This window comes from Hippopotamus amphibius, chromosome 6, assembly GCF_030028045.1.
Source record: "Hippopotamus amphibius kiboko isolate mHipAmp2 chromosome 6, mHipAmp2.hap2, whole genome shotgun sequence".
NCBI classification, from domain to species: domain Eukaryota; kingdom Metazoa; phylum Chordata; class Mammalia; order Artiodactyla; family Hippopotamidae; genus Hippopotamus; species Hippopotamus amphibius.
Genome location: NC_080191.1, coordinates 41,406,939 through 41,695,296, shown reverse-complemented (window position 1 = coordinate 41,695,296; position 288,358 = coordinate 41,406,939). Strand labels below are relative to the sequence as shown.

Here is a 288,358-nt window from a genome sequence, read left to right as displayed (position 1 = left end):
CTTTATGCCTACAGTGTGAAATTATAGGTCTTTAATATAATTTCTAAAGTTACAAATATACCATTTACTTACTATAGAAGAAAAGCATATAAAACAGTCTGCACAGACACACTCTCCACATCAATCTTGTAAAATTACTGAGTAAAACTTTCATACAATTCTGAGTATTTACTGGTTAGAGTTTGTCATTATTGGACATATTCATACACAGGACTGCTATTTTAAGATCAATCATTTCTAATAATAGTAGTTTCAATGGAAGTCTTTTAAAATACTACAAATTATATGCTATGACTTCCCTGGTTTGGAGCATGTAAAAACATAGAGAACCATGATGGAGAAGAGGCAGCCTGTTCAGGTAGAAAGTGCTTTGGAGAAGGAATGGGAGGAGGAGAAGCAGGGCTGGGTGGGAGTGGAGATGTGGAGATAGGGATACCATCGCTTGGGTAGGTTGTTGAATTCTCAGTGTCAATTTCCTCATCTGGCAAATGGTGGTAATGATATCTACCCAGACTAGGTGATAGGATTGCTGTGATGACCAGATATGTCATGAAAGCACATGGAATTACACCTATCAGGTATTAATAATCACTGAGCTAGAGTGGGACCCTATTCTAAACCTTGGTTTCTTCATCAATACACTGTGGGGATGAAACAAATTAAAGGTTTTTCAAAATTGTTTTTGCAACAGACTCATTTTTCAAGCCAAATCTCATATGGAACTTTGAAATACAGAACTTATGAAACACTAGTCCCAAACTTGCAAAATCTGTCACTGAAATTATGGTTCTTTCAGTAAAAATCATCACCTGCATGCCTGCCCCATTAGTCTCTTATTACCTCAAAAACAAAACAAAACTACTTGTTGCTGCTTTTCTTTAAAAAAAAAAAAAAATATATATATATATATATATGGTGGTTTCTTAAGCTCTAAATTAATTTTCTTTGTTCTCAAAAGCAGAAAGAATTTAGTGGATCTTCATAGTGTATAATAAAACAAAGTGATTTTTAGAGAGTTTTATTTTTACCTAGTATTCATTTATTTATTAAATGTCTACATTTGAAAGAAAATGTTCTACATACCTTTGGTTGATTAATGACTCATGCTAAGAGGAGGATCCTTCATCAAATCATGTGACAAAATGAGAAACATAATGAGAAACAGAAATATTTTCTGACTTCTAACAATGTTCCATTCATCAGATCAGACTCACTTTTTTATTAAGCATGAAAGAAAGCATGACAAATGTGGAATCCTTTCTAAAGCAGCCTTCTGTACCTCCAAAATGACTTTACCATAAATGTTGAAATATTTCCTCCTTTTACAGAACCAAGCAAGCACTATTTTTATGGCAACCGTGACTGGGTGTGTATGTGTATATAACAGTATAAGGTATCCATGCCTTCCTTATTAATACTCTACTTTTTACACATTTGACTTTCTCCTATTAATTTTATTGAGTCATGTCCCTCTGCTCCAAAGAGAACAGGCTATCATTTGTGATGTGACTGGACAAGTCTTTTCTTTAAGAACTGCAGCTAAGTATTTTCCATCGAATGTTTTGACTTCATAACATAGAGTATCATACCCATATATTTTCCCCCAAGCTAATTATAGTGAAAATCCTCAATATCACTTTTAAAAGTAGAAACAGGTTTTCAGTCTTTTTGTGGTTATAAAAAAAATGCCTGTTAAGTGCATGAAACTACAAAAAAAATGCAAATAAAAACAGTAAGAAAATAAAATTACCCATAATCCTCTACTTAGAAATACTTTGATAAATATCTTGTCATATATTTAATGCACATATAACTGTGTGTATAATTGAAACAGGGCCGTATTTTTCACTTAATCAATATAGATGAATTTATTTTACAACAATAAATATAAGCATCTTATCTTAATGGTTCTCTAGTAACCCACTGTGTGGACCTACCAACATATATTTTTACCAATTTTATATTAATAGAAGCTACAACATTTCCAAGAATTTACTATTACAAAAAGTTCAGGGATTAATATCCTTGCACTCTTGAATATATATATTCAAAATATATAAACAGGCCCAAGCATCAATCAAACAATCAAAACTGATGCCAACTTCAGAAAAGAAAAAGGATAGCCTTACATGTGCAACTAACTGGGATTACATTAGCTTGGTTCACACTTTGCACATTTGCTTTGTACAGAGAATTTCCATAATTGAATAGTATAGTCCATTGATTTCAGGGCATACTTAAAAAAACTTATAAAAAAATTTTAACACCTTTGAAATTAGAATGTATCTTATAATAAATGGTATGTCATTATTTAACTGTCAGCATTGCTTATTTTTTAGTTATACATTAAAAAATAATACCTTATAATTAGTGGTATTCAAGATTGACATGCTATCATATATTAAACATAATAGAGGAGTTCAGTAGTTTAAAAGTGATTATGCAACATTTTATAAAGGATTCTTTTGTAAAAAATACTACTTCTCTAATCTAGACTTTTAAAATCAGTGGATTGTAATATTTTGGGAACTATCAGCTCTTTTCTTTTCTTTCTTTTTTTTTTTTTTGGCCGCAAGTCTTGTGGGATCTCAGTTCCCTACACCCGGGACACAGCAGTGAAAGCGCCGAATCCTAACCACTAGACCACCAGGGAACTCCCAGGAATTATCAGCTCTATTACAAAGCAATTGATAGCTATGAACCATCACCCCAAGATTGTGCTCACACACAGAATTCCCACACAATTTCACTAAATTCATACAATGAAAGAGTTCTTTCCTGAACCCCTGAAATAGTGGGTTTTTCACATCAGCATCAGCTCTAAAGATTTTAAGACTTTAGATGCACAGAAATTGCACCCTTAATGATTTGCAAGAGATTATAACACATAATCAGGACTAACACTGCCTTCTGGCAAGATCAAACTCTGGTTTGAGGTTGCTTCTGTAACATGCAGTTTCCTGGACCCCACATTAGATACAATGAATTCAAATCTGTGGTGGGTTGTGGCCTCTGTACTAATAATTTTTTAAAGTTCTCTCTCATTGCTACTCAGATTGTGTCCACAGACAAGCAGCATCAATACCATGTGGGAGCTTATTATAAATGCAGAACTTCAGGCCAATCTCAAAACTTCTGAATCAAAATCTCCATTTCGATAAGATCCCCAGATGATTTACCTGCACATTAAAGTTTGAGAAGCAAGAGTCTAGGGGTTTCTAAAGTGCAGCCAGGGTTGAGAATGACTACAAGTTAGCAACACATCTTCCCACTCTACAATTTAATAAATTACTGTTTCTAAGTTTTTTCTCTTTAAAAACAAATAATTTGCAGTTAAAGAGGATAAGAAAAATTCACCTTGATCTCTAAGATAGAATTTGCCATAAAGAGATAAAAGGAGAAAGAGGAAGTCCTATAAGGGGGGACATCTCTCACTAGCATCTTAATTTCTCTTAGAATATTAAAAGGAGATTTTGATGTTGGAAACAATTAATTTATTAAATTTGCTAGGATACTCATTTAACTAACTTTATCAGGAGATATGTCTAAATATTCTTGAAGAGCAAATAGATTTACAGTCTGAATCACTTATCCTTCCTGAGTTATAAGGTCTCAATTATCTTTCTCTTTTTCTGCCAGTTATTATGAATTAAAGATATGTAGTGTATCATATTATACTTTCTCACATCAAAAATACCACAAAATGTTCTCAGGCTTTAGAAAGAGTGCAGCTGAACAATACTTTAAAAAGAGAGAGAGAAGAGCAGTAGGCATAATTAAGGGAGTGTGTGTGTGTGTATGTGTGTGTGTGTGGTGGTGTTTTCTTCACACTCCCACAAGAGCATTATCCTGCACTAATGATTTCTCATTTTATTTTTAAGTTTCTGTTCTTTTGTTCTTAATCATGGAAAAGCCAACTAAATTTACAAGATTACTAAGCTCCAGCATTCCATAAAAGTTTTACTTTGTTCTATATCTGGAAAGATAAACTGAATAACTATCTTTCGCACAATCTGTAACTCTCCAGACCTGCAAGAAAACCGCAGAAACAATCACATTTATGCACATCAACACCATAGCAAAACCACGTGAGCTACAAGGTGGAAATAACAGGCTAGGGCCAGTGCCGTTGGAATGCACTTGTGACAGAAACATCCAGAACTGACCCCCCAAATGACATCCCATGAACAGCAAACAGCATTTAACCTGTGCATTATGTAGCATGTTTTCTCAGTAACAAGTGCTAAAAAGAAACGGCTTCTTGTCATCTTTATTGTACTCCTTCTCCTTCAGGGTTTTAATAGAGGATTAACTATTAACTCTTAACGGATAATTAACAGAATTAACCTATTAACTATCAAACTGGCCACAGCTATTTTACTAAGCTTTCCCAGGTAAGCCACAGATTAGTCTCCTGTTTACTATGCAAGAATGCCAATTCTGTTGTTTCTGCCATCATTGTGAGTAGTTATTTTGAGTAGTTAATAAAAACCAGTGTTACCAAGTAGTATGTGGTCAACCCATTTGTGACAATGGAATTGGGACCTAACCAACAGATGGGGGATGCTAGGTAATCTCTTGATTATTTTGCTTCAATAAAGCAATCTGTGATTTGTACAATCTCTTTCTTGAACAGCCTTGTTCTTGATTCTTGGCTGGCAGTTCTATCAGTTCCCCTGCCTGGAATGCTTTTTCATTGATTCTGCACAAGTGGTTTGGGTGGCCATTCAGGTCTTCCCTGACTGCCTCCTCCAAAGGAGTTCCAACTCCCTTCCCATCATAGGACTCTGCTTTATTTCCTTCAAAGCACTCATCACTATCTGATATATGTATATTTTTTAAATCCTGAATACTGTCTAGCTTTCCCCATCGGTGTTTGCTCTAAAAGGGCAGGGACGTGTCTGTTTGTGACCAACTATATTCCCAGAACCAGAAGAGAGCTTGGCCCATCAAAGTCTTTCAATGAATATTCATTGAATAAAAGAATGGACCATGATAGACAAAGGAATCAACTGTTAGGAATATTTAATAATCTGATGTGTCAAGATCAATATTAATCTTCAATGAGAAAGCTGTGGTCAGATAGAACAATTTGCTTAAAATTAAAACCTGGGCATTCATAAAATCTGCCATGTTGTATCTCTTTAGATTAGAACAGGTTTATTTATCTTGTATTGCTCCTTTTCATTTGTTCCTTACAGAAGGAAAGAATTGCCTTGGCCCTAACCATTAAAACTTGACCCTGTGGTTCTTATGCCTTAGGCCAAGCCAGGGAGGAATATACTTATTTAAACATGCTGGAGATGTTCCTATTCTTGCAAAACACTTACTCGCTGATTTCCAAAGAAATGCGCTTTCAACTGAAATTTAAAAAGCATTGTCATATTTTGGGTGCTTACTTTGTTGCCTTGTAAACCTCTACTAATGTATCTATTTCCAAATTTAAGTGATATTTATTTGATTCCAAAAAAAATTTATTTACTGCACAGCCTTTCAGTCTAGGAGGTTTACATCTGTCAACTCTCAAGAATTTCCATGGTGGCATTTTATGCTGTGTAAGTTTAAAATGTAGCCTCCCCAGAGAGAAATGAACCTTGCCAAAACAGAATTCTGAATCAATTACCCTTCTCGATCAGCCTAGGCACCAGAACCTCTCATTTAATACTTGGTGTGGTTCGTATGATCCAGGTATCCACAAATATCAGTACCTGAAATTGTACTGTACCTGGATTACTTGCAAATGACACACACATAAAATCAGTTGCAAAATGCTGAATACACACTTTAAATTTTCTCAACCTATACTCTGCAAACTCTAAGTAGTATACAATAGGTTCTGATGAGTTTCCAATTGTTCCTCACATAAGAGTTGATGATGACATGCAGTCAGTTTGGAAAGGCAGTCTATGTAGTGATTAAGAATGCTGACTTGAGTCAGACATCTGGGTCTGATCCAGTCCTGCCAATGGTCTGCTGCGGGACCTTAAGAAAAGTGCTTGGTCTTTCCGAACATCAGCTTTCCAAATGAGGGAAATAATAGTATCTACTTCAAAGTGTCGTGAGAAATTAAATGTACCAAAGCATACAAACTGCTCAGTACAATAGTGGATGCAAACTCAGAAAGAAAAAAATGTTAGCAGTTTTGTGGCCACTATTTCCCCAAATTGTAGTGTATTTTTTAATTATATTGACTATATTAGTAACATATGGAAAGTTTCATTTTGTGAAAATTCATCCAATCTATACATGTACTTCACAATTTCCCAGTTGTAGGTGGCTTCCAGCTAACTATTAGTACCAGCTGAGGGCTTAGTACTGATGAGTACTTAATGAGTACTTAAAAGCACCCAGTCCTTTCACTGTGTGCTACACTTTCTTACTCCTGTCTCAGCTAATAATATCAATTTATACTATAATGCATTGTTTCAGCATCTTTGTGTTTTTTCTTTCCATTTTAGTCCTGGATCATTCACTTTCTGAATCATTAAATAGTATTGGCTGACTACTGTGGAAGGCTCTGAATCCTGCCTAAATGATCTCGGCCCAACAGTCACACCCAATAACTCCCTGTGATCAGTCTGCCTTCTCACAGTGCCCAGGCCCTTCTGCTCCAGCCACTGCACTCTCTCTGTGGCATGAATCAAGCTTTCCATACGTTTTCCATATGGAAAAGGGGTTTGGGATTAACATACGCACACTACTATATATAAGATAGATAACCAACAAGGACCTACTGTATAGCACACTACTCAATATTCTGTGATAACCTATGTGAGAAAAGAATCTGAAAAAGAATGAATATATGTATATGTACAACTAAATCACTTTGCTGTACATCTGAAACTAACATTGGAAATCAACTATACTCCAATAAAATTTTTTAAAAAGTCAGTGAATGGAAAAAATATACCATGCTAACTTTAATTGAAAGACAAAAAAAGAAAGAAAGGGGGTTTGGTAGAATGAGACATTTCCTTGTTGAAGTTAGAGCTGAAAACAGATTCTCCCCGCCCCCAACTGCCCACAAAAGTGAATGTCACATTTCCTGTATGACTCATTTAAGTATCTATCTACCTGCCCCCAGTAACTTAGGATACTACCACTGAACTGCTACTCATTAATTTCATGTGATCATAGGTTTGATCACAAATAAGCATGAGCTCCTTAGTAGCTTCTCCAACTACTGGTGATATATATATGTCAAGAAGCAGAAATTTTGTTTTTAATTTTCAAGAGTTTGTTTAAAAAAAGAATTGTCAGTTTTATAGTATAAATTGATATTATTAGCTGAGAAAATATTAACAAGACCAATTTAAGTGTTTTAATCAATTACCATTTCTACTAGGATACATTTAACAATAATAACTGTTTAGTACAAGTTAATGCCAGTCATTGGTACTCAATATTGACCTTTCAGTACTGTATTTGCCTTGATGACATTCCTCTAAAGTAATGCCTGTATTTTACTGATTACAAAAGTAATACATATTTGTTGTATATTTTTTTAACATACAAAGATACATAGATAAGAAAATTTCAATAACCTGGGCTTCCTCTTTGCTTCCTCTTAAACCATGCTCCCATCTGGCCATTGTCAATACTTCTAATGATAAGGCTGAATTTTCAAGCCATAAATTTGGAAGCAGACATTTTCTTTCTTTTCTTGATCACTTGAAACTATTTTCTGTCTCAGGTCTTTCTGGTGATAGAAACATAATATTAGCCAATATATGATACACAATTCATTCAAAGTTTTTCCACAGTAAAATCAGAATTTCTCTACCTACCTTCTTTTTTTTTCAGGATTGTAGTTTCACTTCAGAGGCTTATATAGGAACAAGGCCTCTGGAAGGAGGCAAATGTGGTGGGTATCTGGTTGTTAGTCGCCACACCCCAGGCCAAGTCTGATAGATGCGATTGCTGACATCACCACGGCACTATGTTCATGGCCACCGCAGAAAACTGCTGCCAGGAATCAACCCTAAACTGCCTCCACCCAAAAGAAGCATACTATTTAAAAGATTATTTTTTCCCTAATACAGTATCTTAGTTTGAATTACCATGCCTGAAGAAGGGTGAGGGTGCAGACTGGGATAACGTAAAGTGAGCCAAACTTCCATCCCAAGGAGTATAAGTGAAGTGTGAGACAAGGAAGGATAAAATGCCAACATAAAGTGTTGTTACTGGGATCAGTACTATGAACAGTGGCTTTAAAGAGAGAGGAAAAACAGCCTCTCACAGGATTGGCCTAGAACTCTCAGCTAGACTGATATATGGCTTGGCACTCACAGCTAGGTATTGGTGTTCTCCTCCTAGACACAAAAAATTTCACAGAACATCAACATCAGACAAGGCTACTCTGCAATTATAATAGATTAGGATAAAAAAATACTTTTTAATTACATCTGAAAGCAGACAAAAGCACGAACACTGTCCAAGCCATAAAAATCATGAAGCATCTCTCTAACCTCACTAGTGTAAGTGACTGCTACTTCTTTACCAGTTATTGATAAAGCCTTGCTTTATTCCTCCCACATTAAAGATTTAAGATAACTAATCATGGAATTATCCTCACTTTCTGACAGCATCAGCTCCAGAACCAAACTCCTGTCTTGAGCGCTCCTCAAAATACCTAACACAAGTAAAAATTCTCTAAGTCCTTCCAATCGCCTCTTACAAAGCTGTCCCACAGTTCCCTACATGGTATCATCTCTGTCTGCAACAAATATGAAACCCAACTTGTTGAACTACAGATGTGTTCCTGGTGGTCTTTGGCTGTAGGGTATTGACATGCTGTTCTGCTGAGACCTCCTGATGAGTTTACAGAATGCCTCCCAGACTTGCGCATGAACGAAGGAGGCAGAAGTAGTGTGCATGGACTTAGACCAAGCAAGTTCCTGCCGGCTTCCTTGGTAATGGAGGAGCCATGAGGCAGAAAGTGAAGTGAGAAAATTTCAATCCCAGCTACCTCTTGAGTCAAAGGCATGAGTCTCCTCAACAATTCTCTTATCAGCTCTTGCCATAGCATTCTGATCTTCTACAGACACTTTAAATAACATGGGATTCCCTTGGACACAAGAGACAAGTGGTTGGGCTGCTTATACAGCAGCCTGGACTGGTTGGAGAGTCTTCTCTTATTCTGGGCATTTCTCAAAGCTGGCAGCTTTTTAGGTCATCCATTTAATAAATTAGGCAGTACTCCAATATATGTGGAATAAACTGGTCCCAAAATATAAACAGTCCTACTAAACACTGAAGAGTTCAATGACTCGTTTGTGAAGATATCTATCTTTCATGCCCAGGATTCTTGGATTTCAAAACATTTACCGAGATGTCAGATCCCTGTATTTTTATGAGTACATGTACTCTAACACACTCAGCATAAAAGCAAATTTTCTTATCCTGTCAGCATGATATCATCAAGGTAACAAATGAGTATGATATCCTAAGAAATGGACAATGCCCAGGAACTAATTGACTCAGGTAATGAAAAACTAATTCTTTGGGTATCTTCTATATTCTGACATAAAAAAAAGAAAATATTTGTAAGATCCCAAAATGGAGACCATAAATGGGACAGTTGCTATAGAGTGACTACTTGATCAATCCAACACCATTTTCTAGAGATAGTCATCTTTGATTCTGGCCAAACCACAGAATTAAATGGACTTGTGAAAAAAGTCTCTATTCTTATATCTTTCATGATGGCTCTAGTCTCTGTGATTACTCTTTACTTCCTATTTTGAGAAGGAAGGATAAACAACAAATTTTGTGTAAGATGTACACTAAAAATGATAAACATCCTTGAGAAAAATTAAATGATATACATAAATGGATAAGATATACGTGTTTATGAATCCCAAAATTTAAACTGTCTAAATTTCAATGCTATCCAAATTGGTCTACAGATTCAATACAATTCCAATCGATATTCTAAGTGACTTTTTTGGTATAACTTTTCAAGCTGATTCTAAAATTTATGAAGAAATGCAAGAAATACGCAGATAGCCAAGAAAAAAATGGAGAACTTACACTAGCTGATCTCAAGACTTACTATAAAGCTACAGTAGTCCAGCAAGTGTGATATAAACATATCACAACAATGGATACATAGATCAATGGAACCAAACTGAGACTCCAGAAATAATGTCCACACATATATAGTCACTTGATTTTGAACAGAAGTGTCAAGATTATTCAATAGGGGCAAAAAAGTATGCTAGGACAATTGGATATTCATATGGGGGAAAATGGAGTTTACTCATTGCACCTTTTACAAAATTAACTCAAAATGGATCACAGACATTAACATAAATGCTAAAACTATAAGACTTCTTCAATGACTAAACTTTTTAAAAACTGGCACTAGCAAGTGCATCCTATGATTTGGTAGTCTCCTAAAAAGTTAATAACATAAAGAAATAGCAAATATAAGTATACTCTCTAGAAGAATAGTTAAAATGCACTAAATTGCTCACATTACATTAGAGGTAGCAAATTCATTTTATTTTTCATTCTTGAAATTGGGAGACAGAGAAATAGGAAAAAGAGTCAAACATATTTCTGAATATGAAAGAGACCACTACTAGAATTAGACATGAGATATAGGTGCCTTCCAATTCAGTAGACAATACAAAAGCAAACAAAATGTGGTCCACTTAGCGAGAGCAACACACATGCATGTACATAAACCAAGCAATATTCCTTAAAACTTAGAATACAAAAGTACTGGCATAGAATATGGAGCCTCAGAAGCTATAAAACAAAATGACAGGAGGAAGACTCAATATATTTATTGCAACAATAAATTCAAATTGCCTGAAATTCAACTCAATAAAAGGCAAACATTCCAGAATAATTTATAAAGCAGCATTCAAACTATCCTCCTTAGAAAATATATGCCTAAACAAATCTGTTAGAAACATTATCAATGAAAAGATGAGAAGCAGCTAATTTTGGCAAAAAATAAAATAAAATAATGGCAATATTGACTGCAGATAAAGTAAACTTCATGGTTAAATACATTAGATTAAAGGAAGAATGTCAACATTTATAAAGATTTATAATCAATAAGAAAAATATAACAGTTATGCATCTTCAGCCTGAAGAATTTCCTTAAAACATTTCTTGTTAGGTCTACCGGTGACAAATTTTCTCAGCAGGGTGTGTGTGTGTGTGTGTGTGTGTGTGTGTGTGTGTGTGTGTGGGAGAGAGAGAGAGAGAGAGAAGTCTTCATTTGCCCTATTTTTGAAACATATTCTCAATAATATAAAATTCAAGGTTTTTTTTTTCTCAGAGCTTTAAAGTTATCTTTGAGTTTGCATGATTTCTGACAAGAAATCTGTGATAATTCTTCTCTTTGTCACCCTACATAATGTGTCCTTTTTCCTCTGGTTACTTTTTAAAATTTGTTTATAATCAAATTTGGAAACATATTTGTCCCTTTCTTGTTGAATATTTCTCTGCTACCCCACCCACCTTCATCTAGGACTCTCATTACGTGTATGTTGGACTGTTTAATGTTACCTCAGTCTTTTTTTCTCTCTGTACTTCATTTTAGACAGTTTCTACATCCAAAAGTTAGCTGATCTTTTCTTCTACACTGCCTAATCAACTGTTGACCCCATTCAATATTTTCCATTTCAGATATTGTTTTTTCCAGCTTAGAAGTTCCATTAGGGTTATTTCTCTCATCATGTTCATGTTTTCCTCTACCTAGTTAAACACATAGAGCACATTTATAATTACTGTTTTAACATCCTTGTATGTTAGTTTCATCATTTTTTAAAATTCTGGGTCTATTTTCCCAAACTGTTTCTACTTTCATCTGATTATAATCACATTTTTTGCTTATTTGATGCATGGTTATTTTGTGTTTGATGCCATTCATTGTGAATTTTATGTTGTTCTTTGCTAGGTTTTGCTGTATTCCTTTAAAAAACATTGGGGATTGTGTTCTGGCATGCTGTTAAGTTCCTTGGAATCAAGTAAATGATTTTGAAGCTTTAATTTTAAGCTTCATTTTAAGTTTTAATGGGTGTGTCAAGAGTAGTGTTTAGCATAAAGCCAAATTATCCCCACAACCAAGGTGAAACCCTTCTGAGCATTCTGCCAAATGACCTTTGCATGACAAATTATCTCCACTTGGATAGTGGAAACATGAATTATTACCAGCCAGTTTGAGCTCTGGGAATTGTTCTGCCCACTCTCTTTGTGATGTGTTCCTACCTCCGCCATTCCCATCTCAGGTAGTATCTTCCCATGCATTAAGGAGATCAGTATTCAACCAAAGACTTAGGGGAGGTCTCTGCAGATCTCCAGAGCTCTGTCCCTGTTCTCCCTTCTCAATGGTACACTGTCCTGCAAATTCTAGCTGACTTGGCCTTTGTGGACTCAAATCTCTTTCTCCTCAACTTAGCAAGCCCCCTGATCTCTGATTGCACCCTCCCTAAGCTAAGCAGTAAACTGACATAATTGTAGATCTCACTTTGTTCCTTGTCTTTGAGGAATCACAATCTTCTGTTATCTTTGGTCCTATGTCTTTATAAATATATTGCCTGGTTTTCTATTTGTTCAGTTGGGAAGTCCCTTTTACTACAAGAAAACATGTTATACTTGGTAAATCATCTCTTCAAACATCCCAGCATCTATAAAAATCATTCATGGGTGTGTTGAATCTAATTTTAGTTGTTTAAGGGAGTGAGGATATTTCACAGTATTGCTTTTCTCCTTAGTCATATGACATTTTTTCAAACTCTGAATGCCTACCTATCAGGGAAAATTCTTTTTGAATCAGTAATAACAACTAATTCAAAGAGATTGAAAATAAAAATCTTGCCCTGACCATCTCTTCTACTCTTAGAAGGAGAAAGAGATTTCTAGGAAGTCATCTTTATTCCATCTTCCTGATGGAATAAATTAACTGTTTCATGATGACAAAATGAAATTTAGTAACATAATACTGTTATGCCCTGTCTGGTTTTTAGTGCTCCTTTCATATTAAAATTGCTTCCTAAAAGCATTGCATAATTTCTGCCTTTTTTAACTAGGCTGGCAATTTCACACTTGTGAATTACCCAAATGTAGACCCCCAGAGACTCTTAAGTGCCTGCATGTTCCTAAAGAGTCATTAAACTCACGAGCATTTGTTCACAGTAACTTCGTCTTGCCAAGCCCTTGAGTAATTCACTCTGCGGATCCATCTCTATATTTGCTCAAAGACAAAAATTACTTTGAGAGGTGCTCAGCCCTCTAAGTCTGTTCACCAAGCGGCTATTTGGTCTCCTAGAGAAATAATGCCATATTAAGGGCTCAGCATTGGTCTTAATTGCTGACAAATTTGACATTCAGAGGAAGCAGTAGATAGATCAGCCTTGGTAAAGAGGAGTCCCTGCTGCGAGGCCTATCTCCGCCACCATGGCCACTCTCTTCATGTCCCCATCCTGTTAGACCCAGGGTAACTAATCATGAAAACTGGATAATGTCAAATGGCCAAGTCATTTTGTTTTTTTGGTGGTTTAGGTCCTCTTCTGTGATGTGTGCTTTCAGCAGACATTAACCTCTGATAAATATCTTCCCACTTCCCTTAGCTTTTGTATTCTTTCCTCTACTGTCTGCCATTTCCCTTTCACTCAAGACAATTGCTTTCGCCACACTTCTAAGATCCACCCAAGCAGGAAGTTTGTTCCATTGCCTGGGGTCCTTGCCAGAGTGTTAAATCCTAGATCCCGAGAAAGTACCCCCAAGTCAATAAAATTTTGTTTATACAGTCTTACTTCTGGGCCCCTTGATCAAGCCCCATCCGAATCCCATCACAAAGTGCACTCCCCTGGCTCCTGCCACAACATGCTAACTATTCTGGCCAATCCTTTGGCATGGCATTTCTTTCATCTCCTATCAGGCCTGCCACATTCCAGTGCAGGTGTATTAAGATTTAGACTTAGTTACCAGCTTGACAACCAGGAGAGCGGGTGGGGGCATTCCTGACAGGGACACTTGTTGCCTTGTTGAGGAGAGGTTTTTGCAGCATCTTCGAACAAGGAGAAGCAATAGTCCTTGCTAGGGAGAAAGGGGGAAACATCTCTAATTTCTGAGGCTTTATGGTCTCTCTAGAGTCAAAAGTCCCCGGGGACATTCTACCAGCTGTCTCCATCCCATGTGTTAGTGTTTTAGGACCTGCTTTGGCCTAGCATTTTGTCAGACACATTTGTCTCTGAAGTTCTGTAACTGTAACTACAAAACTTTGTCTATACATTGGCTGGGTCTGTTCCTCCTCTGTAGAAGATAAGGACTTACTTGTAACCTGTGAAAAAGTCCCTCTGGTGCTCAAGGTATCTCTTAACTATGTGCTAATCACTCCACAGTTTCTCATTACCCCTTGAAGGACATCAATAAAATTTTGCAATAATCAGCCCTCTGGCTGTCTGGTTTCCCAAAGCACAAGTGAAATCTTACGTAACTGGGCCTCCAACTGTACCAGGCCTCACATTCCTCTCAGGATGAGGTCCTCCTCACCTGGCAAAGAGCAAGCCAGTCCCCAGATCCCATCTTAATGCTTGTTTTCTCAGACCCCTCCTAGCACCCCTGTGCCAAATTATGACCTCTAGGAAGCAGGTGTCAAGATGAGACGAGACAGGCAAGATATTTATTGGAAGAAATGTCTGCAACGCATAAAGGAGGATGGACCAGGATTAAGCAGGAAGACCTTCAGACTAGGATGCTGATTCGACACACAAAAGGAGAAAGGGAAGGAAGGATTTGGTAAGAAATCCCCAAACAACAGCACAGTCGTGAGAAAGCTTCGACTAAGCCAGTGGGGATGGGAGTCCCCAAGCAAAGACTGCTCATTGCTACTAGGGCAGAAAGGGGCCCTAATACCCCTGCCATGCTCAGTCACTGGCTGGGAGCAACTCAGGGAAAGAGTGGCCTAACCGTTCATGGAAGCAGTAACTAAAGATGATCCTCATGTGCCCTGTAGATGGACCTCTCAAAGGGGATCTGAGCAGGTGCTTATCTGTGGCCATCACACTTGGTGTTTGAACATACTGAGTAATGAAAGGAGATGTGCAGTCCTGTTGGGGAGCTTGGGAATAAATGAATGATGTGTGCATAGAAAACTAAACTTGACAAACATCAATTAGTAGCGGAAATGAAAACTTGTACAAGAAAGAAATTGATCATAATTCCCTATGGTTCAGTGGTGAATTATATTTGAATAATCATAATAACCATGGATTTTTAACCAGGAAATATGCACCAAATGATTTAAAAAAAAAAAACTATTATTGGAAGGAATGGAAAAGGAAAGTGTAAACAGAGAAGCTGGGGATAGAAGAGACCAATATTCATATCTTCTATAATAGGAAGTCACTAGATAATTTCTAACAATGAAGAATTAAGAAATAACAAAGTAAGCAGTTTATTTTTAAAATATTAAAGTAAATAATAAAATTTACAACAAAAAAGACGAAGTGGTATCTCGATAGAGCAGGAATCTGTGGTGGAAAAAGGTTTAGCAGAGGACTGCTGTTTTCCTTTTTAAGCCTCTGATATTATTTGACTTTTTAAACTCTTATCAATGTTTAACTTTGATTAAAATATTAAAATTAAATTTTAAAAGGCAAGTGAAGACTGTCCAATACTTTATTCTAAATTCTAATGAATGATTTATGCAATTCTCAGATATTCTGCTATTAAAAGTACATCAATACTTATGTTGTGTACCTAGATCATATTCATTAAAGGGACATGCTTTTACTCTCATTTCATATTTCACTAGAAGTGTTTTAGCATGCAAAATTTAAAACATCATCAGTCATCAAACGATTTTAAAAGGAATGTTTTCAAGTCAGGCAGTGGGGAGTTTTATGGGGTTTTTAGCTCGTTTTCTGATAATACACACTTGGCTTAAGATCCACATGTGTCAGCTGTTATCAGCTGCCTGTGTGCGTCACTGAGTTCACTTTGTGGTATTATCTGTAGCCAAAGGAAACACAGAGGAAATCATCACAGCAGCTCCACACATTTTAATCAGTTAAAAAAAAAATCTGCTCCCCCACTGGTATTTTCACACATCCTTTCAACAGCAAGTTTATAATATTATAGCAATTTTAAAAATGCAAAATAAAAAAGTGTATATGAATTCTGATAGCTGCTAATTCTGCCTTGAAGAAGAATTTGTATAAAGTCAACAATTCTAGGAAACCTTCTAGTCCCCAAATCTGCATTGACTTTTTCCACAATATTATCACTTACACCTGTGCTCAGAGCCATTTCCACAATCTTTCTGTCTTTTTCTCACACCTGATTCAGGGAAAGTTTTGTCTGCCAGTAGGTAAAATCAAAGCTCCATTGCCCTAAAAATAGGTCTTGTGAAAATCAATTTTGAAAATAAATGGTACGCAATATACATCATCGTCCACTATCACACGTACCATGCTCCATAACATGAGGTACTAGAATTGTTTAATTTGTCCTCTATATCAAGTTATTCTTAGATCTGAACCCCAACCACCTAGGTGGGAAAACAGCTGATCAAAACCAGCCATTGGTATTTACTCCCATTCTCTTCAAGGGACTGTACAAGGACCCCAGGGTTGACAAGGTCCAGAGGAAATGGGGAGGGCCCAGGTTCTTATTCCACTGTGACTGCCATCTTACTGGTCCTCTTTTGAGCACAGCTTTCTGCCATGGCACACTTATCCTTCCCCGTCATCAACAACTGCTGATGGAGTAGCCTGCAGAGATTACAAAGACATATCTTCTTGTCCTCCCAGTGGGCATCACCTTAACCAAAGAGACTCTGATGGCTGCCCAACTCTGTAGCTTCTAATATTTCACTTTCACAAATGCTTTCATTACAATCCTTCCTGAGAGCTGTCAGCTTTTTTTTTTGTTTTTTGTTTTTCTTCTTTTTTCTTGTAAGTATACTCCAATAGGGCATGGAAGAGATGGGGCATGGGGGAAATTGCTCCATTAAATTATTAATGTCTTGTCCTGCCACACATATTAAAATGTTTTCAGTTACCTGTCCAATTTTCCTTAAGGTAATGAAGAGTGAGTACACAAATGCTTATTTTCATTCCTGAAATAATTACAGTAATCCTTTGCCAACACTGCTCTTGAAAATTTCTGGGGCTGGTAAAACGGTTGGCAATATTTTTTCATAGAAAATAAGTGCTTAAACAGGCAAAAGAGTTTAAATAGATAAATATATATAATATTTTAAAGCAGAGTAGGTAAAATTCTGGAAGACATCTTGTCCAAAACAAATCATATTTGTTGTTGAAAACCTGTCCTGGGTAGGAAATCTTCCATGAGTTCCTCCTTCAATTGTTCTAGAACCATGGCTGCTTTCCTGTGATCTGTTGAGGTATATGTACTCATAAGCCTGACCATCCAGTTAAAATATAATCGAGAATCGTCACCTACTAGCTTGAATTTGCATTCTTGCATTTGTATTCTTCCTATATATAAATCCCCAAAGCCCTGCCCTACACAGGCCTCATGAAAAAAAGCACTGTTTATAGCTCTCCACAACATTTGAGGTGTTAGAACTGTAAAACTGTCAAATTTCTTTATTTTTCTATATCAACTAATATCTGACTGTGAACCTCCACTCACTACGGATGGCAATAATTTCTGTTAGTTATTATTGGTGTTCCCCTATTCCCTTTCACAAAATGCTTATGCCTTTTTTTTAAGTTATCAAGATGACTAAGTATTATTTCCCCAAACTAGTCTACTATATATTTGTTAAAAGGATAAAATATAAAAGATTTTTTTCTTTATGTGATCCCGCCCCCCATAGACCTATACCCAGATCTGAAAGAGAAAAAATAAATCTGAGGCTTTAGTATTCTTTTGCTGAATAAAGAGCATTGAAACAGCTGTTAAAATACTAGTTATTTGCAGCCATCCCTGGAGATTATGATTTTAAAGGTCTGGGGCAGGGCCCAGAAATTTGTATTTTGTGTGTTTACAAAGTTTAATGAGTGATCTTGATAGCCAGGTTTGGAAACATCTGTAAAGGACTGAACTAAACCTTATATATGTAAATGACCTCCGATTTTTAAAATTTCTTATAAAAACTTAAATTACTATAACTGGACCCCAGAGTTCCAAAAGCTGTATTTGGCAAGAGATTACTATAATTTTGTAAGATACAACTTCATATATATTCCCCTTTAAGTTTTGTTATTGTGGCAAAATATACATAACATAAAATTTACCATTTTAACAATTTTTAAGTATACGGTTCAGTGGCAATAAGTACATTCACATAGTTATGCAGACATCACCACCCTCCATCTCCAGAACATTTCATCTTCCACAACTAAAACTCAGTACTCATTAAACACTAACTCCCCATCCCTCTCCCCTGCAACCCCTGGCAACCACCATTCTACTTTCTGTCCCTATAAATTTAACTATTCACAGTACCTCATGTAAGTGGAATCGTAACAGTATTTATCCTTTTGTGACTGGCCTATTTCATCTAGCATAATGTCCTCAAGGTTTATCCATGCTGTATCATGTGTCGGGATTTCCTTCCTTTTTAAGGTTGGATAATATTACACTGTACGTATATATCACATTTTGTTTATCCATTCATCCACTGAAGGACCCTTAGGTTGCATCTACCTTTTGGCTATTGTGAATAATGCTGCTATGAATGTGAGTATACAAATACCTATCAGGGGCTTCCTAGGTGGTGCAGTGGTTGAGAATCGCCTGCCAATGCAGGGGACACGGGTTCAATCCCTGCTCCAGGAAGATCCCACATGCCGCAGAGCAACTAAGCCCCTGCGCCACAACTACTGAGCCCATGTGCTGCAACTACTGATGCCCGCGTGCCTAGAGCCTGTGCTCCGCAACAAGAGAAGCCACGGCAATGAGGAGCCTGCGCACCACAACAAAGAGTAGCCCCCACTCACCACAACCAAAAAGAAAGCCCGCGCACAGCAAAAAAGACCCAACACAGCCAAAAAACAAAAACAAAACAAAAACAAACAAAAAAAAACAAATACCTACTCAAATCCTTGCTTTCAATTTTTCTGACTATAAACCCAGAAGTGGAATTGCTTTAATTCTTATAATACTGTTAATAAGAAAGAGGAATCCTAGCATGCATTTTATCCTAAAATTCTTAGTACATAATTCAATTCTGATTTTCTAAACTGACAAATGCAGACTTTTGTAACATTCATAGACTAAAGCAACCATGGAGACAAAAGACTGAACTCACATTCGTAAGTTTTCTCTCCACTTGCTCCTTCTTCTCAGGTTTCCACATCTAAGTTTGTTTTTCCATCTTCAGCATGATCTTCCACGGATAAGTTCACCACTTCCATGACTTCAGTTATTTTCTCTCGCTCATAGTTTCCAGGCTCACCATCAAGCCCTGGACTATCTCCCCCAGTTTCTATCACCCAATCAGCCACACTTTTGTGAACGAGTAAGCTGTTTCCCAAGAGCATTGTTCTGTTAGCCATTCCCTCTCTCTCCTGCATCTTCAACCTCTCTGGTTCTACCAGCTCTTTTCCCATAGGCTATAACTCTAATTAAAAACAGAAATTCCTTTTCTTACTTCAAAAAAAAAAAAATCAAGTCATGTTCACTTTAGTGGGTCACCACACCTATTTCCAATGCCGGACATAGGCACGCGCATGCGTGTGCAGGTGCGCGTGCATACACACGCCTGCACTCACTAGTCCAGGTCGCAGCCTGTCACAGACTTTCCCTCATGCCTGAAATACACAAGTCGCTGCTAGGTCTCTTTGTCCTGCTACCTGCCAAATGCAAAAGCAATTGAATCACTTGCTCTAATTGACCAATGGCCAAATGGCCTAAGGCTGTTTGAGGTCTCAGGCCTTCCAAGTATCAGAAATTGTAAAACATACTTCAAAAAAAAAAATCTACTGGAGTCTCCGAAGTCAGACTTTCTATTCAAAAGTTGCCTCAGAAAGCATTTTCAGAACTTTCCATGACAATAGAGCTGTGACAGTGGGAGTGCACAAATTTCAAGTGAGACCCTATTCTCAGCTAACACACACAAAACAGTGCTTGAGTGGATGAAAGTAACATATCTCTGATTAAAGTGGCAGGTGGTAGAGACTGTTCCTTTACTTCCAACAAATTCATAAGAGAATAGGAGAACAGAGCAAATTTTAAAGCCCGAATCCCAAAAGTAGGAGAACTCTGCTTGTCCTGTGTGCTGCAACTAAGACCCAAAGTAACCAAATTAATTAGTAATTAATATTTAAAACAAAAACGAAAAAGAAAAAAACAAAAAGTAGCAGAAAAACCCTGGAATTTTGAATAAATGGAAACCCTTCTATACTCCATCTGCAACCAGCTGAAACACTTCATTTCTCACCCTCCCCTTGCCTTACTGATAAACTCCACCAAAAACACCTTGAGTCTCTTGCTCTGTTCTCTCTAACCACAACTATATTTCCACAGTAGCACTGGACCTATTCTGCCAAGAATTTAAAACAAAATTCACAAAAGTATATTGAGTCTATTAAATTAGTTTCTTTAATAAATTATATTTTGTTGGTGGTGCAGTGAACTGGCAAACGCATACATTGCTAATTGTACTCTAAAATTGTCTAATAGTTTTCTAAAGCAGTTTGGCTTATATGCGTCAAAAACCATAAAAAATATTACACCCTTTAACTTAGTAATTATGCTTCCTAATGATATAATCCAAAATGGGTAAAAAATGAATATGCATATATATGTATAAATTAATACATATTTATTGTAATGATATTTCAATAGAAAAATGGAAGACTATCCAACCAATGAGCAATGTTTAAGCAAGTTATAGAACAAATACTTGGGCTATTGCTATATCTACCATTATAAATAAGGTTGTAAAATACAGCAAATGAAAAAATGCATTTTCTAGGCTACTGGATACAGATAAATACAAATACAACTATGTAAAAATCTGCTTAAGACAAAAGCTTGTGAGGATGGATAGCAAAATTTACACACAGCGTGTCAAGGTAGTGGCACTGTGCTCTTCCCTGTATTGGAATAATTTGTAATAGTTGCGCATAGTTTTTTGTAATAAAAAGTGTCTGGCATTTTTAAATGGTTAGCATTATGCAGCCATATAAAATCATTATTAAAACAGCTTTACAATGATTATGAATACATATTCTCTAATACAGGGTAATCTTAGTTTCTTTTTAATGCATATGGATTATGTTTCTCATTTGGAATTTATCTAAGATGATTCCAAACAATCTAAAAACCTAATGCATTTATTCCATTTAGTCTGCTAAGCCAGCTATTTTATAGTCTGTTGCCTAAATGGATGTCTCAAATATGTGCAAATACAATGGGTTTTCAAGCTTATTCAATTCCTAACCGTATATCCTGACTGAGGCTTGAAATTTATATTATTTTATCTCAGATACTAATGAAATGGTTCTGACTGTGTAATTTTCAACAGGAGCAAACGAAATCTGCACAAATTATACAGCAGTGATGCTTTTACCACTATGCATATGTGAGCAAACGTATCAAATAACAGTAGAAAATATAAAAAATAAAAGGAGCAGAGGTGAGAGATTTTGTTCCACCGATTACATTCTGGACAAAGAAATGTGAAAGATGCAAACTGGCTGAGAAATGTTTTTGTTTTTTTAAAAGTAATAAAAAAGTATCATATAAGAACAAATCATGTAACATCTCATTCTTGTTTGCAGGTGATGCTAGTGAAAGATGCATCCAGATCATAGCACAACATAGAGGCCACATAGATAAAGATGAATAAGTTATCCGAGGTGGCAATTTGGGGAGAAGGAGAAAGAGTTGCAAAAGCGATGTAATATATAAACTACCTTTTACCATCCACTCCTTCCCCATCTCCTGCCTGAGGTAAAGAATGAGGAAAGTTCTTCACAGACTAGTGGTGCGTTTCAGAGCTCTCCCGTCTCTTCTATCTTTTGTAAATAAGTTGTCACTCTCAAGGAAAAAAAAAGAAGAAAATATTTGTGTTCAAATGTTTGTGCTCAAAGCACATTGCAGGTGGACTTTCAGCAGGTTCCCATCTATTTCCTTTTTGCCAGTGAAAAGCTCAGTTGAAATCAGTTTGACCTTTCCAGGCTGCTTGATGTCCTAGATGCCATTCACACAATCATTGGAAAACCAGACCACCACCAAAAAGGACATATCCTTTCCCTCCTCAGTGTCTTCTGAGCAGCAGTCAATTTGAATTTTTGTACTACTTGAATCTGTATTTTTCATGGTTTTGTGATACTTAGTCTCATGGTTTTCTCTTAAATTTTTGCTGATGATTTCTAGCATTTTTCCGAGTCAATTTAAATTTGTTGTCAAAAGGTTCCCATTACATCAAGTGAAAACTGATCAACATGCATGGTTGGCAGGGCTTAGCAGGTATCTATTAACAGCCTCATCATTTTATAGATAACAAATGTGAAATCCAAAGAAATCAAGCAACTGGCTGAGTTCTGTAACTATAACATTATTGTAGTTGTAATCCATGTGTTCTAGCCTGCAATGCAGTATTCTTTCATCTTGGCCACCAGTACCCTATTCTCACTCCACTTTAGTTCCTTTGTGAACTTAGTAGAATCACAGTATTTGAGAGTTAAAATTATCTTTCAATTAATAAATCTGATCATATATAATTTTAAAATTTCTATGTAGCAAAGAAAAAAAAACCCATAGATAAAATCAAAAGAAAAAAGCAACTTAGAGAAATAATTTGTAACATGACAAAGCCTTATCTCCTTAAAAAAATAGTTCTTCAAGTAAATAAGAAAAAGACCAATAGCCTAGTAGAAAACTTGGCAAAAGATTTAATTTAGCAACTTGTCATCATACTGGGAATTCCCTTTCCTACTCTTCTGTGATAAATCTCCTATTTCCTGGGTCCTGTTTCTTGATCTATTCCCTCATTTTCAAGGAGTTTACCCTCTAAGAGCTTCCTGAGAAAGGCTGCAAGAGAGGCAAATATTTTGAGACTATGAAGGTCTGAAAATATTCTTATTCTGTCATACAATTGATTAACACATAGATCTCTATGCTTGAAAAATAATACACATAAATTGAAACGCATATTTTCATTTCATTCTTAATTAGCCATAATTACTTATTAATGGGATATGTTTGGTATTGGGCACAGCACACTTCTCAAACCCTGGAATCAGAGTGGAGGACACCATCACCCTCATTTCCTGTCCTGTGTTGACTTTCACAGAATACTGCTCTTAATTGCATCAACCTAGCTTTGTAAAGTTGACATCATTAAAATCCAAAGTTGACTGTGAACCACCTCAATCTAGCAGTTCACAAGGTATCCAAGAAATACTATCACTGCATTTCATGCAAGATTTTAATAATTACACTGACACTTTGTGAGTCTGCTGTAGTGCCCTGAAGTGTGTCAGTATATGGCTTGGGAACCTCTAGGGTAGCCAATAGGGAAAAATTTAAGTTGGGTCGCTTTTAGTATGCATGTATAGTATGAGCACATTTTTTCTTTGTGTGTATAGGCACTAACATAAATTACATGTAGTGTGTGCATATATATATATATCTATACACACATATGCATCTATAAACGCACACAGACACAAATGTATGCCTTTTTTTCTGTGTATGTCTGTGTATATACTATATATACACCAACATATATGTGTCATATACATTTAAATGCTTTAAAAATTATGGACTAATATACATCAAAATGATGGTGTTTATCTCTAAGTGCTGAAATTATAGGTGATTCCTACCTTCTTTTTTATGCTTTCAATGTTGTTTTCTACTTCCCATGAAGTTCTATTTTATAACCAGTGAAGACAGTAAAGCTCCATTCTGAAAAAAGAAATTAAACTAAAAACATAGACCCATGTTTCTTCTCTTGATGAGAAGCAAGCTTAGAACTTAACTCAACAAAAGGATTTTCTTGCTGAGAATAGATTTAAATCATTATAAATAATCATATTAGAGACAGATTGGGGTCAAAGTAGAACCACTCTATAGTTCAACCAAGTGCTGAGGTGAAGAACCTCCCAAATTCACAGATTAGTCATCATTTTCAAAAAAGGAACAATAATGAGATTGAAGCAAGAAACACTTTAAGACAGCAAAGACCTAACAACAACAACAACAAAACAGACATAAACCCACAACATGCACCTCAAATACATTGCCATGAAGCTGGTGAAGGCTTTGAACATTCCTCCTGGAAATCAGAGAACTTGATGAAGTGATGGCATCTGTAAATGCTGGAAGAACCAGGGTGGGGTGGCGGGGAGAAGGGAGGTAAATAAGACCATCATAAAAACGAAAGTCACATTTGGAAAGCAACAGAAAGGAGAATAAATAAAACAAAATTAGAGTCAAGAGGGGCAAGCTTGAGCAAACCAAAAGAGTTTAAAAAGACTAGTGAGCAAATAAAAACTATAGAAGACAAACAAAGGAAATCAAATTTATACTTATTTGGTATTTCTGAAAAAGAAAACAATAAGGTACAAAAAAAGTATTCAAAAATATAATTCAAAAGTCATTTTTAAAATAAATATTTGAATTGATCAATTTGAAGGTTACAGTATGTTTCAGTAAAAATGCATGCAATTGATCAAAATGGTACAGTCTTTTTCCTGGTAAAGATACTAGACTTCAAAGATAAAGAAAGGATCTAGTCATCTATGAGGGTAAAAGGTAAGCTTCAGCTTTCCCACAGACATGATATAATGTTGAAAGATGATGGAGAAATGTCAAATCTTCAGGGAAAAGATCATGGACTCCAGAGATTTTTAGTCAAAGTATTGTCTAGGCACAAATAGACCAACATCAGACATTTCAAACATGGATGAACTTAGGAAATATAGTCCCATGGATACTTCTTTAAGAAAGAAACTTTAGCCAATCAATAAAAGGAAAAAGTTGTGGCAAAAGTGACAGCAGTGAGCAATGAATCCATTTGAATGTAGTACAGAGATTAAATTGCTATGGCAATGGTGGTCAAGGTCAGCCTATGGACTTTATTGATCATGCGATATACAAGGGACCATGATCCATCCAAGTAGGAAGGTTACTGTGAGAGAGGATGAGGAGTCAGGAGGACAAACCGATAAACGCTGTTTACAGTAAGCAATTTATGTATAGTCTAAATAATACTCTGTAAATACTATTTTATGATATAAAAAGACTCACTAGAAACCTAAGAACATACATCCTTTAGAAAAAATAAATAAAAGGTAATAAAAGATAATCAGATGGGCTATATAAGAAAACATGATGTACTGAAAAGCTAAGTTTAAAACAAAGTAACACAGTAAAATTGAAAACTAAAAAAATCAGCAAAGACCTATCAGAAGAACAAACCGAAAGAAAGCATGATCATGATAGTAGTATCAGATGATGTTGAACACAAGTCAGAAAGCACCAGATATGGCAAAGAGGGGCACTTTAGAACAATAACTACAACCCAGAATATAGATCTAATAGTCATGAGTATTTATGCACCAAATAACAACAAAATATCCTTAAAACAAAAACAAAAAATACAAAAAGAAACACATAGATACACAAATAGATATGGGAGACTAATTCACCTCTTTCAGTGATAATAAACCAACTGGAAGAAAAAATAATGAGGAACCAAATGACCTAACCAATAAGATAGGCACGTTAATTTAAATCAAACTCAGTGCACTTCTCAAGTACACATAAAATACTTTTTTTTTTGAAATTGACTATATATTAGGCAACAAAAAACTAAGTAAAAATAATATAGATGATGTTTTCTACTACAACAAACATGGAAATTAATCACAAAATTAGAAATATTAACTAACCTGCTGTATGTAAATTAAATTTTTTCCAATATAATTTTTTCACTAAAAAATTTTTTAATTGAAATCACCAACCATCTAAGAAACAGCAATAGTTCAAATATCACATATCAGAGACAACAGAATGAAGCATGAGCAGAAATAAATTTATGTACTTAAAAACATATCTAAATTATTAAGAACTGAAATTTTTAAAAAATTGAAATAAATTTGTAAGGTACTCAAATAAGAAAGTTGGGGGAAATAAAATAAGCAAAAGGAAGCAATAAGAATGAAAACACAAAGTAATGAAGTGGAAAACAGAATTAACAAATATAAAGGTCAGTCTTTGGAAGAAAAAATAAATTTCATAAATTATTAGCTAATAAAGAAATCTGAGAGAAGGTGCAAATACATAAACAACAAATAAAGTGGATGGCAGGGTTTAGCATAGGGTCTTGCACATAAGAGTGCTCAGTAAATATTTGCTGAATGATTAAAGGAATCAATTAATGAAACTACCTCAGAAAAAAATTTTAAATTATCATATTTCATTCATTTCTCAGATGCACATTTTAACATCTTTGAAGTTGAGATTTTACTTGCTATGATGGTATCTCACAATAGCTGTGGGTAAATTTGGTTATTTCTAGTGGCATGACAGGGTAACTACAACCCCTCTACATCTTCCTCAACAGCAACCATTTCAGAACCACTCCGGAAGAAATACAAGTTCTACTCTTTGGCTAAGCACCTTCCACTGCCACCTTCTAGTAAGATAAATACAGTAGCATCATCAAAACGTGCAGAATGCGCACCAGATACTGCTTGGAAGAAACTCGCAGAGGCAATAGTAGATTTTTATTTTAGTAAGTGCGGTATCTTCATCTCTCAGTTGGCACAGAAAACAGTGCTGTGTGGAAAAACATGACATCAATGACCTTGCCTCAAAAAGTAAATCAGAGAAAGTCAGACATTGGATGTGAAGTTTCAATAATTGTCTCCAGGACCTGAATCCATTCTGTCCCCAGTTTGTTTGGTCCCTGTTGTAAAGTTCCTGATTTGGTAACATAACATGCCTCCTAGGACAAGAACCCAACTGCCTCTTCATTCCTCTGACCCCAAACCTACAGCCATGCTCTAAGACTCAGCCCTGTGCCTGGCACTCTGTATCCTCTGACTGGACCCTAGAAACTGACTGCCAGATGTCAGGATATTTCCAAGCCTCACCAGTCCTTGTGTCTGCAAGGCTAAATTCCACTCTGCTGGTAGAATATCCTGATATGACTTTGATGTCAATATATCAAACTCTTTTCCAGAATTATGACTGGAGATGACAATATCCTTGGAGTACTAGTCCTAGCCAAACCTCCTCCATGATCTGTACTCCTCCTTATTACACAGACCCAATTCACTAGAAATCCTTTGGCAAGAAATGATTCTTGGCTCCAGCCAAAGAAAACAGTAGGAAGGAGTTCACACTTGGCATGAAACCCACACATCAGGGGGCTGAGAAGAAGGCCCAGAAAAAAGCATTAAAACTATTTGAGTTTTCTAGGGCTAATCACTGGTACTTAGAGTCCAAATTTTGAGTATTTTAAATAGTAATCAAATGTTATGGTTTTAATACACATTTGTATTCATTTTGAGAAGTTGAAACTAAAATAGGGGCTACAGGAGCTGTAATTTTGATGGCAAACATTCAAACAAACGGATGAATAAAACTGAACACTTTGGTAGCAATATGATCAGCATTTAATCACAAACAAACTCCGTCCTGGAAGAAGGCCCAAATCTAAGATTTGCTCACAAGAGCTCTATAAAGGACATACAAGTATATGTTAATAAAGCAATGGTACCTATTGTTTGATTAATATAGGAATCATTAAAAACAGTATCAATATGACCTATTTGCTTTTTTCTATGTAGGAATTGTGAATACGATATCTACATTTTTAATGAGAAAAAATTTGATACAATATTTTTGCATGATATTTAGAAATGCCTATTATGATTTTAAATGGCCACACCCTTTGGCTCAATAGTTCTATTCTATAAATCTATCTGGCAGAAAACACTTGAATAAGTGTACAAAGATGTATGTCCAATGACATTCACTGTAGCATTTCTTATAAAACTAAAAATTTGGAAAAAACCCAAACAGTCCTTAGGAAGGGATTGGTTAAATAAGTATGGTACACTCATTCAATGAATACTAGGCAGTCAATAAAAAATAATTAGTAGCTCTTTAGGTCCTAATATAAAAAGATGTCCAAAATGCACTTCAAAATTAAAAAAAAGGAGGGCTAATTGCCAAAGAGCATGTACAGTATGATTCCCATTTTTATTAGAAATATATATTCCTATATAGATATTTAAATAAAGATTTATCTATTACTGCTCAAATTGGTTCCTTCTGTGGAACACTATGCTAATATTTTTGCTTTCTGTGTTTTATAATGTTGTAGTTTTTATATTATCACAGCAATTTTTTTAAAAGATTCATAAATATTTTAAGAGACTGTTCCATTTGCCTTTACTGCAGCATTTTCTTGTAACTGAGGTCTCTGAAAAAGAAGACACCTGTGCAATGCTGCCAATACATGAACAATTCAGAAAACATCACTCCTCTATTCAAATCCCCTATTATGAGTTGAGTTGTGTTGTCCAAAATTCAAATGTTGAATTTTGAATTCCCTAGTACCTTGGAATGTGAACTGATTTGCAAACAGGGTCATTGCAGGTGTAATTAAGTTAATTAGTTAAGATAACATGAGGTCATTAGAGTGAGACTTAATCCAACATGATTGGTGTCTCTATGAAAAAGGGGGAATTTGGACACAGACACACACAGGGAGAATGCCATGTGAAGATGAAGAGATTAGGGTGATGCTTCTACAAGCCAAGGAATGCCAAAGACTGCCAACAAACCACCAGAAGCTAGGTGGGAAGCTTGGAACAGACTGTCTCTCACAGCCCTCAGAAGAAATTCTGCCTCCAGATGTAGAAATTCTGTGTGAGTTTCAAGACCTTGGACTGAAAACCAAAGCATTAATTCTTAACTGAATCTCCAGCTTGCCAATTTGCTCTACAGATTTGGGATTTTCCAGCCCCCAAAATCAATATGACCAAATTCTTTAAAATCTCTCTGTCTCTGCCTCTCCAGATAGATAGATAGATGATAGATAGATAGATGATAGATAGATAGGTAAAATACATATCTTAGTGTCTCTGTTTCTCTGGAGAACCCTAGTACACCCTCTTCCCTCCCCTCACCCCACTTTTGTTAAGTGGACTCAAATTCCTAATTGTCGTTGAAGACCTTTCTCACATAGCTCAGGACACCCTTTCCCCTGGCATTCATTGGTCTATACACTCTAGTCAGGTAGAAATATCCCCTGCTTTTCCACTTCCATATTTTTGTTTACACATTATTTATACTTAGTACAAAAATAAATTCTAGTATGTGAAATTAGCAAGACAAATTGTGAAACATAATCGTGGTCTTGTTTTTGTGCTTTTAACAACATAATATTGATTTCATGGAATTTTATTGGTTAAAAAAAAAGTTGGTAACAACACGCTCTAAGACAGTCTCCCTTTATGATTTGCCTCAAGTAGAAAAGTTATTCAACTCTTCAGGTACTCCCCTCTTCTTTCCTCCTTTTTCAAAATGTCCACATGCTTCCTCTCAATCTGTAAACATCCTGCCATCCCACTAACTTGCTCAAATCTTACCTCCTTTCCTGATTACTTCAACCTTGACATTATTGTTGATATTTGGGGCTAGAGAATTCTCTGTTGGAGGCAGGGCACTCCTCTGCATTGTAGGATGTTTAGCAGCATCTCTGGCATCTTCCCACTAGATTCTAGTAGCATCCCTTCCCCTTTTCTCCACTCCAAGGCCAAAAATGTCTCCAGAAAGTGTCAAACGCCCTTGTGTGCAAATAGCCCCTGGTTGAGAACTGCTGACCCATAACACACACACTTTCCTTTGGGCCAGAACAATGTCAAGGGCCTCCTTCTGCTTTCAGGGAAGAGTTTTTACCGTAGCTAACTTTCTCACCTTTTTTCTCAGGTGAAGGATGAGAAACACAATATTAGAAAACAGAGGAGATTTTAGAAATAGAATCAGCTTGTTGTTCTTTGGTTAAAGGCGAATTATTCAGCACAACTGTTATGTTAATATTTCCACAAAACCTGCTATGTATTACAGGAGGGAAACAATTATATAAGATAAATGTGTTCTTGTTCTATTATTTCATTGGTTCTGTGTTAAAGAAAATGAAAATCTCTCTCAAGAGCTTCCTAATGAAACCCAGTGATTCACCCTTTCTCAATTAAGAATAGACATCGTAATCAAATGAAGAAAAAGCAGTTCTTCAAAATGAACAACAGCACGTTGCAATGAAGCAAAATTTAGCGACATGGAATACAAATAACCTGTTGGAACATTTGCCTGCCTTCGGCTGCTGGCATGCAGCCAAAATGTAACTGTCCTCCTTGGGATGACTGAGAAGTGAAGTTAGCTCTGGATTTTCCACACTAATGGAGACAAACATATCTGACCTAGAAGGTCATCAATCTTCACCCATAAACTCAGGTGTGTAAGAAATGGTTTTATTTGATTCAACCTAATTTCTATGTCAAGCACTGATGCTGCAGCAGAGGCAGAAGGTTGTGAAAATCTGTTCAATAAATTTAGGACTCTCCTCTCTCACAACTCTGCCCTGGAATTTTGCCACTTCCCTGGGTTTCTGCCAAAGCAGAGCTCACAGACCTGCCCAAACCATGGAGGAAGAGAAGGAAGAGTACAGAGGCCTGAGGGTTACAGCCTGTCTCCCCTCCCAGCACCCTCACACCAGACACTCCTGCCAGCTTCCCTGGGATCCACCCAGGCCTGCGCATGGCTGTGCAGCCCACATATCACATGGTGGAGGCCAGGGCAGGTGCAGGATGCTTCTTGGGCCCAAACACAGAATCCAAGAGAGACGCCCTAACCAGACCTCCAGGGGTTCAGAAGCCCTCTGTCTGGAGCCCACCTGTGTGTATTGCTATCACATCCTTTCTGCTTGCATTTTCCCTTCTTTTACTGTATATACTCTGGAGAATCTTTTCCGCTCCAGAAAGAAAAAACAACACTTATCCACAATATTTCACTTAAATAATTTGTCTACACCCAGATACTCACCATCATCTTAAAGGTGTGATCTTTTTGCCAGAAGTTTCCTAGATTTGTATAGTTTTTTTGGTTTGTTTTGTTTTTTCGTTTTATTTTCTACCATGTTACAATCTTCCCTAAGATACAGAACAGAAAGCAGCTTTGGGATTTAAATGGCAGGGTGTGGAATTAATAAGAGGGAAAAGTCAATTTACATTTCTAAAAATATTATAAAATAAAAATATTACATGTATTTATACTTTTTATTTGATTATAAGTGTATTTGATAGTGTCTGATATTTTGAACATTCAACTCAAAAGAATAATGGAACATATTACAAAGGTTTTTCTCTCTTGAACACCTTCATGCATTTCATTTGAATTAAAAAATACAGTAGTGCTGCTACTGTACTACATAAAAATTGAAGTGTCTACACGAAATAAATCATATATTATACAGGTAATTCCAACAAGAGGATATTAAAATCCTAAGTCCTGAAGTCCCCTGGTATTCATACCTAGGGAAGACACAGACGTGCTGAAAAGTGAAAGGTTAAGACACTAATTGCCTCTTTCTTGCTTCTAAGGTTTCTCTTAGAAGTGGGCAAATTTAGGTCATTGAGGGTGTTAGTAAGACAGATATCCCTCTTCTGCCAGGCATTTTCTGTTTTCACCATAAGGCAAAGATCTTGGGAACTAATTAACCCTGTCCCCTACACACCTAAGGTAGGATTTCTTCCAAATGACGTTATCACTTAAGTTTCTTTGGCTACAAGCAATAAAAACCAATTCCAGCTAATTTAAGATTAAAAAGAAGGTATTGACTCACATAGCTGAAAACTCCAGAGCTGGAATGGTTTCAGACAAACTTGATTAGGATCCCATTCTTAGGGGCTGCCTGATGGCTCTCGATGCCCTCGGGTTCTCACCTGAGGCAGCAGAGGAGATAGCTGGCTTCCTCAATAGCTCACACAAAGGTCTAGATGTATAACCCTGGGTCTTGTGCTAAAACCACACACCGAATCATGGGACCACAATCTTACACTGATAGACTAGGGTAGGGAATAGCAAATGCTTTCTATAAAGAGCCAGATAGTAAATATTTTTGATTTTGCAGGTCATATGGTCTCTGACACAACTACTCAGCTCTGCCCTTGTCCATATATAAATGAATGATCATGGCTGTGTTACCATAAAACTTTATTTACAGACACCGAAATTGGAATTATATATAATTTTCACATATCAGGAGATATTCTTCTTATTTTGATTCTTTTTTTTTTTGCAACCATTTAGTGATGTAAAAAACCATTCTTAGCTCACAGGTTTTTATAAAACAGGAGGCATGTAGGACTTGGCCCATGGGCAATAGTTTGCCAACCTCTGCTCTGGGGAACCCACTTCACTTGAAGCAAGTAGACTGAGAGTGAAGAACTGGGTCCCTCTAAACAAATTAGGCTAATGAGTGCTGAGCAGCAAACACAATATATCTTCACCCACGCACCACGATGCTTCACAATTTTAAGCCAAGAGAGTTTGAGAAGTTGTGGCCCAGTGAACTCTTAGAATTCATCAAAAGCTAGAAGCGTAGTGAATGGTCCACTTCTAGTGCCTCATTGCTGCTCTGAAACCCCCACCACTCACCACGAGGGTTGTCCAGGAAGCAGAGCCCATCTAACTGTCTATTTTCTATGGCATCAGCAAACAACAAATCACCAATCAGGACAGCCCTGCACATTCTGGATGCAGACCACGTGGTCAGCGACCGATTCCCAGTGATACTGATGCCAAGAAATTATATGGTTTGGGGCTAATCCACCTACCATTTATTCAACAAAGAGCTAGTTATCGATCGCCACCCACTGCTCTAGGCTCTGGGGATACACCAGAGAACAAAAGAGAGAAAAATCCTGCTCTCCTGGAGCTTATTAATTAAAAGCAAATGGGGAAAGCAGAAAAATAAAACAAGAAAAAGAGTCAGGGAATGTTGGATGTCATTTTAAATAGGTAGCCAAGGGACTTCCCCGGTGGTGCAGTGGTTAAGAATCTGCCTGCCAATGCAGGGAACATGAGTTCGAGCCCTGGTGCAGGAAGATCCCACATGCCACAGAGCAACTAAGCCCATGCGCCACAACTACTGAGCCTGCGCTCTAGAGCCTGCGAGCCACAGCAATTGAGCCTGCGTGCCACAACTACTGAAGCCTGTATGCCTAGAGCCTGTGCTCCACAACAAGAGAAGCCACTGTACTGAGAAGCCCATGCACCGCAATGAAGAGTAGCCCCTGCTCAACACAAGAGAAAGCCCATACACAACAATAAAGACCCCATACAGCCAGTAAATAAATAAATTTATTTTTTTTAAAATACATAAATAAATAAGTAGATATCCAAAGAAAGCCTTACTGCAAAGACAACATTCAAGCAAAGAACTGAAGGAGAAGAGCTCTCCAAACATCTGGGGGAAGAGTATTTTAAGTAACGGGACAAACAAGTGCAGAGACCCTGGAGCAGGAATATGACTGGCATTTAAAGAAGCAAGGATGGTGGAAGCAGAGTGAATGAGGGAATGAGCAAGAGAAGATGAAGTCAGAGAAGTACAAGAAGAGGGGCCACAATTCACAAAGAGCCTTGGAGGCCATGGTACCAACTTTGATTTTTACTCTGAGTAGAGGTGGCATAGAAGGGTTTTGAGTAGAGAAGGCACTATTTGACTCACTCTCTTAAGCGATCATTTGACTGTTGTGTTGAGAATAGAGTTGTGGGGGGAAGGGCTGGAAGCAGAGAGACCATCTAGGAGACTACTGTAATAACCTAAGTGCCTCAGCCCCCCTCTCAAGCAGAGAATACTGAACTACAAATCTGTCTTCAAATAATAAGCCTCCATGTGCAATCTATAATAGGGTAAGGCATCACATAGCCTTGAAGAACAAATGTAAGCACAGTTAGCCCAGATATCCACTACCCCAAACTGGATCCCGTGTGATCGGACATTATCAGAGGAGCCCCACTTGACACCCCTGGCACTGCACACAAGGAGCTGAGAGAACAGTGCTGTCCATAACCTGTTGCCTACTATTAGCCTCAGCCTCTGCAAACCTACGACTCCTTTCATCCTAGTATACGTCCACCCCACACTTTGGTTCGAATGTCTATGGCCAGCACTGTGTACATTCACTCAAGTTCCTCACTGAGCTGTGTCTCTCACTGCTGGGACTGAGCGATGTTAACCAACAGGAATCACATTTGTGTCAAGAGGTAGCAGAGATGCCACCAGTCATCTCATTACAGACGAGCGTCCACTTTCTTGCCCAGCATGCATATGCCCTCTTTGAGCTTAAAGACTCTGCAGAAATACCCAGACGCCAACTTTAGGCTGTTTGCCTCACCTTGAAGAGCTCCTTATTCTGTGAAAAGGAGGAAATAGTCCACTGCCTCTACCATTTCCAAACCACGACATGACAACCAGTTCAGCAGCACCACAGTGGGGGCTGCCATGGGAAGTGCATATCTAAGGGCCTCAATGTGAAAGATTTTTACATTCAAAACACCCCAAAAAGAGATCTGTTGTCTTAGTGTGAGAGGGTTTCAAGATGATCAAAGATGTTTGGTGAACCCTAAGGCTCGCAAGTTAATGGCAGAAATTCATCCCCCATTTCCCCCCCAATATCTGCCCAAGTAACTGCCTTCATCTAAAAGGGCAAGGGTTTGAATGATGCGTTACTTCCTCTGTGGCCTCATGAGCACTGAAGTTCACATTTACGGCTGACCAGCTGCTCATCTACCCTAACTCACTCTGACTCTAAGCCTGTGTTTGTAGTATAAGCTGCACAGTAGTATCACGGGGAGAGAGGGTAGAGAATTCCAATGTCCATGCTTCTTCCCAGACAGTTAACTCAGAATTTCTGTGAGTGCGGCCCAGGTATCACTGACTACATGATTACAACATGAAGTCGGTGTAATTATCAAAACTAATGTTTCCATTCCTTAAGTGGGGCCAAGCTCACTCAGGAAAATCCAATGAGAGAGTAACCGTCCTTGAACCTAATTCAACAGAAAACGGGTCCCAGGCAAGGTCAGTTCTCTCTGTGGGCTTGGGAGCTGTTAGTTACCAAAGCCCACTTGGAGGTATGGCGGTTCTGCCTTCTGCTTTTGCTCTGTAACACTGCAGCTGAGGCAAAGCTATCAATCCAGCATCCTCTGCCTCCATCTCTACCCTCCCCACCCATCCCAGAAAAAAACTGGTTCCATTTCTCCATCTGCTTCTTGACCAGCAGCCACCTTGCCTTCACACTTGTAATTCCCTCTTCTCAGAATGCCCCCCTCTCTGCACCTAACTTCACTCCACTCCCTTCTTCACCTGCCTAACTTCTGCTCAAGACAATAAACCTTCCCCGATGACAACAGATGGTCTCCTATTTGCTCTAGAGCAGTCCCGGCTTCTTGCTATTATAGTACTTAGCACACTGTGTTGTGCTGCTTTTCATCAAGTCTAAGACACCATCAATTATGAGATACATTATGATTTTAAAGAACACTAAGGAACCAAAAAACCTGTCAATAAAATTACAACAATGCTTTCTTATAACTTGGAACTTTCATTTCATATGTATTGAAAGAATTCTGTTAGTGCAATTTTGAGACATATCAAAGAGCCCAGGGTTTGTTAGTCTTTCTTATTTAACCAATTCATAGTATCTTAGCTTTTCTTTAGTGGAATCACTTGTCACAGAAAGTTAAGCAGCTGCTGTTCAAACTCAGCAGAAAGTTTCTGATGTTGGTGTTTGACACTTAAATGATAGTTCTGCAATGAATGAATTGATCACATTAACTGCTTGTTTTGAAATTTCTTCAAAGAGATTAGGCAGTTCCTCCTGCCTTTAGTTGAAGGGCTTGGCATGTGACATCAGTATTTCTCAGAATTTAATGTGCATCTGAATCACCTGGGAATCTTCTCAAAATTCAGTTTCTGATTTTGTAAGTGTGGAAATTCTGCATTTTTCATAAGTTCCGCGGTACTGCTGATGTTCTTGGTCCAGGGACTACACATGGTGTAGCAAGGTGATAGGCAATTCTCCGCACATGTCTCACTAACACCTCACACAACTAATTTAGCTTGTATTTTCCATTGTTAGGACCCATTAAGCATTTCATTAATTTGCAAGAAAATAAGAAGTAGGGATCATCCCTCCAATGATAATTGCTTCACTGATATCAAATAGACATCCCAGTGCACAGTCTCTAGCCTTTCTACACACACAATAACTATTCGTTCTAATGCTGAAGTATAGTGTAATTTTTAAAAGCATTTTAAATGGCAGTTAGCTCAGTTCATGCAGTATCAATAACAGACCCATCAGTGAAGGAAAGACCATGTGAACAGCTGTGACCAAGTTTTCTCTTGCCTCTTTTCCCAACTATACTGTGAGCTACTTGAATGCAAGGACTAGGAAAACCTTTGTCCTAAAGCGTAGAACTCAGTGCCAGGCAGGAGGTAAGTGAATGAGGCGTTCATGCAGTCTTAATATTCTCCTGACAATGTCTGGCTGGGCTAGGAATCAGTGACTTGCGCTTATTTATAACACATGTATTTGAAATCTTGTCTGGCTATGCCTACCCAGGGCTTACTGTGAGTAAACAGGGACAATTAGTGTGCCTTCTGATCTAATGCTAGTCCAGGTGGAGTAGATGGGAGTGGTATTTAAAAAGGCTAATTGTGGGATTCTTTGAGACGCTAGAACTGTGATTTGTTTTTTCATATATTATGACTGGTTCACTCCCATTCTCCTGGCTAGCCTGTGTTTCATCTATCCTTTTTTTTCTGGGTGATGGTTCAAGTCAAACAGAAATCAGTATCCCTATAGTATTATTTACTTGGGGCCTTTTAGTTCATGAGTATCTTGATACAACTATATGAGCCTTGTATCCTCCAAAAGGAAATGAGGGAAGAATTTATGTTAAGCATATTACAAAAGGATTTCATGAAAGTGTCTTCATTAACACAGAAGTTAGAAATACACATTAATAAAAATTGCCAAGGAAATAATAAAAAAAATCTCAATAAGTATAGAAAATTAATTTTCGTGATCTGAATTTTAACTCCCAAGCCATGTGGTATAACAGCTATTCCAACAAGAAAAGCCCTTCATCCAAAGCAATCTCACCAAAATGGAAATGGACATTTTATAGTCCAAAATATGGAATTTAAATAGAGTCATTATATTTCCCAGCTGGAAAGGACCAGAGAAATCATCTTGTCTAAATCCCTTTATGTTCATAGGGTTGGGATCTTTACAGATCTTTTCATCCTCACTATTCTAATTTTCTTTATAATTTTAATACTCTTTATTCATATGAAAACATGAGAGTGTCCAAACACTTGATTCACAACAATAAAACTTCTTTTCATATACATTTAAATCACAATATTTTAAGTTAAATATTCCTCATTTAGAGAAGGGAAGTGAAAAGATCATTAGAGAAGGTTCTGCCTGTATCCCCAGCCCTGTATAATATAACCCATTATAAAAAAATGCAACCAGTGACCCTGGCTAGGAAGATATACAGCCAATAATGATACAATTCAAAAGTCCTAAAACAAACATTATTTCTTCTAAGACCTGGGGAATGAAGAAATCAAAGAAAGATCACATTTTTATATTAGGACTACATGTTTGGAAGGGTGGTAGGGGGGAATAGCCTCAAAAATTAAGCTTACTTTTCTCTAAAACATAATTTTAAGTGTCTTTTTTAATATTCATGTTTGCTATGAAGAAAATAGAGATTGTTCCTGAAAAAATGCTTTGTTTTAAAACAATTTGTTTACAGGAATCTGACTGCTTGAGTCTAAAAATCCTTCTGAGAAGTAGTTAGATCTAGCAGCAATTTTCCATCACTGAGAGTACAATTCAGTATTTCTTTATTCAATCTTCCCCAGATATTTCTTGAGTTCAGGCTTCCGTTAGATCTCTGTTCTATAATTCTGGTATGTGCAAGAATCTGGAACGTCAACCCAGGGCCTTTAAAAGACTCTAATTTATGGCTAAAGGAGCTTAGTTATTGAGGTAACAAGGTGCCTAGTTGTGTTTCCCTTCCCTTTCATGTTAGTCCCTCCAGCAGATCTCCACACAATGGACAGCCAGTGCAATAGCAATGGCTGGCTACAAACCTCCATTACCTGCCTTGCCCCTAACTAAACCCTGCTTCTCTGTTACCTTCATGTGTAGCTGGAGCAGACTGGCAGATCTGCCTACTGAGTAGGCAAAAAACCAGGAAACAAAATCTTTTTCAATTCCTTTGCAGGAAGAATAAAAAGTAGGAAATCATACTCCAAAAAACCTGGAGCTTTGGTGACCTCTTGTGGGATAATTTATTAGCAGTCTATAATAAAACAGTTCCAGAATGGAATCCAAGACAAGTTTTCTCTGTAGAGTACACTGATGGTCCTGCTGAGACCCAATGGGACTGTTGCAACCTAGAACTGCCTATACATACACAAAATTATCAATAAAGTGTTAGTAATTGCATTAGGTTATATGTTCAAGAGAGCTTATCTGTATATACACATTAGGGGTGATTTTTAAAAGGTATTAAATGTTTTAAGACATCTTTGAAACTTCTATCCATAAGACAGGAAGGAACCTTCCAACCACCCACCAACTATTTGACATTCTTCTGCAACAGATCCAATCACAAGCGAGTTTGGGAAGAGATCATGAAAAAATTAAAGCTAAACTACCAGGCATAGTATAAGTGCTCAAAAAATGAATTCGTAGAAAAAATAAATAATCAGATATAACCACATGGCAGGGGCAAGGAAGCATTATTGTTATTTTGTAGTCCTATTCTACATATTCTGAATCATTTGTATAGATTTGTATGTTGTAATATGGTGCCTGGAAAAAAAATACACAGAATACATGATAATGACCAGTATGAATTAATAATTTTATATTTAAAAATTTTAACTGGATTTGCATTAAGAAAAATTTGTCTCAATTGATCAGTTCGGTGGAAAATATAATTGCAGTGAAAAAATGCATCTTGATAGCTTGGTAAGAGTTTTCTAAATTAGAGAATTTGTACCCATAAAAGAGTGGACAGGAGAACAAGTAAGCTTGCTAAAAACTTCAGAAAATAGTAAGAAAAATAACTCCCTGTTTAGTCATATAATATTAAAATGAAACATGCATATTACATCTCTTTTAGTACCTTTTGGTCCTTTCACTCCTCTTCACTTACATGGTAAATTACCTCATTCATAAAGACAATTATCAGAAGCAAAAATAGATTTCTGTGGTTCACTGAAATTAGAGTTGGATAATACTGATTAGGTCATCTGATCCAATCCCTACTAAATCAGTATTCCTTCTACAGCAAGGTTATGACATACTATTTGATGATTCTCGACACCTCAAGAGTGACAACTGATGGAGAATATAAAGTCATTGTCCTACACTTAGAAAAATATTAGAATATAACCTGAGAAGTAAAATAATTAAAAGTGAATTCTATTAAAATGTCATGCAACCAGATCTAGGGTTGTGATGGTTTAAGCATGGCCACTTGGACTTTTATCGCCAGCATTTCATCAGGATATCTCAATTTTCCATATACTCTGGAATATCACTTTTCAGAAGTCCCTCTCAAGAGTGTTTCCTTAAGAATCAGATTTTGAGGGGACTTCCCTGGTGGTCCAGTGGTTAAGATTTCACCTTCCAATGCAGGGATTGTGGGTTCAATCCCTGGTTGGGGAACTAAGATCCCACTTGCCTCACGGCCAAAAAAAACCAAAACATAAAACAGAAGCAATATTGTAACAAATTCAATACAGACTTTAAAAATGGTCTACATCAAAAAAGATCTTAAAAAAAAAAGATTTTAAAAAATCAGATTTTTTGGTAAATTCTTCATTAAAAAAATCTAAAAAAATACCTGAAGTTCAAATAATTAACTCACTCCTTTGTTTTTTCCTCCTTAAAATCCAGTCATGAGATCAGTCTCATGACTCTGAGTGTATTAAGCTGAATACTTTAGAATATTTTAGAAGAGAGGTAAATAAAAGTAAAGGCTGTTGAATACATATTGCAAGGCTAAGAACCAGTTTATCTAATATAGTTATCCCGTATTAAAAAGTTTCCCTCTGTTTACTCTTAATTCTAAAGCTGACTGTTTAAGAGATTGTACCTTGGACACAAGCCATTAGAAACTACCCGTAAAATAATATTTTCTATTTAAAAAAACTTTATTCCAACCTTGGAAGTCAGAGTGTGTTAATTTCTAGCTAGGTTTAAGAATTAAGATGTAAGAAGAATAATTTGAGAATTTAGTAATTGCTTTTCCTATGCTTGGAGCATTTATCTTGGTTTATATAAGCATAATAATTTTAATATCCTAATACTGATATTCATAAACCATTTAAAATAAATAATTTAATTTTTAATTATCTAAACTTCCAAAATTAAAAAAAATAATCAGTAAATTCCACCACCCAAATATAATTATATTCATACTTGCATATTACTTTTTTTAGTTCTTATCCAAAGACTGTCTTACTTTTTTTTACATAGTTGCAGTCCTGGAGTGGTTATATCCCACTTCCAGTAATTTATTTCTATTTCCATATTTTCTACTGTCTTAAGTCTCACTGTAGAGACAAATAATATTTTATCATATAGATATAGCATAATTTATTAATCATTTGCTTTATGGTTATATAAGTTGCTTGTAATTTATTTGCTATTGAATATAATGCTACCATAACCATCTTTATAGTTTTGGGAGGGATTTACTATTACCAGTAGTTTGTGCTATCTCTCTTCTGAAGTTGTTTAGGAACTGTCAGAGTCACAGCAAAAAGATGATGGCATATTCAAAGGTTTTTACTCAAGAGAGTTTAATGAAAGGGCTATTTACCAGTGTGTGGGCAGGATTAAGTGTACCAACAAGAGAAGAAGTACACAGAAGCCAGCCAAAGTGAGACACCATTACCAACCCATTAAAACTGAAGTGCAAAGATAGGGATCCTGGTAAGAGGTGGAACAGTAGACAGAGACACGCAAAGATGAGCTGGGGTTGTCAAGGAACACAGCCGTTGCTAGAACTGTGGTGAAGCTGGGAAAGGAGGGATAAACACTGCTCCCTCTCTCTCTGCTTTCCCATCTCCTGCCTTGCCACCAATTGGATGAACTCAACCGGAAGCCAGAAAAGTGAGGGGAAGAGAGGGTGCCTGGTAATGCAGCCTATAGTGGTCAGCTTCCCGGGGCACAGAGAATGTATTTGCATGAGGATGTGGGATGGTAGACAGAAAATACTACTACAGAAGTCCTATATTTTACTAATTCAAAAACTGAAGCAGAACAATGTTTACATATTTAAAATTTCAAAAGTTTCTCAGCACTCTCTGCCCCCTTTCCTGCTTTATTTTACTCCATTGCACTTGTCATGCTGTAATGTATTTTATAATGTATTACTTCATTTTATTTATTTTCTAACTCTCTCACAAGAAAGTAAGCTCTTTGAAGGCAGAATTTTGTTTTTTCCCCACTGCTGTGACCTCAATATGTATTTGTTGAATGAATGAATTAAAGATGCTTAGTGAACCAAAGAAGAAATCTTCATATAGGATTCTTTAAAAATATAAATAACTGTAAAGGTAAGAGAAACTCTGAATGTTTAAAAATTATAATATGGTTTTTTTGCAAAGTAAAGTCCTTGTATTTAAGCCCTTTTCAAATATTCTATAATATTTACAATAAATAAAACAAATGGACTCAAATTTAACACAACATGTAAAAATATCTCTAACAGTGCATTTTTACTAACATGCATTAGTAAAATGAACAGGGCGCTTTCTTATTTAAAACTAATGTGGGCTTCTCTGGCGGCACAGTGGTTAAAAATCTGTCTGCCAGTGCAGGGGACACACGTTCGAGTCCTGGTCCGGGAAGATCCCACATGCCGCGGAGCAGCTAAGCCCGTGTGCCACACCTACTGAGCCTGTGCTCTAGAGCCCACGTGCCACAACCACTGAAGCCTGTGCACCTAGAGCCCGTGCTCCTCAACATAAGCCACCACAATAAGAAGCCTGCGCACTGCAATGAAGAGTAGCCCCCACTCTCCGCAGCTACATAAAGCCTGCATGCAGCAATGAAGACCCAATGCAGCCAATAAAATAAATAAATAACTTTAAAACTAATGCCATTAGTATAATGTAATGTCCAAAAATTAATAGTAAAATAAATTAATGATTTATGCCAGTTGATTGTCCTTTAGAACGGCATATCTCTGAACTGAAACTTAAGACACAGGAATCTCATTTTTAATGCTAGTGCTTTTCTGCGTAAGCTTAGATCTTCTATTTACCTGTTCTTCATTTAAGGTTAAAGTTTTGAGAGACTAATGGTCCCAGCATGAAACAGATGTGTAATATATATCCGGTCCCTACTATGTGCCAAGAACTGCAGCAGAAGCATCACATACAAATTGTGGCAGACTGATACTGGCTAATGTGTTTCCCATTTCATTCCCACTAGAATTTAAGCGCCATAAAAATGGAGACCTTATCTTTCTTGTTCACCATTGTATTGACAGCTGCTTCAATAGCATATGACACACAGTAGCTGCACAAGAACTATTTATTTGATGAAAGTGTGCACTTCTTGGCAACAAAACTGTATCAGGGAATTTATAGGCTTTTTTGTTTATATCAGAATAGCAATGACTCTGTGATTAAATCAGTAATAATATAATCAATCTAATCTATTAGACCTTTAAAATACTTTAAGTAATAATCAAGTGAACCAATCACATTGGTGACCCTATTTAACCCTTAAAAAGTAAAAAATAATGACTATGACTATATATCATAGTATTATTTTCACTGCATTTTTATCGATGTTCCTTCTACCAAACATTTGTATATCCCTACTGCACCCAAGGCAGGTGGTGACCATAAAGATATAACAAGAGATGGTCTTTCCCTTCAATGAGCTCATGAGTTAACAAACATGAGACATACTTGTGTAAGAGAGACACAAGCAAGATGCTGTTAAAACAGAGGAAGTCGAGTGAGATTACCCAGCTCAGGACCCCTAATTCCCCACCTGGGAGCTGTTTGTCCTTAGGCATGCTACTTTTCCTTGCAGCAACATCTTCAGCAATATTAAAATAAAAATAGTACATATTTCATAGGGCCCTTGTGACAATTAAATGAAGTAAGGTATATAATGCTTAGCAAAATACCAAACATATAGCAAGGACTCACAAAATGCTAATGTTAGTGTTTCAGTTCCTATCAAAGGATTCTTTGACTTAACTTCTATGAAGTTTGTTTTACATAAAGTTGATAAAACATTTGCTATTACTTCTGATATTTGATCATTACAACCCATTCTTATTTAACTAATTGGTTTGATTGGACAAGAGTAACCTGCATCTGAACTTCATGGTATATGCCTCAACGAACAAGAAAATTATTACTCATTAATTAACGTTATTGAATAAAAAGTGATTATATGGGAATGACTAGCTTTCTCAAGTAACTTCTCATCCACTGAATTATGGGTAAAGCAAGACTTTTATTGAAAATGGAGAATTATTAATGAAACTAGGAACCTTTGCTCATCTGTGGAAATTATCTTTAACCATGAGAGTTTAGCTCACTAATCTGCAAAAATGTCTATTATGTAACACTGTATTCTATATACTTGCTTCCGGCACTATTCACGACCAGATGCCTTCTTCTGCAAGGTAACTATGGTTTGATCTGTAATACATAGTCTTTAACCATAAATGTCTGGGTCAGAAAGTCTTACAGAGCAAAATGCTATAGGAAATATGTTGGAATAGTATGAGAATTATATAAAACTTGGATCATTTATTAGTACTTGAGCAAGCTTTTTTTTCCTGAAAAGAAATAGTCATGTAGGTTTCTGTGTTGACAGATGTAGCATCTGAAGTATAAAATCAAAAGACTGATATTTCTAATTCAAATACCATCACATAAATATATAAAATCCTGAGAGACTTATCTGGTACACCCCACATTTCAATCTGTTTTCCACTAATGAGTATTTGAGAAACAAAAACCAAAAAGTCCCAATTATTCAAGCATGCAATTAAAATTCAACATTAGAAGCCTTCTGAAAGAAGTTTGATAGTGACACAATTGGCCCGATTTTTATTCCATACACACACAAAAATTTTGTCTCTACATTTATCTTTATTATAGTAAGAGTATTAGAAAATGTAAATATGTGTTAAAACTGCTAAAACTCTGAAACAATATTTTTAATCTAAAAAGTCAAAGCTGATTTATTCTAGACATCATTTGACAGAAATGGTATATCAAAAAGAAGTAAAATGTTATGAGATTTTTGTTGCAAGTAAGGCTCACATATACTTTCAAAGGAAAAGAACAGGAAAAGTGAGCATTTTTAAATGTCTTCAAGATTAATGGTAAGACACTCTGAATTGAGCATGTCACAAAATAGCAGAGGAACGTGTAATGTAATTACAGTCTTCACACATATATGCTATGGTTTTTAGAGACAGTTTTCAGTTTGGTTATTTATTCAGATAGTAACATACTCCCCCAAATAATAATGTTTTATTTCATCACCATGTTTGAATCAGATTTAAGCACACAGCTGTAGCATGTTGAATTTTTAAGAAGCAAAGTCAGTTCAGTTTCATGAGTTTGGGCGTCTTATTCCATATTTGAACTTATTTTTCCTGGAAAGGAAAAATCGTTATAGCAGCACCTGGTGTGGTGCCATAAACACAGTGGAGGATTAATAAATATTTATCACTGTTGAAGTTAGAAGAAACACTGATCTACATTCTACACAGTATATTGGAATAGGACCGTATTGCTCACACAAAAGTATAAACAGTTGGTACAACATCCGAATCTTAGCCAATTTTATAAAATCATTATTTTGCAGGAGGCCTAATCTGCTACAGAAAGGATAAAATGTTACTGATAACTATGATTAAGATGCATTAAAATACAAAGAACTGTTTAGAAAAGCAGACTCTGCTGAATGCTGAGAATTCTTACTCTTTTGTGTTGTGATCTGATTGGCCTTGGCAGCAGATCCAGAAAAGAACCCCAGCTGTAAACCTGTAGGAGAGAGGGAAGTAAGCCAAGACTGTGGCAGTGGGGCCAGCCTGATGCATAATGCTCCCCCCAATTTCAGCTTCTAAGGGGACCCACCAAACTTCAGTCCAGTCTAGCTTAAGGTTGACAGTCATCACCTCCAATGCACCAGGTGGGAACATAGCACCAGAAATGGGTTATGTGGGAAATGTTAATATCCAATGCATGACAGTTTTATGTGTGGAGTGGAAGGGGATGTCTGGGTTGCAGGAGGGCCTCAGCCAGTGGCCTGCAGAGAGGAGAACACTGGGATATGATCCAGATTCCCCAGAGAGAAGGGGCTGGCAAGACTAGTGAGGTTCCTAGGCCCAGACAATTTGGCTGGGGTTCAGGGCTGTAATCCATTACCAGCAAAAAATGAAGTGCAAACGCAGAACAGAGGCAAGAGTCTAGGTACACAGTAGGGTTGGAGTCAGGACCAAGGAGCTTAATATTGGTGGCCACATAGATGTTTACACAGGCTCACTCAAAAGCAGGCTTAGGACAATAGATGAGTTCCAGACACTGTCTACTGGCAGGAATGGAACTCCTGACGTCCTGCCAAGCTTGAGTCTCATCTGAGTAAAAACTTGATGGTGTTGTGTCTATAGGTTGATGTCATGTAGTATCTGCTTGTTGGGCATAGCTATGCTGTCATTAATTTTTTATTTTGGGATAAACAAATAAATCCAAAGCTATATTAAAATTGGCAATTGACTTATATACTAGAATGTCAACTCCACAGAAGTTACCTTTGTTTTTTTGTTCACTAGCTGGCCCATGGTTAGCATTCAACAGGTATTTGTCAAATTAAAGAATAAATTAGACAAATATTAAGTGCCACAAGAATGACCTGAAAGCTTCTATGTGTGCCATGAAGGCGACCCTTACCTCCTGGAGTCACAGGCTGAAATTGCTGAAAATCAAACTCTGGAGATGAATTCTGGAGATATTTAGGAAGTACTATGAACAAGACTTGGGAAAAGTCTTTTGGGTGTGGGTCCTTGGTGAGAGACAGACACCATTTGCTTTGAAAAATCTTAGAAATTTTATTGGCCATTTTATGTCCACCATACAAGTGTGAGTTAGTCAGTTGTTCTAGTTGAGCCTATCTCTGAAATGGAAACTTTCACAAGGTTATTATAATCTCCAATCCTACCATGTCTTCTCTGGTTTCCTACCAGTGGTAAATCCTTCCATTTCCATAGTAACCCATAAAATAAAGGCAAAAGAAAGAAGTTTCTGGTGTCTATGCTTTTCAGGTCTCTTGTTTCATTGTTTGGTCTTCAGCACCAAATATAAATTATTCTGAAGAAATAACAAGTTAACCAAATATTACCAGCAGGGAAACAAAGCTGTCCCTGGACCCAAAAAGAGATACTTACAGACCTTAATAATGTCCTTAAGAATGACAGGCTGGGATATACAAAAGCAACAGGAAGGCCAGGTTGGCCACTCAACATTATGCCACCTTGAAGTGATCTCTGACAGCAAAGACAACTGGGGAAGGGAAAAATTAAAAGTTTTATTCTCTCCCAAATTCACTTCAGTTAGTCTGTTTCAATATTAGACCTTATGATCAATATCAGTCCTCTATAGTCAATCTCAGAAATCTGTAAACTTAATTTATTGAGATTTCTATATAGGACCATTCATCAATAAGTTTGGGGTGGGGCCAGGAGACAATTTCTTAAATGACATAATATGAGGTAGAAAAAAGTATCATCATTACTCTATTCATATAAATTACCCACTTTTCTCACAAATAGGTTTACATTAAACTGAATGGGGAAGGAAGAAGAATAAAAACTTTTCAACCTTAGTCCCAAGGCTAATCTTATATATGTTAATATATTCAATCCCATTTGTTAAAAATTCATATTCAGTGAGGTTGAAAGTGGAGGTATCAGGCATCAGATGGCATCATCAAGCAGATGTATGCCACTCCATTAAAAGCAGCCAGGTCTGTCCAGCAGCAGTAAATTGGGGCACATGGCATTTCTTCCATATGCCCTGTTTCCTGTTGCCTTATCTTTCTTGTTGATTCCTATTATTTGGATCCCATTTGGGGTTTCTAGTGCTTTTTCTATTTGACTCTTGGCATTGCTCCCTCAATAACATAATTGCCTCTGAATCTACCACACAGCCACTTTCCCCTTATATTAAATTTGAGGGCAACTAGCAGATTGCCAGGATTGACTGCTGTGTGCCCAGGTCTTGTGCTGCTGTGGTCTGTGCAGTACCTGCTGTTAGGATCCATGAACGAGCCATGGAAAATACTCACATCAAGACTGGGCATACAATCTAAAACTGGACTGTAGCGACGGTTACACAATACATAAATTTATTAAAAATCATTCAACCGTACACTTGGAATGGGTGAATCTTATGAGTCATAAGTTATCCTTCAGTAAAGCTTAGAAGAAAAAGTTTGGTCAGATAATGGAAGCAGCTGGGATGAGACTGGACTGATAACTGAATCCATCTGAAGAATAAGTCAGTTTAAAGAGGCTATCATCATGACAAGGGCTGACCACACAGAAATCTAGCTTGTTGGAGCAAAGCATGGGGTATGTTAGTGACATCAGTTCCCAGTCATGGGAAGATTGGGAAAATATTAAAAACCCAATTGTCTGGGGTGTTGGTCATTTAGCATAGTTGATGTTGGGATTCCAACACTAAGTCCCAGTTGCTGGGAAGAACGCTGCAACAAGACTTTGCATTTGTCAGTTTAAGCTTTGGGATGTAAACATCTCTGTCTAATTTAAGGACACAAAAAAATGATTTATTGCCAAGGTATGAAGTAATTCACAGAATGGAATAAAAAAGCTGACCAATTAAGCACCGGGTAGAACACTAGAGGAACCAGGACAATTCTAGCAATCCAGTAGTCAGAATTAATGAATTGTCTCTTTGGAGTGCAGCCATCAGACTAATTATCAGCAACTGTGTTACTCCATTCAAGATTTAACTTCCAGAGGGAGATGTGACTGTCCTTGCTTAGTTCAAGTGTCCATGCCTTGGCCTTAAAAGGGTAAATTTCTTTTGGTGACATCCTCTCCAAGAGCACATGCAATGGGAGAGGCATTATTTTCCATATGAAAATCAATGTATTTTCACCAAAGCAAGAAGGAAGAGGTGCTGGACATAAAACGTACACACACACAAACACACACAGGTCCTCTATGCTAAGATATTATCAATGCATGAAATTTGAAGTCTGTTTTCTAAATAGCCTGACCAGGAAAATCAGGGCCTCTGCAACTAGTATGAGATTAGAAGAACTGCTGTAGTTTCTCAGAAAAGAGGCTAGAAGGAACACAACAGGGCCTCAATTCTGTAAGAGTACTGGAGCTACTACAAGAAAAACTAGAGATTGGGGATAAAGCAGTTTAGTTTTATAAACAGGGTGAAGAAGGGTCACAGGAGGAAGATTCAGATGCAGGAACCCCAAGAGAAAAGAAAGGAGTAGCTATGACTCAGAGAGCAAAGACGGAATGTGGTGATCATTCAGGGGCAACAAGAACGTTCAGCACACATTAGACCAGTAGTCAGCCTGGAGCCCCCACATCTGTCCTCTCTCTTTACTTCCAGCCAACTTCTCAGTGGGTTTAAGTCAGTTTAATCAAGTCTTTATTCTGTTAGAACTAGCTCAGTAATTAGGGATCAGCATTTATTAGTAAATTCAGTTGTGTTTTTTCCAAGAAATTTTCAATGTGTTCAAGAAATTAAAGTTCTTGAATTTCTAAGCTGTATAGATTAAAATAAAAACTAGTGGGAAGGAGGTTTTGAACTTTTATGAATTTTTAAAAGGCTTTGACATTTTCTGAGTGACATACAGAGAACGAAATTCAGTCAAGATGCAACTAGCTAGTGCCTGCTGTCTATAGAGCACTGTGATAGACACTGGAAACACAAAGATGAACAGCCATCATCATTGCGCTTAAGGTACTTGCTAGAGACTGAATGTCTGTGTCCCCCGCAAAGTTCACATGTTAAATCCTAATGCCTAAGGTGACAGTATTTGGAGGTTGGGCGTTTGGGGGTGATTAGGTCATGAAGGTGGAAAAATCATGAAGGGTTAGTGCCCTTTTAAGGAGGCTCCAGAGAGCTCCCTTGCCCCCTCTGTCATGTGTGGACATAGCAAGAAGATGACAACCAGGAAGCAGAACCTCACCAGACATCAAATCTGTTAGCCCTTGATCCTGGACTTTCCAGCCTCTAGAACTGTGAAAAATAAGATGTTTATAAACTGCTCAATCTCTTTTGTTTTAGTAGCACAAAGAGACTAAGACAGCACTTATCACACAGTAAGGGTACAGAAACACCAGCATTCATTGTATATGTAAATGTAATGTGGTATAAGTGTTCAAAGGCATGAGAGCATAGAATAAATATCTGAGTCCACTCTGGGGAATTAGGGACCATGTCAAAGGAGAGGTGACAGGGAGATGTGAAAGAGAAAGAGGCATTCTTTACTGAGATATAACTAACATGTAACACAATCTTTTAGGTGTACAACATAATGACTGATATTTGTGTATACTGCAAAATTATCACCATAAGTCTATTTAACATCTGTCACCATACATAGTTACAAAAAAGTTTTTTTCTTGTGATGAGGACTTTTAAGACCTATTCTCTTAGCAACTTTCAAACATGCAATATATTATTAATGTACCATGCTGTCCATTATATACACAGGACCAACTTATTTTATAACTGGAAATTTTAAACTTTTGACCCCTTTTTGGCAGGTGGACAAGGTAGGTACCAGCATTCTAGCATTCTCTGGAAAATAGTATGCAAAATTATGAGAGCATGTGGTATGTTCCTCCTTTAAATATAAGAGAAATGACATTGTCCAGGAACTACATAAAGTATAGTGTTTCTGGGGAAGGGGTGGGAAAGGAATGATGGGGAAGGCTCATTGCTGGCCACATACATCAAGTGGTTGAGACATGCCATCGGAAAATTCTAAACAGGGAACTGACATGTTAAAGTGCCTTGGAAAATCATAACGAGGATGTTAATTAAGGAAGGATGAGACCTTCTGCTCCCAGAAGTTTCTTCACCAACTGGATAAGACATGATGAATGGATACAGAGAGAATGAGACATATTTAGTAGGTAAAATGGACAGCAATTAATATAATAACAGTTACAAAAATGTTAATATTTATAAGACTCTATTTGTTGGACACTGACCCTGTGCAATAACTAAGAATCCAGTTTCTGGAATCTGACTTCCTAAGTTCAAACATTGTGTCTCCATCCATTATTAGGCATCATAGCAGACTGCTCAGCTTCCCTATACCTTAGTTTTCTTATGTATAAAGCAGGACCTACTTCACGGGACCGTGAGGATTAACTGGTTACTATATGAAAGACATTTAGAAAGTGCTTTAAAAAGTTATCAATTACTGTTATCTCATTTTATAGATGAGTAAGCTTTAATATACTTAGGTTAAGTATATTCCCGAGGATAGATACCTACTCCAGGAAATGTATTTCAGACTCATGTTTGTCTAACTCTAGAGCATGAGCATGTAAGTTCTAGAATGACTCCAAGTCGTCTAACAGACTGTGTTCAGTAATAGAAGCTTGAGAGAAAGGAGAAAATATTTCAGATGATTGATGACCTGTATGTGATTTAAATGTTTTATTTTACACTTTGGATTTCCTATAGTTTCAGGTTTGTTCCTTACATAATCTTTAATTCTAAGGATTTATTAAAAATACTGATTTTACCCTCCTAACCTACTCCCTTCCAAGAGAAAGTTCCCTCTTCTTTAATGGTCCTTGCTGTCCCCAGTTACCACTAATTAAACCAGAGGTAGACAACAGATCTAGAGCCTGGGCTGAGCCAATCAAATTCTTTCTTCAATATGTGCACTGAGGAAGTTAGTAGATGATGAGATAGATAGTGGATGGAACAGACCATTTAGGGGAAGCAATATTCTGTTTCAGGTTAACAAGATTAAATCATAGGTAGAATACAGAAGGCTTTGAATTGCAGACTAAAAGTTCTGATTCTATCATATTGGCAAGGGAAAAATCACCAAAGATTCTGAGTAGGAAAGTTACACTGTGAACATAAATAAGGATATTGAATTTATAAGGTACATAAGGTGAATTGAAAGCCAAAGAGGTCAAGTTTATTGGGAACATAAATTCTTGGATCAAAATAGTGATCTGATATGCAAGATAAGGGGCATAGCTGCAAAGGTTTTTCCAAGGGAGAATTTACAGGACTTGGTAACAGATAAAATATTAAAGGTAATTTTAAAAAGAAACAAAGAGTAACTGAAAGATTTAAGTTTAGAGTTCAAAGTACAGAGTCTCAGAAACAAAGATGCTTTTAGGGCATTGGGTTAAATTTTTTCACAAGTTGAGTTTCCAGTAATGATTGAACATTTAAGAGCAAATACCTAGTGGGGTGTTTGACATTAAAAGATTCAGAGCTGGAAAGTATCTTAGAAATTATCATAGTTGAATTGTTTTATTGCTCAAGTGAGAAAACTGAGATCTAGAAGGATAATTTATCTGATATGACACAAGTAATTAACACAGAAACAGGACTAAAACTCAAGTCTTTTGAATCCCAATTCAGGCTCTTTTGACTATATTGCACTGTCTTCTCTGATTGTTTAGAACAAAAGATATATCAAAATTATAACACTGGGAGAGATCTACAGTGATAAATTATATTGAAGTCATGAGATCTGTAGAGAGTTCATAGCAGAGATGGCAAGCAATTTTCAACTTACATGCCAGCGCCAATAAATAAGTAATGACTGCAGGGATATTGCATTGAAAACAATTCTGAATCTATGTTCAGGCTTATTGAGAAGAAACGATACAACCATTAGTAATCCTGGCCAATAGCAAAGTTGGAGAAGCAGGCAGCATATATGCCACCTATTGCAATCACTAGTCAGAAAGAAAATTACAGTCATAATCATGAGAAAGAACTGAAAATATTCTTAAAAAATAACAGCCAGAAAAATATCATAATGATCAGCTTTGCATAAAGTAACAACATTTCCTTTCTATTATTTGGTTACTATCTTAAATGAGAGGTGTTACATAAACTGCTGAATAAGCTTATTGGAAATATGAAGGATTTGAATATTTGGGGAGTCATGATGGAAGAGGCTGAAAAAGATTAAGAGACAGTGAGAAACATAAATTATTCACTGAAATTTTTTTTACATAAACTGGCTTATTTGTTCAATATGTTACCAGAATTTAGCTTAATTTGATTTTATACAGAGACTACCTAATAAAAATTTATCTGAAAAATATGCCAAAGTCAAGATTATGAACTGACCACACACATTTATCTCCTTCTCTTCCTAAAAACCCAGGACACACCACATACATGTGTATATAATATATATGAATATGTACACAAAATCAGTAAAGAAGACAGAAAGTAGACCATCAGCAGACAAGAAATGTCATCAAATTTCTTAAAGAGAGTAGCATTTAAAAGAATGGTATAATGAGTTGAATGGTGGTCTCCCAAAAGATATGTCCATATCCTAACCCCCAGAATCTATAAATGCTACCTCATTTGGAAAGAGGGCTTTGCAGATGTAATAAAGTTAAGGATCTTGTGATGAGGAGATCATCTTGGATTTTCTTGGTGGGCCCTAAATCCAAAAACAAGCATCCTTAAAAGCATGCAGCAGAGGTGATCACCCAGAGAGAAAAAAGGCCATGTGAAAACAGGAGAGAGACTGCAGAGATGTGCCTACAAGCCAAGGAATGCCAAGAGCCACCAGAAACTGGATGAGGGAAGGAACATATTTTTCTTAGCGTCTCTGAGGGAGTGGCACCATGCTGACACCTTGATTTTGGACTTCCGGCCTCCAGAAGTAAATAAACATCTGTTGCTTTAAACTACCAAGTTTGTGTTAATTTATCATGGCAGCCACAAGAAATCAATGCAAGCAGTTTCTAAAGAAGCTGAGAAAATTGGCCTTGCAGAAATACACAGAAGCTCAGAAAACAGCAACTGGAAGCAGGGAGTGGAATGTGAAATTAAAATGGGGAAATTAATATAAGGCAAGTATAAATTATAATTGTCCCTCCCACCACTCCAACAGGGGGAATGCCCAGCAGCCAGGCACTCTTCTGTATAGAAATTGCACTGTCAAGAGAAGTAGGGCAGCTGATGTTGCCTTTCCCCAGCCAAATACCCGAAAGCAGGGTTGATCAGCTGGCAAGCCCAGCCTACAACCACAGAGCACTCATTGCCTTATTTTAACAGATAACAAAGAGCGAATGTACCCTAGCCATTTTTAAGGGATCTAGAATTAAAGAAAGGCCAGAGATAAACAGGGGAAAAGAGTCCACAAAGAAAGTTAAAATAATTCAAGGAACAGGAGAGAACTGAAAAAAGGAAGGCAGTCTACTTAGAGAATATATTCAGTGATAATTATGTCAGTTATTAATTATTGCCTCTCATCTCCAAACTCATCCTGCTTTTCCTTGCTGGCGATACTGAAAGTGGACTCTGTTGTCAACATTTGGGCTTGGCTCGCTTGCCAGATGTAGGCTCTGCCGATAGAGGGCGCTGTGAGGGCACTGCAAGGATGGAAGGGAGGGTGCTTTCTGTTCTGATGTTCTTTTTCTCTTACACTCCTGCAGGGGTCCTGCGGTGTGCCCCTGTGGCAACCACACCCCCTCCTCAGAAATCTGAATCTCTACCTCTGCACCTCCTCTGGAGGTTCCAGGTTCCTTCCTTTCTCACTATTCCCTCAACTTTGGGAGTAGTAGCTACTCTCTGCATCTCTGTATACCGTAGAGTTCTCTTTTACCCCTTTTAGTCGTGAATACATCTTTTTCTTAGTTGCACAATTATTTTCTCAATCCAAATTACTGGTGTGGTAATTTTTGTCCCCTGACCAAACCTTAACTAACACAACAGTAAGGTTTTGAATCTTTAATATCGTATAAAAATAAATACTAGAGATCAGGTAAAACTCTCACACTGCTAAAGTAAAATTTCCAATAGATGGTTAGAAGATAAAGTTGAGAAAATGTCCCCAAAAACAGAACATCCCAGTTAAAAGATGGAAAATATGGGAGGTGAAATTGACGTGTGGAGAGTGGGGGTGAAAGGGAAGTGTAAGGTTGCCAGTATCTTCATCTTAAAAGATGCAGTGACAAAAGATAACATACATAGTTGACCAAAAATAAGGGAATATGGGGAATTCCCTGGTGGTCCAGTGGTTAGGACCCCATGTTTTCACCAGGGTTCCATCCCTGGTCAAGGAACTAAGATCCCACAAGCAGCAGATCGACCAAATAGGAATATGCATATTATTTAAACTTACAAAGATAACCAAAAAGGAATTAAATATAATAATAGTAACACTTGCTTACTGCTTTAGATGTATTGATCCATTTATTCTCATAAAAAATGATCATTCTGAGGAATGGACTATTATTTTCCCCATTTTACTGATAAGGAAAAAGGTGAAGATAGATTGCATAACTTGCCTAAGGTCACACAGCTGGTAAATGGCAGAAGTGGGATTCCAGAGTGTGTGCTCTTATCTATTATACTCTACTGTCTCCTTATACGACTTATGGAAAGAGATTGTTAAGGAAGGTAGAAGGTGATGCAAACGAGTTAAATTGTCTCTCTTAGCAGTAGATTAAGGCTATATTTAAAACTGATGAATTAAAAAATGGTGATAAGAGATAGAAAGGTAATCACTGGAAGAAAAAAACACTGAAAATGTTTAAAGCAGTTTACTCTCAAGGGCAGCTCTCTGGGAAAGAAGTGGTGAACCAGGGATTTGACACTTTCCCTTACAAGTTTTTCTGTACTATTAACCTTTTAATAATAATCTGTTCTAAACATTTTAAAAGACATATGTTGGGGAGGAAGAAATTTTCCTCTATGCCTTTAGGTTCTGCGGGCTGGTCCAAGAATTAAATTGACATGAGATGGATTAACAGGACAAAATCAAATAAAAGTTTAATAACATGTATACATAGGAGAGACCCTGGAGAACTGAGTAACTTACCAAAAGGGCCAAAGCCCTCACTTTAATTACCATCTTCAGCTAAAGACAAAACAGGATGTGGAGGATACTGTCTTGGGACTTCAAAGGGGAGGAAGGCAACTGACTTGGAGATGGAAAAGCAAATGTCTGGTATACATGGGACACAGAGTAGGCTCTGATCTCTAAGTCCTACCTGAGTCTCCCCCACCACACCTAGTCCACACTCTTTGCAGATATGTCTGGTGACAGCTGGGACAGCCCTTCCATCTAAATTTTTTTAGGTAATTAGGAGGACAATCAAAGGTTCTTCCTGAGTCTTTTGGGCCTTGATTGTTTTCAGCTTGAAATAATCCCCAAGCCAAAAAGACACTTTGGGATGGCAAATTTTGCTCCCCTACAACATAAAATTATAAATTATCTTAGGTAAAGAGAGAAAAATAGGATCATGAAGCTACATTATGTATCCAAAAATTCAACATACTAAGTATACAAAGATAATCTTACATCTGAAAACAAGGAAAGTCCCTTCTCTCTTGAGGCAGAAATATCTGACCTGAGTTCCTCAGAGGAGACGTGGTAATTAGTCATAGCAGGGCTTGGGAAGCCCCTGTTTTCACACTTCATAAGAGAGATGAAGCTGGTTTTCAATCTAGTTAATAGACACCATTTGAACAATAAGATGAAAACTTAAGCATTAGCCAACCATAAAAGGTCTTACAATTCAGGAAGAGGAATGAGTACCCAAGATGTGCCTTTTGTCCAACCAGAGAGCCTCCAGTCATAAATGAAAGGTAAGCTTAGAGAGTGATCTTTAATGACAGGAAAGGGCTCTGGACTCTTGTGAATGTTGCTAAACAGACTCTGGTGATATCAGCACCATTCTCTGCTATATTTATTAATCTAGGGAGACTATATTTTCAGCTCTAATGTTAAATGCATCTCATCAACTCCTATAAATTCAAACTAGCAGTAGATTAAACATCAGTAAATTAAGTGGCACCAAATGGGTGCATAAGGCCTTCCATATCTTGAAACTGGGATCTTTTAGGCACAGGTAATGATCTATCTCCATTTGCTACCATCTAGGGCTCACTGCTATAGAGACCTGGATTGACTGTATGCTGAATTTTTTTTTTAAATTCTTTCCTTAGTCTCTGCAGCAGTTTGTTTTTGATGGGGCCCTCTGAGACCCAAATCAAAACATTTTCCTAATAAAATGGTGTTCATATGTAGACAGCAAGTCCATAAACAGCTTTATACACTGTGGGAAGCTCAGTGAATTCTGACCTAACCCATATCTACAGGTTTATCAAGTTTTCTTAGCATGTCACCACACAGAAAGTTTAAAAAGAAGGCTCAGTTACTTCAACAAGTCATTTGCTAAACTTGAATAACAATCACTATTACAAGGTAATTCCATAATCAGTAACATAAATCCCTGCAACATGTATTAAGAGTTGAGAGAGAAGAAATTCCTTTTTACCCAATATGTCAAAGAGATATTCAGTGGCGGGGGGGGGGGGGGGGGGAGGAAGAAACTTCTGAAAATCAGCTAAAAATGTTGACTAAATTGCATCGTCAAACTCATTAAAAACCAAATGAAATTCCCAAGGGCCCAAAGAGAAGAGAGAACTGAAACAAGTGTGGTAGGCAGGCACTGAAGATGTACCCACCCTCGAAGCATTTGCTGATACCCTGAATGTAGTCCGAGAATGTAATGGCCTCCCAAGATACAGGAGATGAGACCTGTTCAGTGTAGGAAGTAAGATCTCTGCATAAAACTGGAATCCTCAAAAGGACTACACTAGCAAAGGGAGACAAGGAGGCTTGAATGTCTACGCTAAATTTTGGGTAGAGAAAAAAAAAATCTCCCCTCTGAATTAAATAAATTTAATTATGGGATTAAATCCAAATCCCTTTCTTACATGGGATTTGGATTTAAATCTATACTAACCTGATAGGTTGCATATGGGGTATAAGAAAATGAGAAAGGTCAAAGATTACTCCAAGGTGTCTGGTGTTTGGCTTGAGTAACTGGAAAAAAAAAAATGGAGTTGCCATTACTTGAGACAGAGAAAGCTTCAAGTGGGGTTGGTCTGAGGAGGCAGAAGGTTAGGAGTTGAGTGTCGGAAAAGATAAGTTTTAGGTGCTATTAGACATCTAAGTGGCGATATCTAGCATGAATTTGGATATATGAGTCTGAAGTTCAGAAGAGAAGGATGGGCTGGGGAGATATCTTTCGGAGTAGTCTATGTGACCATGGGGCTTTAGAACCTAGAAGAAATCACGAAAGGAGTAAGTATAGAGAAGAGGTCCAAAAGGTTAGCTCTGGGATGTTCCAGTATCAAGAGGTAAAGAAGATAAGCAAAAACTAGCAGAGGTGACCTAGAAGGAGGAAAAGCAGGAAAATGTACAAGCACCAGTCAAAAAATATACTAAGAGAACTTACTGCATAAAAAAGAGCACTAAAATTATATAAAATACTGAAGAATAAACCTAATAACAATGTGAAAGACAAATGAAAGTTCTTTTAATTTTAAAAAACCCACCATATTTGGCATTTTTATTATAATTGAAAAAAGAAATTCTGGAGTAAAAATTACATAGTATGGGGAATTCCCTGGCAGCCCAGTGGTTAGGATGCCACGCTTCCAGTGCAGGGGGCACAGGTTTGATCCCTGGTTGGAAAACTAAGATCCTGTATGCCACGTGGAGTGGAGGAAGGAAGGAAGGAAGGAAGGAAGGAAAGAAGACTCACAGCCCCCGATTTATCTTAAAAATTTTTTTTTAATTACATAGTATGAATCTATTAAAATGAATGATATAGATGTATATCACTGACATAAAAAAGCCCTCTAGAATAATAATACATGATAAATACAAAGATAATGTGGCAGGACAAAATCTATTATATGAAGTCTTTATAGTTTAGTATATTTAGTATATACATGAACGAAAGTCTGAAAGATTGTATAAAAGCCTATTACCAGTGATTTATATATGGCAGACTTTCAGTTTCTACATTATAAACATCTGGATGATTGAATTTTTACTGTAACCACATATCAACATTATTAAAGTTAGAATTTTAATGGCATTTATATGGCATATATAATTGCATGGAAATGTATAACACAATGTTAATTCAAGAAAGCAGAAACAAACATCTTACATATGATATGACCAAAATTAGAATACCCATGGAAAACAGACTGAAAAAAAAAAAGCCAAGAAAAGCTAATTGAGATTCTCTTTGGGAGTGATACTGATTATTTTTTCCTTTTTCCTTGATTCTATGTCTTTTAAACTCTCTGTAACATTAGTTTTCTTACTTTTGCTTTTCCTGTTTACTAAGAAAATTTCCAAACACACAAAGAAAAAGTATAATAAAATACTAGGTACTTATCAGCCAGCTTCAACAACCATCAAAATTTAGATAGATAGGTGTTGTCTTTTCCACATTTGTTTTTTTTTTTTTCTTCTGGAATATTTTAAAGCAAATCTCAGACATCTTGTCATTTTACTCTATAAACTTATAAAGGTCATATTACTACATAATCACAATACCATTTATTCATATATTAAGAAATAAACAAAAATTCCTTAATATTGTATAATACTTAGCTCATACTGAAAAATCTGGGATTGCCTAAGACATGTCTTTATAAAGTTGGTTTGTTTTGAATGAGAATCCAAATAAGGTCCAATCATTGCATTCTGTTAAACTTCCAGAACCCTACTCCGGCAGTGTTACGGGCTAAGTTAAACCTCCAAAATTCACATGTTAAAGTCCCAAGCCCTAGCACCTCAGAATGTGACTATTTTGGGAGATAAGGTCTTTAAAGAGGTAAGTAAGTTAAAATTAGGTCATTAGGGTGGACACTAATCCAGTACGACTGATGTCCTTCTAAGAAGAGGAGATTAGGACACACACAGGTACAGAGGGAAGACTATGTGAAGACTCAGGGAGAAGGCAGCCATCTACATGCCAAGGAGAGAGGCCTCAGAAGAAACCAACACCTTGCCGACACCTTAATCTTGGATTTCTAACCTCTAGAACCGTGAGAAAATAAATTCCTGTTGTTTAAGCCACCCCATCTATGGTACTTTGTATGGCAGCCCTAGCAAACTAATAGAAGCAGTAAGGCCAACATCTGTTCTGACAGGTTTAATGCAATCCTGTACTGAGGATAAATATTTTGTACACCAACCATATTTATGTTTTATTCAATAAATTCACTATTTTTATTTATTTAATGTTTTGTATACCCTAAATCTGTTTTCATGAATGATTGGTCAATTTCATGATAATTACTACCACTACTATTCTTAATTGCTTGCCTCTCCTAATTCCAGCAGAGTGACCTCAGTTTTGCGATCCTGGTTAATGAGAGGGAAAGCAGCATATTTGGCTTCTCCAGTGTGAATGGGGCTCATGAATATGTTAACTATAATATATACTCAATTGCCTACTGGATATATCCCACTGAAATCAAACATCTTTTCCTCCATATCTGCTCTTCCTGCCTTTCCATTGTTAATTAATTAGCCATTCTCCACCCAGGTACCTAAGCCAGAAACCTCAGTACACGAAAATCATTTTCTATAATTCTAAAATACTGATAAACATTCAGAAAAAGAATTGTAAGAATAGTATAAACACCTTTGCCCAAATTCTCCAATTGTTGATATATTACATTTGGTTCATTATTTTCTGTGTATATATACTATTTATATTTTTATTTACTTATTTATGTATAGTTTTTTCTGAACCATTTGAGTAAGTTGTAAACATGAAACTTCATGACCTTTAAACATTTCAGTGTATATTTTCTAGAAACGACGGTATCTCCTACATTACCAGAGTATAGTCATCAAAATCAGGAAATTAACATTGTTAAAATATTACCATCTAGTCCACAGACCCCATTCAAATTTTGTCAACAGTCCCAGTAGTAAGCTTTATAGCAAAAAGATCCAATTCAGAGTCATATGGCCCATTTAGTTGTCATGTCTCTTTAGTCTGCTACAAATTGAAAATGTTCTTTAGTTGTTCCTTTGTCTTTCATGACTTTGACACTTTTGAAGAGTACAGGTGTATGATTTTGTAGAATGTCCCTCAATTTGGGGTTGTCATCTTCCCTCATGATTAGATACAGGCTATGCATTTTGGGGGCAGGAATATCAAAAAAGTGTGTTCTAAGGGTCTCTTACTCTGTGTGTGTGATCTCTTAAAATTCGCTGCTGCAAATAGGTTTTCCAGGGTCATGTTATACTTGCCATGCTCCTGCTCTGAATCAGCCATTTCTCCAGGGCCTCTAGTTTCTTTTAGTGGAGAACGGTGTTTAAAACCAAGGTCTAGGTACTATATGCTCATTGCTTCTAGCGTATCATTGCTCCTAGACCTTTTGAACAGAGAGCTGGGGGAAACATAGATAGAGAGAGAGAGAGAGAGAGAGAGATAGATAGATACATACATACATACATACATACATAGACAGATACATAGATAGATACATAGATTGATAGATAGGAGACACACACACATGTACACAAATACTTTTACCTATATTTATTTCTGTATGTGTTTACATATATATTGAAAACTGTGAGTTCACACTGAGCTAACCAATTCCAGTCCCATACTACCATAAAAGCCATTCTGGAATTCCTCTTTTCCTATTTGCAACCCCCTCTCTGTCAGAGAAACTTGCTTCCATTAGCCTCAGTATACTTATTTCCTCACTCCCCTTTCACGTAACCATTATGGACCTGACATGCTTGCCACCTCTTCACCTGACAAGGGAAAAAGCTAGTCATCATTTTTCATTCTTTTCTATCGTGCTCTCCTCCATCCAGTCACCAAGTCCTAACATTTCTACCTCCTAAAAATCTCTTGAATTGATACACTTCTCTCCATATCACCATCATCTCTTAACAAGGCCTACAACAATAGCATCTTAACTGATATTCCTGGATCTATATTTGCTTTCTTCCCATCCATTTTTCTATACTAAGTAACAGCCAGAGTTATCTTTCTGAAATTAAAAGTTGACCATTTTACTCCATGGTTAAAACCCTTCAATGGTACCTCACTGACCTCACAGTATGGGTCTCACAGTCTGGGTCTCTTCATAACTTGCTTATCTCTCTTGTCCTACTTCCTCCAAAAGCCCTCAATCTCATTCTCAACATTTCAGTAAGCCATGCTGAAATTAATTCTGGGATTATGCCAAGCTTTCTTTTAGTGAGGACTATACTCCATCTTTTTCTAACCAGAAACCCTTCCCAACCTGGACATCTCTACACATTGTTTAGGTCTTTACTTAAATGTCACTTCTGCTATGAAGCATTCCCTGACCACACACCTCCCCCCACACCCCCAACACACACACACCTCTGCAAGCTATTGTAAGGTCCGGGAAAGAGATGATAACAGGTATACATCTCAGCCAGTCTGATAGACTGGGGAATGTGTTATTAAAATACCTAATAATGAGCAGCCAGAGTTATAACCGCTCTTTGTAAAGTGGGTGCTTAGATCACAGTTGTGAGGACAGATGAAAAGTACATAAAACACATACAGTGCAAAGCCAGCATATGTCACCTATTATTCATTCAACAGATGTTTATGAAGTACCAACTGCTTCATATGCACTGTGATAGGTGCCAGGTCTTAGAAAATTAAGGTATAATGCAAACAATTAAAATATAACTTATAGAATCAGTGCCCAAAGCATAACAAAATACATAGCAGTAATGTTTGGCAAAATCGGTCAACCTGGTTACGATTCAAAGGATGGACAACATTTGGGTTGAGACATAGAGGAGCAGGAGTTTACACAGAAGGATTCTTCAGGAAGAGGAGACAATATGTACAAGAACCGAGGCATGAAAGGGTATGGATTGTTTTGCATGGTACATAATTCAATGTTGCTGAAACATAAAACTGAAACGCGGCAATGAGAGATGAAACTAGTCAGGGAGATGGAGTATTTTGTATCCTAGACAAAGTAACTAAACTTTCTCCTACAGACCATCTTTGAATAATTTTCAGATTTACATTTTTAGGTAAGTCATTCTGGTAGCAGTGTGTAGAATGGAATTCAGGGATCAAAACTGGAGTCAAGGGACTGGTAAAGAGGCCATCTCACAATAATCCCAGTGAGAAGTGATGAAGACTGGCACCAGGCAGTGGGAGTTAAGATGGATAGACTATACCCTGGAAGTGTTAAAAAGATAGAATAAATGAACAATATTTGATGTTCTACAGGTATTTAACTAGAACACCGTGGGGGGGGGGGAATAAAACCAAGACAGAAATTCAGAAAGAGGATTAGATTTTAAGTGGAAAAATGGGGATCCACTGGATTAGTCGTGTTTTTCAGTGACTTCTCACAGGATTTGGAGAAACAAACGAGATGTGCTTCGTTGGGTGTGGCGGTGCTAACAGGAATGGGAAAGCTAGCCTCCAAAGAAATATACATAATGCTCTTACCACACAAACGAAGCAACAGGTTTTAGAGTGTAACTACAACTGCAGAAAACTCAAGAGTCCGGGAAGGACTTGTCTAGTATTTTTCCATCCCCCGTGACTCAAAGCTAAAAATGGCGCTTGTGGCAAAGATGAGAACGTAGGAGGGGGCACTGGGTGTAGCAAAAGATGACTTTTGGGGGTTGCTGTTCTGCTTTACACATCTAGTGAGATTAACTCAGCACCAGACGCACTGTGGATAATTTTTTCCTTACGGTTTCGTCTGTAGTAGAGCCTCCGTCTCGCTTTGCCCCCTCCCGTCTTTCCCAGCGCTGCCTACAGTTCTGAGGAGCAGAGTGCTTCTTCAAGGTGACAGTGGGGACGGGAGCAGGCTCCGAGGAGCCCCTGTGTCTTCCCAAGCGTCCCTTCCCGCTCCAGGGGGAGCGGGTTCTCACTCCTTCGCTCGAAGGCTACGGGCTCGCGCTTTCCGCGCGGGCGCGAGGAGTCCTGCGCGCGGCCCCCGAGCGCGTGCCCGGCAACAGTCTGAGGGCCCGTGGGCGAGCGCGCGCGCCGCCTCCGCAGTCGCCGCACTGCAGCCCCTCCGGGCCCAGGCGTAGGCGGGGCGGGGGCGGGGGCCTGGTGGGGGTCCCGGCGGCCAGCCCGGGCCGCATCGGTTGTCATAGGGACGGCGGCGTAGGCAGGCGCTGACGTCAGCGGACGGCGCGCGGCCCGCACTGCGGCACCTGGCGGGTGCTCAGAGCCCGGGCAGCTGGCGGCTGGGGTGGCTGTGCGGCCGCCTCACTCCCGGCCCGCCCCGCGCGGTCCCGGCGTCGCCTCCCGCGGGACCCGCTGTCGGCAGCTCTGCGCCCTCTTCTCCGTGAGTACCCTGCAGGCCTGCTGGTGGCGGGAGCCCGGGCCGGGGCGCTCGGCCTGCGCTGGCCCTCTGCGGGGACAGCGACGTGGAGGGCTGCTCGGGTCCGAGGGCGCGGGGGCGGGCGAGGCCTGGCGGGGGCAGCTCCGCGCCGCTGCCGTCTGATCAGCCCAGCGCCGCGGAGTGGAGGGATGTGGTTTTTGAGAGTTACCTCTGCGTACGTAACTTTTCTTCTCTCTTTCGTGGGCTCCTCTTCTCCGAAGCGTTGAGCGTGGTGTCGTGAAAGAGTGAATGTAATCTTTGCCTTTCCTATTTCCGATTCTCGTTTAACAGCGTTTAAATCAGATGCGCACTAAGTACGTTTTTTTCCTTTTAGGGTGTCAACCTGGTGCTGAATCTTGAACCTGTGAAATGCCTTCTTAATTACATCTGAGAAAAGGTGATGGATGTGTTACGTTTCTAAGAATCTAGTTATATTAATAGGGTCGTTTCGATATGTATACAAATGGGAGAAAACGTATACTATTTAGGAATCCCTAGCAAATGGCTGGGCTGCATTTCAGCATTGCTGTGAAAACACCTGCTGACTGGAGTATGTGGTTTTTCCTTCTTTTGAGAAAAGGATGCTAACAGTTTTTTCACCTGTTGCGTTTACGATTGCTGTTACTGCTTCAACATTTAGGAAGAAGATTGCTTGTTCTGAGGACTCTGAAAAATTAAAAAATATGTATATTTGGAAGAAATTCAAATACCAAAAGGGTTTTTTAAATTGTATTTAGAATCTTATATTTATGGAGACTATCTTGATTTATTAAATGAATTATGTTTACGGGGGGTTGTTTATTTTCTTTTATCCGGTGCTGTAAAATTCGGTTGAGTGAATCATCCAAGACTCTGCTTTTTCTTCCCTTGACCTTTAGTCATGTATTGGTTGATAGTCAGGTGTTTAGAGAAAAAATAAAATGAGATGAAATGTAATGTAGTTGATTTTCCTATTTTGTATCTCTTAGCAGGTGCTGTAAAAGGGTTTGTGAGGGAGAAGCTTTTAAATATAATGACATATAAGAGGTTCACAGGTGTCATTTTGAGTTTGACCTTAACTTTTGATGATGATCTTATCAAATGTTAGTCATTCTGTAATGTGTTTGCTATAGTACACATTACCATTTAGAGATGATTATTTCTGTAATTTCTGCTATGTTTATCATTAAGTAATACTGTATTAGTATTTACTAATTGTACATTAGACTATTAAATAATAGTAAATAATGCAAATACATAATTTACTTAATATATTTTGTCTATCACATAATTGTTTATTTTTAATACTGTAATAATGGACATAAAGTAATGTGCCAGCCACTGTGCTGATCACTTTGCCTTTCAGTATTTCCTTTCCTCCTTACAATAAAGTAGGTGCCATTTTAATTTCCCAAGCAAAAAAAAAAAAAAAAGAACTACCCTTAGTGAGATTAAGAAGCTTGCCCAAGGCCACACATTCAGTAAATATCAAAACAAGAGCTTATGCCTGACTCATTTTGACCCTAGAATCATTGCTACTGCCCCCCTCCTTTTAAAATGGGAATACATAGATGATGAGAGCACAGGCCTAGTCCTCCACAGGCTAGCAGTTTGGTTGTGGGGATCACAGAACATTTTACCAGGGTGAAAATCCAGGGCTGAGGTGGAAAGGAGGGATGAAGATCAAGGCACTGTGGGAGCACAGAGGAGATGTATTTAACCATTGCTGTTACTCCTTGGGCTTTCAGGAAGAAGATTGCTTGTTGTGAGAACTCTGGGAAATTTTAAAAATATGTATTTGAAAGAAATTCAAATACCAAAAGTTTTTAAAACCGTATTCAGAATCTTGTTTATTTTTGGAGACTGTCTCTTACCCCTTGAAGTTATAGAGCTCCCTAGAGAAGATACGAATACTGACCTGGGTCCTTGGACTCTAATTGGTAGAAATTGATAAGAGGCCAGATGAGAAGTTTAGGCAAGGCTTTATTGGGACTTATGTTGTAGCACAAGGGAGTGAAAATAAGAAATGTGTCCTTGTTTGCTCCCTGAGGGGTAGAGGGCAAAGCTGATTCCTTAAATGGGGTGAGGGTGGGGCCAGATTTGTGGATGGGGCCAGAGGGGGTGGCTTAGGTGGTCTGCTCACCCCCTTGGTGGTGCTGTGTGCAGGGATCCTATGCAGTATGCTGCAGCTTTTGTTCCCAGCAGCTCAGAAGTGGCAGTTGGGTTTTGGCCTTTTTGTATCTTATTGTTCATAATTTGCCCCAACTATGCATGCATGCAGTTATTTTTAGTCTCTTATATAAGTTTATGTTTATCCAGATGCAGGCACTGCAGTAAAGGGACCCAGGTCCCAGGTCTTAGCCTGTCACAATACCATTTGCATTTAGTGTCAAAGGATAGTTAGGAATTAGAGAGACAAGAGAGGAGGGGCATTTTTCAGGAGAGAGAGGTATATGTGGAATGGTACAAAGGCAGGAAAGAGTTTGGCACATTTGAGGGCCTGCAAGTAGTTTCACAGGTCTGGAGCTCACACTGTGAAAGTGTGGCTGGAGAAGGGGAGGTAGAGAAAGTCAAGAGGTCATTTCATTAGTAGCTTTGGACCCCAGTGGGAAGGACCTCATTTTTTTCCAGTATCGGGAGCTACTGAAGAGTTCTAAACAAAGAAATGATACCATCACAGTTGTATTTTAGAAAATTCCTCTGGTTGCAGTGTAGAGGGTGATTTATTTTTCAGAGGAAAAGTGATAGAGGCATGGAAACAGCCTTAAAGCAAACAGCAAAATCCCTCCATAGTCTTTCTGTACCTCCAAGCTACTGCCTCATATCACTGCCTTTGGGGGTTGGTGGGGAGACGGAAGCAGAATTGTAGAAAGAATTACCTACACATTTCTTCTAATGGTCTTATCTTCCATTCATTCCTCCACCTGTGGCTGCCAGATTTCTGTCCCTCCACAGATAGCTTTGCACACGTAACTTCCCAACTGCAGATCCAGTGGACACTTCAAAACTTGCAGCAACTCTTGGTACCACACAGTGTAGACCACTTCTTTCTTGAAACTCTTTTTGGTTACTTCTCCCAGTTTTTCACTTACCTTCCTGATGTCTTTTAGTTTATTTTGTGGGTTCCCAGATTTCTGTCTTTGGCACTTTTTTTTCTTGCACCCATCACAAATATAAATGATGCTGAAATCTTCAGCCTCTGTCTTCTTGCTAGATTACTATATTCTATTGCCTACCAAACACAAATTGATTATATATATATATTTGTACGTGTCTCCATCCTCTCTCACACACACACATACGCTGTATATATGTATATAGTAGTAATAGCTATCATTTTTGAAAAGCTTGCCATGCCCTAGGCATTGTGCTGTGTTTTACTTGCATATTCTTATTTAATCTTTACAAAAAACCCTGTAAGTGATTTACTGTTTTTATACTCTTTTGAGAGATTAGGAAATGGAGGTCCACAGAGATTAATCTACTGACAGAACTGAGATTTGAATCCAGGAATCTGACAATAGAGCCAATGCTTACAGCTGCTTAGTATCCATTGGATATCCAGCTCAGCATGCACCACCCCCACTCAAGCTCACTGAGTGTCCCCATGAGAAATACCTATTATAATTGTAGCTAATGTTATCGATGCCTGTTCTAAGGCACTGTTTTAATCATTTAACTCTTACAACAGCCCTTTGAATAGTCACTGTTAGACTGATTTTACAGATGAGGAAATAAATTGTCCAGCCCATACAAATAACCATGGGAGATTAATTCCAGGACTTGTGTTTTAAACTACTCCTCTATACTTGTGCTGTACTGCACTCTATTCCAATTAATGATACTACTGGTCTAATTATTCCAGTTTCAAAAACATGAGACTCATCCTTGACTTTGTCCTATGTCTTCAGTATTTTTTATTTACTCTGTCTAAAATGTCATAACTTTTCTGCTCAAGATAAAACAGAAGAATATAAATAAGCCTTTTCTTGATGACTCATAGTCATAGTATAATTCAGCTGTTTTCCTGTATATTGAATCACCATAGAACACTGTAAATATTAAATCCTTATTTGCTTTTTTTTCCTATCAGTATTTATGTGCTCTCAGGTTTCAATTACTGATGCAGTTGGCTTTGCTGCTTCTCTCTTTTCTATTGCTAATTTGGGGTAGATTGGAAAGATGATCAGACTTATTAGATCTTCTATCTTCTAGAAACAGTTAGTGCTGGTTCCTATCAATAAAGAATAGGAGATTTTACTCTGTATTTAATGATGTCTATTTTCTCTGTGTACCGGATAGTTGTTACAGAAGTTAACTCACATAATTAGTGTATTTGTATAATTGTTCTTTTCTTTTTAGCATTTCTTATCAGACTTTTCTGTCCTAAGCACCCCTAATTTTTTTTTTATTTTTTTTATTGGAATATAATTGCATTACACTCTTGTACCAGTTTTTAAGGTACGCCAAGTTCAGTCATCTGTATTTATACATATATCCCCGTATTCCCTCCCTCCCTCGACTCCCCACCCCACCCTCCCCGTCCCAGTCCTCTAAGGCATCATCCATCCTCGAGTTGAACTCCCTTTGTTATACAGCAACTTCCCACTGCTAAGTACCCCTAATATTAAAGGAACATGAATGTGGATCCCTGGGGATCTTGAACCTTAATTGATAATTGATGAGCCAGATCAAAAAAAAATTTTAACAGTCTTCAGTTTTATCCTTAAAAATGTATGCATAGTGTGTTCTAACGTGAGAATTAATGTTTGTTTTGGATACTCACCCTCATCTTTTAAAACAGCTGGAAGTTTAGGAATGTATTTTCTGACTTTGTCCATGGTTTTGATGCACAATGATAAACCCTCAGGTATTTATTTGAGAAGATGGAATGAATGGGTGTGTAACCTTCTCTATTGTAGCAGCATTTTCAGTGGCAGGCACAGAAATATTTAAATTCATTATCTGTGAATGTGCTGCCCAGAAGCATACTTTACTAGTGTAGTAGTGTATGTGGTTGGGAGAGTCAGGCCTGATATGGAGTTTGGTTTCTCAGAAGTATATTGAAATGTTAATTTTTTCACTTAAAACACTTGAACAGGTATATTAATATACTAAGTTAGATGTTTGTTGCCTTTCAAAAATTTTATTAATTTTTCATTTCAAATATATAAATATTTTACTCAATTTTGATCCAGTTTCCTTCACTTTAAGACTCTAAACTGATTCAGATGTATATAAGCCATTTGCATAAGATTGGGAGAAGAGAACTTAGTTTTACTGGTATAAACCTGATGAGGTAGTAGACAAACAATCACATAATCTTGCATGAAGAATACTTTATAATTTTTATTTGGAAATTTCATATTACAAATAAATCTTCTTTGTTTTAATAGGATCCTGATTTAATCACTGCTTTACACCATAACTCAATGCTCTCCATTAAGCTGAGATATGCCCACTGGTAAGATTTTTATGAAATTTATATATGCAGTACATGTTATTTATTTTAAAGTTTGGATTATTTTAAGGGATTCTTTAACCAATTAAGGAATAAAGTAGATGTAATCAACCAAATATTACATTTGCAGATATTTCATAGTTTGATGTTTAGCTTTCTGTGTAATGTTGCTGATTAAGGTTAATATGTATTCAGTGGCTGGCAATTTGGGACTAGGCTGGGCAAGGTAAATAATAATAACAACATATGGTTAATTTTTATTTTTTATTGTCAAAATGGATGTTTCACTTTAGAGTAGACTTTAGCAAACTTTTTCTTAAAAGTCAGGTTAGTAAATATTTTAGGTTTGGTCTCTGCTACAACTCCTCAACTGTGTCATTGACACACAAAAGCAGCCATAACAATTCTTAACAGAATGAGCATGGCTGTGTTTCAGTAAAACTATTAAGACAGGTGACTGGCTTGAAGGTAGCAGCTGGCCAGTACCTGCTCTCAGGCATTCATTCATTCAGTATTTATTTATTTGAAACATTTCTGTTGAGTACTTTGTGCTAGACCCTGTGATAGTAGCTAGGAGTGTAGTTATGAACTACCAAGTATAGTGGGAGAGAGACAGTATATTTATGTATATAGATATACAAATAATTACACAAATTCAAGTTGGGTTAAGTGCTATGAAGGAAAAGAACAGTCTGCCATGTGAGAAACGGAGAAATTTAGATGAGGTTGTCAAGAAATGTTCTACTTTAGAGGCAACATTTAAACAGGCATCTTAACACCAGCCAAGTGTGAGGAGTTAGAGGAAGTTTGCACCAGGTAGAAGAAGCTTCACGTGGGAGAGTGCTCATTCTGGCAGAAGAGCTAAAAAAAAAAAAAAAAAGGAATATCTGGCTAGAATGTAAGGATCTAAGGGGATATTTGTTTAATCGAGGCTGTAGAGGTAGACAGCCCAGGAAGTGAAAACCATGTAGGGCATGTGAAGGACTTGCCTTATTTTGTCCTAAGTGAACTGGGAACCTCACAGGGTCTTAAGCAAGGGACTAGCATGATCTGATTTATGTTTTAAAGGGGAAAACAACTTTCAGCTTTTAATATTTGTTGAAGGCTTATTGTTGGCCAAGCAAGCGTTAGTCATTTTTCATGAAAAAATGATCTTTGACATAGGATAATTCTGATTTTACCCATAAGGAAAATGAAGTTTAGAGATGTTAAGTGACTTGTTTAAGGCCACATAACTTACAGTGGTAGATGCTACTGTGCATCATAAGTAAAAAAGTTAACTTAGCAAAGGGGACTTTTGGAGGGAGTAGCCCAAGAGGTAAGAGGGATGTAGGCGCATGTGGTGTCAGCAAAGCCAAAAGAAAAGTTTAAGAAAGAAGGACTAGTCAGTTGTTTTAAATCATGGAGGTATTTACAAGGCTGTGGCAGTTTTATTTTTTAAAATAATCTGTGATAATAGAGTTGCATAGAAAATGACATGAGTTGTTATCATTTGTAGTTGAGAGTGAAGCTAAAGTCAAGACCAAAGTTCGCTTCGAGGAACTGCTTAAAGCCCACAATGATCTAATATGTGAAAGAAAAAAACTGAAGAAAAAAATTGGCAAATCTGGAGAAAAAATCTCAGTGAGTAATTGATCATTTGGTAATGGTGACTTGTATATCTGTATAAAGTTCTGACTTTCATATGAAAACTCTAAGGAACCTTGGAAATCAAAAACAGTAAATCTGTGTCATGGTCAATAACATGGTAAAATAAAGCTTACGTTAGAATCAGCCTCACTCTTTTTGAGTATCGAGTTCTTGAGTGCTGTCCTACAAGAATAACAGACCAACTGGTTAAAGTGACTAGGGACAACAGGGAAATGCAAAACTAGCCATAGTACACATTCTTGAAGAAAATCAAGATGTTTAACCCAGAAGTGTGAAAAACTTAGGAAGTAATATTTTACTTCAGATATTTAATAGCTTATCTTTATTCAGACTTCATCTGATTCTGCCCAGCAGAACCAGGAGAAATCAGTGGAAGCTTAAAGAAATAATTACCCTTTTGTACTTGAGGTACACTTTCAAATAATAGAATTTTTGGTAGCACCCTGGAAGGGATCGAAAATACAGAACTCAAAGCAATACTAAACAAATCAGCAATTAACTGCAACCCGATTGCCAGGGTATTATAGAGTCTGTAATGGTATCCCCGTTAGTGCACTATTCATTCTTCAAACCTATCTCTATATTTCCATTGCATCTTTTACTCTTTTGACCATAATCTCTGTACACACACACAGATAACTTCATGCATGTTCTGGTAATTGATACAGTGAATACATACATTTCTTTGGCAGGGGTTTTATGAGCTGTATGCATCCTACATTTTACTTGTAGCATATTTTACCCTAGTCTGTATTTTGTCATGAGACCTGTTCATTTTAATATTCTGTCTGGCAGCCATCAGTGTAAGAGTTATAGTCTCAAGTGAGGCACACACACAAAAAAAGTAATAACATTGGCTAGAATCCAGCTGCACACATGTGAGGGGTTCATAGTACACTGGTGTACTACTGCATAGTAATTAAGAACTGCTGACAGAATGGAGCAGATTAGGTCTCCCATAGTGGATGCTGCTCTAAAATAGAATGTGCTGCTTCTGGTGTACCGGTGTGCAGCATGGTAGGGAATAGTGGCATATGGACGATGGAACATTGCTTAGTGGTATATGCCCTCCCCTTGAATAAAGTGGTGTACATTTGGCCAAAGCAGAAAGAACCCTGAACACAACTGTTCGCAAAATATTTTTAGGGACTCAGTCAAAGTAGAAACTCATACTTTCTCTCACTGTCAAAACTGGGCTCTGTGAGCATGAACAAGGTGCAATTTAAGCCAGGAATGCTAAATTAAATGGATAACCAGGAATTGGGCAGAAGATATGTCCATTTATCTAAGGTCCAGTTTAGATGTTGGGGACACACAAGAGGGAGGTGATTAAATGTAATCTACTCAGCCTCTTTTGGCACACACCAGGCCATTCAAGATCTCTCTTCATTCAGAGATAAGTATTCTTAAAAAAAAAAAAAATTAGGACGAGATTTTTCAGCTCAACAGAAGAGGATTATTCCTGGAAAACAAAATATTTTTGAAATGATTTACTTTAACAAACAGAACAGGAATACCTGCTTTTATTCACTAGATTATAGTGCTCTCTATCTTTCAGGCACTCCTCTAAATATTTTATGTATATTCACTCATTTTTAATACAAACAAAATTATGAAGTCTTATTTCCATTTATAGATAGGGAAACTAGGTCACAGGTTGAATAACTTACCCAAAGTTGCATAGTTAGTGGTAAAACCAGGATTCAAACTCTGTCTGACAGCAGAATCCACTCTTAACCACAACCCAGTAGGACCCCTGCCCTTTTAGCAAGGTATGAAGCAATAGGATCTCTTCAGAACAAGAACAAGGAATCCCATGTGCAGAATAGGCTGACTGAAAAGGAAGCAGGCTTAAACAAGCAAATTAAGCATAGAGAAAGCCGTAATGGAATTCATAATAATAGCAGGTTTATCTTCCTGTTTTTCAACTGTCTATCAGGTACTCTGATAAGATTTTTACAAATATTATTTCTGATTCTCATGTTAATCATGAAGGTAGGTATCAGAGCTCTTATTGTGCACATGAGAAGTTTTATGAACGTCTGAACAGAAAACCACTTACTATCTTTGCCGGGGCCATAAAGCCAGAAATAGAATAAGTAGGGTTATGTGTATATATATATATCTATCTATATAAAAACACGTATCAAAGATTTTATTTAACTCATTAATTAGTGGGGGAACCAGTAAGATGTTATAACCAGTTCAAATGGATTTGATTTACAGAGATGTATATTATCTACCAGACAAAATTCACTTTAATAGAAATCATTTACATAGCTGTGGACAGGAAACATTTGCATTAATATGAATTTTCTACATATTAACCCTTTTTCTCTACCAAGTTGTAAAATAGTCAAAGACAGTGAAAGCAGAAATAACCAGAATGGATGAGCTAATTTGCACCCACTAGATTTCAAAGACTTTCTTGCACCAGAGTAAAATCAAAACAACCTGTAATCCTTCTATTCAGAGGTAACCTACATATACGAGTTATGTGCTGTATTTTTTTAGTATCATGGAAGAATTGTAGAATAAGGATTTAAAACCACAGTCTCTCCATGTTCTTCCTTCATTGCTTCCTTAAAGCTATATCTCAGGCTTAAAATAATAGAATTGACACCATGGAAGAATTTAATTAGTGTTGTGGCAGACAAATATGAGGCATTCTTCATGAGAAGAAATGGCTGAAACTAAAATGAAAGATATAATAAATAACAAGGAGATATAGAAATACTTGACTTACAAGTAAGTGTTCCCAGACAGCACTAATGGAGCAGAAACAGTAAAAAGATCATAAGGAGGAAACCTTTCTGAGAGTAAAAAAAAATCTAGGAAGAGATGAGTCCATCTTACATTCTAGGTAAAGTTTGAGATGAGAACTATATCTAGAAACTTTAACTTCAAGAGAGAGATAAATTTTGCAAACATCTAAAGAGAAGAAGAAACATCCAGTGCCATTTCAGACTTCTCTCAAAAAATGCTAAGTCCAAAGACAGTGGAGAAGGTACAGAAGAATGCGTATGAACAGATTATGCAGCATAGAAGAATTGTCAATAGCTTTGAGGTCTCAGTTGAATATGTAGACCATATTTTTATGATAGTACCAATTTTTAAAGTGGTTCAGGTTCTTCTAGCAGTATTCAACAGCCTGGTTATAGTTACAGAGATGAAAGTCAAATACTTTTTCCCATGTTAATTACTCATTTGATCTGAAGTTACTCTCCAGATTGCTAACCTAATGCTGGAAGAATGAACTAGGATAACGCTCACCAGATGCCCTAGAATGGCGTCACAGTGCTCAAGTAAAAAGGGAAGTAATCCTCCCATTGTTGCACAGTGTGGAACACTCAGCATTATTTTATCTTCACATAAGAAAACTGTGCTTAGCTGAAACTTTGTTATTGTGTCATCTTCTCCTAGCTTGACGCTGTTAGAAGCAATCTTCATAAAATCAGGGAAGCTAAAAGTGATGATATAAGTGCTGCTAACACTAAGAACCCAGAGAAGAACATGCGAGTCACTAAAAACAAACCAAGGGATCTGCAGTCAGCAACTGAAGATCCAGATAATGATGTTAGTGTGGAGGACGACAAGCAAGAAAAGGCAAACAAGAAGGTTATAAGAACAGTGCTCCAGGTGACTGCACAAGAAACGCCCAAGAATGGGGATGCAACACCTCAGAAAGCACGGACCAAGCCACAGCCAGGTGTCCCTTGTGAAAAAAGTGAAAAGGCCAAGGGAGGAGAAAATAGTTTAGATGAGGAGGAACTGTTGCAAGTATACCAGCTGCAGGTAGCTGAAGAAATGGCAAAGGAGATTAAGAAGAAAATCCGAAAGAAACTCAAGGAGCAGTTGACTTACTTTCCCTCAGATACTTCATTGCATGCTGACAAATTGAGCAGTGAAAAAAGAAGAAAGAAAAAAAAGAAAGCCCCAATCCTGTCTAAGTCTGAAACAAGGTATGTTATGTTGATAAATATAAAATGTCCTCTTAAAAAAACCATTATTTCCAGCTTTTGAGTGATACCTATAGTTTTGTTACCATGTCTAAGCTCATACTGCTTGCTGCACAACAGACCAGTAACGGAGAGACGAGTTGTTGTGGCAAGGAATAACAACTTTATTTGGAAAGCCGGAAAACTGAGAAGATGGTGGATTCATGCCCCAAAGAACCATCTTGCCTGAGTTAGAATTCAGGCTCCTTTTATACTAACAGGGGAGAGAGTAAAGTCAAACACTTCCTGGTTCCCATCAGCCTCCGGAGGGGTATGTTAATTTCTTCCTCCCTACATTCACAAGTGGGCTGGTCAGGATGTTTCCTGTGAGCTAAACAAAGGCATTTTAGCTTAATGCTCCTTACCTGGGAAGCAGAGTTCCCAGAGATGGGCCATTAGGTATAATTTAAGCTTATAGGCAACATCCCTCTAGTGATTAACTTGTAGTAGGATACAAAAGATTCTTCCCTCTTACAGTTTCACAAAGAAAATGTTTGGTCCTCCTTTGGACACGTAGCCAGTACAATACTAACAGCTGCTTTGTATGTGGCCCCTTCCTGTGTGCTTAATGCTTTATAAGGAATACATGCTTTTTCCCTTATAACAACCCTATAAGGAATAGTATCAATAATATTATCATCCTGTTTTGCAGGTGAGGAAACTGAAGGGTTTAAGTCACAGACCAGTAAGAAGCCGAGCCAGAACCTTGGCCGTTTTGCTCCAGAGTCTCTACCCTAACTACTCACATCTGCTTATTAAATAATAGAAACCTAGTTACTCCCTTTTATTGAGTTATAAATACCTGTTTGGTTATATGAAAATAGCATTTTCCTGTTATTTTACAAGTAACATTTACTCATTGTAGAACATATAGACACAGAGAGGAAAACAAAAGTAATCCAACCATCCAAAGATAATCACTGTTAACAATTTGGTATTCCTTTAGTCTTTTTTTATATACAGTGCTTTTACATACATGCTTACATATACGATGTGAGCTTCTATGAGTATATTCATGTTTATATGTCTCTCCTTGGGAAAAACAAGATAAAAGTAACTACCATAATTAACTTTGTTTTTTATGTTCTACATCTGGATAAACAGCTTGTGGTAGGAACAGTCTTTATTTGACTATTCCCTGGCATTCCCTTAATATCCTCATCTGAAACTAATTCATCTCCTATCAAAAGCTAGACAACCTGTTGTAACAAAGAGAGGGCAAATAGAGTTGCTAACAGGGACATGCATTAGTTATTGGTTGCTGCATTAAAAAGTTACCCCAGAAGTTAACAGCTCAAAACAACAAACATATATTGTGGCACAGTTTCTGTAGCTCAGGAAGGACTCGGTGGCTTAGCTCGGTGCCTCTGACTCAGGTCTCTCACAGGCTACAATCAGGATGTCAGCCCAGGCTGCAGTCATCTCAAGGTTTGGCTAGAGGAAGATCTGCCAAGTGACGTAACTGTTGGAAGACTTGGACAATCCACTGCTAAACTCACTTGTGGCCGTTAGGAGGTCTCAGGTCCTGATTGGCTTTGGATCAGAGACATCAGGTCCTTGCTGCACGCACTTCTTCATGTGGGCTACTCACAACAGGGCCACTTCCCCTGAGCAAGGGCTCTGAGAGGGAACGAGAAAGACCGAAGTCACAGTATTTTTGGAACCTAATCTTAGAAGTAGCATCAATTACTTTCATCATATTCTTTCTATTAGAAGTAAGTCACTAGGTCCAGCCCACAATCAAGGGAAGGGGATTACATAAAGATACAAATATCAGGAGGCAGGGGTCATTGGGGGCCATCTTCAAGGCTGCTTAACAGTATACCATAAATCCTGTTTCTTCTCGTAGCTGCCATATCTATTATGAACTGTAAGTCATGCTGTTAGTAAGATCAGTTCATGAATTTTAAATATAACCATGCTTTGCATGACAGCAGCATGCAAAGGGTAATTGTTCTCTTTAAATGACAGTATTCAGTGATGTCATAAAATAACATGACTTTCTGGAATAACTAGTTTGAAATATTTCTTTACTCTTTATTTCTCAATCTCTTTTTTGAAATATGACTAAATGTATTGGAAGTCAGTTTTTGATTATTAGATGCAGATTTCTTTTTTACTTGATAAGTCACAAACTTTAATAGGCTGGTTTCTCTTTAAAAGTCAGTATGCTTCTAGGCTGCCACCCTTTACCTTTTGGTAGTTCATGTGATGTAAGTTTTAATTTTAATAGTAGCCTTCTGAAAATGAAGTGACACACCAGCCACAGGAAAACACAAGCAATTGATTTTCACCTAGAAATCTAAAGTTGAATATCCGAAGCCTCTTGAAAACAGAACAAACAAAATTAGAACACTTTTTTGGCTTTTAAAGTAATTTAGAAATTTGTTCATTATTCATTTACTTGGCAGTGGAGTGAGGATGATTTGACCAATCCTCCATAAAAACAGATCCATTGCTCATAAAATACAATGTCATTTTCCCCTGGAGTTTAGAGATGAGTTTAATTTGGCCTATGGTGTATATAACGCACCACCAAGTGTAAATTAGTATCCGTAACACCTAGTTTGGCAGCTAACCATTCTAGTGCGTAAGAAAATACATGTATCTCCCAGCAGGAAATAATATTATTTTAGGATTATCTTTGCCTCTATTCACTGTTTTACTTCGCTGCATAGTAATAATAATAATAGTACATTTCCAATGGCTTGAACTTGGATTTTATTTGCAGTACATTGATCATCTCTGATGACCCAGTTGAAGGAGAACAAAAGGAATCTCCAGTTGCAGAAGTTACTTCAGATTCTCATCAAGATGATGAAATAAGCTCGAAGGAACAAAATGTAGAAGACAACGTGCAAGATGACACAAAATCCAAATCGAAAAAAAAGAAAAAGAAGGCTAAAACAGGTTTGTTATCCAAGTTAAATGAAAAAATGTGTGCCTTGGTATGAATAACTTGATTCTAGGACTGTTAGTCCTTAAAACTAAAGAAAATCTAGTCCCAAAGGATATAATTGAAAAAAAAAAAAAAACAGTGTAGAATATTTGGGACTTATGCTTGGATTTGTCTCGATTATAACATTCATTTATCTATAACTGTGGGTCTCTGTGATGAGTTAATCTGATTTGAGTCATCTGTAATTAATGACTTGGTTTACCTCTAGAATGACATTAACCTTGTAGTTGCTGTTGTGGCATAGAAGATTTCTTCTTTATGTTATTGCTCCTGAATAATTAAGACTTACAGCATTGAAAGCTGTAAATGGTCAACAGCCAGTAAACATTTCAGATGTTAAGGCTGCATCCCTCTGTCAAACATGGTATCTTCCCAATTTCTCCTAATTCAGCTTCTCTCCCTCCTGCCCACTTTTCATTTCACCTCTTGCTTTCTACCTTTCTCTTTACTCATTTCTTTTTTCTTATTTTTCGTTTTTCCTGCCTTTTTTCTACTTCTTAGGTTTCCTTTTTTCTTTTCAATTTTCATTTAACTGGCCAAAAATTCGAACTAAAATAGGCAACTTTAGAATTTATGGTACTTATTCATTGGATAATGCAATTTATGGTGTTTTGTGGTTCCTATAATTAATTTTTTAAAAACAAAAGTGTACATATTACAAATATACTACTTAGTGAATTTTCACAAACTGAACATGCCTATAAAGTCATCATCCAGATCAAGAACCAGAGCATCGTTAGCGCCCGGAAGCCCCCCCAAATTCCCTTCCAGTTCATTGTCCTACAGGAGTAAACACTATCTTGACTTCTAACACATAGTTAATTTTTCCCTGTTTTTCTGCTTTAATATAGTCATAAATACTATACTTTTTGTGTCTGGCTTTTTTTGCTCAAAATTATTTTTTGTGATATTTATATTGTTGTTGCGTGTACCTGAGCTTGTGCATCATCAGTCCTGTTTTTGTACTGTATAGATATCCATTGTGTGAATATACTGCAATTAATTACCTTTTCTATTGATGAACATTTGAGGTGTTTCTAGTATTAAGCAATTATAAATAAAGCTATAATGAACATTCTGGTCACATCTTTTGGGGAGCATATATATACATTTTTCTTGGGCACATTCTTGGCATTCTGGCTATGCCATAGAGTATGTATATTTTTCACTTTAACAGATAATTCTCACTTTCCAAAGTAGGGTTACCAATTGATACTAGCAGTATTTGAGAATGTCTATTGCTCTACATCTTCCCCAACACTTCTATTATCAGTTTTAAAATTTTAGTCATTCTTAGGAGTGTTTAGTGATTATTCCATTTTGACTTTGATTTCCATGGTAAGTAGTGAAGTTGAGCATCTTATTCATGTTTATTGACAACTTGGATTCCTTCATTATAAATTTTTCCAGTCTTCTGTGTATTTTTTTTAAGAAATGGAATTGTGTGCCTTTTTCTAATTAATTTGCGAGAATATATAACTAGATAGCAGTCTTTTCTCAGATATAAATACATATATATTGCAAGTATCTTCCCACTTTGGGTTTTATTATTTTTCTCTTACTGGTATCTTTTGAAAAACAAAATTTAAAACTTTTATATAGCCCAATATATCTATGTTTTTCCCTTTGATGTTAAGTGCTTTCTGTGATGTGTTTAAAAAATCTTTCCCAAGTCCTGAAGATGTTTCTCTATATGTTATTTTCTAAAAGTTTTTTGTTTCACTTTTTACATTTAGATTGAAGTTTATCTGAAGTTGATTTTTATGTACAGGGATAGGTAGTGTGGTCCAGACCCATTTTTTTCTCGTATGAATGTAAAACGGACCTAGTACCATTTACTGAAGAAAGCATCTTTCCTCTGCATTTCAGTGTCACTTTTATCATAAATAACATGACCGTGTAAGTGGGTCAGTTTCTTTCACTAGTCTCTATTCCTAGACAGTTTGCACCAATACCACCACCATGTCTTAATTACTATGGCTTTACAATAGGTCTTGCTGTTAATAATGATAGTTTTATTGCTTCTTTTTCAGTTCTTATGTCTTATTCCTTTTTCTTACCTTGATACACTGGCTAGGACTTTGATTACAGTGTTAAATAGAAGTGGCAATAACAAGTATGATTCTCTAGCTGCCAGCCTTGTGGGAAAGCTTCCATTGTTTCACCATTGAGTGTGATGTTTGCTATAGGATTTTTGTAAATACTCCTTATTGGATTATTCCGAATTGGCTAATTATTTTAAAATCATGAATAGACACTGAGTTTTATCAGGTGCTTTTTCTGCATCTATCAACATAATCATTAATTTTCACCCTTTTTTCTATTAATGTGGTTAATTAAGCCATCTTTGTGTTGCTGGCATAGGTAGGAGGCACCTACTTTGTTGTGATGTATTGGTCTTTTTTTAGATCTATTACTGGATTTGATTCACTGATACTTTGTTAAGGATTTTTGTACCTGTGGTCATGAGAGAGATTGGTTCGTACTACTCCTGTCTTGAAATACCCAGAGTTTTTAATATCAAGGTTTTGGTGGTTTCAAAAAGAATTGAGAAATATTTCCATTTTCAATTCTCTGTAAGTATTTATGTAAATTGGTGTTATTTCTTCCTTAAATGTTTGGAAGAATTTACTAATAAAGCCTCTTAGGCCAAGGTTTTCTTTGTGGGAAGAATTTTAAATCAGATTTAGTTTCTGTAATAAATATCAGACTCTTCAGGTTTTCTGTGTCTTCTGTCACCTTTGATAGACTGTATTTTTTGAGGAATTTGTCCATTTAATATGGATATTCAAATATTGTATGTCTGTAGCATCTGAAGGGGTACCCCTTAATATTGGTAATTAGATTTCCCTCGATTTCTTCCTCTGTCTCAGGATTTTCAATTTATAAAAAGTTTTTAAAGGACCAACCTTTAGCTTTCATTTTTATCTGTTATACATTTGTATGTGAATTCTTCTATCTATATTATTTTCTTTTTTTACTTTCTTTGGGTTTGATTTGCTGTTGCTTTCTAGATTTATAAGGTGGATTTTGTAAGATTTCAGTCTTCCTTTATATGCATCTAACATTAAATTACCATCTAAGTACTACTTTTTCTGCAACCCACACATTTTTCATGTGGTCTATACTCATTATCATTCCATAAAAATATTTTCTAATTTCCATTTAAACTTCTCCTTTGATCACTCATTATTTAGAAGTGTATTGTTTACTTTCAGGCAGCCCATGATTTTCTAATTATCTTTTTGTTTTGGTTTTTTCTTCCATCGTCGTCAGAGAACATATTGTGAATGATCTCAATATTTTGAATTTATTGAGGCTTTCTTTATGACCACCTTATGATTAATTTGGTGAATATGCCACATGCACCTGAAAAGAATGTGAATTCTGATGTCATTGGGTACAGTGGTGTCCTATGTATATCAGATCCAGTTTATTGTGTTCTCATCTTACTGATTTTGTTTTTGGTATGCTTATTCCATCAGCTATTGGGATGAGTATTAAAATTCCTGCTATTATTTTGCATTTCTGTTTTTATTTCTGTCATTTTTTCCTCTATATATTTTGGAGCTGTGTTATTGAATATATACACATGCTTAGGATTGTTGTATCTTCCTGTCAAATTGACACTTTTATCATTGTCTTAGTCCATTCAGGCTGCTATAACAAAATACCACAGACTGGATAGCTTAAAATATAAACTTTTGTTACTCATGGTTCTGGAGGCTGGGAAATCCAAGATCAAAGTGCCTACAGGTTCAATGTGGGAAGGGCAGGAGAGCTCTCTGGGTTCTCTTTTATAAGGGCACTAATCCCACTCATGAAAGCTTTACCCTCATGAGCTAATCACCTTCCAAAGGCCCAACTTCTTAATACTATCACATTGAAGGCTAGGATTTCAACATGTGAATTTTGGGGAGACACAAGCATTCACTCTGTAGCAATCATCATGCAGTGTCCTTCTTTATCTCTGAGAATCCATCCTCCCTTAAAGTCTACCCATGGTTTAAGTTTACATAGTACATTTTTCCCTTCCTCATTTATCCAACATCATCCATAGTGCACGCCTAGGTGGTGCCAGCCTGGTTGGGGAGGGACAGCCTTCAGACCTTTGTTTGGTCCATGGTCTCCAGGTCTGGGCAGGGCTTGCCAGTACTTCATTCCTCCACTACCCCATCCCCTAGGCTCCCTGCCTGTGCCAGCTTTGCACTCCCTTTGTTTGAGCCACAGTATGTCTGTATTCCTTTCTTTTTTGCCTTCGCCTCTTTTCTTCTCCTACTCCAGCACATGTGGGGTCTCAGCCTCCAGGCTGTGAACTCCTTGGGGACAGGTCCCCAGTAAATGTGAAGTGCTCTTGTGGCCCACCCCTAGATGTCCTCTTGTTTGGGATATTTCTGTGTGCTTATGTTTATCGCCTCACTGTTAGTTTTTCTACATGCTCTGAGTGTTTTATGTCCCTTATTCTCCTTGCCTTCTTTTGAATTATTCAGGTTATTTTTACAATTTCGCTCTATTAACTTATTAATTACATATACTTCTGCTATTTTTTTAGCTGATACCCTGGAGAACATTAAGTTTATTCTTGACTTATTATAGTCTAATACAAACTAACTCCCTAACAAAGTACACTTCCCCAGTACTGCTAAGACTTTAGAATAGTTTGACTCCATATGAATTTTGTTAGGTGCTTTCTCTGCATCTGTCCCCCTCCTGCCTTCTAGGTTCTTATCCTGTATTTTAGGCCTACACATATTTTAAACTTCACAGACATTACAGTTACCATTTTGTACAGTTGATATTAATTTATATATACCTCTAAATTTACTTTTTCCTTTATTTCCATTTTTCCATTTTTCATCTGCTTGAAGGATTCAGTTTACTCTCTCTCTTAGTACAGACCTACTAATTCATTCAGATTTTGTTGTGTTAAAATACCTTTAGTTTTTTACCTTCATTTTTGAAGCATATTTGCTAGTATATAGTTTTAGGTTACAGCAAATCATACAGCTGTCTTCTGGCTTTCATCATTTCTGTTTCCTAGTGCAGTCTTATTTCTGTCCCTTCTAGGGGACTGTTGTCTTTTTTTTCCCTCTGGTTGCTCTTTAGATTTTCTTTTTGTCTTTGGTTGCGATGTTTTATCATGCTATGCCTAAGTATAGCTTTGTTAGAATTCACCCTGCTTAGAGTTTACAGATTGATATCATTTATCCATTGTGGAAAATTCTTAGTCCTTGTTTCTTTGAATGTGGCTTCTTCATCATCCTCTCCTGTTTTTCTAGATTATAATTTCACAAACTCTTTTGAGTTTGTTCACATGTTTCTTATGTTTTTCCCCCATATTCTTTTGGTTTTTTTCCATTATGCTTTGGTTTGGATATTTATATTGATTTTTCTTCTAGTTTACTAATCATATCTTCCTTTGTGTCCAGTATGCTTTTAGACACAGCCATCAAATTCTTAATTTCAGACATTATATTTTTCAGTTTTATAATGCCTATTTTTTTATGAATTTCAATTCTCTGTAGAAAGTCCTCATTTTTAGAAATTATTTTGTCCATCTTTCCCTTTCTTTTCTTGAGCATATTAGTAATAGTTATTTAAAGTCCTTGTGTGCTGACTCCATTCTGAACCATCCGTGGGTCTGCTTCTGTTTTCTGTGTTTTCTCTTGGTTATTGGTCATATAGTCTTGCTTCTTTTATGTCTAGTAACTTTTTTATTATATGCTAGACATTGTGTATAGAATCCCAGAGGCTCTAGATGATTTTATCTTCCACCAGAGAGGGTTTCCTCTTTCCACTCTTAGGCAGTCAGGGTGGGCAACTGATTTCATCTAATCTGAGCTAAGTCAGATCTGGGTTGCAGACTGGTAAAACTCTATCTCTGATTTGCCCTATTCCTAGGATATGCCTTCCAGGTGTTTCAGATTGAGAGCCTGGCAGGTATTTGTCTTGTGCACCCTAAAAGACTTTGGGAGATTCAATTTTGCCTTTCAGCAGTTTTCAGCTTAGTCCTTTAGCCTTCTGCCCCATGCAACTTCAAATTTTGGCAAATGTCTTGAGGGAGAGACTGGCCGTGTGTTTGAGGCCCCTCAAGTCTCCAATTTTGTCACTTCAGCCCCGCGTGAACGCCAAAATCTCTGCTGGTTTCTCTGTCCCCCAGTAGGGGCCTTCTGCCAGGGGCCACGCCTGGATTCTCAACCTCTAGATGCGCCCAGAATTGGTAAGTGACCCCAGGTGAAAAGTGGCTGTAGGCATAAAATGACCATGCCTTCCAGGGCTTCCTCCTTTCCTGTTTTGTTTCAGGCCCCTCCCTCTGGTGGGTCATTGTTTCCTGGTACCACTGGGAGATTTCACTACCTCTTTAGCCTCTCACATTGGCCTTGCATTTGAGGCCAGTTTTATCACTTAACCCCATGCAAGCACTAAAAATTTTGCTGGTTACCCTTTCTCCCAGTAGTGAGCTTCTGCTTGGGTCATCTGTTCATACCCTAATCAGCAAATGTCCCCAGACACTGAAACAGCTGCCAGTCCATCAGCTTACCCCTGATTGATTCTCCCTCTCTGGAATTTTAGTCTATCTACTATACATTATTTCTGTACTTTTCTGATGCCTTTAAAAATAAAGTGTTTGTAATTTATTTGGCTTTTTCAAGTTGTTGTTGCCAGAAGCATTGACCTGCAACATCTATTGCATCCTACCCAGAAGGAGAAATTTGAGTGAAATATTCCACTTAGAAAATACCTAGATAAAGTTACTTTTTTGTCTTTGGCTCTCATTTTTTTCTCTCTGTGTTGTTGGTCCATGTTAGGGAAAGAAAATAATACCTCACCCTATTTTAATGCATTAGTAAATGCAGTATTTATTCTCAGGGTGTAATCTGCTATTATCTGTCTCTTTCTTTTTCCTTGAAGTGCCTTTGTTAACAAAGACAAATAATCACGGATCACTAGGATTAGATTATCTGTAAATTCAGTGTATATTGTTGAGTATATTGTTAAAGGAACAATTAATTATAACATTAATTTTCTTCCATGCCTGTAGTTTCAGATGATAATGAAGACACTGATGGTGATGGTGTTCATGAAATAACAAGCCGAGATAGTCCAGTTTATCCCAAGTGTTTGCTTGATGATGACCTTGTCCTGGGAGTTTACATTCACCGAACTGATCGACTTAAGTCAGATTTTATGATTTCTCACCCGATGGTAAAAATTCATGTGGTTGACGAGAATACTGGTCAATATGTCAAGAAAGGTGATAGGTAATTTTTTTAATTGCACAGCCAACCCTTGAAATTGAAACTCTCTACAGTAGAAGTCTCTTTTCTGCCATTGGCAGAAGGGAATAGAGCTATAGATTTGTATTAAAAAATGGTATACTAATTGTAGGTGTTTATCAACCATTGATATTGATCAGTATGTGTTATAGAAGAAATGGAGAACATGTGTTAATTGAGTAATTCATTTTAAGTGAATGGGAGTTGAGAGTGTTTCACCCAAGCTTAACTTGCATTGTATGACATTTAACTTGCGTCGTAAATTATCTTATGTTGCACTGCTTTAGTTGTCTAACCTCCTATTTCTTTTGAAGTTAATGTTATCTGTGCCTCAGATGAGGCAAATGTCTTTAATTTTTCCTAATATTAATTCTATACCTAGTACATGCTTGAAGGCCCAAATAAAAAGTACAATATTGATAAAATAAACGACAATACTAGAATTCAAAAAAATTATTTGCTTGGAAAAATGGCAGGGATGGGAAACGTGAAAATTACCAGAAAGGTTATTCATTTATTCATTTGTCTTGGAGCATACAAAGAAAATATGACACACTTCGAAGTACTTACAATCCTATTGTGATCATTTTGTTATTTAAATTTAATGTATTAATTTATCACCAACTCATTTAAGGCTCTGAAAGTGTTACTTAATTCTAGCTTTGTATGCCAAAGGTATAATGATACCTCTTACTTTATGTGTAAATAATAAAACAATTCTATGAAACTGACTGATAGTATGTAAATGCAAGGTGAAATTAAGATGCTACTACTTTTAAGTCTCATAAAATTTGTAGTTTTCTAGATAGATAATATTTTTTTCCTTATGCATTATGGCTGTTTATTATTTTTGGTCACCTCACCTTGAACACTATATTTTTATTTTTTTCTTGCCTTCTCAAAATTGTAAAGAACTGTGTTAACGGAAGTATCTTTTTTCAACAGTGAACGGCCTGTTGCATCTTACTATGAAAAAGAGAATGTGGATTATATTCTTCCTATTATGACCCAACCATATGACTTTAAACAGTTAAAATCAAGACTTCCAGAGTGGGAAGAACAAATTATATTTAATGAAAACTTTCCCTATTTGCTTCGAGATTTTGATGAGAGCCCTAAAGTCATCCTGTTCTTTGAGGTATGAATTGAATAGAGCAATTTAGACTAAATTTTAGTTAATATTTTAATAGCACAAATATAAGCTATCATTTTAGTAGATCAATAATACAACAAAGTAGTGTGAGAATTTGACCCCTAGGAATAATGTATTTGTAGTATGTTATGGAGATACAAGTAATAGTGTATTTGCTGAGCATTTACTAGTACAAGTAATTAGCCATTTGATTTACTCTGTATTATTTAATCCTTACAACAATGCCATGACTATTCACTGAAGTGATGAATCTAATCTAGTCTAAGCAGTCTTCCATTTTTAACCTATTTCATAAAGTGTAAACTCATTTAACTGTATCAGACTTCCTAAGAGTTCGTATACTACTAGGAGAAATGAAGATGAAAATGCACAGATCACGTGACTGACACAGTGTATTACATAACCAAAACGAAGTAGAACTTCTTAGGTGGGAAGGGTTAGTGGAGAGTCAGAGCCATCAAGGAGAGCTTTATGGAATAGAGAGCCTGTGAATTCACTTTTTTAAAAAAATTAAATTTATTTAAACTAAAAAAACCCAAAACCAGTTCACCTATTTCTCTTAATCCCCACTCCCCGCCCCTAGCAACCACCAAACTGTTCTCATAGCTATAATCTTGGTTAGTTTACTTGTTTGTTTAGATTCCACATATAAGAGAGATCATACAGTATTTGTCTTTCTGTGACATATTTTACTTAGCATAATGCCCTTGGGATCCATCCATGTTGTCACAAATGGCAAAATTTCATTTCTTTTTATGGCTTAATAATATTCCATTGTGTGTGTGTGCACGTGTGTGTGTGTGTGTGTGTGTGTGTACCACAATTTCTTTATCCACTCATTGATCAGTGTACACTTAGGCTGTTTCCACATCTGTATTGTAAATAATGCTGCAATGACAATTTTGCTTTAGGGTTTTTGTGGGTTTTGAGGGATAAATACCCAGAAGTGAAATTGCTGGATCATATGGTAGTTCTATTTTTAATTTTTTGAGGAACCTCGGTACTATTTTCCACAGTGGCCTCACCAATTTACATTCCCAACAGTGCACAAGGGTTCTCTTTTCTTCACATCCTCGCCAATTCTTGTTCTAATCTTTTTGATGGTAACCATTCTAACAGGAGTGAGGTGATATCCCATTGTGGTTTTGATTTGCATCTTTCTGATAATGATTGCTGTAGAGTATCTTTTCATGTACCTGTTGGCTAGATATCTTCTTTAGAAAAATGTCTATTCATATCTTCTGCCCACTTCTTAATCCAATGGTTTTTTTATTGTTGAGTTGTATGAGTTTTTAATATACTTTGGATATTAGCTGACTTGTTATTTCTAATTTTTTACTGCGAAGGAAATGAAGGTTCAAAGGATAAAGTGGTTACTCCAGAGTTATTCCAGTTTTAGGTGCAGGTAATTAGTATTTAAAGATAATTTGAAACTAAAATTCCACATTTCTTTTCTCTACTTCATGTTGTCTCTCTATAAGCAAAGGAAAGGAGAGAAAGCCTCTCTTCCAGTTTAAGCAAGATGTGGAATTTCAGCATGGGAAAAGCAAAGCATGACCAGAGCCAATAACTGATTTTGTAGAATTGTTTTTATGATCCTTAACTTTCAGATGATGTAGTGTGTTTACAGTATGAATACTCCATCATTTACACCTGTGATTATGTTGTACGATTTGTACAAAGCCGTACTTTTGGTTTTTGTTTGTTTTTGTTTTCTTTTGTGTTGGGTTTTTGTTGCTGCTCGCGGGCTTTCTCTACTTGTGGTGAGCTGGGGCTACTCTGTTGCGTGCATGGGCTTCTCATTGCAGTGGCTTCTCTTGTTGCGGAGCACAGGCTCTAGGCACACAGGCTTCAGTAGCTGCGGCGTGTGGGCTCAGTAGTTGTGGCTTGTGGGCCCCAGAGTGCAGTAGCTGTGGCACACGGGCTTAGTTGCTGTGGCATGTGGGCTTAGTTGCTCCGTGGCACGTGGGATCTTCCTGGACCAGGGCGTGAACCTGTGTCCCCTGCATTAGCAGGCAGATTCTTTTTTTTTTTTTTTTAAATTATTTTTTTGGGGGTACACCAAGTTCAATCATCTGTTTTTATACACATATCCCCATATTCCCTCCCTTCCTTGACTCCCCCCCCCTGAGTCCCCCCCACCCTCCCCGCCCCAGTCCTCTAAGGCATCTTCCATCCTCGAGTTGGACTCCCTTTGTTATACAACAACTTCCCACTGACTATCTGTTTTACAGTTGGTAGTATATATATGTCTGTGCTACTCTCTCGCTTCGTCTCAGTTTCCCCTTCACCCCCCGCCCCCTCCCATACCTCGAGTTCTCCAGTCCATTCTCTGTATCAGCAGGCAGATTCTTAACCACTGCACCACCAGGGACATTTTCAAAGTCGTGCTTTTTTAAAAATGATATAATTTGTATATCAAGGTACTGTTTCTTTGTCATAGGAATTTGTCATTTGTTATCATAATGTTCTCATATTCATTTTAATAATATTATGAGATTTAAGAAAGATAGATTGTTGGATTATAAACACTTTTGGTTGATTCTTAAGTTTTGACATAAAATGTTATTGTCTACGAAACTGACTTTTGATTTCAACTTTTTAAGGGTGTGGAGGACAACTTGATAATATATATCAGAAGTTCTTAAAGCGATTATTCCACTTTTAAGTATTTCTTCTAAGGGAAAAATGAAAAATGCACAAAGATGTGTGTGTCAGGATATTTATTTAAGCACTGTTTATAGTAGAAGAAATTTTAAGGAAACACATCTCTTCAGTTAGCAAGAGGTTTGGTTAAATAAATTATGGTTTTTGTGAAATTTATGATATTCCTAATACAGAAGAATCCTAGTCAGCCATTAACATGATGGTATACATATGTATATATTGACTTGAGCTCAAACATCAAAATAGTTTGCAAATAGTATTGGAACACACAGAAAAAGGTTTAGATACGTATAAACTAGATGTTAATGTTGATCAGCAGTGGGTCTGGATTATAAGTTTTTATTTTGTTATATATTTTTCTTATACTGTATTACATTGAAGACAAGTTTAAGTATATAAAGAAGAGGAATAAATGGAGTGCATATTACTTTTTAAAGCAGTCTTCTGTAAAGATTTGTTATCTCAGCTGAACTTTGGATAAGCACCAGTAAGTGGTAGCCTCTGATAAGTACCTAGAATATGTGTAGTCTGTGTGGCAAGCTGGTTGCAAATCCATGAGCTTTAATATCCAGACAGGATAGAAATATGAAAGAAATTCTCTTGAGAAGCCTAATGACAACATATATCAAAAGAGAAAATACCCAACTTCAGGAAGGTGATCCAAGGAAGAACCCATCAGATAAGGCCATGAGTTTTTGAAACAAACAATTCTTTGAAGTCTGTGCTCATACATTAAAAAAAGAGCAAAGCTTAAGAATTCTGTGCCTGGTATATTTTTGCCAGGACTATGTTTGAGGTAATTAATACTTTGTCTTGAATTTGAAATAAATCTTAAAGATTTATTGGTAGAAGCTAATGACCAAAAAATGGACCTTACTAACTGGATGAGTTAACTTCAAAGTGAATAAGATGAGATAAAAATGTTTTTCTTCTCTCTAAGGGGGGATTTTTAAAATTTTAATAATATATTACTAGGAAATATTAAATTTTAGATAGCCTAGTTACTTTGAAGTAATTTTTTATGCTTATTTACAGGTTCTTGATTTCTTAAGCATGGAAGAAATTAGGAATAACTCTGAAATTCGAAACCAAGAAGGTGGCTTCCGGAAAATTGCCTGGGCATTTCTCAAGGTGTGCTTTTCATCCATTTTAAACCACTTTAAAAATAATCTTTAAATCTGATAGGCTACTTTCTTCCAAGTCAGTTTGGTTTCATATAAGGAGTTGTGATAAGGAGGTAAGATTGTTGTGGTGAAGAGTTATTAATTCAAGCTCAGTTGATGCTCATTCAGTTTCTTAAATATTTATTGAGTGATTAGTGTGTGCTAGGTACACTTTTTGGCTCTGGGGATCCAGCACTGTAAAAGACATAACACAGCCCTGCTCTCATTTATTCAACTCAAGAAATTATTTATTGAACCCTTCCTGTGTGCCAGCTACTGTTCTAGTCAGTGAACAAAGAAGATAAACTCCTTGACCTCATGGCCTTCATATTCTAGAAAGAAAAAAGACATAAAATAATTGATTATGCAATTCAGTGCTTATTACAGGTTTTATAAGTACTATTAAGTTGGATGCAGTGGATGGTGAAAACATCCTGCAGGGTCAGGAAAAGGTCTCCTATAGAAGAGACATTGAACCTGAGCATTAGGTGGATGGCAGTATTGGGGAAGAGAGAGTTCTAGGTAGAGGGTACACTGTATGCAAAGACCCTGATGTTGGAAGGAGCAAGGAATACCTAGATAACCAAAAGAGGGCCACAGAGATTGGAGGATAGAGACTGGGGTGGAAATGGTGCCTGAAGAGCTTGCTGAAGTAGGCAGGCTTTGATTATACAAGGTCTTTGAGCCATTATAGCAACAGGGCACCATTATAGACTTTAAAGAGTAATGGGAAGCCATTTAAAGATTTTAAACAAAAGGATGAAGTAATCTGATTTATTTTTTAGAAAGGTTACTTTGCTGGGTGGAGAATGGATTAGAGAGGGCACATATGTAGGTACTGGAAATCAAGGTATAAAATTCTTGCTGTAGTCTAGGTATAAAATGATGGTGTCTTTGACTAGGATGTTTCAGCAGAGATGAAAGACGTGGATAGATTGATGTTTAAAAAGGGGAGAATTTTTATTTCATAATTCTGTTATTTCTGTATCTTTAATTTGTGACTTTAAACATAAATTTGAGTTTTAAAATGTCTTGAGAAATTAACCTGTTTTGTATTATCTTATAAAACTTATCCATTTGTGCATTCATCCATTCAACAAATGTTTACCAAGTGTCTATGAAATGCCAGGCACTCTGCTAAATATAGGGCACTCATAAATAAATTAGACATTGTTCTTGCCCTCCAGTTCAGTTTCTATGTAAACATATTACCTACATGATTATGTGCTATGGAGCAGATGCTGTGAAAACCCAGATGGGGCACTTCATCCACGTTGGGGGCTAGAGGCTTTAGGAGAGGTGCAGTCAGCTTGCTGAATGGCCGCGGATTGGCTGTGGTGAGGAAGTAATTAATTCTAGGGTGGCCTTAAGAATCACTTGGTCCATGGTACCTTCTAAAATCTCCCTCCTATAATCTGTTACACCTTTTTCTAGACCCTCTCTCATACTAAATCAAAAAGAAAAAAACAAAAATAAAACCAGAAAAACCAAAAAAGGTCACTTTCACATAGTAAACACTGCCATCTTGTGATCTTTTTTTTTTTAGTACATCTTTAGTGGAGTATAATTGCTTTACAGTGTTGTGTTAGTTTCTGCTGTACAACAAAGTGAATCAGCTATATGTATACATATATCCCCATATGCCCTCTCTCTTGAGCCTCCCTCCCACCTCCCTATCCCACCCCTCTAGTCGTCACAAAGCACTGAGCTGATCTCCCTGTGCTCTGTAGTAGCTTCCTTATTAGAAACTGCTTTCATTCTTTTTATGCTATGGTTCGTGCGGAAGTGCAATATTTACTATAAATTGCACTTGGGAAACAGTGTATTTCACAGCATTTGTACCTTTAAATGTCATATGGATTTTTACTTATCCATTTTATGCCATTGATAGAAATGGCAGTCAGGGATACAGGGTACGTTATTCTTTGTGTGTCCGCTATTGTAACACTTATATATCTCTTTCATTAGACTGTAAGCTTTCCAAGTCACTGGTGATTCTTTTTGGCCACTTTGTTGAACATATTTTAATCCTTATTTTACCAGATCTCTTTGCATTTAATATATAACTCTTGAAACTCTCTTTCATAATATCACCACTCCCTGCATATTAATGGCATACAGGAGTGCTCCATGAATATCTTTTGAGGGAATTAATAAATGTATGGAAACAATGACTAGGAAAAAACCATCTTCGAGAAAGTGGAATGAATCAAATTAAAATGAAAGTGTTTTAATACCTATACCATTGGTTCAAGGTATGTCCTAGATGATTGTAAAGTTATCTTAGTGGTCCAAATGAACCCCAAAGGGCCTTCGTCCATATATAAATGAGACTTTATCCCAATTCTCAGGTAGGGGTTCTTTTGGTGTGTATGACTAATCTTCTAAGCTAAAAAATAATAAAGCCTTATTTATTCAAGCTCCACATTATATGCTTTGTAGTCATAATGGCAGGATCTTGGCTGAATGTTAGTTGTTTACTCATACTAAGCAGCATCCTAGTATAAACTAAATTGCCTGGTGAATATTAAAACAACTTACAGAAAGTATGATTTAGAATCTGGGGAATAAATATCTTCTATAAATGATATTATTCCCTCGTGATAAGCTTCAGGCAGATTATGAAGGGAATCTCGAGTGCTTAATATTTAATGACTGCACATCTCAATTGCTCAATTTGAAACTGTTTTTTACCCCTCTATATCATAACATCACCCCTCAGCTTATGACCTCCATTGACTTTACATCTTCTCCTAAGAGGGGTAGGGAAAAGATGAGCTGTATTTTTGCCAACTCTGTTTCTTTATTGATGCCTCATTCCTGAACACACTGCAATCTGGATTTTGCCTCATCTATAAAACTTCTCTAAACATATCACTGTGAATTCTATTTGCCAAATTATTGAACATTTTCTAGTTCATCTTTTGTCACACCCATGTGCGTGATATCACTCTCTTGAAGCTTTTGTTATCTTGGTTTTCTTGACACGATCCTTTCCTGATTTTCCTTATCCTATTCCTTCAGTTTCCTTCCTGGTCTTCCACATGTCTCATATCAATTCTACTCATGATTTCATCTTTAATCCACTTTTCTTGCATATGCTTCAGAATTCAGACAGTTCAACTTGGGAGACCCATAGATATCTGACTCCCCCAAACTGAACATCCTCCCTAAATCTCTTACCTCTTGCCTATCTGCAACTTCAGTTGGTAGCACCACCATCTGCCCAGTCTCTCAGGTTTACAACCTTAGAGCTGTCCTATCTGTTTTGGTAGCCACAAGTCATATGTGGCCATTTGAATTCAAATTAATCAGTTAAAATTAAATATAATTAAAAATTAATTTCCACAGTTGCACTAGCCACACTTCAGGTGCTTGATAGCCATATGTGACTATGGATTGCATGGCACAAATAGAGAGCACACCTATCATCACAGAAGGTTCTGTTGGACAACACCACCTTTGATGCTTTCTTGACTCTTCCCTTTCTTGCTTCCCAAGTTGCATGAATCAGGAACAGTTATTAAATGTTTCCTGTACTCTGTCCCTTCCTACTCTTGGAGTTTGTCACCTCCACCTACCTGAACTGCTGCAAAAGCTCCCAGTGTCTCTACTAATTTGTAAAGGACACAAAGTTTAACAAAGTTGTTTTCTATTTAAGAGTCATCATCTAGTGAAAGAGGACCAATTTTGAGTTGGTAAGATTATTTTTCTCATAAGAATTTCCATTTATTTAGCTTAAACATACAGTCTTAATAGTTTTTTGTAATTCAATAAACCTTTTTAAGAAGGTAGACTAAAATACTTTTAAAAACATAATAAAGGTTGCAAAGGAGTTTAAGTATCTTAATTACTCTTTTAAAATAATTTTGACTTTTTAAAAATGTAAACATGAAATTTTATCACTAAAAATGATGCTGAACAAATGGGAAATTTTTTTCTGTATTTAAATAATATGCATTTCAATCTTTGTCATTATTATTACAAACAAATGTGTATTGATCACCTCCTTTGGACAAAGTGACACCTACCACAGTAATGTAAATGCTTTACCAACAGTCTGAAGTTGTATAGGGGAAAAGACAGGTATCAGGAAGAATATTTTAAAAGTCATTTGGGTTACCCTGTCAAAATGACCTGGAACTGTGCTTAACCAGCTGTGTCAGTTTCTTTCCTTTGCTTACAAATCTAAGGAATTTCAGCATGCCATATTAATCTTTTTAAAATGAGTTTTGACTATGTACTGTTGCTTTATTGGATGTATTTTCAATGAAGGTGACGTATTTGAACTTTTATTTTAAGCTTCTAGGAGCCAATGGAAATGTAAACATCAATTCAAAACTTCGCTTGCAGCTGTATTACCCACCTACTAAGCCTCGATCCCAGTCAAATGTTGTTGAGGTTTTTGAGTGGTGGTCAAAGTGTCCAAGAAGTCGTTATCCTTCAACATTGTATGTAACTGTAAGAGGATTGAAAGTTCCAGAATGTGTAAGTTAATGGCACATGCAAAAAATGTATCTTCTGTGCTTAAGATTAAATGGGGACATGTTTCTATTTCTAAAAAGATAAAGTTTTTAGAATTACTTTAGTAGATTTCTGAAATAGAAGGGAACCTCCAGAGATTATGTATTAAGCCTGTAATAGCTGATACTTAAAAGATACTTAAATTAATTTTAAGTACTAAATATAGATTTCAAGTTTAGGAAGTAATGCTTTCTTAAAATAATACTGGCCTTTAAAAATTAAAGATAAAAGAATGATTTAAAGTGGGAGTTGACAAGTATTTTCCAAAAGGACCAGACAGTAAATATTTTAGGCTTTGCAGACTATATAGTCTCTATTGCAGGCATTCAGCCTTGCCTTTGTAATGTGAAAGTAGCTACATAGATGTATATAGGTGATAACAAATAGTTTTGGATGTGTTCAAATAAAACTTTGTTTACAAAAACATCATCGGGCTACATTTGGCCCAGACCATAGCTTGCAGAGCCATGAATTATAGTCCTGTATTTTATAATATTATTCAAATAATCAATAAGTGATATTTCTGCTTCTGTTTTCCATACATTAAAATTATGAATATCTTAGCAAAGCATTTGTCCTAAAATGAGGTGAAACTTTTGCTTTTGTCTCATTGCTATAAGACATTTCAGGTCGGTTGCATATTCTGTAGTTAATATTATAAACTGTGACCACAGGGTTGGTTTACATTAGGTTGAATGGAGTTAAATCTATTTTAAGAAATGGAGGATTTAAAACTTTAGATTTTTATGTTATCAGTTTCATGATCTTAAAGCCAGAGATACTATAGAACAATGTCAGAGCCATAACATAATATCTGATAGATATTGATGAAGAGGCAGAAGCAAAGGGACACAGTTACTAAAACCATTTCATGTAACTATTGGAGTGCTGTTTCTCTTCTTCCCACTTGTAAGGCTTTTGGGTTTAGGACTATAATTTCAAGCAACCTTCATTTTATTTAGAATAGTATAAAATAAAAGTAGAATTTTTTCTGGATTACATTTTGAAAACATTTCCATATTATATTGTTTCAATATTTTAAAAACCATATATGCTAGAAAAGAGAAAAGAATTAACATGACATACATCTTCTCATTTTCTATATGTATTTAGATAAAGCCATCTTACCGTTCTATGATGGCTCTTCAGGAAGAAAAGGGTAAACTAGTGTATTGTGAACGGCACCATGAGCCAAATTCAGTGGACACAGAACCTGGACTAGAAGATTCAAAAGAAGTGGTGAAGTGGAAACGACTGCCTGGGCAGGTGAAGCGTTCGCTAACACCAGATCCATTTAGATATTTGCTCATTTACTTTAAAAATACCAACAGCTCCTAGGGTAACTAGCTTGCTGCATAAAACTCTCAGATTATCCTTGTTTTTAACCATCATCTTGTCTTTCTATTAATTCATTTGGTAAATAATAATAGAGTGCCTATCTTGTGCATAAAGGCACTATCTTAAGTTCTTTGGGGACCTGAAGAGTTCTATTAGTTTGCCAGAGCTGCCCTAAAAAATGTCACAGACTGGGTGGCTTAATCAACAGCAATTTATTTTCTTACAGTTCTGGAGGCTGCAAGTCCCAAGATTAAGGGTTAGCAGCATTAGTTTACTCTGAGGCTTTCCCCTTGTCTGGCAGATAGCGGCCATCTTGCTGCTTCTTCATGGTCTTTTCTCTGTGTGAATACATCCCTGGTGTCTCTTCTTCTCATTATTAGATTAGGGCTGTACCCTAGCAACCCCATTTTAACTTAATCAGCTCTTTAAAGACCTTATTTCCAAATACTGTTACATTCTGAGGTACTGGGGTTAGGGCTTCAACATATGAATTTTAGGGGGACACAGTTCAGCCCATAAATCCACAATTTATGTATTCATGAAATTTTTTACAGCCTGTTGCTTCTTCCTGAATCACATTTTGATAGAGATAGGTATATGTATATCCTTTACCACAACTTGAGCAGTATCTGAGCTTTTACTGAAGTTTTCTTACATGGTTAGCATATTTTGCAGTGGCAAGAAGCATTGCTGATGAAGTCTTGCAAATCTCCTACTTGTTTCCGTAAAGAGTGGGGTGGTTCATGTTATATACTCAGTATATACAAAAGAATGACTGTTTTTCTAGATCATATTTGACTTTCTTTTTGAGACTAGTTTTACAGATATATCTTAAAATCATTTTTAAATTCTTCAAAGATAATAATATGGAGAGAATAAATAATACATGGACTGTGCCCTTGGGGACCTTTCATATCAGCTGGACATGGGAAACAGTTACATTGTTGTTCACTGTCAGGTATGCTGCAAAGAAGTCTTGAGGAAATATAGGTATAAAGATAATTGTTCAGATTATCCGTTCTCAAAGTGTGATTTGGGGACTGCTGGGAGTCCTGAGACCCTTTCAAAGAGTCTGTTGAAGTCAGTCTGTTTTCATAATAAGATCATAATGATTCAGATAATTCCATAATGATTTAGTTTTTCTTTTTGACTTTCATTCTCTTGCAAGTATACACTGGGGTTTTCCAGAGACTAAATGATACATGATATCACAAGAGGGTGAATGCAGGAGCAGTTATGAAAATCCAACTATCTTTCATTAAGCCAGATGTTAAAAAGATTTTTTTTTAAATATAGAAAAATTCCATTTTATATAATTATTTTTCATAAAAAGAAATTATTTATGTTAACATTTAATGGGTTTGCTCTGTTATTTTTTAAATAATTAACAAATATTTTTTTAAATTTCTCAATTTTAATTTCTAGTATGATGAATATCTGTAGATATAGCCACATAAACAAAAGCTTTTTGGGGTCCTCATAATTTTTTAAGAGTGTAAAGGACCCTGAAACTAAAACAGCTTGAGAATTGCAGATATGTAGAAGGTGACCAGGAGTGGTAGAAAAAAGGTTCATTCAACAGGTTGGTGGAGCTTGAGATAGACTTTGAAGGGTGGCTAAGTTAGGGATGGGTGAAAAGGACAGGGAAGAGTATTTCATATTGGGGCAGTGTTGTAAATAAATGGGAAAGCACCTGTTGTATTCCTCAGGCACTCAAAACTTGGCTGGCTGGAAACCCAAGTTTGTATAAGAGGTAAAGTGGTATGATAGATTAGCCCTCTGTTGTGGAGTGGCTCAATGATAGGTAGCCTAATATTTTATTGTGTGGGACTGAGAAATAATGGGAGGTTTCAGGTAGGAAGGAAGCATGATAATTGTATTTTAGGACAAATTAATGCTGGCGATGGCAGTAGGAGATCTTGAGGTAGGGTACATCAAAATGAGAGAAAGGTGGCCATTGCGGTCATTGATGAGTGAGGTGAGAAGGGTCCAACCTTGGGATATTTGTGGCAAAGTGAAAGATGAGACTTGAATACAGAAGAAGGAAAGACCTAGCATGGTTCAGTGACTGGCAAGTTAGTAAAGAAGGGGAAAGAGTTGAAGATGTTGAGGACCTTTATTGCTATTGTTAAACATTCATCAAGTGCCTCTTCTTAGTACAGTGTCAAACTCTGGTAATACAGTGAAAATGGTGGTGCCTTTAGTATTCTGGCTTAAGTGATGAGGCGCTGTTTTCCTTAACTACACCTCCTCCTCTCAGAGCAGCAGCAAGTGGTTATGAAACCTCCAAACTTTTCCTTCAATTTTTGTCCTCTTTTTATCCACCTCTCCCTTTCTAAATCATCTGAATGGAGAATGGAGGGAAAATGGTGTCTGGTACATTATTGGTACCTAATAAATGGCTGTTGAATTTTTCACCTTTCTAGTAGCTGCCTCTTCATAATGCTGCTAAATCTTGATGCTGCTTGTGAAAAACCTGGTACCTATCTAGAAAGCAGGCCCCTGAACCAATAGTCTTTGACTAGGTTTATTAAGCTGGGCTTAATCCTCTGAATAATCCTTATTAGCTATATATAGTAATAGTTACTCATAGGTTTGCTGTGATGAATATATACAAAGACATTTGTGATAAAGTACCGCATTCATCGTATCTAGTAGGGGCCCAATACACGTTCAAATGAACTTTTTGAATAATAATAAAGAAACACAGGAACAAAGGCTCACTGAAGTTTGAAAGAGGTAGAATTAAGACAAAAGTAAGTAGTATTTTCTACAGCAGATACTAATGCATGAAAAGTTTTGGTTTCATCTGGTAATAAGGAATGAAAAAAATTATGAAGGGATTTTAATATAATTAGTGAATGATTTACTTTGAAAATACATTGTGGAAGGCAGTACAAATGATGGTTATTTTCAGAGAGAAAAAAAGGGAGAGAATGGATATTCATACATCCTGGACTTCAGCTAGGCCTATATGGTGTTTATAGACTCAGAACAAGTTTATATTTCCGCAAAAATCACTTATTAGTTGCTGCCATGAAATACCGGTGTGACATACATTCCTTTTTGTAGCTACCTAAAAATAATGTGGTGGTGACAACTTTAGAGCAGCAGATATTGAAATTTTCTATTCATATTTTAGGTGAATAGCGCTAGTTAGGCATGGAGTATAAATTCACTTAATTTTATGGAGAATTGAAACTGATTCTCTGCTTCCAAAGTAAAGTAATTTTCTTTGGTTTTCCATCATTCTGCTTACTTGCTTTCTTCATCCTCTGCATCACAGTAAATGGACTTTCTAAAAAACCAGAAACTGCACCAGCTACAATAATTGAAGTTAACAACTAGCTTTCATATTTTAATGTCTTTTAATCTATATTTGTAAAATGTATGTTTTTCAGGCTTGCCGTATCCCAAACAAGCACCTCTTCTCACTAAATGCAGGAGAGCGAGGATGTTTTTGTCTTGCGTTCTCCCACAATGGAAGAATATTAGCAGCAGCCTGTGCCAGCCGGGATGGATATCCAATTATTTGTGAGTAATAATCCTATCTGTTTAATCTGATTTAGTCTATATGGAGGATATTTTTTGATTTTTAAAATTCATTGAAATCTTAATTTGTCATCCACCAGTACTACTAAATTAAAATGGATTTCCTCAAGTAAAGTAACAGTTCTTTTATAATAATTTTACATTTTTCTATACAATGTGTGTCCAGTAATAGAATGAGAATGATCAAATGAAGGATGATAAATTTATTTGTAAAACATTCGGGAGGCATTTTTTAAGTATTTTCTACTTTAAATATAGAAACTTTGCAACATGAAGGGTTAATAAATCTTTTGAGGAATTTTAGTCAAGTTTTTAGTTGGTTGATAGTAGTGATGATTTGATTATAAAAGCCCTCAAATTTGTTATGTGCTAAGACAATAAAAATTGGCTCAGGAATACCTAGGTGAAGAATTCTCGTTATAATAGGTCAGCAGACAGAGGCCAAAAACCTACTTTTAAATTGCCTTTAAAAAATGGAGGAAAGAGAAGTTATTTCTGTAACTTTAGAGATTTTTTTTTTTAAGTGGGCATTATCATGCTCTTCTAGATGTAGAGGCATTAAATATTTTCTTTTACTTCTTGCTTAATAATGAAAACCAGCTCACTTCAGCAGGAAGTAGCCAGCTCTTCATGGGCATCTGCCCTGAGCACTAGATTGTGTTGAGTTCTCTTCAGCTTCACACAGTTTGTTATTGCTTGGCTGATTTGCCCTTTTTTTTTTAGCCATGACTCGTAATTGGCTTGATTAGCATCTATTAAGTAAATATTCCTCCCCATGAAATTAATGTTAGCTTTAGACAAAGTTATTGTGTAGTTTGATTATGACTATGTTATTTTGCTGTTTTAAAAAGTTTTTAATTTATTTTTTTGGCCATGATACATGGCATGTGGGATCTTATTTCCCCAGCCAGGGTTGAACCCGTGCCCCCTGCAGTGGAAGCATGGAGTCTTAACCACTGGACTGCCAGGGAAGTCCCATATTTTGCTATTTTTAACATTCACTAAAACCTATGCATTGGGGAAAAAAAGATTCTTAGGAAACGTACCCCAGAGTATTAATAGTAATTTCTTTCCACTATGCCCTGGGCAGTGAAATAATTATTTTCATTCTGATGTGTTTTTAACATTTCTGTGATAAATATGTTATTTCATGCTTTAAGAAAAACGAATTAAGATATACTTACTGCTTAAATTTCAAAAAACAAAAGAATCTTTGTCTTTCGTTGTTGATTATGATGTGTCTACTTGGAATTCATTTAGCTTGTAAGATGTGCAGATTAATGTTTTCACAAATTTGGAAAGTTTGTCATCTTTATTTCTTCAGATGTTCTTTCTGCCCCTTTCTATTTCTCTTTTACTAGGACTCACATCATTTCCCTATTGGTGTGCTTGATGGCATCATACAGCTTTCTGCACCTTTATGCTTTTTCCTTCATTTTTTTTTCTTTCTGCCCCTCTGATTGCATAATCTCAATTGACTTGTCTTCAAGTTTACAGATTATTCTGACAGTTCATATCTGCTGTTTAGCTGCTTTAGTGAATTGTTTATTTCAGTTATTGTACTTTTCAACTCTAGAATTTCTGCTTGGTCTTTTTTTATATTCTCTGTCTATTAATTGATAAGAAATAATTCTCACACCTTCGTTCTTTAGATGTGGTTTTCTTTAGATCTTTCAACATATGTATTTATACGAGTGGATTTAAAGTCTTCATCTAGGAAACCAAAGTCATAGACAGTTTCTATTGACTGCTTTTTTTTTTTTTTTCTGTGGGTGGCCATACTTTCCTGTTTTGGTTTTTTGGGGGGGTGTGTCTCTCTAGAAAATTGGATATTTTAAATATTACAGTGTGGCAACTGTAGAAACCAGATTTCCCTCTTTCCCCCTCTCCATTTGCTGTCATTTGTTTAGTGACGTCCCTGGACTAATTCTGTAGTCTTTTTTCTTTGTCAGGTGTTGCTCCTAGAGTCGCTGCTTGGTTAGCTTAGTGGTCCATTAGCAGTTAGAGAGGGATTTTTAAATGCCTTGAGTGAACAGGTCTCCCAGCCTGTGCTGAAGGGCTGTGTGTGTGTGTGTGTGTGTGTGTGTGTGTGTGTGTGTATGTTGGGATACAGTTTCAGTGCTAAAGTATGGAGTTTACAACTTTGCCTTAGTGTTCACTTCCTGTTTGCACAGAGCGTCCTCAGGGCAGTTACAGTAAGAGGGCCTATCAGGTCTTTCTTGGACAAGTATGTACACAGCCTTTCATGTGTATGTGTCCTTCTAGATTCCCTAGGATATACTGTAGCTTTTCAGCATCCCCTATGGACATCTCATTCCCAGTTTTTCCGTTTGAGTTTTTTGGTCAGCGTCTTCTCAGCCCCACCTAATATCACTGCCTCAGACAGCCTCATGCTGATTATTTCATGCACCCTAGAGTTAGGGCTCTTCACATTGAGCATGCTCAGAGCCAGGTCAGATAAAGCTAAGCCCTGAGAATGGAGCCTTTCAGGGAGCTGCCAAAACGTCTAACAATGACAAGTCTTGGAGATGGGGCTTTGGAGATCTTCAGGCCTCTTCTGCTCCATCCCATAGCTGCTAGGCTTCTGGTTTTCTCTGTAGTTTTAAGGCTGTTGGTTTTTAAGGCTACTTTGGAGCTTGGGAGAGGGGGATGGGAACAGGACAAGTTAAAACACCACAGAGCTCTGTGTTCTTACTGAGATTCAGCTGTTTTTCTTTAATATATGCTCCTCAGATTGTCGTGAGCTGTTAATTTCCAGAGTTCTGAAAAAGTTAATTTTGACAGTTTTTGCCAGTGTTCTTGTTGCTTTTATGGGGGAGCAGATTTTTCGAGGTCCTTATTTTGCTGTTCCAGAAGTTCTTCTGTACTGCTTAGTATTTTAAAGAGCAGTTGGTTTTACCACTAGGTGGAAGTAGAGACTTGTGTTATCTTAGATTTCATTGTATATCTATGTAATATAGCCATACCCCAGTGCCTTGTTTATCAGATTAGATCTCTGTTCATTCTCTTACTGTGTCTATCATTTTTAGTATTAGAATTTTTTTTCTCACAATAGCACAGTTTAAATTTCTCATTGTTTCGAATAGCTAAATTTTGGTTGGAATTTGACTTTCAGATAAAATAATACCTTATTCATGAAAGACCAAATTACAGAATCTTTGAAATGAATTGCAATTTAAAAATTATTTGATTAATAAATTATCAAAGATTATTAGGATTGCTTTGAAGAGATAAGGATAATTGTTAATTTTGGCACATTATAAAATTTTAGGTAAGTTGTGTCTAAAGCAAGTGAAAACTTACTTTTAAGTAGATTTTGACATTCTTTTGTACTGAAAATGTCTTTGGTGATAATATTGTTATAGACAGTGCTTGCCTTGTATACAAATTATTATCAATTATGAGTTTTTATATTATTAGGTTAAGAATCCTCTGGAAATTTACTAATTTTTGAATATTTTCATTAGTATATGAAATACCTTCTGGACGTTTCATGAGAGAATTGTGTGGCCACCTCAATATCATTTATGATCTTTGCTGGTCAAAAGATGATCACTATATCCTTACTGCATCATCTGATGGCACTGCCAGGTTAGTATACCTGAGAAGTACGCACCGTGTGTACTGCTTGCCCTCAAGGAAAGCAAAGAGAATATAAAGTGATGTAACTACTCTTATGCTTCAGTTATGTTTTGCTTATCAAGGGACTGTCATAAATATGCATCATCCAGACTCACTGATTAAATAAGAAGTAGTGAAAACTTTTTCCCAAAGACATTCTGTTAAATATATTTCATTTGTGTAATATACAATAATATGTAATATACAGTGTTTCTAGTCCTCGCTGTCTTTAAATGATCATTTTGTACACTCTTTCATTAATACTTTGAGATGAAGTTATTAAACAACTGAGATTTTTCCTGGAATATAAGCTCTTGCTGGCAGGGACTCTGTCTCCACTATTATCTGGATGCAGAGGCTGGGACACAGTGCTGCTCAGTGCACAGTGTAGGGTCAGTAAATGAATATGTGCCTTATGTTTTAAGAGCCTAATAGATGGTCAAATATTTGCATTTTTCAAAATGTCAGTCTTAAAATAATTTAACCCCTTCCAATTTAGTATCACCAAAAAATATTTGAAAAGCTACTTTTTAAAGTTTCACTTATACTTCTTTTAGCCAGTTGTTCTACCTTAGATGTATTCTAAAAATATTATTAGGCAGCTTTTCAAGATGCTTTTGTATGTGTCCTTTAATTCCAACAAATGAAGATGGATACACATAAATTTTATCTCTATGGACTAGGAAACTGACATTGAGAGCAGTTTGAGATCCACTGTGACTTCACTTTTACTTCTGCTTCCTGCTCTTTTAACACATGCTCTTAACAGTAACAGACACTTCTAGTGCCTAGCTCCTTTCTTGTATTAATCAGCTTCCTTTTCAGTATAAAATGTCTAATTGATTAAGATGTTATTATTACTGTTTATGTTTAGATGAAAAAGATGGTAGTTGGTGACAACTGATTTTCCTCTCTGTCTAGCTGGAAACCTACTATTAATCCCTCTTAACAGTATCCTCAATAACCCATCTAGTTTCTTTGTTCTTTCAAGCAGTAACCATTCTGTCTGATGCCAGGCTATGCTAGAGAAAAATGCATAACCTTGGTAAGAGCTGACTATGGATTTGAAAGTCTTAAAATCCATAAACTCTCATATCTGCCAAGCAATCCTTTTGCTTATCTTTATTCAGCTATTTTTTCTCATTCATCTAGCAGCAGCTCCAAATCTTACCATGCTTCAAGTTCTCTACGCTAAAGCACAGTCTTCCCACTTTCATTAAATGACTACCTTCAATTTACAGTGAAATTTAGCCAGACATGAAATTCCTATATTTCCCTCTGGTTTCCCACCTAATATCCATAAATTTACCCTTCTTTACCTCTTTCTGTCTCTCTTAACAGAGGTATGGGTCCAGACACCTTTAAGGCTAATCTTTGACCTGTGCTTTTAACCTCAGTTCTTTAATCTACTACAGTCTGTTACATTTATTTCCTACCTCTGTTGTCTCATTAGTATCTTTCTCTATTGATTTTTTCCTTTCATCTTAGAAACATGCTCAAATCTCCTTATCTTAAGGAAATTTTTTTCTCAACTGCTAGTGCTTTTTAGGCAATCACATTGTTTTTCTTTCTTTATTTCTACACCATCCAGACACATATTGTCTTTACTTCCACCCAGTTAGTCTGGCTTTTACTTCCACCATGCTGTATAAACTGTCTCCAAGAGATCTGAAGTTTCTTACTAATTTTCAGATCCAATGGTTAGTTTTAGTCCTTATTTACTCTGCTTGCCTTCACTACAATAATTCATTATCCACCAGTCCTGAAATATTTTCAAGCCATGGTTTTCACTGACAGCCTCTTCTGTTTTCTTTTTATCACTCTGACCCATTCTCATTCTCTTTCTCTCGTTCCTTTCCTCCTGCCTGTTCTCTATAAATACTTACCCCTGAGCTCCTTTATTTGATGTCTTCCTTGGTTTGGTGTGCTTATCCTGGTCTCTTTCAACTTCCTTGGCTTTGAATCTCACTTATATGCTAATGGCTTCCAGCTCTTTCACCTTTTCCAAATTCAACTTTCTGTTACACACTTCTGTCAGCATTGCCCAGTGGCTCCTCAGATCCGAAACTGAAATCACCAAATTTTGTTTTCCTTATTTAGTCCTCATATAGTTTTTAATGGCATCCTTATCCAGCCTATCTCCCAAGCTGGGAACTCACAGTAGTACTGATCTTTCTTTTCCACATCCAAGTAGTTCTAAAGTGTATCCGTCCTCCCTCCTAAAAGGCTTGCATTCTGTCATGTTCTTTCTGTCCTCACTGCTGTTACCTTAATTCAAGTCCTTGTTATCTTTTGCTTAAACTGTTGCTGCTGAGCTTTCCCCGTATTTGCCCTCTAGCTCCTCCATCCCTGCTATGCTAAAATTCTTTCCAAAACCATCTTTCATGAGGTCTTGACTTTAAAAACCTTTGATTGTCACTGCTCTTCGGAAAATGTTCCAGTTCCTTAGCGTGCCATGCCAGGCTTAACCCTTGTTGACCTTCCATTTTCTCTTATGCACTTCCTATGTGCCTTCTGCCTCATCCACACAATCTTTTGAAAACCCTGAACATCTTATCTTCTTTGGCATCTCAGTGTTACCTTATCAACTCTTTCTGTGCTTAGATGCCCTTCTCCTCCCCTTCCTGCTGAACTCATTCACTCAGCAAACATCTAAGTGCCTCGTGTAAGCCTGGGTGGGCTCATAGTCATCATTTAAAACCCAGCTCAGATTTTACCCTTTCCTGAAGCCAATTTGGATTTCCTCGCACAACATATATTGTAGTAAAAAGGTACTTTTTTCTTTATGTAGCGTTGAAGTAGATACTAATTTAGGACTCTTTATATCCTAAAAATGTTATTGTGAAGGATTAACTGAGTGAAGAGGGAAACATTGTGGATAGAACAAAAAAGACTGGGGTTTTGAAAGAGTTGAGGAGTACTTACAGTAAATGAGTTCAAGTCAAAACGAAGAGAACCAGAGTTGCTGATGCTCAAAAGTGGCAGGAGGTTGGGTTTCTGCCCAGGTCTTCTGTCTTCCCTTGGGGTCACCATCTCATGTTATTGTTCATGTCTCCTGAGTAAATGTTTCCCACTGATTAGCTCTCTGCCAAATGTGTTTAACTGAAATCTCCATCTTCAGTTATCTTGAGTATAATTTGAGAAAAATACAGATCAGCAACTCCTAATATAATCAGAAAGACTTGTCCATGTTTAATGGCTCCCAAATAGACCCGTAAGTCCCCACTTCGCCCTCTCTTCATACATACAGTTTTAACTTTGCTATGTTTTTTTTCTTTCCTAATTCTGATAAGCTTTTTGTGTGTTTATCTGGTCTTTACAGATTTGTGTATCACTGTTCTTCTCTATGATCAATCTGATTTTTTTTCACAAACCGATTAATATATTTCTTTTGATCTTGAATTCTACCATTGTTTTGGTGACTAAAGCCAACTTTGATACCAGTTCAGCTTTTTTATATAAAAAGCTTCATTTTTACTTTAAAATATTGTGTATGTTCTATATACACAATGGAATATTACTCAGCTATAAAAAGGGATGAGATGGAGCTATATGTAATGAGGTGGATAGAACTACAGTCTGTCATACAGAGTGAAGTAAGTCAGAAAGAGAAGGACAAATATTGTATACTAACTCACATATACGGAATCTAAAAATGGTACTGATGAACTCAGTGACAAGAACAAGGATGCAGATACAGAGAATGGACTGGAGAACTCGAGGTATGGGAGGGGGCGGGGGGGGTGAAGGGGAAACTGAGACAAAGCGAGAGAGTAGCACAGACATATATATACTACCAACTGTAAAATAGATAGTCAGTGGGAAGTTGTTGTATAACAAAGGGAGTCCAACTCGAGGATGGAAGATGCCTTAGAGGACTGGGGCGGGGAGGGTGGGGGGGACTCGAGGAGGGGGGAGTCAAGGAAGGGAGGGAATATGGGGATATGTGTATAAAAACAGATGATTGAACTTGGTGTACCCCCCCCAAAAAAAATATTGTGTATGTTCTAATTTTATTGAGCTGTTTTTAAGATACAGGTGCTTCATTTCTTCCTATTATATAGTATTTCAGATTTATTAGCAGGCCGCTGAAATTTTTATCTTTTAACATTTGCCTTAGTATTCTCTCCAAATTAGTGATTTTGTTCTTTCAGTAAGTACTATTCATGTTACATGTGATCGTTGAAAGTATTACTATGATAAAAATGTTTATGCAGTGACACACGTGCTTTACTTTTACTTGAAAAGATGTTCTTTCACTTCCTTCATTATTAGTTTGGATTCTTAGTAATTGAAGATCATATCCTGTATTTTAAGCAGCTGTTGAGAAAAGTTATAGAATGTGATTCTTGAATAGCAACTGTATTTTTTTTTCTTTTATAGATAATTTTGAAAAGGACTTAATTTGTTTCAGTTCTTAGGCAGTAATTAAAAGGATGAGCTATAAATCCCCATGTTAAAAAATTAATGAATTCTTCTAATTCTGATAATTTAAATTTTTAAAAATCAAGTGCTTCACACTCATAAAGCACCTGTTTGTTCCTAGATTTTCCCTATTTTTACATATTGACTTGCAGAGTATCTAACATGATAGTTTAACTTTTAGGGTTTACTCTTGTCAAGACTGTAGCAATAACAATATTAATTTCTTTTAAATCACCTATTATATAAAGAAAGAGATAACAAGAATATTAAACATAAAGTGAGGTGCTCAATGTTAGCTTTTCTATAAAACATTGTAATTATTTTTACGTTATTTTACTTATTTATTTAGTAATTTCAACATGGCTTTCAAGTCTTTGAGATCTTTACGTACATTATCTACGCTTTGAAATTACAAATATAGAGTACCCTATTCTCTAAACCCTCAACTGTAAGCACTTTGGAAAAACAATATACACAACCTAAATGGGAAATCATTGAAATTTCTCCCTCTATTTTATTTTTTACTTATATTGTATTAAACACAATATTTTACCAACTATTTGATGTGTTTAATCAATATCAAAAATAGGTAGGTTTAAAAATAGACATATACAAGTTCAGTTTTTCATTTTGCAGTATAGATTACAATTAGTAGATGAATTAACCATCATGCTTGAAAATAACTATAAGAAATAGCTTTGTCAAAATGTAAAGAACTCTGGCCATCAAGTAACGTGATCACATTATTTTTATTGTTATAAAATTTACCATTGGTGGTTTTCACTTGCTTACTTACAAAGCCTATCGCCTATATTGATTCTGAGAGAAACAGCTGCCTTTCATAAGTGATATGTAACCTTTTTATCCTTTTCCAGGATATGGAAAAATGAAATAAACAATACAAATACTTTCAGAGTTTTACCTCATCCTTCTTTTGTCTATACGGCTAAATTCCACCCAGCTGTAAAAGAGCTGGTGGTTACAGGATGCTATGATTCTGTGATACGTATATGGAAAGTTGATATGAGAGAGGACCCTGCCATATTGATCCGACAGTTTGACACTCACAAGAGTTTCATCAACTCTCTCTGTTTTGATATTGAAGGTATGTCTGAGAATATATTCCAATTGAAGGCTAGTTACATGAAGAATTTTTTTTAATTTTTTGTTTCACTAGGATAATAATTATTTAAGCTTGAGAGGGACTTTATGTACCAGATAAAATTAAATATGTTTGTGCATCTTTAGATTTATGCATATTTTGCAGATAATATGATAGACCTGGGCGTAAATTTGGCATTGAGGGAGTTGTTAGTTAATTCTAAAGTCAATAAATTTCTAAATTTTTTGATTCAATTAATCTTTGCTGTAACAACCAGTTCTGTTTCTAAAATGTATTTCATTGAATTGGTGATTATTCTCGTAGTAGATTTTTTTAAAGGGCCCTTTTATCTAAAGGGTAAAAATGAGGAAGATGGGGGGCAGGGAATCCCAGAAGAATACTGAAAATATATATATGTTTAAGTGTAGCAACAGAATTTTTTTTAAGTACAGAAACGTATAGAGGGGAAATTTGCAATTATTTAAAGATTTAATCTTAGAATGTGAGTATTAAAAGTGGTGTTTTAAGGACATAAAATATAGATTATTTTATCAGCTGAAAGAATAAAGAAATTCATTATATCTATTAAATAGTCACCTTTTCTATTATTTCAGACACTAGGTGTGTAGAGCTATAATTAATTAGTATGGGATCCAGGTCAAAATGATAAAACTGCTCATGTACTCAATTCGGCCATAAGGATGTTTATAAGTAGGAACCCATTCAGGAGAGGTCAACCAAGGATAGAAGGGCATCTGAAAACTCTGTTGTAATAGAAGTAGCTTAGATTATAAAAGAGAGAAGAAGAATTTATTCAGATATTTGGTTAAGATGTTAAAAAAAAAAGAGAAGTCCTTCTGCATCACTCCAGTAGGTAGAAATAGGGCCAAAGCTGCAGAAAACAGATTTTCTTTACTCAGAATTAGAAAGAACATTCTAATATATAGAGCATTGCATCAACTGAATAAGCTACTGTTGTGTAAAATATTATACTCACAGTTGCTGAACAACCATCTGTTCATGATAGTTTGTAAGATATTCCTGACTGGTTGTGAAGTTGAATCTGATGGTCTCTGAGGTCTCATTCAGCTGTAAGATGGTTTGACTCTAAGAATTGATGTTAAACTGGAGCACCTGTTATTTATTATTTTATTCATTCCCTGATCATTTATTGAGCTCCTGCTAGGTCTTAGGTATTATGCTAAGAGTATATATTAGAGTGCAGGTGTTTTTCCAGGAATATAAAACAGATAATATAGGTTAATAAAGGTGAGCAATACAGATCATATTGGATAATTCAAATAATTTGTTTAGCTTTGGAATTTGAGCCACATACACATGAACTGAGATGCTCGTTTCTTTTTGTATTCAAATTCAGGTAGGTGACAAAGGAAAATAAATCATCAAAAATAATTCAGGAGGTTGAAGAATTCACTTAAAGATATTTGGGATCTGATTGTTTGCCTTTTAGGCTTTTTTTCAACTGTAATTCCTTTTAATAGCCCTTCAATTTTTTGTTTTATTGGGATGTGTTTTCTTAATTTCATAATATTTGGTTCAGCCTCTGTGTAATATTTATACATGAGTAATTTTATTTTTTTAAATAGGTCATCACATGTATTCAGGAGACTGCACAGGAGTGATCGTTGTTTGGAATACGTATGTCAAAGTTGATGATGTGCAACACTCAGTGCGCCACTGGAGTGTAAATAAGGTATAGAGCCATATCATATTAGGGGATTTAATTAAAGAGATTGGGGAAAAAAATCGAACCACAAGACTTTAAGATGTCAGGACATTCTTTTCACTCTTTTTTTTTTTTTAAGCTCTTTATTGGAATATAATTGCTTTACACTCTTGTACCAGTTTTTGAGGTACACCGTAGTGAATCAGCTGTATTTATACATATATCCCCATATCCCCTCCCTCCCGTGACTCCCTCCTACCCTCCCTGTCCTGGCCCTCTAAAGCATCACCCATCATCAAGTTGATCTCCCTGTGTTATGCAGTAGCTTCCCACTAGCTATCTGTTTTACATTTGGTAGTATATCTATGTCCATGCTACTCTCTCACTTCATCCCAACTTCCCCTTCAACCCCCACCCCAGCCCCATGTCCTCAAATCCATTCTCTACATCTGCATCTCCACTCTTGCCCTGTCACTGGGTTCATCAGTACCATTTCTTCAGATTCCATATATATGAGTTAGCATATGGTATTTGTTTTTCTCTTTCTGGCTTACTTCGCTCTGTATGACAGTTTCCAGGTCTATCCACCTCATTACATATAGTTCAATTTCATTCCTTTTTATGGTTGAGTAATATTTCATTGTATGTATGTGCCACATCTTCTTTATCCACTCATCTGTTGATGGGCATTTAGGTTGCTTCCATGTCCTGCCTATTGGAAATAGTGCTGCAATGAACATTATGGTCCATGTTTCTTTTTGGATTAAGGTTTTCTCTGGGTATATGCCCAGGAGTGGGATTACTGGGTCATATGGTAGTTCTATTTTTAGTTTTTTAAGGAACCTCCAAACTGTTTTCCATAGTGACTGTACCAACTTACATGCCCACCAACAGTACAGGAGAGTTCCCTTTTTTTTCTTCACACCCTCTCCAACATTTATTGTTTCTAGACTTTTTGATGATGGCCATTCTGACTGGTGTGAGGTGATACCTCATTGTGGCTTTGACTTGCATTTCTCTGATGATTAGTGATGTTGAGCATCTTTTCATGTGTTTGTAGGCCATCTGTATGTCTTCTTTGGAGAAACGTCTGTTTAGGTCTTCCACCCATTTGTGGATTGGGTTATTTGCTTTTTTGGTATTAAGCTGCATGAGCTGCTTGTATATTTTGGAGGTTAATCCTTTGTCCGTTGCTTCGTTGGCAAGTTTTTTCTCCCTTTCTGAGGGTTGTCTTCTTGTCTTGTTTATGGTTTCTTTTGCTGTGCAAAAGCTTTTAAGTTTCATTAGGCCCCATTTGTTTATTCTTGATTTTATTTCCATGATTCTAGGAGGTGGGTCAAAAAGGATCTTGCTTTCATATATGTCATAGAGTGTTCTGCCTCTGTTTTCCTCTAGGAGTTTTATAGTGTCTGCCCTTACATTTAGGTCTTTAATCCATTTTGAGTTTATTTTTGTGTATAGTGTTAGGAAGTGTTCTACTTTCATTCTTTTACATGTAGTTGTCCAGTTTTCCCAGCACCGCTTATTGAAGAGGCTGTCTTTTTTCCATTGTATATTCTTGCCTCCTTTGTCAAAGATAAGCTGCCCATATGTGCTTGGGTTTACCCTCTGGGTTCTCTATTCTGTTCCACTAATCTTCCTTTCTGTTTTTGTGCCAGTATCATACTGTCTTGATCACTATGGCCTTGTAGTATAGTTTGAAGTCAGGAAGCCTAATTTCACTAACTCCATCTTTCCTTCTAAAGATTGCCTTGGCTATTCGGGGTCTTTTGCGTTTCCATACAAATTGTAGGATTTCTTGCTCTAGTTCTGTGAAAAATGCCGTTGGTAATTTGATCGGGATTGCATTGAATCTGTAAATTGCTTTGGGGGGTATAGTCATTTTCACAATGTTGATTCTTCCAGTCCGAGAACATGGTATGTCCCTCCATCTGTTTGTATTGTCTTTGATTTCTTTCATCAGTGTCTTATAGTTTTCTGCATACAGGTCTTTTGCCTCCTTAGGCAGGTTTATTCCTAGGTATTTTATTCTTTTTGTTGCAATGGTGAATGGGAGAGTTTCCTTAATTTCTCTTTCTGCTTTTTCGTTGTTAGTGTATAGGAATGCAAGAGATTTCTGTGCATTAATTTTATATCCTGCTACTTTACTAAATTCATCAATTAGTGCTAGCGGTTTTCTGGTAGAATCTTTAGGGTTTTCTATGTATAATATCATGTCATCTGCAAAGAGTGACAATTTTACTTCTTCTCTTCCAATTTGGATTCCTTTTATTTCATTTTCTTCTCTGTTTGCTGTGGCTAAAACTTCCAAAACTATGTTGAATAATAATGGTGAGAGTGGACACCCTTGTCTTGTTCCTGTTCTTAGAGGAAATTCTTTCCATTTTTCACCATTTAGAATGATGTTGGCTGTTGGTTTGTCATATGTGGCTTTTATTATGTTGAGGTAATTTCCTTCTGTGCCCATTTTCTGGAGAGCTTTTATCATAAATGGATGTTGAACTTTGTCAAAAGCTTTTTCTGCATCTGTTGAGATTATCATATGGTTTTTATCCTTCAGTTTGTTAATATGATGTATCACATTGATTGTTTTTTGTGTATTGAAGAATCCTTCCAATTCAGGGATAAACCTCACTTGATCATGGTGTATGATTTTTTTAATGTGCTGTTGGATTCTGTTAGCTAGTATTTTGTTGAGGATTTTTGCATCTATATTCATCAGTGATATTGGCCTGTAATGTTCTTTTTCTGTGACATCTTTGCCTGGTTTTGGTATCAGGGTGATGGTGGCCTCATAGAATGAGTTTGGGAGTGTTCCTCCTTCTGCAATATTTTGGAAGAGTTTGAGAAGGATAAGGTGTTAGCTCTTCTCGAAATGTTTGATAGAATTCTCCTGTGAATCCATCTGGGCCTGGGCTTTTGTTTGTTGGGAGTTTTTTAATCACAGTCTCAATTTCTGTACTTGTGATTGGTCTGTTCATATTTTCTATTTTTTCCTGGTTCAGTCTTGCAGGATTGTACTTTTCTAAGAATTTATCCTTTTCTTCCAGGTTATCCAATTTATTGGCATATAGTTGCTTGTGGTAGTCTCTCATGATCTTTTATATTTCTGAGGTGTCAGTTGTTACTTCTCCTTTTTCATTTCTCATTCTGTTGATTTGCAGCTTCTCCCTTTTTTTCCTGATGAGTCTGGCTAATGGGTTATCAATTTTGTTTATCTTCTCAAAGAACTAGCTTTTAGTTTTATTGATCTTTGCTATTGTTTCCTTCATTTCTTTTTCATGTATTTCTGATCTGATCTTTTTGATTTCTTTCCTTCTGCTCACTTTGGGATTTCTTTGTTCTTCTTTCTCTAATTGTCTTAGGTGTATGGTTAGGTTGTTTATTTGATATTTTTCTTGTTTCTTAACGTAGGATTGTATTGCTATAAATTTCCCTCTTAGAACTGCTTTTGCTGCACCCCATAGGTTTTGGGTTGTTGTGTTTTCATTGTCATTTATTTCTAAGTATTTTGTGATTTCCTCTTTGATTTCTTCAGTGATTTCTTGGTTGTTTAATAGCATATTTTTCAGCCTCCATGTGTTTGTATTTTTTACAGTTTTTTTCCTGTAATTTGATATCTAGTCTCATGGCATTATGGTCAGAGAAAATGCTTGATACGATTTCAATTTTTTTGAATTTACTGAGGCTTGATTTGTGACCCAAGATGTGATCTATCATGGAGAATGTTCCATGTGCACTTGAGAAGAAAGTGTATTCTGTCATTTTTGGATGGAATGTCCTATAAATATCAGCTAAGTCGAGATGGTCTAATGTGTCATTTAAAGCTTGTGTGTCCTTATGTATTTTCTGTTTGGATGATCTGTTCATTGATGTAAGTGGGGTGTTCAAGTCTCCTACTATTATTGTGTTAGTGTCGATTTCCCCTTTTATGGCTATTAGCATTTGCCTTATGTATTGAGGTGCTTCTATGTTGGGGGCATAGATACTTACAATTGTTGTATCTTCTTCTTGGATGGATCCCTTGATCATTATGTAGTGTCCTTCCTTGTCTCTTGTAATAGTCTTTACTTTCAAGTCTAATTTGTCTGATATGAGTATTGCTACTCCAGCTTTCTTTTGACTTCCATTTGCATGGAATATCTTTTTCCATCCCCTTACTTTCAGTCTATATGTGTCCCTTGGTCTGAAGTGGGCTTCTTGTAGACAGCATATGTAAGGGTCTTGTTTTTGTATCCATTCAACCAGTCTGTGTCTTTTGGTTGGAGCATTTAATCCATTTTCATTTAGGGTGATTATTGACATGTATGTTATGCTTACCATTTTCTTAATTGTTTTTGGTTTGTTTTTGTAGGTCTTTTCCTTCTCTTGTGTTTTCTGCTTAAAAAAGTTCCTTTAACAATTGTTGTAAGGCTGATTTGGTGGGGCTGAATTCTCTTCACTTTTGCTTGTCTGGAAAGCTTTTGACTTCTCTGTCGAATCTGAATGAGATTCTTGCTGGGTGGAGTATTCTTGGCTGTAGGTTTTTCTCTTTCAGGACTTTCAGTATATCCTGCCATTCCCTTCTGGCCTGGAGAGTTTCTGCAGAAAGGTCAGCTGTTATGCTATGGGTTTTCCCTTGTATGTTATTTGTTGTTTTTCTCTTGCTGTTTTTAATATTTTTTCTTTGTGTTTAATTGTCGTTAGTTTGATTAATATGTGCCTTGGTGTATTTCTCCTTGGGTTTATTCTGTATGGGAGACTCTGTGCTTCTTGGACTTAATTAATTATTTCCTTTTCCATATTGGGGAAGGTTTCCACTATAACCTCTTCAAATATTTTCTCAGACCCTTTCTTTTTTTCTTCTTCTTCTGGGATGCCTATGACTCGAATGTTGGTGCACTTAATGTTGTCACCAAGGTCTCTGAGACTGTCTTCCATTCTTTTCCTGCTCTATGGCAGTTATTTCCCCCATTCTATCTTCCAACTCACTTATTCGTTTTTCTGCCTTCGTTATTCTGCTGCTTATAGCATCTAAAGTATTTTTAATTTCAGTTATTTTGTTATCTATTACTGTTTGTTTGCTCTTTAGTTCTTTGAGTCCTTATTAACTGTTTCTTGTGTTTCCTGTATTTTGTTATCGAGATTTTGGAACAACTTTACTATCATTACTCTGAATTCTTTTTCAGGCAGTTTTCCTATTTCCTCTTCATTTATTTGGTCTTGTGTATTTTTACCTTGTTTCTTCATCTGTGACATATTTTTTTGTCGTCACATTTCCCCCCCACTTTGAATGGGTGGGATTGTGTTCCTGTCCCACTGGGTGTTTGATCTGAGGTTTCAAGCACTGGAGTTTGTAGGCTTGGTTTTGGTGTTGAGGTGAGAATCTCTGGAAGACCTCACTCTGATGAATATTCCCTGGGAACTGGGTTTCCCTGTTAGTCCAGTGTTTTGGACTCAGAGCTCCCACCTCAGGAGCTCAGGCCTGACCCTGGGCTTGTGAATCAAGATCCCACAAACTGTGTGGAAAAGGAAAATGAAAAAAATTAAAAAAAAAAAAAGTAGGAGAACAGCAGAGCAATAGTAAGATAAAAAATACGATAACAGGAAACTAACAGATGTGTTAGAAAAAATTTAAAAAAAAAGATGGAGCAATAGCTGGAAGGTAAAACAACTGCAAGAGCCTAAGTGAGGAGCTGGAAAGAAAAAAAAGAAAAAAGAAAAAAAAAAAGCCAGAAAAGGCTTTGGCTGTGGGGGTGGGGCTTAGACAAGGTTGGGGGTGAGGGGTTAGCAGGGAGGTTAGGCAATGGGCAGAGCCTATGCTTAGAAAAGACCCTGGGGGTGGTGGGCAATGGGGCTTAGGCCCAATGAGGCAGAGGGGTCCAGGAATGCCTCTGGTCCTGGGGGCAGAGGACTAGATCAAGGTACCCAGTGGGCTCCCTGGGCCCAAGTTGGTGGGAGAAATGTAGGCACCTCCCCTAGTCCTCCAATCTCGGAGGGTCCCTCCCTTGGGTTCTCTTCTTCCTCCCCCCCTCTCTGCCTTCCTCACCCCCTCTCTCCTATTCCCCTAGGGCCCTCACAGCTGCAGGGGGTACTGAAAGTCAGGAAACCAGACTTTGACGCCCAACAGGCTTCCCAGGGCCAGCTGGGCTAGGGTAATGCCTGCAGCACTTCCCCAGATCTCCCAGTCTCGTAGGGTCCCTGTTTGCCTCTCTTCCTGTCCCCCACTGCTCACTCTCCTAGGTCCCAAGCAGCTGGTGGGGGCCCTGGAGTGTGAAAGACCAGGTCTGTGAGCCTAGCAAGCTTCCCAGAGCTAGTGGGCAGGGGAAATACCTTCTCCACCTCCCTTGATCCTCCAATCCCAGGAGGCCCCTTCCCCTGCCTGCCTCTCCTCTTCTCCCCTGCTTTCCTTCTACACCTCTAGGACCAGTGAGACCTAGAAGGGCCCCTGGGGGACCAAAGACCAGGCCTGGGGGCACAACAGGCCTCCCGGTGCCAAGTGGGTAGGGAGATTTCCCGCAGCATCTCCCCGGATCCTCCGGTCCTGCAAGGTCCCCCCCACCACTGTCTGCCTCTCTTCCTCTTCTCCTCTCCTCCCTCCCTCCCATGCCTGTATGACCCACTCAGCCAGAGAGACCAAGGGACCAGACTCAGGAGCCCAGCAGGCCCACCAGGCCCAAGTGGGCAGGGGAAAGGTCCTCTGCACCTCCACTGGTCTTCTGCTCCTGGAATGTCTCACCACCAGTCTACCTCTTTTCCTCTTCCCCTGCCATGCTCCAACGTCCCCGGGACCAACACATCTGGGAGGGGACCCCGGAGAGTTGGAGACCAGACCCGGGAGCCCAGCAGGCTTCCTGGGCCAGTGGGCAGCAGAAATGCCTTCCACGCCTTCCCCGATCCTCTGATCCCAGAGGGTCCCTCCTCACTTCCGCCTCTCTTCTTTTCCCCCCACCGCTTCCCTCCTGTACTTCTAGGACCAATGGCCAGGGGGAACCTTGGAAGGTGGAGGACCCGCCCAGAAGAAGTACCTGGTGGCACCTCCGCTATTCTTCTGACCTGGAGAGATCCCTTCTCACCCTCACTGTCTGCCTCTCTCCCTCCCCCCTTTCCCCCCACGCCCCCAGGACTCTCTTGCCAGAGGGGGAACTGGAGAGTGAAGGACCAGGCCCTGGAGCCCAGTCGGCCTCCCTGGCCAAGAGGGCAGGTGAAATGCCCTCTCACCTCCCTGTCCCCCAATCTCAAAGCCCCCACCCCCACCTGTCCACCTCTCCACCTCCTCACCCCTCCTCCCTGCTTCCCACACCCCCAGGACCCAGGCAGCCCAGAGGGGGCCTTGGAGGGTGGAGGATCCCGCTGGGGAGCCCAGCAGGCCTCCTGGCCTTCCAGGCAGGAGAAACCCAGTTGCAGTTTCCCTATCTCCCCAGCCCCCATCGGTCCCTCCAGGCGGAAACCTCCCCCCTCACCCAGCCACCCCCCAGGGGAGCTGGTCCCATCCAGCTTCCCCTTCTCCACCCCCCTGACGTTCCCAGGTCCTACCCTGTTGCTCCGGGGTTCCTGCGATCTGCTTGGGCCTCAGGTCCCCCGCTGGCCTCTGGCAGCTGATCTATTTGTGGGGAGATGCGATCTCCGCGTCTTCCCATGCCACCATCTTGACTCCACCCCCTGTTCACTCTCTTTTTAAAGAAATTAAGTTTCTTTCAGTCCCTGAGAAGTCAGTTATCATGTCTTCCTGATGCCTAATTGATAATGTAGTGACAGTGAAAATTTTCTTCATTTTGTCTGGGCTTTCCTTTCTTTTTCTTTAACCCAAATTTGCACTATGGTATTCAGGGATCCATTATTGAAATTTATGGAAGATGAGATATATGTTATATTGTATTACCATTTATATGTAAACATATTTTCTGCTATTCATATGCTTTTTTTCTTGGTCCAATAACATCACTAAAAGCACTGTGCTTAAGGTTTAGTTAATAGTGCTGTCGCTTAAAATTATGTGATCAAGATTATGTAAGTGTGAGGGGGTCTGTCATTTAATCACAGTAATTGTTTCATTTGAAACATACTAAATTGGCAGAAACAAATGAACAATCTCATTTTTGAAGTAGACTGTTTTTAAGATGGCTTGTATACCAGGCAACTTTGTTGATGTATATTTAGTATATTTTAGTTAAAAACACAAAATGAATCATTAAGCCTGAGTTAGTTTTATATATATTGTTACAGTTTTTGTCTTACATGCTATACATCTGCATCTGTTTTCTTGTTCTTCGTAATAGATTATAACAGTTGTCCCGTTTGAAAAAAAGACACTGTACCTGAAAAGGAATTTCCATGAACTTTAGTTAAATATATTGAGCCTGTTAGATCTGTTTAAAACCAGTCTATTCTGCTTTTACTCATTTCATCTAGTCTGTCAGATTAATGAATGATAGCTTGGGATTCATGTTCTGGCCTAATTTCACATACTTTGAAAAGAACTTTCTAATTACTGTACTTAAATATTGATATCAAAAGGATTGGCAAGGCTCCAAAGGTACCATTTCTAATCACTTGAGTCTACAATGCAGAGTCTGTTATCTGTATTAAAAATCATGTGTTTACCTCAATATAGTAACCAGAAAGCAAATATACCTTGGAAATCTGCCGCCTGGTGGTTACTTGAGACAATCAAAAATAAAAGTTGGGAAATGAGCTGGGGTGTCTTTTTAGTAGCTTATGCCCTAGGACAGACGGGAGACTGTGATTTCTTACTTGGTGCTCTTCAACCAGCTGTGTGGGTGATGCTTGGTTATACACATCTGTCCATGTGCTGTTACACACACTCCTTGGTATAGGGTGTGGCCTTTAAAACTCGGGCTTGAGCATGAATATGATAAAAATATGAAGGAACTCATTAACAGATACTTCAAACACTAAATCTGCCAGCAGATTTCTCAGATTTATACCTAACACTTCACTTGTTATGCAGCCTTGTTTTTGATTTTGCACATTTGCATCTGTGTAAGTGTTGCTCCAATTGCTCAAACCTTCAGCAGTGCATCTCCACCTCCAAATCCTTGTAGTTGGGCTCAGTAAAATCCCCATCTGTGGTGTCAGTATTTGACTTTATTCTGTAACTTGTGAAAAGTAGGTAACAGCAGGTTTTAGCACCAAACAGCAGTAGCAGGGGCTCAGCTGCCGCTATTAGGATTGTAGCAGTTTGTACCCCACCTCAGCTGGTGCCAACCCACCTCTGAACAAGAGGCCCTCTAGGAGAAACCAACAAAAATAATAAGGGGTCCTCAAGGGAAAATAAGGCTAATTCAGAATTCTGCCTGCAAGTTAAAGCACACCCTCTCTTAACTCTTTAGACTTGAGTTTAAGCAGTTATGTATTTGCAATGTTTTTCTTTTCTCCTGGCAATCCAAACAAGAAGAGCCTTTGGAAATTGTCCTTATACATAGCTTATTCAGGCAGATTCTCCTTCAGTGTTTGTATCTTTCTTGACATCATTAGGCAGGTCTATTTATAGTCTTCTTCTATAAGTAGAAGATTTAGCTGTCTTAAGTATCCAAAAACCAAACAAACAAAAAACGCCTAAAGTTACAATCTAAACTAAATTATTTCAGAACAACATGCCGATAACTTACCTTTTTCAGGACAAGTGGAAGTAAATGTATGAAGAAATAACCTGAGACTGAAATAGAACTTGAGAGCTAATTCTGTACTTAATTTTGAATTTATAAAAATTGGACAGTTTCTTATATGATGATAAACAGACAGTGTAGTATTAGAAGATGTGTTTGTAGAAAGTGCTTCTTGTTTGGGAATGTACTACAAAAACACTAATTAAATATGGTGTTACATAACAACCAAAAAATACATTTTATCAGCCTTATTCTCATCCTTAACCTGAAGTTACTTGGAATAATTTTGCTAACAATTTTAAAGCATCCTATATTGTGCAGTTGAAAATGACATCTTAAAATTAAATTTGTACACTTAAAAGGGCTTAACTTTAGACAAACTTTACTGTGGTAATATTTTATAATCTTTTTTTAAATCATTTTAGGAAATTAAAGAGAGTGAGTTTAAGGGGATTCCAATAAGTTACTTGGAGGTTCATCCCAATGGAAAACGTTTGTTAATTCACACCAAAGATAGCACTTTGAGGATTATGGATCTCCGAATGTAAGTATATTTCAGTGCTCATAGAATAAGTAATGATTTAATTCATATTTATGAAATGCAGCTGTGTTTCTCAATTAGAGAATTTTGTCCCTCAAGGGACTTCTGGCAGTATCTAGAGACACTTTTGAATGTTTATTCCAGTATTTAGTAGGTAGAGGCCAGAGATATTACTAAGCATCCTGCAGTGCATGAGACAGGGCCCCACAACAATCATCTGACCTAAAATGTAAATAATGCTGAGGCTGAGATGTAGTAAATTGCTTTTTATTTTCACAATTAAAAAAAAGAAACTTCTGCCATAGAATATCTTTTATCTCTATAATTTTGGTTTAGCATAGTAGTATGATCTAATATCATGCCTGAATGAGAGGGCTTTTGATTAATACATCCTTGTTTTTCTTTTTCTTTTTTTATTTCTAAATAAGGCAAATGAAAAGAGATTTCCTTAATGTAAAACGCAGAAGCAGAGTTCTAGGAAAACCAGCATGGACTTCTGGTGTGCTTTTGATGTTAAAAGTCCCTGTAAAACAGATGAGAGAAAGCTATTTTATTAAATTTCATTATTGTATTTAGAAAGGCAAATGTGGTAATCCAGGTTCATTTATTCTGCAGTTATCATTTTAGGGCTAACCATTATGCCCTCCAGTATTTATGTAGAACTGTTCAAGACACTGGCATGGGTTCTGTGGGAGAATGATAAGCAGAGTTAGTTCATCAGGGGTTTATAATCTAGTTATACTACCTCCAAAATGACATATGAAACACTTAATTAGGCTACATTGTGAGATCTTCAAGGACTGGAATCTGCTTATTCTTTTTTTCTATACATCGTACCCACATCATACCTAGCAGATAGGAAGTACTCAATATGTATTTGTTAATAAATATAAATATATAATAAAAGGATTGTATTTTTCATGGCAACAGTAAAGCTGATAGTTATAATATAGTCTTCTGTTAAAGGCTATATGGAGAGACTGGTCTTCGAGCTCAGTCTTGAAGGACGAATAGAATTTAGACAAGATGGCAGTGTCCTCACTAGGGTGGAAAACATGAAAAGCCTGGAATAAAGTTTGGAGGTGAGATAATAGAAGTTGTGTTCAAGGCAGAGTGAGTTAGTCTGTATGAGCATGGGTTTCTTGCTAAGGAATGCTGAGAGAGAATCAAATAGAGATCAGAGCCAGATTTTAGAAGGCCAGGCCCGCAGAGTTTGGTGGTTCTCTTTTTAAGCAGTATAGTATTCAGCCTATGATCATGCTTGGGCTCTAGAGGAAAACTGTTTAAAGTCAATACTGCCTGTTCCACCCCTACTAGCCATTAATTTCCCTGTGCCTCTCTTTCCTTATCACTCAAATGGAAGAAATAATACACCATCCTAGTAAGTGTTTTGTAGGGAAGAAACTAGTTTATACATGTAAGTACTTAAAACAGTAACAGATATAGCAGCAGTGTTTGGCCAGTAGCCTTAGGTTTAGGAATTTATATTAAGAAAATAATTATGAAGCAGTGCAAAAAATAAATACATACACAAGGTTGTTCATAAAAATCATATTCATGGTCGGGAAAAGCTGGAAACATCCTAAGTGTTATCCAGCAATGGAAAATTTCTTAAGATACATTTAAACAATGATATAATATATGCCCATTAAAATGATAAAGCATAATCTTTATCATCTGACATGAAGGGCCATTATTCATGATTCATTGTTGACTGAAAAAAGCAGATAACAGAGCAGTATATGTCATATCCTCTCTGTAAACCAGGGATGATAATAGTACCTGCCTGGCACGTGATAAGCACTGAAACAGTGTTAGCTGTTGTTATGCATCAGTTAAAAAGCCTGGAAGGTTATATGCCATATTTAATAGATGATTTAGTAATGTTTTGTCTAATATTTCTGCAATAACCAAGTATTCATTGTTTGATTTTAAAAATTTATCACATGGAAGAAACATAAGAATATTAAAATTCTGCTCATTTTTTAGTAACCAATTCAAATGCTTCTTCCAAAGTAGTCTTTTGCTCCATAGCTAGAAATCATCTCTCTCTTATCCAAATCTGCAAAGTACTCTTTCTTGTTCTTTTTTTGTGGCACTTTCTACATCCACTTTCTATTTTACTTTGGTGCATTTCTTCTCTCTTCTACTAAATTATAAGCTCCCTGAGCTCTGAGACTCTCTCTTCTTTATTCTGCATCCATCATAGACTGTATCCTGCATAACATATTCTCACAAGTTGTTTGTTAAATGCAAATGAAGTATTTAAAAGTTTTTCTACCACCAGTCTTTTAAATGGGTAAGACAGGTTACATTTGTAAAATCTTTTTGGTTTCTAGATTAGCAGCAAGGAAATTTGTAGGCGCAGTGAATTATCGAGAGAAGATTCATAGTACTTTGACACCATGTGGGACTTTTCTCTTTGCTGGAAGTGAGGATGGTATAGTATATGTTTGGAACCCAGAAACAGGTAAATAATATTTCATTGAACTTTAAACATTTATTTTTTGTTCTGTTTTTGATGAAGTGTAAAAAGTACCATTTTATGGAATAATTTTCAAGGAAATTCTGATTTCAGATTCTCAGTCACGTTTTTCAAAATTGGAAAGCTGATAATGGAATTCAGCTGCAGTCTAAATTTATATTATTTATATTAAATTCTGTTCTTTATGGTTTGATATCTTTATGGATTTAGAATTTCACATTATAAGCCAAGGTTTATTCTTTCCTTGCTGGCAATGAGATATTGTTGATCTTAGAGAAGTATTTAATGACACCTCATATAAAATACAGTGTTATAAGTTGAATTTAGAGTACAGCTAGGCATACAAATGGTTAACCATCTACAATACATTTTTATTAGAAACAAACATATTCCTGTCAGAGTTTTGGATGTCTGAAACTTAATAGCAATTTATTTGAATTTATCAGATAAATTAGTTTTTTTCAATAAAATAAACTGTTATGCTGGGCAGTGCATTTGTGCTTCACCTTGCTTTTTAAAAGAAAAGCCAAAACTACAGAAACATTTTTTTTCAGCAAGAAAGAGAATTTTATAAAATTTACTTTAAAATTTCTTTAATGAGCAGTATTTGACTTCATCATTTTTATTTTCTTCATCTTTCCCTTTAGGCATTTTTGACTAGTCAGTTTACTTAGAGGGTTTTTTTGTTTTTTGTTTTTTGTTTACTGTTTTTTGATTCTTCAGCATCAATTCATAAATGTTCGTAAATCTCTTTTCCCCTGCAATCAATGGAACTGGATTCTTTGCTTTTTGAGTTCTGATTTTCATACTTAAACTTATGCTGTAGGCCTCGTTTAGTCATTAATAATCTTAGGTATCTTTAGAGCAGATGGTACATCAAACAACCTCTGGGAAAAAAATAGAAAATTAATTCCTCACTAAACCTCCTGCAGCCAGAGAGTTTCTTTAGTTTTAGTCCTGGCATTCCTCCACTGGTTCTCCCTGGAGTTTTTTGTTAGTTGGCGTTTGCTCAGCTCTGTCAGATTTCAGAGCCAGGTTTCTACTTCCAAGATGTTTGTCTTTATTTTGTGCCTTGAAGACCTCCATGAAGAGGTTGGACTGAAAAGTAGAAAAAGAGGGCCAACAGAATTAAAAATAAAGATAATTATTTACTTTACTGGTCCTCAGATATTCATGAGTATTTAAGGTTTTCATGTAAATAATGTGAGCGTAATCATTACTGACTATAAATCTTTTTTAATAAGTTACAGAATAATCTTCTAATGAGAAGTATCTGAGATGGTACAAGGTATTGAATGTCTTTGCTTACTTAGGAGAGCAAGTGGCGATGTACTCCGACCTGCCGTTCAGATCACCCATCCGAGGTATTGCTTATCATCCACTTGAAAATATGGCTGCATTTGGTGCATTTGGGCAGAATGAGCCAATTCTTCTATATGTCTATGATTTTCATGGTAAGTCCACTGCTTGATAGGAGGAGAATATTTAGAGTAACCTTTATATTTAAGACTAAACCGGCAATTGTGAGCTCTGTGAAAACTGTCATCCTTTGTATTAGCAAAGCTGCCTTGAATATACTATGAAAGCCAAGGAACTTAAGAAGATCATATTATTATTGTAACACTTTATTTTTCCGTGAGCACTATTATTATGGAGTTTAAATGTCATCAAAGGTGCACGTAATGGTTGTGCTCTTCTGTTGTGATCACAGACAGTCATCACTTTCTTTGTAAATTAAATAAATAAAATTCGCCTAAAAATTCTTTGGGAATATGTCTAAATTTAAAAGGTAAATAACAGTTAGGAAATGTAGATTTATAATGGTTTTACTTGAATGTTGGGTTAATTTCTTATTCTATGTTCTTTTTTTACTAAAGCACATAGTTTAAATAAGTTGTAATTTTGAGAGTTTCTTAACATAAAAAGAAGCCAAAAAGATCAAGCGTCAATGAAAATAAGATCTGAAATTAGAAATGTAATGCCTTTTTCTACACCAAAATTACACTAGTCTGTAATTTTGGAAAATAATATGGAAATAAAGACTTTGGATGCATTTTTAAGAAATAGTATGGCATTATCAGAATTATTTGGGTTTATGCTGTTTTTCATATATTTCTTTTATTTCTGTCTTGAAATTAGGATTTCATGGTGTTGATAGTGCTAACACTCAAAATTGCATTTCCATTTTCTTCATATATTAATTCTTGTACAAAAATAAATGGTTTTTATTAGTCTCTGGTTCGTTTAAAATAGCATTCACTGTTTTTGCTAAGCTAATAAGATGGTTTGCACACAATGTCATAAATGCATAAATATGCAAATATGTATATAGGTAATATTGCTGTGGAACTATTTGAACAGTGTTTTAAGTTAATGAAATGCAAGTGGTTAAGCTTATTGCATTAATATAGCTTGAATTGGTTAATACTTGTGATAAGTGCTAAGTTGTTAGACAATTGAGTTAAGCTCTAAACCTGACGTTCTTGATCATAGTTTGGATTTTATTATGCCTTTACAGGTGAATTATATTAAAAATAATGTGTAAAATTGAGATTTATCTTGTTTTAAAGAATTTTACAGAGAAGAAATAGTGAATTTCTCTAACACATATTCAAATTTACAGAACACTATTACTAATGGAAGAATTGTTAAACAACACAATACCACTTACTGTTAAACGAATTTAGCAAAAGTAAACACTGGATTTCTCAAATCTATCAGTGTCCAAATTTGTTGTCTAGTTTAAACATGTGTCCTGAAACAGGTCTTTCTTTTATACACTTTAAATCTTCACAGAAAGAAGAGTTATACCTAATTACTTTGTAGTTGGAACTGTTATGCAGGAAACAGGCACACAGTTATTTCCTCAAACTCTAAAGAAGTTTCACAACAGTTTTCATTCAATTTCTATTTTGCTTTTTAGGCTTTTGAAATTTGCACTACAAATACAATTTAAAGCTCCACTCTCATCTTTTTTCTTCAGTTTATTTTTTGTCTTTGATAGAAGTTTATCATTAGATTAGCCCAGTTAGGTTCGTCCGTTTGGTTTTGCGACAGTAGGCATTTAGCCTAAGAAGTCCATTCTAGAAGTGTAAGTAGAAAGAGCCAAATGTTTAGGAATTCAAAAACATTAGTTTTAGGCTCAATTCTGTTTCTTCTGTGGCCTTGCATAAGCCTCTTGCCTACCCGAAGCTCCATTTCCCTCTCTAGTAAAATGGTCCTCCACCTACTAATATCTGTCCTACCTATTTGTGGGGATGCTATGAGACAGGGACTGTGAACGTATTCTGTAAGTTAATAAGAACTATATTAAAACAAACAAGAAAGATAAAATGGGTTGTTACCATGTTCATCCAACCAGTATACACTCGACTTTATGGGAACTTACATTTTAATATGCTGATAAGCATCTCTGTGTGGAATGAAATGGGAAGATTTTTTTCTCTTTCTTTTACTCTTTCTGTTGGTCAGCCCTTTCCTTTTATTTATGAGTGTGTACCTTTCTAGGTCAGTTGTATTAGAAAATAAATGCATAAAGTTAAGAACATTATGTTATGTCCACACTATCTTAATGTAGATGCAGGATTTCCATGAGTGTTGTAGAAATTTAAATGTTCAAATAATACACATATTAAATTAGAATTATTTTGTGCAATGTATTTAAAACAATTTTTGATATACTAACACACTTTTACAAACAAAACTCAAGATGTTTCCAACACATTTTCCCAACTCCTTGCTGCCTATTTTTAAAAAGAAGCAGTTTAGGGAAAAGTTATATAATCTCAAACAATCCAAGATTTAGCACAGTTCTTGTGAATGGTATATAACCATGAAAAATGAAAAGTTGTTTCAGACTCCAAAATATTTTGCTTGTTAAATACAGGCCAGAATTGTGAAGTCTTTAGATTTTTTTCAATGAAAATTATAACATTTGTTACTGGCCTGTTATACCTTTGGCTTGCATTTTATTTACCTTTTAACACAGGACTGTTTTGCTCAAACTTTCTTATGTGAAAATAAAGTGTACATGTAGTCTTACAGAAATGTTTTAATGGTAAAAAATTTAAAAGATATAAAACAGTTACATGATTTTTTAAATAGTATTTATCAGAGCTGCTAATATGTTTAGGCAATTTTCAAGGAAAATGGAGCAAGTTCATTTTTTTTATCAGTTAAATAAGCTGTGAATGAGACCACAGTGGTAGCTAAATGTATCATCCATCTTTCAGTTCTAGCAAAATCTGTGAAGAGTCAGCAAGCATCTTTCCCTGTTAAGCATATGTTCAGGTTGTGGTCTTTCGGGTCTTTCATTCTACTGACTTTTTGCTTTTTTTGGTAAGAAATACAATTTTTACTTTCAGAAGGCAGTTTTATTTGCCTGATGTTGAAAGGGTTAATCATCTAGTAATACAAAATTTAGTCACAGAGTACCACAAATAATGTACTTTTAGGATTCCCATAAAAACAGAGCACTAGTCAGAGAAACGGTTTCTACTGAATTAAATTTATAAAGCTAGACTTTAGCAATTAATGTTCTGTTATTAATCAATACTTGTCTACGTCAGTCTCTAGGATACTGTTCTACATTTAATGATAATTATGTCTAATACTTACAAAGCATTTTCCCTGTTCCTGGTACTACTTTAAGCACTTTACAAATTACATTTATTTAAGTTTTCACAATAATTTTATGAGATAGGTGTTATAATTATCCCCATTTTATGGGAGCCAGGACTGGGATCCATGAAGTCTGAACTTGGAGTCCATGCTCTCATTTGCTACACTAAGCTGCCTTTTTAGCAGATTTCCTGCAATATTAGCTTTTGATCGTCTAATATGCAGACCTTTTTTTTCTGCAAAATCATTTAGTCTCTGCCTCTCTGTGAAGTACGTGATTTCTTTGTATTATTTATACTTTGTGGGAAGTAGAGTTGGAGGCTTGTCTTATTATTACCGGTACCTAGTCTGAATACTGACATATTTTGAATATACATGTCATATTTTAAGTAGGATCAAGTCTTAATTTGGGAAGTTCTAAGCATTATACTATAACCCCAGGTCATGAGCCTAATTTTTCACTAGGTGGCAGTATCTCCTCTAAATCAGTATTAACTCTGAGTGCTTTTCAGTCCTAGTGTTTTAGGCAAAACAAATCTTTACTGAGCATCTATTGTGTGCCAAGTTGAACAGAGCTGTGAAACCAAGGAATCAGGACTGTGCTCTTTTCCAGTCTTTTGTGCTTCCTAAGTAGTTAATTAAACCTCTGGGAGAATTTCCGTTAACCTGAAAAGCAATCTACCATTGACACTAAACATAATTTTATTTATAGAATTCACATTTATTAATGATCACCTGCATTGCCATTGTTGATAGGCTTATTTTTCACATTGTGACATATTTTATCAGAATTCAGGGCAATATGTACCTTTACGTTCCTATAAAGATTTTGTTATATAGGTTGCTGAGTAACAAAAAGCCCATGGTGTTTACAAGGCCCTGTGTCTAACATCCTACCTGTTATATTACTGATGTACAATAAATACAATAAATATATAAGAATTTAAAATCCCATGTAGAAGAGCATTCTCCCCTTACATTTTATAAAAATGTAGAATGAAAGGCATGAACAGTTTGTAAATTTGGGGCTAATAATAGTGGTGGTAGTAGTAGCTAACATTTATCAAGTATTTATGCTGTCAAGCATTTATTTACTTATTTACTTATTTATTTAGTAAATATCCCCTACTTTTGTGAGCATTTTCATACATTATCTTATATAGTCCTCCCAAATCCCCACAAGAGAGATGCCATTATTATCGCTGTTTTGCAGATGAAACTGAGGCACAGGAAGAATGAAGTAATTTGCCTAAGGTCACACAACTGGCAAAATGATAACACTTGCCAGGCTGTCTGACTCCAGAGCCCATGCTCTTAAAACATTAGTCTATCCACCACAGCTACTTATTTAGTCTTTGCATTTCCTATTTCATGAAGTAACTTAAGAAGGTAGCCATATATACCTATGGTAAAATGTAGTGTTTGTTTTCAGTTTTAATATTCAGGAAGACTGCTTAAGATTAAAAGGAACTTTGGTTGTCTAGTATCATTATTAATTTGTCCACTGCTTTACAAATGTTGGAGGTAATTATAATGCATTAAGCCATTGTATTCTCTATATAGTCCAAAATATGATTTTTCTTTATTATGTATTATTAAATTTTAGTGTAACTACTTTTACAATATTTTTGGAATAAGGTAATGTCTACTTGAAGTCAATTTAGTACCGTAGTTGTGGTATAATTTAATGGTGTTCTTGAAGTACTAATTATGAATGATTCAAAAACAAACACAGATATTGTAATCCTCATACTTGGATAAGATTAAGCAGTAACATATATAACTGATTGTAGGTTAGAGTTTTAGATATCTATTATTAGCTCAGTAGGAGAAATTGAGATCGAAATGCCAAATTTTAAGACATACTGAAGCTACCTATTTCTTGGTCATATCCTGAAGCATCTGTTTTAATGGTCCACACATGATGGATACTCTGATTGAAAGCTTATGTCATTCAAGGATTCAGGATATATGGAAAATGTAGTCAACTTAATGGTTTTAAGCACAAACCAGAGCCCTGAATTCCTCATCCAGGCATTTTCTTATGCTTACATTGGTGCTTTTTAAAGTGCCCCCCAAAAGAAAAAGTGGTACTGTTCAAAATAGACAGCAGTGTGAAGGGAAAGACTGAATTAGGAAGTAGAGTATTTTGGTTCTAGACAGAAATGCCATCACTTTCTGTTTGACCCTGGTCAAAAAATTTAGCATTTCTATATCTGTTTTTTCACCTGAAAAATTAAAATAATACCTGTTCTATTTTATCTCAGTGTTCTATCAATGGATAAAATGAAACTGGAAAGCAAAGCATAGAGCAAAGACATATGAAGCAGGCTGCAGTAGGGAAATCCTAGCTATTTTCTGTAGCAGTGTACATGTCACACACTTTCAGTTGATTAGCATGATGTGTAATAATTGATACTGGAAGAGGAAATCAACAAAAGTACAATCCATATACTTGAGGGGATTTGGAGATAGTTTATTATATTTTGATGTTCAGCTAACAGATTTGCTGAGTGATGGTAGACACTCTCCCATTTGGTTGGTTATGAGACATGAATCTTTTACACTCTCGTGTAGCTTTTTGAACAGTTTTATTAGGGACACTTTAGAAGTTCTACATGACATATAAAATGTTTCAAGGAAATGCATGATTATTAACAGGCCCTGAAATACACACAGGCTACTAGAATTGAAGTGTTACTCAGTAGAACTCTTTGATCCGTCGACACAGTTTCTTATGATTCACTGAAGCAGGAACAAGTTAGGCCCAGTGAAATACAATAAAGAATTATAAGCCCTTAGTCTTAGTCAGTTCGGACTGCTATAACAGAATACCGGAGACTAGATGGCTCATAAACAACAGAAATTTATTTCTCATAGTTTTAAAGTCTGGAAAGTCCAAACTCAAGGCACTGACTGATTCTGTGTCCAGTGAAAGCTCACTTTCTGGTTCATAGACAGCACCTTCAGCTGTACCTTCACATGATGGAAAGAACAAGAGAGCTCTTTGGAGTCTCTTTTATAAGGGCACTAATCCCATTCATGAGGGCTCTGCTCTCATGACCTATTACCTCCCAGAGGCCCCACCTCCTAATACCATCACCTGGGGGGTTAGGATTTCACCATAGGAATTTTAGGGGAACACAGCATTCAGACCACAGAAATTTTCTTCATACAGCAGATGTGAGAGGAAGAGAAGGAGGATGCTGCATAACTGCTGAATGCTAGGAAACTAGAGCAGTAGACCCACCAGCTTACAGTAATCATATTATTATTAGAAATAGAAATATTTATAAGTAAATTAGGTATCCAGTAAGATGACTATACACAGGAACAGGGGTATGTGTAATAGCAGATCTTGACCAAAGGCATTAAATGTTGAACCAGAAAGAAATACTACTGTTAATATAGTGTAAGAGAAAGACCATGCTGTTTTTTAGTTGTACTTTATTATAAAGTCAACCACATAAGTACACATAGGTTTTAATAATTACAAACCTTGTATTCTTTTCAAATGCAAAGGGTACAGGATTAAAATATCTTATTTCCTGCATTCTTCCTCCTATAAAGATAAAAATCTCCTGAGAAAACCACATTATTTTTTATAATTGTTTAAGGCCAGAACATACACAAAAGCACTGAACTTACTGTATAAATCAAGAAAGAGTGTGAGTTATGAAAACATTTAAGGAATTTGGTAAAGCGTAGAATCCCAAATTATAGGTGATAGTAGGTAAATTGAGAAGTATTTTGATGGATATAGGAAGGAAAGGAAACATTTCCTTTAAGCCAGTGTAGTTGCCACCTCTGTGTTCTCATTGCACTGCTGTACCACTTTAACAGTAATTTCTTGTTGACCTCCAATTCAGACCCCCAAGAAGGGGCGAGTATCTTTGTATTCCCAGAGCCTGCTCTAGTGCACTCCTCAAAGAGTCATGAAAGGATAGGGATGAGATTAAAACTGTGAGTTTTAAACCTATTAGTTTGGTTAGAGCTAAGTTTTAAACATACAAAGTTAAATTAACACAAAGAAGAGAAAATGATTAAGTGGAGAGATACAGTTACCTAATTGCAACATCGTAGTCTGACCATGACCTATATAAAAGTGATATAGAAACCTTTGAAATGTTAGAAGCATAGAGCTTAAGGGAATTTCAGAAATCATCTATTATAACTTATTTTACAGTGAAATAATCTGTATGGTCTTATACCAATAGATATTGGTGGAGAGTGGTGGTGGCAGGGAAGAATGAAAGAACTTGATAGCTTCTGTTTGTAGTATCTGAGAAACTTAAGTCTTTATGAATATTTCTGCAGATTTTTTTTATGGCTGTCTTCACAGAACTAGAGGTGCTAAAGATAAAGTAGGGTGTTAATTTGACTCCTTAAAATCCAGTCAGATGGCTTTTATATAGAAAATTCCTTTTGGACAACAGAAACAAGTATTCATAATTGTTTGGGGTTTATTTTCGTCCTCTGCATCCATTTAGGCCATTTTTATCCTTTCTGAAAGGGATCTTAGTACCTGGAAAAATATACAGATAAATATTTAGGCAATTGCCTTTTGTTATTTTTTACTAGTTAAATAAATTCCTTTTTTAAAAAAGGAAAGTAATACATGTTTAGCATAGCATAATACTTAGAAAATACAGTTTAGCAAAAAGAGTACGATAAATACCCAAGTCCCACTTTCCCATACAACTGTTGCTTATATCAGCCTCTGTGCTTCTAATGTGTACTCACCCACTTGGGGCTTAAAGTGAAATTGTGGTTGTGTATCTGGCAAGCACAGAAACATAGGGAGTTAGAAAATGCCATTAAGTAGTTAAACCCACTTTTGCTTTCCATTCATAGTAGCAAAACTCAGTAAAATGTTGAGGACAATTTTGAAAAGCAAGTAAGGCAGAGATCATGGAACGTGATTTTTATGTGTTGCTTCATTCATCCCTGACCCATCTACTAAAGTTAAACCTCTAGTCCGTTGAGCACTCTTCTTTTACAGCTTCACAGTTTCTCTTTGTTCTTTAAACAGTCTTTTATTTGAGGTAAATAAATGTTCTAAGTGTGAAAAGAAGTCCAAACTGTATACTGAAAAATAGTAGTCAAACCCACAAAAATCGAAATGTAGACACAGCTACACTTCCAGCTAAGAATAGTAATTGATACTGAGGAATATGCATCACTGCAAGTGTGAGTTGTAAGCAGGTCTTCTCCCTCAGTTGTGTCCCCTGGTTCTTAACCACCATCAAGATCTGCAGGGAGAGAGCCCCAGTTATCAGTGAGCTATTATTCTTCACTTAAACATGTCAATGAAGTAGTATATAAATATAAAGATCAAATACCTAGATTTTTTTGTAGGTGCTATTTCAAATTCGTGCTTAGTGAAACTAAGGTTGATAACTAAAAAAAAAAAAAAAGTGATCATCCTTTTGTGTATTCATTTTATTGCTTTATAAACTTTTTTCTTACAATTAATAATATATTAGGAGCAATTTTCTATCATGGTAATTATACATCTATACATAATTTTAGTTGCTGAAATCCCTTTCATTAAATGAGTACACAATAATTTATTTAAACAACTGTTGTTGCATAATTCCACTGTTGTATGTTTTTCAGTATTTTAAACAACACTTCAGTACATACCCGGCTACCCTTACTCAGTTTGTTCCTTGGGAAAACATATCTTGAGGTACAATGGAATAGTTGAACAAGCAATAAAAGAAGCATTACTTTCTAATTTGCCTTTTTCCTCTTATTTCTTCTTTAATTATCAGTGAGGTTGAATATATTGTGTTTCTTTTTGTGAATTTTCTGAAATGGTCATTTGCCCATTTTTCTGTTGGATTATTCATTTTTAATTGATTTTATGGTGATTCTTTGAATATTAACTCCTCTCACTTTTTGTGAGCAGTTTTATTGCGGTATAATTGACATACAATAAACTGCATATATTTTAAGTGTACACCCTGATAAGTCAAGACATATTTATATACTTGTGAGACTATCACCTCAATCAAGATAACAGACATATCCATCATCCCCCAGAGTTACTTTGTGCTCCTTGGTCATCTCTCCCTACCTCCCCCTCCTGACAGGCAAAGACTATGAATTAATTTGCATTTTCTAGAATTGTATATGGGTGAAACAGTATATACCATGTACTCTTTTTTTTGTCTGGCTTCTTTCACGCATAATTACTTTGAAGTTTATCTGTGTTTTAGAGTTTATCAATAGTTCCTTTTTATTTCTGAGTATTATTTTATTATTATTGCTATATCACACTTTGTTTTTCCACTCACCTGTTGATGGGCATTTGAGTTTTATCCATTTTTTAGCTATTACAAATAAAGATGCTATGAATGTTGATCTACAAGTGTTTGTATAAACATATGCTTTTATTTCTCTTATAAATTCCTGAAAGGAGAAGAGCTGGATCCCATTGCAGACATATGTTTAAGAGGCTGCCAAACTGTTCTCTAAAGATAAAGAGGTTGTACTGCTTAACCTTCCCACTAGAAGTCTGTGTTTCAGTACCTCCGTATCCTTGCTAAATTTGAAATGGCCAGTCTTTTCAATTTTAGCCATTGTAGCAGGTATGCAGTGCCATTTCACTGTGGTTTTAATTTGCCTATCCTTAATGACTAAGGATGTTAAGCACCTTTTCATGTGCTTATTTACCATCCATATATCTTCTTCAGTGAATTATCTGTTCACATCTTTTGCCCATTTGTAAAATTGGCTTGTTTGCTTTCTGATTATTGAATTTTGAGAGTTAGGTTTCCTGTATACAAGTGATGCTCTATCAGATATATGATTTGCAAATATTTCTCCCAGTCTTTGGCTTTTCTTCTAATTGTCTTAAGAGTTTTAAAGAACAGACCTTTGAAATTTTTATAAAGTCCAAAATTGTCAATTTTTTCTTTTGTAGATTTTTAAATTATATAATTATATACTCAAGGAAGTACTGTTTTAAATGATTACTTTCTATTTTTCCTCCTTTGTACTTACAGGCATTTAAAATTTTTCAGATTCATTTATTTTAAATGATCAAATGAGACAATGTATGTGAAAACATCCTAAAAATCATAAAATACAAAACAGGTGCTACTACCTTTGTCATCATCATCTTCATCAAAAAACGTTCACCCTTTGAGCCATCTATTACACTCTGGGGTGTTAAATCCAAAGAAAGAATTATTTTAAAAAATAAATTATGAAAGTACTTACACATGGTCTATAATGAGGGAAAGCAGAAAACATTGTAAATATTTAGCAATAGGAGGATGCGTAAACAAACTATGGTGGTTTTTTAGATGAGATAATGTAAAGCATTTATAATGGTAGTTATACAGTTGTAGAAATATGAAAAAATCTACGTTTAAATTGAAAAACTGTTCATTTGTGTTTACACTATGATATCTTACATAAAATGTACATATGAATAAAGTTTAGAAGGGATATGGAAATATGAAAACAGTTGTTTTAAGGAGATGGGTTTGCGAATAATTATTTTTGTTTTTGTATCTTCTTTAATTCTATTATATTATGCCTTTGACTTTTTATATTGTGTTTTCTGTATGCATCTCTTCAAAATTAGGGTCCCATTTCAATTTGTTATGTTTTCCAGACCAGGACACTGTACGGCCTTCAAGGCTCAATTATACTTCCTGAAATGAAGTTATCTCTGAACTTATATTTCCTTCTTTATGGTTTACAGTATAATTTCACATTTTCAGTCATGTTGTATTGTTATTACCCAGTATTTAAAACGTATTATGCGCTTTCTGATCATTCATTTAATGCTACAATATCATGGCTTAATTGTTTCATTATGCTTTTGCTGTGATGATCTGAAATAATTATGGACTAATTTTTCCAGTTGCCCAGCACGAGGCTGAAATGTTCAAACGCTACAACGGAACATTTCCATTACCTGGAATACACCAAAGTCAAGACGCTTTATGCACCTGCCCTAAGCTGCCTCATCAAGGCTCTTTTCAGATTGATGACTATGTCCCCACTGAAAATTCTTCAATGAAGATGCAGCAAGTGAAACAGAGAATTGATTCTGTCACCGTATGTTAACTTATTTTATGCAGTTGAGAAGTTTGAAACTTTAAAACCATTTCAATTCTGTTTTACATTGCCATTCCAATAGATATTAATTGAGTGTAGTTACCTAAAACTAGGCCTTCTTATACTTTTATAGCTCCTCTCTGGTACTTGTTCTAAAATTATTAACTGCAGCGAACAAACGGACCTTAGGATAATCTGCTATGCTTTCCTGACTTGATATCTCAACCCAGGACCTGTTTCTGTGTTTTAAAGTGTATGTGTATATATATGCATATATACAACATGCAGACGCACACACACAACAAATACCAATCTGGGAAAATATTTACATAAAATATATAAATAGAACAACCTTCTTAATATGCAAGAACTAAATAATTAAGAAAATAGACTTCAACAAAGAAATGGATGAAAGAAATAAACATGTACTTCCAAAAAGAGTAGGTACAAATGTCTCATAAGTGTATTTTAAAGTTCTATCTCACTTCTAAGAAAAGTAGTGCCACGGAAGCCAGATATTGCCTATAAAACTGGAAAATAGATGATGAAAATGAGGAGGAGGATGCTTGGTTAAAAGTCACGTGGTATTCTGGTAGTGATAAATTAGTATACAGTCTCTCTCAAAGATAAGTGGTAAAATGTATTGAAAAGCTTGAACATTCTTAAAAATACTTATGCTCTTTGACCATAATAGTTCTTTTAGTGAGAATTAGCCTGAGCTACTTGAAGACAGGGACTTTGCAGGCTTGTTCCTTGTTGTGTTTCCCCTTTTGGCACAGTGCTTGGCATTTAATGAATATCATCCCTTCCCCTCCTCCACTGATAGGAATATTGACCAGTTTTAAACCAAACATAGGAGGAACTACACTGAGACATCTTTAGTCCTGACTGTACTTTTTTCCTCTGTCCTTTTCTTTCCTTAGAAAGTTAGAGAGTGTAAGGTATACCAGAGTGCAGATCACTCAGGCAACAGGTTTAGATTTAGTTGGAATATGGGGGAAACTTTTTTATATTGCTCAGTATAAATTTTAGAATATATATGACTAAAAATGAATATCTCAGTGTTGTAAGTCTTTATATTTTAACATTTTAAAATAATTGAATAATGCATGGTGTTCCAAATTTTAAAAGGAAGTATGAATAGATAAATGGAGTTTTAAAAATCAGAGAAAAATATTTATTCACTAGGGAAAAAAAAGTGGCCCTTGTCTAAAATCTTGCATGGCAGAATTTCATCTACGGACTTAAGAGCAAATCACAGATAGATATATATATATAACAAGTTTCCTACATTCTATCAATCTTTACACTGTACAACTTATCCTGGAATCACCTTGGTCTTGTAGCTTCTCTCCTGCATCATCTTTTATAGCTGTCATCCTCAGATAAATGAAAGGATGTAAAAACAAATAAAAGTAGATGTAGAGGAAAAATAAAATCAGAAAAATATTTTTTAAGATATGAAATCAAAGGCAATGGGAAGTAAATTGATTATTTATTATAAGAGAAAAACTTGTTTCTCTTAAAATCATTAATTTATTTAACTTTTACTAAACTTTTCCTTTTAAAAATTATTTAGGGAGTATGTACACTTTAGGATTGAGGTAGATTGAGGCTGCCTTTGGAAATGAAAGCTTTGTCTACTTGCTGTGGTTTTTGAAAAACCATATATTTCCCGTGTTAAGAGAACTCTCTGAACTATTTTTTCAAATGTCTCAGAAAGTATGAGTATGTATGGGAATCAAAACAAAATGTCATCTTTGTTCCCATGGAAACTCCATTTTTTTTCTATCTTGCAAGCATTTAGGTTGACTGTATTCCCTCCATTTGTCATGATGCCTTTTCTCTTGTTTCCTGAACTGTGTTTTGGTAGACCCTAAATTCTTTTTCTGTTAGGTTTGTTAACTTAGTCTATAAAAGGCTCTGTCACTGGTCATCTATGTAGAAGTCTAGTAGAGAAGACTGTATTACTTCCATATTGTAGCAGACTGTATCTTGGGAGATATTCCTTTCCATGTAACCACAAAAGGAAAGTTTTTCTAATAAAATATAGTTCAGGTTTAGGGTGTGATTTGCGTGTGTGAATTGCATAATAAATTCAGTTCCGCAGGTATTTCATAGGTGTTTACTCACGAATGAGTAAAGGATGCCAAAAATAGATAATTTCCTGTTCTTGGTAGCTTTATCATTTACTCATAATAAAACTCATTTAACTGTTTCATACTTAACAGAGCTGACTCTGTGCTACTGCTGCAGCAAGACCTAGAAGGCTCTGCAACCCAGATAAGACCTCACAGGTAGACAGTATCTTGAGAGCAGTGACACAACTCATTCTAAGGTTTCAAACCCAGAAATTTGGTCTTAACAGTGTATCCAGAGCTGCTCAGAATCTGTGGTACCTGGTAAGAGTAAGCAGTCCCACAAAAAGTTGATTTATAAACTTAAACGTAATGAAAGGTATCTCTCCAGCTGCCTGAGCACTCAAGACCACTCGCCCTCTTAAAAAATTAACCTGATATCTAGGTCAGTGATCACAGAGTTGATTGTTAAGCAAAGTCATAGGAATAGGGATTGAATGGGCTTTGGAATGTTTTATGCCAATTTTGAAAAAAAAATTAATTTTCTCTTTCTTTAAATATCTCCCACAGGAGATTTTACCTTATAATAATTGGTGATAATTAACATCTGTTTAATTATGAGTAGGAACTGACATAATGAAGTCCTGGTACTATGCTAAGTGTTTTACATGTTCACTGTATTTAATCCTCAAAACCATCCTATAATATGGATGCTAGTATTATCCCCATTTTATAGAAGATGAAGTTGAGGCTTACAGAGATCAAGCAGTATTGTCAGGGTCACACAAATGGAAACATTGGAGCTGAGATTCAGTCCAGGCAATCAGAATCTCATGTCCACAGTCAGTTTTACTGTCTCCTTTAAGTGATTGAAATTACTTAAGATGTAGTGTATGTCCCTTAGAAATTTCTGGATTTAAAAAAAAAAAAAAAAAGACCTTTTTCAGTTCTCTTTTTTTCTAAACTCCACATTAATTGTTAGCATTTTTCTCTAATTCTGTACTAGGCTGATGATACATGCTGGTTAAGCTTAATTGGACTAGAGTATTATTTATGTCTCTTAGCGGCAAATTTTCAAGTGATCTATTTTATGTTGACTGACTAATTTCTTTTTCAAAAGTGACTTTTTCTTGGTCTTATCTCATGAGCTAGTTGTAGGCAGTTCCTTTCTGTAGCTCCTCCAGTCATATACTTTACTCTTCGAAAGTGTTTATTATTAGATTTCCTCTGAAGTAAATTATTAATACGAGAATTATATGTAAAGGTATTGTTATTTATAGAGATAATTATATACTGTAGTTCAGAGTGTCTTTTAGATAAGTTAGTGTCCCAGTACAGAATTTCAGTGTTTATGCTAAGTTTGTTGAAGAGACAGATTTCTCTTGAGGCAGTTGCCTGTAGGCCCTCCAGAGTCTTGTTTTGTCAGTGCCTTTTTTTTTTTAAAGCTCTTTATTGGAATATAGTTGCTTTATACTCTTGCCAGTTTTTGAGGTACACCAAAGTGAATCAGTTGTATTTATACATATATCCTCATATCCCCCTCCCTCCCGCGACTCCTTCCCACCCTCCCTATCCTGGCCCTCTAAGTCATCACCCATCATCGAGTTTTTCTCCCTGTGTTACGCAGCAACTTCCCACTAGCTGTCTGTTTTACATTTGGTAGTGTATCTATGTTGGTGCCTTTTGCTTTGGCAGGTTAGATATACCAAAGTCATGTCATTGACTCTCTTTAATTTACACTCTTTCCTGCTCATTGGAAATAGGGCAGAGTGACACCTGCAGGTGATAGATAAAAAAACACTCTCCCAAATGTTGGTTTTGGTTATTAAAAGATTAATAGCTGAATGTGTTTAAAAGAGTTGATATTTTATTAAAATGAAATTATAACTATTTCTTTACTTATTTTATTGTATTTCTTTTAGGAGGTGATACGAGCCTGTGCTGCAAAGGTGAGTGACTTTTATTACTAGAAAGATAACTTCAGTTTTCATTGTGATGCACCGAAGAACTGAAATGTACCAGTCATAGTTTTAATAGAACTTTTACAAAAGTTCATCTGCTATGTATCTTTTGCATTTGAGCTTGAATTTGTCAAGGAATCATAATACTGGAATCTGAGAATTTAGCAAGTAGCTTCATATTTTTGAAGATTTAAGAGTATTCAGTGATTGGGATATACTTTCAGTAAAAGGCCAGCAAGATCATTTCCATCTCTGAGGAAGAATATTATATGCTACTTTATAGGTAAGAGACAGCAATACAATTCCAATGGGTGAATTCCAAGTAAGGCGTATGAGCCTTGAAATGAATGTAAGCTGCACGTTAACAGCAGTGCTATATTGTGTGGATAATGATCTGGATGATTTATACCAGATTTCATACTTCCTTTCCCATTTAACTGTATAACAATCCCGAGAGACAAATTAGATATTATTGTTATTCCAGTTTTAGAAGGGGGGAAACTGAGGCTGAGAGAGGTTAAGTGATTTGCCCAAGACCCCAAAGTTGGTCTGAAAATGGAGGTATATAAAAAGGCTCTTGACTATTAAACAATTTCAACTAAATTGTATCTGGGATGCTATCAACCCAGCAGCTTTCTTCTTTTTACAAGCAAGGTTATTTTATGTACAATCTTTAACTCAATTTTCAAGAAAATGAGTTTTATTCTAAAGAGTTGGAATAACACCAATGTTTGTCCTTCCCTCTTACTCTCTTCTGTCCATTCCCAAAATTCAGTTGAATAATTAGACATCTGTTTATTTATCAAATATGATTATATATGTCACAGAGTGAAAGGTGAGATCTCCAGAAGGAAAAGAATTAAAGTGGTATTAGTATGTTCAAAGACTGATTTATATAATGTCAGCACAATGGAAATACTGTTTTTACTCAGTATACACCTCTTACCATGTGTCAGGTGCTTGGAATAGTAGTAAGTAGGCTATTGTCTCATTCCACATGGGGCATCTTATGGAGGAAATGTCTCAGAAAACACTGGGCTTATCCCATCACTGAGCTGTCCAGTATCAGTCAGGACCCATCACTTTTTTACCTAATTATCACAAGTCAACAGGAAATAGAATACAGACAAGGGGAAGGAAGATGGGGGAAGAAAAGAGAACAAGCTATATTCTTACTTGGGCCGCAGATGTTCAGGAAACTTGTTCCTGATTAGCAATGATTGGTGTATGATTGTAGCTCCAAGATTACTAAATCTTCTTAAGTACATATAGTATAGAAAACTGCAGTCAAAAATAGTTTATCCTCTTGATTAGCAGTTCAGAGCTATTTCTCTTTATTTTAACAAGTATATTATGTTCTCCTCTTTTGTAATGCTGTCTGAATGTTCAAAGAGTAAAGTGTTCTGCACATATTTGGCAAGGCTCTATGGAGAATGTCCTCTGCTAATCTGGAAACTTCCTGAGGGTGGAGGTTCATGTCATTCATCTTTGTATTCCTAGTACTTAAAAGTAGAATAAATGGTCATTGAAAGTATGACATTTTTGGAAATTAATCAAGGCCTGGAAAGATTAACCTGCTAGTGTCTTTAGTTATTTTCTTTTTTATGACAGTTTTATTGAGATATAACACACATAATACCATAATGTTCACCCTTTTAAATTGTGCAGTTCATCGGTTTTTATCATGTACACAGAGTTATGCAGCCATCACTCCCGTCTGGAGCTTTTTCATTCTCTCCAAAAAGAAACCCCATGCCTCTTAGCAGTCATTCTCCATCTCTGGGTAGGGACACGCACGCAAGTGCGCGCACGCACGTGCGCGCGTGCGCGCGCGCACACACACACACACACACACACACACACACACACACAGAGCACTCAAACTTCTGGTAACCACTAATATACTTTCTGTCTCCCTAGATTTGCCTGTTCTGGACATTTTATATATGTGGAATCATAGAACATGTGATCATTTGTTACTGGCTTCTGTAGCTTAGAATAATGTTTTCATGGGTCCTCCATTTGTAGTACATATGAGTACTACTTTTCATTGTCAGATAAAATTCCATAGTATAAATCTATTGCATTTTGTTTATCCGTTCATCAGTTTATGGACATCTGTGTTGTTTGTACTTTTGGCAATTAGGAAGAATGTTACTATGAACATGTGTGTGCAAGTTTTTGTGTGGGCACATTTTTATTTCTCTGGGGTATATATATCTAAGAGTGAAATTGTTGGGTCCTATGATAACTCTATGTTTAACATTTTAAGAAACTACCAACTGTTTTCCAGTGTGGCTGCACCGTTTTAGAATCCCACTAGCAATGGTTCCAGTTCCTCCTCATCTTTGCCAATACTTGTTATTTTCTGTCTGTTTTTTTTATAGCCATCCTAGTGGATGGGAAGGGGCATTTCATTGTGATTTTGATTTGCATTTTCTTAATGACTAATGATGTTGAGAATTTTTGATGCACCATTTTTATATCTTCTTTGGAGAAGTGTCCTTTACCTGTTCTTTAAAAAAATTATTTCTCTTTATTGTTCACTTTAAGAGTTCTTTATATATTCTAGATACAAGTCTCTTGTCAAATAGATGATTTGCAAATCTTTTATCCCATTTTGTGGGTTACCCTTTCACTTTCTTGACGGTATTCTTTAAAACAAAAAAGCTTTAACTTTTATGAAGTTAAGTTTATTTTTTCTCATCACTTGTGCTTTTAATGTCATATATAAGAAACCGTTGCCTAACCCAACGTTCCAGAGATTTGCTTCTCTGTTTTCTAGGACTTTTATATTTTTAACTCATATTTAGGTCTGTGATTATTTTGAGTTAATTTTTTTTAATAAGATGTGATGTAAAGGTCTAATTTTATTCCATTTGCATATGGCTATCTAGTTGTCCCAGCACGATTTATTGAAAAGACTATTCTTTCCTTATTGAATGGTCTTTGCACTGTTGTCAAAAGACTTTACTCTTTTTTTTGTTTGTTTATTACACTTTGTTTTGTTTATTTATTTATTTATTTATTTATTTATTTGGGGGGGTACACCAAGTTCAATCATCTGTTTTTATACACACATCCCCGTATTCCCTCCCTCCCTCGACTTCCTCCCACCCTCCCCGTCCCAGTCCTCTAGGCATCATTCATCCTCAAGTTGAACTCCCTTTGTTATACAGCAACTTCCCACTGGCTATCTATTTTACAGTTGGTAGTATATATATGTCTGTGCTACTCCCTCACTTCGTCTCAGCTTCCCCTTTACCCCGCGTCCCCCCAAACCTCGAGTTCTCCAGTCCATTCTCTGCATCTGCGTCCTTGTTCTTGTCTTGTCACTGAGTTCATCAGTACCATTTTTAGATTCCGTATATATGTTAGCATACAATATTTGTCTTTCTCTTTCTGACTTACTTCACTCTGTATGACAGTCTCTAGGTCTATCCACCTCATTACATATAGCTCCATCTCATTCCTTTTCATAGCTGAGTAATATTCCATTGTATATATATGCCACATCTTCTTTATCCATTCATTTGTTGATGGGCATTTAGGTTGCTTCCATGTCCTGGCTATTGTAAATAGTGCTGCAATGAACATTATGGCACATGTTTCTTTGGGGATTATGGTTTTCTCTGGGTATATGCCCAGGAGTGGGATTACTGGATCATATGGTAGTTCTATTTTTAGTTTTTTAAGGAACCTCCAAACTGTTTTCCATAGTGGCTGTACCAACTTACATTCCCAGCAACAGTGCAGAACAGTTCCCTTTTCTCCACACCCTCCCCAACATTTGTGGTTTCCAGACTTTGTGATGATGGCCATTCTGATTGGTGTGAGGTGATACCTCATTGTGGCTTTGACTTGCATTTCTCTGATGATGAGTGATGTTGAACATCTTTTCCTGTGTTTGTTGGCCATCTGTATGTCTTCTTTGGAGAAACATCTATTTAGGTCTTCCGCCCATTTGTGGATTGGGTTATTTGCTTTTTTAGCATTAAGCTGCATGAGCTGCTTGTATGTTTTGGAGGTTAATCCTTTGTCCGTTGTTTCATAGGCAACTATTTTTTCCCATTCTGAGGGTTGCCTTCTAGTCTTGCTTATGGTTTCTTTTGCTGTGCAAAAGCTTTTAAGTTTCATGAGGTCCCATTTGTTTATTCTTGGTTTTATTTCCATGATTCTAGGAGGTGGGTCAAAAAGGATCTTGTTTTGATGGATGTCATAGAGTGTTCTGCCTATGTTTTCCTCTAGGAGTTTTATAGTGTCTGGCCTTCCATGTAGGTCTTTAATCCATTTAGAGTTTATTTTTGTGTATGGTGTTAGGAAGTGTTTCTAATTTCATTCTTTTACATGTAGCTGTCCAATATTCCCAACACCACTTATTGAAGAGGCTGTCTTTTTTCCATTGTATATTCATGCCTCCTTTGTCAAAGATAAGGTGCCCATGTGTGTTTGGGCTTACCTCTGAGTTCTCTATTCTATTCCATTGATTTTCCTTTCTATTTTTGTGCCAGTACCATACTGTCTTGATCACTATGGCCTTGTAGTATAGTTTGAAGTCAGGAAGCCTGATTCCACCAACTCCATTTTTCCTTCTCAAGATTGCTTTGGCTATTCTGGGTCTTTTGTGTTTCCATACAAATCGTAAGATTTCTTGCTCTAGTTCTGTGAAAAACGCCATTGGTAATTTGATCAGGATTGCACTGAATCTGTAAATTGCCTTGGGTAGTACAGTCATTTTCACGATGTTGATTCTTCCAATCCAGGAACATGGTATGTCCCTCCATCTGTTTGTGTCATCTTTGATTTCTTTCATCAATGTCTTAAAGTTTTCTGCATATAGATCTTTTGCCTCCTTAGGCAGGTTTATTCCTAGGTATTTTATTCTTTTTGTTAGTGGTAAATGGGAGAGTTTCCTTAATTTCTCGTTCTGCTCTTCCGTTGTTAGTGTATAGGAATGCCAGAGATTTCTGTGTATTAATTTTGTATCCTGCTACTTTACTAAACTCATCAATTAGTGCTAGCAGTTTTCTGGTAGAGTCTTTAGGGTTTTCTCTATATAATATCATGTCATCTGCAAAGAGTGACAATTTTACTTCTTCTCTTCCAATTTGGATTCCTTTTATTTCATTTTCTTCTCTGATTGCTGTGGCTAAAACTTCCAAAACTATGTTGAATAATAATGATGAGAGTGAGCACCCTTGTCTTGTTCCTGTTCTTAGAGGGAATGCTTTCAGTTTTTCCCCATTCAGAACAATCTTGGCTGTTGGTTTTTCATATATGGCTTTTATTATGTTGAGGTAATTTCCTTCTGTGCCCATTTTCTGGAGAGCTTTTTTCATTAATGGATGTTGAATGTTGTCAAAAGCTTTTTCTGCATCTATTGAGATGATCATATGGTTTTTATCCTTCAATTTGTTGATATGATGTATCACGTTGATTGATTTGCGTATATTGAAGAATCCTTGCATCCCAGGGATAAACCCCACTTGATCATGGTGTATGATCTTTTTAATGTGCTGTTGGATTCTGTTAGCTAGTATTTTGTTGAGGATTTTTGCATCTATATTCATCAGTGATATTGGTCTGTAGTTTTCTTTTTTTGTGACATCTTTGCCTGGTTTTGGTATCAGGGTGATGGTGGCCTCATAGAATGAGTTTGGGAGTGTTCCGCCTTCTGCAATATTTTGGAAGAGTTTGAGAAGGATAGGTGTTAGCTCTTCTCGAAATGTTTGATAGAATTCGCCCATGAACCCATCTGGGCCTGGGCTTTTGTGTGTTGGGAGATTTTTAATCACTTCCTCAATTTCCGTACTTGTGATTGGTCTGTTCATGGTTTCTATTTCTTCCTGGTTCAGTCTTGGAAGATTGTATTTTTCTAAGAATGTATCCATTTCTTCCAGGTTCTCCAATTTATTGGCATATAGTTGCTTGTAGCAGTCTCTAATGATGTTTTGTATTTCTGAGGTGTCCGTTGTGACTTCTCCTTTTTCATTTCTCATTCTGTTGATTTGCATCTTCTCCCTTTTTTTCTTGATGAGTCTGGCTAATGGTTTATCAATTTTGTTAATCTTCTCAAAGAACCAGCTTTTAGTTTTATTAATTTTTGCTATTGTTTCCTTCCTTTCTTTTTCATTTATTTCTGCTCTGATCTTTATGATTTCTTTCCTTCTGCTCACTTTAGGGTTTCTTTGTTCTTCTTTTTCTAATTGTTTTAGGTGTAAGGTTAGGTTGTTTATTTGATATTTTTCTTGTTTCTTAAGGTAGGACTGTTTTGCTATAAACTTCCCTCTTAGAACTGCTTTTGCTGCATCCCATAGGTTTTGGGTTGTTGTGTTTTCATTGTCATTTGTTTCTAGATATTTTTTGATTTCCTCTTTGATTTCTTTAGTGATTCCCTGGTTGTTTAATAGTGAATTGTTTAGCCTCCATGTGTTTGTATTTTTTGCATTTTTTTTCCTGTAATCTATATCTAGTCTTATGGCGTTGTGGTCTGAGAAGATGCTTAATATGATTTCAATTTTCTTGAATTTGCTGAGGTTTGATTTGTGACCCAAGATGTGATCTATCCTAGAAAATGTTCCGTGTGCACTTGAGAAGAAAGTGTATTCTGTCGTTTTTGGGTGGAATGTCCTATAAATATCAACTAAGTGGAGATGGTCTAATGTGTCATTTAAAGCTTGTGTGTCTTTATTTATTTTCTGTTTGGATGATCTGTCCATTGATGTAAGTGGGGTGTTCAAGTCTCCCACTATTATTGTGTTACTGTTAATGTCCCCTTTTATGGCTGTTAGCATTTGCCTTATGTATTGAGGTGCTCCTATGTTGGGGGCATAGATATTTACCATATGTTCTTCTTGGATGGATCCCTTGATCATTATGTAGTGTCCTTCCTTGTCTCTTTTGATAGTCTTTACTTTCAAGTCTAATTTGTCTGATATGAGTATTGCTACTCCAGCTTTCTTTTGACTTCCATTTGCATGGAATATCTTTTTCCATCCCTTTACTTTTAGTCTATGTGAGTCCCTTGGTCTGAAGTGGGTTTCTTGTAGGCAGCATATAGAAGGGTCTTGTTTTTGTATCCATTCAGCCAGTCTGTGTCTTTTGGTTGGAGCATTTAATCCATTTACATTTAAGGTGATTATTGACTTGTGTGCTTCTATTACTATTTTCTTAATTGTTTTGGGTTTGTATTTGTAGGTGTTTTCCTTTTCTTGTGTGTCCTACTTAGAGAAGTTCCTTTAGCACTTGTTGTAAGGCTGGTTTGGTGGTGCTGAATTCTCTTAACTTTTGCTTGTCTGGAAAGCTTTTGATTTCTCCCTCAAATCTGAATGAGATTCTTGCTGGGTAGAGTATTCTTGGCTGTGGGTTTCTCTCTTTCAGGGCTTTCAGTATATCCTGCCATTCCCTTCTGGCCTGCAGTGTCTGTAGAAAGGTTAGCTCTTATCCTTATGGGTTTTCCCTTATATGTTATTTGTTGCTTTTCTCTTGCTGCTTTTAATATTTTTTCTTTGTGTTTAATTGTCGTTAGTTTGATTAATATGTGCCTTGGTGTATTTCTCCTTGGGTTTATTCTGTATGGGACTCTCTGTGCTTCTTGGACTTGGTGAATTATTTCCTTTCCCATGTTGGGGAAGTTCTCCACTATAACCTCTTCAACTATTTTCTCAGACCCTTTCTTGTTTTCTTCTTCTTCTGGGATGCCTATAATTTGAATGTTGGTACGCTTAATGTTATCACTGAGGTCTCTGAGACTGTCTTCTATTCTTTTTATTCTTTTTTCTTTTTCCTGCTCTGTGGCAGTTATTTCCCCCATTCTATCTTCCAACTCACTTATTTGTTCTTTTTCCTCAGTCATTCTGCTGGTTATAGCATCTAGAGTATTTTTAATTTCAGTTATTTTGTTATCCATTGCTGTTTGTTTTTCTGAGTTCTTATGAACTGTTTCTTGTACTTTCTCTATTTTGTTATCTAGATTTTTTATCATTTTTACTATCATTACTCTAAATTCTTTTTCAGGCATTTTTCCTATTTCCTCTTCATTGATTTGGTCTTGTGGGTTTTTTTCCTGCTCCTTTGCCTGCATGGTGTTTCTTTGTTTCCTCATGGTAGTCCAAACTTTTGGGGTTGCTTGTCCCAGTGATAGAGGTGTTTATAGAAGATTGTCCAAGCCTCAGACTAATGTTCCAGTGTTGGGTTAAACAAATATTAAGTCTAGGAAACACGTACATGTATAAGACACACAATTACTGAATCCATTAGGACATAAGGCTCTGGAAAGACCTAACAGAAGAACCCCAGTATGCTATCAGATATTCAAAGAGAAACCCAACAGAAATTGACAACCAAAACAGAACAAAACAGAAACAAAAGCAAAAACAAACAAACAAACACCACCTTACACATACAAACACTAATCCAGGGAGATTTTGTAAGCTAGGATCAAATATAAAAAAGAGCTAGAGTACCACCAGACAGAATGGAGATTCTCAGAATGAAATTAGACAATTATACTAAGAACTAAGATAAAGACAAAAACCTGATATTAAATACCAAGGTGATGCGTCATCTGGAGAATAGAGCAAGAAGTCTGAGCAGATCAGTAGTGTTGCTTATAAGTATGTTAAGATAAAATAAACTAAAAATGGATGGAAGACAGGGAAACAGAAGAGCGTAGTGTGATTGGAAATATGCAAATAAAAAGAAAGGAATAGAAATGTATAAAAGATGGGGATGAAAGGAAGGTATGAGAGATATATTGTCCGTACTACCAAAAACTTAGCTAGAAATAGAAGTATATAAAAAGGCAAAAAAATAAAAATAGAATAAAAAATATCATTAAAAACATTATGTTATAAAACTTGTAGATCCCTTAGGACTAAGATCATAATTAATAAAGGAAAAAAAAAATCCAGAACTGATCCCAGAATGGGCCAGTTTAATAGAGTTGATACTAATATTTCTGTTTCCTTAGAGTCTCAGCTGTAAGTGTCCTTCTCCTCGCCTTGGGTTTTTTTTGCATTATTCTGTGACCAGCAGAGGTTCCTTTATTGTTCGTCTGTAAGCGTCGGTGTGTGGGGAGGGAGAGGGTACAATAGTGGCTCTTTCCCCTGGGAGTGAGTGAGCAGTGGCGCACTGTTGTTTCAGTGGGGCATGGAGGTGCCTGTTGCAGAGGGATGCCGGTGGCTCAGGTGTAAACAGAAAGTCTCAGAGTTGGGCCTCTCTCGGGTTTTTTTTTTGTTTTTTTTTTTTCTTCTCAGCAGCCTCCCTGCTGCTGACATTCCAAGGGGTTTTAATCTAGCCCTGCCTGAGTGCCTGAGGGTCCTTGTTATCCCTGAGTGCCTTAGGTGGCCCACAGGGCGTCTCTCCACTGCCCGCTGCAGCTGCCAAAAGAGAGAGAGAGGCTACGCATGTGGCTCCTCCCCCCCACCCGAGTCCGCAGCCTCCAGCCGCCATCATGGCTGGGCAGTTCTCAGGGGCGGGCACTCCTCGCAGGGGACCTCTTCTCTCCCATCCTCTCAGTCCGTCACCTTATTGGCAACAATTTTCCTCACCCTGAACCAGCTCTCTGGTTCCCACACTCCCGCTCCCGGACCCTCTGTTCAGCTGTGGATCGACGTCTGGATCCGGGAATGCTGAGCTGTGGTGCGGACCCTCCGTTTGGTTCTCACTCCCTCCCGTCTGCCACAGCTCCGCTGCTTCACCCTCTTTGAGCCCTCGTAGATGCCTCCCTACTGGTTATGTCGGGCTCCTTGCGGTCCTTTCTGGTGTCCGAAGCCGTCTGCTGGTGTTCAGCTGGTTCTCTGTGGGAATTATTGCGTCTTTTGGTGCATTCCCAGTGCATCTGTGGTGAGGGATGCATTCCACGTCCCTCTACTTCGCCGCCATCTTTTTCTCCTCAAGACTTTACTCTTAAAAGCAGAGTATATTTATGTCATTTCTCATCTGTTACCTCCAGGGTAATAATTTTTTACCAGGTACCTAAGTTTTTTTCCTCCTAAATTGCAGCCAGGTTTTTATAGTGTTGAGGATTGATTCCTTTTTTCCATTAACATTCTTTAAGCAAATATTTGTTGAATGCAAACCAAGTGTGTGTGTGTGAGAGAGAGAGAGAGATGGGAGGAGAATGAGCATTTGCGCACATGGAGAATACAGCAGTGAATAAGAACATTTGATTGTAGGGAGACAAATAACAAAAAGGAAATAAGCTGATTTCAGCAAGAGTGATGTGAAGAAAATAAAACAGGCCTATCATGGACAAAGAATGACTGGGACTGGGGGAAGTTATACTCTCAAAGGAAGGCCTCTCTGAGAGAAACACTTTACAAGGAGCTAGTCTTGTCCTACAAAAGTGCTCATCTAGAAATGAAACTGGTCTGCTGGAGGAGCAGAAAGAAGACCCCTGAGCTTAGGTGGGATATTGAGCAGGCAAGGAGGAACAGGGTTTCATGACAAGCTGGAGAGAAGATCAGGAGATCAGGCATGCCTTTTAAAGGGCCTTGTGAGCATGGTAATGTAGGGGAGGGAGAACTTTACCTTCCACCTTTCTAGTTTCTGTGGCTGGTCTAAAGATTAAATTGGCATGGACAGATTAACAGGAGAAAAAATACAATTTTAATTACATACATCCATAAGCCACACTAAGATATGAGATTCCAAAAGCTGCCAGGTAACTGAGGCTTGTCTACCACCCCAAGCCTAGAAAAGGACTGGAGAGGTCTGGGGCTTCAGAGGCAGAAGGCGATTCAGGAGAAGGTGAGAGGGGGAACTGGTTAGTAGACAAGGTTACCTTAACATGCAGGTAAGTCTCCCAGGTGAAAAAAATCTGTGCCTGTTGATAGCTCTTTTCCTGGTATAGGCCCCCCTTCTAATGCATATTTCCCTTACAAAAGGGTAACTTCCACTCTGTTTTCAGAACTCCTGTGTCTAGTTTCGCAAAGTAATCCTTATGCCAAAGAGGCATATTTTGCGGTGGCATATTCTGCTACCCTTCTGTAAGGAGTTTAGGATGTTGATTTATTTTTTTTATTTTTATTTTTTTATAAATTTATTTATTTATTTTATTGGCTGTGTTGGGTCTTTTTGCTGTGCGCGGGCTTTCTTTTTTTTTTTAGTTGCGGTGAGTGGGGGCTACTCTTCGTTGTGATGCACAGGCTCCTCATTGCCGTGGCTTCTCTTGTTGCGGAGCATGGGCTCTAGGCGCGTGAGCTTCAATAGTTGCAGCACATGGGCTCAATAGTTCTGGCTCACAGGCTCTAAAGGGCAGGCTCAGTAGTTGTGGGGCATGGGCTTAGTTGCTTCGCGGCATGTGGGATCTTCCTGGAGCAGGGATTGAACCTGTGTCCCCTGCATTGGCAGGCGGATTCTTAACCACTGCACCACCAAGCAAGCCCTAGGATGTTGATTTAATTAGAGAAACAAGTGATTGAGATGTCAAGCTAGAAAGAATGTGAGAATGGATTTTAAAAGGAGAGTGAGAGTCTCAGTTCAAGAAAGAGGAGATTGTGGCCTGGACTAGGATGGTGTTAAAAGATAAACTGAGGCATATTAAACATTTTAAGAGGGTTTTTTGGAGCAAAAAATAATTCGAATTGGGCAGGGCCAAGCCAGAAATCATTAAAAGCACTTTACCAACAGGAGGTGGGGAAAGACTTCTATGAAGAAAACGCAAAAGCAGAACAAGGAAAGTATTGATTGGCTGTAGTTTAAAGCCTAGTTGTCTGTTGTGAGTAGTTGTCCTTAGATTTCAATTTTGTAACCTTGAAGTATTTACAGGCTTAGATTTTGGTTTGCTTATATGGTCATAGGCCACCCTGGTGTTAGAGCCACCTCAGTCTAATGGTCTCCTTGATTCATTAGTTTTACAATGGTAATAATGGAAATGCAAGCAGTGGACATATTTGAGATATATTTTGGAAGTAGATTCAACAAAACTTGGTGATGGATTCGATGTGGTGTAAGTAAAAGGAAGAGAAATTAGAAATAACTTTTATGTTGCTGCTTTCAGCAACTGTGTAGATGCTAGCAGTACTTTTTAATGAGATGAGGAATACTGGAGTGGAGTTTTCAATGATTGTAGCTGAGAAGCAGGCAATTGGATATATGAGTCTTGAGCTCAGGGGGAAGTCAGGGCTAAAGTGCTTTTTGTTCTAAATTGTCAGATTTGGTAAGATCACCTGGGGAGAGAGTATAGCTAAATACCTGAGGCCCTGGTGCAGGAGAGGATATGTCAGGGAATCCCAGAGGAAATATTTTGAGAAAGAGGAGGGATAAGCATTCACATGCTGCTGAGAGAATGAGTAAAATGAGGACAGAAAATTGGCACGATGGTGTCATTTTGTTACCTAGATGAGTGCTGTTTCAGTTAAGTGGCTGAGACCAAAAGCACAGTTGAAGTGGGTTAAAGACAATGGGAGACGATAAAGCAGAGACTGTGTAGGCAATTCTTTTCAGAAATTTTAACTGGGAAGCAGAGAGGCAGCAACTGGAGGGGAATATTAGATGGACAATATTAAAGCATATTTATTTGCTGTTGGGAATAATTCAGTAGTGATGGAGAAGTTGACAATGTCCCATGGAGGTGGTAATTGCTGGACTCAAGTTCTTGAGAAAGTGAGAGGGGATGTAATCCTGAATACCAGTGGGGAAACTAGCCTTAAGAGAAAGTTTTCATCCTTTCTGATAGGCAAATAGGTAGAAACTATGGGTAGATGTTCAGATACAGATTTGATGATGGGAGGATAAAAGAGTTCCTATCTGATTATTTCCGAGATAGTAATTGTTATTAGAAGTCTTACGTTGCTCTGAATTGCAGTAGCTCTGGACTGTTTACACATGAATTTGTAATTTACAGATTTCCTTGCTCTTTCCTTTGTTTAGGGATGGATTGAAGCATATCAGAAATGGTATTGCCAGGAGCAGGAGTCCCCAACCCCTGAGATCTAATGCCTGATGCTCTGAGGTGGAGCTGATGTAATAATAATAGAAATAAAGTGCACAATCAACGTAATGTGCTCGAATTATCCTGAAACCTCCCTCACCACCGCCCCAGTCCTTGGAAAAATTGTCTTCCACGAAAACTGTCCCTGATGCCAAAACGGTTGGGGACCACTGGCCTGGAGTCTGTTTCCATTAAGCTTTGTATGATTCCTCACAAATGGAATTAATCTGTTTTTCTCATGTTCCCAGACATATTCATTCATACCTGGCATGTTATATAATTGGGCTTATTCTGCCTTAAATTATAATTAATTTTGCCTGTCTTTTTCAGAATTAAATTATGAATTCCCTCAGGGAGAAACAACTCTTTTCTTTCTCCCTTCTCCCTCCCCTTCCTCTCCTCCCTCCCTTCCTTCTCTCCGTCTTTTTAAATTTTACATGATATTGCTTCCACCTCTAATTCTCACACGTCTGAATTTCCACATTCCTCTGTAAGCTTCTTGAAGCCAGGGGACTTTATCTTTTCTTTTTTTTTTTTTTCAATTTTTAATGTCATCTACCTTAGACGAACATAAATGCAACCAAGCTAAAGTTTGTTGAAGAATGCTGTAAAGGTGAAGTAATGATCTGTATTATAGCCTAATCTATCTTGGAACATATTTTTCACCGAAAAATAAAAAGGTTTAAAAAAATAGAGTATCTAAAGAAACGGAGTTTTTAAATCTCCTTACAAAAAAGTATTTTAACAGTATTTGGAAGACTGGCTTGACTGTAGGAGTAGCACAAGCTACAGTAGGTCATGAAAACAAATTAAGGAATTTCATTACTGGCTGTCTTAGAAAACAGGAAACAACCCTTGCTTCAGGAAAACCCAGTTTTCCTCCTGTCTCCCTCACTCTCACACTCCTACCACACTCCACACTCTGACACTTCAGACACCAGATGCGGAGGGGTTTCCCTCATCAAGCAATTCTGCAACAGCAGCTGGGTGAACTGCAGCTTAATTCTGACACTGTCCACCTGAAGATAGCGTCAGATCCTGCAAATTAAAGGCTCAATCCCACAAGACTGCCCCACCTCACCACGCCCCACCCCTTTCAGGCGCCAATTGCTTCTGACCAATCAGCTATAAATTGAGATTTCCACTGCCCCTTCCCTGGGTTTGATTAATTTGCAGAAGCAGCTCACAGAACTCAAGAAAACAGTTTATTTGCTATCTACCAGGTGATTATAAAAGGATATGATAAAGGATACAGATGAACATCCAGGTGGAAGAAATGCAAGAGCAAGGCCTGTGGGAAGGGGTGTGGACCTTCCTTGCCTTCTCTCTGGGTGCGATACTCTCCCAGCACCTCCACGTATTCATTATCCCGGAAGCTCTTCAAACCCCATATTGCTGGGATTTTTATGGTGACTTCAGGTAGGCATGGTCGGTTATTAGCTCCATTTCCAGCCCCTCTCCCCTCTCTGGAAAATGGACAGTAGGGCTGAAAATTCTAAGCTTCTGATCATTTCTTGGTCTTTCTGGTGATCAGTCCCACCAAGAGTCACCTCCCTAGAACAAAAGACTTTCCTATCACCTAGGAAATTCCAAAGGATTTTGGAGCTTAGTTTCAGGAACCAGAGTCAAAGATAAAATGAAAGGACAAAAGATGCTCCTAGTGCTCTTATCACTTAGGAAATTACAAGGGTTTTAGGAGTTCTGTGCCAAGAACTAGGGCCAGAGACCTGTATGTATATATTTTTTCTATCATTTTAAACTCCTATAAATTCTGATGGATAAAAGCTTTGTTGTAGCCACTTGAAAGTGAATGGCTGAGGTATATGAATAGCAGTTATGTGCTATCTTCAAGAAATTTAACTTTCAGTGAAGCTTAAGGAAATTATGGAATCATAGTGAGAATTTGTTTTCTATTTTTGTCCTAAAGTAGAAAGATTTATGCTTACAGCCTGTAGACAAACAGCCAGTAGGGAATTTGAAAGTAGAATTTGGAAGAGCTTTACGGATATCCCCAAGGAACAGCTGGAGGGATTAATCTTGAATGGAAAGGTACCTCTTTCTTTGACACTAGGGGAAAGAGAAGGGTAAGTGCAAGAGGGATGTTCTTGGAAGTGAGGATTTCTAGGGGTTCAGGACCAAATTTTCTCTCTGGAGCAAGGAAATATACTAAGAGAGAAAGGAGGTAAAGGTTTGTATTGCAAGTTGCATCAAGGTAAATTGGCTTTCTCTAATGCACATTAAGTGGTTTGGACTAGGACTAGATCTAATTTTGAGTTTCACACAGGGGAATATATCAGTAATCTTTGAACCACCAGTCCTTGGTATATGTACCAAAGGCTCAAAAACTCTTGATTAAGGGGAAACTGAGACGAAGCGAGAGAGTAGCACAGACATATATATACTACCAACTGTAAAATAGTCAGTGGGAAGTTGTTGTATAACAAAGGGACCCCAACTCGAGGATGGAAGATGCCTTAGAGGACTGGGGCGGGGAGGGTGGGGGGGACTCGAGGAAGGGGGAGTCAAGGAAGGGAGGGAATACAGGGATATGTGTATAAAAACAGATGATTGAACCTGGTGTACCCCCCCCCAAAAAAAAAAAAAAAATCTATGCCCAAACTACTAAAAACTACTAAAAGTACAAAGCAAAAAAAAAAAAAAACTCTTGATTAAATATTACAAAATAAAACTTTGCTATGACTGTTCCTAATTTGAATTCTGGTTTCATTAATACAGTAGTGATAAACTGATTTGGGGGGAGATTTTCTAGCACATTACCCAACTGTAAAAATTTCTCTCTAATAGTAACAGTGTTTCTTTCTAATCCCTCACTTCACTGTCCCAACTTGCAAGGAAAATATCTGGGACCTACAGATCATGTTGTATTTCTCTTTATGACACCACAGCCTACTCATTTCTTAGGTTTTACTAACCTAGATATCACGGAAATGTAAGCTGCTTTTAGAACTTATGCGATGTTAAGATACCTGGCTAAAGATAACTTGAATCTCACTTTGGCTCAAGTTTTCTGTTTAACTTGTTTTGTAATATTGGAATTTTAATTTTTACAACAGACATATAATTTGCAACAAAACATTTCCTGTGTACTGTCTAGGTTTTTGAACTGTCTTCAAATTAAAGTATTATCCACATTGTTGTTTGAATTGAGTTTAAAAAATAGACCGTTGTCTGGAGGGAGGGGGACAAATTTGTTAACATAAGCATATAGATAGTATCTCCTCAGTTATCATTTAAAACTAATTTGAAGTGTCTTCACAAGTTGAAACTTTAAAAACAATTCTTCAGGTGAATATAGCATATAAAGTCAGCTAAAATGATTAGACTTGTAAGTATATATGGAAATGAGTGTTGTATATCTCCCAGTGGTTTTACAGTTTAATCACTAAAAGGTAAACTGTTGCTAGCCTGTTAGTTTTGTGTAGTTTTAGCTTAGAGCAATGACTTTTTTAACATGAAAATTAACCCCCTCCTAGAGAATTAGTATTTGCATATTTTACACAAAACTGTTTATACCCGGAAAGAGTAGGCAAAACAGTTTTGTGATTAACTTGGCAGTTCTAGGTGTTTTTCTTTTTTTCTTTTTCTCTATTATGAATTTCATTAAATTTTTATGCTGTCCTTTTTCCTCAGTATGGAGGTATTAAACTGACTTCGGCAGACTGTGGTTTTTGCATGAAGCAAGCAGAAAAGTGTGTTGTAAAAAGAGGATAGATTGTTGTAGGGTAGACTATCTTAGCCAACCTTTCTGTTGTTGTAAAATTATTAAGCAATTCTTTTCCACAGCATATATTTCAAAAATAGATATTGCTTCACTCTATTTAATGGTTGTTATTATTTTTCTTCCTCTAAATGAATTAGTGAATATGTGTAAGCTAGCTTTGAAAATACTTTTGAGTTCTAGTTTCAAATCACTTATAATAATTAACAATTATCCCAATCTTAGAAATTGAGTTACCTGCTCTGTTATGTTGCCACTCATCACTTCATGGACATTTGAATAGCCTCTAAAGATATGTGTCAAGAAAGAGCAGAATTATAAAAACGCTTAGGAAAAACATGTAATCATGTAATTGTAGATTAAGGTTGGGTTTTTTAAACAGCATTTTACTTAAAAAGTGACAAGTCTTTCTGTTTGAGTGAAGGCATTTAAATATCCTATTCTAGCTTTCTTGGTATTCATTTTTGTTTTAGCACAAAACAATTTCTGAAGAGGAAGACTGAAAGGAAGACTTGTGTGTGTGTTGGCATGTGTGTGTGTGTCCAGCATACACCTGTTCTTTTGCACCAGATTTCAAAATGCTTTGTTTGACACATAGGATAAAAATTTTCAAAAACACAGAAGTAAAACTGAAAAATGATTCTAAAAAGAGAAGTGGATTAAATAGTTAAGTGATAAATATATCGTTTTGTATATAGTATTTCCATTTAAAAGCATAGCATTCTAAAAAATTTACTGTATTACATATTTTTAATTACCCTTACTTGTGATATTAATAATAATAACTAATATTTATATAGCTCTTAATTTGTGTACAACTTTAGGGTCCCCTTTGCCAACATACTCTTTTTAATCTATTTCATGTTTAATATGTTATTTAGTGCTTTATGGTTAGCCTATGTGAATAGCACTTTATACCAGTTCACTGTTAACTGCTCTTCAGGCACATTTCCTTTGAAGCATACATACTACTTTTATTATCTCTATTTAAAGATGGACAATGAAGTTCAATGATGTTAGGTGATTTCATTGTTACTTTAACTATTGTATCCATATAAATAGTCAGCCTTAATTTTGCTCAGTGTTTAATAATGGCTCCTTATAGAATTTTTCTTAGCATTTATGTAGTATTTGACCCCATATAACTACTTTGACAGATATTTTTTTATGAGATCATACCACAACAGTTTAGGAACCTTAGAACTGTATTATCATATGGCCTTAATAGACTTTTTCACCAGATTATCTTTCCTTTAAGAGAGAAACTTAAACTAAAATATATCATTTACTATCACTGTTTGAAAGAAGAGAAGTATTTACAAACTTCACGTAAATAATGCATCAGATAAAGGGCATGTAACCACAACCCAGTCCTATTGTATACAGAATATCGAAAGGGAATTTTTAAATGCTAACACAGTGGAAGTCCTCTGTGTAGTTTTATTTCAAAAAAGAGAAAGGAACTATTTTCATATACTGATATTTGTATACTGTAAACTATCATTTAACAGTTTGTGAATTCACAGATTACTTTCTACAGTAAATTATCAATACAAATTTAAACTGTTTTAAATGTTTTCAAAATTAGATCATATTTTATCGTGCTTTTTGAAAATGATAAAAGTAATAAGACATCACAAATGATTTATTAATAATGAATAAGAGACTAGGTCACTGCTGAAATTGTCTTACTTACCAGATGAATTTACTAATTTACTAAACATTTAAAACTTTCTGTGAAATGTATTTTTCTACAATAGCTGTAGTTATAATGTTGCACTTGTTATGCACTTCATTTCTGCGAGACCATTGTACTCAAAAGTATAGTAAGATTTTTGCATTGTAGAACATTGCTTACATAAATTTTGCTTGTTCATTATGTTAGTTGTTTTTTGAAATTGTCTTAAGAATAAGATTTTTTGATGCAGTGGAAACTATTTCACTTGGCAAGTTAGGTTGCAGCTGTGTTATCTATGTCACCGTGATGTATATAAACATGAATATTACAGGTGTTTTCTGTGCAGTTTCTGAAAAGGAAGTACCTGCTATTTCAAAAATGCTAAAGAAATGTGGGTGTGAAACATTTTAACCCTTTCTTAATTGAAAGCAGTCAAGGAGTCACTTATTTTTCGCATTTTTTGGCATAACTTTTAAGACCACTCTAAGTTACTAATAAAGTCAATTCCATGATAGGCAAACTTGTTTTCAAAGTAAGGCAGATTGACTTGTTTCATATATAGTTACGCTTTCACTACTACTTGATTCCTTCTTGGATAAAAACTATTCTGTAAAAACTGTAAAATTTTGTAAACTCTAAAAACTAAGCATATAAATCATTACCACACCTTTTGACATGTGTCCTGGTTTGCATCGTAAGCAAATATTTCTCATCCAGTTTTTGCATCAGTAACCCAGGAAGTTACGCTTTCGTTTCTGATTTGCCTTTCCTATTACAGGTCAACAAAAATCTTTCTTTTACTTCAACATCAGCCTCCTCACAACAGTCTAAGTCAAAACAATCAAACGTGCCGGACGCTCATCAGATTCTGCGTCAGTTTGGTTTCACTCAAACCGGTGAGCCCCTTTCTTACTTTGACTGTTCTTTAAATGTTCAGATTCTGTTTTTTAATGGATATCATTCATTTCACTTCAGAAATACGGCTCATAACATTGTAATGGTCAGTTTTCACACTTGAGGAATTATATTCCAACATTTTTTCTTTAAAAATCGCTAAATTATTTCAAAAGCAAATTTGAATTTGGTAACTTTAATAGTAGATACTCTCAACCTCTATTCTATTGAGCAGATACAATTAAAAGTAGCAAAACATGTGAGTTTTAAACATGTATAATATGAAAACTGATTCAGTTTCCCTTGGGTAAAGGAACCACAGTTTATGGGTAATGACATTTTGTGATTCATTTCAAGGAAAGCCCAGGTAAAATGCATTTTGGCAGAAACAGGATGCATCCTGCCAATAATATCATGTTTCTTCAAAATTGGAAAATTAACAAAATATGCAAAGAAGCTAGTTATTAAAATGTATATCAGTCACAGAGTTGAAACGAACTATACAATTGCAAATTTTTAGGCTAATATTTTAAATTAATTTGAATAAGGTTTTCAAAGGATATCAAAGAAAAAGCATCTAGGTGAAAAATGTGTATTTTGGATATTGAAAGATGACTATTTCTGTTCATTAGCTTTGGGTTTTTTGTAGTATTTTTTTCTGCTATTGAAGTCTTTTAGGAAGATACGACAACTGAGAATAACCAAACAGTTGTCTTTGACGGAGTTATAAGAAGAAACCTGAGCTTGAAAAGATCAACATAACTTACTTAGAAATTTAGGAACAATAGTACTTTTCTACTTTGAAGGTATTTGGAGTTTACATATGCTAGTTATTTTAATATTGCTACATTTTAATATCGCTGAGTTACGTATTACAGTGGGAAGATCCTTGAATCAAGAACTCTTATGTTCAGTCCTGGCTGTGCCTTTTATTATCCTTATTACTTGCAAATGTTAGAATCTTCATTTTAAAACTAGAAATGATGTTTGCACTATATATTGTTGAAGTTCATATCACAAAGCACATATGAAAATACTCTATAAGCATAAGATACTACATGAATATAACATACTTATATTGTAAACATGATGAGTGTGTACATTAGCTTTGAAAATACTTTGAGTTCTAATTTTAAATCACTATAATAATTAGCAATTATCCCAAACCTTAGAAATTTTAAATTTCTAGTGATTCAAATATCTGGTAGAAGTTAGAGCAATAGTTTTGTTTGTTCCTGTGTACAGTGGAGGGCACACCGTGGCCACTTCTGTAGACGCACTCTCTGCACCCTAACTCGATACTTGGTTTGCCTTCAGACCTCATCATTTTAATGACTAGGAGGGAGGGAACCTATCTCCACCACTTGACCCCTGTCTTTCTGCTGAGGTCTAAAATTCTTCCAAGAACAAATTTCAGGATTAAGGTTATAGGACATAAATGTCTGATTAAGTTAGCAGATTGATTAAAGTTCATTCAAGTAGTGTCTTAAGTTTATCAACCAGCAAGATGTAGATAATAGATATAAAATTCTTTTTCTGTAAAGGGAAAGAGCAGAGAGGATAGATAGGAAGGCCTTTGAAATGGGAGAGTGATTACCATGCTGACAGATAAAGACTAAAGATGAAGAATAAAAGGAAAGCCAAATATGATAAAGGCAAGCCTTGCAAACTTCACAATTATATGTAGGATTGGCTCCGTTTAGCTTCAGCTTTCCGTGGCCACATAGCCCTTGAGTGGGGTTTTTAAACCACGCACGTCCCTCAGTGTGTGCACTATCCCAGGAGCATTACCATTACGCCATGCAATACATGGTAAGAATGCTTTGCTTGATTTTTAGTTATTAATATGCCTGACCTCATTTTAAGGCATATCCTTCCTGTATAAGGTATTGAGATATCGCTGTATAGAAAAGTTATAAAGGCAGACTATGTAGTCCATTGCAAAATGGCCAAATCCATCTTATTCATTAAGAAGCCAATCTTTGTGGGGAAAAAATCCTGCTCTAGGAAACAGGTGAACTAGTTTCTACACCTGGCTCCACTTCTGAATGGCTACAAAATCTTTAGTAATTTCTATAGGCCTCAGTTTTCTCATCCCTGCAGGTAAATGAGGGCTCTGGATTTGGTGAGTTTTGGGTCTTAAAAATTCGGTGAGTCTATTCAGTATTCAAACCGTTTTAAAAGGGGTTAAATAGTTAAGTGTTCTTGACTGTACAAATAATCTATTAGTATCTGAAATGAAGGACTATGGAAACAATGAAGATAGGATGTTTAAAAATAAAAATCTTGCTGAAAAGCTACCTAAATATTCAAGTCATATCTGTAGCTGTTTGGTTTTGTACAGTATAAAGGACTATTTACACAAAACTAGTCAATATGGGCCTGCTGGCCTTCATGCTAGAGGCTTAAGAGGGGGATTGATTTGATATATATTGTATATAAGTGAGTTTATATGCTGGAAGACTAGACCCAGAAGTGGGTTTATGGTCTGCTGTGACTTCTGTTGACCTTATTTAAGGTGAGTTCTGGGTAGACTGCTAGAAAAGTAAGTCTCTCTTTCTTCTTTGGTTTGTATTCTTCAGAGTTTCTAGAGTTTCTTTATTCATTCTAAAATCATTTTAAGAGGCTACTTTGTTTAAGGCCCTTTCTTAAGGATATATGGACTAAATATGACAGTCTCTGCCCTCAAGGAGCTTACAGTCTGGTTGGGAAGGCAAATGAGGATGCCACAAATTATATCAGAGTGTGGTAAATTCTAAAATCACAGTATAAACAAAGTGTTGCTGAAATATAGAGGGGTAAAGCAGCTGAGCGATTTCTCATACTTTACATATCCAAGCAGAACTCTTGCCCCCAAACTCTTTCTCCACCCCCAGTTCCCCTGCCCCACGCTTTCCCACCCAGCACTCGGGCACGTGTACCCAGTCATTTAGGTTGAACCAGAAGCCATTGGGGATCCCCCTTCTCCCTCCACTTCTCTGCTTTTTACTCCTGTCCCTTAGCTTATTCTCCCCACGGCAGACAACACGATTCTCTGAAAAATAAATTAGATCCTGTTACTTCCCTACTTAAAACTCTTAAGGGGCTTTCTGTGTCAGAATGAGTTCCAGAGTCCTCATAAAACCGTCCAAGGCCTCGCCTCTGTCTTCGTCACTGGCCTCATCAGCAGATGGGGCTTCAGGAGGGTACGCTGAGCCAAGAGGCAGACAACCGCACAAACAGTTGTAAGCGAGCTTGGCTTGGCTGGCAGTGGTTTGAATCTTAGGTTAGCTGGAGGAAATGGTGAGATGGATGTGTTTAGGAAAAACTGAGTTGCAAAGGTAGGTTGGGGTCAAATTGCGCCCTACTGAGGAATTCACATTTTATTCTCTAGATAAAATAGAGCTATCCAAAGGTATGAGGATGAAAGAGAAATGGTAAAATATATTTCTAAAAAATACAGCTGATGTCTTAGTGAGTGATGGGTTAGAGAGGCAAAGAGCTGGATACAACTCTTCTGTGGTACTTAATTTAGGAACTGTTCACTAGGCTATTGCTCTAGGTTCTTAATGAACAAAATAGTAAATCAGCTAATTTTATTAAAATTAAAACCATAAATCTTTTCTGAGTAATTTGTATAAGAAAGAAAATTATATTTGTCAATTATACCTTAATAAAGCTGGGAAAAAAGGAAATTTTAATTTTAACATTTTAGGTTAAATTATAGGTTATAATTCATAAATGTCCCACCATATAGTAAATATATTATACTGCATCTCAAAACTGTTTTCATGCTTCCTTAGTATAATGAAGAAAATGTATAAAACAACAGCAACTTCTAGTTGTATCAAAATTTATTTATATACATCTTCATTTGATCCTCAACAAAACCCTCTGAGAAATAGGGTAAACATTAAAATCATAGAGTGTAAACTCTTTTGAGAGCTTCTTTTGATTGTCAGTCCCTTTACAGTGAAACTGAGAAGTAGAGGGGCTGACATGTCAGAGTTCACATAGCTAATGGCAGTCGTATCTAGAGCAAGATCTCTTCACTGCTAGCTCAGTACTTCTCACCCTCGCTGCCTCTGCCTCTGCCTCTGCCTCTGCCTCTGCCTCTGCCTAGAGGAGGGCGCTAGTTCAGAGGTAAAGTAGACCCTCTGTGAGGCTATGCCTGGAGCCACTCCTTCATTCCTGGCCCATTGTCCTCCGTTTCTGCCCAGAGGTCCCTCTGGCCATGGGCGTGTACTTTTTCTTACTGGCAGTGGAGGTGTGTGATATACTGCAGAGTAATAAACCGGAGAGTACTATTTGGAATAGGCGTAGTTGTTAGAAATGAGGTGTCACGAAGGTGTTTTCGAAGAATTAATGAACTTATCTTTTTATTTGACCTTTAAATATAATTTTGTGTTCCTCAATTATTAGATTTCTTAAAGCCTAGTTCCTGTGAAATTCTGGTATTTAGTCTCCAGTCAAATCACGAGATTCTCTGCAGAGAAATGTTGTTCTGTGGTCGTTGGTCTGAATCCCAGATCCCATTCAACCACCTCGAGAGTCCTTATATCATTATAGCAAATTTTGACATGTGGATTATTCAGTAATAAATAAAATCAATCAGAGTTATGAGGGTGGAAGTTAGAGGAAGTGCTTATCATCTCTGCATGAGTATATTAGATCAGCAACATTCATTTTTATGTACTTAGTATATCTTTTCACAGCATTGTGCTAAATTTAATTCATATAAATAGGTAAGTAGAGTCATGCAAAATAAAATGACTCATTCTTATTAATATGACTATTAATGTAATCTTTATATCCTCTTTTTAAATTGTAGACTTGGAGTTTGATGGGGAGACAGAGTATGACATAGGTTTTAAAAGCAATCAATAGCTTCTGTCTTCTCCGTATTTTGTTTGCACTCTCCTTTAGACCATGTAAACATATATTAATGTTTTTACCATTTCCTAAACAGTCAAGATATTTGACCTAAACAGAATCATAAAATAATTCGATGAGTTCACTGTTGGTTGAGAGATCTGACAAGTTAACTTTTGTGCTTCTACATGTTGGGTAATATTTGAAAACCTGTATTTTTCCATTTCTTTTGCATGTCTTTGCCAAGTATACACTTATTTCCTTGACCAGTTCCTAAAATTAGGAGCTATTTTTTCAGTTAAATTTTAATTTTGTTGTTTTCACGATGTCAGTATTTCTTAAGGTTTTCACTTTTTATAGAGAAGTGCAAAACTTTTTAAATAATGTAACTGAAATCTATTGTTTGTGTTATAATTTCACCAGAGATACTGTGATATCCTTATGTAAACGCATTGTAGAAGGTAGATTACATGTAAGATGGAAATGTAATGGTTCTTATATTTCAAAGGGAGGAAAAGAAAACATTTAGGCAAAAATTAGGTTAGAATAACTCAAACACAGGTGATGGTAAAAGGGGGTTTCCGTTTTAAGGAAGGTAAAACGAGTTCAAAGAACTTTTTCATACTATCAGAATTGGCAGAGTTTTCTCTTAATATTACTTAATGAACTTTAAACTATTAATTGAAAAAGAATGTTTCTTTGAATTCTGATTTCAAACCTCCAGAACCTCCAAGACTTCAGTTCGGGTGTGGGGTGAAAGGAATTAATTCACTACCATAAGATGATCTACCGAATTAACTAATTATCTGTAAACAGATATCCTTAAATGTGCTTTATGTTGGTAACCAACCACTCTTCTGAATTCAGCACTTGTGTGTTTTGGTGGAAAAAGCACTAGACCTGGGGTCAGAAGGCCAGAAGAGTTGGGCCTGAGATCTAATTCTGCCGCTTCCCAGCTGTTTTCTTGGGTAGTTTCTCTCTCCCAGTATAGTGTCTCTACTTTCTACTTACGATGAATTTTCCACCTCATAGAATTGTGAGAATCAGAAGGATAGTTTTAATACTTTGAAATCTGTAAGATACTGTGAGAATAAACAACACGAGATTTTATGGGAGATTCTTTTTATTTTTCTCTCAAGTTTGAAATCATGCGGTTTGCATTATGGCCAAAGGAATGGAGGAAATCTTATTTTAAAACATGATTTAATAAAATGTGTTGTGATGATGGTAGAAAAAAGAACATGTCAGAGAGGCAAACATGGAATCTCAAAAGAGAATTTTGAGAAGCATGCCAGAAAAGACATTAAGATGAAGTAATTAGAAGACAAGTTTTCAAACAAATATCTCAAATATAAATAATCCACTAGAACCCACTTAACTTTCGAAACTTTGTCTTTCCACTCAAGTACCAGCCAACACAAAACCCCTGGAGGTGGGACTGTTTTAATATTTGGATTTTTCTGGACGCTGAGGAAAAGACCTTGATCACATGGATTTTTTTCTTTAACACATCACTATTTTATATTCCCTCCCACAAAGAAGAGATTTCATTTCTTTATTTTTTGTTGTCATTAGTAGTTGGAGTCTCTAACATTGCTGTTTGATTGGTACATTAAAGGTATAAGGTGCTATTTTAGTAACCAATATCAGGATTTTACTAAGTAATTCTCCAATAATCTGAATTAATCCACTTGTTGAAGATTGAAACTTATCCTTGCTTGTAATAAAAGTGCCTACCTATATTTCCTGAATAATAAATGTCACTTGAATTAGTAACGTGTTGATAACAAAGTATATTCTCCATATTTATCATTTCCTAATTTAAACATCATTTTTATCAACCCTTGTAAATGTTAATATACTTCACGAGTGGTCTTCATGCACAAGGATATGCACTTAGTATCATGGTCCCCACTGAGATAAGGAATTTCTTCTAATACCCTCTGAGGGGAGAATATGAATGCAAGCATTCCTCCTCATCCTAATCTGCTGATTTGAATGAACTTAAATTTGTGCACTATTCCCTAGCCATTTATTTTGTAAGAAGCTATTTTATAGACTATTTATATGGTGTATATGGTTTTAACCTTAAATTTTCAAACTTTTTCCTCCATTTGTTACAAATAGAAAACTTAAAGTTTTTCTTCTTTTTCAGTCACATTTCTGTGTGTGTGTGTTTTGTTTAAGAATCTACTAAATTTAGTTGTCAAAGTATACTGTGACATTTGCTGAGTGAATTAATTTTTTAAAGTAAAATAATTAACAGTGAAAAATAACAAGAAAGCAACTGAAAACCATAAACTATAAGAAATTTAAATGAGATCTTACTGATTTAATGAACATGAAAATACATAATTTCCTTCTTTTTTTTCATAATTTCATTCTAACATAGCCAGAGTACATGACAGATCACTGAATTTATATTTTACAGATATTCTGTTTGCATTTTCCAAAGCTTTCCAATTGGTGTAATAACAACTTTTTAATTTGTCTTTTTCTGTATTTTAAAGATTTATAGAAGTTATTTGCATATGGCATCTTTTTTTTATAAGATCAAATATAAAATATCTGACAGTTTAGGAAAAGTTAAACAGAGCTATTGTAGTATATGTGGCTCTGAAATACAAAATCTAATCTCAGAAAAGATTTTCAGCCTCAAACTTGTGTAGCAAGATATGTAAGCTAACCACTTTTTGTCATGTATGTGACAGAAATGTAATCATAGCCATGAGTGAGGCTGAGTTTCCTGAAAGGAGTTTCTATATTTTACTCTTCATGTTAGCATTACCATTTTTCAGGTGGAAATTATGGACTCCTTCTCCTTTCCTTATTCTAACTAGTCAGTCTCAGAGCCCTCTCATTGCTTTATTCTAAATCTTTCTTAGTTCACCAATCATCCATTTGATCTTTATGGTTTCTTTCTTGTCCTGTTTGTTCCTTTTTCCTAGCATCAGAGTTCTGTGGATGTTATTTTATCTTCCTAAATCTCTCTAAGTTCTCTTCTCTGAATTGACATTTCCGCTATGTTCAGTTTTTTTCATCTGCTGATATATCCTGTGTTTTTCTTTTATGCCAATGATTTTTCGTTTATATCTGATGATCCTTGGTATCTGTCTGTTTTTTTAAATGAAGGACTGGGTACAAATATGGAGTCCCTCCCTCTTCTGTTGTGTAAATAACTCTATAATCTAACTATTTTGTCACCTGAGCAGAAAGTCTATTAAGAACTTTGTATATATGGCTAAAACACATACTAACTGGCAGCTTATATTTAGGGTAACAGGCAAGATAAATGAGTCCACCTGTCAGGCTGTCAGACTAATTGCCAGAAAGAGAATAAGCAGGACAACAGTATCCACTCTAGAAGTCTTCACTCTTTCCAGATGGTTTGTTCAATATTATTTTTAGAGACAGCGCCACTGATTGTGTGTGTGTGTGTGTGTGTGTGTGTGTGTGTGTTTGCTTGTGGTCAATGCTCAGCAGCATCCATTTTGTGTGGGGTCTGCAGCCTATTTGGCCCAAGTGTTTTACATAAGAACCTGGGTTATGTTTTGTTTTGCCCCCCCCCACCCCTGCCCCACCAAATATGCTGATTATGTGTTCACAACTCTTCTGAGTTTCATTGTCAGATTCTGTATCTGCAGCAGCCCACTGTAATGTTTTCAGATAGATGTTTCTAATTACTTTTCATCTTCTATAAATTTGTTGAAATTTCTAATCTGTTCTTTCAGGCTCACCAGTGACCTATACACATTGCTGATTCCAGTGGTTCCTTCTTCGTCCTTACCTTGCTTGACCTATCAGCAGCATTTGACACATTTGATGGCTTCTTAATACATTGCTTTCTGGGCCACCACATTCTTGATTTTTTCCCTTATCTCATTAGCCACTATTCTTTATTCTCCTTTGCTGATTCTTCCTCTTTTCTTCTATATCTTTTGAGACTGTTCCATTGCAGTCTGATCCTCTTTTATTCCCTATATATATGTATTCACTTCCTGGATGATCTCATGACTTTAAATAAAACCCACATGCCAGTGATTCTCAAATGTCTATCCTGAGTCCAGACCTCTTTCCTGAATTCTCAACCAGCACAGTCCAGTATGGGAACCTTCAGCCTCATGTGGCAGTTGAATACTTGAAATGTGTCTTGTGTGACTTAGGAACTAAATTTTTAGTTTTACTTCATTTTAATTTAAATTTAAATAGCCACATGTGGCCGGTAGCTATCATATTAGACAGTTCAGACCTACAGAATCTACTTCAATGTAAATCTTCATTATCTGACACCAGACAAATCAGGTGTTACAATATAAAGAATGGATCACCCATTTTTTAAATTAAATACAAATAATGCTTTTAATATTAAAACTTTCCTAAATGTATTATCCTGAAAATTTCATGATATTTCATCATCATGATTGTGCAGAGGTTATAAACAAGCAATATTGATTAACTTGAATAGAGACTCCAGAATTTTCTTATTTTTTATATTTAAATTAGTACCACATATTCTGGTAGCACTTAGCCACGAGGTCAGAGATACCTGAATTTAGATTCAGATTCTGTATCTTATGCTATGACCTGGAGCAAGTTATTTCATCTTAGTGACTTGTCATTTGAAAATAGAGGATAAGAAAGTGTTTACTGCAAGTGAAAGTTTTAAAATACCAGCCTATATTTGACTTACAATGCAGTAAGAGTTTTAGATAGTATCTTTATGACTATATCCAGAACTATTTTAATCATTGAACATTTTGATTTTAAATTTACTTAACTTCCCACTAAATTTTAGAAAGAGAAATTACTAGGCTCTTAGAATTAAATTTAGTGAATGTCTTATGTTAAAATCCATATTCTTTTAGTACATTTTGTTTTAAAATACAACTTCTAGGCAAAAGGAGTTAAAACAGTTTTAAAACACTTCCAAGACAAAAGTAGTTTTCATTATATAATCCTGAAGTAGGAGAGTTTAAAGGTTTCAGCTTCCTTATCAGAACATAATTCATATCATGGTGAGAATAGTGGATGTGTTGTAATTTATGGCTGTGCCTCCAGGGAAAAATGATACCATCAGTAACCAACCCACTCAAAGTGAGGATTAGAAGAAGAATTACAACTTTATATTGGCTACAGCAGGCAAGGGTGAGAGGGCAGGTTATGAAATGGCAAAATTATTTTTGGTCAGGCATAACTTTATTGTTTGTTTTTTGTAGTTTGAGAAAGACTACATTTAATATTGTTTAATATCAACCATAAGGCACATTTTACTATTTTTATAATTTCATGCTGAAATTGACAGTTTTCCATTTTTAAGGCAGTTAGGCATACAAAAAGATGTTGTGGGATATATTCCCAAATATGTACTTCTGTGGTTTTCTGTAACTTTTTTTCTGATAATAAACTTAATGCCTGGTCTTGAAGAAAATGTGTAGTCCATAATTTTGAAGCTTTTCTTCAATTGCTAGATCTTATGATTATTTTTAGTTTTTCAGTATTATAGTGAATAATCTGTATGTCAAAATGTTGACCACATCTCTGATAATGAAAGATATTTTGATTCATGTTTAAAGTAGAATAAATTTTACTCCATATTAATCGTATATACTCATTCCTTCCCTTTATATATCCCTTTATATATCTACGTGTTAGCATTTTCACAGATTTCACATCACTGTCCATTTCAGTCTTTATGTTCTGTAATTATGTGAAAAGTTATGACTTTAAAAAAATTCATAATTTTTTTATTTACTAGTCTTGCTTAGGGTAGGCACTGCTTAGAACCAAGGAAGTAGCTCCTTATGTTTCCCCTCCCCTGGTCATGGGGAAAAAAATGAAATACCATTCATACCATAAAAATAAATAATTTTTATTTCCTTTGTAAATTTCTATGTCCCAGAGTGACTTTTTTGTGAATTAAGTCTATGACAAGAAATAATCTGGTTTTTAAACATTTTGGTTTGTGTCTGCTGAAGGCTCTGGAAATTCAGGGGAGCAAGGCTATCTAAATTGTGTTCATTTACTCTTACCCAATTAGATTATACTTTTCTAAGATTGTACTCAGAAAGCCCTAAGTTTTCTCTTAGAGTAGCTAACTGCATGCTTTTGCATTTTGTGGTTAAGTCAGTTTGGTCTGGATAGTGAAGAGACTATGATATCATAGAATTTACTGGTAATGTTTTCTGGAAATGAATATCCATCACTTATTGAAATGTCAACTAACAATGGAAATTAGGTTGAGGAACCAGACCTTCTGGTAATGATAGAGATGTCTAGATAATGTTGATTTTTATTTTCCAGAATTTTAAACAAGTGCTTTCAGGAAGCTTTTTCCTTGAGTGAAAAGTGAATGAAAATGTAAAGAATCACTCTTGTGTTTTTCTACAAGTGTGAGAGCAAAGTTGATGACAAATACGGAAACTAAGAAATGACTAAGTGGAATGACTGGTCATTTTTTTTTAAATAATTTAAGTGGTTTTTGCAATGTAAATGTTTGATAAGTAAAAAGTAGAACATTATTCTACTGTTCTAATTTCAGTCAATTTACTTTTTTTCTCAACTTTCTCCTCTGAAAAACCATTCAACTATAATTTCATAAGGAGTAAAATTGAGAATGATTTTTGACTAGTGTCCATCTTTTTTTATCAAATTAGAAATACTGTATTTTAGTAGAAGCACCCTAAAAAAAAGCTGTTACTCAGTTTAAAAAAAAAAACCTTTTTATACTTTATCAAAAATTAATTCATACAGTTTATCAACCATTGTTTATGGCAGGCTTACTATGTGCTAGGGACTGTTGCCAAGCCCTAAAGAAATGGAAAATGAGAGACTATCCCCAAAGTCCTCCCAGTCTAGCTGTTGCATCCAGCAGGCAAAGAAATAGTTATAGTATATTGGGGATGACTTCAACAGGAGGTAAGCATAAAACACTAAGGGAGCACAGAGAAAGGAATCAGTTTGAATAAATGTATTAATTCTGTGTTGTCTTTACAATATGCAACAATATTGTCCATTTAAGACTCCCCTAAATGGCAGTTTAGAGCTAGAAATTTGGATTTTGTTGCTCGCCTTTTACAAGACTAGTATGTCTCAAGTCATGTGATAGCCTTAATTACTTCTTTCAAATGTTACATCTTTCAAATGTGCCTCCCAGTGGCATTCTGAAAATAAGTGAGTTAATACATAGAAAGCACTGCACTTTCTTTTATATTAATGTGTGTGAGTGACACTGTGCGTGCGTGCGTGTGTGTGTTGTGTATACTTGCCCTTCTTTTTTGAAAGGAATCCAGTCTTTCCCATCTCGCAGCTATTAAATTTGTGTGAGCAAAGTAGGCAGTGAGCAGGTTTTTTATTTTGGCCAATCCAGAATGAACAAAGTTTGGGGGGTTTTTTTTTGGGGGGGGGGCTCGTTTTCCTTTTTTTTTCTTTTTAATTTTATTTTTGTAGTAATATTATGAGGCTTGATACTTAATGTCATCTCAGCCTTTTCAATCTGTGTGTTGTCAAGTGAAGATTTAATAAACAGTTGAAAGCAAAACACTTTAAAAACTAATGTTAAAGGCAGTTACAAATGCACAGTATAGCAGTTAGGCGAATTAATGTACTTCTTAATATTCATTGAACTTTAACAAGGAAAAAGTTGATATAGCATAATCATATTTCTAAAGTGACTTCTCATTGCTTTGAGTTGTGGAAAATGTCTTCTAAATTATCATGCTTACATTCAGAATTTAAATTTATTATCTCTTGCTGGCATTTAAATTGTATCTCTTATGGATGGGCCTGGGAAAATAAATTCTCACTTTCTTATGTTCTCAATACTCTACCACTGTAGTAGATGAAAATAGTTTTCCATTATTAAATCCTTTCTCATGTTAACTTTCTTCTTTTTTTTTTTTTTTTTTTTAATTCTAAGGGATGTTTAATTCCTGCATATACAGATTCTGGGAATGCAAGATTCATTCATACATTCAGTAAGTACCCAGTGAGTACTTACTTTGTCCCAGGCACTGTTACAAGTGTTATGTGAATGTATCAGTGAACAAAACAGATAATAATCCATGTCCTTGTTTAAGCTTACCTTCCAGGGGAGAGAGACAGTAAGCAAATAAATACAGAATAAATAACAAGGCAAGAAGAGGGGACAGGGTGAACTGGGGAGTGGGGTTAGATTGCTGTTTCTCATGGGTGGTCAAGGAAAGCTTCACAAAGAAGGTAACACGAGCAGAATTTTGAAGAATAAAGAAAGCTGTGTTGTCGGGAAGAATAGCATACCCAACCAAGATCCTACGGGGCCAGATCATACAGAACCTTTCATAAATGAAGTGCAGAGCACCACCCTGTCCCTGACACAGGCAGTATTCACTAGAGATGTATTTTTAAAAGGGGGAGGTAGGTGGGAGTTTATAGTTTAATACTTGCTATAGTTAAAAATATGGACAAAGTGTACTGGAGAGCAGATATGATGTAATGACAAATAATTCCTTGTAGAGAAAGCAATATTTAAAGTAATAGTTCTAAGATGAGAAGACTGTTAATTATAAAAGGTATTAGGGCATTCCAGCTAGGAAGGCCAGTTAAAAGATTGTTTTAGTAATTGAGGTGGGAGAAAAGGACTGAAGTAAGAAGCTAGAAATGTTAAGTTATTAAAGTATTAGAAATTTGGAATGTGAATGGTAAGAGGTAGAGAAGTAGAATTTGAGGATAACTAAGGATTCTAATTTCGGTGAATGAGTGGGTGGCATTCCATTAACAAAAATAGGGAAATATAGGAATATTGGGAAAATGATAATGAATTGTATTCAATATTTTGGATATATTGCATTTGAGATGCCTGGCAGACATCTGGAGTGAGACATCAAATAGCTTGTACATCTAGTTGAACCTTATTTTTTAAATGTCCTACAATGAGTCAAGCCCTGTGCTAGGAACTAAACTGCATACTTTGAAATATAGGCTTGGAGCATAAGTATACATTAAGGAGGCACTGGCATATGTGTAGTCTTTGAATCCACAGGAATTAGGGAGAGAAGCTGAAGAGGTTATTGAAAACACTAAGAACCTTTAGGATCACTACGAGGCTTATAGCTTGGATATTTGCTACCTTAAAAGACAGTAAAGGAAACAATGGAAAATACAGGCAAATACAGAAAGCTTCTTTTGGTGCTAAATGTCTTTTTTTTTTTTTTTTTTTTTTTTTAATTCTTCACTGCAGTAACAAATCTGAATAAAAAAGAAATACCTGAATTATATGAGTATACCCGTCATCTTTTTTGTAGCTGTACTTGTGATTTGCGAGGTACCATAACATTGTTCAAATAATTAGTATCAATATTAAAGACTTAGAGATGCTAAATTATGTTTTAAGGATTGAACACAGAATTGAAGTATTTTTGTCCTTGTTTATATAATAAATATGTGTCACAAGTTTGTAAGAAACATAGCTGTCTTCAGATTGAATATCTAGAGCACGTAACAAAAGATGTGATTTAAACAGACTTCAGTCTCTTGTTAGAGTAAGAGGAAACTGATCAAATACTAAAGATTTTATGCAGTTCTTGGTAGTTTTTAAATAGAGATAAGTACTGTAGGATTTCGACCAGTTATTGGTTAGCACAATTAAATTACTTGGATATCAGTTTATGAGTCAAAGAAATGCTAATTTTATATAGTCATTGGATCAGTGAATTTAATCTTTTGACTAATATTTGGAAATAAATAGCACAGATGATTAGAGACTGGCACAGCCAGGAAATCTTCCCAGAAGGTATGAGATGTAACTGAAGCATAGAAAGACAGAATTATACTCACTATTGGTGGTGGGGCTGAAACCAGGAGTCACATTGTCTGATGGATATATTATTCTCCCTGCTTGCTTTATACTTTTTCACAAGCATTAATTTACTAGTCTCAAATTTAGGGGCCCCTTACCCCACTTCCTAGTGTCTTACATACTCATTCATGTTTACATACTCCTGGAGAGCAGGTCACTACCTGATTCCATGACTAACACAGGAAAGCCTACTAATTTGTGGTTTGAATATTCACTGCTTTACCTCTGTGGTCTGTATAGACATCCAAATGTTGTAGACTCAAGGCCCATAGCCTTTGATGTTTCTGAGTTCGGAGAAGTTTTTTCATATAATATATGAAAAGTGCAGCTTTCAAAGAATATTCTTTCTGAAATCTTTGAAATATGTAGTGGACTTTACATAGCGTCCTGAAAAATCCAATATGAAATAAATATTAACATTTTACCAGGTTAAATGAGGATAAACCACTTTAAGGTTCACATTTATTAAAAATTCACTTTTAGGTGAATATTTAGAAAAATATGTAGAATATGAGATGACTATACCGATGAAGAATCTGTAGCCTATTCTACTGCAAGATATTTTTATAATTCTCATTTTCTCTACTCATGTATTCAGTCATTCAACAAGCATTTATTGAAGATAAACTATATGACACAAGAAACTAAAACAAGCTTTAGTAAGTATAGTGAGGAAAATGCTGTGATAGAGGATTGTACAGGAATACTAATGGAGGGAGAGATGGGGAAGGGTATCTAAATCAAAAGTGGATCAGGAGAAGAAAAATCACATAGTGTTTCCTAGGGAACAGAATGTTTGACCTGAACTTTAAGGGATGTCCGAAAGGTTTTGCACGCCATTTTGAGTTAAGCAGTTTGAGTTAAATACTTGAGGAGGGTAATTTTTATCCTGAAGATTAAGCTGTAGAAGGACAAGATAACAATTTTCCCTTTGGAAGACTCTCTCTGGCAGTGTAGGATGTCATTGGAAGGTTCATGGAGCAAATCAGAGAGTTGGATTAGGAAGCTATTTCAATAATCCAAATGATGAGAGAGCATCCAAACTAAGTAGTGAGATAGAGAGGAGGGGCAGATTTTATATAAATATGTGTATGTGTGTGTGTGTGTACATATATCTATGTACATACATACATATGTATGTGTGCATATTGTATAATAAAAATAAGTTTTTATTAAATGTATGTTAAAGTCAATATTTTAACCTCAGATTTATGAGGCAAACCCTTAGAACTCATTGTTAGAATAGCTAACCTTTGTCATATAAATATTTCATTTTAATGCTTACTATTTTTTCCTTTAAACTTTAGTTCTACATGTATTTAAAGGCTGTTGAAAACCTATGACAAATATAAAATTTTTTTTAACTGAAGTATTGTTGATTTATAGTATTATGTTTCAGATGTATAACAGTCATTCAATATTTTTATAGATTATACTTCTAAAGTTATAAAATATTGGCTATATTCACTGTGCTGTACAATATGTCTTTGTAGCTTATTTATTTTACACATAGTTTGTACCTCTTAATCCTCCTCCTCTATCTTGCCCCTCCCCCCTCCCCTCTCTCCACTGGTAACGACTAGTTTGTTCTCTATATCTGTGAGTCTATTTCTTTTTTGTTATATTCACTACTTTTAGATTACTTTTTAGATTCCACATATAAGTGATATCATACAGTATTTGACTTTCTCTGTCTGACTTATTTACTAAGCATAATATCCTCCAGGCCCATCCATGTTGTTGCAAATGGCAAAATTTGATTCTTTTTTATGGTTGAGTAGTATTCCATCTCATATATATATATACACACACACATACACACACACACACACACACATATATACACTACATCTTTTTTATCCATTCATCTGTTGATGGACATTTGGGTTGCTTCCATACCTTGACTATTGTAAATAATATTGCAGTGAACACAGGGGTGTAGGTATCTCTTTGTTTTTTAAAAAAATTTTTTAATTTATTTATTGGCTGCATAGGGTCTTCATTGTTGCACACGGACTTTCTTCTAGTTGTGACAAGCGGAGGCTACTCTTCGTTGTGGTGTGCGGGCTCCTCATTGAGGTGGCTTCTCTTGCTGCAGAGCACGGGCTCTAGGCATGTGGGCTTCAGTAGTTGTGGCACACGGGCTCTAGAGCGCAGGCTCAATAGTTGTGGCGCACAGGCTTAGTTGCTCCATGGCATGTGGGATCTTCCTGGAGCAGGGCTCGAACCTGTGACCCCTGCATTGGCAAGTGGATTCTTAACCACTGCACCACCTAGGAAGTCCCTCTTTTTGAATTAATGTTTTTGTTTTCTTCAGCTATATATCCAGGACTTGCTAGATCATATGGTATTTCTAATTTTAGTTTTCTGAGAAGCCTCCATACTGTTTTCCATAGTGGCTGCACCAAGTTACATTCCCACCAACTATGTACTAGAGTTCCCTTTTTTCCACATCCTTGCCAACATTTGTTGTTTGTGGTCTTTTTGATAATAGCCATTCTGACGGGTGTGAGGTGATATCTCATTGCAGTTTTGATTTGCATTTCTCTGATGATTAACAAGGTTGAGGGTCCTTTCATATGTCAGTTGGCCATCTGTATGGCTTCTTTGGAAAAAATGTCTATTCAGGTCTCCTGCTTACTTTTTAAATTGGGTTATGTGTTTTTTGATATTGAGTTGTATGAGCTGTTTATATATTTTGTATATTAACTATTGGTCATCTCATTTGCAAATATTCTCTCCCATTCAGTAGATGATCTTCTCATTTTGTCAGTGGTTTTCATGGCTGTGCAAAACCTTTAAGTTTAGGTTCCATTTGTTTATTTTTGCTTGTGCTTCATTTGCCTTAGGAGACAGATCCCACCCAAAAAGAATTTGCTACAATTGATGTCAAAGAGTGTTCTACCTATGTTTTCTTCTAGGAGTTTCATGGCTTCCAGTCTTTGATTTATGTCTTTAATCCATTTTAGCTTTTTTTTTCCTATATGGTATGAAGAAATGTTCTAATTTCATTTTTTAACATATAGCTGTCCAGTTACCCCAATATCACTTATTGAAGAGTCTTGTCTTTTCTCCATTATTTATTCTTGCCTCCTTTGTTGTAGATTAATTGGTCATAAGTGTGTGGGTTTTTTTCTGGGCTCTCTATTCTGTTCCATTGATCTATGTGTCTGTTTTTGAGTCAGTATCATACTGTTTTGATTATTGTAGCTTTTTAGTGTAGTCTGAGGTCAGGGAATATGATACTTCTAGCTTTGTAAAGATCGCTTTGAGTGTTCAGGGTCTTTTGTGGTTCCATACAAATTTTAGGATTATCTGTTCTAGTTCTGTGAAAAATGCCATGGCTATTTTAATGAGGAGCGCTTTAAATCTGTAGATTGCTTTGGATAGTATAGACATTTTAACAATATTAGTTCTTCTTCCAGTCCATCCATAGTATCTTGCCATTTCTTTGTATCATCTTCAGTTTTCTTCTTCGGTGTTTTATAGTTTTTAGAGTGTAGGTCTTTTACTTCCTTGGTTAAGTTTATTCCTGGGTATTTTATTCTTTATGATGCAATTTTAAATGAGATTATTTTCTTGACTTGTCTTCCTGATAGTTCATTATTAGCATATAGAAAATCAACAGATGTCTGTATGTTAATCTTATGTCCTGCAACTTTACTGAATTCATTAATTAGTTCTAATAATTGTTGTTTTTGGTGGAGACTTTAGGGTTTTCTACATGTAGTATCATATCATCTGCAAGTAGTGACAGTTTTACTTTTTCCCTTCCAATTTGGATGCCTTTTATTTCCTTTTTTTTTTCCCCTCCTCTTTTTTTGTCTGATTGCTGTGGGTAAAACTTCCAATGCAGTGGTAAATAGAAATAGTGAGAGTGGGCATCCTTGTCTTGTTTCTGATTTTAGGAGGAAAGCTTTTAGCTCTTCACCATTGAGTATGATGTTAGCTGTAGGTTCGTCATAAATGGCCTTTATTATGTTGCAGCATGTTCCCACTATACTAATTTTGATGAGAGTTTTTATCATGAATCGTTGGTGAATTTTGTCAGATGCTTTCTCTGCATCTATGGAGATGATCGTGTGACTTTTACCTTTGTTAATGCGGTGTATCGCATTGATTGACTTGTGGATACTGAACAACCCTTGCATCCCTGAAATGAATCCTACTTGATCATGGTGTATGATCCTTTTTATTTTTGTTGAATTTGGTTTGCTAATATTTTGTTGAGGATTTTTGCATCTGTATTCATCAAAGATATTACCCAATAATTTTTTTTCAGTATCTTTGTCTTATTTTGGTATCAAGGTAATGATGGCCTTTTAGAATTAATTTGGGAGTGTTCCACTGTCTTCAGTTCTTTTGGAACAGTTTGAGAAGGATAATACATACATGCTTTGTATGTTTGGTAGAAGTCGCCTGGGAAGTCATCTGATCCTAGATTTGTTTGCTGGGAGGTTTTTTTTTATTGCTGATTCATTTTCACTGCCAGTTTGTTTAGATTACCTGTTGCTTCCTGATTCAGTTTTGGAAGATTGTATGTTTCTAGGAATTTATCCATTTCTTCTAGATTGTCCAATTTATTGGCATATAACTTCTAATAGTATTCTCTTATGATTTTTTTTGTGTCTCTGTGTTATTGGTTGTAATTTCTCCTCTTTCATTTCTTATTTTGTTTATTTAGGTCCTTTCTTTTTATTCTTGATGAGCCTGGCTAAAGGCTTACCAATTTTATCTTTTCAAAAAACCAGCTTTTGTTTTCACTGATCTTTTCTGTTGGTTTTTTTTTTGGTCTCTATTTCATTTATTTCCTCTCTGATCTTTATTATTTCCTTCCTTGTGCTGACTTTGGACTTTGTTTTTGTTCTTTTCCTAGTTCCTTTAGATAGTAGGTTTTGTTGTTTATTTGAAATTTTTCATATTTCTTGATGTAGGCCTCTATTACTATAAACTTCTCTCTCAGAACTGCTTTTGCTGAGTCCCATGGATTTAGGAAAGTTGTGTTTTTATTTTTATTTGTCTTCAAAATATTTTCTGATTTCCTTTTTGATTGCCTTGTTAACCCATTGGCTTTTTGGTAATAAGTTGTTTAGTCTCCATGTTTATGTTTTTTCCATTTTTCTTTCTGATTTCTAGTTTCATACCCCTTTGGTCAGAAAAAAATGCTTAATATAATTTCTGTCTTCTTAAATTTATTGAGACTTGTTTTATGGTCTAGGATGTGATCTGTTCTGGAGAACAGTCCATGTACACCTGAAAAGAATGTGTATTCAGCTATTTTGATGGAATATCATGCAGATATGTACTAAGTCCAACTGGTCTAATGTGTAGTTTAAGACCACTATTTCGTTATTGATATTCTGTGTTTCCTTATTGATTTTCTATTGATATAAGTGGGGTGTTAAAGTCCCCTACTATTATTGTATTATTGTCAGTGTCTCCCTTTGTGTCTGTTAGTATTTGCTCTATATACTTAGATACTCCTATATTAGGTGCATATATATATATATATTAACAAATATTATATTATCTTCTTGTATTGATCTCTTTATCATTATATACCCTTCTTTGTCTTTGTTATAGACACTGTTCTAAAGTCTACTTTGTCTGGTATGAATATGACCACCCTACCTTTCTTTTTGTTTCATTCATGTGATGTATTTTTTTCCATACTCTCACTTTCAGTCTGTGTATGTCTTTAGCTCTGAAGTGAGTCTCTTATAGGCAGCATATAGATGCATCTTTTTATATCCAGTCAGCCACCCTATATCTTTTGATTGGAGACCATTTTTTTTTTTACCATTGTTGCCATTTTTACCATTATTGCCAATTATATACTTATTGCCTTTTTGTTGTTTTCTGGTTGTTTTTGTAGTTCTCTCTTTTCTTTTTTTAGTTTCTTCTCTTGTGGTTTGATGATTTTCCTCAGTAGTATTCTTGTGTTCCTTTCCCTCTAATTTTTGTGTATCTGTTGTAGGTTTTTGATTTGTGGTTTGGGGTTCATATATGTTGACCTATAACTATATCTGCTTGTTTTAAAATTCTAACACGTTCTAAGAGATCTTTATTTTTTCCTCCCCTCCCCCACATTCTGTGTTTTTGATATCATATTTTATACTTTCATGTCTATTTCTTAACTATTTAATGTAGTTATAGTTGATTGATTTTACAGTTTTTGTCTTTTAATCTTCATACTAGCCTAAGTGGTTGATACATAGCATTTACTATATATTTGCAGTTACTATTGGGATTTTTCCTTTCCTGTAAATTCTTCCTGTTGTAGCCTTTTCTTTTCCACTTAGAGAAGACCTTTTAACACTTCTTGTAGGATCAGTTTAGTAATGGTGAACTCTTAGTGTTTGCTTCTCTGAGAAGTTATTTCTCTCTCCTTCAATTCTGAGTTATCACCTTGCTAGGTAGAGTATCCTAGGTTATAGGTTTTTCCTTTTCAGCACTTTAAATTTAAATATATTATACCACTCCCTTCCAGCCTGCAAAGTTTCTGCAGAAAAATTAACTGAAAGACTGATACCTTGTGTATGACTGTTTTCTCTTCCTGCCTTTAAAATTATCTCTTAATCTTTATTGCCATTTCAATTATGATATGTCTTGGTGTTGGTCTCTTTGGGTTTATGTTGTTTGGGACTCTCTGTGCTTCCTGTAACTGGAAATCTGTTTCTTCAGCTTTGGGAAGTGTTCAGCCATAATCTCATCAAATCTATTTTTAACTCCTTTCTGTTTTCTCCTTCTGGGACCCCTAACATGTGATTGTTAATATGCTTGATATTGTCCTGGAGGTCCCTTAACTGTCCTCATTTTTTTAAAATTTGTTTTTCTTTTTGCTGTTCTGATTGGATGATTTCCACTTTTCTATCTTCCAGATCATTTATGCATTCTTCTGTATCATGTGGTCTGTTGTTAATTCTTTCTAGTGTTTTTCATTTCAATTATTGTATTCTTTAGCTCTGACTGGTTCTTTTTTATGATTTCTAGTTCTTTGTTAAAATTCTCATTTATTCATCTATTCTTTTCCCAAGTTCAGTTAGTATTCTTATTACTAATACTTTGAACTCTTTATATGGTAAGTTATCTGTTTCATTAGTTGTTCTTTCAGGTTTTTTTCCTTATTCTTTCATTTGAAACAAAAACTTCTGTCCTTTTATTTTGTTTAACTTTCTATGTCTCTACGGAATTAGGTGAAACAGTTAACTATTGCAGTCTTGAAGAGGTGTTCTTGTGTGGGAGCATCCTATGTAGTCTGCGTGTGCCCAGTGGCTTTGATGTTAGAGCCAGATCTGAAATGAGCAAGGGTCATGCATTCCCTGGGGATGTGCTGGCAGCACCTTGGTGGGAGGTGGAGCTAGAGATGAAGGGGCCAGAGCTGGAGCCAGGTGTGAGCCCAGGCTTCTCCTGTGTTCACTGGGCATCACCACCATATCAGGAGTGGGGGTGGGTCCCAAGGAGATGGAACAGAAGCCCTGAGGGTCAGAACTGAGCTTATTCCATCCCTTTAAGTGTGCGTTCTCCCCACTCCTGGCAATGGCATCTTCTCCCCAAAGGAGAACAGTGCTGGAGCAAGAGCAGACAGCCATTGCCCCAGTCTTGGGCACATGCTGGGATGGTCATGGCACACCAGAGTTGCACACCACTCTTGATGTGCTACCTGAGCGAGTGTCAGCCATGGCTGCCCTTACCCTGTTCACGTGCAGATCCAAGCTGGCTCTGTCCCCTACAAGAGCCCACTGTCCTCAGCATCAGCACCTCTGCTCTAGGGGGAACTGCACCAGAGCAAGAGTGGCTAGAGCAGGCACCTGCTGCAGGTTGGGTTACGTGCTAGGGCACTTGTGGGAGACTGGCCAGAGCCCTGTGCAGTTTCAGTCTGCTTCCTCCGCCTTTTTCAGGGAGTAGGCAAGCATGTGCACACTCTTTATAAGTGAAGTCTCAATTTCTTACAGCCCTGCTTTAAGTCCCACTGGTTTTCCAACCTGCTAAGGGAACACATCTTCCTGGTTTTGAACCTTAGGGCTAGGGTGCCCAGTATATGGTTCAAACCCCTTACTCCTCACGGAGGGTCTTTGATCCCCTGATAGCCCCCTCCTCTTCTGTGTCCCCTCCTTGGGGCATGGGTCCCCACCTGATCGCTTCTCCTCACTTCCTACCCAACTCTGCGTGATCTTTCTTTACAAGCTTGGTTGTAGAAGAGTCTTTCTGTCAGTCTCCCGTTTGTTTTCAGTGAGAATCACTCCATGTATATATGTTTTTTTGATGTGTTCACTGACAGAGGTGAGCTCAGCATCCTTCTACTCTGCCATCTTGATCTCCTTATGGATCAGATATTTTAAACATTAAAATCAAGAGTGGGTAAATAACTTGCCCAAGTCACATATCTAATAATGGCCAAAGCCAGTCTTTCAATACATTACACAGTGGCTCCAGAGTCAGGATATATTATACTAAGAAATTGTCCTTTGGAATGTATTTTTTTTCCTAATTGTAAAGGAACAAAATCTAATAGTAGGGATTATAAATAACTCATATCTCTGAACCGAACAGTAATTTTCCCAGAAAATTATTATTTTTAATAAACATAGTAGATTTATTGAGTGGAACTATCAACATGTCAAATATAAGTACATTCATGCATTAATTGTGGAATTTTCTCTCATTTTTAGGAAGGTGTTCTAATCAATCCAGGGTGAATGTTTTGGTTTTTTGTTGGTTCTTTGTTTTAAATAACACTGAGAAATTTCTTCAGTGAGGATTTTAAACCTGTTTACTCTGTTTACGTGGAAGATTTTCCAGTTTTCAAAATCATTGGAAATTTGCTTGCCTACTATATGATCACTAAAAGTCTCTTAAGGACCTACAATCCTTTCTCAAACTTTATTTTGAAATATTTTAAAACCACAAAAAAGTTGAAAAAAGTAAGTAAAATAAAACTTCTAAATTCACAACATTTGCCTCTTTGCTTTTAACACTTCATTTATATATCTACCAAGAAGAGGGATATTGTCTTAAATAACCATAGTTCCGTGATCACATCTAGGAAAATCAATGATACTATAATACCATTTAATAAACTGTTTATATTGAGATTTTCCTAGTTGTGCCTGAAATGTCTTAAGTAATTTTTTATTTGCTTACCTATTTTATACAGTATCGAGTCCAGATTAGCACTTATATTGGTCATTATGTTATTTTAGTCTCATTTAATCTCAGTAAATCTAGAATCTTTTTTTGTTTGTTTCTCATGACAAAAACTCTGCCAGAGCCAGTTGTCCTGTAGAATATCCACTGTTTTGCTTTTGTCTATATTATCATGATTATATCCAAGCCAGACTTTTTTTGGCAAGAATACTGTAAGTGATACGTGCCTTTTTGCATCATGTCAGGTGGCATATTTTGTCAGGTTGTCCCACTATTGGTGTTGCTATATTTAGTCCTGGATCATCTTCTGAGGATTTTAATATATTTTTTTGGTCTACATGTCTACTCATATGTCATCCCCACAGTGTTTTAATTACAAAGGCTTTTTACAATATATATTGATGCTTAGTATTTATTTTCAGTCATCACTCTTTCTCCCCCCTGGATTTTTCTAGCTATTCTTGCATATTCTTCTGTACGAATTTTAGAATAAACTTGTCTGGTGCTGAAGCAAAAACTTTTTTATTAAAATCACATTAAATTCATGTATTATCTCAGAGAGAATTGGCATTTATGTGATGTTATATTGTCTTAGAACAAGGGATGTCTTTCCATCTGTTCAACACTACTTTTATGTCTTTCAGAAGTACTGTAACATTTTCTTCATACTGTTTTGTGCATTTTTTGTTTTTATTCAAGTATTTTCTCTTTTATGATAATCTTATAAATGAAGTATTCTTTTTCATTATGTCTTCTAACTGGTTGTCCGAATATGTAAAGGGTATTGATTTTTGTATATTAAATTTTATACTCTGGCGAGTTTCTGATTTATGAGTTCTGCTATTGGTTGTGTTAGTTTTAGCATTGATTCTTTTGGACTTTCTGGGTATAAATTATATTATCTGAGTAATGGTTTTACTTCTTTTCTTGAGAAGGGCTTGCAGTTTTCATACAGACATCTTTATATTAAATTTGGCAGTAAGGATCTAAAATGATGTATTTTACTAGAATATAATAAATTGTATGTCATTTCTCCTACCCATAGATAATCAAAGCATGATTCTCCCTTTGCCCCGTATAGAGATTAATGACAATTTCCAAAACTTAATTAGGTTGCATAGTTATAGTGTTGCCTAAAACAAATAACTCTTTAGAAGGTTTCATAGAAGGGAGGATAGAGGTTCTCCTGTCCTTAGCAGCGTGCCTTGTGCTTTGTGAGTAGCCCATAGTCATTTGGTGATGATATGTAAGATTGCTGGATATATGTTCTAGCTTCAGAATTTGGCACTTATTCCTGCCTGCTTTGTTTTTACAGTAAATCTGATCATCTTTTTTCTTTCTTTCCTTGATCGTGGTCCTGACTTGAAGGTTAGTAGAGACTGAGGAAACTAAAAAATATATAATTCTGCTATTCAAATCAGTCAGGTACGAGTGGGGTAAAATGTCATGTTCTGATTTTCCACAAAGTAAAATACCTAAAGCATCTCCCAAGAAGCACAAAATTTCTCCATTATCTTCTCTAGAGTGTATTAATGTCTGGAAAATTAGGAAAATTTTTAAATAATACATTTCAGTTTTACAGTAGGTTTAGAAACATTACCAAAGGAAATAGTTAATTAACGTTTTTAAAAAGAGCCCTAAAACATTAATTCAAACATTCTGATGACTAAGACACACAGTTAACACTGCATTGTAGAATATGAACCCAGTGGACATGGCAGAGATTAATTCTTTCAGTTAATATTTGAGGTAACTCTTGAGGACCTTCTGTATTTTGAGCATTTGGATCAGGCACTGTGGATACAAAAGTGAATTAAATCAGATCCTGACCGCAGGGGCTAGGCAAACACACATGAGTCTGGAGGGCTTGTGATTTAGATGTATGGGTTTCAGTAATGGTACTGCTGCTCCTTGGTTGTGTGACCCATCTTCTGATTTACTTTCTGAAAGCCACTATTTCTTCCCTTTAAAATGGTGTTGTCTTTGTTGTTTATTATCTATCTTAAAATGTTTAATAGCTGTTGAGTTTTGTTTGTTTTTATTTTAACTTAAGAGATTCTCTGATTTTTCCATTGTTCTCAGTGGCACTACCAGTTGTCTAAAGTTATTTGCTCATCTTCACGTTACTGAAACTCCTTACCAGAGTTGGTTTTCTCTGCATGCTCATGGTCGTAGGCTCATCTATACTGCTGGCCATCTGAGCTGTACCAAAAAAGTAAAAGCAAACCTGTGCAACTGTTACCTCTCTGCTGAGGCACAGGAGAAAGCTGCTCCTCTCAAGTCTCATCAGTTGCAGGTTACAGCCATCTCCTAGTAACTGGTCCTGGAAGCAGACTCCTCCAGTGGATAGGCCCCTTGGCGTATAGGCCCCTTTTTAAGGACCACTGTGGTCCATAGGATCTGGCAGGCCCTTGATGTACTGCAAACATTAAATTGACAGATAACAGCCAGTTACCTAGAGGGTTTATAGGTTCTGCTGGCTGAGAGCCCTCAGTGAACCCTGGAAAACCCGTATTTTGCCCACGCCTTGAGACAAGGCCTGGTTTCCATGCACCAGTCCTTGTTCAGCACCGAGGAGGACTCAGCCCTCCCACTCCCACCCTTGGCCTGCTACACTGGCCCTGAAATCCCAGAAAAAAAACTTCATCTTCTGAGATACTGTCCAGGGTTTGCCATCCCTCTTGCCTTTAGTCTTTGTAGGCCTCTGGTAAGGAACTAAACATGATTTTAGATTGTAAAATCATTAGATAAAGCGAAAAAGAAGATGCTCACCTAGAAGATTAAGTGGGATAATTATCAAAAGATGAAAATTATGAAGGTAAAAATAAAATGAGCTGCAGAATTAAACAAATAATGGGATAAAATTTCCCAGAGCAGAAGAATAAGATTCTGCAGATTAAAGGGTTATCAAGTCCCAAGAAAGATTAATGATAACAAAGACGCACTTAGACATATCCTGATGAAAGCAGTCTGTTGGCACAGTTCCCTCTTTCCGCGGAGGTCAGTGTTTTTCTTCAGGCCTTCAACTAGTTGAATGAAGCCCACTCACATTGTGAAGGGCAGTCTGCTTTACTCAAGGTCTGCGAATTTAAGTGTTAATCCCATCCAAGAACTGCTTTCACAGAAGCATCTGGAATGTTTGACCAGATAAAAGTGAAATAAAATATAAATATAGATTTCTTTAGGTAAAAGTTACTTAAAATAGCAAACTATTTGGGGGTGTTTTTCCTTAAGCTTATTCTTTTCAGTATATTCTCTACTGAAAGCTTGAACAAACAGGTATGATTGTATTTCCAAATGATGTTATTTCAGTAGGCAATCTAAGTTTAAAACTAAGCTTATATCTTTAGATAATCCATTTTAAAATCCTAGTTTTCAAGAAACATTCTTATCTTAAAGTTGAAACTGTAAAACATGTAATTTTTTTGTTTGTACTTTCATAAGCTAAGGATGTAGATTTGGGGTTTTTTTAGTTTTTTTTATTTTCATCATTTTGAAATTACTTTCTAATTGGAGAAGAATTTTAAAATCAGTAATCAGCCTAGGCCTGTTTTATGGCAGTCAGATTATGCTAGTGAGAACACATGTGTAAGATGTTGCTAATTCCTGAACCCCGTGGTATGACCACGCTCATTTAAAAGCCAGTGTATCGTGCCAGACTCTTCTCAGTGGTTGCAGCTATAGAGGGTTGTGAGAATGTGGGGGCTGGGAAGGTGAGGATTTCACCATTAGTTCTGTGTACTTCAGTGTGATTAAAGTCTTAAAATAAGAATCAGCATTATCTGAGTATTTTCAAATATGTTTTACTTGGGTTTTAGGAAAATTGTTTTGAAGGCCAGTGTTATCTATGAATAAAAATGTCTTTCCATCAAAATTACTTTAAAGACTTTGTTATTACATTTAGACAAAACTGTTGATTTGGTGTACAGTATTTCTTCAGAAAAGCACATCTGCGTTACTAGGCTCTTAAGGTCAGAAATCATAATTTATCCTTTATAATTTATCTTTTATCACTGAGTGCCAAATAGCCACTTACAACTAAATATTAGATGATTGAATAAAGGTAGCATAGCACTTTACACTTCATTGGGTAACAATAGATATTGAGAATATTTTTTTAAATGAAACAGAAATTATTTGTTTAAAATCATGGTTCATAGTTATTTTGCTCATTTTGAATATGCTGTTGAAAAGGTGATAAAAGTGATTGCTTTGTGTTGATGTCATTTATTATACTTTAAGAAAAATGAGTCAAATGCCTATAAATGAGAGGAACTAGTGTTTTGTTTCAACTAGGAATTGTGCTGTTTGCTATTAACAATACATTGTAATTCTCACTTCTAACCAGGCCTGCTTGTGACAGCTTTTAGCGTTATTTAAACAAACTATTCAACTACTTACATGTTGGTTTGCTGATTATAGAGATTGAAAAAGTAAATGAGAGCCATACCTGTATTCATTTTAAATTTGAGCTTGACTTTGAACCAGTATCTTTACAGATGAGATACAATGTGTTACATCCTTAGAAACTGTTTATTACAAAGAAATGTGGTAGAGGACACTGGGAACAAAAATATAAATCTATACATGATAAAATGATTATTTTTCTCAAGGTTAGCAGTCTGTATTGTTGTTTTAAAGGAGAGAATCGGGGGAACATTTTTTTCTTCAGGTACTCCGTGGTGATTGAATACATAGCAGACTATATCATAGTAGAAAGGCAGATGATCAAAGAAAAATTCAAATGGATTTATTTATTCTTTTTGAGAACCTAAGGAAGTGATTCTTTTCATAGGCTTTGTGATATTTCTTTATGAAAGCTTAATGACCTCAAGACAGAAGCAAAACCTTTATGGAAGAAATGCAGCAGAGGGAGATAATGGTATAATTTTTGAACTGAGAACAAAATAAGGACATGTCTTATGCTATTGCGGGACACCGCTTGAATGGGAAAATTGGCTTAGCTCACCTTGAGTCAGGTCTCTTAGTTAGCTAAACTCTCCAGCTGTTTCTGACCAAAGAATTCCTGATACCACTTTAAAGGATTCTGCCATCCAAGTGGGGCTTTTTTCTTGTAAGCTGTAGGAGTCATAGTGTTTCAAAATAAAATGTATAGGTATAATAAGCAAATATTCACAATCTTTTCATTTCACAGGGATTATCAGCATAGAAAGAAAGCCTTGTAACCACCATGTAGATACAGCACCAACGGTAAGGCAATCTGTTTCCACACTGTTAAAACTGTTAAGAAGACACAAAATGACACTGGTTATAGTAACACAAAATGCCACTGTAGGAAACTCTTGTAACCTCCCTTTTGCCAAGGGTTATATCCCTTCAAAAAATTAACCTTATGTTTTCTAATTAATGAAGAAAACCTACCAACTTTTGCTAAGATATAGGAAAGTAAGATGCTGTATCATGACAGGTACTTGTTTATTGTTTATAGTAATGTTATGAATAGAATGGTTTTTAATTTGAAAATACTTTATTCCTGTGATAAAGTACTGTAAATCTTCATGCAGATTGATTCACACCCTTGTAAAAATGAGTGTTATTTTGTGCACTAGCATCATTATTTAGAGTGAATGTTTTGTGATAGTTAAAGTAGGCCATTATGCTTCATTTCTCTTGTAGATTACTATGCTGTTATTATAGAAGTGAAATCTAATCTTTTACCCCTCTTCTCGTACTACTAGACAACAAAAAGCATTTAATAATTACAGTATCTATTTAAAATAATTATAGAAGATAACATAGGAGGAAGACAATTAAGTTTCCCTTCTAATCTCTGTATATAGTATTTGTAGGTATGAAATACGCTTCAGATGCTGATTCCCACCTGAAAGATTCATAGGAAACAGACTAGAGGCTGTCTCTTCCCTAAGCATACTCTTGTTTCTTAGCCTTTCTATATAATAACTCTTTCAAGTTCTCCATATAATTCAGCGTTTCCTATTGTGAGAAAGATTTAATAATACCTTTTTTAGAAAATAAACAAGTATTAAACTGTATTTGAATTTTATTGATAATTAATATTTTCCTCACAGACAAGTTGATTCCATTTTCTAGCTGTAATAAATCCATATAATTGATTCAGCATGTTTAGTAACGTAATGTGTGGGGCTTCAGAAAAGACTGGTGTTTGAGGAATTAATCATCAGCATAATCATAAAAAAGCACATGGATGTAGAGTCTGTTCCAGTTGTCCTTTAGTAAGGATGCTAACAGAGTAGCCATAACATTATGTAAATTGTATTCATTAATGTTAAAAACGGAAGGCTAGCCATTATGGAAAATTAATTATATTAAGGCATTTGAATAATCTACTCATTGGATTATTTTATATACTTTTGAAATTTATTTTATTCGTGTAGGCTTTCCTGCAGCACCTTGTTTACATTTCTAGATGTTTTGTGCATTTTAGAACTCAGAAAAGTGCCACCTGGCAGGTTTTTCTGTTTCACCCTGTAAGCTGATGGCAGATTCCCATGTTAATTAAATGATAATTGAACCAAATATTCATGAAATCATGAGAAATAATGGTATTACCATTTACAGTAGGGCCCTAATCTCAAAGTGACTCCAGTGAATTAGGAACAAAATCTAATGCATGATAGTTTAGGTATTGTTGGTCTTTGGTTATGTTCTCCCAGTTGGATTATTAAATGGTAGCTCCTAATATATTAATAATATTTCTACTCTGTGTAGTCGATAAGTTTTAAAATACTTGGTTTATACAGACACTCCCCAAACACTCATTAGTTCCCCAGGTTTGACTTGAGCCAGTCTTCCTTCCTGATGTCTTTTTCTGAGCTCTTCTCCTTCTGTCTCTTTACCACAAATTAAGCATATTCTACTACCTTTCTCCTCTCCCGCATAGTCTCCCAGCTTGCTAACAGTTAACCTTGGCCTTTTCTCCATAACCTCTAAATAGACTCACAAGTCTCTTCATGACCCAATCTCTGCTGGGCCCCAGGACAGATAAAGTCTGATTTTCACAGAAATGTAATTGTACCTAATTTTCATCCTTTGTATCAATATGCCCTTATTTTCCCTAAAGGGTTTAAGAGAAGAAGATATTTAGAGATAAAAGAAACAGGAAAAAGTCTGTCTAAAAATTTTACAAAGTGGGGTATTTGTAAGTTCAAACTTTGTACTTTACTGGCTGAAAAGGAGAAAGACTTTGGGCCTGAGGAAAAAAAAAAATAGAAGAGGAGTGGGCCAGGATTTCTGAATGGCTGAGGTCCTGAATGACTCTTGTCCTCATACCTAGCCACCAGTTTCTAGCCTACCTCTCTACATTTCCTCTTGCTCTAAGTACTACCACGAATGGCTGGGGTCTAGGAGAGTGCTAGATACTACTTACTACTGTTTGGCAGGGGAGGGGAACAAGACTTTCTCAGGCCTCTGTGACAGGGAAAGATGTGTTTCTTGACATTTCAGGTTGGAATGAGCTTTTCTGTAAACTATACGGTTACAGAGGATAGTTTGATCCTGTAGCATTATAGTGGGATGCAGTGTTCTTTAACTGAATATAGGTTAGCCTGAGGACAAAACCCCTTTTGTCCCTTTGTTCCGTGTTCTTTCTCACTCTCTTTTTAATTTACTTGCTTCCCATTTTTTTCATTTATTGCATGAATTTTAATTTTTTGTTTGGAGGTTTTTTTGACATAAATAAACACATCTGTGTTTGAGGTGCCTTTGATAGAAAGTAAAACAGAATATCCCTACATGGCATGACCCCCTCCACCAAAAAAGAATCAAACCTTTCTTCGTAACTGGCTATAATCAATACTTACTTTCTTTTTGCTGTTGCATTCGGAGCTCTTAATTTTGTCCATATTTAAGAGTATATTTTAAAGTTACTTTTCAAGAAATATAAATGAGCATTATATTACCTGACTCTGCATATTTTAAAATATCTCATCTGTCTTTGCATAAGACAGCTTGCCAGGATTTTTAGTTATTTGAATATAACCTTTTCTCTTCAAAACATTGTGGAAATTGGTCATCTTTGCCTTCTATCATTTAGTATTTCAGGAGAGACATTCAATATCAGCCTGATAGTTATTCTTTTGTATAGGTAGCCTGTTTTGCCTGTTCATGTATTACAGATTTCCTTTTATTTTCCTTATGCCTAATGTCTTAGCTCAGATTTGATGTAGATGTGTGTGGGGTTTTTTTCACTGCTTTCTGGCCTCAATGGTGTTCACTCAGACATGTTACTATTATAGGAAAAGCAAATAAGACATTATACAATCATAATGTTAGATTACATGAAAATAATTAGATCATGCCACTTTAAGAGCTAGTTGCTGCCCCTGCTTATAGCCTACAGCAAATTAAGGATAATATCAGACTCAGATTAATCAGAGGTCGTTGTCTGAACCCTGAAAGGCAGGTGTAAATGTTAGTTAATAGTTAAATCGGCATAGGCTTGGGTCCCACAGTTACTTTAAATGAAGGACTTAATTTGAAAACCAAAGAGAAATAGCAACTAGCATAAGGAAGTCTTCCACCCACACGTCTGGTCTTTTCTTATTTTAGGTTATTACACAAAGAACTTAGTTAAAACATACCTGCCCTTTAATATACAGTCATATGCAGAGCAGTTCCCATAACTTTTCCTGTTTTCTGGTGGAATTAAAACACGGTAAGCCATGCTGAATATATAAAGAATTTTTAGTGATTTGAGGAGAACTGTTTTTGAATCACTTCCAGTGAAAACTGATATGATATAATTCAGATAACATCAATATGGCCTATTGTAGTCAATCGTTTTTGTAAAGCTTCTGCATTCCAAACCTGTAACGCTAAGTAATACTGTTTCTTTCTTCTTATTTTATTCAGTGATCCCACAACGCCCATTAATGAGAACAAATTTTCTTTTAACAAAGGGATTTTTTTGTCAGTTTATAAACTTACAGCTTATGTTTTCATAGACGTCCACACATCTACCACGACAGGTTGAAACAAACTCCAGGCTGTCTCATCAGTGTTATACCAGTTAAGGAACACTCTTGCCATCCATCTAAGTGTTGCATAAATTGTTAAGAATTATAAAATCTTAGCTTGATTAGAAATTTAAATGTCGATTCGTTATTCTCCGTTGTTATAAGGCCAGTTTAGAAAGCTATTCCTTCATTCTGCGGTTGCACTCCTTCTAGGTTTTCTAAGGGCTTGAATGATAAATTTTTGTGACATGATTTTTCATCAGTGGTAAACTTTACTGTGTTTTAGTGTATTTTATTATTCTGAAAATACATCTGAGCTGTTTGTGGTGTTGCTTGCCCTTAACAGTAAACTTATTCATAAATGTACATGCAAATTAAACTTTACTCTGAGCCTCTTGTGGATTATATGATTATAGATTATATGATATTCATTCTACAACATTTTGAGTTGCTTTTGTTGTTAGATTATTATCATTGTTTAGCCCACTCTAGGTTCACAAGATTGCTACCTATTGCACTATTGCACATTAGTTTAATACACTTTATACATATGTTTATGTGAAATATGTCTTTCACATTTTAGTATGTGAAACAAGCTGTTGGGGGCAGCTTGTTTATGGATAAGTACATGAGTTCAAGTGAAATGTCTTTGTTCCAAAGAAGCACTTTATTTTCTCCAATTTATAGAATTTTCCAGGAATTCTTAGTATGTAAACTAGAGTAAATGTGCCCCTATAAAACTCATAAAATAGAACCTATATCCAATCTCTTCCTGAAGGTAATTGCAGGGTGGAGAGGGAACTGATAAACTATAAGCTTTTATAACTTAGGTCATAAAAGAATCTGTTTTCACTTATCAATAAAGTAGCAATTCAGAGCAATTCTATTGAAATTCAAATGTAAATGCAAAGTAGGTTCTTTTTTAAGACCACTAGTGAGTTATCCATAACATTTTTAAGTATCTGCACATTAGTTTTTCTCCAGACCTTGTAAATTATGAAGCTTATGTTGACTTTTTGCATTAGCATACTCTACTGACATTTGTTTTTATCAGACTTTTCCCCCCAGTTCTCTTTTGACTTTGCTGAGTTTCTCAACCTGACAAAGTTTTAAAATTCTGAAAGTGTCCTATTACTGGAGGACTGTAACATAACAGTGGCATAATAGGAATTTATTTTCTAAATTATCAACAAATATTACGGGTACAGTGCCCATAGGACAGTACAGTACCAAGTGCTGGGAAGGTGTGGGAGTGGCAGAGGGGAAAGTAGAAATACAAAAAAGTAAAACATGCTGTGTGTCTTTGAGGAGCTCTTAGTCTAATTAGAAAAGTGAACTGTAAACAGTTAAATCTCAGTACATGAAATGGATAGAAGTTCAGAGTAATGTAGTACAGATGTCATGTCACCAAGGCAGCTTGTCCTCAAGTATGAGAATATGGGATGGGCCTTGAGTGCTACAGGAATTCCCAGGGCTAGAGTGATTTGGGAAGGCTGTTTACAGTAGGAAGGTGCTAAACTGGATCATAAAGGAAAGATGGAATATTAAAAGGAATAGGATGTTCTAGACCAGAGTAACAGTGTGACTGAAGATCACAGGGGAAGGAAAGTACACAGAGTTTATAGGTGGAGACAGTTTGCCTCAAGCAGAGCATTTCAGAACATGAGATAGATTAAGAAAAAGGAATTTGGGCATGATTTATAAAGATCATTGGCTGTTAGGTAAAGAATTAAGAGTTTATCAATATAAGCAACAGTAAGGCATTTGAGTATGAGAATACTATGATCAAGGGGTAATGTTTTTAAAAAATTAAAAGCAGTTCATGAAATTGCAGGTGGGTGGAGATAGGAAGAGAGTGAGCTGTGAGGCTACTATAATCCACATTCGAGGTGCTAAGGGTCTGAATAAGGAAGGGGCAATGGAAATGAAATGGAAAAGAAAGAGGTGTGCTTATGAGAAAGATTTGTAAATTAGAACTGATGATAGAAATTTAAAAGAAAAGAGGTTAATGATGGCTGGAGACATAGGTTACTGAAAGAATGAGGACTCTGTTAACAGACTTTTTTAAAAAACAGGGATGAAGGATGATTTTTAGAGAGTTAATAGATTCAATTTTAGACATGTTAAATGTCAGGTAACCAGAAGCCATGAACAAGTAGAAATGTTCAGTAGAGAACTGAGAATATAGTCTTGGACCTCAGAAAAGAGGATGAGTTTGAAGGTCTAAATCTGTTATGCTTGATAGAGCCACACTGCACAGCTCTGGGGTCCAGAAGGGAGATCCAGTGTTCAGAAGGCTCAGGCCTAGGTTGTGGGAAGTCCTGTATTTCATCATGAGTGGAGAGCAAGCAGACTCTTCACAGTAGGTGTCCAGAGGCCCCGTCCAGGAAGGAGGCAGGTATCCAGTCTTTAGAAAAAGCTCCGTAAGGAATGCGTCTTCTCCTATGTACCTCCCAAATCCGTTCTCTGCAGAGTTATTTATCCAAGGCATAAATATGATCATGTGTCAAAGATCTTGTGGTGCACCCCGTCTCCTACCAGTTGAAGGCTAAGCTATTTAGCATGTGATCTGAAGCCCTCTGCTACCTTTGTAGACTCATTTCCAGCTTTTCCCCATTACTCACACTGGCCACTCTGAGCTGCTTGCAGTTCCCTAAACATGTCTAGGTCTTTCGCATTGAGGAGTAACTTTAGAAAAAGGCTTAAGAACACTGGGTCCAGACCAGATGTCCTGTCTTGAAGTCCTGCTTTGGCCACTTTTACTCCATATGACTTCAGGCAAGATTCTTTACCTCCTTGTCTGCAAGTGGGAGTAATACCTACCTCAAGGATTGTTGTGAGGAATAAGTGAATTGAGACACATTCCACTTGATATGTTTCTGTATGCCAGATACTGAATGTTATTTCACCACACGAGATGGCCAGATAATAAGGATAAAAACATATCCCAAGCCTGAGGTCAGGAATCAAAAGGAGGGACAGGGACACCAGGAACAAGGAAATCTAATGAAGTTTGCTGCAAAGGCCTGCCTGTGTCTTGACCAACCTTCTTTCTTTTTCTCTTTTCATTTTTTTAAAGTTTGTTTATGTGTTTATGTATGTATGTATGTATGTATTTACTGTGTGTTTGTGATTGTCTCTTGGAGTCGATGCAGAAGTCCGGTTACACCAAGACCACAGGCATGTAAACTGGGACTGTCTTGGGCAGTCCTAAATGTGTGACCCTTTACTCATCAATTATGTAAGTCATGGTAGCCAGACTGATCTTTTTAAAATGTAACACTCTTCGATGACTTCTCCTTATCTGTAGAATGAAACCCAAACCCTTTCCTGGGGCCTACTGAGCCTTGCCTGATCTGGTCTCCACCTACCTCTTCAGCATCACCGTATGATACTCTTTGCTCTGAGTTTCTGGAACACAGCCACCCATTCTCCCACTCACCTATCAGCCTTGAACATTTGGTCTCTCTGCCAGGAATATACACACCCTTTTACATAATAGGCTTTTTCTTTAGATCCCAGTAAATGTCAGCTTCTCAGAGGATCTTCCCTCATCATCCTATCTGAAGTAGACACTCCCCACTTTGTCTTTTTATTGCGCCTTTTTTTCCGTTCTTAATACTTATCCCAACTTGTAATTTTTTTGTTCAGTTATTTTTGTGTTTATCTCTTGTCTTCCTCAATAGAATGGATGCAAGTTTCATGAAAGTGGGGACCATGTCTGCTTTAGTCACCATTGCTTATAGACTGTCAGTAGATACAACTTAAGTGAATAAATGAATATAGGCTGAAACTATAGAAATAAATAAGCACGAAGAGCTAGACTGGACTTCAGGGATGTCCATATTCAGAAGGTTAGAAAAAGAGCTCTCACAGAAGACAGATAGAAAAGATAGACATGGGAAGTCAGGAATAGTGTAGCATCTTGGGAGCCAGAGGAGTCTAAATGGAGGGAGTTTTTGTGCTGTTGTAGGTAGTTAGAAACATTTGGGAGAATGGACGCAGAAAGGAAGCTAAATGGTCACATTAGGAGGCATGATGAACTAGAAGCAATTCGGGAAACCTGTCATGAGAGGAGGATGGAAAATAGAATAGCAATTAACTTAGCCTTGTGTGTATATTACTGACTTATTTCACAAAAGAAAGTAATGTTTTGCGGAAAGGGCTGCCATGAAAGGAACCTATGTCGTCTGTGAAGTAAATGTTTCCTTGTCCATGCTCTTCAAAAGTGAAAAATTAACTTTTAGTATTTATGCAACATTATTACTTTCAAAACATTTCTCAGATTAGAAGGAAAAATCCAGAAACATAAATGGAGAGAAAAATGCAGACTGCATTTTAGCATTTGGCAAAGGAGTAGAGTAAGGCAGTTGTAGCAAAAGTCCTTATTAAGTACTTAAAACTTTTCTAGTTGGTAAAATCAGGAAGGCTGAAGAAGTTGATCTTTTAGGTCTGCTTTGGGTCTTTTTCATCTGCTCTTGCTGTTCCAGGACACATATTAAAGAAGAAAAACGAAGCAAATTTCTAATAGTCATTGCTTGAATACTCACTCATCATTTCTGTCATTCTTCCTATTCTCGGGATTCAGTTAGAATTCACCGATATATTATACACATGGCAGTTGTGTCTACCAGGTCGACTAACAAATGCCCATCACCACCATTGCTATTGGAAATTTTATGCTGCTTAATTAGTAGAGGCAGATTAGTTGTCTTCAGTAGATCAAAAACTAAGTCCTTTCACTACGGACCAAATCTCTCCACCTTCATGAGCCCAGTGCTTGGTGAAGTGATGCCAAGCAGTAGGATAACTGTTTAATTTAGCCAGCAGGGGTTAGAGAGCATGTGCAGTACAGTGGGGAAAAGGAGGGACACTGGTCCAGCTGCCTAGGGTTCTATTGAAAGAGCACCCAGTAATCTTTTTGCTCATTTCAACCTCATTCACTATCTTTCCCAACACAAGTAAAGTCATGTTCAGTTACACAAACTGGGAGAACTTGAGAACCTGGCTAATCAAACCTGTGAATCAAGAACAATTCAAAAGTGTATAAAATATTCTAAAACAGTACATCTAAAGCATTAAAAAACTAAAGAAATTAAAATCATCCATTTTAGACTCTAGCTGAACTACTTTCTTAGTCAAGCTAGTGAGATGTCTAGAAGTATGAATACATGGTTCCCATGAGACCTGACTCCAGAGGAATTATTTTGGTCATCTTTTCCCCTGAAAGCAGCAAAAAGAGCAAGTGCTGGAAGGAAGCCTGTTCCCTCAGGAACTTAAACTGGGAAGACAGGAGCCAGAAGGCAGGAGCTCTGTTAAGTGCCATAAGGGGAAGTAGTGATATGCCCCGCCCAAAACATTTGCTTTGCCCCATAACCTGTTTCTTTGAGTAGGACTTACTGTCATTGTAAGTACAGTCTGTGTTTCTGTGATACAAATTAGCCGATGTGCGGTTAATGAAGAGATGAATGATATCATTAAAACTGCAGATTTTTTCCTGCATGTTGTAAGTTTAAAGCCGTCAGAGGCAGGCTTTCTCATAATCAAATGGAAAGACTGAGTAATTTTAGAAAAAAACTGAAATGCCTTTCGCTAATGGCTAATTTAGTAGCTTCAATAACTGCTAATACTGTTGAAGAAGCTGCAAAGACATTTCCCCTAATTTCAAAAAAATTGTTTTGTTTGATGAAAAAATCTAAAACCTGATTTGGTTTTTAATTTTGATAAACTGGTCTCTATTGAAAGTAAATTCTTTCATGGACCTGATTTAACAGTAGTAATGCTGGGTATAGATGCCAGCAAAAGCTTAATACCACATTAGTACTTTGATTAGGATTGTTAGTTTCTATCAGCGCCCTGGTTGCAAGTTCCATAGATTTTAAGTAGTCTGCAACAACTTCATTTTTTTTCATCAGCCTCATTCTACAGAATGCAAGGCTTTATAGCAGAAAGGCCTATAACAAATTATGGAATGTTGTCTCCCCTAGTAAAATGTAAACCACTAAAAGAGGGGTTTTCCGTGCTCTTGTTTAGCACTACAATCTGAGCACTGTCCAGTGCATTACACAAACATTACTAGCTATTATATTACTAATATTCATAATGATCCTGAGTCTCCAAGAATAAGTTCATCAAACTATTAACTTTGCTGTGAGCACCAGTGATATACATGTATTGAATACCTACTGTGTTGCCAGTGTATCTTTATATCTAGTTTCTTTTCATCTGTGTAATTCTTAGATAGGTATTATTATCCCCATTTTATAAATTATGAAACTGAGGCATTGAAAAACAAAGTCTTCCCTTGGGTCACACAGATAGTAAATATAGAGCCAGGAAATTATTTTCTTTTTAATTAACATGTTACCTAAGAGCCTCTGGAGTTCTTGATATTTGCCAAAGACTACATTACCTGCTAGTAATGGGATATTTTGATACAAATGTTGAGACATTTCTAATCTTTACACAGTTTTAGTCATTTAACTTCAATTTATGAGAAGGATGTGTCACTGGTTACTAAAAAAAACAAAACAAACAAAAAGTCCCCTTGCTTGTGGATATGTCCTTTCCTGGAAAACAAAAAGCTACTTCTACCTTGGAAACACTATGTTTTCATTAACTACTCAAGTTTTGTGCTTTACTACAAATGATGAGTATCTTGGTTTTACTTTGCTTTTAGATGGTTATATTTTAGAACAAATCAGTTTCTTCTGCTATAAACACAGCCCTTGAGATGCTTGAGAGTGTCTGCTTCATCTTGACCTCTTTTTCAGATTAACTCTATCCATTTTCTTCTACTTAATCTGTACTGATTCCATCCAGTTTGTTCACATTCTTTATAAAAGTGACATCCAGAACTGGACTTAATATTCTAATTGTGTTATTAAAAATAGTGGTACTATTATAATAGGTTTTTATAATCTGAATACTGTGTTTGATATGGAGTTATGACCTACCATAACTTCTTGATATTTTAAAGATTTACTGTTAAGACCTGTCTTCTCATTATTTACCTTTTTGTGCCTCAATATTCCCATCTCTAGAATGGAGATAATAATAGTACCCACCTCATTAATGATGTGATGTTTCCAGTATTGAGTACAGTGTCTAGCACACAGTAATCTCTCCGCTTTCCACTATTACCGTTTAACCCTAAGTGCGGTGGTCCATTTATCCTTGTTGAATTTCATCAGTTTATTTTTGACTCACTATTCTTTTGAATCCTGTTTTTTTTTTCCAGCCATGGTCACTCCTGAACTCTGTAACATGAACAAATTTTATAATGCCCCTTATTGATTGCCTTTATTCACAGCATTAGGAAAATTTGAATGATGAACAAAGTCAGAAAGGCAACAATTTTTTACCTGTGGTCAATTTAAGTTTTTGTCTATCAACAAAATGCCTTATAAATAAAAGTCATTTTGTTTGGGGGATGTTACTGTTTAAAAGCAATTTCATTGTTACAGTTCATTGTCCTGTAGCAAAGCATTTACTTGAATGTCTTTTAAAATAAGATTTGGTGATTACTTGAAATCTTCCTTTTAATCAATATAAAATTTGATCCCTGCAAGGAAGCATTAAATATAGTACAGAAACCAAAACTTGAGTTGATCGTGCCATAAAATGAAGCAATTATTTAGAAAACAATTTTCAGACTCATCATTTTATGGAACATTATTTTCCATTTTGGGAGAAATTTAATCAAAAGTTATCAAACTAGTCCTCTGTTTTTCCTGCCTAGATGGACAGTTACCACCTGCCATTGCAAATGTTCCTTAGATTCTTTTCTTACTTTGATAAACATACACGAGTTCACCAGGTTTCTTCTTCCTGTGATGCCCTTTATCCTGTCATCTTCTCAGCATCCCCAGAGATCAATCTTTGGCAGAGACAGTAGTGCAGCAGCCAGTAATGCAGACATCTCTTGGCATAACCACATTATTGGGTCACAGATTAGTTTAGCACATAAAGATTAAGTAAGATAAATCCCTAGAGGGAACGAAACTTCTCATTCTGTGTTTTTAATTAAACTTCATGAAGTTTTCTTGTAACCGTATCTCTGCTGGTAATATCTTATGGCAACATGAGCAGACTTCTCAAATGGCACTTTTTGGATTCGAAGCTTATTTTGCCAAACCTAGAAATAGATTTTCTTTTCAGAAATGGAGTTGGAGTTTGTAGATCTATATTTTGTTTGGAAAATATGGTTACGTTTATAGTACTACAGAAATATTTTACCACAAAACACCATTCCTCTTTGATAAAGAACTTCAGGAGTTGAGTAATGACAATTATGCCTAGTGCGCGTTATGTACCAGGCACCGCGCCGAGTGTTTCATGCGGGTTATCTCGTTCATGTCGTGATGCTGTAAGATAAAAATATCATCATCATCATCATTTGCCAGCAGGGACACTGAAACATGAAAGGCCTTTAAGAGCCTTTTAGAAACATTTAAATTGTGTTAATGCATCATGGTAGATGAGTCAAAAACATCAAGAGCAGAATCAGTTTATATGATTAAACCTTTAAACTCAAATGTCACTCATTGGCACAAGGTAGATTCTGTGGAAACTGGGAGCAGTTCGGGTAATAATAACAACAATTAACACTTATGAGAACAATTTTTAGTTTTAAAAGCCCTACTGCATAGTGTGTATCGTCTCATCTGATCTTGTATCATCACTATAGCTTGTAATGGCATCAGGCAGAGGTGGTAATGAAGAGAGTAGACGGCTGAGCAATACTGCTAGGGCTGACCAGAATGACAGCTAAGAAGGGTCATGAAGGCCTTGAGGACAGGGAAGAGCCAAATACACATTCCTCCCCCTTCACCATCTACCATGGACGTCGTCTAAGAAAGCCAATTGCAAAATTTTTTCTTGGAAAACATCTTCTCCACCCATCAAGAAGTGTTAATCAGATATGATTTGGGGTTAGTGGACAGAGTGTTAGATTTCCTCACAGTAGTGGCACTTCAATTCTCATAGCTGTGGGGTGAGTTAAAGACATATAAGTAGCAGAGAGTAATCTGGATGTGAGAAGGGGATCTTGGGGTTTGGTGGGAAGAAAGGGGCCCAGAAGCTGTGGTTTTTCTAGTGCACTGGCAGAGTCACCTGTGACCTTGAGAAAGGAAATTACAGACACCTGCTACACTTCAAACTATGCTACCCACATGCCACAGACAGCTGTTTGAAGAACAGGACTAAAAAGAACGGGAATGAAAAGGTAATTGTATCACCCAAGAATGAGGTGATTGGGCTTTGTCCCTTCTTGCTTGAGACCTACTTGTAAAACTCATCGTACACACTCAAGTGTGTGTGTGTGGTACCTGGTACCTCAGCATGAATGACTCCTCCGCTGATGTTTCTAATTTTAATTATTCTTTTCTTTCTTCATTCTCCTAGAAAAATCTTTATAATAAATACTTAGGTTGTAAACCACTTGGTAACCAAAGAACCTGGAAATGAGTAGATCTCAATAAAATTCCTGTCTTCCCTGGGACTTATATTGGGCTTTTCCACTTTAATCTTCTGTCATTGGTACACCAGCTGCTTCGTTCTTCCTGGCAAAACCTTGGTAATATCTGAAGCTTATCTATTTCTCTCGGTCCCACATGTATTGATTTCTCCTTCCATTATATTTCCACAGTCTCACCTCTGTTGTCCATTTCCACAGCCAGCATCAAGTCTTTCCTTCTCAGACGTGAATTGCTATGGCCTTCATCTCTGTGGTTTTGCTTGTATCCCTTCATTTACTCACCATGACTAACTTCGCCTTCCGTAACCATGGTGTCTATGATGTTCTTTTTTTATAATCGCTATATTTAGATATAATTCACGTAGCAAAATGTTTACTCTTTTAAAGACTACAATTCATTGGGGTTTAGTATATTCACAGCTTTACACCCATCCTCAGTGTCTAATTTTAAACCATATTGCTCACCCCAAAAAGAAATCCCGTACTCAGTGGTAGTCACCCACCCCCCCAGCACTGCCTTCTGTACCTAGCCCCTGGCCAATACTAATCCACTGTCTATCTCTGTGGATTTGCCTATTCTGGACATTTTATATAAATGCAGTCATATTGTACATGACCTTTTGTATCTGGCTTCTTTCACTTAGCCTGTTTTGAGAGTTCATCCATGTCACAGCATGCATCAGAATTTCATTCCTTTTCATGGCTAAATACTAGTCTATTATATGGTTCTGCCACATTTTACTTATCCTTTAATTCATTGATGAGCATTTGGGTTGCTTCCATTTTTAGCTGTTATGAATAATGCTGTATGAACATTTACATACAAGTTTTTGTGTAGACAGATTTTCATTTCTCTTGGTTGTATATTTAGTAGCGAAATTGCTGTGTCATAAAGTAACTCTGTGTTGAACATTTTGAGGAACTCCCAAAATGTTCTCTAAAGTGCCTGAACCGTTTTGCAATCCCACCAGCCAAGTATGAGTTTCAATTTCTCCACATCCTCACCGACACTTGTTACTGTCTTTTTTGTTATAGCTATTTTATTGAGTGAAAAGTGATATCTCCTGGTTTTGATTTGCATTTCCTTAATGATAAATGATGTGAGCATCTTTTGTAGTGTTATTTGTATATCTTCCTTGGATAATTTATTCAAATCCTTTGCCCATTTTCTATTTGGGCAAATTATAATATTTTACTATACAGTTGTATAAATTAGATATATTTTAATGAATATGTTATATATGTATGTATATATGGGATTCAGATCTTACTATACCAAGGGCAGAAATACAACTTTGTTTTTAGAAATGAAGTTAGCACATCTACATATAATTTGGAAAACAGGATCACATTTATAGTTGTCGGTGTCCTTTAGAAATATTTTTATTTTAAAACACCAGTCCTCTGTGATGACTCAAAGAACTCTAGGAGTTGAATAATAATAATTATATCTGACACATATTGTGTACCTACCATGTGCCAGGAATATAGCATATTAGTATATATAATATAAAATCAACTGTGTAATTATGTAACTCATACATAAATATATATGATATAGATATAGTCATATTATTTATATCTAATCGCGTTTGTCTTATTGACTTGTAAGAGTTCTTTATATACTCTGAATACAAGTCTCTTAGCAGATATGTGATTTGCAGATATTTTCTCCTGTTCTGTAGGTTGTCTTTTTCTCTTTCTTGATCGTGTCCTTTGCAGCACAAAATTTTTTTAAAGTTCAATTTTTCTACTCTTTTCTTTTGTTAAACTTGTGCTTTTGGTACCATAGCTAAGAAACCATTATCTGATCTAAGGTAACAAAGATTTACTCCTGTGTGTTCTTAGAGAGTTTTATACATTTAGCTCTTACCTCTAGGTTTATAATCCATTTTGAGTCAATTTTTATATATGGTGTGAGCTAGGGATGTAACTTTATTTTTTGTGTGTGTGTCTAGCCAGTTTTCCCAGCACCCTTTATTGAAAAGACTATTATTTCCCCATTTAATGGTCTCAGCACCCTTTTCAAAAATCAATTGACCATGAATGTAAGGGCTTATATCTGGACTCTCAGTTCTATTACATTGATCTGTTTGCCTGTGTTTATATCAGTAATCCACTGTTTTAATTGCTGTAGCTTTGTAGGAAGTTTTAAAAGCAGAGCTTGTCCTCCAACTGTGTTCTCTTTCTAGATTGTTTTGCTATTCTAGGTCCCTTGCATTTCCGTAGGAATCTTAATATCACCTTCTCAGTTTCTGCAACATTTTTGATAGGGTTTGTGTTGAATCTGTAGATCAAAATTGAGTATTTTCATCTTAACAGTATATTGTCTTCCAATCTAGTAACGTGGGTCTTTCAATTTATGTAGTTCTTCCTTAATTTCTTTCAGTGATATTTTGTTTTCAGGGTATTTCTTAGACTTTTATTTCAAGTATTTCATTCTTTTCGATGCTGTTGTAAATGGAATTGGTTTTATATTCAGATTGTTCATTCCTTTGGTATAAAAATATAATTGATTTTTTATAGCACCTGTATTCTGCAAATTACTCAATTTGTTTACTACTTCTAAAAGATGTTTTGGAGGGTTTTTTATAGATTCCTTGAGATTGTCAATATACAAGGTCATGTCATCTGCTAATATAGTTCTACTTGTTTTTTCCCATCTTAATGCCTTTCTCTTATCTTGCCTAATTTACTGGCTAGAATCTCCAGTACAGTGTTGAAGTAGCAAGAGTGAGTGTTTTTGTCTTGTCTTGCTCCTAATCTTAGGGGAAAAACTATCGGTCTTTGACCATTAAGTTTGTTATTAGCTGTGTGTTTTTCTGCATAACCTTTATCAGGTTGAAAAAGTTCCCTTGTATTCTTACTTTGTTGAGTGTTTTTATCAGGAAAGGATCTTGGATTTTGTTAAATGCTATTTCAGTTTTTATTGAGATGATTACGTGTGTTTTGTCCTTAATGCTATTAAAATGGTTAATTACATAGACTGATTGTGAAATGCTAAGCCAAACTATCATTTCTGGGATAAATCCCACTTGGTCATGGTGTATAATCCTTTTTGTATGTTGTAGATTCTGTTTGCTAGTATTTTGTTGATGTTTTTACATCAATATTCATAAGAAGTGTGTAGTTTTCTTGTCCAGCTTTGGGATCATGATAATACTGGCTTCATAGAATGAGTTGAAAAGTGTTAATTTCTCTTTTATTTTTTGGAAGAGTTTTGTAAAAGATTAACATTATTTCTTCTTTGAACATTTGGTACAATTCACCAATGCTGCATTCTGTACCTGGGCTTTTCTTTGTGGGAAGTTTTTTGATTGCTGTTTCAGTCTCTTTACTCTTACAGATCTATTCAGATTTTCTTCTTCTTCATTTGGTATTAAGTTGCGTCTTTCAGGAATTTGTCCCTTTCATCTGGGCTATTTAATTTGTTAACATGCAGTTGATAATAGCACTTCATTCTAATCCTTTACATTTCTCTAAGGCCAGTAGTGATATCTTCTCTCTCATTCCTGATTTTTATTAATTTGGGTGTTACCTTCTACTCCACTACCTTTAGTTACATCTAGCTAAAGTTTTGTTAATTTCGTTGATCTTTCAAAGAACCAATTTTTGGTTCTCTTAATTTTCTCTATTCTTTTCCTTTTTTTTTAAATAAATAAATTTATTTATTTATTTATTTATTTATTTATTTATTTATTTATTTATTTATTGGCTGGGTTGGGCCTTCATTGCTGCACACAGGCTTTCTCTAGTTGCAGCGAGTGGGGGCTACTCTTCATTGTGGTGTGCGGGCGCCTCATTGTGGTGTCTTATCATGGAGCACAAGCTCTAGGCGCACGAGCTTCAGTAGTTGTGGCTCATGGGCTTAGTTGCTCCGTGGCATGTGGGAACTTCCTGGAGCAGGGATCAAACCCACGTCCCCTGCATTGGCAGGCGGATCCTTTTTTTTTCTTTTTTTGTACACATTTAGTTTTATTGTAACAAAGCAACTTGTACACTTTTAACATTTAAAATTGAGCATCATCTTTCCTTTCCAGTGAAACAAGAAGAAAAATTTTAAAATAAACAGGAACAAAATTACAATAGAGAATGTCAATTGCAAATAAGATCCTACAGGTTCTGCTGATTCTCCCATCGAGTGGCAGGGCTCAAGTCATCAATAGAAGAGAATTTTATTTTAAAAGTGTCATCTTAAACTGCAAGAATGTCCGTTAAACCTCACAACTAAACATGCCAAAGGAGAAGCCATGTTGTCAAAATGCCCACTTAACCCACCCAAACATCCCAAACCCACCCTTTGCTGACCGTCTATGACCCCATTTTTTTAAGTTTTTTTTTTTCTTTTTTTAAACAAGAGAAAGTAGACAGATACATGTTGGTAAATGCTAACTGTCCGTATTCACAGAGAGACACAGTGTAATCTCTGAGCCCAATATACAGAGAAAGGAGGGAAAAAGCTAGAATTCTATGCACTACTACACAGGGTGGCAGGCGGATTCTTAACCACTGTGCCACCAGGGAAGTCCCTCTGTTCTTTTTCTATATGCTATTTTTTTTTTCCATCTTAATGCTTATCATTTCCTTCCTTCTGCTTGCTTTGGGTTTAGTTTTATTTTTCTAGTTTTAAAGTATATTGATTCGATATTTTTTTCTCAAAGCATTTACAGCTATAAAATTTCCTCAAATTATTGCTTTTGCTACTCTCCATACATTTTGATATGTTGTGTTTATCTTTTCTAATTTTCCTGGTGTTCTCGTCTTTCACCCATTGGTTATTTGGGAGTACATTGTTTAATTTCTGTACATTTGTGAATTTCCCAAGTGTCTTTCTGTTACTAATTTCTATTTTCATTTCATTGTGGTTGGAGAACATACTTTCTATGATTTCAGGGTTTTTTTTTTTTTAAGGCTTATTTTATGGGCTGGCATATGGTCTATACTAGAAAATGTTCTACATCCACTTAAGAATATGTATTCTGCTTTTTTTAGGTAGAGTGTTCTATAGATGTCTGTTAGATCTAGTTGGTTTTTAGTGTTGCTCAAGTCTTCTGTTTCCATGTTGATCTGCCTAGTTCTATGCATTATGGAAAGTGGAGTATTGAAGTCTCAACAGCAATTGCTGTTGAATCATCTACTTCACCTTTCAGTTCTATCCATTTTGCCTTATGTATTTTGAGGCTTTTTAGGTGCATATATATTCATAGTTATTAAGAGCATCCTGAATGATTAACCCTTTTATCATTTAAAATGCCCTTCTTTATCTTAACTGACAGTTTTGTCTTAAATTATATTTTGCCTGATATCAGAATAGCCTGTCCAACTCTCTTTTGGTTTCTATTTGTATGGCATCTTTTTCATTCTTTTCAACTTTATTGTGTCTTTAATCTAAAATGTTCTTCTTGTGGACAGCAGATGGTTTGATCATGTCTTTTTCCCATTCTGATAATCTCTGCTTTCCCTTTGGAGAGCTTAATCCATTTACATTTAATTTAATTACTGATAAGATAGAATTAAGTTTACAATTTGGTTTTGTTTTCTTTATGTCTGATGTATTTTTTTGCTCCTTTCCTCTTTTGTTACTCACTTTTTTTGAGATTAAAGTAATATTTTTTAATATACCAATTTAAATTTTTCTTTTTGTGTTTTTATTTGGGTTGTTTTCTTTGTAGTTACCCTGAGAATTAGAATTACATCTTAAAATAATATAGTTTGAATTAATACCAACTTAATTTCAATAGTATGTCAAAACTTTAATACAGTTCTTTACCTTTCTGTCTCCTTTGTGCTATTATGGTCATACAGATTACATCTTTATGCACTGTAAGCCCATCAACACATTTTTATAATTCTTTACAAAGTTGTCTTTTAAATCAGATGAAGAGTTTCAAAAAAAGTACATTTATACTGTCCTTTGAATTTACTTATGTAATTACCTTTATCAGTGTTCTTCATTTCATTATGTGGATTTGAGTTACTGTTAAGTGCCCTCTTTTTTGCACCCAGAAGGACTCCCATTAGTTTTTCTTGAAAGGCAGGTCTACTAGCAACAAACTCTCTGTTGTCATTTATCTGGGAATGTATTAATTTCTTCTTTTTTACATGGTAGTTTTGCTGGATATTGAATAGTAGGTTAAATCTTCCTTCCACACTTAATGTTAAAAGCAACATCTTACTAACTTCTGAACTCCAGGGTTTCTAATGAGAAATCTATTATTAACCTTACTGAGAATCCCTTCTATGTAATGAGTTGTTTTTCTCTTGCTGCTTTCAAGATTCTTGGGCTTCAGTAGTTTGGCTATGATATGTCTAGGTGTGGATATTTTGAGTTTATCCTACTGGAGTTTGTTTAGGCTTTTGGATATGCAGATTAATATTTTATCAAATTTGGGAAGTTTGTGCCATTATTTCTTCAAATATTCTTTCTTCCCTTCTTCTGTTTTCTCTCTTTCTGGGTCTCCCATGATTCATATGTTGGTGCACTTGATGGTAGCACATAGATGTCTCAGGCTCTGTCATTTTTCTTCATTCTTTTTTTTCTGTTTCTCAGACTAGATAATCTTAGTTTACATATTTTAAAAGTTCACTGATTTTTTTCCTCTGCCAGATCAGATCTACTGTTGAGCCCCCCCAGTGAATATTGTACTTTTGAACTCTAGAATTTCTAGTTGTTTTGTTAATACTTTCTTTTTATTGACATTTTCAATTTGCTGAGATAGGAGACTCATATTTTCTCCTAATTCTTTAGACAGGGTTTCCCTTAGGTCTTCGAACATATATATACTGATTTTAAATCTTTGTCTAGTAAGTCCAACATCTCAACTTTCTCAGGGACAATTTCTGTTGACTTCTTTGGTTCATACTTTGCTGTTTCTTTACATGTCTTGTAACTGGACATTTAAGATAATATAATGTGGCAAACCTAGAAATCAGATTTTCTGCCCCCACTCCCCTATGAGTTTTCATTTTTGTTATTATTACTGTACTATTTGTTTAGTTAGAGGCTTTCCTGGAGTAATTCTTTAAAGACTGTATTTTTTGTGTTGTGCAACCACTGAAGTGTCTGCTTGGTTAACTTAGTAGTCAGCTAATAATTGTACTGAGATTTCCTTAAATGCCTGGAACCTTTTCCAAAGGACTCTTTGTGTGTGTTAGAAGATGTTTTTAGTGCTTCAACATGCAGTTCATAACTCTACTATACTTAGACTTCACTTTCTGCTTCCATCAACTGTCAAGGTCAGCCAGAGGTGAAGGATTTGAGGCTTCTGTCTTCCCTGGGCATACACAGAGTCTTGCATATGCCCATGGCTTTCTAGATTTCCAGGAATCTGTTGATGCTTTTCAGCAAACCCTACAGACATGTTATTTCCCAGTTTTTCCTTTTAATTTTTTGGTCAGTTCCTTATTTGTCCTAACTTGTATCATCACCTAAGTTGCCACTGAATTTTTTTGACAAATGCCCAAGGGGTATGGCTGTTCAAACAGCTGACCCTGAGTCACATCAAATAAAAACTAGCCCTGAGAATGGAGCTTTTCAGGGTCTTCCACCTAGGCCATATAGTGGCACTTATATGGAGATGGGGGTTTATAGGCACTCTGAACCCATTCTTGCCTCTCCAGTGACTGCTGACCTGACAGTTTCCACAGTTAACCACAGTTGTGAGTCTGTTAATTTTAAAAGCTACCATAGAGCTGGCAAGAGAGTAATGGAAATAGGGCAGGTTAAAACTCCACAAAGCTTGATGTTTTTACCAAGATCCAACTGTTTTTCTTGAATACATGCCCTTTGGATGGTTGCAGTCCTTCAGCTAATTTTCAGAGTTCTTAGAAGTTGATGTTGACAGTTTTGCTAGTTTTCTTGATTTTATGGAAGAGCCAATTTTCATTACTCTCCCATTCCAGAAGTGCTTCCCCTCTATTCATTTGTTCTTAAGTTCAGTGCTTTCTAGTTGCTTCTTTAAAATTCTGTTTGCTGATTTCTATTTTGCCATTTGAAATAGTTTGGTAAGTTTTAGAGCCTCTTACTCGACCATCTACATCTTTATATGTATTACAATTATATTTAGATGCTAAAGTAGAGATGTTTTCCCTCAAGCTTCTTCATTATCCCTATCCTTCTGTTATTATAGTCTTGTCTTCCTCACTAAACCAAATACTCACGTGTGTGTACATGGGCTTTTCCCAGAATATTTGCATTGACATTAGAGTTAGAAATAGACAAGCCTCAGTGTTTAAATAAGATGAACAGTTAATTATTGATGTCTTACTATCAGCAGCCTAAAAAAGCTTTTCTCTTTCCATTTAAATTTATTACTCAAGATTCCTTCACAAAGCTTTTCCAAATTAACTCTGCTTATAGTCATTTCAGTATAAATGTAAATATAAACTGTAGTGGTCAGATGGACACACATGTTAGTATACATATGTCAGCTGTCACTTTGGCCTAATTTCAGTTTACCATGTAACTTCCCAGTTTGATGGCCTCAACAAGTTGTGACTGAGAAGCTAATTTGAAGAAAAGTGTTTTGATGATCTTCCTCAGGTGCTTTCTGTAATCAAAATGCCAAGTCTTAAATATCTTTCTTTCGGCATAAATCTTAGCGGAAGTCATACACAGTGAACCAAGCAGGGTTATACTTACTTGGTTCCACGAAGGCCTCTAACTTCAAACTTAAATATGTGGGTTTTGTGATTAAGAGCATAGATTTAGGAGAAAAGCAAACCTGCTAACATCTAGAATCTGCCAAACTGTGTGATTTAGACAAGTAATAATTCTTTTAGTTTATAATTTAGGAAACAAAGGCATGATAGATACTAAATAGGGTAGTTATGAACGTATGTGTTAATGTGTGTGGACACAAATATATGTGTGTGTGCGCATATATTTGTGTGTGTGTATGCACACACACTCATACATACATATATAGTGTAAGATGCTTATCACATGCCTGGCACATAGCAAGCATTAAATAATTGATAAATACATATATTTCTAGATACATCTAGAGAGATACACAGACATATCTATAGCGTAGCAGATTATTGGATAATAACAGAAGATGTACATTGATGCTGAGAAAAAAATAAACTGAGATTTATATACTGGTTTTAGAGTGAGTGAATTAAACTTTAAGGATAAGAATTTTTAAGTATATGATATTTGTAGTAGTATGTTTTTCTTAATTATATCTTAAGCATCTTCAAGTCAAGAACTTTATGCTGCATTTCTTTATATTTCCCATACTGTGTATAGTTCCATGTATAGAGTAAACATTCAGGATATTTATTTATTATATGAATGACTTGCTAATTAATTCATCTTTCAAGAAATTGGTTATAAATTTTGGGAATTCCCTGGCAGTCCACTGGTTAGGACTCCTCACTTTCACTGCCAAGGGTGTGGGTTCAGTCCCTGTCAGGGAACTAAGATCCTACAAGGTGCACAGCAAGGCCAAAAAAAAAGGAAAGAAAGAAAAGAAATTATTTATAAATTTAATGAATGCTGTTAATAAATTTAACAAATATCCTTAGGAGTGCTCTTAAGTAGTTCTCAAAAATATCAAGTACTATATAACTCTCTGCACTTATAGTTGTTGCCCAGGAAATCCTAAAGATGCCATTAAGCATTAAAAAGATTTAATTTCATTCTCGAAAGACTTGTCTCCAGATCTCATGTTATTTTTAAGTGACAGGTCTGTTATCACTATTATGTGTATTTAAGCACAAAGAAATGCACCCATACCTCACTCTCAAAGAAAAATGAAAATTGTAGCTCATACAAACATTTTTGAGTTCCTGTAGGTGCCTATTCAGTTTTAGAATAGGCTTTTCCAAAGTAGTTTTGCAACAGTGTATCTATTTGAAGACACTTGCATAACTTATTTATCTATCTGTATGTTTATTTTTTTTATTATTTATATATTCACGGGTTTATATCCTTAAACTTCAATCAATAATTTTTATTGTAATATTTATAAATTTGTACATTTATGTATTTTTTTTTAAATTTTACTACCTCTCACAACAGTGTGGCAGTGGAAAGGACCTACCCAGGAAAGTAGCACCTACAGGAAAATAAAAACAAATTATAAACGCCATAAAGAAAAAAAAAAGAATAATTCCATTTATCATGAGATATATTTCTGTATATAATCTCTATCAACAACTGCTTTGAACTATGAAGTATAAAATTTATAACTACTAAAACTGTGTATGAACTGAATAATACATTATTTGCAAATACTTGAATTTATTTTTGTTTAAAAATATTGTCTTCAACTGGTTCTCTGATTTTTACATTTACTCATAGCTCATGGTTTGTTAAGAAAGTTTACAGAAATTTATTATACTTTTCTGAAGTAAATTATTTTAAAAATAATTAAATTAATTATATTAATAAATTGTTGGTTATTAATTAATTGATTATTAAATCTTAAATTATTATTTTAATATTCGATATCAGCATGCAGCCTGGTACTCTTTATTAGCACCTTAAAAGTAGAGAAACAGCTGAGTAACTTGTACAAATATTAAAGGTATCCCTTTTTTAAAAAGGGTCACCAGACCAAAAACAATGAAACATATAAAACGGAAGCTCCCAAGGACAGGAACTGTGTTCACTTCTATCTCACCAGCCTATGAGAGAAGTTCAAACACAATATGTATCTAATAATCATTGCTGGATGAACAGATTTCATCTTTCAGTTTTCTTAGGGAAACCTAAGAAATGTTTACTATGACTGCTAGTTGCAGTTTGAGCATGAGCTTGTTGAAAAAAATGGTGAAGTGGATGTTAAATTACTCAAATCTGGAGCTAGTCAGCATTTCAGTGAGACAAGGGAAACTAAGAAAGATAAGTAAAATAGGAAAGGAGGAACAGGTTTACTTAAGTTTTTCCAGTAACAATTTGTTATAAGATTTGGTTTTACATTTTAAATTATGTTTCTTTAACCGTGCAGTTGATATGTGTAGAAAATAAATGTACATGTTTTATAAAGTATGTCATGGAAATAAAATTAACTAAACCTTAAGGTACATCAGAATCACCTGGCAGACTTGTTAAAACAGGTTACTGGGCCCATCCCCAGAATATATGGTTTCAGTTGATCTGGAATGGGCCCAAGAATTTGCATTTCTAACCAATTTCCAGGTAATGTTGCCACTGCTGATCTGGAGACCACACTTTGAGTACCCTAGTCTAAACTGATGATTCATAATTCTCTTTTTGCTATCCCTCCCAAGAAAAATAAAGTACACTATCATTTTTCTTCACTAACAAAAAAATAATAATAATCTGTAGTCCAAGCTATAAAGATCTGCATCATTCTCTTGATTTTTTCTTTTTTTGGGGGGAAATAACCAATACAAAGGTACATTTTAGAGCCTTTTTCAATGAAGCACTAATGGTTCACTGCAACAAAGTATGTGAATTGTGATTTCCAGTAAGAAGAGTTTTAATTAACACCAATCATCATGTAAAATGAGTAGCTTTATTTGTGAAGTCCAGAAGTTCAATCATTCCTATTTGTCAAAGAAGAAAGAAGTATTTTCAAACCATAAATTTCAAAGAAATGCTTTATCACTCTTCATCTTTAATTATGACTAGGAGGCTTTTCCTCTGTAGTACTGCAGCAATCAAACAAGCTTTCTAATTCATGCATGATCACGAATAGTACAGGCACACTGCTATCCAACAAATTAATATTTAGAATTTACATTAAAATATGTGAATACCATTCTTTTGGAATAGTTATTTGAATACCTGATATGATAGAATTTTAAAACTGGAAGGTATACCACCTAGCATCTGATCCAAACCCCTTAGTTTACAGACATCCAGTTGGAGTGTTTTGTGATATGCTTTAACCTTGGAGGCCCAGACAGGACTGGAAACTCACTGTCTTGATTCCTAGTTTCGTATTTTTTTTCCATTACCCTCAGTAGTTACTTTACCAGAAGGTATTTGGAATTGAATATTTTCGAAGTGTTTAAGGTTCATATATACTAGCATTATATAGCAGGATAAGAACAGATAGTTTGGTAAAGAGACAATAAACTTTGTGCAATTATTTACTTTCTTTATCTCTGTTTTCTTAATCTATTATTATCCAGATAAGATCCGTTAAAAATAACAGGACCTTATTTTCTTTTTTATGAATATCTTTAGAGTTGCCTTAATTAGTGTTCATGAAAATAATCATGAGACTGTATATATTTCTACCATATGGTTCTAGAAATAATAGGCTTCTATAATTTTCCATTCCTCTCATGAAATAAAATATAGTCCCAGTGTCACTGTTAGTAAAGGAGCCATGTGAATGTTTAGTAATGTACTCCTGTACAATTCAGGGTTTATTGATAAATTTGATTTTCTACTATTTTTTTATCTGCTCTTTTTTTCTGTTTTAATAATAAAGACTAAATATTCCTTGACATATTGAGAAATGAGATTTTCTTAAAGTTGATTTCATTTCACTTGTTAAATAATGACTGGGGGGCAGGAGGCAGCACAGCGGGGGGTGGGCCGGGTGGCGGTGGGGGGGCCGTGCCCAGCGTGGCCTGTGGGCCAGCAGAGAGGTGCGTGGTGGTCGGTGACTGCTCGGGGGCAAGATGTGTCTACTCACGAACTACACCAGCAGTGCCTTCCTGGAGGGCTACTTGCCTGCCATCTTCAGCTCCTGTGCAGTCAGCATCACCTCAGGGGACAGCTAGTGCCTCCGGTTCTCTGTGACACAGCCAGACAGAACGACGGTAAGCGGACAAGAGAACTGTGCTCATCTGAGGCTTTTATCTTATCCAATGACTGATGTCCTCCTTATGTGCTTCTCTGTGGTACATGTAGCCTCATTTCAAAATGTGAAAGAGAAATGGGTAACAGAACTTAAGGAATACACACTAAATATACCTGTTGCATTAGTAGGAACTCAGATCTCCGAGACGACCCCAAAACTACAGCAAGACTGAAAGGTATGAAAGAAAAATCTCTGTCTGGCACAAGGGTGGAAACTAGCAAAAGAAATGGGAGCATGCTGCTACGTGGAATGGTCGACTTTAACCTATCAGGGATTGACGTGTTTGGTGAGGCTATCGTAGCCATTTTAACTCCAAAGAAACACACAGTAAGAAAATAAAAATAAATAAAAAAGTAGGATCAAGATATATAAACCGTTGTTTGATTACATGAGAAACATCGCCAGTGTCCAAGAAAACGGTCCATTTCTCTCAGAAAGCATATGAAATGCTACAGCTATACCCAGACCTCATAAATAATGAAGCAGTTTAAAACTTGAGATTTTTTTTAAAACGCTGTGGTCAGAATTGTATAAAAGTCATTAACAAATGTTTTCCTAAAGGCTGAAGAAGCAGCAAACCAGTCTGAAGCCAGAGTCTCTTCTAAATGCTTTATTTCAACCAGAAACTACAATCTCTCAGGGATCATAGTTTAAAAAGCTACAATCGCATCATGTTGTAACTATGTGAAAAACAGTGCTGTAAATAGAACTGCCTGGCTTAGACCGTGGTACTTCTGCATAGACCGTGGTACTTCTGCATAGACCGTATGGAGTCTGCACAAAGAAGCATCTTCTCCCTTGGCTCCAATTAATTGTTCTTGTATGTAAGTTGCTTTCTATTTTAGTATATCTAGAGTGGTGAAATAACAAGGCCAATCACATAGTCAAAGGTCATTCCAAGCCTACAAGAGATGGGCCATCCCAGAGGGGAACATGTACAGGATCAAACAAAACAAAACAAAAAAACAAAGGTTTTATTATCACTTAAGCCAGAAGTTAAATGTAACCTCAGTATTTCCATATTAAAGCTTGATGTGCTTTCTTTAAGAATACTAAAAGTGTAATAAAGTCATAATTGCATTTATTATGAAAACTAAAAATGTGTACATTTTAGTTAATGTGCATTAAATACCAGTAACAAGGCTTCTGTCAAAAAAAATACAATAATTATTAAGGTGTTTTTTTGTTTGTTTCATCTTACATTCATTAGTAATAATCTTGCCAATAACCATAAGAAGTGCCCTTAGTAAGTCTTTGGCTGAGTACTGATCCGCACCTTCATGGGGTAAAACTCCGTAAGGAAAGAACCATCAGAAATTAGGAGGCTACACAACAGACTGGGAATAATTCTCAGTTCTGACTCAAATTACCACAAACGCCATGTGGCTTGAAACAACAGAAGTTTATTCTTTCACTGTTCCAGAGGGCAGGATTCTGAAGTCAAGCTAAACAAGTGGGAAGCAGAGAGAAGGGGTTCGGACCCACCCAGATGCTTCATTGGCTACAGGCCAGCACAAAGAAGTTCCCTGACGATTATGGACCCGGCAGAAGCAGCGTTGGAGGAGAAGGTGCTCACGTGTATGATTTATTCAACGTAGCTTAGCTTGTTGAGTGACTTGAGGTCATTATGAATACTGCTTTTTGGATTGCATCATAGATAACATTGCAAGGAACATCTGCTGCGGAGCAGTACAGTGGGTAATGTTCCTTCAGTACGGTGGTTTCAAGAACCATTGAGAATTCTAGAAACAACTGTAATAATGAAAAATCTCTCAGAAGATAATGCAAAGAGGAATTCACCTAAATGTCCTATAACAGCCTGGCAGACGCTGCTTAAACCAAGGAATAGAATCTGGCAAGCACTGCTATGAAGACTGAAAAATATGTCAAAAAAAAAAAAAGCTTGCCATTGGCACTTTCCAAGCAACTCAGCAAGCTTTGAGAAAGGGAAGGAGCTCTGTTTCAAATATGTGAATAGTGGTCAAACGTGACCAAGTGGATTTTGTGGAACATTTTATTTCCCAGACCTATCATTACCAACATGGGCACATAAACACATGTTTTTAAACTTCTGTCTAAAAGGAAAGATTACTGCAAGATTTCATAACCACCCTATCAGCTCAAGATTTGGATCATAATACTGAGGATGTTCTGTCATACCTACATGGCAGACCGCTGTGTGCACGGAATGGTACATTACAGAAGATATTTCTCTAGAGAACGGTCGAAACAGATTTTCTGTGACAAGACCTACCAGAATAAGGGGAAAATTAGAAATGGTATGAATTCAAAACAAATCTCTGCGTGGCATTTTGTCTTCCAACACTTGGGGAATAAAGCTCCCGATAGAGCTTTACTTGATCCTAAAACAGTGAGATGACAGTAAAATCTAATTGGAGATGGTGAAGGCATGACTTAAGCAGAAGCCACTGCCAAGTTAAAACAAGCAAAGTTTACTGTGCGTACTGTGATGCTTAGAAGAGAATAAGTGGTCTTCAAATGATAACATGTTGATAAAAACATGCACTAGAATACAAGCAGATTCTCACAAGCCACGTGAATTTTGTCACGTGCCTTCAATATGATGCGAGAATGGTCAGAACTCCACTGCCACCAACATGTAGGCTGTTGGCATGTGAAACTCACTGACTCCACATTGTGTAGCAATTTTGCACCCAAATGTCAGTAACTGTGTGATGCTGACAAAGCAAGACTGCTTGGGGGTGTAGTCTTCCTCCCAAGGATGGTAGTTGTGGAGTTTGGTGACAAGGACATTATTTCTACATCAGGAGCTAGCATTATAAGAGTGGAACGCAGTACTGTACGCTGGGAAGGACGTAAGATGGATGCACGTGAGGCATTGCCCATTTGCAATACCGTAAGAGGCTGGTAGCTGACACGTGATTCACCTGACACCATCAGGTTGTGAGACTGTATTACGTATGAGTCTGCCAGGGCTGCTGTAACAAAATACCACAGACTGGGTGACTTAAACAACAGAAATTTATTTGCTCACAGTTCTAGAGGCTGGAAGTCCAAGATCAAGTAGCCGGCCAGGTTGGTTCCTTCTGAGGCCTCTCTCCTTGCCATGCAGATGGCCACCTCACCGTATCCTCAAGTGGCCTTTTTCTCTGTGCATGTGTGCTCCTGGTATCTCTTCCTCTTTCTATAGGGACACCAAGATGAAGAACAGTGGGAACAAATCCCCACGCGGGTTCTCGGTCTGGATTCCAGGTGTCATGAAAGGGGCACAGTGGGCCTGCAGGTGACCCGGGGAGTTAATCTTCTCAGCACAGCCGACTGCTCAAGTACTGCCGCCCAAAAATGCATCTTATCTTTCATGAGTGATTAGTATCTCCTGTTCCTCCTCTCTTCCTCTCTGCTGCTTCTTTCCCATGTTTGATCCTAGACAAAGATGGCCTATAAATGTATTTCATTTAAAAAAAAAGGAAGGAAAAAAAGCCCATGAGTTTAAATCCTGATTCTACCACTTAGTAGTTTACACAAATTACCAGCCTTCTCTTGTGCATCAAATTTCTCATTTGTAAAATTGAAAGAAGAATTGCTGCCCTCACAGGATTGTCATAAAGGTTGAGTAAGACAACTCACGTAAGCAACTAGCAGGCGACCCGGAACACGGCAGAGGCTGAGAGCATTTTTGTTAGTGTTCCTCTTCTGTGATAGTGCCACACAGGAGAATATAGGAGAAGAGGTTTGGAGAAGGAAGAATGGAGGGAAAAGTTAAAAGTTCCACTTTTACGTGAGTTGGCATCAGTATACTGAGAGTTATAAAGGATTTGTAAACTTTAAACAACGCCCTGCATGGCATGTTGTAAGCTAGGGACTGTGCTGACCAGTACAATAGGAATTGTATTTTTACCATTTAAATTAAATTATCCTCAGTGCCTTTATATTGTATAGTGACAGCAGTTAATTCCAAATTTATCCATTAAAATCTTCTGGTTGTTGTGTTAATAAAGACTTTAAATGAATTTAAAGGCACTGCAAATAGGTTTGTGAACTCTTATGGAATTTCTTTCTTCCCATCGCCCACATTCTGAGCCTGAACCTTTCAGCATGTGTGATCTGGCACCTGCTTCCTCCCGAAGCCTCAGCTTCTCCCACCTTCTGTTTAGACTCTTACCTCTAATGCCAGGTTCCCACCACACTGAGCTATTTGGGGTTTCTCTTCCCTGGACTCTCACATGTGGGGTACAATCTGCCTGAGACACAATTTTCATCTCTTCAGCTAGCAATTTCCTGATTATCCTTCATTCTCCTGCAGAGCCTAAACAAGGGACCCCTTCTAACCCCTTCTAGAAATTATCCTGTTTATCATTGTATGTTCAGTCCCTAACACAGTACCACGTACATTAGGATTTCAGTAAGTACTTAAGTGAATAAATCAGTACTCAACCTAAATGCAAAGAATTGTAATGATGATTTTTCATTGCATATATAGTTGTATAACATGTAAATTTTCAAATTTCATTTACGTGGGGAAAAATGTAGAAGTAGTTTATTCGTTAGTGTATATATTATGTCCTACTTTATACACTGCATCACATCTAAAATGGGTTGAGGTCTGCTTCCTTCTTGTAACTGCTATAAGGGATTTGTAGATGCCTGTGCAGCCATTCATTTTGAATTTGTTTTTTCAGAAGAAAAAAATACAGCGACTACTGTAACAAAACAGAGAAAGAGGGTTCTCATAGAAAGGCTTTTCCTCTTAAATTTGTATAGGCTTATAAAGGTGTTTTTAAAGGTAGTGGCAGATTTAGATTGTTGATATAAAATACCCAAAAAACAGTAGTTGTATAGAAATACATCTCAAAAAGAGACATTAAACCCAAGTGATCACGACGAAATTATGTAATCTGGTTGTTCCACTAAATTTTTCCTTTTTGTAAAAGTCTTGACGTTTTGGAGAATTTTTCTTTTCCAGATGCCTCTGCTCAGCACAGGGAATGGGACCAAAGGTAGAATGAAAGAATTCTAAGAAAATAAATGATGTGTGAGCTTTTTTTTCCATTTGCTTCACAAGTAATTTACTTAAAAAAAATTAAGATCTGCTATTTTGAAGCTAACCTTAGTGTGTTGAATGCTCTTAACCATTTCTCAATCCCACAGTCTTTTATCTTGCTTCTCCTGCTGTGTTCCCACCACCCCTGATCCCATTAGCAAACCCTGAGACAGCCTCAGACTCACCAAAGTACTGCTTTGGTTTCAGCTGCTCTTCTGCAAGAGGAAGTGAATGTTGGGGGTTTTCTCTGTGGTACTGTTGTGATAAAGCTGTGGTGGTCTTATCTCTCTCTTAGGCAGTGGCTCTTTATGACTACACAGCGAATCGATCAGATGAACTAACCATCCATCGCGGAGACATTATCCGAGTGTTTTTCAAAGATAATGAAGACTGGTGGTACGGCAGCATAGGAAAGGGACAGGAAGGTTATTTTCCAGCTAATCATGTGGCTAGTGAAAGTAAGTTTTATGCTCCCTTCCTGGTTTACTAATACGGTATAACTGATAGTCCAAGATTTTATCATTTTCTACACTTTAACTTGCTGTCTTGTTACTTTTGCGTATAGTTACCAATGAGTGTTGCTCTTCATTCTCATGTTGCTCTTCATTCTCATGTTGCAAAAAAATAAAGGGGGCAGGGGCATTAGTACACTCAAAAGCTATTACGTTCTGAGATTGGTATATTAGCTTCACGGATTTCGCATCCCAGGGGGCCTGCCCGTCTAGCTACCACCCTTCTTTAGCCCCTCTTTCCCCACCACCTGCTGCGCGCACAGTGACGTCACCTCTCCTCCTGCCACAGTGACTCCTCAGTTGACAGGCATCTAAGAATCTCTAGTTCACCGACTCCCATTCTTTTTATTTTGTATCCCCAGGCCTAGCTGGTGCCTGCTTAAAGAAAACTGCAATAGATTCTTCCATTCTCGAGTAAATTAAGCCCTCATTTGTGAAAGGAAAAAGAAATGAGCTCAAGAGGAAATTCTAAATCTGAGTTTCTGAAAGCTGTAGATTTGCTTCCAGGCCTTGAGAGGAGAAAATAGAATTAACACAGAGAGCTTGAAAATAAAAGAGTTAAAAAGACTGTGAAGAAAGGGGTGGAGTGTAGCAGTGCTTCTTCAAGAGAATGCTTCCCATCGGCGGTTAACTCAGTGTGTGATAGGAAGAGCAGCGTTCAGGGAACTGACTGCTAATCCTCACTTGATGGCTAATACTGATATGCCTCCGTTCCTCCCATGGAACGAGGAAGCTGAGCTCCATCATCTATCTTTAAGCTTTCTCCCGGAAACACTAAAATCGTATAGTTCCAATTTTAAAATGTAGTAGAGGCAGCCTTGAGAACACTCTAGGTTTTGAATGTTTATTGGTGTCTTTTGTTTCTGCAAAATAATTATTGTAAATAATAGTTGGTTTTCAAGCTAGTCTCTGAAACCCCGTTCAACCCAAATTATGTTTGAGCATAAGTACTGTTGATTTCTAACCTAAGTTCCAAATTTTGAAGGGAAAAAGAGATGAAGTAAAGGAGGAAGAATTTCTTCCATGAAACCTGGGTGCTGGACTAGGCCCAGATAAAATTATTTCTCTTGGGCCACCTTCCAGGTCTGCGCCCGGCCCTTCCCAGGGCTCCCTCCGCAAGAGCGCTGAGTCTCGCTGCAGCTCCTTCCCCAGCTTATCTTCCACTTTCAGCAGGCTCCTCCCCTCCAAAGCGCTAAGTGTCTCAAAAATTACCCACTTCTCTCTCTCATAACAAAATTCTTAATTTCCTCTGTTCCATGGTTTGAATTCTTTTTCTCTGAGCAGTAAGTGACCAATAGCTCTTAAACTCTATCTGAGATATAGTTTTATGTTTAAAGGAGGGTGCAGATGGGAGACAAGTTAAGGCAGTGTGGATGGGAGAAATTTGGGGACAGGTTAATTCCCAGTCACCTCCCGTAAACTCATCACTTCTCACTTCCAGGTCATCTCGAACATCCAGGCCGCTTCCCTCCCCTCCCAGTGATGGCTTCCCACGGGGACCAGCAGCTGGAGTTCTGCAGGGGTAGTTTCTGTTTTTAAATCAAGAGCTGCCTGCACAGTCTTAGTCACTCTGGAGTGTATCTATCATTTTAACTAAATATTACGATCCCTTGTTTCTTTCAGATACAGGTGGAAACTTGACAGTATAAAAAGATTGTGTATTTCCAGGCAAAATGGTATTATGTGCTAACTTCAGAATCTAGTTAGTTTGCAGAAATTACCTCTTAGGCTTGCAAATATTGAGAGGCTATAGATATTTGATCCACAGGGGATTAAAGATTCAATAAAATTTGGTTTTCTTCCATAAGAACCAAAGTGGGACTTCTGAACATACTGCAGTGACCGTGGTTGGTGGCTGCGTTGTAGAAATCAGTTCCATGCCTCAGGCAGTGGCCATCCTTCAGTTGCTGTAATTCCTTGCTGTACCCCAGAATAATTGATGATTTCTTTTGGCATCGGTTACTGCTTGTTGAGAAAGCCTTGCAAAAACCAGAACAAACAAAACATCTTCTGAAAACCTGAGACTATGATTGAATTCTCAGTTCATCAGGGGTTCTTTTCCTCTCCTTTAATCCTACTTTTTACCTGAATTTAACAAAAACTCACCTGCCCAGTTTTAACATTAGAGAAGAAATGACTGTCAGCGGCATATTCCGCTCTAAAAATAGTAGGAGAAATTGTCCTTTATCTTTCTCTGACGCCAGATATGTGCAGAGCAAATGATCTAAGGGATTGTGTGTGAGTGTGTGTGAGAGTGTGTGTATGTGTGCATATTATACATACATACATAATCTCTATCAACTGTTCAATTAAAAGCCATGTCCTTTAGGAAAAGAACACAATAGAAGACACTGGAACCCTGTTATCACAAAGGACATTCCCTTTGTATCTTAAGCCACTGGAAAGGAAAACTTCATCAGTTTCCCTTAATCACATCTGACATTTCCAGTAAGAGATAAAGAAAGCCAATAATAAAATCAACCCATACATGAAGCCCATTAATGTAGCTCATAATTTTAGAATTTTGATCAGGTGTATTTTATCACTCTCATTTCAGAGTTGCCCAAGTCATTTAACCAAAACAGATATCCTTTTTAGCCCTTTAAAATTCCCCTATAACCTTTTAGATTCAGCAGCATGTGTAGATTAAGTAAAGATTATAATCTTAGATCCAACACTGAGTGGATTCTGTGTCATGTATAGTCCCAGCCCTGTGCTTATCTGTTTCCTACCACCTTCACAAATTATTCTTTATCCACACCTCTGCCTGGCAAAATACTACCTATTTTTCAGCCTGACACACCTACCACTTCTTCCATTAAGCATTTGCCATCCCCACATCAGACCTTGTCTTTGTTATTCTCTCTCTTTAGAATAATATCGCGTTCTATTTTATATTAGAGTTAATTGTGAACATATCTGTCTCTGACCAGATTGTAAGCTCCTTGAAAGCAAAGACTCTTCAGTCACCTTCATATCTCCTCCAGCAGTACCTAGCTGATGACCTTGTATATAGCAGGTTCTTGGTAAATGTGTATTAAGATAAAACAAAATAAGCAGCTGCCTGACCACATACATACTAGGTGAAAATGACACTTTCAGTATTTCTGAAATCCTGCTGATCAAAATTTGCCGGTCATAAGTTGTGTTCTTTGGATAACGAATGTGTAAGGCTACAAATCGCCATAACAATAAGTGCCGGGTAGCTTACTGTTACACCAAGGAGGTGTTGGATGTCAGTGTCTTCAGTTTCGTGTCTGCCCCCCTCCATTGTTGTTTTGCCCCATGGAACAGTGCTCCTCAATTTGATTACGTGGATTCTTTGTTCAATTCCAGCACTCTATCGAGAACTGCCTCCAGAGGTAAAGGAGCGATCCCCTCCTTTAACCCCTAAGGAAAAAGCCAACATGGAAAAGGCTTTTTCAGCTCCGCAAAGGGTAAGTGTTTTCAAGAACATATATTCCATGTATTTTGATTTTCACTCTCTCTGGATGAAATCTTACTTTATTTTTCATGCTTATGACCTTCATTGTTTACATTATTATTTCTTCTAATACTGGCACCAACATTATCAAATATATAAGGCAAATATTATTGTAGCCATTTTCCAGATAAGGAAACCGAGGAGGCTCAGAGAGATTAAAGTAGACCCCCAAGTCACAGCCCAAGCGATGGGCCGAGAATCCGAAGTGGAACTTACGACTTTAAGTGTCACACTGTTTCCACTCTACACGTTTCTAACTGTGCTACTGACACTGTCATCAGCCCCACCTGAGGGGTCCACATTTATGCTAGAAAGCACTGGGGCACACACAATAAAAGTGTCCTGTCTTCCTGGATCATTCCTCTTACTTGCTAGCAATTTTAAGTGCTTTTAGGTTAAAATAAATACGGATGTGTTATTAGCCAGAGACATGTCATGTTTTTTTAGCCTGTGCCATCAGCTCCCTCAGGGATATCAGGCGGAATTCTGATGTTGGTAGTGCTTTGGTAGAAAAGTTTATAAGCACCTTACCACCATATATATTACTTATTTAATTTGTTTTATTATGTGACATTAGCTCTTGCCTTAGACTGAATAACTTCAGTTCTTTTTGAGTCCCTGAACTGGCAGGCATGCATATGTATGTGTGTGTGTATATATATATATATTTTTCTTTTTTTAAACAAATACCCTGTCGTGGTAGAGTTTTTTGACAGTTGAACCTGTCATGTATCATTCTGCCGTTCACTCTGTATTTGTTGACTGCTTTCTTCCATGCTAAGCATGCTTCAGTCCTCACTGAAACAAGATTGAGTATGCAAGGCACCTGCCCTTGAGGAGCCTCCAGGCTGGTGGGTGAGACACCTGCAAGCAGGCGGTTCCAGGGAACTATGCTAGGAACTGTAATGAAGATCTGTGCACGATGCATTGGGCGTACACAGGAAGAAACACTCTAAATGTGCCCCAGGGAGTCCAGGAAGAGTTCCCAGAGGAGGTCAGGCTTGAGCCAAGGCTTACAGGATGGAAAAGTATGTGTTAGGTAGATGATCGTAGAGAAAACATTCTAGCACAGGGAATAGCTTGAGTAAGGTGTGGCACGGGATGGTTGTGTTTGGGGAGCAGAGGGTCTGATGGAAAGAAGGATAAGGGGAGTACAGGAGCCAAGCCGAATGTGCTCTGCTCAGTTGCTTAGACTGTGGCCTTCAGACAGAGGCAGTCCCCAGGAGAAGGCAACCTGGGAAGTGACATGTACAAATTTACAGGACAAGAATACCATTCTAGTGGCAGCAGAGTGGTTGGGTTAGAAGTAGCTCAGACCTGGGGCAAGGAAATTGGTTAGGAATCCATGGAAAGAAAATGTAAAAGCCTGAACTAGTGCAGATGGAAGGTAGGGGTCATAAGGTAAAACTGACAGGCTTTTATGATTGATTGGACATGATTACTGAAGTTGGAACCTAGGATTGTGCTCAGGGCCCTGCCTCATGATACAGCTGCATGGTTAGTGGTGCCACAGAAATAATAAAGGAACAGGGAAGATATGGGGCGATAGCGACAGGGCGTTGGTGGGAGTAGGAGGTGATGAGCCATTGTGGATATCTTGATTTGTTAGTGGTGTCTGTAGCGCTCCCAGGTAGAAATGTTCACTGGGGAGCCAGAAAGTCCGGATTGGCATTTGAGAGAACATAGGGCTTCAAAATAAAATGGGAGGAGTTAATGCATCCACAGCATTATATCAGGAAAGTTGAGGCTTATGATGAAGCAGATAGCACAGGAGAGAGAGTTCTGAGAGAAGGTGGCCAAGGACAGAATCGCAGTTGAACACTAATTAATATTCAGTATTTAAGGGACAGTTGAAGGGAAGAAGATTAAGAAAGAATAATCAAAGGGGAAGGAAAGAAGAAAAGAAGTGGCCTGGAAGCCAGGGGGAAAGAGAGGTACAGAGTGCAGCATTGGTGGCATAGTGGTGAGCATAGCTGCCTTGCAAAGAGGGTGCAGTCAGGAGGAGTCTCTAACGGGCAGTCAGTTAGAGTCTCAGCATTCGGTCATCAAGAGGACCCCGGCACCAGTACACTAGTGTCAGGGATTCATACCAGGATGATGAGGACTGAAGAGTGAATGGGCCTCAGCAAGTGAACTCATGGAAGTCATTCCTAGCGCTTCTTCACTTGAAGAAAAAGAAAAAAAGTCAAGCAGTGGCTGAAGGGAAATGCAGTTCCAGGAATGATTTTTTAAATACTGGAACGACATAAAATGATACCCTAAGGAATCAAAGCCAGTGGGACAGGTTCAGGCTGAAGGTAGATAAAGAAAGCACACATGGATCTTAGAGAAAGCAGGAGGTTTTTAGTGGAAAGACAGGTTGATATAGATTAGTCTTGGCTTAGAGCAGTGGTTCTCCACTGAGGGTGATTTTGCCTCCCAGGAGACATTTGGCAAAGCCTGGAGAAACTTTTGCCAATATCTGCAAGGAGAGGGATACTGCTAGCATCTAGTCGGTGGAGGTCGCAGATGTTGCTAGACATCCTAGAATGCCCAGGACAGCCCCTCAACAAAGGGCTGGATTGTCTGGCTGTGTTGAGTGTAGAGCATTACTGCCCTGAAACAGATAGATGTGAAAGAGGATGCAGGTAAGTTGATAGCGTGAAAGTCTAGAAATTAAGGATATCTTCATGTTCTCCAAAACAGAAAGGAAGGTCCCCTTGAAATGTGAGGGTCATAGAAGTGAGACAGGAAGAAGAGTAGTGAGTGTTAGAATACCTGTAAGAACAGCAGGAGCAGGGGCTCATTGGGGACAAACAGGAGATTCCTGAGTAGTTCTGAGAGCTGCTGTTTGGATACCATAAAAATCTAGGTGGCATCATTCTGTGTAGTTGGATTTTTCCTCGCTAGTGCCCAGCATCCAGGGCCTAGCAGTAGAGAAGGCAGATTTAGTCTGATGCATGATTGGAGGTGTTGCGGGTATGATAGAGGATGAGAGACTTGATAGCATTGGTCAGACAGTCACTGGAGTGACACACCGTGGAGGATCAGCGAGATTGGAAAGGATATGGAATCAGGAGAAGACTGGCAGGCTCAGAAAGCAAGGTTCTCTGCAAGGTCGCAGCAAGCCACCCACGCCCTAGGGGCAGCGTAGTGTCAAACAGGAAAGGAGTTAACAAACTGGAACTACGGCCTGTAAATCTAGAAATTCTTTTGCTTATTTAATATTATATATCAGATGTCAAGCAGCTCGAAGTTATGATAAATCCACAGAGTTGTGCATAAGAGCTGGAGTGAAATCAAAGGACATGTTATTAGAACTGAGCTTGGTCAAGGAATTAGGACGCAGAGTATTTGACAGGTTGTTCTCTTGGACATTCAAATTCCAGGATGGTTGCAAGACTTGGGATGAAGAGGACACTGGTAAACCAGGAGCTGAAGTTCTTAATTCTTGTGTTAGAGCAGATGTCTCAACCTTGGCTTCACACTGAAGTTACTTGAGAAATTTAAAAAATAAATAAATAAATTCCTGTCTCCACATCCACAAATTGATTTAATTTTGGGCTGGAATGGGACCTTGGCACAGGTAGATTGCAAAAGCTTTCCAGGTGATTGTAATGTACAGCCAACATTGAGAACCATTGTGTTAGAGTGACCACAAGGTCCAGGGGTAACAGCTGCAAAGATAAATAGAGGGTGTTATATCCAATGTCAAGGCACCCAAGGAGAAGCACTCTTAAAATATAATAGCCTAAAATCAGCAGCAGAGAGCTAAGAGGAGGCCAGTGCTAACTCCAGCCTCCATGGTTCATGGTTGGGTTATGTGTGAGTGAACAGCTTATGCTGCAAAGAACTGAAACAAAAACAATTATTGGTAAAACTCCAGCTTCAAATCCAGCAAGGATTTATGGTGATGGTTGCCTATAACATTATGTGGACTACAGGGGATACAGTTGAAAGGATTGGCAGGAAATTTGGCTGTGGGCAAATGCCACATGTGTAATAGTATCCATTGTTTGGAATTCGCCAGATTTAAGAATTTAGGAGGATGCTAGTGTAAATTTAACCTAAAGATATATAATACAGTGAAAGCATTAATAACATCAGCATAGGGTCATTGTGACAGCTAGCGAGATTTATAGTCTATGTCAGGAACTGTGTGAGATGCTATGAAAGACACAACCTTTGCTTGTAGTGGCTTACTGGTATTCCCAACTCTGCATCATGCTGAGCTTTGAAATTGGGGTTACATACCCCCCACCTTTGTGTGTTCCTGTCCAACAGCCTTGAACTAATTCTGCCTCAGCCAGAGGAGATATAAGGAACTCTGTCAATGTCTTATTGGTGCACCTGTGTTCCTATGGATGGAAACCTCTTACCTGCTTCCAAGGCTCCCCAGTTCTCACTGCCTGTGCCACCCCTCTACTCAGCAGAACTTGTTGCATCATAGTCATAGTTTAGGCTGTAATTGATTTTTTAATTTTCTGTGCCTTCTCACAGACTGACCTCCATGCTTGAAACAGACCTTTATATTCATATCCCAGCAGACAGTTCTTCAGATCTCCAACTTGACCCTTGGGGTCCGCTTCAGGCTATCCCACTGCTGCCCAAACCCTAATTCTAATAGATCTCAGAGAACTTGTAGATATGCAGGTAAAACATTTAAAAACATAAAATAGGTAAATCAAGGAAGTTGCAGAGGGTAAGAATACATTTAGGGAAGGAAGTAGGAAAGTTCTCATGGTGAAGATGGAGCTCAAATAAGGAAGGCTTTAAAGTTTAAGATGCAAGGATGTCTTTTATTGAATGTGATTTGACCTGCTTTATCTGAATTCATGTGTTAGAATAGAATCTTACATATATGTACTTATCTTTACATGTGGACATGTGTAGTTAGGCAGTGTTTTACTTCGCCGTGGGAGAAAGTATAAAGAATGACCTGCACTTATGTAAGAAGTCCCTGGGAAACGTTAACATCGTCCCAGGTAACCAAATGCCTTGGGTACACTCTGAGTCGTGACGCAAACACACACCCAGCCCTTGAGAAATGTGTAACTAGGCTTCCTTAGCACCTGGCATAGTTGCATTTCTTCAGTTTAGTTTCTTTACCAGAATGTGTATGGTTTGATTTTATCAAGATCCTGCCTTATACACCTACCACAAATTCTATCAGATGTTTAATTTCATGTGCGAGTTTTATTTTTACTATCATATATTTTTTTTTAAAAAAGGATATGAAAAGTCGTCTCTGATAAGCAGCTAGAATTGGGGGGTGGGGCCCTAAGTTCATACAATTATAGAATTGGTGACGTGGAAGGAACCTTAGAGATCAACCCTGGTGATTCTTGTCAACTCCTTCACTTTGTAGATGAGGAAATCAAGACAGATCCAGAAAGGTTAGAAGAGGTTCACTCAGAATGAGCCTCCTGATAGGAGCTCAGGCTCCATGCTCTCAGGTGGGTGCCCTTTTTCCTCCACCACCTAGTCAGCAACACAGATAGACAGCTGTTACCTGCACAGCTAGCCACGTTTTGCTTTTTTACATCCCTGTTTTGTGTTTCCTTCATTGTACCCTTTCTTCATGTGGAAGTCTTTAGAATTGAATTGTCTATACTTCTTAAGGAAAAAAGGAAAGAAACCTCCTCCATAGTTTTTTTTTTCTTTTTTTAAATTATTTCTATTCGAATTGTAGAATAAGAAGTAAAACTATACCTTCTGGCAGCTGCTGAAACTTCTAAGTCCTTCCAAGTGGAACACACCTGTTCTGTCGCTAAATGTACCAGATACCTTCCATCATTTCGTCTGATTTCATTGAAGTGTTAGTGGGTAATGGCAGCATTTGGGTTTTCCACTGCAAGAGGAGGGGGATGGGTCTTGTTCATTACTCTCCACAGTTGGCCAGAGAATCCCCAGACAAATTAACCTGTAGCACAGGGGTATAGGAGAATGTTTTCCTCTAGCTCATTCCAGAACATTTTTATCATAGCGTGCTGTAAATTTGCATCTCATAGAAGGAAGAATATTGGTGCTAGCAGGGAGAAAAGAAACACAGAAGGTTTGGGGAAAAAGTGCTGACAGTCTTGGTTTATTTGCGTTTGTATCGTGGACCTTTTTTTTAGGCTTTTTATTTTTGCTCGCCTAAGCATTAACCTGTATCATTCATTTATTTGGGGAGGAAAATTGTTGTTAAAATTCCTTTTATAAAAAATGTAGTTAATTCGAGGATTTATACTGTAAGAGTAATATACACTCATAGTTTTAAAAATCCAAACAATAAAGAATAGTGTACATGAAGAATAAAACTCCTCCATCCTGCTAATATTCATGTTTATTCTATTTCTTGCATATGCTGTTCAAAATGTTATCTGTATATGTATACATATATGTCCATTTATGTCTGTTGCTTGTTTTGATGAAACTATGATCATGCTTAATCTTTCTCTTTCACCAGTATATCTTGGACATCTTTTTTTAATTTAGTTTTTTGAAGTACAGTTGACATACAATATCAGTTTCAGGTGTGCAACATAGTGATTCAACATTTAAATACATTATGATCACCACAGTAAGTCTAGTAACCATCTGTCACTATACAAAATTATTACAGTGTTATTGACTGTAGTTCTTTTTTTTTTTTTTTTAATTTATTCATTTATTTATTTATTTTTGGCTGCGTTAGGTCTTCGTTGCTGCCCGCGGGCTTTCTCTAGTTGCCGCGAGCGGGGGCTGCTCTTCGTTGTGGTGTGTGGGCTTCCCATTGGGTGGCTTCTCTTGTGGAGCACCAGCTCTAGGCGCCCAGGCTTCAGTTGTTGCAGCACATGGGCTCCATAGTTGTGGCTCATGGGCTCTAGCACACAGGCTCAATAGCTGTGGCACACGGACTTAGTTGCTCCGCGGCATGTGGGATTAAACCCATGTCCCCTCCATTGGCAGGCGGATTGTTAACCACTGCGCCACCTAGGAAGTCCCTTGACTGTACTTCTTATGCTGTATATTACATCCCTGTAACTTATTTATTTCATAACTGGAAGATTGCACCTCTTAATCCCCTTCACCTATTTCGCCCGGTCTCTCATTCCCATCCGCGCTGGTAATCACCAGTTTGTTCTCTGTATCTATGAGTCTGTGTTTGTTTTGTTTTGTTTGTTCATTTGTTTTGTTTTTTAGATTCCACATGTAAGTGAAATCATAGGATATTTGTCTTTGATTTATTTCACTTAGCATAATACCTTCTAGATCCATCCATGTTTTCATAAATGGTAACATTTTATTCTTTTTATGGATGAGTAATAGCCCATTGTATATACACCACATCATCTTTATCCATTCATCCATCAGCGCACACTTAGCTTGCTTCATATCTTAGCTATTGTAAATAATGCCACAATGAACATAGGAGTGCATACATCTTTTCGAATTAGTGTTTGTGTTTTTTTCCGGTCAATACCCAAAAGTGGAATTGGTGCATTATAGGGTAGTTCTATTTTTAATTTTTTGAGAAACTTCCATACTGTTTTTCCACAGTGGCTGTAGACATTTACATTCCCACCAACAGTGCACAAAGGTTCCCTTTTCCCCACATCCCTGCCAGCACTTGTTATTTTTTGTCTTTATGAGGATAGCCATTCTGACGGGTGTGAGGTGATACTTCATTGTGATTTTGATTTGCATTTTCCTGATCATTACTGATGTTGACCATCTTTTCATGTACCTGTTGCCATCGGTATGTCTTCTTTGGAAATATGTCTGTTCAGATCCTCTGCCCACTTTTCAATTGGATTGTTTGTTAGACACTGAGTTGCATGCATTATTTTGGATATTAACCCCCTATCAGATATATCACTTGCAGATTATCTACTCTCATTCAGTAGGTTGCCTTTTCATTTTGTTAATGGTTTCCTTCACTGTCCAAAAGCTTTTTAGTGAGATGTAGTACCGTTTGTTAATTATTGCTTTTGTTGCCCTTGCCTGAGAAGACAGATCCAAAAAATATTACTAAGACCCATGCCTAAGTGTTTACTGCCTGTGTTTTCTTTTTATATATATAAATTTATTTATTTATTTATTTATTTATTTATTTATTTATTTTATTGGCTGTGTTGGGTCTTCGTTGCTGTATACAGGCTTTCTCTAGTTGCGTCAAGTGGGGGCCACTCTTCATTGTGGTGCACAGGCTTCTCCTTGCAGTGGCCTCTCTTGTTGCAGAGCACGGGCTCTAGGCGTGTGGGCTTCAGTAGTTGCGGCACATGGGCTCAATAGTTGTGGCTCACGGGCTCTAGAGCACAGGCTCCATAGTTGTGGCGCACGGGCTTAGTTGCTCCGCGGCATGTGGTATCTTCCTGGGGCAGGGATTGAACCCATGTCCCTGCATTGGCAGGCGGATTCTTACCCATTGCACCACCTAGGAAGTCCCCTGCCTGTGTTTTCTTCTAGGAGTTTTATGGTTTCAGGGCTTATGCTTAAGTCTTTAATTCATTTTGAGTTTATTTTTGTATATGTTGGTCATCTGTTCTTATTAGCACAGATTATTCTTTTCATAGTTTCAAGATACTGAAATGCCCAATTGTCTTTTATTTTTTATACCTAAAATGCCCAGGTTTCTTTTTTTTTTTAATTTCTGAAAATGCATGGCATTCTTCTTTTTTTAATTTCTAAAAAAATGAAACCCATGGTAGAAAAGTACTTTCTACCTTCAATAAATTTTTCAATGTTAACACAACCATGTTTTCATACAAATGCCAGGCGTACGGTGATAATTATGCATGGGAATGTTAGATCATTTCTGTGGATGTAGAGAAATTAACTGTGATGTTTTAATTTATGTCTTTCCCTTAAAACTCATTAAATGAATAATAGTTATTAGTTTTTCTATTCCAAGATAATTACTGAAATATCCATTATATCTCATCCCTTCATTTGAGAAAAATGTTTTAATTATTTTCAGTATTTTACTTAGCATATAGAGTCAGTGAGAGCAGGCTGGGTTAATTCAAAAGATATGGCTTCCTAACTAAACTGCATAGTCCAGTTATATTCAGAAACAGCTGTTTTCTTGTCTAGTCTAAAACAAGAACAGAGAACCCCAAAGCATCAGATAACTCCATCGCAGTTCCTCTTCCAGCCAAGCACATGCACACAATATTTTACATTGGTGGTTCTGTCAACCTATCAGGAAAATAGTAGACAATGAATAAGTTGCCTTCATTGTGCATGTGTCTGCCTTATTCTACAAAACGTCTAATTTTTATTTACCCTCTTCCTCCCAAAAGTAGACAGTTTATTAAAGCCTGGATTAAGTGTGCTATGTATCACTATTTTCAAAAATCACTTCATATAGAAAAATTTTTTCCTGTTTACTTCTCCTTGTACCAGGAGTGCATATGAATTATTCTTAACCATAGGAATTATATGAGTTTATTACTGCGTTAAAGTCCAACAGAAAATTTATAATAGACAGTGGTAGCAGATTTTCCAGCTACCTAAAAGTGAATGTGCACTAAACATACTAAGCACAAAAATGTGCATTGAATACAATCAAATTATTATTGCCTTCTTCCTAATGCTAAAGAATAAAAATTCATGTTTTTTACTTTAGTAAATTCATTTATCAAAGAAAATACAGTTGATTTAATCTCCAATTTGTTATATTAAATAAATAAAAATTAATATATGCTTGGATTCACTTTAAAATTCCAGGAATATTTGAAGTTTTCTTCCTTTACCTGAAGAGAACTAAGTCATAATTTTAACTTACAAGTAAATTAAAGCTAAAGTGCTTATTGATGTCCCATGAAGAATCTCAGTGCAGACAACACTGATATGTATTTCTTTTTTCTCCATAATTTGGTTCAATAATTTATAAATATTTCAAGGAAAAGTGTTAATTTCAAAAAAAAAAGTTATTTACATTTGCAAAATGATCTAGAGAGATACCACGTCCTGCAAAGAAAGTGAGTGCGATATGACAGCAAAGCCAGTGAGTCACCTCACACGCACAGACTTCACTCCCAACAATGAAGTTCCTAAATGTTCTACACAGAGGAACTCTAAAGGCCTCCAGATTCTCTTTCCCTGCAAGGAACCCATAAGGTCTTGACTCTATTAAAGGTCTGGTAACGAGTTTCACTGCCCGTTCTCCTCTTACACCTTTGTCTCAGCCGTTGTCCTTGCGGACTGTCCCTCAGCCTGGGCTTTGTCTCTTCCCCCGCAGCTATGTTTCTTGCTACTTTGGGCAATTCCCCTCTGTGTTTCCAGGACCCTCTCGCCCTCAACAGAGTGAGACCCCACGAACTGCTTGTCTTCTCACTTTATCTTTTTTGGGAGCAGGACCTAGATCATTGCCGGTGGTTCTGAAATAAAGGGGCTGTGAGATAATCCCCCCATAGTGTCTAGCCCAAAAGTGGGTTTGAGGAATGTTTCATTTTCTTGATGTCTTCCCAACTCCCATTACTTAAGATTTGTGCAAAATAACATAAGGGCAAAGTTGTCTTCCATTTTAGCAACCCACTGATTATTCAACCCATCCTCCATCACATCCCATTTTCTTATACAAATCTTCCATGAAAACTCAATTTAGAGAATAAAATTAATTCTCAGTAAAGACTTGTTAATTGTTTCAGTAAATCATTGATAAGTATTTGTAGGACTCCTTCATGACTGAGAAGGCACGTTTGGATTCTGTGAATAATGGGAGAACACGAAAGTATAAAATAAGTGATGCTGTATGGGGTCAAACCAATGTTCCCCTTGGCCCGTACTCTCTACAACAGCGACTTTATGGACTGTTTGATAGGATAATACGGTGTTTGTTCTCTATGGTGATATTTTCAAAAGTTCACCTAAATATTGGTCACACCCCTCTTATCATCTGTTACAAATCTGAAATGTGAAAGATGTTATTGGGAGAACTTCCCACCAGTCATGCCTAGTCATAAATTGCCCTTCGGATAGCAGCAAAATTGACTGTTATCAGCTCCCCCGTCTTCTGACTTGACATCAGCAGGACCTTTTTTCGGAAGTTCTCTGATACCCTGCCTCCGCTGTCCTCTTGTCTTGTCAGGCACTCCAGGGTGTCTGAGGCTTAGCACTGTTGGCACTTGGGGCTTGATAATGCTTTGCTGAGGTGGGGATGTGTTGCGTATTGTAGGATATTTAGCAGCCTCCCAGGCCTCTACCCACGAAATGCCAGCAGCACTGACCCCCTCCAGTTGTGACAATCAAAACTGTCTTCCAGACATTGCCAGGTTTCCCCTGGGGGCCAAAGTTACCCCATCTACACCTCACAGTTGAGAACTACTGCTCTATTTTAATAGAAATATATATAATATATATTTTATACATATGAATATGTGTGTTTTTCCTTAAATGACAATTCTTCTTATTTTAAGATCTTGTTAAGGAGACTTTGCTTTTATTTTCCCATTACCTGCAAGTATATAAGTGGTGGTGGTGGAGTTACAGGCTACCCCTACCTAAAAACAACAGCTTCAGAAAGTAAAAAAGGAAAAAAAAAAAAAAAAAACCAGCTTCAGATAATGATATATCCAGTTACATGAGGCTCAATGTAGTGACTATGTATAAAGTGTCTCTTACTCAAATTTAGGGATCTCTTGACTACCGTTTATTTCCTTTGCTTAAGAAACTTAGCTGTATGCTAATCTTTACATAAACCATGGAAAATTAACTGTATGCTAATGTTCTTATTATTATTACTTAGCAATCCCAATAATGTGGTCACAGTTGTCTCTGATTTTAACATGGTTCTCCTTCAGTTGACATAAAAGAATCTTTTTTTTATTTGAATGTCTTTTTTATCCACACAAACCATGCACACAGTGAAAGATCTCTGAACATACTGGAATAGATTTGTTTTTATCACTCTTTTGAACTAAACTTTTTTGTGCTTGATGAGTCTTTTCTTTCTTTTACCCCTGTTTCTGCTTCCCTGTTACCGTGGGTGTGTTTAAGGAGCAGCCGCTTACCCGCTGCTGTATCTCACACGAAGGAGAGAGAATGTTTGATCAGCCTCCAAAGGTTGGCATCTTCCTTGTGAGAAAATGCTCTGCCCATGCCCTGCCACTTGCAGAGTCAGTGAGTGGAAAAGCAGTCTCGTTCCCAAGATCACAGTAGAAAGCATGCCTGGGCCGAGACCACGAAGGCTACATAGTGCCCTGTTCTTAAACTCAACGGCAGGTATACGTCTAAATTACATTTCAAATAGAATTTTTCCATATAAACAATCTTAGTATATGGGTCCCATTTTTTATCACAACTTTTGGAATTACCTCAAATACCACGTATATTTATTTAGTCTGCTATAGCTGCTCAATGTGTACCTTATAAACGTGATAAAGCAAAAGTGTCATTTGTGCTTGGGTATACATGGTTAAAGAAGACAACTAAAGAACACATTTAAAAGCAACATGACCAAACAATTGTGTTTAAACTAATTTGAAGGTATATACACATGTACACATGCTGAGATAACGAGGGATAAGAGATAAGACTGAGCTGCAGAAAGGCCAGCGAGAGCTCTGCTCCATTTGTTCAGAGGAATCTCTTTTTCTCCCGTATTCTCACAGCATACTGTTTGTCTTTTACTGCATTTATCACCTACTACCTTAGTGCCAAGTCATTTTTACATATATTTGCCCTCAACAAATTATGAGCCTGAGAGTTACCGGGTCTGTTTAATGTTGTTTGTTGGGAGGGAACTTGAACTCCTTGGTGGAGAGTGTTGGTGAGAACTGAGATTCAAACCAGAGGGAGGGAAGAAGGCAAGAGAGGGAGGGAAGAAGGCAAGAGAGGGAGGGAAGAAGGCAAGAAAGGGAGGAGACGACAGGGATCACAACACGCCATGCTTAGCGGCTACTAAGCTGTACTCACTAAGTCAGCTTCACACGCACTCATCAGGGGTCAGTCCTGAGCTCTCCAACCCCCACAAATTACCAGCTTGATATATGCCAGAGTATGAGTTCTCAAACTGCTAGGCCTCAGAATCACATTGGGCACCTGTGTGAGAATACCAGTGCCCAGACTCCACCCTAAACATGCTAATCTTCGGGAGATACTCCTTTATATTTCTGAAAGCTCCTTCGTAGACACAGAGTTATGGAATTTTGCTAGAGAATGTTCTTCCAGCCTCATCGAAGGAATAACATATCTACTTCAGGCCCTTGACCTCGGGGTATAAACTTCCAGTTGACCTGACTAAGTAGGAGTCTATAAGCCATCACACACAGCCACGTGACCCCGGTAGGAATCAACTTTCCAACATTCATATTCCCTCCAAAGGTCCCCCCCTTAGTACTGTCCATATAAGATATTCTCAATGAATGATTATGGTCTGATAGAGACAGAGCTCTCCAAAACTTCATAGATTTGTCAAGGAATACGATCAGGAAAGGTAGCAACTATGAAAAGTAAAATAGGAATTTGGTGGATGCACAGAAGCGATGCCTAGAAACACACAGTCAGTTCTAGTTACTTACAGTAATTATATCCTGTAAATCCACCCTGACACTGAATTAGTGAATTCTAAACCAGTGATCCTAGAGGAATGCAGGGTTAGGTTCTTAAGAGCCTCTAGTCACAACATTTTCATCAATCAATACATAACTTTGTTTTTGTGATTTCTGTCTAAAGACACTTTATTTAATACAGTGGAGTCATTAAAATTGAACTCATGCACTATCACTTGCACCAGAACAGAGCTTAACTAGCACACATACTTTATCTGTGAAGCACCTCAGCCCTCTTGCACTTAGTCACCCTAGACAGCACCTCAGCACTATGCTTAGGGACCATTTTAAACAGCAAAATCACCAACACAGAGCACAAAAATGTGAAAAACGTGGCACTAAATAGGTCACAAAAAGGACGCTTGTTTACCGTACAAGAGCTGATACAGTAAGACAGAGCATTAGAAACATTACAAGGCATTCGGAGGTGCTAAGCTTTCCCCCTCGGCTAGGAATGTGTGCATCGGGCAGCTCAGGTGTGTCACCACTCTGCACCGGTGCATGTATTCAACTGTGACAGCACCACACACATTGATTTGGGGGTTACAAATAAAGTTTAGTGAGTAGGCAAATTTGCAAATAGGGAATCCACAAATAATGAGGATTCGCTCGTTATAATGAGTATTTTGAAACTTTACATAAACTACATAGTCGTTTTATAAAACTTGTAAGTCTTTATAACAAAGATGAAGAAGGAAAAGGTCAGGCATAGGAAATTGGATCAAAACTGTAACCTACTACTCCTAGCCTGGCTCATGCATATGACTTTTTTCTTCTACTCCTCTCTTCCTCTTTGGATGGAAATAAAAGGGCTAAAACTTCCTTGAAGGCAGAGGCTGCGTCTCATTTAAAATTGAGTTCCCAGCATTTGGCACAAAGCAGGTATTCAATAAATGTTTACTGAATGAAGGAAGGATCAGGTAAAGAGACAGGAGCAGCTGCACGGAGGTGTTTGTTAATCTCCGGAATCAGACCGGACCCTGTGGGACGTCAGCCGTGATGGTGCTGCTCACAGGCAGGGGGTCCGCAGCGCCCAGGGGGCCACGGTGGACTCGAGGAGATTGCCACGTCTGCTTCAGTCTCTCCAGTTTCCTGCCCTCATCGCCCATCACTAGGGGATAGTCCAGTCCCGAAAGAGGCAGCAGGTGACCCAAATGATTCTTTGGTTTGCAGAATTTTTTTTGAAAAAGAGAGGGGGTGGCATTCTGACATTTCCTGCTTTCTCAGTTATCTGCCATCAGTTTTCACTCTCCCCAGACCAGCTCACTTAGATGACCAGGAAACAAATGCGTGGAAGAAGAGGTTATTTAGCAGTGTGATGTCACACACATACATGGCACCTGGAGTCTGTATCTTGGCATACAGGTCTTACCAGTCCCCAGGCCTGGGGGTAAACCAGTGGTCCGTTTCTCCCACTTCTACTCTGGAATTTCATCATTGCTAAAGAGAAGCACAGAACTGTGGTGGTCGTCTCTGTGCCATATTTGATGCCCAGCCTCAGCGAGGCCCGTCGTCTTGATTATCTTTTTGTTTCCTCCTGACTGACTCCCTGCCCCGTTCTTTACAGTGCCTGCTCACAATGAGGTCCACGTTTCTCAGGCTCCTAACCTCTTACTCCAGGCTCACTTTGTCTCCGTGCTTTCTCTGTATTTCTGTTACTTCCCCTTCCTTCTCCAGCTGTTTCGGATCTCAAAGACAGACGTGCCCTCCTTTCTGTGGCCGACGTCGCCACTTGTATTTTTGGTCAGTTTCCCCACCCACATTGTTCTAGCCTCACTCAACCAATGATCTGCATCCTCACTCCTCCACCCCTTTGCTGTCTTCACTGTTTATTCATTTAACACACACATATTGAATGCCTGCTCTTTTTCCAGGCACTGTGGTAGAATGTCCTCTGGATGGTGTAATGGTAAATTAAACAGAAATAGTCCCCCCACTCACAGAACTTACAGCTAATGAGTGAAAGTAACTGTAATTAATGAGTCATAAACCTAAACACAAGCAGTGAAGGGAAGCTGTGAGGCCTTGTGGTGAGAAGTGGATGGGTTAGTTTTTGTAAGGGGTGGGGGGTGGGGGTGCAGGAGGATACATTTGAGGCATTAGAAACAGCTTGTGCAGAAGCCCTCAAGTGGCCAGAAGTGCTCATCAGAGAAACTGGAAAACCAGCTGGTCACAAGGGGAAGGGACAAGGGATAAAGCACGTGATGGAGGGAGGGACCACTTCCAGCAGTTTACAGACCCTGTAAAACAATACTGCATAGGCCAGCATTCTGGGTCACTAACCCCTCTGCTTTCTCCTGTTTCCTTAATGTTTGTGACAGTGCGCTTACCTCTCCTGTTCCTCTCTCATTCTCTGGCTTTGCCTGCCACTGTAATACAAGCCTTCACCACAGTATATGTTGCATCTTTTCTTGTTTGTTTTTTATTTCTCCCTAACTTTTTTTTTTTCTGGATTATCCTCTACCCCTGTAATGTCAGATATCACTTTGGTATTTCAGATGTATCAAATTCTACATTCTTAACCCTGGCTCCTGTTCTGAATCCCCCAAGTGCATTTCTAACTGCCTACCAGAAATTTTCACATAGATATCATTCTGGAATCTCTAGTCCAATATGCCCAAAACCAAATGCATTTTTAAAAATCTGATTTTTATCCTTTCTACTCTAGTGTGTTAATGGGATCATCATCTGCCTTCACCTTTAAGGAGTTCTCTCTTGAAAGAACAGACAGTCAAACATTGGGGGGTTTCACAGCCTAATAGTCTCAGTGTTTTGATACGAGTTTTATAGGAAATGCAGGAGAGCAAATAGAAGTGGCCCCTGACCTAAACTTAATGAGGTCAGGAAAGGCTTTCAAGAGGGGTTGATTCTAAATTGAGTTTTATGAGAGGAAGAGCCTTCTAGGCAGACTGAACAGATACTAAGGTATGGTCCACGGGCCACCACGAATACTTCATCATGGCTGGAGCCTAGACTGCAAAGATAAAAACAGAAAGAGCTGAAGCTGAACAAGGGGACAGGATCAAGAAGATCCTTGTAAGGCTTGTTAAGGAGCTGGATTTAGTCCTGAAGATATTGGGGAGCCACTGAAAGACTTAAAACATGGAGGATGGCATGATCAAATCAGTTGTTTCAAAAGCTCATTCTAGAAGCTCTGAGAAGACTAGGAAAGAAAAAAAAAAAGAAGCAGTACTGGAGGAAATGAGACCAGGAGAGGCTGTTGCAGCAATCCAAGCCAAACACAATGGTTGGATTTGGTGACGAAATCCATGTGCAGGAAAGCAAGCAATCTAGGTTTCTAATGTGACCATCTCGGTGTGTAAGAACAGAAGGGAACGTCAGTGTGAGATGCACTGTGTGTAACACCTGTGCGGCAGCCAGCGCAGTGGCCGTGGGGCTCAGGAGAGATTTGCTGAGCACTCAGACTTGCGAGGTGGTTCTGATGGAGATGTGTGGTTCCGAGTGTGTTTTCAGAAAAACTGCCGTATTTACAAGACTTGCTGAAAATTAACAAAATTGCCAAATCATTTTGAAGAAAACTGAAGATCAGGTTCAGGGTATCGATTTGGAAGCCACTAGCATACATATGCAGGTCAAATCCTTGGGAACAGAGGAGTGTGGAGAATGAAGAGGACAGAGGGTAGAAGGCATTAAGGGGCACCCGCTTTTTAGAGTGCACGGAGGGGGAGGGGCCTGGGAGGGGTGATGCTGTGGAACAGCCCCCAGCCCCAGCCTGTGGAGGTCTCCGTGCTCCCATTCTCCAGTCTTTACGGCACCATTTACCTGCCTACTGGAGGTACCTTCCTAAAAGAGGAATCAAGTCAGGTGATTTACCGGCTCAGAAATCTTAGTTGATGCTATATTTGTCTTTAAAGTCCAAATCTCATATGTTTTAATCTAGCTCTCATCCCTCAAAGATTGAATAGAAGTTCCCACCTACTTTTCTTCATCTCCCAAATCACCCTCCTGAGCATGCTGCCCTGCAGACACAGAACCTCAGACCTCTGCTTACCCCATTTTCTCCAACTGTACGGTTCCTGTGCTTACTCCAACCATCAGAATTTCAGCTTATCCCTTAGGGGAGATCCTATATGCTCCCGCTTCTGGGAATCCTTCTCCAAAGCCTCCAGTTGCAATTCAAGGCTTCTGTTCCTTTATAGCCGCACATTTTTTTTTTCCTTTATCATAATGTCGATCTCCCTCTGCCTTGTTGGTTGTCTCCAGGCCTCTCCCCGTTAGAGTGTAAGCTCTTGGAGCCTACTTAGCTTTGCAGCCCCAGGGCGTGTAGCAGGTGCTTTGCCCGTGGAGTCTTTCCGCTAAGTATTTGTTGTTGTTGTTTTTAATAGGCATAATTAGAACCCCAAACTACACATCATGAATCAAGGTGAAGGCCTTTATTTTTTGTCTTAGTATATTTACAAAAACTGCATCTTAATGCAGAGGGGTGTTTTGCCCTTGAGAAAAAGCATAATTGGAGTACTTAGCGTCAAATACAGCTCACATAATCAACAATGAATCTAAAATCAAAGAGTCAACAGCAAACTTTTATGAGTATTTAAAATCATAAAATTATGCTCCCGAAAACGTAATTTTAGCAGCAGAGGAAACCTGAAAGAGTTTATCTAGTCCAGTAATTTGTAAACTTTCCTCTGTAGAGGCCCTATTCCTCAGGGCTCGGGGGCGGGGGGTAGGTCTTGGAAGGTAATGTTTGCCAGGCCACCAAACCCAGCTGCACATAGAGAAATTCTACTTTAAAGTGCTTGTAAGTGAGGCTTTCAAACAAAATTGTATCAAAAAAGAGTTTTAGAAAAAATAAATTAATTAAAGCAGGAAAAAGAAAGAAAAAGAGTTATGCTGTTAAATCAGTTTGAAAAGCACGATTGTAACCTTCAGGCTACTTTTGTGATCTGGGTGACTCTGGGCCTCCATTTCCTCATCTGTAAAATACAAGGATGGTGCTATGATAGTTCATGCCTTTATTCTAAGCACCTCCTGTACATTTTCAAGTGAGAAAAAGGACCTCAGGAGAAGTTAAGTGGCTAACTCAGGCCACATAGAGAGTTAATGACAGAACCAAGATTGGAATTTAACCAACAGCCCTGGTTGTTGGGCTTTTTTCCCTCTTTCTCTTTTTAAAAAATTCCTACAAAGTGGATATTAAAAAATTGCAGGTATTAATTCTTTGGAAAAGGTATATATCAGGAGGTATGTAAATAGTATGTAAAAACAGAGCTATACTGTGTCATAAATTTGCCTTATTTAAAGCTGGTGTGCTACTACAACAAACATCGATTGAACATCTACCTAATTTTACATTCATTCTTCAAGTTTATAGAAGTATTTGGGTGATTTGTTTGCATGGCCCATTCCTCTCTTTCAAAGTTATTTATGCGTTGTTTCTTCTTGGTAAATCTCCATGTAATCAGTGGAGGCTCTGAAAATCATTCCATTAATCATTCCTGTCATGTTTGTCTCACTGCATCTAAACTTAAAAGCATCACTACGAAGTCGTGAGGGTTTGGGAAGCAAGAGTCTCTAGATTCTGATCCTTTCATTCATCTCCTTTGCTCTGCTCATCTTCCTCTCTTCATCCCCTCCTCTCCAAATCAAAGGTATCCATGAAGAGGAAACGAAGTCACAAAACAGCTGAGAGGTGTGTGTGGACAGGAGGGAAAGAAGGGCAGTCATGCTCCTTGGCCTTGATGGTGGGGGGTGCTTATGGGCTGATTGTCTCATAGCCTTGGGGGCTTTTTTGTTTAAAGATAAAGTGAAACAAAACAGCTCACAGAGACACCTCCTTCTTCCCCCTCCTTCTGCCTCCATGCGTAACTACCCATATGGCGCGCTGCTGCTGAGACCAAGGAATGAGTGAGTAAAGGTGTTTAGAAGTGAAGTGTTGGTCCTAATTAAATGTGTCCTTTTACAAATCAGTATCAAAACTTTGTAACGTGGATCCCCTACTAATTTGTGATTCGTAGGATTTGAACACAGGTTAAGCCAACCTTTGCATCATGAAAAAGGAGTTGGATATGCCTGCTACAGAAATGCAGTAGTAATACAGCGGGAAACAGGGCAGGGACCACATTTAACTTGGTTAAGACAGACTTTATGAGGACATCACAGCACCCATTTCATATGGAAAGACTATTAAAAACAGGTTTGGTAAGACCTGCACGTGGCAATATGTTGTTACTCGTTTATCAGGGTCACAACAAGCAAGAAAAAGTAACACCGACTTAACAGTGATGTGTAATTCAGTCTGATTTCTCTTCCCTCAGCCTCTGGAGCAGGCCCAAATTCTGATTAAGCCATTATGTTAGGTTTTTTAATCCAGTAGTTTTACAACATTTCATGTACAATTGGCCTTCCTTATCCACAGGTTCCGCATCCAAAGAGTCAACTAACCATGGATTGAAATTATTTGGAAAAAAATTCCAGAAAGTTCCAAAAAGCAAAACTTGACTTTACCATGCTGGCAACTACTTACATAGCATTTACATTGTATTTACAACTATTTACATAGCTTTACATCGTGTTAGGTATTATAAGTAATCTGGAGATGATTTAAAGTATACAGGAGGTTGTTAGGTTATATGCAAATACTACACCCTTATATAAGGCACTTTAGCATCTGCAGATTTTAGTATCTGTGGGGGTGGGAGTGTCCTGGAACCAAATCCCCCTTGGATTCTGAGAGCCAGCTGTATATACATGTATTTAAGGTAAGATGTTGCTCTTGCCTTGGGCAAAGAGATAGAAGTAGTACTTAGGCAATGTAAAAGAAGCCTCTTACCTTTAATTTGATTGTGATGTTTGGAATTTATTTCATAAGTCTGGGGAAAACTGAAGAAAATCAGTTATAATTGATGCTTTCTGAGAGGTTTTGATGACTTTCTTCAGCTCTGTTGGCTTGAGGGCAAGTAGGGCAGGTAGACTGTTCTGCAGTCTGCCTGAGTCCTTGAATTTGTTTTTTGTGTTTGTACTTTTTTCCCCAAACACATTTTAAATGAGTCAGATCATCTTCAAATAATTGAGAAAAATCAAAGATTGTTTTTTTTTGTTGGTCTTTGAAATAAGATCACTTGCTACAACATCCACCTTTCACCACTAAGTCTCCTTGTCCTTTAACTCTTGTTTTTATTACATGCTTGATTTAAAGCTATATAGCTAGCAATAATATCACATAATTATAGTCCAGAAAAGTACAAAATCCTCTTGAAATCTTTATGATAAGAAAAGTAATACTTGTTTAAAGGTACTCTGTGCCAAATCTTGCTGAAATCTGATTGTGAAGGAGGAAATCTAAAAAGGCATAACAAGTTTCAGTAAAGATAAGACTGGGAAAGCAGTAGCTACTCAAAGAAGTTAAGACTGAAAGAGAAAGTTGTACTCCTTTTCTTTCATTTCATTTTGGTTTTTTGTTTTCTGGGGTTTTAAACATTTAATTAGGTGGATATGGTAGATCTTTTTCATTTGTATGTAATTCAAAACTTTAACATAGTAGCAATTTATGTTTTCTATGTGAATTTTAAGTAGATCCTTTCCATAACATGCAATTATCTCTAAAAAAAATTCTCAAGCCTATTTTATAGCAAGATTAAGTTGATTTCTAAAATACTGTTTCATATCAAACACCATTTTTCCACAGTATACTTTCATTTGGAGTTAATGTTCAAACTCTAGAGGAAACATCTAACACTCAGTATAATCTGGCACCCCTGGCAGTGTTTATTTGATTTCCTCATGGAGGTGCCATTAATACAACAGACTGAGCAAATTTTTTAGAAGATTTAAAGAGCTTGCAGATTCAAAATTTTACAGAGTTCAGTGAGTATCACCATGAAAACTTAGAGAGTACTGACAAGATTACAAAGGAAAGATGCAATGCTGAAAGGTAAATTTAGAACTTACATAGTAATACACAGTATTACTAAATTAATTCAGGCTGATTCACAACTGACTCTCTTTGCCACACACGTGAAGGCTTACTTCATTTACGAAGAGCGCTTAGCCGATCTGGAGAGCTGTTTCCTTGCTTTTCCATGGGAGTGAATACATTATGCTGGCAGACACTTGTGTTCAGAACAGGCATGCTCTCTCCTCATTCATCCAGTTGGTGGATTTTCAGCATGTGAATATTGCCTGTGTTGTCTTCTGTGATTTGTGACTTACTCTTTGTTCTTCTTTCACAGCAATCATTCAAGTCCCAGGATTTCAGACTGGGCTCAGAGTCTATGACACAGTAAGCAGCTCTTCCTCCTAAAAATTTGCAGTGATAAATAGTTGTTGCTGGTTTTTTTTTTTTAAGGACAATTTCTCCATTTTCCTCTTCATAACATCACACTAAAAAATTATGAAATGCCTATTTCGAGGCATTAAAGAAAAAAACTAACACCCAAAACATTATCGTTGTATATTTCTTACAAGTGCCTAATGTATTTGAGCAATTTTTGAAGTTTTATTTTAAAAGATCTCTAGGAAGTTTTTGTATTTTTTTTTGGGGGGGGTACTTGCTATATTACTGAATAACATAAATAGAAAATCTCTCTTTTACCTCAAAAAAAATATCAAAAACCTTTGCAAAGTACTTCTCAATTTTTTTTTTATTGCAGATTATTTTGTACCTAGTTTGAAGCCCAAACTTCATATATACACATCACAAGCAAACTGTCACATGAGTGTAACAACCCTGAACAGCTCAGGTATCTGCTGTGCCCTCCCATCCCACCACCACTGTCCCCACATTGCGTGCATGTTTATCCACATGTGCACACAGAGAATCCCTGCTGAATGTTCTTCAGGGAAGTATTTATTCAGGTTAACCCTGCTATACACTTTGACATTTGAAGAATATGTCTCTTCCAGTTCAAAACTTCTGATTTAAATGACACTCTAATTTACAGAAACTATCAAATAAAACCATGCATTATTTTATAATATTTCATTCTACAGATGAAAGACAAGCAGAATTTTTAAATGGCATTTCAAAGAGTCTCGGAATCATGACCTAGAAAATACCTTAGAAATTCTACATTCCTTCTGTTTTACAATCAAGGAAACTAAGGGGAAAGACCTTGTGCAAATGTCACAAGGCGCATTTATGTCAGCACTTGAACCTAAGTCTCCTGATTCCCAGACCACCGGGGTGTGGGTATGTGTGTTTTTTATACTATATTCAGTGTTATTAGGCTGCTTGGTAAGATGCTGTTTTGTTGTAAGTTAGAAAAAATCTTTCTTTTTGAGAGATAAAAATATATTGGTGATTATGTTATTATATATGGCCCTGTATTACATCAGAGCACACTCACTCACATTATCGCTGTTGAATCTCCCCATTTCCCTGCAGACCACTGCTCTGACCCCTCTTTAACGTGTGGAGAAATAAGAGCTTAGAGGTAGTAAGAGGCAGGCGCTGTACCAGAACACAGATCCTCTGTTTCCTGATCTGCCCTTCTTTCCATGCTTTCTCTCTGCCTGTCACAGGATACAAACACACATCCTAGGTCTTTCAGGTTTTTGTTTTTGTTATATCTGCCAGGTATATTTTCAGTTCCAGTCTCTGAACAATTGAAATTTTACATAATAGTTGATGCTATAATGACTGACTCTGAGGAGTATATACTCAATGACAGATCACACATATAAAAAATACACTAGATCAGTGAGGACAAACTCTGTTTCAGTAACCAAAAATGACCATATTTTAATTATGGAAACAGTGCTTTCTTTGAACATTTTAATAAAATTTTTAGAACTTTTACCTAACACGTGAATGAAAGATTCTGTAGTCACTCTGACTACTTTGGGTGTGTATTTTCATGTCATACAGAGGTTCATACAATGCTCTCAGATTAAAATTCAGAAAAGCCTCAAAAAACATCCCAACTTGTTTCTAAGGCTGTCAGGGTCGCTTGGCTTCTCTTTTTGAACACAGGGCACTGAAGAAGCTTCTGAAAATAAATTTTCATGAGAAGTTCAGATATGTCTAAATGCTCAAGTTCATCTAAAACCTTTGGGCTTTCCCTATACTCATAATTTCTTAGAAATAAGGATGAATTAAGATACATTTCTCATGACTTAAAAACTGTAGGCGAGTTGAAGGTGGAAATACTATAGCCCAGCATGTACAAAGAAGTCATTTCTTTATTTCTTTACTTTACTTAAATGAGTCCATTGTACCCAAGTAAATGGATAGAGGCTGATTTTTTTGTTTCTTTGCAGCCTTGCCATTCAGTTACTAACATCTGCTTGTTAGTTGGTTGACCAAACTATGTAAATGAGCCACATAGGACTGCCTCTCACCACTTTCCTCTTGAATTTCTTGTCTCATTTATACTTTTTAATTTCTTTTAGAAATGTCAGTCACTTCTGTGCAAACAATTTCTACACATTTTAATAAAGCTACACTCTCTTTTTAAGATACCAAGATGAAACTTTTATAGGTTAATTTAAAGGTGTTTTCTTGAAAATCTTACTTTTACCTTTTGTATCTTATGCCCCTGTGATGTTACAATCTGCTGCCCAAGTCAGAGTTTATAATGAAGCTTCTACAAATATGTAGAAATCCATAATTAGTATTAGTGTTCCCTAGTTATTAATATATTTTATCTTGAGTTTGTTGATTTTTAAAAAATAAAAAAACATAGAATGTTTTATTTCATTAGCAGCTTTGATCAGAGAGAAGTTAATTCAGGTGGTTAATAGTATTAAAGGCCTTTATTTGTGAACATTCATATATGAACTGAATGAATGAATGAAATCTCCTCTTTATGTAGTGCAGCCATAAGTGTTAATTCCAAGTATCTGATCTCTCCTCCACTATATATTTTTCCATCTTTATAATAATCCTATTCCAGACTTCTTCAGTTTCTTCTTTTCATGAGAAGAAATTAGTTTACCTTTTTCCTCTAAAATACCCTACAACTTGCTTTTTTTTTTTTTTAATTCTTCCTTTGAGTATTCATTTTTCAGCCTTTTCTCATCCTCCCATTCCCCGCCCTTTCTGAAATCTAAATTATCCATTGTCAGGTGTGTGACATCACAGTGTTCTTTATACATTCAAAATATGTTTTTTATCAGATACATGATTTGCGGGTATTTTCTCCCAGTCTCTTTTATGTCTTTTCAAAAAACAAGCTTTTTCTTATTTTGATGAAATTCAATTTGTCAATTTTTTTCTTATATATATCATGCTTTAGTGTAGTATCTAAGAAACCTTTGCCAAAGTTACAGAGGTTTTCTCCTATGTTTTCTTGTAAAAACATATAGTTCAAATTGGTTTCATATTTAAGTCTAAGATCTGTTTTGTGTTAATTTTTTATGTGATATGAGGTTTGGATCAAAGGGTTTTGTTTTGTTTTGTTTGCATTTGGATATCCAGTTGTTCCAGCATCATTTGCTGAAAAAAAAATAATGCCTCAACTGCATGCAGTCTTTGCACCTTCATTGAAAATCAATTGTCAGTATAAGGATGGGTCTGTTTCTGGACATATTCTGATCCATTGATCTACTTCTGTCTTTACACCAGTAACACACTGTCTTGATTACTGTAGTTTTATAATATGTCTTGGAATCAGGTATTATTGGTCCTCCAGTCTTGTCCCTTTTTTTTAAATTAAGTTATTTATTTAGTGCCTATGTTGGATCTTCATTGCTGCACACGGGCTTTCCCTAGTTGCGGCGAGTGGGGGCTACTCTTCATTGTGGTGCACAGGCTCCTCATTGTGGTGGCTTCTCTTGTTGTGGAGCATGGGCTCTAGGCATGCAGGCTTCAGTAGCTGTGGAGCGTGGGCTCAGTAGTTGTGGAACACAGGCTCAATAGTTGTGGCTCACAGGCTGTAGAGCACAGGCTCAGTAGCTATGGCACACAGGCTTAGTTGCTCCACAGCATGTGGTATTTTCCTGGAGCAGGGGTCAAACCTGTGTCCCCTGCATTGGCAGGCGAATTCTTAACCACTGAGCCACCTAAGAAGTCCCTTGTCCTTTTTTAAAGTTGGTTTAACTTATTTAAGGTCCTTTGTATGTCCACATGAATTTTAGAATAAGTTTGTCAGTTTCTACAACATAGCCTTCTGGAATCCTACTTGGTATTACCTTGAATCCAAAGATAAGTTTGGGGAGAATTGACATGTTGACAATATTCAGCCATCTGACTCATTAACATGAAATATTTCTCCATTTATTTAGGGCTTCTTTAATTTCTCTCAACACTGATTGTTAGTTTTCAGTGTATAAGTCCTGCATGTATTTGGCTGATTTATTCCTGCATATTTCATTGGTAAATGGTATTATCTTTCAATTTCAGTTTACAGTTGTTTGTTGCTAATTGTTGTACATTGATCTGATATTATGTCACCTTACTAAACTATCTTGTTAGTTTTAATAGCTTTTTTGGTAGATTTCACCAGGTTTTCTATATAGACAGTCATACATATAAAAGCCAGTTTAACTTCTTTCCCAATCTGGATGCCTTTCCTTCCTCCCTCCCTTCCTCCCTCCTTATTGCACCAGCTAGAACCTCCAGTACAATGTTGAATAGAAATGATGAGAGTATATATTTTTATCTTCTTTTATCCTTAAGGGAAGTGAGTGGGAAGGCATTCAGTCTTTCACCATTATATATCATCATAGGTTTTTTTAATAAATGCCCTTTATTCCTTCATTTCTTAGTTTGCTGAGAGTTTGTATCGGAATAGATGTTGGATTTTTGTCAAATGCTTTTTCTGCATCTATTAAGATAATCATATGATTTTTCTTTTTAAATGTATTAATATGATAAATTACATTGATTTTTAAATTAAACCAACTTTTCATTCTTAAGAATAAACCCCAGTTAGTCATGGTGTGTTATCCTTTTTATAAATTGGTGGACTTGACTTGCTAAAATTTTATTTAGAATTTTTTGTATTTTGTTCAAGAGAAATATGGGTCTATAGTTTTATTCTCTTGTAATGTTGTAGTCTGGTTTTGCTATCAGAGTAAGCTGGCTTCATGGAATGAGTTGAGAAGAATTCCTTCCTCTTCAGTTTTCTGGAAGAGTCTGTGTAGATATGATACTACTTCTTTTGTAATTTCTATTTATTTATTGATATTCTCTATTTAATGAGATGTTGTTCTTATACTTTCCTTTAGTTCTTTAAATGTGGTTTTCTTGAGTTCTTTGAATGTATTTATGGTAGTGGATTTCAAGTCTTTGTCTAGGAAAGTCCAATGTCTGGGCAATGTCTGGGCTTCCTAAGGGACAGCTTCTGTTGATTACTTTTTTCCTCATATGGCCCATACCTTCTTGTTTCTTTGCATGTCTTATAACCTTTTATTGAAAACTGGGTATTTTCAATGATGTAATGTGACAACTCTGGAAATTAGATTCTTCCCCCTCCCCAGGACTTGGTGGTGGTGGTACTTATTGTAGTTGTACATGTTTGTTAACATCTCTGAACAAATTCTTCAATTCTGTAATTGTAATGTTTCTTCACAGGAGCCTCTGCTCAGTTAGATTAGCAATCAGCTAATAATTGGAAACAGATTTCCTTAAACACCTGGAACCAGTAGGTCCCCCAGTCTTACTAGGTAGGGGTTCTGTGTGTGCTATGCACACCTTCAACACCCAGCCAGGCAGTTGAAACCTCTGTCTTAGCCTTCACTTCCTGTTGGAAAAGAGTCTTAAGGTCAGTCAGCGGTGAGGGTTTAAGGCCTTCTTAGGCCCTTCCTGTGCATGCACACAGCCCTACACATGTGTAAGACCTTCTAGACTCCCAGGACTATGTCTGAGCTTTTCAAAATCCCTGTAGACACCTTATTCCCCAGCTTTTCCTTTACAGCTTTTAATTAGTCAATTGTTTGCCTACTGTTATCCACCCCTTAGGCCCCCTGAAGTTAGTTGCCTCACAGGGAAAAGGCAAACTCTGAGATAGGTCAAATGCAGACAGCCTTACAAGTGGTGTCTTCCAGGAAACCACCAAACAGGTCAGATAATGACAGTTCCTTGGCAATGAGGCTTTGAAAGAGCTCCAACCCTGTTCTATCCCTCCAGTGGCTGCCAATTTGCTGGCTTTCACCATAAATGCACGCTCTTCTTTTTCAAGGTACCCACAGAGACACACAGAGGGGAGGATGGGATAAGGTCAAGTTAAAGTGTCACAAAGCTCACTATTCTTACCGAGTGTCAACCATTCTTCTTCTTTTTCTTTTTTTAAGATTTATTTTATTATTTATTTATTTATTTATTTTTAGCTGCATTGAGTCTTTGTTACTGCACATGGGCTTTCTCTACTTGTGGCAAGTCGGGGCTATTCTTCGTTGCGGTGTGCAGAGTTTCTCATTGCGGTGGCTCCTCTTGTTGCAGAGCAGGGACTCTAGGCACGTGGGCTTCAACGGTTGCAGTGCATGGGCTCAGCAGTTGTGGCTCGAGGGCTCTAGAGCACAGGCTCAATAGTTGTGGCGCATGGGCTTAGTTGCTCTGTGGCATGTGGGATCTTCCCAGCCAGGGATCCAGCCCGTGTCCCTTGCATTGGCAGGTGGATTCTTAACTGCTGTGCCACCAGGGAAACCCAACCATTCTTCTTGAATAAACATTCTCCCGGCTACTACAAGATAGTGGCTAATTTCCAGAATCTGAAAAAAGTTGATTTTAACCATTTTTTCCAGTTTTCTCATAGGTTATTTGGAGAAGAAAATTTTCAGAAGTCCTTACACCACTGTTTTTTGCTGATGTCACCCTTTCTTCAAACGTTGGGTGGACTCACCAGTAAAGCTATCTGGGCCTGGAGTATTCTTTTATGGAAGATTTTTAACTACAAGTTCAATGCATTTAATACAAATAGAGCTGTTAAGGATACCTATTTCTTCTTATATAGGCATTGATAATTTGTGTCTTTCAAGGAACTTGTCCATTTCATCCAAGTGGTTGAATTTATTGACATAACATTGTTCATAATATTCCCTCATTATCTCTTTAATACTAATATAATCTGTGATAATGCTGCTTCTTTAATTCCTAGTGTTGATAATTTATTTCTTTACTCTGTTTTCCTCAGTCAGCCCGGCATATGATTTATCAATTTTATTGAAAAGAACAAGCTTTGTTTCATTGATTTCTCTTTATTGTTTATTTATTTTGTTTCAGTGATTTCCATTCTGATCTTTATTTCTGCTTCTTTTGGATTTAATTTGTGCTTCTTTTTCTAGATTTGTTAGGTGGGACTCGAACCATGTTTAGTCTCGGACTAATTATTCCTAACTGCTGATACAGATTCCTTTTGGGTGTTCTACCCCATGCCCTCTGAGTTGTGAGGTTTTCCATCCTGGCTGATGGAAATAGGTACTGTCGCTGGCCTCAGGAAGTTTCCTCAGCTGTATATTCTCACCTGTACTCTGCTGAATACTTAAAGGGAACCCTGTGAGTCTTCAAGTTCTCGCACTATGAAGCTCTCTTCTCTCTGGTGCTCTGTGAACTATAACCTACCTGGTCTCCTCAGACTCCTCGCACTCATTCAGGGAGCCCTCCAGGCTCCACTCGGAGTCTGCACAAGCTCCCTGTGCTGTGGCCTGGAAGCTCTCAAGGCAGTAAGCTGGGCAGCCATAGGGCCCATGTCATTTATTTTCCATTTCTTGGTGTCATTTTCCTTTGTTGCCTATCATTCAATGTCTTGAAAATTGTTTCATATGTTTTGTCCAATTTTTTTGGTTGTTTTAGGTGAGCAGTAAATCTGGTCGCTGGTACTCCATCTTTAAGGCAAGCAAAAGTCCAGATGTTGTATTTTTCAGGGTAGCTTTCTGTTAGATTGTATGTACATTATGAGAAAGAAAAAGTGGAGAGGATCACACCGTCTGATTTTCCTACAGTAGTCAGGGAAAGCCAAAGATGTAAGACAGCATTTAAGTCTTAAAAACTATGTAGAGACAGGGTGAACAAAAAGAAAAGGACCTAGAAGTCAGAAGGACAGCAGGAGCTAAGGCAATTGCATGGAAGTGCTGGGAATACCCTGAGGCCAGCTGGGTACTCTGTGGCTGAAACAGGGTGGGGTTGGGATCGGGGAATGCGTAGACCAAACAAAAGTTTTTTTTAATTGGGCCTTCCAGCAAGATACAGTCCAGGTCCACTGTGTCTGTAATTTTACCGGTTGCCCAAATACAAAAAGATTTTACAGAAGTGTAGATTTCTTATTTCTTTTAAAGTTCTGGACCACAGCTCCACATTCTTTGGTGGCTTCTATCCACTGGAGCTGAGTTAGTGATTGCCTCCCGTTAGGTGAGTCATCCACTGTCCAGTTTAGCAGAGTCCTGTCGTATTATCTATCCCTGGCTTGCTTCTCCTTGCCACCCTGGCATCCAGACATTTGAGTTTTTACTTTAATGCTTCGGTGTAAGTTCCCTGGAGATAGGCAATAAGTTATCAATGCTTTTTGCTTCAGAGCTCAACTTTTCCTTTCTCTCTCATCATTTTCCTCCTTTCTAGACATACTTTACTTGTTCTTTCATCTTTGTGACTTCTAACCTTTCTCCTTCTCAGTCATCTGACTTCATTTTATTTACTTACACATCTCTGTATTAGTCTTAGACTATAACAATACCCCAGGCTGGGTGGCTTAAACAATGTAAATGTATTTTTTCATAGTTCTGGAGGCTGGAAATTCAAGATCAAGTTTCCAACAGGGTTGGTTTCCAGTGAGGCCTCTCTTCCTGCCTTGCAGGTGGCCACCTTCTTGCTGTGTCCTCACATGGCCTTCTTCTCTGTGCATGTGTGGAGAGAAAGAGCACTCTGGTGTCTTCCTCTTCCTGTAAGGACACCATTCCTGTGGCTTAGGGCCTCACCCTTATGACCTCATATAACTTTACCTCCTTAAAGGCCTCATCTCCAGATATTTTCACTTTTGGGATGAGGGCTTCAACTTGTGAAAGTTGAAGTCCACAGCAGTCACTGTTCAGTCCTCCTTATTGCCTGATTTTGAATTCTTGTACCTTTTTCAAGCTCTTCTGTGATGTCTCCCACCATTCCTGGACATCCTAGAAAGGAGACACTGCCTTCCATTGTTTGAACTTCCCTTTTTTCATTGTTTTTTTATTTTCTTTTTTCTAATAATTTGCATTACTGAACACTCATCCACAAAATATTTGTTCTCTATTTGTTACTCTATCTCAAAATATTTGTTACTATTACTACTGAACCGTTTGAAAAGCTGCATTCCCCCTCCCACAGGTCAGGATATCACTGTTTTCTTATGCATAAACTTCTTCACCCCTGCTTTGTCATTGAGGAATCTCCTGCACTTTTACATACGCGCGCGCGCGCACACACACACACACTTTTTTCTATTTAATTTAACTAAAACTTTCTGGTTTTTCCCAGGCAGCTAATATTTTTCTGAAAGAAGTAAAACTTACTTTACTCTTGTCCCTTCATACGTTAGAAAGGAGCCCAACCAGCTAAGGGTTATTGTCTCTATGTTATTTTCAGCAACTCCCCGCCCCCCACCCACATATATAACCACTCATATGGTCTGTGAAATATTGTTCTCAGATCCTCCCATTTATCTCCCCTTCTTATTCCCACTGCCACGTCCCTAAATCAGAGCCCCATTTGAGCTGCTGCAGCAGCTTTCTCACTGGCTCCTTGTCTCGGATCTTCCCCTCCTGCAGCTCTGAGGTGAGCAGAGAACAGAGCCATGAGGACCAAGGACACATCATGGATACGCAGGGGGAGAAGAATGAGCAAACTGACCGAAAAGTCACCCTCATAGAGGTAAGAGGAAACCAAGAGACAGTCATGTCACCGAGTCAACTGGAAGGTTCAGGAAAAAAGCATGGTCAACAAGGACAAATGTCAAAGAGAGCAGAAGTAAAATAAGACCTGAAAAATGCCTTGGGATTTGCAACCAAGAGGCTGTTTGTGACCTGGGAGAGAATGGTTTTGATGGAGGGTCCTGGAAGCATGAATCAGATTGTCTCTAGCCCACAGGGAAAAGACCTATCAGAAGAGGCTACTTCTCCCAGAAGTTGGACCTTCAACAGAACGAAAAAGCTGGGCAGAAATTAGGGGAAAACATGGGATGTGGAGAAGATCTTTATACAGGAGGGAATGACAAGAATATTTATAACCCCAGAGCAAAGAGCCCCTTGAGAAGACCCAGTCAAGGTATAGGATAAGGGGAATAATTAAAAGAGTAGCATTTCAAACAAGAAGGCACGGCTACTTTTTCCACTGAGAGAGGCCAGTGGGGCAAAATGCGTTTGAATGATGATGTTTTCTGGTGAGAGATAAAGGATGAGGACAGGAAAGGGCTTTCTAAAGAAGGCAGACTCTGTTTTCTCTAAGTGAAGTTTGCTGAAAGTGAAATGTGAAGCTTTATCACGTACACTTTTATGAAATTGATACTTAATGAGAATTAGATTAAAAATTTTCATAAGTATTTTTAGATTTTGATTGCAAAAAATAAAATCTCATTATACAGAAAGGTTGTAAATCAATAGTGTTATAATCATGGGTGTTAAGGAATGACTTTTTATCATGAATACCAGAATCAGAAAATATGTTTTGAGATAGGTTTTTGGATCTAAATAATAGAAACTTTAAAATCATTTATGTCAAAAAGAAAAAAATGCCATAAACAGAATCTAAAAACAACCAATAACCTGGGATCAGGAAGAATTTCACAAAATATATGACAGATAAATGGTTAATAACCCTAACATATAAAAAGCTCTAAAAAATCAACATGGAAAAGAAGTATATCAATAGAACTGGCAAACGGGGTGCATAGGACATTCTTAAAGGGAAGATATATATATATACATATATATATATATATATATAGCAATCAACATATGAAAAATGTCCAATTACAGTGATCAAATTAATAGAAATTAAAACAATAAATAAGATGGTATTTTTTGTTGTTGTTTTTGAAACTTTTTTTGGGGGGGGGTACACCAAGTTCAATCATCTGTTTTTATACACATATCCCCGTATTCCCTCCCTTCCTTGACTCCCCCCTCCTCAAGTCCCCCCCACCCTCCCCGCCCCAGTCCTCTAAGGCATCTTCCATCCTCGAGTTGGACTCCCTTTGTTATACAACAACTTCCCACTGACTATTTTACAGTTGGTAGTATATATATGTCTGTGCTACTCTCTCACTTCGTCTCAGCTTCCCCTTCACCCCCTGCCCCCTCCCAAACCTCGAGTTCTCCAGTCCATTCTCTGTATCTGCGTCCTTGTTCTTGTCACTGAGTTCATCAGTACCATTTTTAGATTCCGTATATGTGAGTTAGCATACAATATTTGTCTTTCTCTTTCTGACTTACTTCACTCTGTATGACAGACTGTAGTTCTATCCACCTCATTACATATAGCTCCATCTCATCCGTTTTTATAGCTGAGTAATATTCCATTGTATAGATATGCCACATCTTCTGTATCCATTCATTTGTTGATGGGCATTTAGGTTGCTTCCATGTCCTGGCTATTGTAAATAGTGCTGCAATAAACATGATGGTACAAGTTTCTTTTGGGATTATGGTTTTCTTTGGGTATATGCCCAGTAATGGGATTACTGGATCATATGGTAGTTCTATTTGTAGTTTTTTAAGGAACCTCCAAATTGTTTCCCATAATGGCTGTACCAACGTACATTCCCACCAGCAGTGCAGGAGCGTTCCCTTTTCTCCATACCCTCTCCAACATTTGCGGTTTCCAGATTTTGTGATGATGGCCATGCTGATTGGTGTGAGGTGATACCTCATTGTGGCTTTGACTTGCATTTCTCTGATGATGAGTGATGTTGAGCATCTTTTCATGTGTTTGTTGGCCATCTGCATGTCTTCTTTGGAGAAATGTCTATTTAGGTCTTCTGCCCATTTGTGGATTGGGTTATGTGCTTTTTTGATATTAAGCTGCATGAGCTGCTTGTATATTTTGGAGGTTAATCCTTTGTCCGTTGTTTCATAGGCAATTATTTTTCCCATTCTGAGGGTGGCCTTTTAGTCTTGTTTATGGTTTCTTTCGCTGTGCAAAAGCTTTTAAGTTTCATGAGGTCCCATTTGTTTATTCTTGATTTTATTTCCATGATTCTAGGAGGTGGGTCAAAAAGGATCTTGCTTTGATGGATGTCATAGAGTGTTCTGCCTATGTTTTCCTCTAGGAGTTTTATAGTGTCTGGCCTTACGTGTAGGTCTTTAATCCATTTGGAGTTTATTTTTGTGTATGGTGTTAGGAAGTGTTCTGATTTCATTCTTTTACATGTAGCTGTCCAATTTTCCCAGCACCACTTATGGAAGAGGCTGTCTTTTTTCCATTGTATATTCATGCCTCCTTTGTCAAAGATAAGGTGCCCATATGTGTTTGGGCTTACTTCTGAGTTCTCTATTCTATTCCATTGATCATCCTTTCTATTTTTGTGCCAGTACCATACTGTCTTGATCAGTATGGCCATGTAGTATAGTTTGAAGTCAGGAAGCCTGATTCCACCAACTCCATTTTTCCTTCTCAAGATTGCTTTGGCTATTCGGGGTCTTTTGTGTTTCCATACAAATCGTAAGATTTCTTGCTCTAGTTCTGTGAAAAATGCCATTGGTAATTTGATCGGGATTGCATTGAATCTGTAAATTGCTTTGGGTAGTACAGTCATTTTCACGATGTTGATTCTTCCAATCCAGGAACATGGTATGTCCCTCCATCTGTTTGTGTCGTCTTTGATTTCTTTCATCAATGTCTTAAAGTTTTCTGCATACAGATCTTTTGCCTCCTTAGGCAGGTTTATTCCTAGGTATTTTATTCTTTTGGTTGCAATGGTGAATGGGAGAGTTTCCTTAATTTCTCTTTCTGCTCTTCCGTTGTTAGCGTATAGGAATCCAAGAGATTTCTGTGCATTAATTTTGTATCCTGCTACTTTACAAAACCCATCAATTAGTGCTAGCAGTTTTCTGGTAGAGTCTTTAGGGTTTTCTATATATAATATCATGTCATCTTCAAAGAGTGACAATTTTACTTCTTCTTTTCCAATTTGTATTCCTTTTATTTCTTTTTCTTCTCTGATTGCTGTGGCTAAAACTTCCAAAACTATGTTGAATAATAATGGTGAGAGTGGACACCCTTGTCTTGTTCCTGTTCTTAGAGGGAATTCTTCCAGTTTTTCCCCATTGAGAACAATGTTGGCTTTTGGTTTTTCATATATGGCTTTTATTATGTTGAGGTGATTTCCTTCTATGCCCATTTTCTGGAGAGCTTTTATCATAAATGGATGTTGAATGTTGTCAAAAGCTTTTTCTGCATCTATTGAGATGATCATATGGTTTTTAATCCTTCAGTTTGTTGATATGATGTATCACATTGATTGATTTGCGTATATTGAAGAATCCTTGCATCCCAGGAATAAACCCCACTTGATCATGGTGTATGATTTTTTTAATGTGCTGTTGGAGTCTGTTAGCTGGTATTTTTTTGAGGATTTTTGCATCTATATTCATCAGTGATATTGGTCTGTAGTTTTCTTTTTTTGTGGTATCTTTGCCTGGTTTTGGTATCAGGGTGATGGTAGCCTTGTAGAACGAGTTTGGGAGTGTTCCTCCTTCTGCAATATTTTGGAAGAGGTTGAGAAGGATAGGTGTTAACTCTTCTCGAAATGTTTGATAGAATTCGCCTGTGAACCCATCTGGTCCTGGGCTTTTGTGTGTTGGGAGATTTTTAATCACTGCCTCAATTTCCGTACTTGTGATTGGCCTGTTCATGGTTTCTATTTCTTCCTGGTTCAGTCTTGGAAGATTGTATTTTTCTAAGAATGTATCCATTTCTTCCAGGTTCTCCAATTTATTGGCATATAGTTGCTTGTAGCAGTCTCTCATGATGTTTTGTATTTCTGAGGTGTCCGTTGTTACTTCTCCTTCTCCATTTTAATTCTGTTGATTTGCATCTTCTCCCTTTTTTTCTTGATGAGTCTGGCTAATGACTTATCAATTTTGTTAATCTTCTCAAAGAACCAGCTTTTAGTTTTATTAATTTTTGCTATGGTTTCCTTCCTTTCTTTTTCATTTATTTCTGCTCTGATCTTTATGATTTCTTTCCTTCTGCTCACTTTGGGGTTTCTTTGTTCTTCTTTCTCTAGTTGTTTTAGGTGTAGGTTTAGGTTGTTTATTCGATAATTTTCTTGTTTCTTAAGGTAGGACTGTATTGCTATAAACTTCCCTCTTAGAACTGCTTTTGCTGCGTCTCATAGGTTTTGGGTTGTTGTGTTTTCGTTGTCGTTTGTTTCTAGATATATTTTGATTTCCTCTTTGATTTCTTTAGTGATTCCTTGGTTGTTTAAGAGTGAATTGTTTAGCCTCCATGTGTTTGTATTTTTTGCAGTTTTTTTCCTGTAATTGATATCTAGTCTCATGGCGTTGTGGTCTGAGAAGATGCTTGATATGATTCCAGTTTTCTTGAATTTGCTGAGGTTTGATTTGTGACCCAAGATGTGATCTATCCTGGAAAATGTTCCATGTGCACTTGAGAAGAAAGTGTAGTCTGTCGTTTTTGGATGGAATGTCCTATAAATATCAATTAAGTCAAGATGGTCTAATGTGTCATTTAAAGCTTGTGTGTCTTTATTTATTTTCTGTTTGGATGATCTGTCCATTGATGTAAGTGGAGTGTTCAAGTCTCCCACTAGTATTGTGTTACTGTCGATGTCCCCTTTTATAGCTGTTAGCATTTGCCTTATGTATTGAGGTGCTCCTGTATTGGGGGCATAGATATTTACCATTGTGATATGTTCTTCTTGAATGGATCCCTTGATGATTATGTAGTGTCCTTCCTTGTCTCTTTTGATAGTCTTTACTTTCAAGTCTAATTTGTCTGGTATGAGTATTGCTACTCCAGCTTTCTTTTGACTTCCATTTGCATGGAATATCTTTTTCCATCCCTTTGCTTTCATTCTATGTGAGTCCTTTGGTCTGAAGTGGGTTTCTTGTAGGCAGCATATAGAAGGGTCTTGTGTTTGTATCCATTCAGCCAGTCTGTGTCTTTTGGTTGGAGCATTTAATCCATTTACATTTAAGGTGATTATTGACTTGTGTGCTTCTATTACTATTTTCTTAATTGTTTTGGGTTTGTATTTGTAGGTGTTTTCCTTTTCTTGTGTTTCCTACTTAGAGAAGTTCCTTTAGCACTTGTTGTAAGGCTGGTTTGGTGGTGCTGAATTCTCTTAACTTTTGCTTGTCTGGAAAGCTTTTGATTTCTCCCTCAAATCTGAATGAGATTCTTGCTGGGTAGAGTATTCTTGGCTGTAGGTTTCTCTCTTTCAGGACTTTCAGTATATCCTGCCATTCCCTTCTGGCCTGCAGATTTTCTGTAGAGAGGTCAGCTGTTATCCTGATGGGTTTTCCCTTATATGTTGTTTGTTGCTTTTCTCTTGCTGCTTTTAATATTTTTTCTTTGTGTTTAATTGTCGTTAGTTTGATTAATATGTGTCTTGGTGTATTTCTCCTTGGGTTTATTCTGTATGGGACTCTCTGTGCTTCTTGGACTTGGTGAATTATTTCCTTTCCCATGTTGGGGAAGTTTTCCACTATAACCTCTTCAACTATTTTCTCAGACCCTTTCTTGTTTTCTTCTTCTTCTGGGATGCCTGTAATTCGAATGTTGGTACGCTTAATGTTATCACTGAGGTCTCTGAGACTGTCTTCTATTCTTTTTATTCTTTTTTCTTTTTCCTGCTCTGTGGCAGTTATTTCCCCATCCTATCTTCCAACTCACTTATTCGTTCTTCTGCCTCAGTCATTCTGCTGGTTATAGCATCCAGAGTATTTTTAATTTCAGTTATTTTGTTATCCATTGCTGTTTGTTTTTCTGAGTTCTTATGAACTGTTTCTTGTACTTTCTCTATTTTGTTATCGAGATTTTGTATCATTTTTACTATCATGACTCTAAATTCTTTTTCAGGCATTTTTCCTATTTCCTCCTCATTTATTTGGTCTTGTGGGTTTTTTTCCTGCTCCTTTGCCTGCATGGTGTTTCTTTGTTTCCTCATGGTTGTCCAAACTTTTGGGGTTCCTTGTCCTGGTGATAGAGGTGTTTATAGAAGACTGTCCAAGCCTCAGACTAATGTCCAAGTATTGGATTAAACAAATATTAAGTCTAGGAAACACATACATGTATAAGACACACCATTACTGAATCCATTAGGACATAAGGCTCTAGAAAGACCTGACAGAACCCCAGTGTGCTATCAGATATTCAAAGAGAAACCCAACAGAAATTGACAACTGAAACAGAACAAATCAGAGACAAAAGCAAAAGTGAACAAGCAAACAAATAACACCTTACACGTACAAACATTAATCCAGGGAGATTTTGTAAGCTAGGATCAAATATAGAAAAGAGCCAGAGTACCACCAGAGAGAATGGAGATTCTCAGAATGTAATTAGACAATTGTACTAAGAACTAAGATAAAGACAAAAACCTAATATTAAATACCAAGGTGGTGCGTCATCTGGAGAATAGAGCAAGGAGTCTGAGCAGATCGATAGTGTTGCTTATAAGTATGTTAAGATAAAATACACTTAAAATGACTGGAAGAAAAGGGAACAGAAGAGCGTAGTGTGATTGGAAATATGCAAATAAAAAGAAAGGAATAGAAATGTATAAAAGATAGGGATGAAAGGAAAGTATGAGAGATATATTGTCCGTACAACCAAAAACTTAGCTAGATATAGAAGTATATAAAAAGGCAAAAAAAAAAAAAAGAATAAAAAATATCATTAAAAAATTATGTTATAAAACTTGTAGATCCCTTAGGGCTAAGATCGTATGTAATAAAGAGGAAAAAAAAAAAAGAGAAAAAGGAAAAAAAAAATCCAAAACTGATCCCAGAATGGACCAGTTCAATAGGTATTGATACTACTATTTCTGTTTCCTTAGAGTCTCAGCTGTAAGTGTCCTTCTCCTCGCCTTGGGTTTTTTTGCATTATTCAGTGACCAGCAGAGGTTCCTTTATTGTTTGTCTGTAAGCGTTGGTGTGTGGGGAGGGAGAGGGTACAATAGTGTCTCCTTCCCCTGGGAGTGAGTGAGCAGTGGCGCACTGTTGTTTCAGTCGGGCTTGGAGGTGCCTGTTGCAGAGGGACGCCTGTGGCTCAGGCGTACACAGAAAGTCTTAGAGTTGGGCCTCTCTCGGGTTTTTTTTTTTTTTCTCTGCAGCCTCCCTGCTGGCGTTCCAAGGGGTTTTAATCTAGCCCAGCCCGAGTGCCTGAGGGTGCTTGTTATCCCTGAGTGCCTTAGGTGGCCCACAGGGCGTCTCTCCACTGCCTGTTGCAGAGGCGCAGAAAGAGAGAGAGAGCGGCTACGCGCGCGGCTCCTCCCCCCGGCCCGTGAGCCTGCAGCCTCCAGCCGCCATCAGCCTGCAGCCTCCATCCGCCATCACGGCCGGGCAGCTCTCAGGGGCAGGCACTCCTCGCCGTGGACCTCTTCCCTCCTGTCCTCTCGGTCCGTCACCTTACTGGCAACAATGTTTCTCACCCTGAACCGGCTCTCCGGTTCCCACGCCTCTGCTCCCAGACCCTCTTTTCAGCTGTGGGTCGAAGTCTCGGTCCGGGAACACTGAGCTGCGCTGCGGACCCTCCGTATGTTTCTCACTCCCTCCCGTCTGCCACAGCTCCGCCGCTTCACCCTCTTTGAGCCCTCATAGATGCCTCCCTACCGGCTATGTCGGGCTCCTTGCGGTCCTTTCTGGTGTCCGAGGCCGTCTGCTGGTGTTCAGCTGGTTCTCTGTAGGAATTATTGCGTCCTTCGGTGCATTCCCAATGCATCTGTGGAGAGGGATGCACTCCATGTCCCTCTACTTCGCCGCCATCTTTTTTTTTTTTTAAGATGGTATTTTTACCTCACAAAATGCCAGCAAGCTTCAAACTTATACAACCTTGGCTTGATGAGAGTGTGGGGAAGTGGGTTTCCTCATACACTGCTGGTAATAGTATATATTAAAACAATCCTCTGTGGAGTATAGCTTGGTAATACTTTTTTTTTTTAAGGTTTCAAATTGTTCATGTCTTTTGACCTGAATGTTTTACTTGCAGGAATTTACTATAAGAAACTGTTTAAGTGTACATGCAGAGGTTCAGTTAAAAGGCTACTCCTTCAAGCAGTGTTTTAAAAACAGAAGGAAAAAAATTCAAATTCTATGAATAATGGATTAAATTATGAAACATTTATATAATAGAATACCATGTGACTATTTTAAATAGTGAAAATATTATAGAAGTATTTTCATAGATGTGGAAGGATTGATGAAAATATTTTCAGTTAAAAAAGGATAATTATAAAATAGTTTTTATATAATATGCATAAAATATGGAACAATATACAGCAACAAATATCAATAGTTGTCTCTAAGTGGCAGGATTGTAGTGATTTTTTTCCTTCATTTTACTGTGTATATTTTCTAACTTTTCCACTCAGCATTACTGATATATATACACTTGATCATTTCTTTTAAAAAGAAAGTAATTTCAGAAACTTTCTAATACAGCCCATTCTTTCTACATTTAAAGAAATCAAGGTCTCAGAGTCAGAGTTAAAAAGTGCCTGAACTAGGACTTGATCTTCTGGCTCCAAGTTCAGAATTATTTCTGTTACACAATACTTTGCCTTTTAACTGATTAAATGGTAAGTACTTGCAGGCAGAGGGTATAGCACGCTCACATTTTCTCTCCCCAGTACTTAGCCTGGTGTTTGACCACATAGTAAACCTTCAGGGAATACACATTGGACTGAATTTCTTGTGGAGTAGGGCCCAGTATTTTTATGAATCTTATTTTTCACATATAACATACACACAAACACTAACCTGGTTTCATATTCATTTTTAAAATCCTGCTATGAGATTTTCCCTTCTCTTTTCAAACGATTTGCCTTTAACGGCCCTCACTTTGTTACTCTCTGCCTCTATTTTGTTACAGCGATACTTTTTGAGGAGACACCACAGAGAAAGACTGGATGTGTGTTCATTCTAGTGTCTTGGTCAGATGATATGTCTTCCCTCTTCAGCAAGTCTCCGCTGTCTCCTAGGTGTTCAGTCCCTGTGCTGTCAGCAGCCGTCATTATGCTACTGCACCCCTCTTGCTTGTCCCCTGTTGTCAGAAGGGGGCTGTTCCTTGTCCAAGGTGTGCACGTGACCATCTCTTCTCCTTTTCCTTTTATTCTGTCTCCTTTCTCCCTTTTATAGACAGTCTTTGTCATTCTGTATTCAGTATTCCTTCCTCTTCTTAGTCTGAGTCATTTCCCTTAAATATGTTATCTTTACTGCCTGCTTTAGCTTTTTCTAGTTCAGTTTCTCATCGGGTCCCCTCTCCTGAGGGTCCGCCTGGCTCCTCTGTTTAACTCCTCACAGTGCAGCCTCGGTCTGTTTGCTCTAACTTATCCTGCTGTCTTGTGCATGACCCCTCTCTCATTTCCAGCTGTTCTCCTCCTCCTCCCCCCTTCCCTTTCCTGTTTTTTTCCTCGTTGTTGACCTAGCACAATCATAAACTCCTCCTCACACTCTGTTTTGCCTTTTGTTCCTCTAAGATCCTTTACCTTCCTCACTAGTCCTTGCAGGTGTTTATAGGGTCTCTGGGTGACTTGTGCTCAGCATCCATTTGAGCCTTTTCTTTCCCATTTTTATCAGACCCTAATTTGAAGCCAGTTTTATATACTGTACCTGTATACACGCCAGGACAGGTGCTGCCCTTTTCTGCCCCGTTGAGATTGTACTCGGCACACCGTAGCATGCCATCTTATACTCTGCCTCAGGTGCGTTTGTGAGCAGGTTCACTTGAAAAGTTTTAGGGCTTCTATATATTATATAATACTGGTTTAACAAATTTTAAATCAGGAAACAAGGGCTGACAAAGGATTTTTTCCCCACATGTAAATGTTTTTCATGTGAAAAGGTAGTACAACCATTTATTTAAGTTTAGGCCATAAACTATAATGGAAAAGAATATGAAAAAGAATGTGTGTGTGTGTATATACACACACACACACACACACACACACACACAATATATGTATAACTGATTCACTTTGCTGTACAGCAGAAATTAACACAACATTGTAAATCAACTATACTTTAATAAAATAAATTTAAGAAGTAAAGATTGTTCTGGATTTGGCTGTTTTAATGGGTGTGTAGTGGTGTCTCAGTTTTGTTTTAATTTGGATTTTCCTGATAACGTGATGTGGATCATCTTTCATATGCAATTATTTTTCATAACACAACTTCAGGTGGCATTAAGTAGACTTTTTATGGTTTTTAGCTCTTTAAATAATTTGAATATTATATTTATGTTTGTGGACTCAAGTTCCATGTAGACTATACTACTGTATAAGTAGACATTAAATTCATTTTAACATGTAAATAGGTCACTGGTTGAACTAAAAAAGTCACATTTAAATAAATAAATAAATAAATAAAATAAAAGATTGGACCTGTCCCTAAAGGCACAGATGTTCCCTAACCCTCCAGTTTAGGGTTAGGGAATGGTTTATTAGCGCATCCTTTTTTGCCATAAACCTCTAGCCTCTACTTTTCTCAGCGGTGATCAATGGAATTGACCACTACCTAATCAGATTGCCGCCATCCATAGGCTGAAGTTTGTTTTCTAAGAGCAACCAAATGCTAAACCCTTTCAGTTTAGAGGAAAGACAACAGTTTTGTGTAGGTCTAGATACTCATCACTGATATATAAATAATTGCATCAAAAACTTTCAGCTTCAGCCCCTAGCTTATCACCCTCTAGTTGTGGTGTACTTTACTACATGGTCTCTAAAGAAGCAACTTCTTGTTTCATCTGCCTGTTGGTTCTTGATTTTTATTAGTGGTATAATTTGTTTTATTTCAAAGCTGCATCTAGATCCATAGTTAACCATCACTATCTTTGTCAATCAAAATTGACACGTACCATTTTTTGGATTTATTTGAAAAGCTATAATAGTTTACTCACTTCTCAAAGAAGACACAGCCATAGACTAAATGAAAGAGTTCTGTTTAATAAAATGGCGTCTGTGCTTTCCAGTCACTAATCCTGAAGCATCATCCATGACAATTTTTCTTCCAGTGAATGAAGAATTTCATAAACTCTGATTGCCTGCATTTAATTTCTGGAAGTTACCAAGGGTTTGCAGTGCTTATTTTCTGTTTTTGAGAAATGTATTTCTTTTTTGCTTAAAAACTAGTCAGTGCTGGAGCAGGCCTTAAGCAACTGCTGATGATGCTAAAAGATGTTAATTTAACTGAATGTTCAAGAGGCAAGCTAGAAGTTAAACTAGAAGTATGTTCAAGAAGACAAGTTAGTATTTGGTCCTATTTTGTGTGTGTGTGTGTGTGTGTGTGTGTGTGTGTTGCATAGTGTTTTATTACCTGTGCACACCAAGATTTGTTGTGACCAGAAGACATTGTTTAAGTTCATTTAGTAATTTTTGTGTCATTTTCTCCTAGTAAAGAGCTGAAGAAGAACAAAGAGGCAAAGAACCAAATATACAGAAATGAAGTGACAAATTAAACCAAATGGAATTTCTCTTCAGAATTCAGAAATTTCAGATGGCCAGGAAGAAAGGAAGGATCCACTACTTCTTACCCTTATGAAAGAATCTAAAAAAATCAGAATTGAGGTATGGGTGGAAAAATAAATGTGACCTTTTGAGCCTAATTATTATAAGCCATTGTGTTTGTTGTTGATCAAAGTATTGGTACTTATATTTATTAGTAATTGCATCAAAATTACATTACCATTGGTAGAAAAAATCAATAGAGAAAAATCATAATTGCTACTCAGCAAATATGAAGAAAAAGTGTTTGCATTGTTAGGATGTTTGTTAAGTAATCATTTAATATTATTGTGTCTGTAGTGTGGTTATATGTGTGATGTTATGCTCAGAACATGAAATTTCTGCTATCGAAATTTAACTTCATTTGAAATAAAGATAAGCAGCATCAGGATTTTGTGTACTCAAAATAGTCCAAGTAAGAAAGGCATTAAAAGGTAACAAATGTGTTTGTTTTGAATGAATCATATGTGTAACTTGGTACACATAAACTAAAAGTGGCTTTTGGCTAGATTGCAAGTGTTCCAATTTTTTTTTTTTACTTCTAAAAAAAAGCATTTCATATTGAAGCATGGAAGTGATTTGTAGACTTACTTGTTTGATATTTATTTTAGTCTTAATACTTGTTTTTAAATTTTTACATTACATCATTTCTTTAGTTTCAGAGTAATGGTGTCATTACTATGTGACTATATAATCTGAAGGGAGATGTTATAAAATGGGAAAGTTCGTCTCTTTTTTACTTGACTCTTCTTTGTTCAACTGTGTGATTATGTCTGTCAGTAAAGTATTTTAACCTCAAGAAGGTCAAAACTAATATAAAATTAGAAAACTTATTTACCAGATTAGACAATTGATTCCATTAAAATAAGAAGTGAGAAAAACAGTGCTGGGCATCGAGGTGTAAATTTTGTGCAGATGTATACCCAGTGTGAAAAATCTTCTAGTAGAAATGTATCTGACTCTCATCCCTGCACATGTTGTAGAGGCATGAAAACTGGTAAACACGCCCCTGCTGTGGAGGACCTGGGGGGAGGGGGGCAGTTTTGAACGTGCTGAGTGGCACTGATGACTGCTGAGGCCCTCAGCCATCAGCACAGAAGTGCACTCTGTTAGCACCAAGCGCCCCTGCTCTGGATGCACACGTCTGTGCTGCAGGTACAGCTGGACCCAGCCAGCTTGAGTCACCCTCGTACAAGCTTGTTTTTTCTGTCTTGTGAATGCACTTGATAATTAAAAAATAAAAATATGTGGCTCTCTGCAGTTTCACCTCATAGTTTTGAGATGTGTGTTGATTCTCAGATTTTGGTTTAATTACAAAGAATTTGAACAAGTTGCAAAAAGATTTTAAGTCAAGATGATAAAATAGTGTCAGAGGAGCTAAACATTTGCTGAAATCCCAATGTTCATATGAAAAATAAAGGCTTATTTTTATATTGCAGCTACTGAAGACAAAAGAAACAACCAGGAAAAGTTGTTTCTATTCAAAGCCCATTTCTTTTTTTTTTTTTTTTTTTTTTTTTTTTGGTCCTGTTGACAAAGCAAGACTTGGGTTATGTTCGTGAATAGATTAATAAGAGCATCTTCACCACACTCTTTCTAAGATGAGATGGGGTGGGGGAGATCATGAAAGTGCCCTCTAAGTAATAAGTCCAAATTATAATCAAGCAGAGAAATCAGACACAAGAATCCATTTGAAGATTAATAATAGTACATATTTACTTAGTAATAAATTAGTTTTCTGTTTTATTTTTATTCTAAAATTATTTAATTTTATCCCATTTTATAAAATCTCTTTTCTCCAAAGTAATAATTTGACAGTATCTTTACTAGATATAAATAGTCATTCTTACAAATTTATTTCCCAATTATTGATTCTACTCTGTCTTGAAGATTCAAGTTTCTTCAGTATCAAAACTATACAATTGGGCTTCCTAGGTGGCAGAGTGGTTAAGAACCTGCCTGCCAATGCAGGGGGCATAGGTTTGATCCCTGCTCCAGGAAGATCCCACATGCCACGGAGCAACTAAGCCCATGCACAAAAAAACAAAAAAAAAAACAAAACTATACAATGAATAGGATTTGCAAAGCTAGAATAAAAAGAAAGTTTTAAAAAGGTTTAAAACTTGAAATATTTTACACCATGAATGCAAATTCATGTTTAAAATGCACCTTTTAAATATGAAATCAGTGTTTTTAAATGGTTAACCCTTGGTACTTTTGAAACTTTTTGTAAGGTCTCTTTCCCAAAAAATGAGTACTTGACATTAATTTTGTGTTTCAGTTATAGAAAAGTTTTATTAAAGATATTTTCTCTTTGGGAAATTTAGCAAGACTATCTGGGAAATAATTTACCATTTATAATTTTATATGTCATGTTACTTTAGTCATGTATATAACTCAGATATTTTTCAGAGGGTTAGAAAGTTCTAGAAACTGTATCAAAAATCTATGACCTTACACTTTTATACATATTTCAGTGATTTCCATCTGAGGTCTGTATCTGTTAAGTAGATTATGGGAACATTTTTCACCAATCCAAGTTTTTGAAGCTCTATATTTGGTGATTTCTACCTCATTGAACTTGACTACAGAAGAGATTCCCCAAATCTTCACTTCATGTACATGACCTCATTTACTCCTCACTGTAAACCTGGAGGAGGATAAAATATTCCTTGCCCTGCAAGTAAGGAAACCAGGGCTTTGAAGGTTAAGTAACTTGTCCAAGTACACATGGTCAGTCAGTGTGGTGCTTGCTGTCCACAGAGGTTTGTCAGAATCCACTGGGACATCTTGAAGGTCCCCACCCACCTCAGGTGCTGGGTAGAGTGAGCCAGTAACACCTAGAGTGGGTCTCCAGCCCACACAGGAGTAAGGAAGCAACCTGATGCACCTACAACCATACTCAGGGACTAGAAGCATACGTCTTTCATGTAGCAGTGACGTACATAAAATGAAATACCATGTCTGAGTGAATTTTTTTAAAACACTGATAATGTCTTTACCCCATAATTGTTTTGCACAATCTTTACTCCGTACTATAATTCTTACATTTTTTTGAGAAATCGATTCTGTGGAATCAAACTAATACACGTACAGTAACATTCAAGAAACAGAAAAGGCGCCATCCCAGTCACGTAAGAGAAAATAAAAACATCAAGAGTCACATCAATCAAAAGGCTCTGTTGAGTGGCAAACTCAGTCTATGGGTGGACCCAATTACGTGCAGGAGAATTGAATGTCAGCATCATTTAGGGTTAACAATGGACCAACTAGGCAAAAGCAGACAGCTACTCTCTGCAGAGACCCGGAAAGCAGACTTGGTAATGAGGTGCTTCATTCATCATATCCTTCTGCTCTAGTTATTAAAGTGAATAGGAAATACTTTAAGTTAAGGCAGGAAGTGGATAACATAAAAACATCTGTTTTGTAAACACAAAGAATGCTTTTTTTTTCTAATGATCCTCTTCAACGCTACATCAAGCATATGTTGTGAGCCCCCGGTTTTCGAAAGTTGCTCTTCTAACACCTCAAATTCATTCTAATTATGGATGGGTTATTTTGATTGTGGCAGAAAGTTGGGGGGGGCGGGTAAAGCTGCTAAGAATCTACACTTTGACTATCTACTCACAATCTAAAGGGAGGGTCGTGAGTGAGAGTACAGATGTACCCATGCACAACACATATTCTACCTCTATCACTTGTGTCAAAATGGTCCAACTATATATACTTCAGTGTCATTCATCTCTGAAAGTACTGAACAATCTGATTTTTACTCATTCTAGTTCATTTTTTTCTTAAATCATCACATCATACTTGTGAAGAGTTGTGAAAGAATTTGGTAGAGGAAAATGTAGGAATTTTTTTTATACAACAGTTATATATGTAAACATATATTGCCAGTCTTTAAAGTTCCTTGAACTGAGATGATCTACTGTTGAAAGGGAACAATTATAGTTAAGAAAAAAAAAAAGAGTCCAAAGGAGGAAAAAGCAAGAAGGTGAGGAAAAGAGCTTGTTGCTGGAGCAAAAATGAACAACTAGAGCTTGTGAAAAAAGCAGTCACGAGACCAAAAGAAGAAGGTTCCCTGGAGAAAAACATGGTCGCTTCAGTTCAGTTTTTCAGTGTTTTCAACTGAGAATCAGTAGTTAACTTTTTTCTATTCAATTTGTTCACGGGACCATTTTGTGTAAACATTCCACACAACTTTTTTTACAGTTCTTCAATTTAAAGTAAATGGAAGATGGCTAAGCACAGTGATGTTTTTAACCATCCCTGCCTGTTATGCAGAAGTTAATGTTTAGAAGTATCTGCAGATGCTGCTTTTAGCAACTAAATATTTCCATGGTGGTAAAGAAATGTCAGTGAAATCTATGCACTTTGAGAACATCAAATTCTTATTATACTTATCATGTGTGCAGGCAGAGTACATAATAAACTAGTCTATAGCAGCTGTAAATTTCTGAGGATTTATCTAACCACAAATACATTGAAATGGGGAAATGGGGCTATATTAAACTATGCAAGATGCTGCTGGAGCTTTGCCATTTCTGCAACATCCTGTAATTAATTTCTCATGACAGGTCTGGCAAACTGAAACATCCAATACACTTGCAACAGACTGTTAAGACTATAGTTGTTGCAAATGCTACAGTCCCATGAGGTGAAGGTAGTTTTTTTCTTTTGAACATGAATGTAGCATTATTTAGAGTGTCCTGTAGTCAAGGACAGACTTGTCACTTTTTAATTTCAAACTAAAGAAGATCTAGAATGTAGAAAAGATCCTGAGCTGAGAGTTTAGTCTGTGTCGTGTGGTCTTTTCCCGAAGAAGGATGGCCCTGGGTAGGGGAATAATGAACCAGTTAGGTCACGCCTGGGCATGCGTGCTGGTTGTAGATATGACAGGATTCTCTCCTGGGAGATTTGAGGTCAGTTCTCTCTCGAACACATCCTCTCCTTGTAAACAACTCACAAGACCACCTTCTCCATCTCCAACCCACAGAAAGAAAAAAATATAAAATTCTTTTTTGCAAAATAGATTTTACTATGTAACAATAAGTTCTTTGTCAGCTCATATTGGTATGAAAGAATGATCTTCCCTTTACTTGATGTGTATAATTTGATACAGGTGTTAAGGGATTGGTGTTAAGGATGGACCTGAGTAAACAAGGCTCCTTCTTGCTGTGGGAGTGGAGAGTCCACCCCTAAAAAATGAGAACAGTATATCAGTGTCCACAGCCTTGCCCATTTCCTTTGGAAGGTCGGAGTTCTTCAGACTACAAACAAGAGGATCCAAGGGAGTCTGGGAACCTTGAATCTGGAAGTTTTCATGAGAAGGGAAAGGTTCCAGATGGTAAAGAATAAGATGGGTCTTGCTCAGCGAAAACAGAGGTGAGAAGCCAGGCAGGCAAGGGGCAGTGGTTCCAGCCCAGTTGCCAAAGGCTACCTGTCAGCTCTTGATGGTCTTTGTATTTTCTCTAATGATTGTCTTTCCCGTTATCCTTGCTATTGAAAATGTATTCTATTCAGAGAACCTGAGAAGTTTGTTGCTTGGGCCTAAGTTTTAGAGAAAAGCAACCAGAAAACCCCAAACTGAATAACCCAAAGGGGAAAGTGGACAACAGAGCATGTAGGAATGCTTTTGTATCCTTCCACTTCTCTCCACTAGAAAATCTCCCTTCAGAGCTCTTCTATGTAGAACTTTGGAAATGGAAGATCAAAACATAAAAAAGAGGACCCTTCTTTCACGTGCTTGTCCAGGGTCGCAGAATCCAGGGGCAGGACCCCTCCTTACTGCTGAATCTCCTACTCCTGCTGCTGTTTACTATGTAACATTCTTAGTTACCTTAAAGCTGCATTATTAAATCCTAATTCTTGAAAAGTCCTCAATTTTCTCCACCTCCTACACAACTAAAAGTAAATATCCCGTATAGCATGTGGTCTACATTTAGATAAACTTCCCTTTAAAACTAGGTTATTGGGACTTCCCTGGTGGCACAGTGGTTAAAAATCGGCCTGCCAATGTAGGCAACACTGGTTCGATCCCTGATCTGGGAGGATCCCACATGCTGTGGAGCGACTAAGCCCGTGCACCACAGCTACTGAAGCCCTCACGCCTAGAGCCTGTCACTGCAAAATGAGAGCCCCAAGAACCAGAGCGAAGAGTGCCCCCGCTCACCACAGCGACGAAGACCCAACACAGCCATAAATAAATTAAATAAATAAATAAAATTAGGTTATTACAAGTGATGAATTTGAATGAGTGAGGACTGAAAGTAGGTAAAGTATAAGTTCGATAACATCAGAGAGTCCAGAGAAGAGACATTTCAGTGCATGCATGAAAGGTTGTTTTCTTTGATTTTTGGTTTTTTACTGTGTTGACAATTGGATGCAGATAGGGGCTGATTCTATTTACATATCAATAGCTGGAGTTACTGACTACTTGCTAAATATCATCCTTATAATTAAGACTCATCAGTAGTTTTAATGCTTTTCGTGTTTTTTCAAAGTGTGTGTGATCGCATTCACTTATTCAACAGCTGATGATCGAAAGCCTGTGTGTCAGGCATTGGGCAGGAGCTGGATGGGCAGTTGAACCAGGAGCCTCAGCTGTTCTGCAGTTTCACCTTGACATGGTCACATGTTTGTTGCCACCCCGCAGTGGTTTTCAGAGGACTTTCACATACATTACTAAACTGGAGCCTCATGGCATTCTTTGTTAAACAGAAAGGGCATTAGTCCCCCATTTTTCAAACCAATCGCAAAGAAGTCGAGTGACTTGCCCAATAACTGCCCAATAACTGTCGATCGGAGTCCAGCTGTCCTCCTCCCAGTGCTGTGTTCTTTCTAACCAGGAAAACTCTTCACTGACACCTGAAAAATGTGGAAATAAGTTATATGGAAAGCCAATATATGTTCCCTATAATAACACTAATTTGGATGTGGGCCTTTTCGGATCAACTTATGATCTCCTCCTGTAGTCAGCATACTGTTTGTTTTTGCTGCCCTCCTATATTTAAATACATTTTTAAATATAAGAACTTAAAATGTAAAACTATAACAGAAGCCAAATAAAAGCATGTAAAAAAATTTTTTTTATTGTATTTTGTAGACAGAGGAAGAAGGAGATGTGCAGAAAATGCCAGAGTCCCTTTTCCAAAACCTTACCATGAATGAAGTAAAACAAAATTATTTCATTTATATACAGTGCATGTACTAAAGCCAAATGGTTTTTATTCAAGTTACCCAATAAATTACATTTTCTATTAAAGGGCAATAAATTCCCATTTGATGTAAAACTTCATTGTATCAATTGACGAACTTGGAGGTACCACAGAACCTTTCACTAAATGCAAACCTGACCACATCCCACCCAGTTTAAAACTCTTCACTGACGCTCCCGTCCACTCTTACTAAATCCATTGAGTTTTTCCTATTTGCTTAAGAATTATTCTTATAAATTCAGTCCCGTGCTCTCTGATATCACAGGAAACTCAAACAAAATTCAGTCACCTCAGAAGTGATAGCAAAAGGAAGAAACTTGGTTGGTATCTGAAAGTCCAAACAACTGAGCACGATAAAGACGTCCCTGATCTGTCCCCTCTGCTCATGCTTGACTGCACGTGGAGGTCCTCTGTTCACACCGCAGCGAGGCTATACCACTGCCCTCCAAGGACCATTGCCGCTTCGAGCCTTTGACTGGTTCTCTTGACTTGCAGACGCCTTTTTCCCAAAGCCTCTGCCAAATATATTTCCATTCAAGTTTCATTTCAAATAACACATGCAGCAAGATTCCTTTCCCAGTTACTAATAACGGGTAACTGTGTTCTCACAGTGTTCTATACCTAATGTCTGTGAAGACAGCACATGACATTGAAACTGACAATCTGTTGATCAATGTATTATTTAACATTCTTGTGTGCCTGAGATAATCCTTTTTTAAATGCAAGTATAGTTGTTATATATATATATGTATAGCATATATATAGTGGTTTTATATACATATTCTTGTAAATCTGTGCTTGTGCTCAATATTACAGGATGTCCTCAGGTGGAATTTAATCTTTTTAAAAATCTTAAATGCCCAGTAAGAATAAGGAATTTAGGAAGGAATCTAAGAAGATGTCATTAGTCATTCTACCACACCTTTCCATGGTCACAGCTGTCTTTTGTCTTTTTTTCATTCGCTCTTCTCTTTCTCACACGCTCTCCTTTTCTTCTTTCTTTCTGGGCCCCTTTTTCCTTCTTCCCTGCCTAACATCAGCAGTGGCATTCACTGAATTCAACACTAAACCATCACTGATGGCCATCTCAGTCTGCTCCTGAAACTGGGAGAATCCATCTTGAGCAGTGGCTCTGGCTACCTCCACCCAAGCCCCCAGTGCACTCTGAGCAACACCTTATTTACATAAAAACACAGTCTTTAACTGTGAATGTAGTCTTCCTTTCATGTCTTTAACTTTTTTATTGAGGCAAATTATCCCGAAGATTGAATCCGATTTGCATAATATTTTGCATTCCCATTCATCTGAGGGTAAAAATCCTCCCCAAACCTTCTAAAATTGGTAAATCTGAATCCCATTGCCTATGAATCTGATATCTTTACCACTCTTTTCTTAAAATATCAATAGTTTTCTAGAGAAAAGATTCCTAGATTCATAAACAAAGTCCACAGTATCACAATACCTGAGTGTAAGCGTCTGACTTTAAGAATTCACCACCTCATGTTATGCATGCTTATGCCAGTAAGTGAACTGATCATTTTCATCCCCTATATTTTTATCATCTAAAGAGTATCTAAAAGCTTCAAACAACTCTGTTCAACAAGCAAGACCAATATCCAGCCCAGCAGTGTTTACATAAAAAGTTTCAGAGACCCCCAGAGCCCCCAAGGCAGAGGTGTACGAATCACACACAGACCTGGCTGCCTGGGGTAGAGGGATAGGGCTCGACAGTTCTTGGCTTGGGTTCAGCTGATGGTCATGACACTTTGCACTCAGATTTCTATGTGACTGATGTTAGAGATGTTATTGAACACCCTTAACTTTTACTCTTGATGTGCTTTCAACTTTGGATCCTCTGTTTCTCCTTAGGATTAGCGGAACTACCCCTGAATATAAACATTAGTCTGGTCAGCTTCTAGAGAATGCAAGCCATTGTGGGTAACCCCGCTGTGACACTCATGCTATCTACACAGCCGGGGAAATGTGATTTTGACATTTATCCTCTTAAATAAATCATTCTTCAGCACTATCAGACCATTCCATTCAAAAACTTATTTAACCTTTTTAGTAGACTGTAACCATTAAATTCACACAGACAAAAATGATCATTATTCCAATTCACTTTGTCCTACGCATAGTCATAATTTAGCAGGGAAAGGAAAAGTATTTATTGTTATAATTATTCTTGATTATAGACTAATTTTAATAATAGCTACCAATTGCTGAGCACAGGCTAGGTACTAGGCTCCTTGTCAAGGGCTTTATATGCATAATTATCTCATTTAATGTTCAAAAAAGGCTTACAAGGTAGATATCATTATTACTACTCCCATTTAGAAACAAAACAAAAACCTTGAAGTTCAGAAAGTTTACACTATGTGTCAGAGATCACGCAGCTTGTAAATCGGGGTATCAGGATTTAGATCTCTGGTTTGTCTGACTCCAAAATTTCCCTCTTAATTACTACATTACTGCCCTTGAGTTTAACAAACTACAGACTGTATTTTCTTTTAAAATGAAATGGCTTCTTTTTAAAATGCTTTTTCCCTCATAGTTGACAAAAAGTGACTTTCTGTTATTTAAAAAAGGAATAAGAAAGTTAAACACTTAATATTTCCCAAATTCCTAGTGCCTTTTGCAAAACAGTCTTCAACAAGATAGTTTCATCAAAGATGAATCTCATGCACCCCAATGTTCACTGCAGCACTATTTACAATATCCAAGACATGGAGCCACCTAAATGTCCATCACCAGATGAATGGATAAAGAAGATGTGGTACATACATACAATGGAATATTACTCAGCCATAATAAAGAATGAAATAATGCCATTTGCAGCCACATGGATGGACCTAGAGATTATCATACTAAGTGAAGTAAGTCAGACAGAGAAAGACAAATACATGATATCACTTATTTGTGGAATCTTTAAAAAATGATACAAATGGATTTATTTACAAAACAGAAACAGACTCACAGACATAGAAAACAATGGTTACCAAAGGGGAAATGGAGGCGGGGGGAGGGATAAATTAGGAGATGGGGATTAACCTGTATACACTACTATATATAAACTAGATAATCAACAAGGACCTACTGTATTGCACAGGGAACTGTACTCAATATCCTCTAATAACCTATATGCGAAAAGAATCTGAAAAAGAAAGGATATATGTATATGTATAACTGACTGACTTTGCTGTCCATCTGAAACTAACACAACATTGTAAATCAACTATATTCCAACATAAAATTTTAAAAATTTTAAATAAAATAAAAAAAGAAAAGAAAAAGGAAATGAATCTCAGAGTTATGTATTGCCCTGGAAATATTCACATCAACCTTTAGCATTTAAGTAAAATGCTTTCTTTCCAGTTTTTATGTGCTATAGACATGTTATCTTAGCCCCAAAGTAATGAATAATAAAAGACCATCACCAATGCTTTTCACATCTTTATGGGAATTGCATCTATTTGGGGTTGCTTTTGGGGTGAAGAAGAGGTTTGTGTAAGGTCCTTGTTGTGTTTCCTCTTTAGTCTCCCTTCACCAGCCTCAGGGGACATAGCTGGCCCTTTATGTCATCATGGCCCATGTAAGTCATCATGGCAGCCATCTCATGAGTGTTAACTTGCCATCTGACTGTAGAGTGACAGTATCTTCTCATCATTTATTCCCAGTGTTTACTTTGGTGGCTGGTGCATAATAGGCACATTCAATACTCAACAAGGCAGATCACAGGTCCAAGGGCTTATTTTCTGTATATCAATAAGTTGGGGGTGAAGTGTAGGTAGGGATATTAACAGATCATGGAAAATATGCAGCAGTATCACACCAATCCACATTTCTGTGTATTTTTCTATTTCCTCTAGTAAATCTATTTCCTTTCCCCTCTGCTCTTTCCCCTCTCACTCCCTCCCCTCCACACCTACCCTGGTTTTTAAACTCTTACTTTCTCTTTATTTACAGTCAAAATTGTTTGCCATGCCCCACACCTTCTGGCTTCCAGCTGGTACTTGTATTCAGGTGCAAACAAAAGCAAGACAAACACACATTGCATCTGTACCTTGAAACAGCCTCAATTCCAGGTGGTTGAAAGGACTCCCTGGGGCACCTGAAACTCAGGTGGGGCCATAGCAGTGTTTCAAGTCCAGCCCTCCTGTAATTCCCCTTTCCTCTTAGCTGCCAGGCCGGCGAGAGCTGGGTGTGCAGAACTGGTGGCTCGAGTTCTATCCGGTGTCTGCCTCTGGCGTGTGCCGTGGTGAGAGGCAGGCTGATCCTCCAAAATGTCTTCAGCCTGTGTTTCACTTAAGTCACAGCCTGACGACCTCGTGTGTCCACATTCATTTCCCAAAGAGCATTTTCCTCCCGGACTGAAGGGGAAAATCCAACTTCCTATGGTTTTTCTCCTGAACTAGCGGGCAGTAAGCAAGCTAGGAAGCCTGCCTTCTGGAATCAGTGTGTTCAGCCATTGCAGGCCAGGTGGGGGTGCTTGGTGGGTTCCAGTTCTCCCTGTCACTGCTCCCCGTTTCCTTGCAGTGCCAGTGGATCTCGAGGCATGTCTACACTGCCATTACAAGCTTTCCTTGTCGCTGATTTAAAGCATCAGTACAAATAATCATCTGGCCTTCATCCTGGCAAGAAGAAAAAGGTACTGCATGGTTAACAAGAAGGTGATGTGTGCGAGTATTCAGGCATTAGCAGTTATTTTTTGAGTGGAGAACCAGATGGACACTGTTTCTAACCCCACGGCTTTAACACTTTCTTAGGCGGGCAAACGGATGTGAATCAGAAAGGAGGGTAAAGTGAAGTGGGCTTAAACAATAAAGACATCTTCTTTTGGTGTTTTGCTTGAGTTCCTTTCTGCCAAGAAATGGAGAAAACTTCAGAACACCTTACACAACATTTCCCGTTTTCTTAATTCTACCAAAATGCTTTTATTTAGAGTTCAGTTTTTAAAATTGGCAAATCAACTAAGAAGGAAGTCCATTTCCTCATGGCACAGCTTAACAAGAGACCCAGGATGAAAACCTCTGCAGAATCTTCATTCCCAGGACTTTGGGGGGAAAAATGTACAAGATTTATGCAAAACTTCAAAGCAAGCCCCTCCCTACACACACCTCCCCCTTGCGTGGGTGTTTCCTTCACCCCACTACCACCAGTGTTGGTTTCTCTGTGAGCATAATTGTGCTTTTGTCTTGGAGTTGGCTCACCTCGCTACACTCTAGTCTGAGATCCCCTGGCCTCAAGCCCAGGGTGGGGCTTTGCCCTCAGTACAGTAAATAATGGTAATTACCTTTACAAACTTAAAAAAATTTCTTTCCCAAGGCCAAGAATATCCAAAGTCTAGAGCATTCTATATAACCCCTTGTGCATATTTGAATATGTATGGTGATTAGAAAGAGTTTCTCCCTCACGGAATGAGCATCCAAAGCGAAAAGGCAAGTCACCAGCACTCAGCTGCCCTGTGGATCACTCTGGGCCTGTGTGTTCTCTGCTTCCAGACTGTAGTGGTGACATAAGTCCAGGTGAAGGGATTACATTGTGAAGCAGAATTTAGTGTTTGTTCCCACCGCTGACGCAGAAGTTTTTGTGAATTAGATGGAAACAGAAGCGTGTTTCATATGCCTGCTGTAAACTCGGAGAGGAGTCAGGCCGCCTGATTCTAGACTGTGCCATTGCCAAGGCACTACTTCCTACAGTATCTCTGTCTGTTTGGCAGCACCTATTGTTCTAAGTTGACATGCATCCAAGCTTTTGCCTCATTAGATTATCACCGTGGCGCTGAGACTACAATTTCTGCATAATCTTGGATTTTATTTCATGCACAATCACTAGCAGCTGTTATCCATGTCCAAGATCAAAACAATTAATGAAAATTCAAATATTTTAAACTCAGTAGCTTTTGGCCACATCGACATATCAAGACTCATACAAGAGGTTTGATTTATGAATGAGATAGATTGGTTTCCAGACCACAGAGTTCCTTTGATTATTTTACTTCCAGATTAACTGGTTTGAGTGTGGAGACCTGAACATCTGGACAGATGCCCTCAACCTAGCATGCACCCGTTTCAAAGGCAAAAGACAGAGTGGGAAGCCTCTTGGGCACGTGTGATAACTGGAAATTTACTAAGGCTCTCAAAGGAAGTGTCAGAGTTGTCTGCATGTCATTTTTTCCATTCAGAAATCAAACCCTTGCTCCATGGCTGTGAGGATTATTGAGGTCATGCCCTGTGCTCATGTTATGGTGTGTTCCAGGCATTTAAATGGTCAAGAATATTCATCCGTGAGGTTTCTTGTGCTAAGAGGAGGTGATTTATAATGTACCTCCCAGAACGTGACACTATCTGATCCAAAATACAATCACTTCATTAATAGTCGCTTTCCCTTGACTCAGGACCCTGCGGAGCATGCAGAGGGGTCCACCCCTGGGCTCTGGAGCCTTCCCCTGATGTGCTAACTTGTAATCAGCAGTAACAAACTTCCCTTCTCACTAGAGGGGCTCCGTGTTTAGGAGGTAATTCCTCTTTTGCACTTGGCCTCTTTCCAAATGCTCAGAACCTCTGGTGGAGGTTCTGAGAGCTATTCATGCTGCCCTCCTGATGTTTGCTCATCTGTTTGTTAAAGACTGCCCTTGTCCTCGTATGACCCCCCCAGTCCATCCACCATGCAAGTTCCAAAGACTGCCAGAGAGAGCACATGCAGATGGCTGTCTGGACTCTACACAAATTCAGCCCCTTCAGGGGGACCCCCCAAATGGCTAGTGTCCTTGTGCACAAGTATGAAAAGTAACTCCGCATGAGGTACAGTGGGAGTCATTGTGGGGGAAACAGATATAGCAGCACAGAACCAGGGAGGTGAGGCTGCCCTGTTCACCATCTCTGGAAATTTTAAAACTGGCTGCGTGACAGTGTCTCTTCTCTCTGCTGCATAGCCTCTAAAATAACTTGTTTGATGGTGATGGAAAAAAGCTGAGGGCAAACAGGAATTGGTTTTCTAGGTCAGGTACTTTAAGACTTACCGAACAGCTAGAGAATCCAACACACAGTATCACCCCTATTCTAGAGGAACATCCGTCAAGCACAGTCTCTGAGGGTCTATCCATACAAAAGGAGTGTCTCAGCCTTGGCATCAAAGCTGGAAAGGCCTAGGGATACTTTTTCCAAACTTTTGTCTGAAATTGTTTCATTCTCTCTTTCACTGAAGGTTAACATTGGTTGGAAGTATTATTGCCATTCATTTGCATTGAACTTCTTTAGAACAGACAGAGGGGTAGGAATTGTTTTCTAAACCATGAGACTTGACTCTGGTTCATTTAGGAGTAAAAAGGGTTAAGTCCTCTGGGTAAAACATTGTCAATCACTAGTGACTGCCACCAAGATGAAAAACAAGCTGCACCTGTACATGGGCAATTTAAGAGATTCTGGTCAGCTATTTTTCTCTGGTGCTTTGTTCTGCCAGCTGCCTCTGCTTTGGATGCAGGTGGAAGCATGGACTTTGCTATCTATAAAAAAATTTAATGGTGAAGATCAACTTCCGCTTCACCTCCCCAGGGATCAAAGTTTTGGGGCTCTTTTTTTTTTCTTTCCCTGAAAGACTAGTAGAGCAAAGCTCAGATCAGACAATAGATATGTTGTTGAGAAGCCCATTCTCTCCAGAGAAGTAGCAGGAGATCTTTGGGTTATATTTTTTTCTTCCCAATTTGAAGAAAATAATAGAAGCAGGAAGATGCATGCCTCCACAGGGTGAGGTCAAGCATCTGCTGGGAGGAGGGCTGGGGAATGACAGCCGGGGAAGCCTCGTTCCCACCACTAAGTGTATAGTCGGCCACCATCCTGAGCCTGACGAGGAGCAGGCAGATGCGACATGGAAGTGACAGGCTCTGCGCCTGCCAGTGGGAGAGATGTGTTTCCGTGCAGCCTCATTTCTATGGAAGCAGGATGTCACCAATCGTGTATGAGTCAGATTACTTTCCATTACACAATCAATGACCAGCAAACTGTGTAGGTAGAAAAGAAGCTTAAAAATTGAATGCTCTGAACTAACCCATGCCAGAAACTTTGTGACGTGCCTCACCAATGACATTCTCAAGGTTCTAGCATTAATTCAACAAACATTTATTGCTACCATGTGCCAGGTGCTAAATTAGCCGTTGGACATACAGTGGTTGTTATGGGCTGCATTGTGTCTCCCCAAAATTCAGACGTTGAAGTCCTAGCCCCCTGGCACTGTATTTGGAGGTAGAGCCTTTAAAGAGGTAATTAGGTTAAAATGAGGCCATTAGAATGGGCGTTAATACAATCTGGTGTCTTCATAAGAAGAAGAAATTTGGACACACAGGGAAACACCAGGGGCTCGTGCACCGAGCAAAGAGCAGGTGAGGACACAGAGAAGGTGGACGGCCATCTGCTCACCAAGCAGGAAGACCTCAGAAGAAATCGCATTTGGCGACACCTTGATCTTGGATTTCCAGCATCTCAGGACTCTGGGAAAACAAATTTCTCTTGCTTAAGCCACGCAGTCTTTGGTGTTTTGTCATGAAAGCCCGAGCAGACGACTACAGCAGTGAATAAAGCCAGGTCCAAGTCCTCGCTGAACTTTCAATCAATTGAAGGACTCACAATTTCATGCCCATTAAGCAGAGGAGAAAGTGACTAGGGGCACTATTAGACATTGCCTAGCGAGCCAGACTTAGTAAAAGAACCAGGACCAGGAATTTTAGCCAGTATTTGGACATGTTTCGTTACGGCACCAAAGGTCATTACCCTTTATATTTGAATTAAGGGTTAAACAGAATTATCGCTGTATTTCAACATGAGAAAGCAACAAATCCTGCACTGATCATGTGGCGGGGGAGGGAGGAAATCTAACAGATCTGACCTAAAAGGTTAAATGGAAAAGAAGCATGTGGCTAGATGAACATCACATGCAGACACATCACAAATGTGTGGGCTTCAGCATTACCAGTAGAAGGAAAGGAAATCTGTATATTTTTATAATCACTACACAGGTGCTTATTTTAGATTGTTTTCTTGAAAGTTGTTAGTTATTTTTTTTTAACCTCACTGCCCTATACTTGTTGCCTCAAAGGAAACATAACATGAGATAAAAATACAGAAGCTGCTATCCGGAGTTCAACAGGTTAAAACAGAGCTGAAAATAGCTCCTAGGCATGTCATATGGTTGGCTGACTATTTAATCCTCTGATATGTATGAGAAATGGAAGCATTCTCATCTGCGTATCTGCCAACTGTCCATGAAGCTTTACTGTCCTCGGGATTTGGGGGGACATGGTCACTGGGAGACTGAGTTTACTAGCTCACTGAAAAGTATAAAGTTCTCCTATACTGACTGACTGGACAAACTGTTACAGAATGTGTACTTTCTGTTGTGTGGATGATATATTCGTTGTATGTTCAGATACTGTGATTCTGTCCAGACAGGCAAGGACCCCTATGTGTGTAGAATTGGAAGTAGGTAGGGTCTCAGATAAAGGGAGAACTCACTTACTGGGATGGTTGTAAAAACACCACCACACCCCTGAGGGTGGTGCGGAGACCTCAAGCTGGAACCCAAACTAAGGATCCAAGGGAAAGATCTTATGCAGGTGACAGAGTTAAAATCTCTTTCTTGGTCTTAAGTAGGGTTGCCAGATAAAATAGGACCCACCAGTCAAATCTGAATTTCCCATGAACAACAAAAATGATTTTTATTGTATGTCTCATACAACGTTTGAAGCATACTAAGAAAATGTTTGTTATTTATCTGAAATTCACGTTTAACTGGGCATATTTTACTTGCTAGATCTTGCAATGCTATCTTAATGGCAAACACTGGCTTCAGTGTGGAAGGAAAGTAAGATTTAGTCGTCTCTGGGGAGCTGGGCCTAGAGCTGGGTCATGTCGTCTGTGAAACTGTGCCCATCTTTCGGGTTTGGCACTGAGCAGCCTTTCTGCATAGTACATGGCAGAAGATAGTACGTGGCACCAGAGCCAGCAGGTCTCAAAAGATGAGAAAACTATGCAGCATGAACCTGACAGCCTGTTCTTGAGTTCTCGTGGCTTACTAGGCTTTTCTACTCCCATAGTATTTAATGCGTCTTGCCAGGCCTGTGAATTCTCAGCTGTGCCAAGGTGACAAACCTAAGGAAAGGATCTGGGACCATCCTTTGGCAGGAGCATTAAAAGCAAGCCCCCTAGGGGACAGCAAGTGCTGGCATCAAGGAGACAAAATTTCAGTCAATCGGCCAGTTAACTTCCCACCTAGGAGGCTCTGGGACTTGTTTCATGGAGGGAGGCAAATACTGCTCCCAAGTGTGAAGAAATCTGACAGAGGGACTTCCCTGGTGGTCCAGTGGTTAAGAATCTGCCTTCCAATGCAGGGGACACAGGTTTGATCCCTGGTCAGGGAACTAAATTCCTATATGCCACGGGGAACCTAAGCCCGTGTGCTCTGGAGCCCAGGTGCCACAACTAGGAGAAGCCCATGCTCCGCAACGAAAAATCCCGCGTGCCACGACTAACACCTGACGCAGCCAAATAAATAAATAAATACTTTTAAAAAGAAATAAAAAGGAATCTGGCAGAATACTAAGGCTTCCTGGTTCTGCTGTAGCCACTCCTTCCCTCTTCCTTGAGTCATCAGCCAGTATTCACAGAGAACCTACCAGGTGCCAAGCACCGTGCTAGGGCTGGGAATACAACTACCCCCAGGCATCACCTTCACCCCAGGGAGCCTCTGGTCTCCAGGGGAATCCTTGTGCTGCTTTTCTTAGACTCAGCCCTGGGCCTGGCCTTGCCATCCAGCTCACATCTCCATTACACAGGCTCATTCAATTACAATCTACTCCTCTTGAGCATGGGGAACCAAAGAGTGTATCACAGACACTTGTATTGGGCTTGGGGTCCCTGTAATAACTCATTGCATGGGCCTGGAGCTCTTTACTTTCATCCCAACTTGGAGACAGAGCTCAGCTCTTCCTCACCCTAAGGCTGCCTGGTCCCTATATTCAAAGGGTTCCAGGTGGTATTCGAGTTGAATAACCACATCCAGGGTAGCCCCCACTGCCTGTCACTCTCCATCACATTGCCCTGTTTTGCGGTCCTCACTGCATGTATCACTATCTGAAATTGTTTCCTTTTTTCATTTGTGTATTTGTTTATCACCTCTTCCTAAATTAGAATGAATACATCATGAAAGAAACAAACTCATCTCTCTTTCACTATTGTACCTCCAAAGCTTCGCATAGTACCTGACACTGGTGGACACAAATATTTATCGAAGGGAAGAGAAACTGAATGAATAAGTGATCGAACAACCAAATCACCTGTTCCAGGCCACCTGTGACATCCATGGGGTGGATCTCATGCACTGGAACATGCCTACATTTGGAAGGTGTTAAACTGTATCTTCTAAGGATGATGAGCATGTACTCTGTTTTCTCATGGGATTATCTGGTGCTGTATCTGTCTTCCTTATCATGATCAGGACCACCAGCTGATCACCCACTTTTGGGACCTGGAATTAACTGGCCTCCCCCTTCTCTCTTTCCCTCCCTCTGCAGTGAAACGACAACTGGGTATTGTTTCTTCTATTTCAATAGTGGTAAAGCTAGTGCACCTGCTCTCTACCTCCATCCCCACCTCATCCAAGTATATTAGTCAAGGTTCTCCAGAGAAATAGAACTAATAGGATCAATAGGATGTGTTGTATATATGTGCAAGAGTCTGCTTCTTTTGCCATTCCAGAAACATTTGAAAGAACCCAACTCCCTACATTATGTCCCTTTCTGGTTGAAATACCTAGAGAGATTGCTGTTGTGTATGTGTATGTATATGAATATATTTTTATATTATAAATATATGAGAGAGATTTATTTTAAGGTATTGGCTCACGAAATTGTAGAGGCAGAATTTCTTCCTCTTCTGGGGACCTCAGTCTTTTCTTTTAAAGCCTTCAACTAATTGCATGAGGCTAGCCACATTATGAATGGTAATCTGCTTCAGTCAAAGATTTAAATGTTAGTCACATCTTAAAAATACCTCCACAGCAACATCAAGACTGGTTTTGACCAAAGAAGTGGGCACCATAGCCTAGCCAAGTTGACGCAAAAAATTAATGGTCACGGATGACTCTCCACCTCCATCCCAACCTCCTCCAGGGTGCCCTCAGGACAGCAGAGGATGAAAAGCTAAAAATTATATTTCTAAGACTGCCTTGCAGCTAGGTTAGGCAGCTCAGGCACAGAATTTAAGGGGGTATTGAAAAACTCAGTTATCAAGATAAATAATGTTAATGCAGTATTTTTAAAAATTAAAATATAATGCAGTATTATTGTTTTCTTTTGTCTTTGTCTCCAGCATGGCTTGGCATGGCACTTGGTTCTTAATGTAAATAGGTTTCATCAATGAAATGCACTCATGTGATATCTGGAAGGCAGAAATGAAGTGGAAGATATCTTTCTATGCTGGTCTCTGCTGGCAAGCCTAATTGTGCTCCAGCATGCACAAATGTGCCATCACTTGCTGTAAAGAGAGTTGCAAAGTGTGGGCTGGGGCATGCACATTTTGAGGCTGCAGATGGAAGGAGCACAGCAAAGCTCTAGAGCCACTACTGGCAGTGACAGTAGCTCGCCCTACAGGTAGGGCGAATTCTTCTTGAAATCGACAGTGCTGAAGGTAGCCTTTTGATTCACCACTTCTCTTGTTGAGGCAGGAGTACAGTTCCCAGATGGGTCATTCTGCAATGTTGTTCATTCCTGGAGATTGACCTAGAGTCTCCTTCTCTTGTCTGTCCAAAAAGTTTGGAAAAAACTAAATTCCCTACATTATGTCCCTTTCAGGTTGAAATAGCTAGAGAGGTCACTGTTTCCTGCGCTTAAACCCCAACCAGTGCCATCATCTTTCACATATTCATCGCATCCCTTCTAGCCCTACCATCCTGTCCTTATTCAGCCCCTCTTTTTAATCTCTCCCCTGCCCTCTCTATTGTGGTTTTCAGATCTCTGCCAACTCATCCTCTTTGTGCATTTATTTTTCTACCTTCTTTACCCCTCTCCCAGATAGAATTATCCTCTTCCCTGTGGGCTTACATATTACTGTATAGATTGACCTTGTTTCCATAGATTTAGATAACATTAGCACATCCTATGGGAAATATGATGTCAAAATCCAATATTGAAAATCTATAAAATCTCTTTAAATTCTCAAGGAGTTTACATTCATTTTCTACCCCCCATCTCTGCTAAATTCTTCACGTCTTAATTTCACACATTTTGCATATTCTCACAAGGCCTTTTTATGCATAGAAGACCTTACTGAACAATTGCGCATAAGCAAGTTCTTAAAAAAAAGAAATTTCTGTGTCTTCTCTGCCATGCTGCTCAGGAATCCCTGATTTCATCCCTTCTTGTCTATTTACTGCCCCAGTCTCTCTCTCAGAAAGCAAATTCTTCAATTTGCTAATTTTCTAATGTACTTCATTTCTTCTACCCTCTCATTATAGACCTTGTCTTATCCTTCCACATTCAGTTGACCAATCATGATTTTCTTCCTATGAAATGTCATTACTTCCCAAAGAGGACTTCTTCTACAGCTCAGTTTGGGTAGAGGAGCTGGCAAAGGTAAGTTACTCTAAACAATTGTATCAAGGTTGCGGGAGTTCATGGGAGCAAACTGAGAGAAGAGTTGAGAAAGACACAGGTGAGAAGAAGGATCAGAAAAATGACTGGAAGCCTGGATATCGCATGAGGTCATCTGGCCAATGAGAACTCCCAAGGAGGTGGGGAAGGATGCTCAAGAGCAAAAATGTCTGATGTTTAATTAAAGTGCTGTAGACAGACGTGTAGTGTTCCAGGTTGCTGACTGTGTTCAAAATTCAGTTCTACTGGGACTTCCCTGGTGGCACAGTGGTTAAGAATCTGCCCGTCAATGCAGGGGACACAGGTTTGAGCCCTGGCCTGGAAGATCCTACATGCTGCACAGCAACAAAGCCCGTGCGACACAACTACTGAGCCTGCGCTCTAGAGCCCGCGAGCCACAACTACTGAGCATACGCACCGCAGCTACTGAAGTCCGCACGCTTAGAGCCCATGCTACACAAGAAGAGAAGCCACCACAGTAAGCCTGAACGCCACAACGAAGAGTAGCCCCCGCACACCACAGCAAGAGAAAGCCCGTGCGCAGCAACAAAGACCCAAGACAGCAAATAAATAAATAAATAAATTGTAAAAAAAATTTAATTTAATTTAAAAAAAAAGAAATTTAGCTCTACCACTAACTAGCTCTGCAACTGGCAAGTTCCTTAATCTCTTTTAGCTCCAATTTCTTTTTGGAAAGTAGGATAATAATTGCTTTTTTAAAAAGCCGATTTCCAATGACTACTGAAGAATTAAATAAGATAATATATGAAAAGTGTCTGACAAAGCCAGTTGTCTGGAAATGTTGCTATGATGATGACATTAACAGCAGTGCTGAACAGATGCTGTTACTGCTGCCATGTAAATCGTCATTGTGTCCCCAAATCTTCAATTAAAAGTCTATGAATTTGATATTTAAATATTTAAAATATTAATAACTGAATTTCCCATTCTGGTTGAAGTCATAATGAAAACAAGGACAAGCAACTCCACAAAATGACCTAATGTAGCAGGAGCAATTGTTCTTGGACACAAGCATACAAGCTCCTTGGAGAATAACTGGAATCTTGGGGTCTGACTTTCCTGAGGCTGGGGATGGAGGACTGAGTCAATTGTACCTGTATCTGAAAAGGCAGGAAGAACCCAGGTGATATCTGAATAACAATTCTTCAAGCATTCACTATGGAGATGGTCATTACATGGCAGGCGGGCTGCAATTCCCCACTTGTGAGGTTGTCACTGGCAGCACTGCTGTGTTGAGAAGGATTCTGAAGTCGTGCCCAAGCTCAACTTGAGCTGGTAGGGCCTTGACGGATTAAAGACCCCTGCCATGACCTATGTTCTATGTCTGGGGTTATCAAACTATAGCCCATGGCCAAATCCAGCCTATCACCTGTTTTTGTAAGACCCACGAGCTAAGAATAATTTTTACATTTTCAAGTGGTTGAAAAAATGTTTGAGAACAATACTGTTTTACAGAGCATGAAAATGGTATGAAATTCAAATTTCACTGTACACAAATAGTTTGAATTTGGTCAATAAAAAACAAGTGGAAAATTTTTTTTTCACTCTTGTCATAAAAATTCTGGATTTTATCTTTTGGCCTAGAAAGTCTAAAATATTTACTATCTGGCCCTTTATAGAAAAAGACCACTGCCCCAATTTTACCTG

General features: G+C 37.2%; 1 protein-coding gene across 18 annotated transcripts; it reads left to right on the top strand.

Moving 5' to 3' along the window:
• The first annotated feature begins 63,256 nt into the window (after positions 1-63,256).
• Positions 63,257-273,024, top strand: AHI1 (Abelson helper integration site 1). 18 transcript variants are annotated; one of them, XR_009054263.1, is made up of 30 exons: positions 63,258-63,493; positions 63,864-63,926; positions 68,905-68,972; positions 70,468-70,592; positions 74,043-74,581; positions 77,349-77,527; positions 83,692-83,796; positions 84,619-84,838; positions 85,799-85,991; positions 89,709-89,804; positions 94,139-94,324; positions 95,474-95,626; positions 99,100-99,232; positions 102,718-102,841; positions 108,172-108,401; positions 110,006-110,112; positions 120,119-120,237; positions 122,574-122,704; positions 124,033-124,173; positions 135,222-135,418; positions 139,419-139,445; positions 158,590-158,707; positions 187,691-187,746; positions 219,080-219,242; positions 222,633-222,733; positions 244,472-244,521; positions 253,917-254,019; positions 265,722-265,894; positions 271,089-271,219; positions 272,940-273,024. XR_009054263.1 is itself a non-coding variant. In XM_057738527.1 (28 exons), exons 3-27 carry the CDS (start codon positions 68,963-68,965, stop codon positions 244,515-244,517), a joined length of 3,540 nt encoding a protein of 1,179 aa, XP_057594510.1. In that variant the 5' UTR covers positions 63,257-63,493; positions 63,864-63,926; positions 68,905-68,962; the 3' UTR covers positions 244,518-244,521; positions 265,722-267,291. The 18 variants fall into 18 exon arrangements, 11 of the variants coding, with proteins under 11 accessions (XP_057594510.1, XP_057594509.1, XP_057594506.1 ...); XR_009054264.1 differs by lacking the exon at positions 272,940-273,024 and adding an exon at positions 272,368-272,831; XR_009054265.1 differs by lacking the exons at positions 271,089-271,219; positions 272,940-273,024 and adding an exon at positions 241,892-241,932 and having other exon boundaries at positions 63,257-63,493; positions 265,722-265,757.
• Positions 273,025-288,358: the final 15,334 nt, after the last annotated feature.

Bases quoted from the DNA above. Each gene is read 5' to 3' on its own strand.
- AHI1 (XM_057738523.1), top strand. The intron at 108,402-110,005 runs GTATGTCTGAGA...TTTTTTAAATAG, and splicing joins TCTCTGTTTTGATATTGAAG to GTCATCACATGTATTCAGGA. The intron at 222,734-244,471 runs GTAAGTGTTTTC...CTTCTTTCACAG, and splicing joins CTTTTTCAGCTCCGCAAAGG to CAATCATTCAAGTCCCAGGA.